This window comes from Dromaius novaehollandiae, chromosome W, assembly GCF_036370855.1.
Source record: "Dromaius novaehollandiae isolate bDroNov1 chromosome W, bDroNov1.hap1, whole genome shotgun sequence".
Taxonomy (NCBI): Eukaryota; Metazoa; Chordata; class Aves; order Casuariiformes; family Dromaiidae; genus Dromaius; species Dromaius novaehollandiae.
Window position 1 is genome coordinate 16,766,734 of NC_088130.1, and position 239,937 is coordinate 17,006,670.

At 41.2% G+C, this 239,937-nt stretch overlaps 3 protein-coding genes across 8 annotated transcripts; 2 read left to right on the forward strand and 1 right to left on the reverse strand.

The window, feature by feature from the left end:
- The first annotated feature begins 105,569 nt into the window (after positions 1-105,569).
- On the forward strand, positions 105,570-201,103 carry LOC112978753 (death-associated protein kinase 1). 3 transcript variants are annotated; one of them, XM_064500546.1, is made up of 26 exons: positions 105,570-105,909; positions 106,258-106,420; positions 150,486-150,707; positions 162,501-162,639; positions 164,066-164,195; positions 164,479-164,527; positions 164,679-164,705; positions 165,152-165,304; positions 165,466-165,511; positions 167,677-167,766; positions 169,160-169,252; positions 170,840-170,959; positions 172,130-172,228; positions 173,034-173,132; positions 173,913-174,011; positions 175,580-175,777; positions 176,811-177,008; positions 179,858-179,956; positions 185,272-185,349; positions 188,438-188,660; positions 191,047-191,235; positions 193,027-193,224; positions 195,485-195,623; positions 196,714-196,834; positions 197,855-198,043; positions 198,691-201,103. In XM_064500546.1, the coding sequence occupies exons 2-26, from the start codon at positions 106,359-106,361 to the stop codon at positions 199,921-199,923; spliced, it is 4,293 nt and encodes a 1,430-aa protein (XP_064356616.1). In that variant the 5' UTR covers positions 105,570-105,909; positions 106,258-106,358; the 3' UTR covers positions 199,924-201,103. The 3 variants fall into 3 exon arrangements, with proteins under 3 accessions (XP_064356616.1, XP_064356617.1, XP_064356618.1); XM_064500547.1 differs by having other exon boundaries at positions 105,570-105,745; XM_064500548.1 differs by lacking the exon at positions 164,679-164,705.
- An 11-nt stretch (positions 201,104-201,114) lies between these two features.
- LOC135323428 (uncharacterized) lies at positions 201,115-229,312 on the reverse strand. 3 transcript variants are annotated; one of them, XM_064500555.1, is made up of 4 exons: positions 228,380-229,312; positions 213,612-214,667; positions 213,191-213,274; positions 202,740-205,463 (listed from the first exon to the last, which is right to left on the reverse strand). In XM_064500555.1, exons 2-4 carry the CDS (start codon positions 214,186-214,188, stop codon positions 205,411-205,413), a joined length of 714 nt encoding a protein of 237 aa, XP_064356625.1. In that variant the 5' UTR covers positions 214,189-214,667; positions 228,380-229,312; the 3' UTR covers positions 202,740-205,410. The 3 variants fall into 3 exon arrangements, 1 of the variants encoding a protein (XP_064356625.1); XR_010385762.1 differs by lacking the exons at positions 202,740-205,463; positions 213,612-214,667 and adding an exon at positions 201,115-201,266 and having other exon boundaries at positions 228,380-229,302; XR_010385761.1 differs by lacking the exon at positions 213,612-214,667 and having other exon boundaries at positions 228,380-229,301.
- A 7-nt stretch (positions 229,313-229,319) lies between these two features.
- Positions 229,320-234,473, forward strand: LOC112978790 (procathepsin L). 2 transcript variants are annotated; one of them, XM_026092517.2, is made up of 8 exons: positions 229,320-229,434; positions 229,832-229,967; positions 230,312-230,434; positions 230,518-230,673; positions 231,024-231,248; positions 232,701-232,869; positions 233,189-233,306; positions 234,071-234,473. In XM_026092517.2, the coding sequence occupies exons 2-8, from the start codon at positions 229,842-229,844 to the stop codon at positions 234,168-234,170; spliced, it is 1,017 nt and encodes a 338-aa protein (XP_025948302.1). In that variant the 5' UTR covers positions 229,320-229,434; positions 229,832-229,841; the 3' UTR covers positions 234,171-234,473. The 2 variants fall into 2 exon arrangements, with proteins under 2 accessions (XP_025948302.1, XP_064356624.1); XM_064500554.1 differs by lacking the exon at positions 229,832-229,967 and having other exon boundaries at positions 229,389-229,434.
- Positions 234,474-239,937: the final 5,464 nt, after the last annotated feature.

Below are 239,937 nucleotides of genomic sequence, written 5' to 3' on the forward strand. Positions count from 1 at the left end.
CTACCTCAGAAACCTGATTTACCATTGAGCTCATTGCTGGAATTCAAACAAAAATGCTGGTTCTGTCTTGTTACAAGTCTAGAAAGCATATTTTTTCCACTGAGTAGCTTGCTCAGAGGACCATTAAATCAATGGCAATATTCTCTGAGTCACTTCTTTGATTTGGCAAGGCTTTGGCTTCCCATTTTTTCACACTGTCCCCTTCTATAGATTGGAGCCAATTGTGCTCAAACTCTCCCCTAAATCACCAATGCACAGATCTGAATCAATTCTACTGATCTTATAGGCTTTGCTCTGAATTTACCCCAGCACAACCAGATGCAGAATTTGGCCAATTTTATGTTTGCAATGAAAAGTAATTAAACACAACAGATCTGTTTATTCTAGAAAATATTACTGTACTGTAAGAAAGATAGCAAAAATAATTGTACCGCTCCTTAAAATCGACAGTCTTTTTTACCACATCCTAAAATCTGCTCTGATTTTTTTTCCTGGATTGCCCAAATACACCGCAGACTTTCTAAAGGATTTCTCAACTTCAGATGAATTTAGATTTGTGATTGAAATGAGTTCTTTTTTATTTTTTTTCTGACAGAAGTTTTTCGTGCCTCTTGTCACTGGCCAACAATTTTATACTTTCCTTAGGAATTTGGATGGAAATGCCACTAAATTCCTCTTCTCCTGGAAAACTGTTTTCTTTTTTCTTGCATCTCTGTGTGGAATAGCATCATATTTACTGCTAGCCATTGGCAGAAGCAAGCGAGCTGATCCAAAAAGAATGTAAGAACCAGCCCTTATCCAACCCCCAAATCAAACTGACGCCGTTGAGGTTAGTCACAGCGAACTTATTTTGCATTTCCATTTCTTCTGTACTATTTGGATTTGGCCAGCAATTGAGATACTGAAATGCTGTGAAGAAGGCCAAGAGGTTTAATTACATTCAGATGCGATTTTGCATCAGTTCCTGTATAAGCCTATGATCTTTGCATGATTACTGCTGGTTAAAATAAATTAGACCAAATGAGTGAAAATTCACAGCCTTTAAATGTGACTCATCATTAGCCATCAGACCCTATGTTGTCTTCACATGTGTGCTGAAACATGATTTTGAAATTTTTACCAGTAATGCAAAATGCCTCTATGCTTGCTGTCACATCACCAAAGGCAAGATAAGATGGGATGCCAGCGTGGCATTTTTGGGTTACGCTGCCGTTCTTCTGCATGGCGATACGAACCGAAACCATTTTTGTGATGCTTCTGATGACACCAGAACCTGCCGGCAGAAGTGCCTCTGCCCGGAGGGCTTTGACCAGCAGGGCTGTCGGTCAGAGCTCCCGCTCGGACATCGCACCCCCCTATGTCTGAACGACACAGTCATCCTGGCAGATGTCTGCCATGATCAGATTTAAATGTGTATTACAGACAGGAAGTTTTCACGCTCTTTTACAGATCCTGGCAATAGCTGAGTAGCGCAGGGTTTCCAGATGCTGAGTGATCACACGGACAGTGAACACACAACAGCGTTCATGATCGCATCTGTTTTCTTTATTTCTTTAAGCCCAGCAGATCCTAATTTCGAAACAGCGTTAAATGAAATACTCATAGAAATAAGCCACTGCATTCCTGGATGCATGGGAAGGCGCTGGGCAATGCTGAAACCAGGCTCGTGTGGGCTCACAAACAAATGCGTGCCCTTGCCGTTAACATTCCCGAGCGCTGATAGCCGGGCACGTGAGCGCATCCCGCCTCGCCGGCTTGCTCTGAATCACCAGAACGTGCTGGAGAAAGAGATCTCAAAGACATTAGAAGCAAGATCTCGCTGCAGATCGGTACTGCCTTGAAAACTGCTGTACTGAGCCATAATTCAGTTCTCTTAAGAGCGGAGCATGACTTCAGGTGGAGAAGCCCTGCGGGAGCCTTCGACGGTGGAAAGCAGCCTTGCGAGCGCAGCCCCGGGAAGGGACGGCGCTGCAGCCTCCGCGGAGCTCGCCCCGACCACAGAGTGGTGTGCACAGCCGGTGCTGCTCGTTACGGCTGCTGCAGCCGTGCCGGGCTCCAGCGTTCAGCGGCGATTCAGACCTACATTAAATTAAACCCAAACACACAAACACACACATGCACGCTTAACTAACTTTAAGGGTCAGAGCAAAACCAACAAAAGCCGGGATGCAGACGTTACAGCCGATACGCTCTGTTCTTCGCTTGCACTGCTGGGGGAAAAGTGGCTCTGAAGTTAACACCAGTGAGCTTAATTAGCGACGTGGTGCCCAGCTGGCTCGGGGACCTCGGAGGGCTTGTTCCCCGGGCTCCACCGGCCCCTGCAGGCCTCCCAGGCTGGTTACCTGATTTCTCAGAAAGGGAGAGGAGTTAAATGTTATGAAGAACGTTTAAGAAGCTATTGTGCTTTCACAAATTAATGGGAAGAGTATTAATTTGGAAGGTGATTTTTAATGTATTAAACAGCATGGTGGCTCCTACAGATTTTTCAACCCTACCAGTTAAATATTGTACTGGGGCAACAGTCGTCATGTCGCATTCAGGGTTTGCCCCTACCTCATGTTCTACTGAGTTTCTATTCTGAACTTACTTTTGCTGCCACCCTTCTGAAGTCTACCAAAAAACCCCCAATGTACATGCTTCTTGGTGGGAAGATTTACAATTAAGGTAGGTTTTTTCCTGCCAGTTTGCAAAGGCTTAGATGACAGATTTCTGGAGTATGCAACCCAGATTTTTCTTTGATTTTTCAATTTTTAATTTTTCAGTTTTTCATTCTGGGGGGAAAAATTGAAGGAAAATTAAAGATAATGGGCCCCTCTAGCTGAGAAGTAGAACTGAATGCCAGTGTTCACTTAAGTAATCTGAAATAATAAACATCAGTAATGTTTTATCTAAACATATTAACAAGCATGAGGTTAGAGAGATTTGCACCCATAATGAGTAATAAAACCAGAGACGTACACTTTTCTCTCCAAAAAAACCAAAATCCCACCTCTTTTTCATGTGAAGGTAAAGTATACGATGTTAGGAAAATGTCCTTGTGGAAAAAGGACAACTGTGACAGATTCAGCTCTCTGCCCAGCTGAATGGTGCTTACAGGCCACGTGATGGGAGCATCTGCCTGAGAACGAGAGCCGGTGGTAGGCATGAAACACAGCCTAACACTGGCTGGGAGGCAATTTATAGGTAGCTCCCGAGCAGCTTGGTGGGGTTTGTGCTTGTTGCTGTGTAGAGGCTTGGTGGAGGGCAGCAGGCAGCTAGAGTGGCTGAGCTGTGGCAGCAAGTCTTGAAAGATGCTTCAAGAGGGGAGAAATTGAGGAGCGTGGGCTAGCTAGAGTGCACTGGGGGAGGCTGTCTTTGGGGTCTTGCTACTGGTCTATGTTTCTGTTCCTCTGCAAGCTGAAGTTTCTTTCTTTCCCCCTCTAAATGAGGCAATGGTATGGACAGGCTGCATATCCTGCTGCATCCCACTAGCTCCCTCTTTCTGTAAGGTCAGGTCTTTCCTCCTGTGCTCTCTCACGTGCTTCCTGAGGTGCTGTGCTTCCTTCCAGCCTGCACCAGCTCAGCTTCCCACTGGCTAATGGTAGCTTGAGACAAAACCTGAATGACAGGAGAGATTCAGAGCAGCAGCTTGTAGAGGGACTAGATCTTGGGATCCTCTGCAGGATGGGGAGCGTGACATCTTGTCTGAGGTTTTTCACTAAGACAAGTCACCAGGCCACAGCTTGGCATGTCCTCAAAGAGGTGGCTCCGGAAGCGTGTTTTGCCCTTCATCATCCAGCAGTTTGGCTGTGTGTGTCGCAACAGGGATATCCTGCGGGAGATGCAGATGAGGAAAGTAGTGCTGTGGCTACCTCCTTAGCATGTAGGAAGTATGGAAGAATAGCTGCACTGAGAAAACGAACAAACAAAAAAACATCCCTAAAGGCACGCTAAAAGTGCTCAGCCTTGCTTCTGGCTTCAGGAGCTGCCAGCTTGTTGAATGGAAGTGAAACCTGTGAATTTAATCTAATCTGTCTCATCTTGATAGCTGCAGCTACTGGAAAGACAATTCCCACTGCCAATATATAGAAAATTGTATCAATATAGGTCACATCATCCTTCCCTAACTAGCCAATGAGTAAGCTAAGCATAAGTGAAGGAATAGGATGCTTTCTAAGGGAGGAAAAAATCCTAATGTGAATGGGCTGTTATCACCAATGCCACTGCAGGGAATGTGTGTTTATCTCTTGAGTGTAGCTAAACACACATTTTTGTCTTGCCACAACAGCACCAAGTGCTGCTGAATCATCCAGTCAAAATTAACGCGTGAAAAAACACTTATGCAAGAGAAGTGGCCTGCACAAGTGTGGGAAGGGATTTTCAGCATAATGGGGATTGAGAGAAAACAGTTGCTTAAGGGGCTGTGGTCCAATATGAATTCAAAGCTCTTTTGAGCTACTGGTGGCATGAAAAGGCCTGCTTATTGCAGCCACCAGTGAATGCCACAGATTCCTGAGGAGAGATGTGAAAAACTTACCAGCTCATTTCTCTTTAAATTACATTTGAGGGGGAAAAAATGGAAATTATCAAGGGAGCAATGCAACAGAATACACTCTGAGCCAGTGTGATTTTTTTTCACCCTTTTGTACAACATCTGTGCTCCAGATATCCACGGATACATGTGAGTCACTGCAGATGCAACTGCAGAATGGAGCAAGCATGCGTTGCTTGATTTGGGGAAGTCTGGCAAGGGAATTTAGCAGAGCCTAAAGCTGTCATGATTTAGCGAAAATTCATTTTCAATCACAGCTGGTTGAAATCAGCAGGATTTTGTCTCTAAGGTTTACCAGGTATGGCCAGTGATCTAGAGAATTTTGCACTTCTGTAGGTATTTGTGCACTCAGCTTAAATCAATACATCTTCCTTTCCATGCGAAAACGTGGCCTGTGTGCGCCTTTCTAAAAATGGCAAAAAGAGAAACTGTCATGAAGTTAACCCTAAGTAAATGTTTTCTCACTGATACCCTTGCCACTCTGTGACAGTTAACAAAATGTGAGCAAAAAATTAATGGCAGGAACTGAAGCTCTGATGCTTAAGGAAGCATCATGTTTTTTGTCATGTTGTGGGGAAAAAAGTCTTTTTGTATTAAAAGATGGAGGAGTGAATGAATCTCAACAACAAAAGACTTCATACTTGGGTAGTTTGAAACTGGCTTCTATGAACATCTTGTTTATGATATTTCCTATTTGTAGACATTTATTGCCTTCTTGTTGAAGTCAATAAAAAGTTATAATTATTTTTAAGAAGATTGCAACTCTTTAAAAACAGATGCAAGTGAATACCTGAGAAGTACAGTTCCTAAAGGCCAGTAGCACCAAGGATTAGTAAGATTTTTCACTTCTGCCCGTTATCTTTATGGGATGTCTCTCTGTATTTCAAGGATCCAGCATCTCCTTGAGCATGTGGAGAAACAGGCCTTGTGCTCATAGCCCCCAGGACCGTGTGTTTCTTTGCCCGCTTATTCAAACTCATGCTAGCCTGTTGCCCTGTGGCCTGCAGTGTATAATAGGAAATAACACAATAAAGCAAGAACAACTGTGGATATGATATTAGCAAGCACAGATCCTCTCATTTCACAAAGATTTGAAACTCCCAATAGTTCTTCCAGACTAGTATCCATTGTCAGAGTTTGTAATAAAAACAGAGTTTGTAACACCCTGACTAACTGTTACCAGTAATGAATGCAATTCCTGAAGAAAATTAAGTATTATCATCTTCTCATTGATTAACAGTGTTAATGTACTATGCTTTAATGTCTAGTAGGTAACTAATGACAAATATGTGTCATGTGGACAACTGGGCCACACTGTGCCATGACATTTATTTTTTACAGATAGTTTTAGGTTTGCCCAAGAGCCACGAACCTGTTGCAGTGCTACTTACTTGGGAATTCTGACGCGAATGGGCTGCTGAAGAGATCGCTGCTCCACAGGGCTTTCTAGCTCTTAGTGTTTCCTGCTATTGCTATATGCTTGCAAAGGGACTGAAAGGCCTGAGAATATAACTGGATGTCCTGAATAATTTTCAAGAACACAAGTCTGTTGGAGCAAAAGGATTGTGGTCACAGGAAATTTTAGTTCATTTGTCCAATTTATGGGTTTTTGAGGTCTAGCTGAAAAAAAAAATCCATTGCAACTCTAAACTCAAATTTAACCACTCAGAAACATCCATCTCTGTTCTATACTGCTACTATTAATTTTTACATGAAATCCACCTTAATTACCCGTTATGCATAAACCACAGTTCAGCTGCTGGCAGAAGCATAGGGCTTGGTGCTCTCGAGGAATATGCATCTATAAAAGCAGTGTAGACACATTCAGGTAGAAAATTACAATGCCTCATCATTAAAAAGTCGAGTGCAGCCCACCCTCCACAGGGACCTATGCAGATGCTTCTGGGATTAGAGTCAGATAGGGCTCAGTGGTGCAAAAGGCTTAATCTGGGCCTTCTACATCCCCATTTACAGGTTGAAAAAATGGGGTCATCTGAGCATTTCAAATGTATCAATCTATTTTGTAAGTGATCTACAATTAGTGTCTAATGAGCAGTTTGGACCTGTTGCTGCAATGTAATCTGCAATGTACTGTGTTTTTCGAGTTGATGTTAGAAAATTGCACATATAATACTGGACAAAGATCCTCTCCGCTATCTCACACACTGACTGAAGAAGTTACATCCTACAAGCTTTATAAGTCTTGCAACATTGGCCTCCCTTTTAATCAGAGTGATTAGATGTGTGCACAAAGAGCAAAGCGAATGCAAAGGGAGGACAGGAACATCTGCCAAGGATGGCAGAGGGTGCATATTTCTCATATCATCTCTTTCTTTTTGATCATCTGGAGCTGGCTCTCCCTGTTACAGCTTTGTAGATTTTGGGGGATACGTAAGTCTGAAGCCCCCTCTCCCTTCAGCACGGAAAAGGGATGCATCTTATCAGCTGGAGGGGTCTTCAGGAGAAGGTGGAGGAGGGAAATGCAAACAGCCTGTCTTCCCGCAGCCTCTCAGGCAGCTTCCACAGCCTCCATCCTCTCATTGCTCTTTCAAGTCTATTGGGCCACTGTCCAGTGCGTATCTGTCTGCCGCTTAACAAGCTCAAGCTGTGGCTTTCAGGCTGATAAATAATTATGCTAATTAACAGGTTGGAGGAAAATGTGATGTTATTTCTGTGGAATGTTCTGAGAGGCTGGAAACACTTAACTGCAAAAACGACATGTGGTGAAATAACCAATAATTTGCTTAAGAAACCCACATCTGGTATGCCTGCTAGAAACAGGGGTTAATAGTCTGTCAGGGGCAGGCAGTGGCAGTGAGTAGCCCTAGGATAAACAAAAAAGCCTTAACGGCAGGAAATGGGCTTGTTCTCCTAGCATAAGCATTTACATTGGCTGCTAACCAGCGAGAGATGTAAAAGGAGTTGTTTAGTTTACATTTGGAAAAAAAATAGAGAGATGGAAACAAACAGGCTTTTGCATTTTGTGTATCTGTGAAAAGGAATAAACCCCATCCAAATGGTAATAATACCTAGGCACCACATTCCTGGAAGGAGCCATGGCCTCAGCACAAGATTCCAGCGGGAAAAAGGGAGAAGCATTACTTAATTTACTCGTGTATTATTGAAATAACTGTCAGACAATTACATGCTTGACTTTTTAAGTCATTGCCCATGCAGAAAAGGGGAGGGGGTGGGAGAAGGGGAGACAAATGAGGAAATTTGATTAATCGATGCAGGTCGACATCCTGATTTAATATACGAAGATCGACCCTGACTTCGACTGTGCGGGCATATGGTCCCGATGACCCTCGTGACGAGGAGGAAGGCGCTCCCATTCGACACCATGGCAATTCAGAAAAGGATCTGGCCCACTACACCAGGAACCCACCCTCGCGTTGGTGTGGCATTGCTGCAGCACTTATAAGAGCAAAAGAGAAAGCCACATTTTAAGATGGGATGAAATGTAAATAATGTACTCATTTGACGAGATTCAGATGAAGTGCTCTGTGTGTGGCAAGCTGAATCTGTATTTATAGCAGTTAAAGAAACACACAAGACGCTCTGCATACACTAAAGACCATGAATAATACATTGTTGGTTCCTAATTTCATTTTAAATAAACAGACAATGTTCTACCTTAGGTGGTGCTTTTCTGCTGAAGTGATACAACCTTCACAGAGATTGCTGCTACATCTGAGCTGTATCTTTCACACCAGAAAACGTGACACCTCAGCAGATGTTGGCAGCTTTCTATTCCACGCTGGACTACTTGACAAGTCGAGCTAAATTTTCTTTCATAGTCACTCTCAAAGATGTATATTATCCCTTGTCAAAATAAAGAGCTGTGGTCTCTTTCCAGCTCAAAGAAATACAGTAAGTGCACATTATCACCATAACATCTAGGTTACTCTCTCTTTCAGTACATTAGTGCATATTATAGCCTTGCAAATGACAGGCTTTCACAGCCTCGTATTTTAGTGTCATGTCCATAATGACATCATGTTTTTTCTAGTGAGCCCAGCGCACAGCACCGACGTGACCTTGCAGCTTTGCAACCTTTCTCATGGCAGCAAGATCTCCAGGCCACATGTTGTTACCTGAGGTGGGAAGCAGCAGCAACAAAATGAATAAAAAGCCTCATTTATCAGCAAAAACAACCAGCAGCGTTCGCTCTCTTGGAGCCGGGGGATACTATCCATTCCTCCACAGTGGCCTCACATATGAGAGACACATCAGTTCTGGTGCTTTTTTGATGCTTTTTGTGAGCCCCCAAGGCACTTGGCTGTGGGAAGGCTCTGCCCTCTAGCACTGCTTCCCCGCAAAACAACCGATCAGCCAGCAATGCTCCCGGAAAGCAAGAAATGCCGGGGAGAGGCCACCTCAGCAACCAGCACTTCTGCTCCCCTACACGCCGTGCTCACGGCACACTGTGACTGCACAGCCCTGGGTGGGCAATACTTACGTGTACTTCATACGCTTGGGTCTGGGTGTGCTTGGGTTCGCGTGTAGCTGGGCTGCATCTGTGAGCAGGCATCGTCATATGAGTAGCATGAGACCAGAATAACTTCCAGGAATAGAACCAGGGATGGAAATCATAAAATATTGCGGAAATCTGTGTTTGATTTTTGTTCCTCCGTTTGCTAGTTCAGTCGTGTAGATAGAAGTGAGACAGTCCATTTTTAATCCATAAGCAGGGCTCATTAGTGCTATGAATATACAATTACTCTGGTGAAGACAGAAGTGCTAACGCCGAGAATTTTCGTTCACTGAAGACTGGCCTCCTCGATTTAAATGGCCAGTCCTAGCAGCAGTGTGGAAAAGCAAATGACAGAAATAAAACAAGTTCTAAAAATGACAATTAGAGCTTAACTGAATTCTTGTAACGTCAGTAAAGCTTTATTTATTTTGAGTTCTCCTGGAGCTGTGGATAGCATTTTGCCTGTTTACACATTCCCAGTCAAAATACATCCATTGTTTTTTCACTTGTAAGAAAAATTCATATGATGAAGAGAGCAGGAAAAAAATGTAAAATAAACATTAATATGACAGCAGAAACCAATCATTAAAAATCATTAATCTAGTTGCATATTTTTTACTGAAAGCATTACTCAAGGCATACAAGTATTGACCACAGAAAAAAGCATTCATAAATAGCTGTATCTGTCTCTTCTGTTCACAGTATTTCCATCAACATGGCAAAATGGTGGTACAGTGTGGTTTGCTGAGAGATTTGCATAATTCCATGTGGTTTACGTATAACTTGGGGGCATCTGGGGCGGATTGACCTACAGAGCTGTTGAAAATCTTCCATAAAGAGCCCTGACTCTAGCAACGGAAAGCAGGGACGATTCTCGTGCCCCTTAGCAGGTATTTGAGCTTGTGCCCAAAAGACCCCGGGAGCAGGTCTAGAGAAGCAAGGGCAAGTTCTTCTTTCCTTCAGTGAATCAAACATGGGGATTTTCTATTTAAGCTGGCGTGCGAAGCGGTGGTGAGAGCGCTGCACACTAACGGACTGTGACTTGTTCAGTGAAGGCGGAGAGCGGCAGGTGGGAACTCCGTCAGCAGAGCTCTGGCACCCACCCAAACTTTGCCGAGTGTCCAGCCAGCCCCCCAAAACCCGACTGCTCTCGGCGCCTATTTCTCCCCATCAGCCCCAGAAGGAACCTGAAGAAACCAGGTATCTAAATCTGGGGTCTAAATTGAAGTGATAGGAATGTTCTTCCCTCCCAAAAAATTTACCTGGATTGCAACAAACATCTGGATCTGCCTCTAAACGTAGCATGTTTATGTTTTTTCTGGTTCATCCAAAATTCTGGAGATTTTTTTAAAATATTCTCTGGACAGTGAAAAGAAAGTACCTTCTTACTCATCTGTAAACACTCAGTTTCGTAATTGCTTTGTGTGATCTCGGCATAAATAGAAACATAAGCCTCCAATAAGTTAACTAAACACATCTTTCTCTTCACAGTGCACCAGTGGGGCATTTGATGAAGCTGATAAAAATACGCTTTCCTCCTCCTCTTTGGAAAGCTCCTTCAATCAGGAAAGGAACTTCTGTGTTTGAAAGAAAAAAACAGGAAAAGCGACATTATCGGGGCAGTTGGAGGAAGCGGTTCGAAGAAGAACAGACGCATTGTCCGAGGAGATGGTGAGCGAAGCAACCAAACGTGCCTGGCTTTCGCCTGCGCCCCCTTGCCCGGCAACGGCAGGGAGGGCTGTGTGAGAGCTGCCCCTTCTCCCCGTGCTCCCCCTCCAGAAAGATTTTTTCTGCTGCTCTTTGTTTTGTTCAGCGAGACTGACTCCGATCTTTTGAAAGCATTTAATTCCTGTAGAGCAAAAGCTTCCTACCATAGGTAGGTCTCTGTGATCATCATAAAGGACATCGCTTCTTGCTCTGCAAGCAAGCAAGTTATGTGGGCCCATAACCCACCTTTTTGTTAATTGTATTTTGCAGATATGCTTTAAACAAAAGGCTGCCTTATATGCCACAGAAGGAAGGACTATTCGGCATAGCAGATTTCAAAGGATAGTTTAGGAACAAAGAACTATCAGTTCATCTGGTCTCAAATATTCTGTCTCTACTGTGGCCAAGCCCGATGCCTCAAAGGAAAAGGCAAAAAATATGATACCATTTGCTCTGACACAGGCCTCACCTTCCACTCTTACAAAAGAGATTGTTTTAAGCTGGGAAACTTTAGGTCAAACTCCATTCCAATATTTTGATAATTATCAGTTTATCTGCATTAATATTGAGTCTTTTTGAAAAGGTCTTGGCATGCTTTTGGCCTCAAGAACTTCCTGTGATAATCAGTACCAGAACTGAATTCTGCCTTGGTGTCAAAAGGTATTTCTTTAACCACTGTCGTTTTGCCAGTTTGTTTTAAGATCATTAAATGTTCTTTTATTCTTACCCTATCTGAGCTTTATTTACACCTATGAAGTTCTCATAATTGTGAAAGTATGAATGAGGGCGCCCTTGCAAAAGGATGAAGACTGAGTGGTGGTTTACGTAAATACCAGTAGTATGGCACCAGTAGTTACTCAGTCTGGGACAAAAATGCCAGTGTATATCTATGAGGGCATGTAGATTTGCGCAGGAATATGACTGGGAGGGTTCTTGACCACGCTTTTCATGTAGGGTCGTCTCACTGCATATGGGTGCATGTGTGGGTGTGAAGGAGGGAAGTGCATTTATTTTGTGTCTATAACTACAAGCACTACTTAAATCAGAGAGTTTATTGTTTGAAAGAGCAGAGGCTTGTGTCTGCGCCTTTATGCAATAGACACGCCGAGCTGTTATCAGAGAAATGACATTGTACGTCTCAGAATAATCCACTTTTGTAAACACATAACTCCACTCATAATTTAAATAATGTCATTTAACTAACTTAATAAATATGATGATAATCTAATGCTTTCGATATACCAGATTTGTGAGTTCCCACGGAGAATCACAGCCTGAATATGCTACACCTGTTAGAATTATTAAGGCTAACATGCTAGTTGCTCTGCTACTCTAAGCATTGGGCCTTCTCCGTATCACTGCAGGAAAGCAATTTCAACTGCTTCTTTCCTTTTGCTCATTTTGAAGCTTAAATTTAAAAGGTATACTCTCCACACATAATTCCTGTTAATATCAATGACGCTTGCACATAACGAATGAAAACAGCTATCATTCCTTGCATGTGCAGTTTGTGTGTTGAACAAAGAGGGTCACTTCATGAAGCTGGATATTTACATGTCTAATGTTTTCAATAACCTATTTTCAAAAAGGTTACTTTCATTAAAATTGGGTCATGTCATACAGGCCTCCTAATCTGGACATCTAAAATGAGTGTCTTCATATATGTGCAAATAGTAGATGCAGTTATTAGAATAGTCCGTCTCCTTTCTCTCTGTAAGACTGGTTTTAAATTTTAATCAGTTTTAAATGCTAACTTTCAATTATGTTATGTTCAGTACATATTAAAGGTCACTCAGCCTGGAAAAATGGGACCAAGGCAAGTAGCTATTCAATTTTTTGTTTAATTAAGAAGGGAACATCACAATTAGCAGCATCAAACAAGTTCTGGTAATGTTTACATCCAAAATTTTCTTGTATATTTCTGAATCTGTCAGGCACATTCCAAAATGGATACATTTGTGGAAATTATCAGGAATATAAAGAAACTCAAGTTGAAATCAGATATTATTCTTCAGCAGGTTTAGGCTGGCAAGTAAGTCCCTTTACTTAATTTGTTCAAAACATCCCGCCCGAGCTTTGGCACATCTGGGCAGATCACCCCGCTCTGACGCTGGGATCGGACCCTGCACAGAAAGAGCCTCCTCTATGGGCTAGGGGGGATTTAATCCATTAATCATCCCATCCCTGGCCGCTCTGCACAGTGACGGCTACACGCTCTACCAGCTATCAGCGATGACAACACGAGGGTCGATTGTCTCCCCGAGGTCGGGCTGAAACTCTTTGCATTGGCTTAAAAAGACACTGCCCTTCAGAGCCTGGCCTGGGAGATACGCCTAGCACGAGCTCTCCTCCACGGCCAGCCGGCCCGGAGCGGCACTGGCGTTTGGATCCCAGAGCCAGCGGGGTCGGTGCTCCCACCTGCAAGGCTTGCTTGCTGGGCTTTTCCTCCACCATCTGCTTCCATCTGTGCTGCTGTGAGGTTATTGAAAACCACAGTAAAGTTCTGAGTGCAGTAAAGAAAGGGTTTGGGTGTGTTTTCCCTCTGGAACGCCAAAAGTCATGAAAAATGCAGGTTTTGTGGGGGAGGGAGAGAGAGGGAGCAAACTCTTGCCCAGACCTAATCTTTCGTTAGCCCCTTGGAGCTCAGAATAAGAGCAGCTGTTGAAAAGTGCAACTGTCTTTTCTGTACATGATTAAATATAGTCAAATATCGAGTCTTACCATCAAGGGGTCAGTTAAATGTAATTTCTTTCTGCCCTGAGTATAGGCACAGAGGGAGCTTAAGTCCTCTCTCATCTGGTTTCTTCATCCTTAAAAGAAACAAAAGCACACTGTACAGTATTTTCTAATTTGATAGTATCTTTATGGGATTTTAATATCCTCCTCCTTGCCAGCTATAAGCCAGACCAGCAACAACTGGAGCTGCAGTTAGGCGCTGCAGCTGTTCAGGACCCGTGAAGCTCTATCCACAGCCTGGAAATTTCCAAATCAGCATGAACCCGGGGCTGGTTCCAGTGCCGCTAGCAGAAGTTCGAACTTCTGCAGGCAAAACGTTGGCTGCCGCCAGGGAAACGATGACAAAATCGGACCTGCATAAGCAAGGAGGCGAGGACTGAGAGCCGTAAGGGCGGCCAATTGCCGGGGGTGAGCAGGGCTTCTAGCAGTATCAATCACAGAAAACCGTCTTATCAGCAGGGGAAAATCCCATCTGAAAAACTACTCCAAATGGCAGTTGTAAGGTCTGGTGAGAGGCAGGACAAGCATGAGGACCATGGAGGATTTGGGGAGTTCTTTTACTGAGGAGACTGATATCCTCTTCCTCCTCCTCTTCCTCTTCATGAAGTCAGGAGTGGTTTGCAGCTGGTACCAGTGACGACAGACTCAGGTCTTCACAGCAGGTCTTGAAAGATTCAGCCATATCTGTTCTGTTCATATCTGAACATATTCAGCCAATATGATCCATACCTATTGCCTGCATAGAAATTATATTTCCGTATATATACATTCCCATGCGAGATGTTTCAGTTGCTTTAAAAAATGACCCATGTTAACTGAAATATGTGTTACAGCACAACTTTGCTTAGTAAACTGTCTTCTGCATCTTGGAAACTTATCATCCTTGTCAATGACCACTACAACATCTTCCAGTGTTCAAACACCCCAGACCTGCAGAGGTAGCAAAGCAGCCCCTTCTTCCTTATTCTCAAAAAAAGCCAGAGTTAAAAACATTTAACCATCACTGAGCTCACTACTACACTGTAGACTTTCTTTTCTTTTTTAATTTTGACTGGCTTATTAATTTGATGGAGATTTAGCGCCCTATACAGACCATGCTGAACCTACCACTTGCTGGAAATGCTGGCAAGGGTTTAGCTGCTGAGGCTGGCACATGCAGACTTGGGAAGATGCAGAAGGTTTAGTCACTTGTTCAGACGGCTAAAAACTTTCACCTTTCTGGGAGCTGGGCAACTATTTAAAAGGATGGTAGCACAGTCACCCATCATGCTTAGCTTAAAACTGATATCTCAATATATTATTAACAGTGCAAGACAAAACAAGGGAAGAGCACAGCGCTGGTTACAGTCCTGCAGAGACAGATCCATCCTTCCTCACCTCAGTTGACAAAATCTTTACAAACTATTCTTCAAATCCTTGTCTGCTGATGACGGCTTTCCCTTCATAATGGAATAAGTTTAAAAAGGATTCAGGTAATTCAGATACAAAGGGAAATTTTCAGCATGAGGATGAAGAAGTATCAGAGTTCATAACACTTCCTTAAGCCTGAAACACCTTCTATAGAACATAATCTGTATCTGCCCAAAGGGATATCAGAGAAATCTGCTGGCTTTATACTGAAACTGAAAAATACGAATTGGTTTTAATTCCATAATGGTGTTCTGTGGTTACTGTTAAACTTGAAGTAAGGATTATGAGAACAAAAATATGTCATTCCGTAAACCAAAGATCTCAGTCAAGAGTATTCTGACATTAAATCTCTGTTTATTCAATACATTAGAGGTAAGATCTTTGTCAAACCAGCTCTTTTTGCCTAAAGACTCTGTGTTTTTGCCTAACACTCTGTTAATTCTCTTTTAAACATAGGTAGCTCAGCACCCTCATTCACAATAGGTTTAACAATTGCGTGACTTCACACTACAAACTATGCATTTGTCTGTGCTTCAATCAGCCTTGCTGTGTGCGTTAGACAGGGCACGTGAGGATAGGAAAACAGACTGCAGGAGTGTTTTGTGGAAACATGTTGAGACAGCTGCTGAACTTTAAGGGCTTTTCTGTACCAGGCAAAAAGGTGCTGCAAAGAACCAGATGGTTTCAAACCCAATGCAAGTCTTGCGGTGCTTGTATGATACAGGGATGGGTGTCAGCGCTGTTTGCAGAGATCAGCTGTACCAACATGCTATAAGGGACTCTGCCATTGCTATACGCTTAGTGCCTTTGCCCCCAGTCCGTCTCACTGGTTGAACTGCAACTGCAACCGAGATTAAACAGATCTCACTCTTGCTTCTTTCTTTATTTGGTTTCTCTCCTTCCACAATTTCAAGTCCTTTTTTGCCTCTTTATGCATAAACAGCTTCAGGTAGGGAATCCAGCTGTTCCAGGGGTTCCACATGCTCAGCATCCTTTTCTCACCTTCCTAAATCTCCCTTGGTGGGTAAAGTAGCGACTTCGTGGCTTAGAGTTGAAAGGAAATGATCAACACTTAAGAAAGTTTCAAACGGGAGCTCTCTCTGCCCCTTCAGGAGGTGACACACGGTAGGTAACACGTGCCCCCAGGAGCCATTGCTCGCTCAGAGCACACCAGACAAATGAGATCTTCCAAGCTCCACCCGCAAAAGGAGAAGGGAGCTGCCTTAGGGTCTGTCCCCTCAATGCCTGCAGTGCCACTGGCTTGAAGCTTCAGGTGAGGCAGAGCTCCATCCTTCTTATCCCTGTTATATCATGATAAACTCCTTAGTTATATCACAGACTCTTTCAGGAGGATCTGTTGCTGCACAGGTTAAATGAACATGAGTAATGCTCTTCCACCCCTAGTCCGAGCACCGCTGGCAGCCCGTAAGACACCGAAAGATGTGAATCCATGAAAGTTCTTGAAAAAAACCCACATATATATACATTCCTGTGATGCAAGCAAACAAGATGTTTCATTGGTTTTTCTGATGTCACTTTCTCTCCGTCTGATCTTCTTTGAGGTTGATTTTTCTAGCAAATTCCAAATACTATGAAGTATCCCCAAATTCATTTGTCTTTCTTACTTATTCTCCCATAACCACTCTTTTCTTCTGAAGTCTGAAAGTTGGAATATCTGCCTTTAAAAAAGTTACGGGAGAAGCTTCAAAGTACCAAGCCATAATTGCCATGCAGCATCCAGGAGGTAACAGTTGAATTCAATGGGCTATATTAGCACATTTTTATTAACTTTATTTCCAGTGGGTTCTAAAAAAAAATATTCCAGGTTAAGAATATATTCCAATATCCCAAAAGCCTGAACTGCTGAAATTATATTTTTTGTCTGTGGGCATCTTAAATAAAAATCTGGAAAACCAATTCAATAGCCAATTTAAGGATTTGGAGCTAAGAAACCCATTAGTGCTTAACAACATTAAATCATATGTTATCATATTCTTTGTCTTTTTGCATTACTAAAACCATTGAACTAAAGCAAGTTGAGTATATGATTTCAGATGGAGATATTTATGCCTCAGTGCTTTTTGTTGATCAGCATCTGCTCATCCTAAAAACAGGAGTACAAGCAGTCCCACAGATCACACATGTAGGTTGGTGTCAATCTGACATTCTTGTAAGAGGAAGCCTCAGAAGTGAATAACAATTCCTGACCTTTAAAACATAACTATACAGGTTTATCCAGCCTCTTAGCAAACTAAGGATTATGGGAGTTTAGTTCAAAAATTATCATAAAAGCTTTATCCTAATAAGCAAAGTAGTTGAAGTAGATATCTAAAATAACAGCATATGTCAACACACTATAGTTAGATGCGCTATTTTGATTTATGCCTTTGATTTCTGCATTACAAGATAAATTAGACCATTAGAAAGCATTTTCCCATTTCTATTGCCAATGAAATTGTTTAACAGAATTTATATGATGTTTAAAATGTTTCTTTTAGTAACTGCTATCTGTTACTGCTCTTGCACACTCTAGGAAGTTTGTATGAGTTTCATGCCAGAGTGTTTTTTGGAGGGAGAAAGTTATTTTTCTATTATTTATGTATAATGTGAGTTGAGAAGGAATAGAAAATAATGAATCTAGAATAATGATCTGTTTAATGGCTGGCAAAACAGATTTTAGAGCAGTTTCAGTCTAAGATTACCTTTCTTTTCTTTCTCTGAGTAGGAAAGCAAATGATATAAGCTAATGCTCAAAGATAGATATTTGATCAGAAATATAAAATATTCTGGTTTATTCTCATATGCCTGCATGCAGGTATACCCATGTTCACCTCTACTTCTGCATTTCAAATCATTAACACAAGTTTATCTATCTGACCTATCATAACCCAGTGATAGCTCTTGAAAATATCAATAAATAGTGAACTAGTCAACCAAAAGAAATCAGCAGATTACTGCATGTATGAAAATTTGTAATGGTTTTAAAAGTTAACAGAGTATATGCACATTCCTTTTCAGGGAAATTAGGATATCACTTTCATAAGTATCTGAATATACAAAGGTGTCTGAAGATAAGCTGGGCCAGTTCCTAAGCTCCCTGCGACGGCTCCAGGCAGTGCCTCTCGTTTCTGTCCCCTGCGCTCTGGGGCATAGGCAAACCATGGAGCTGCACATGGCAGCAGAAGGTGCTCCTGAGCACCCCAGAGGTGCCCCCAAAGCTGTTGCTGCGAGCCAGCGATGTGATGGGCCCTGAATTTGGCTCCTGGGCTGCACTGACACATCATCACAGGCACAGCCGCAGCGTCATTTCACAGGACAGAAGGGATAGCGGCATGGGGTGCAGGCTGTTTGGGAGGACAAGGACGTTAAAGCTGGCGATGCGTTCAACAGCTGTGGTCACAAGGGTCGCGAACATATCCAGGATACGATGACTTCTTGGCGCGCCACCTAATTGCAGCCTTCAAAAGCTGCTGGGTAATATTTTTTCACTGCTGCTCTCAAGACCGTTCCTGTCCAGTGATGACATCCAGAAGGCATATCCCAAGCCCTCCTTCTCCCAGAGGAACTGTACTAGAAACCTTTCAGTGGTGTTTTTGAGGACTACCACTTTTGTGTCAGGCGGGTCCACCACGTACGCAGCAGGACCCCAGCTGCGGCGGTGAAGGCAGGTGCAGTGTCCACCGCTCTGGTCCAGGGGGACGGCAACACCAGGGAAACACACATGTTCACAGGAACCTTGGCGAGCACTTCTGATGATGTGTGGATTTTAAATTGGTGCAATGATTTCACAGTTTGGCGAGTTAACTCAAGGGATGCAACTCTTGTACAAAAAGTAATTTAAAAAGAAGAACATTTAAAAATAACTCCAGTTGGCCATGCCGAGTTAGCTGACACTCTTCTTCTTGTAAACATGCTCTAGGTCAAAGTTGTTTCCCAAGCAGAAAGCCCTAAAGAAAACAGGCAGCGCATTGCCGTGGCAGATGAGGGGAAAGGAGATCATCACAGTGCTGGAGGTGGTGGCTATGACAACCTGTGGCCACCCCGGCGCTCCGCTCCATCGCTGCCCAGACCCCGCGACATCCCCGCTCGCTGTCCGCAGGGCACACAAGAAGTCGGCACCAAAAAAGCGCATAGCTGCGGTCACAGAAACACATAAACCCTTTTGCTTGCAGTAGTGCTCCCATTATCTGGCCATCTAAGGCAGCGAGGGCTGAGACATGGGAGATGTTATAGGATCCCATCCGCCTGGTGTATTCACGGTCCGCTCCGGCCGGGAATGAATTCCAGATGTTGGCGCGCTGCAGCTGCGCCACCAGCCCATAGCCCGGCCCTGGATCCCCCACACTGGACAACGCTGGCACCGAGCGGGGGAAGAAATGCGCTCGTTAGGCCCAGGGACTTTCCTTAACTTCATCAGGACGAGAACATGGCTCTCCAGGGAAGCTGGCTGTGGAAACGGTCTACTTCTGCCGCAGGAAAAAGGTTTCTCGTAATAAAAAAAGAAACCACAGAAAGAAACCACAAAGAGGCTGGAAAAGTGTCTATGATCTACCTTAGAGCCCTCACATGAAATCCATCTTCAGTGCCTTCCTGAAAGAAACTACTGTTAAAGGGTTAACAGTTAAAGAGGGCAAAATGTTTGGATCTTTTGTGTTGTTTCATTAGACAGAATAACTGAGGGAGATAAATGGCCGCATGGAAACTCATTTCTATTTAAACTAAGCACGGTTCAGGTTAGCACAGCTGCATTAGAAACATTGAAAGCTTGGCTGATATAGTGCAATTTAATTCAAATCTGTATCCATGCTATGAAACCAATTTTATTAAACCATCTTTCAGTGCAGACAACTACTGTTTAAAATTATATGGGATTTTTGCATAAACTATGTTCTTGAGGTCTTCTTTTTTGTGTGTGAACACCTTTTTAACACTAAAATCCTGAAAAAAGACTGGAATGAATTTTCAGTGAGAAAGACTGCTGTCTTTCAGCCGCATGTTCAGGCTTTGCCTACCAAAGAAAATTGTTTATGCTTCCTGTAGCAATCACCTCGCGCTCCTTCGGTTTGTGAGCACCTCTGTACAACTGAATCTCTTTCTCTCCTAATTATTTGTCTGCAAAACCAGGATTTTCTTCCAATCTTTTTTTAATACAGACAGCATGCAAAATCTTTCTCTCCTCCCCCCTTTTAAGGGATAGCACTGCCACAATTTCAGGCCTTTTCTATGCAATACTACAAGGCACAAAGGGATACAAATTCCCCTTCTATTCATATCCCCAGTGCTGTTTTGGGGGAGTTGAGGCAGGGGGATTGGCAAACTGTCTTTAATTCTTTACTGTGGTGTTTCTAGAATTGCAGGGATATGCACCTAGCTGGTGCAAAATATGTGTGCCACTGTTGCCCACACCTGTACGGACCGGTAAGGAGTGTGCAGCTACGCACTCACCCCGGTCAAGCTCTTTGCTGGAAATGTGTACTTATTTTGCAACTAAGACAATAAAGGTATTTAGGAACCTACAGTTGTAAACTGGACATCCAGTAGGATTTTTCAAAAGCACATGGGTCTAAATTTCCCACTAGATGCTTATCTGCATCATTAAGCCCCTAAACTGCATTATAAACTTGTTGCTTAGGCTTTTTTTTTTCCTCAGCAAATTGCTTACAAACCAGTCCTGCCTTTCCCTGAACGTATTACTTGCAGTTATGCACCAAATACTTTGGCAGAATTATGTTCATGCTTCAAGCTATTTGGAAAATGTTAATTTAAGCTGTTGCCTGCTTGTTATTCATTTGGGCAGCCAGTCACCTGAATCACATGCTATCACTTCTATCTTCTCACTGGATACCTAAATATATTTTAACAGGAAAGTTATGAACATCAAAAGCAATAAGCAGCAAAGCATAGGTAATATGCTGCTGGTAGGAATTTGAGGACAATAGTTATTCCCATAAAAACTCATTAAACTTGTGGAAGCTGCACATACCCCGTGACGAATTATGTCTTTGTGTATGATGTACCCCATCACTGCAAATCACAGCTACCACATGCTTACCCACAAGAATACTTGTCAGACAATTTTCCTTTTTCGTTGGTTGCTTCACCCGACTGAACATCCAGAAAAGTCAGTATTGGCAACTCTGGCCACTTAAAATTAGTGCCTTGTTCTGTGTTTTGGAATCGAAAGAAATATTTAGATGCCAATGAATCTACTTAGGGGCTTAAGGACAGACTTATGAGCCTACTAGTATTCAGGGTTGAAGACTTAGCTGTCTGTGTGTGCTGGCTGGACATATATGTTGATTAATTTATCTTTATTATTGGCTTCAACTTTCAAATTGTGTTTTTTTCTTATTTTTAAAAATTTACCTAGATAATAAAAAGGAACTAACAACCAGGTAGCAGACAGGCCCAAACCAGTGTTGATCCTTTGTGGTAAGAAAGGTAAATATTTAGCTCTTGAAGAGCTGCCAAACTGACAATTTCTATGAAAACATGAGATTTTAGTACAGCAAGCAATAGGATTTCTTCCACAAAAATAGCATTCTAGTAAGTTCCAAAGAAGTAATGCTTGGGTTTTATGTGAGCCTTTCACCAGAATTGTAGCATTTTATTTTATAGAGGAAGAAAGGATACTTTAAAAGGAGTGCTTGAAATAAGTTGTCTCTTTTTGACGAGGCTGGAAGACGAGCATATATATTTTTGTCTGTTTTGTGGTTTTTGCAAAGACTGCATCTATTTTTTAAATGTTCCAGTGCAGCATTAGGCTAACAAGTGCTCAGCTCCCCCAGCATCGCTCGCTGCCTCCTCGGGCACAATATCTCCCTGCAAAAGCATCCGAAGCCTTGTTCCTCTGGGTAAGGGGGCTAGGAGAAGCAGCACGGCGCTGCTCTTATTATGTTTGTCCTCTAAAATCACACGGGGGATTTGGCATCCTTCTGTTTTGTTTATTCTCTCTAGATAACTTTTCTCAGAGGATTTCTTTGGGGGTTATCTCTTATCCCCACCTGCCAGCTGCAGAAAGCCGGGGCTCCCTTTCGTGAGGGAATTGCTATAGCTGAGTGGATGCGCTTCACAAGGGGAAGAAAATAGGGATTTCTCTTCTCCCATGCGTTTGCGATGCCCAGGTGAATGTGTCACCTTGTTTCTGATGGAACAAGATCACTTACTAAGAAAGTCAAGGGCACCTGTGCAGAGCTGTGATGGTCCCATCCAGGCAAGCGAGAGAGCAGGGGAATTTCACTCGTGCATATTCCTCATTTCCTGCTCCGAATGTTTTTTTTTAGTCCTTTAAAATTACCAGGCGGACTGGCTCAGCAGATCGGCCGGTTCAGAGAGCCTCTGTAAATCGCGTCCTTCGCGGCCACAGCGCAGAAGCCTCCCTGCAGCCTGATTGCACAGCAGAAGGTTTGGCAAGTGCAGCCGCAGCCCCCGTGCCAAGGATCTGCGGTCCTTGGCAAAGCCATCGCCGCCGCTGCTGGCAACGTGGAGACGCTTCTGCTTAAAACAGGGCTGTGTCTGAGGGATGCAAAAGTCAGGCTGTGTTTTTAACCCAACACAGACTGGTCAGGCTGGGAACAGAGAGGTTCAGCGTGGTTGTCCACCGGAGCAGCAACTTCTGCTGCGGTTCGGGGATGAAAAGAGGCTTTCGATCTCTCCCAGTCCCCGTGTCCCAGGCTCTGACATTGCCACTAGGTTAGGATGGGGAACATTTTGCTGGAGATACAGTGCATCTGTAGTTAGAGCAGAAAGGAGAAAAAAAAGCCTGCAGTCCTCCTTAAGTACCTTGCTGCAAAACATACTGTCTCCTTGTACGGGTACAGGCTTGTGCTACATCCACTATTTCTCACTGGCCGTGAGCGAGGAGACCTTTCCGTGAATCCGAGCCTGTTTTGCACCGTGTGGCCCTGGCTGCCTCTGCAGGGTGAGCGCAGAGTGCCTTAAACCTTGGCCCTTCTCCTCTGCTGACATCTGATCCCCTCGACGTAGCTCCGCACTGCATCGTAGGGCCCAAAGCAGCAGCAGATCGCGCCTCTGTGTACAGACCGTTTCTATGTGTATAGAAAAGCTCTGGTTTCCCTGGCTTTTCTTTACCTGCCTCAGTTCAAGTTAGATGATCTCTTACAGCTTTTGGCTTCCCTCCATGCCTCGCTACCGAGTTGCTCTCCAGAGATATTTGTTTCCAAACCTCAAGTTATTTCCTCTAAATCTAATCTACATTAAGGAGGCAGAAGAGGGTGGTCTCTCAGTAAAAAAGCTGTCCATTTTCAAATTTCCCCAGTGGTGATTCTTAATTAAAAGGCAGCGGTTCTGGGGAGGTGAGGAGAGGTGCACCAAGAAAGCCTTTCCCTGGCCAGTACCGCATTTCTTTTGCCTCTTTGCAAGTCTAGAAAAGTCTCCGTTGGACACTAACCGTGCTGGTTGTAGCATCTGCACCGGGGGTTCGCTTTTTTCCTCCCCAGACCCGGCTTTTGGAGAGCAGCGGGGCCAGCTAGGGGGAACAAAGCAGCTCAGGATCAGCATTTCACAGCAGTCTTGGCACCAGGTGAGCGCGGCCCTGCCAGCTTACGCGCAAGCTGGCCGGCCGGCGGCAGATGCCGGGGCAGCCCGGAAAGCAGCCCAGCTACCTCCTTTCAGCCCCGCACAAAGGCACCGCCGGGCTCCTCGCGGGCTTTCCGCCCCGGCCCAAGCCCCCGCGGCACCCCCGGAGCGAGAGCCGCCCCGCCGAAGCAGCGCACGGCTCCGCGGAGGCAGGTGGAGGCTAAATTAGCCGGCGCCCGCCCGCCGCGGCCACGTCGGAGCGGCCTCCAGCGTCCCTCAGGGAGAGGCGGGAGGAGAGAGGAGCGGGGCTGCCCTTACTGTTAATGTGCTGCTAAGAAGACGACTTTATTTAATGCCTTTGCTCAGCTGCCAGCGGAAGACCTTCCTCTCTCGCTGCTCACTGAGCGGTTTTTGCCATCTGTGTGATGAATACAGGCCTTCTTCTCGCTACCTCAGGAGAGAGACAAATTGCAATGTACATCTATTTAAGCTGCTGTTGTCATCTGCAGAGCTCCTTCTCTGGTTTCATGTACATATTCATATTTTAGCCGTGTAGCGAGTACTGGCTTTATTTTCACCCGGCTTTGATTCCACCCTCTAGTACAAACATCTAACATGCAAATGTATGCAAACCACACTTTCCACTGCCCAATGCACACAGCGAAAATTTCCCCTCCCCAGCGTGTTTTAAGGCCATTTCCATCAGTTCAAACACTGATTATTCATTATATCAAGTATCAGAGCTGCTAGCTGATGACAGCCAGGAAACCATAAGCTGCCTTGAGGCTTGTCTTCCTATCAGCTCCTGCAGCTGGGTGATGTGGGCTTTTTTTCTGCCATTGAAACTATTAGGTTGCCGCAGTTTGTTTGGTTTCAGCTTACCATAATTGCTGCCATTTCCACGGCTGATTTGGGCTATGTTTGAAGCTGATGTACGATACGAAGCATGCTGCATGTGTTGCTGCTCTCCATGTGTCAAGAAATTAGAGAGGGAGAGTGTGTGTATATGTGCTTGTGTGCATATATATAAACATCTGCCATGTAGCGCTCTTCTACTTACTCGTGTCTCCGAGGGGTTTACTCTACCAAAGACAACTGAGTGTCTTAACTGCTCTCTCAGTGATAATTGTTCAGGTTCTGCCTACTGGGGACATTAATTTGGTCAGGTGGGAGCAGACACTGCAGGCAGGGGGAAAAGCAGGATGTCCAGCAGAGGGTATTTAATATATATACATATACATATATATATATATATATATATAACGTTGCAGGCCACAAGCCTTGAAGAACTGGACCATGCAGGTGGATGTGGATGTGCAATCATCGGGTGACATTTGTTCATGGTCTGGGGGCTCCTGTCCCTCCTGGAGGCACCATAATTCAGCGCAGTCCCCAAGCTGCCGTTGCCACGGGCAATGAGGCCAGGACACATTTACAGCCTGGGGACCTGGAGGGAGCCCTGGTCCCAGGAAGGAAAGACGACAGCTGGTACGTGAGGCAGGATGGACTTGTGTTGAAGGTGCTGCCGTGGGACCTCAGGACAAGGGGGTAAAATCCTTCCTCGAGTGAATCTCTGTCTCTCAGGTTCCCATCTGAAGGATGACAAAACCACCTTCAGCCACCTTCGGCCACATCTGTGCTATAAGCTCCTTGAAGGGAGACTCCACTTGTAGTATATGTTGTTTCATTACAGTGTATATGGCAAAATAGGCACTGATCGTAACTGTTACACAGGCACTTGAAGAGTATCTGATGAAAAGGAGACTAGTGAAACATACTGCAGTATGTTCTGGTTGATAAAAACAAGATAAATAAAAGGAAGGTGGTTTGTCTCATATTTTTCTTTAATAATACTTTCAGTCTTTCTCTGAGTCTTACCTTCCACATGCTGCCTCCTTAAAGATGATCATCAGAATTTGTCCTTTTGAATGTCCAAGATTCAAAGACTCAGATCTCCAAGAGATTACTCATTGAAGGGAAAGAGGAGATAGGAAGCCAGTGGCTCTTTTCTAAAACTGTATGAGGATCTAGAGAAGGAGGAAAGTGCTCCAGAGGGTGGGAGGACATTTCTTTTTGCCGAATCTCATTCTGGTTTGTTCCTTTTAGCTGTCCCCAGCTTGTAGGACACCTGGTAGTCAAAGTTACATCCGGCAAGGATACATGTAAAAAGGTGGAGATAGGATAGAGAAGTATAGAAATGTGGTATGTTGGACTAACTGTAGTGGGTAGACTGGAGATAGTTTCCCAAGGGTGCCTGAAGCCCTGCCCATGATGGTGAAGGGATGTAGGCTGCTATGAAAGGACCGTTCTGCTCCAGGTTCTGTTTTTCCCTGATAGGAAGAAACAGTATTTTGTGGCAAGTAACTTAGCAAGAGAAAGATACTTCACTGAAAACAGCTTTCCTGCTGTCCCACGGAGTGGAGGCACTGGGTGTGAAACAGCGCCTAGCATTCCTGTCGCCTTACCGCGGCTGTATGCACACTCAGATGGGACACGGGATGAACCAGGACAAGAGTTTTGGAGACAAACACAATGAGCACTCAACATCCTCACAGCAAGAGCAGCCACATGTACATCTCTGCTGTTACTGTAAAATCACTCAGAGGATGAGGACTCAAGGACAGAGACCCGAGGAGTGCGCTGCACTAGCCAATAGACGAATGGAAGAACAGGACAAGCATATGTGATACTCCAGGATGCTCCAACAATTTGCAGCTGAGGAACTTCCTGTTGGCAGGGACTGTTTTTTTCATTTCAGGAAGGATCTGCAGCCCGGCACCCTGGGGCAAACTTTAATTTTTGCTTTTTCCTCAGACCTCCTTTGCATCTCCCCAAAGAAAGGCTTATTTTTGCAGGAACAGTGACACATTTTCCAGAGTGAATTAACACTGACACAAGAGGGCTGCTTAAGAGTAACTCCTTAGAATTGCTGTCCTTGATGTAAGTGTCAGTCCTTCCTGAGCAATACCCATCTGGTGAATAAGAAACTGGCTTTGTTCTCAAAACATCAGCAGTACGTACTCCTTCCAGGGCTGGCCTCTGGCCTTTGAGCAACCATGGCCACAAAGCTTTGCCTTGCAGATGCTCTGGCAGCACAAGACCAGAGGGCTGAAGTCCAGCTCTGCCACCACGGAGAAGCTGTTTTTCATCCCTTCATCACAGTTTCTTCCCTGTAAAATAGGGACAATTAAGCCTCAGTTCCTTGGTCAAGTGCTTTGAGACCAGTGGGTTAAATGTTACATAGGAGCTGAATATCACTGTATATCATTGCATTGAATATCATAGCATGAGGATGCAACAACTCATGCCCTGTCCCCTGCTCTCAAAAAGGCTGCTCATGAGTTTATTTTCATTCCTCTCTCTCCTCCTTTTCATTCTTTGTCTAGAACTGCTGAGTTGGAGAAGCTCTTCCAGCTGTGCCTGTGGTGGAGCCAGGACTCAAGCCCAGGTGCCTGGGGCTGGGGACAGGACCCATCCTCCCCTGACTGTCATCCCTGCTCCCAGGTGCTTGTGCCAGAGCAGGGAGTGGGGCCACCTGCATGTCCAAAGGTGACAAAATGCCGTGGCAGCTGAACGCAGGCAATGGCCATGGCTCTGCAGATAAGAAGTGGTGACCATCTAACGTGAGCTGTCCTTGCCAACACGGCCATTGGCGGAGCCTCCTTTCTCCCTCCTGGGCGAACGGCTCATTTCAGTACCTTGCCATGTGCCATCTGAAGCCTTCCTTATCACTACGGCTGCAGGAGTGTGATCTGTTGCTAAATACATATTTTTAAAGCAAAGTAATAGCGTACCCCATAGAGGGAAGGGATTCAGTTCCTTCCTGAGAGCAGCTTTTGTTGCGCTGAATGAAATAGCAGGTTGCAACAGCTTTTGTTTTTCAGACTGACATTCAGACCACGCATTTTTGACCCATTAGTCCTCCATCCAGGCTCACACATTTTTGGAAGCAGTACACAGGGACTGTAGACAGTGCATTTGCTGACGCCAACTGTAATCAGGAGCATTTCACAGGAACAGTTGCTGGCAGCCGCGGTGCTGACTGTGGAAAAGAAGAGTGAATGAAAAGAAGTTACAGCAACGCAAGCCAAATTAAAACAACAACAACAAAACCCCCTTGTCATATTTGCAATCGTTTTGCCATTTCTGTGAGGCGCTCTGCTTCCTGTGGGCCTCCTTCTCCTGGTCTCCTCGCAGGGGTCCCCAAGCCCCCGAGCTCAGGGCCAAAATCTCAGCGGGGCGCAGGGCGCACAACGGATGCACACGCAAGCTGAACCTCAACTGCAATTAAAAAAAGCAGGGGCAGGTTGCCAACTTACCGCGCAGATGTCATATAGCAATTCAGAAAGCACTTCCCAAAGCCATGGAGAAAAGGAGCTTGCCCCTCATGGCGATCTATAGATGCGTGTTATCTGAGGTTTTTTGGTGATTTTGCTGTTGTTGCTGTTGGCCATGTGCTCATCCCTGTCGCAGATGGGAGCGAGCGGATCACGCTCTGCCAGCAGCGCAGCAGATGGTTCGTGATAGCCACGGCCAGACTAAGTTGAGCACAGCAGTTAGGTCTATGGGAGCACAGCTCTTCTGATTTCCTGTAAAAAATTTTTTTTGAAAGTTTTGCTTTGTTAGAGGGGGGAGAAATCTTTTCTCTGCCTTAGCAGGAAGTGGTTGCAAAAGTAAATGAGGATTAAGCAGATTAAACTGGAGGGGACTTTTTCAAGCCGTGAAAAGGTGAAACACTTGAGAGTGCGCCTGCACCATTTTGTTCCAGAGAGAGCAGAGGATGAGGCAGTCAGTTCCTCAGATAAATTTATTTCATCTCTTGTGATTGAAAAACCTCTCCCTTCAGTGGCTGGGAAAGAAGGAATGAAGATAAAGAAATCTGTGCGACTGAGGGAAATGGACTTTGTAAAATCCACAAGTTTGAAGAAGCCAAAAACCACATGTTGAAGGGAGGTGAGGCATAAATCATTTTCACATTGATGTAGTTGTTTGAGGGAAATCCTACACCTCTTCCTACATATGCCCATACATTCACACAGGGTTTTCGTCAAGTAGCAGAACTTAGGTAAAATCTACCCAAGCTTTTCTTTCATTAGGACTTTACAGCAAGAGGGCTGCTCAAAATCACAGTCCCAATGAAGTGGCTCAGTGGGACCTACACATTTTTTGTTGATAAAGTAAGGAGGTTTTTTACCTTTACCTTTGTTGAGAAATGAGCATATATAGGCCCAAAGGAGTGTAAGTAATATAAAGCAGTCTGGAGTTTCAGGTTAGTAGCTAAAAGGAAATCTAGGGCTTACCTCAACCTGATAACATACGTTAAAGCTACAGTTCCCCATTAAAATTACATTCCACGTTACCTGCAGGTGATGTAACGCAGGCTGGCCAGCCTGCTGCGGAGAGCATGAAATGGGAGCAACGGGGAGGGAGACGGCCTCCTCCTCACGGAGGCCTTTAACCCCCCGGCAGCGCGGCAGGACACAAGCAGTCCAGGAGGTTTCTGAGCGCCTTGGTGATAACCCCCGGCACGGGGCCGACACGGGGAGCCGCCCTGCTGGGTCTCCCACTTACAAACCGGTCTGGGACGCGAAGGTCAGGGCAGCCTTGGAGGACCATGGCTCACCCTCTGGTGGCGTTCAGGGTCCTGAGAGGAGAGTGCAGGGCAAACAGCCTGGAGAGAAGGTGGCTCAGGAGACATCCTGCCAGCGTATATACATTCCCCAAGGGACAAAATGAGGAAGACAGAGACAGACTCTTCCCGGTGGTGCTCAGCGACAGGGTGAGAGGCAATGGGCATAAGTTGAAATAAAGGAAATCCCATTTAAACATAACAAAAAGCTTTTTTTACTGTGAGGATGGTCAAACTCTGGCATAGGTTGCCTGGAGAAGTTGTGGAGTCTCCATCCTTGGAGATATTCGGAACTTGACTGTGCCCAAACCTGGGCAACCTCCTCCAGTTGACCCTGCTTAACTGGGGGGGGTTGGACCAGACAACCTCGAGAGGTGCCTTTCAACCCCAACTATTTCATGATTCTGTGATTCTGTAATACATCTAAGAAAAATCTTTCTTATAGTAAGACAAGCCTTTTCCAGGCTGACTGCTTGAAAATCTAAATTTGCTTGAAAGGAATCCGACTTAAATCACTTTAAATATCATTTGTGAAAAGCGCACAGTTGCACAGCTAAAGATCACAGAAGTTTTATAGGATAATAGGAAAGCAATCCCTAATCGCTAATAATCCCTAATGAGTTCCCATAAAGCAGCATAAAAATTGCTTCCTACCAATTACAAAACTTTAAATACCTGAAACGATAAGGTTATATTCATGGCAGAGTGGCTAGAAATGACTACATTACCTTAATGTTGATGGAAGGATCCACTAATAGCCCCACTCTCAAGCTCTCCCAATTATCAGGTTGCATATTCTCCCTTGAGGAAAGTCTACTGGCATAGCCTGGGCTGTGGAAAAAAGTATTTTTAGCATGAACAACTTAACATGAATAGAGTTAAGAGTTTCTGGATTCAGCATGAAAACACATTAGATCAGGAACTGGTGACAAATCCTACTTCTCCAATGTCAGGTGGATTGAGTAATGTCTGGAAAGACTATGATTCTAAAATGAGCGTCTGGACATGTCAAAACTATTTAAATATCCTTTCCAGAATGTGCAAAAACAAAGTTAACTATACGCTTCACTTAAAATATTCTTCATACCCCCAACAAAGCTATTACTTATCATATTGTAAACATTTCCCTTTTTAATATGAATTTTCCCAACAGCAAAAGCTTGTTTAATATAACAATAACTTGAAAGAGGAGATATGAAGTAACCACCCTTTTTCACCTTCTTTCCCAGTGGAATAGAGATGGTTTTTAAACCCTTACGTCAGGACACTTTCTTTCTTGTTCTACAGTTGTGATACACTTACAAGGGCATTACTGAATATTACACGGGTCAGTAGAGGCTAGACAGCTAACATGATTTTATTTCCTGAAAGTACACATCCTTGGTTGAAATCTAACCTACCTTTGATCAAACTGCAGCCTAAGCTGGAACAGAGGCAATAAAAACATGCTGAATTTTAGTTCACACTAGCACAAACGACATGGAGAAAACCAATTACAGCCTTCTAGGAGCATAATTCATTACCCAGATTTCAAATGTCCCTGTTTGGCCATAGCAAAAACTCAGCACCTTTAGTGATCTAACTCACTTGTTTCCTCCACAATATCAAAATACCAGTATTGGCATCTGCCTAGATGGCTTTAGCATGACTCCCTGACTCCAGGAGAACTGTGGTGCAGCCAGTGCCATTGGCGCGTTCACCATTCACATGCTTGTTAATACTCACCAGAGTGAACAGAATTTCTTGAGAATTTAACTTCCAGTATATCTGCAAAACCATTCTAAATAGCTCGGGCTTAACGGATCTTTTTGCATAACTAGTCAAACAGCAGTTTACAAGCACTCACTTAACAATTTCAAGAAACATGGTAGCTAAAAAATAGAAGCATAAAGGTTTTAATCACTCAGTTCTCTCCTGTAGGCTGTTTTTGCTCTAAGTTCTCTAAATTCTTCGTTCTTCTACTCATTGCAAAGGTATCCTGTCAAAAACAAAAATCCCTAACCCTCCCCAAACAACAAAAATTATTTTCAAGCCAGGGGAGCAGTAAATATTATAATTTAACTATACGTGGCAGTAGCAACTCCTCAAACATCTGTGTTTCCAACATCTCTAGACTCTAGAAATAATCTGTAAGAATATCAATAGCACTTCTCTTGTATGAAATTTTTCACACATATCTCATTGTCTCTTCACCCTTCCCCATTTTCTCATAGGTATACCTGTGTAAAGCAAGTTAAGCAACTCAGATTATATCAAAAATATATGTACTGGTTTTGCCTACCCCAACTTAAGATTTTTTTCATTGTGAAGAATGTGAAAGACCCAATTTTAGCTTTCCTTTCAATGAACATTAAACATTCTGGTCCTCAGTAACTCTCTCCCATTCCAAAATTTATTTCTGAATTTTTGACACATGAAGCAAAGCTGAAACAAAATATTGTTGTTGTTATCATGTTTCAATCAACAAGTTTTAGTGTATTGTTCGTTTTCCAAATGAAAGACAAATTCTGAGCCAGATTTATATATATTTAAGACTGCTACTGAGCCAAGACTCACTCTTTTTGTAACTCACTTCTCCTGATTTAAGCTCTATTCCAGAAGAATGCCTAAATATTTGTCTATGTGCTTTGAATAGGCCAGCTCAGTAAAAATATGAGCAATTTTTCCCTCCTGAATCTATTTAATTCTCTTCAAGCTTTAAGATTCAGAGTTTTCAGCTCAGAACGGTGACAAAAAGCAAGGCATTTTACAAAGTACATTGAACACGGGGTTGTAGGAAGACATTATGTAGAGCACTTCTGCTTTTTATCTTCCCTTACAAGAAGGTTTATATGAAATTGAGTGATCAGAACAGTACTGGAAAAAAAAATATTCACACAACATGAGATTAAACCATGGAATCTGTTCCCATAGCCAGTCCCTACAATACTAAATGGAATGACTTTCCGAAAGGGGTTAGATATTTATATAAACTTTGAAAACATCAAGGACAAGAGTTTTGGAAAAGATTTAAAAGCATACTCTCCAGAGCTTAAGCCAAACTATAACTATCAGTAATCAAGATGATCCCTTGTCTGCAAGTTTCTTACACTTTCATCCGAAGCATCTGGCACTGACAGGTCTCAGATGTGGGATGCTAAACTAGATGGACGATGGACATAATCCAGTATAACAATCTCCACATTCCAGTTTCGCTCGGTAAAAGCCACTAGAGTGTTTTTCCTCCATGCATAACCTAAAGTTTTCCCTGACAACCTTCTGCCCACCCCCCATCTCTCATCAGATGCAAAAAACCCCAGATTTTACAAGCATAACATTATAAAGCACAAGGATGTATTACTAGCAGCGAAGTCAGTTATCATAGTCTTTCCTTCTTTTTAAGAAAGCCTCTTGTTATAAAAAACAGTTGTTAAAACTGAGGTGTAATTAATCAAGTTTTATTCAGCATTGCCATGTTAAAATGAATAGAAAAATGACTTTATTTTATAGACTTCTTACTCCTAGAATCTCTTCTTGTAACAAAAGTTCGTTCATAAGCAGTCTGTTTTGTTTTTTTTTTACACCAAATACTGGAGAATGAATACATAGCACATTTTAATCCAATATCAGGTTTTAAAATGTAGGCCCCAATTTTCATCTGATGTGACCTGACATATTTGCGTTGACCTCACCAGAACCATCACAGAATCAAAGGACTGATAGGAAACTCCAAAGCCATCTGGTCCCTGTCCCTCCTGTAAGATAAGGGTGACAGAATGACATCGTTCCCAACATGTGCTTGTCTAACCTCTTTTTCAAGGTGAAGCGGTAACCTCTGTTTTCAGACCAGAGTGAAATTAGCACTCTCGGTAACTATTCCATTGCTTCATTGCCTTCACCATCGCCCTGCATTACAGCAATGCAGGATCTGGGGCAGAGCAGCAGCGGATTTATCGGGCACTGTAATGCTTTTGACAGTCTAATAAATGTTTCCTTGCCTATTTTAATGATGCCAATATTTCCTAATCCCTTAATAAAAGTGTGTAAAAGAGCCTAAATATTCAATTTTCTGAGGCACATCTGGTACGATCCTAAAATTTAAATACACATTTGGCAAACTTAATTGAAAGCCCTCCCTTCTCCCGTGACACGTACTTTCTGTCGGCCACAAAAGAAAAGGTGGAAGTGTCTCACAATACGGTATTATTCAAAGACCTCCAGATCTGGCTTATCCTGTCCTCAGCAATATTGCACATCACAACGCAGACTGACTATAAAGCATTCCTTAGGACAATTGCTGAAACCAGCAGCTGCTTTTTAAATAGAAAATTAAGGTTGTTCCAGACCTTCCCTCAGACGTACAGTAAAGAGTTGCTTAACAGTGCATGGCAGGGAGGCGCGCGGTTATGTGAGATGCCTGGGAGAGCAAGAGAGCAAGCTACAATGCCGGGAATTTAAAAAATGCCTCAGAGATAAGGTGGAGGTTGCACATATATGAAAACAGGCAGTCATGAAGTGAATGTCCCTATTTTTTACCCGGGCGAGATCATTCCCCGCAGTGCTGTGGGGATGGGCTAGCATTGCGTGAATGCTGAGGGCTCGAGGAGGGACTGGGTGATGCGGGGCTCACCGTGATGCAAAGACCCCTCTGCCTTCAGGGCCACTTGCTCAGCTCCTGTTGAGTATTTTGGTGTCTCTTACATCGGCATTGTAGGTAAGGCTGGGAGGGCACTGCCACTTCCCACCCCTGGATTCACGTGGCAAGAGCAGTCTCGGAAGGCACCAAGCGGCTTCCTTTCGGGTGCAACTAAACCACCAGATGTGCTGCAGCAGCTCACCTAATGCGCTCCAGCTGCTCCGCTGCAGCTCGTCCAGAGTGAAACCCCCCGAACCATGTGTAGTGTGGTTGCTGGGCCCTCAGCACCAACCATTTCACCTGGCAGGTCTGCGCTCCCCATGTCGCACTGCTTGCTGGCGTTCAGGGAGCCCCTGGAAGGTTGTCACCTTGCGATGGTCCAGGTGTGTGACAGGAACTTAAGGGAGATTTTGGTGGACAATGGGCTAACCCTTTTTCACTGTTATCAGCATTGACTGGTACAGCACATTTTTTGGTAACGTCAGCAAAGGACTTGCAAGACAGATGGGCCATGACATATTTTTCTTTTTGCAAGTGGTCCCCCCATATCTGCCCGTTGACAGATCTACAAGGGAGGCTTGTACTGCTTCACAGTCTTCATCAGCTCCGGCCTTTGAGAAGGAAGGCATTGAGGGCCTCAATTTGGCATATTTTAAAACAACTTTTTAGCTGCCGTCTCAAAAAAGTACTCTTTGGCTCTTTCAGATAGACAGTGTAATTGAACCAGATGTGGTGGAGCCGGCTTGGAGCAAGAGGCTGGACTCAGTGATGTCCCATGGTCCCTTCCCATCAGCATACTTCTGTGAGGTTTCACCATTTATTTTGAACCTAGATGGTAATCTTTTCACTTATGTGGGACAATGCAAAGAAGAAGCTGTACTTCTGTTTCTCCTTGGTGTCATTTTAGTAGGTCTTGTGCAACAGCACAATGTTGTTGCTGCAGTTTTCCAACATTTCAGGGGGGAGATTAAATTTTAAAACCATGTGGTCAGTTAAAAGCATTTATGAAAACAAAAGTTCTTTTTATATTTTGCCATAATATCTTTCATATTTTCTTTTACATCTATGTCCCTTCAGAAACAACTGTGTAACAAGCATAAATCAGCTGTCAATATCCATTTAAAGATATCCTGCTTGAGAATTTCAGGATGTGCATGGTGCAGTACCTTTAGACACAAAACATCCATATCCTTTACAGAAGAATCATTTTTGTTCTCCCTTTTTCCCCTTCTTCCTCTCTCTTCCCAGAAAATGGACTGCAGGGCGCATATCTTGTTACTCAGTGTTACACGAAGGTAAACTCTGCATTTCCTCTCCAAGCACCTGGAAACAGGCCAGGACAACACAGGGTTCAGCTGAAACCAACTGGGGACAAGCTGAATGAACCAATTAGAACAGGAAATAATAAAGAGGAAGCCCATGTCTATCTATATTAATTGTAAAGGGCTTGTTTTTAGGAGAGGAAACTCCTGAGCTGGAGAAAGGAGGCAGCGCAGGCAGCTGCTGGGGCCCTGCCTGGCAACTGGCAAAGCCCAACAACTGGAGACTCTGCCTCCAGGGAAGCGGAGGGCAGTGGCCGATGGCAGCACTCCTATTAACTTCTAATTATTAAGAGCAGCCCCCCACCACCACCACCACCGCATCGAAGTGTCTGGGATGTATCTAGCCCTGGCTGTTCCTGGTAAGGTGCAGACACATGCCCTCCCTCCGGGCTCTCCCCATCAAGGAGAGCAGAGCAGGACACTGCAGCAGGGCAGGAGCACGGACAATGAACTAGAAATACCTTTAACAGGCATGAATTGCTTTATAGCTATCCTCTTCAAATTTTCAATGAAACACAGGCATAGAAAGGGGCTCCCGAAATTTTTCTTTACTCTGCGTCTGCAGGGGAAAAGTGCGGTCCTCCCCCGTGCCGGCTCCCCGAGTCACAGCAGGGGTTGCCCGGAGAGCAGCTCTTGCTCCGGGTGCCCGTGGATGGACAGGAGGCCTAGGAAGCGGGCAGAGAAAGGCTGTCCCAAATCCAGCTGACCCAAGGCAGAGGAGAAAATAATGAAAACCAGGTAGAGACCTGGCACGAATCACTGTCGGGGGGAAACGGGAACCAGATGGCGAGGCTCGCTGGCTCGTTCTGTATCAGCCTCTGAGGCCGAACGACTACGCTGTGCACTTTCCTCAGCATCTGTGAAACCATTCGGCCCCGAATGAGAAGAATCTTTCCTCTACTTTAATATATCTGCGTTTCCATGGTTGCATCTTTTTAACTATAAACATTTCATGCTTTAAAGATTCAAGGAATGATCGTGTTACACTGACAGCCTTCTTTTAAGGAAACCCCTTAAAACACCAATATGTTTAGTTTTGCCTAACTGTCCTGTTGCTACCTTGAAATAGTCAGTAATATCCATTGCAAAGACTTGTTCTGTTTCCCACAGGGCCTGACCTAAAAATGGACTCATCACAAAAATAAATTACAGATTATTTTTGCAGAAAAAGCATTCGTTACATACCCTTGCAATCAGTTCCATTAGGTTTTCAAACTCCCTCTGCCCCCATTCCCTCCTGCCTCCTTCCCTCTTTTCAAGAGAAATTTTTAAAGCAGTAAATGGCAGGATGCCAGGGGTTATGTTACTGCCAAAAATTAATCTAAAAAACAAAAGAGAGAGACTGTGAGCTGAAAAAAAGGAGAAGTGGGAGATGCATTCCCCCTGCATCTGGGATCGTAGGTCCTGGCAGTATAATTGATTGCATTTTACCTCGAAAATGCCTCTCCCTCCTCCGTCTCTCCTGCCCACTGCGCAGGGATTATTGCACCGAACTTTTCCTTTCCTCTGATACAGGAGGAGACATAAACTTCACCTCTTCAGCTGCGGATTGCTGGTTTGTAAGCGAGGGATGCAGCCTACTGTAAAACCTGGCTCACACACTCACCGTAGGCGTTGCATGCTATTTGTTTACTGCAGTGGAATTGCGGCTGAGAAGTGAGGTGGAAAACTGAGCTCTTAAGAAGATCTTAAAAAGAAATTGGATCTGTTTACAGGAGGGTTGATTCTGCCACTATGTAGTGGAGTGGATACTTTCAACAAATTTACTTGTGTTTATTTATACAGCCTTGTCCTCACATCCACTAAAAACCATCACCCTTTGCAGCGGCGCTCTGTAACAAGTCTTAAACAAATAGCCAGGAGCCGGGCCCTGGCCGCAGCCTCGTTGCCCTTCCCTGGCCCTTTGCCAGTCCCGCTACGCACTTTTTAAGCTGAAAGGACCAAAATTGTGTACACCATTGAGAGACCCATGGATTTAAACAATGGCATAATGATCCTCTCTGTTTTCTTTTCTTCCTTAATAACTGCTACCTTTTTATTTGCTTCCTCAATCTCTGTTGAGTATTGAGCTGAGCAGGACCCTGCTGGCAAATCCGTCTGCCCTGTCAAAGAGTTTCCCAAACCCGGAGCTGGGAACAAGGTCCAAGGCTGGCATCCTCAAGGGAAGGTCCCCCTGGCTAACCCCTTCTGCACCCACAGACGAGCCTCCTACCCCTGCCGTGGCACGCCAGCCCAGAAAGGAGGTGCAGCCTGCCAAGGTATAGCGCCCAGGCTGTTCCAAGGGCAAACTCTACCCAGTAATTTGTAGAACGAACAGCAAAGCAATTACATCGCGAGCTCCTTGAGCAAAGTGTCTTGGAAATACAACCAAATCCAAACTGCCAAATTCCACTTTGGTATTTTCCAAATAAATTTAAGATGTAGCCTCATATTGTATGCATTGAAATACCCGCCAGTAACACTTGCAAAAATTGTGTCACAAAGGTCTCCTTACAACTTCTTAGCAGTAATTAAATGTAAAACAGTGGATCTGGCTTTCTACTTGATCTTCTTGGAGAGTAACCAGATGTAGACAGATTATCCACAGACAGCCAGGGAACCTTCTCAGAAATCAGCAACGCTTCTCCTATGATCAAGGGCAGCTGAGTCAGGCTCAGGAGTTATTAATATTATTCATTATTCATTATTGGCAGTCTTTGAGACCCCACCTGGAAATCAGAAATCAGCTTCTCATTATTTTGGGTGCTGATCAAAAACAAAATAAGAGACAGTCCCTACCTTCAAGAGCTCAAATACACACTTACCATGGAAACACATTTGCTTGGTGTCTCCAAAGGACATTTTATGTACTGTGTTGTCGTATTTGTTCATTACTTGCCACAAGTGTCCCTCCCCATGACACTACCTCACTTCTCTGTTTTCTCTCAGGTCCTTAACCATGTAAAACTTTTTAGGTGTTTTTGGGTTTCCTTTATTACATTTTTTCCAACTCTCAGATCCATAATTAAACCCACATTATTTATAAAAGCCACTCAGTCCTTTCTTTCAGCTGAAGTGCACAAAACAAGGGTTTAACTCTTCAGTAGCACACTTGGCTTCTTGATGCCATATCTGCAATGCATCAGCTTTTCAACTCTAGTAAAACAAAGCTCAAATTTCTGTGCAACAGCTCTTCCCCTAGCAACAAGCAAATACTTTCTGTCCATGGAAGAACAGTGGGTACAAGGAAAATGAAAGACTTTAACCCAGACTCCACCAACTCGATGATTTCCCCTCTGATTCTATCAACTGTTAAAAAATCATCAGAGTAGCTGAGTGCCTCCAAAGAGACTGTGACACTGGCTGAACTATAGAATTAGTATAAGACTGAGTTTTTCAGAAGTATGCGCCTGATGTTAAGCTTTCAATTTGAGGTCATTGTACAGATCCTGAGTTTTTAGCATTTTTGACAACCAGATGCTTTTATAAATACCAAAATACATAGTAGTAATCTAAAATGTAGATACCCATCTTCTAAACTAGCTGGATGGGATATTCATATTTCACAAATATTCAAATTCCCTTTTTTTGGAATTCTCAGCCCTACTCTTCTTTTGTACAAAATGTGTTTCCTCCTTATCCCATTAAGAAAACAGGAAATCTCAAAAACCAAAAAGGCCCCCTCTTCCTCTTGCTTCAGCCATCAGCCTCAAAAGTGACATCTTCATAATTTTTGAGGAAAGCAGCTGTTTCAGGACATCACTCCTGTGAAGGAGGCACTGTCTCGGCTGGTCGTGCCAATTCCTTTGAGGATCTTGGAGATTAACACCGAGACATTGAATACGACTTAGTATTCCACGGGGAGCCAACGTAATAAGTAACAAACCACGATGACATTTACTTGGCAGCCAATGCAGCTGAAATGGAGAGCTGATCCGTTCGAAAGCTTTCTTCATGCGGCGATGCCTATTTCTAGGTGCAATTCATACAGCTATCCCCGTGCAAGGACCTGGTGCGCAGAACAGATCTGTGCTGGCTACCATGGGGCATTGTCCTCTGGCAACCACAGCTGGAGCAAAGCCGGGAGGAATTTCCTGTTGTTGCTATCCCGAGTCCCTCGGCGGCAGATTGCAGGAGGTGGCTGTGGCCCAAGGAAAAAAATTGGAAAAAACAGAAGTAAATAAGGTCATCGTTTCTGGCGTGTCTTAACAGTGTTCTCCTTTTTCCATCTGTGTTACCTTCCTTTCTCCACCATTACCCATAGCCAGGTGCTGGTCTCAACCATGTGAGAGGAAATGGTAGGAAATAGTGCATTCCCTATTTTAAGAACATGGTCAGCCAGACATGGCAAGGCATTTTCCTAACTGTGGTTGTAACGGAGCACATATTGTTTTTTAGCTATTTCTCCACTTGTATTTTTAAAACATTTGGGTTATATTTTCTCCTCCAGCTACTGATTACTGAGTATTTTATGGTATTCTGACAACGTTACACAACATTTTCCGTACACAGACCCAAGCTAACAGCGAAAAGACCCTCAAAAATTATTTTCCCTTTCACCCCCCCTGGAATTGTGTGGCACTGCTCTTTAAAAGAAGCAACAAGCCTGTTTAGCATGGTCGCAGCGATACAGGGTAGAGGAAAAACAGCCACAGCGTAGATGTTTTTCTTTGAAATTTATTTCAGTGGTATTCACACTACCTACATATAAAACTGAAAGGTGTAAAATAGGAGACTCTCAGGATCCATAACAAATCTGTATGAGCCTATATCAAACCAGAATCGTGGGACTCTTATATCATCTTTTGTGCCACAAACCACATAAAAGAGGGGATTTTTTATGAATTCACAAAGGGAGGATGGATAATTAAGTGAACAAAAAAGTGACGAAGAACATGTGCAAATAGTGATGCCACCCACATCCACAAAGCAGCGAACTAGATGTCAGTAACCCTGAAGAGCAAATATCACACACTTTTGTTTCCAGAACTGGCCTGTTCCTCTATAGCAGTGTACAGAATCCTCAGAATTAAATAAAAAAGGGGAACCACAACAGGCATTAGCAGCCAGAAGAAAGACAGCAATGACATAGATAGTCCAAAAAGCTGCTGCAAGACTACTTGGCTGTCCCTAGCATAAGGTCTGAAAGGGAGAGGCACTCCTAAAGAGAAGACGACCTGGGAAGACACATGTTTTATATGCCTGATTCCCCCAAGCATTTCAAAACAACTCAGATGCTACTATCAGTGTGTCTTTAATCCTGTCAGCAATGGTTTTGCCTGCTTACCATTTGCTTTCACAGAAAATGAAGCATGTTACAAATGTTTCCCTCCACATTTGCTCCTGTGTTTTCTGATTGATGCCATAAGTGTCTCCTACAGATCTGTAGCACAAGCAGATAGAAGTAGCATTGAGGTGCAGTATAACTGCCTTAAAACCGCTGTTTATGTAGCTTTTTCTTTTCCTGCATTATTGCCAACCGAGCGTCAAAGAGCACAGATAAAAACCTACGCTCCTTGAATTCCCAGCGTGCTCCTCCCTGCCTCATTACAGACACTGTTGAAGGACGTGATAAAGCTCTGCTGACCTGCTTTGCTGACTTCCATCAGCAATGGCACAACTGGAAACGAGCCCTCCTGGAGTAATGTCAGCACTTTCATTGACAGCAAGTGTAACCTAAACAAAGGCAGAAGGCAAAACAGAAGAAAGCCCTATTTGGTGTCTGAGAAACTGCGTTTGCCTCCCTCTTTCGGCCCCCTCTCCTGATGTGATGCAGTCCCCCTGCATTGCTTCTGGTGCACATTGAAAACCAGACTGCCCTGGCACTCAGCGTGCCATGTGCCTGTGTTGCTGCCCCTGTGGAAAAGTTACCTTATGCACAGTCAGTAGAGTTGTGCAACAGGTTTGAGAGATGGGCTAGATCCTCAGCTGGCATAAATGGTTGAGGTCATTGGGAAGGCATTGATTGAAAACAGCTGAACCTCAGGACCACAGTAATATTTCAAATGCAGTTGCCAGCACAGATGCTTTCTCTCTCTCATATGTACTTGCAAATGTACAAAAACATTCATGTCTTTACTTCATACTCATTTAATACTCTTTTATAAAAACCATGGCCTCCATCCTACGTAGTCCTTCGTAGCAAGCCAAGCCTCCGCGGAAGAAGTCTTTTTAGCAGTCCTTTGCTGCCCGCGCAGGCTTTTCTGAGCCCCAGGAACCCACACAGAGGCCAAGAAGGTGGGATCGCGGGGGCACCTGCACACTGCGCGTGGTGAAGAATAAGGCAGAGACAAAGCAAAGCTAATGCATGTACTTAGGGCTTGAGCCAGGGATGGTCCAGGTAGCGACATCTCCACCGAGCCTGTCCTGAGACGAGTTGTTAGTGGTACGAGGGGGTATATAGGCAATTTGCTCCTACACCAGCCTTCCTCTCCAGTGTTAGCTTTGAGCCCTACAGGGGCTGGAACCAGCTCTGTACCAGGGGCTGCAAGGGGGAACCATCACCCCACGGCATCCTCCTATGGATTAGGCAGAAACCACCATGAGAAAAATTCCCTTTGGTATAAAATAACTTCTCTCTGCTGACCTTAATGGACGCCATTTCATTCCAGACGACACCCCTCCCTTCACGCTAAAACAAGATGGTACTTTTATAATCAACACAAAGCAGTTGTACAAATCTGCTTAAATCTCACCACCAGCATATATAAAAATGAATTAGGGCAAAGCTGGGTTGTTTCTGTCTCGTATGAATTGATAACTCAGAGCGTTTTCAGGGTCAGCCTCAAGTTTTCCCTGGCCATGTGCAGAGCCCTGGGCAGATTTCCAAACACCGTCATTTGGAGGCAAAGGGTAGATTTTTCAGCTGGGTGAGGCTGAGGCAAATGCAAATATAAACAGAAATGATGAAGATGTTCGGTGGCAAGCGTGGCTGTGCTGCTGAATGGTATCTATACTGTGTGACCAGGCAAGTACATATAAAACCAGCAGGCAAACACACAGAAACCAAATGAAAATGTCAGGGGTACGTTTCAAAGGCCTTCTACTCTGGGTAGTCAACCAGTGTAACCAAAAACTGACTACTGTATTTGTTAAACAAAATGAACCACAAGTGATAAATGGGGAGAAATCTATAATTTTATTGAATCGCACTCAACAGGACTCAGAGTGTGTTACCGTAACTCTATCCCTTTTAATTCTGACAGCCAGGTTTTATTCATTAGAGGCACCAAGTGCAGATCCAAACGGAGGGCTCTGTTGTGACAAATTATTTCTGACTTTGGGAGATATAATGAGCTGCAACTGTTGCACTAAAATCATAGCCGCTCGCATGGCAATTCTGCTACTTCATCTTTTACTTCCAGGGAGCGGGGAGTGCTCAAACCAGCGGGTGCATTCTTGTAAACTGCAAACCCAGTGCAAATTACACAGTGGAGCCTGCAGAGGGGCATAATTTGTTTCACAAATAAATAAACAACATTCGGTTCTCTCTATGGCTACTGCAGTTATTATGAAAGTCTAAAAACAACAGTAATGCTTTTGACCATATAATTATAAGGCAAGAAAATGGATTTAGATAACAGTGAGAGCCTTAATTGCATGTTTGTAAACTTACAGACAAGCTTTTACTCAACTACAGCCTTAGCTCAACTTCTGTAGCTCATACAAAGCCCACATTCTCTTTTTTCCCTTGTCTCCTTCCATCCGTCTCTAAGTGACATACCATCAGATAATGCTATGCTTGCCAGGAGGGCTGAAACACAGGGCAAAGTTTTGCAAAAGCCATCGCTCCATACTGAGCTTCAGCACCAGGGTCATTTATTAGGAAGATAACGTGTCAAAGCACCATGGCAATATTCCAGCACTGTCCTCAGATATTCACCAGATTTCCAATAACACAGCTTCTTCAGACTTCTCGTCCAAGAAGGAGCTCTATAGGAGAGTGCAAGGTAATTTGGACCAACAGAAAAATCATGATTTCCATCTCATATCCTGAAGGAATTTGCTTTCCATTAAAGATGCTTCTGCAACTGCTCATCTGTGTGAAACATAATGGATCTTGTCGAACTTCTCCAGACCATTCCACCTGTTCAAAAGCAGACAAAAATCTTCTTTCTCGTTAAAAAAGAAATTAAGGATCAAAAATTCTATCAATCAATTTGACAGTTTGTATAAAGAGCTGTGTAACTATTAATAGTCTCACTAGCCCCCCTGTCCTCTATTTCAGCTTGAGAGCACCTTAATCTCCTTTCAAAACTGAAAAGGTTATTTGTATCAAACTGTTTTTAGTGAATATAACAGAAACTTCAGTGGAACTGGAAGTCCTGTGATCTGCATTTATGATAACATTTTCTGGGAATGACCAATAAATGAAATGGGGAAATATGACGCGTGCTCATGCCATTTTATGATTCCTGTGGCCGATGATAAACCCGAAGCTCAGAAAGCCGCCTAGCCTAGCCTCACCACACAAGCAAAAGACTTCAGCTTTAGTCAGAGCTGACTGAAAGGCTTGGGTCTGCAACGTGCAAATGCAAATACCATGAGCCTGAGTCCTTTCAGGGCATCTGAAATATTGCCTGCTGCAATTTCTAACTGCATTTGACTCTCCGAAAGGGGTCTGCCTGAGCCCACTTCAGGTAACGGGAAAAGTCTGAATTGACTCCTGATGGATTCATCCTGGGTCTGGATACAAGCTGGTGGTCCAGCTCTGGAGAGGAAATCCTAAGTGGCTGTGAGGTACAGATCTGGGCCCAGGCCTCTCTTCTCACTTTCACAGACATTTATAACCATACACACACAAAGATGTAAGGACAAACACCATGACACAGCTGCACAGCACATCTCCTAATCATCATCAGTGTGGTATCACATGCTTTGGTATCAGCACACCCAAAGCGCCGACCTCACCACTGGGAAGTTCGGGGTCCCCGTTCCTACAGGAGAGAAGACCACTTGAGCCAAGGAGGCCTCAATAGCTAACCTCAGGACAAAGTTTTTAAGCAAAACAGTTCGATTCCTCAAAAGCATGATTTTTTTCCCATTTCATGACAACCTCTGACCTCATGTCTGGGGGTGATGGATGGGGTAAGACAGAGCCACAGGAGAAGAGCTGAGGATAGTTGCTGGCATGTTACAGCTCGCAGTCATTAACAGGCAAGGTTTCCTCAGAGGGAAATACAAATTATTTCAAATCAAGAAAAATAAACACCAGAAGAATCAGCTGCGCAGAGCAGCTCACGTAAAATATGAATGTGGGCAAGGTTTGCAAGTCCAAGGGGAATCCAACTTTGTGAGCTTACCGCAGAAAAATGCAGGCCCCAGCCCTGAGCTCTTATAAAAGTGCAGAAGCGAGAGAGCAAAGCCCTTTCTGAACATGGAGGGAAAACTGCATAAATGATTGCAGCCCACAGCTTGTCAGGCAGTCCTCCTGCACCAAGACACTGACTGATCGCTACCGAGGCTGTGGTGCCCTCTTTATTTGTCTGGCACAGGCAGAAGAGAAGACAAGAAAAGTAAAATATGTTCCCTATCAAATGCTAAAGTAAGACTTTGGTACATGGAAAAGAAATCTCTCCTAGTGTTTTTTCTGGCACGAATAGTTTCAGCAGACACTATTACAAGCCCGTACACTTGTGAAGCAAAACTACACCTCCACATATTAAAACTCCGCAGTCGATCGCTTTCCACACTGCAGTGTGACTAGAGCTAGCAGAGTATAGGCAAACCTGTTTGGTCAGCAAAGATTTTTTTCTTTAAAAAATAAAATGATGTTTTCTCTGAATATACCAAGCTGGCTGGCTCCAACCAAGGAGGAGAGCAGGGCTGAAGGACAGCACTGGGCATTCAAGGTGAGGTCCCAAGTCCTTCCTCCCCAGCCACTGGAGCAATTCTGCTGCCACGTCTCCTTGTTGCCATATCACAGGCAAGCAAGCAGGGAGAGTCTGATGATGCTTGGCCTAGCACTAGATCTCCCCTTCAGGATACTGCTGTTTGAAAAGGCTGCTGGACTCCAGGGAATTAATTCTTTGCACGCCAAAGCTGCTAAAGGAGTGACAGCAGCTTCTCTAGATACACCAAATCCAGTTTTGTGCTTTTGGAGTAATGATAGCAACATAGGCAAGCATTTCCACAGCCTCTTGGTGGCTTCTGGCAAGCTCTGGGAGCTCTGGTTATGTTGTCAGGCTGCCTTTCTTTTGCTTCGCTTAAAACATGCTGCTTTGGCTGGTTATCCTGCAATATCATGCTTTGTGCTGTGTTAGTAAAACAGTGGCATAAAAGAATAATATTGGTCACATGCGAACGAAAAAATCACAGTCTCTTCTGGTCAAAGTTACCACAATGTTTATTTACTGATGTCAGATACTGAAGTTCTGCCTTTCTCCCGAAACATTTTCTTCACTCTGTGTATACAGTGCTGGGCACATGTTTTATTTTATGTGCCTTGAAGCAGGAGTGTGTTGTGTTATTTTACTTTTTGATGGCCTGTAGAGTTAAAACGAGAGCAAATAATTGGTCTCCATGTGTAGGAGATCCTCAGAGAGCTCAGTCATTCTCTTATGAATGGAGAGGTCAAAATCAGAACCAGTGACCCAGCTTTTTTTTTCCTCTTTAAGCCTGTAGTTGATAGGAAGGACTCAAAACACCCATTTCTTTGTTGTGCAAATAAAAGCCTCTTTTGGAAAATGTATTTGCTCATGTTTGTTTCAAAGAGTGGCGGGCCAGATTATCTCCTCAGCATGTTTATAAGTTGACCTCATGAGCCAGTGAGATCTGTGATCTTTCTACTCATGGCAATGGAATAGCTTTGATCTCCAGTAGCTGAGAAGCTGCCTTATGAACTAAAATGAAATACAAAATCCTTGGTATGATATTTCTGCAAAACTGAAATCACTCACAAGTTTGTTTATGCCTGTTATAAATCATTGTATTTTCTATTTTCTACATGAAATGTGTTTGCTGATTCTCCCTCCCAAGTGTTGTCTACATGTGGAGACCACCATGTACTGATTCATATTTAAAAGATGAATTCCTCAGACTGACTTAGGGCCCAGTGACTAATGATGTCTTAAAATGATTTGATTTGCACAATGAAATTGTCCAGGTCCATTTTCTTCCCTGGTCTGGCTATATACTGTCTTTCACATCAATGTCAAATAAGCACAAACAAAACCATCCAGACATGGGAGCACTTAACTCAGACTTCATACTTGTGTGTCTGGATGTGTTGTACTTGCTTTACCACGGACATCCTGCTCAGTCTGCAGCCGCTTCTGATTTGCACTAGACGAGATCTGAGCTGTGCTGTGCCTAACGGTAAGGGCATCTCCACCGGCTTTGCCAGCACACAGTCGCACGCCCATTGCTGTATGCACGCATTAGACCTCTTACGAAAAAACATAACCCTGGATTTTACTCTTCAACAGTATTATGTGGCCAGTGAGGACCATGCTGAATAACGTGTTACCCATCAGCTTGCTGTGGAGGGAGCAGATTCAACGGTTTTAAAGTCAGTATTGCTGGCCCATTATCTGCTCCCAGTGTGAAATTCCTCCCTTCCTGATGTACTCATAGCTATCTCTTTAGGAAATCTTTCGCAGATATCACTGTGAGAAAAGCTCCTCTTTGCACAGGAAAGTTTGGGTGTAGCTGTACAAACTGGATAACTGACCTTCTCTTTGCACTCAGCTGATGCTGTGACTTACTGCCATTTTCTTACCTCAGAGAGCTCTAAGAGACAGGGATAAAAAAGAACTGACTCTTCCACATTCATCCCTGAACGAAACCAAATCTTTTTAAAAATATTCCCCGCAAAACCATGAAACTTTCTGTTAAACAAACTGAAGAGTTTCTTGAAGGGCTACCCAATACACCTTCCAGTCTCCAATGTTTTTTAAAAAAACAAGGAAAAACAAACAGAACCCAGAAAGTCCAGCGACCTCTTTAGGAACAGGGATCCAAAAGCTTTAATCGTGTCAGAAATAATCATAGGAGCACTACCTCTGTCTGCCCAATATTTCATTTTTTTCCAGTGCAACCAACTACAGAGTTTCCAAATTAATTCAGCATTGAGAATATTTCCATGTATTAGGATTCACATAAGTAGTAAAAGCTTCCCCATACTGCCCATAGGTATTAAAAATAAAGCCAGACAATTTCTTTGTAGGTGGCAAAGGAACTCGTTTGTATTTGTGGAGCTCTGCTAAAATATATGTTGTAAATATTTATTAAAAACTATTAATCTGTTGTATTTTCTCATTGGACCCCTGTACTTATAATTAAAGACTTTTCACCTAGAAAGAAAAGAACGCCTCTTCTTTCCCATCGGTGTCCTTCCTACAGTATTTTATAATAAAAGATGTAGCATCCACACGACCTCATTTCAAGCCAGCTAAAAGCATTTGGAAGGGTTTGTATGTTTTCTCTGTGCTGTGGTGCCTGGTTTGGCAGAGAGGGTCCCACATGGAAGAAAGAATATTTTTTACAAATTTAAAATAAAAATGGTTTTGCACTTTGGAGAGCTAAAGAAAGCAGAGCCGTTCATTCCCATGTTTCCCCCTTTAAAAAAATCTTAAATGGATGACATATTTCACAGTGAAGTTGGTTCGGTCATCATGTGGCTGAACCTGTAGGGATGTTTTCATAATACAATTAAAACAGCCAGGTTGGAGGAATACAGAGTTTTCTCTGACCTAAAATTAAAGCAGGCCATGTCCAGGAAGTTTAATTTTTTTTACTTCAGCATATGCCAAAACAAATAATCAGAGGACATTACTAATCCATCTTGTTGAGCTATTGCTGCCCCTTGGAAGCGCCTCCATTTCGGTGCTTCGATTCAAGCAACAATTAATCTGTGTTAATTAATAACAGCCCCTTTCAATTAATAACAGGCCCTTTTCAGTCTTAATATCACTTAAAAATACTTCCCCCTTGTCTCTCCATTGCTGAAATCTCTGCCTTTGGGGGAGGGGGGAAATCCTCGCCCTCCCAACTCGGCTGTAACACGAGCGGACCTCCCTTCAAAATGGATTTCTTCGGGTGACAAAGCCCCGCGCATTGCACCTGATTAATCATATCGGAAATCAGCATGCGGCATCCCCTGGAGCATAATCCCCGCGGCACAACTCCTGCCTCCCGCTGCGCCTGTCTCCTCGCTGATGCTCACGCTGACGAGGAGTTAGAGGAAATAATGACCCTCAAATGAGGGGGGGAGGGAAAAAACGAAAAACAGGCGTGATCCCAGTTAGTGGTCTGTTTGCTATTCAGGGGCCAAGTGTACCAGGAATAGCGGAGAACTGGAAAGAAAGAAAAAAATTAAGGATGAGGATGTGTTGCCAGAGACTAATGAACTTATTCCTCCTAAATACATGTTGTCAGAATCATTCCTAGTGGAGAGGGCAGCTGCCAGGGACGGGAACCTTCAATTAAGAAGGTTAAGAAAAACAGCACTAAATGATTGTTCCCAGAAAAAATTCTTCCTTCTTATGTTCAAAGTACAGTGCAAAAATTCAGCTGTAAATAAGGGGGGAAGCTGACAGATAGAAAACTAAATTAGAAGTCAGGTATATAGAAATTTCCTCAGGATGACAAACGAATATGAAGAAAAGTCAATGGCATGGGGAGTTCAAGACAGTAAGGAGTCTTCTAAGAGTGCCCGGAGGAATCCCAGTAACAGAGGTATTCCAGCCCCAGACAAAAATTCATTTATTGTTAATAACGCACAAATCCCAGAAGTGTTCAGTACAAATTCATCTTATAGCCGAGAAAAGACAGAAACAAATTTCTACCAAGCGACAACTGGAACAAGAGGGAAATTCCAGAGGACCGGACGAAAACTAAAATGCTGTGAGATGGGACAGACAACTGGGTGTCCTGGGGAGTCAGAGGAACGCCAGCCTGGTGCTGGGCTGCGACGAAGGAGTGGAGCAGCCAACTGCAGCAGCACCTACGTGAGCCCAGGCTGGTGATTCGAAGTAGCAGCGGTGAAGAGAAGAGAGGCACTGGTGCCTGGCAGCCTCAGGGGATCCATTACATTGCCGGCACCAAGGCCAATGCCAAATACGTATTACACTTAGCAAGGAACAGCCCAGTACAGCCTCAGTGTCATTGGAAGTGGGGAATTATCCTCCTGTGAGATTCTTGCAACAGGGGACTATTGAACTATTAATATTACTGGAAGAAAATACAAAGTCTACCAGTAAAATATGGCACTGAAAAAAAATTGGGGCTAACACAAAATAACGACAAGATCAGGTCATTGCTGAGTTTGGATTACTTGGGAAGGAACAGGTAGGTTCATCCATATAGGGAAAAATAACGCAGAGGCCATGCTGAGAGGAGGGAGGCTCTGGTCTGGAAACAGCAGCTGGAAAAGACTTGAGCTCATGATGGCTAATCAAGGGAATGCGGCTTTCCACTTCAACACTGTGGTCAACAAGCGTGATTCTTGAATATATTAAATAAGGGGATTTGAAGAAGGATCAAAGCAGTCTCTTCTGGCCCTGCAGTCTATACAATATCCAACACTAAAGGCAAATTGAGCCTTCTTTATTGACATAAAAATCCAAATGAACTCAAGGCAGTTTTGGCACCTAGTGAACACGGGCATGTATGTTTTCAATATCTAAAAATTAGGGGCCTGAGCCTATCGGTAGAGCCTTTAATTTGGCACTAGTCTTTCAGTCTAACGATATCATTTTCACACAAGGTAAGGTACTGGTTCACATTTCCAGTACAGCAGAAATAATTCACAAGTTTGCTGTGGTCTTTTATGACCTCCCTCCAAGACTTGAAATGAAAGGATTCACACATAAGGAAGGAGTAAAAGAACAAAATATGAATATCTTAGCTAAAAGATGACAAGGACAAGGATGTAACAGCCACCGACAGGAACATTTGAAGCATTTAAGTGGAATAATAGAGCCCTTATTTTGGAGAATGCAAAAATAGGTGAAGACTTGAAGGGAGAAAGGAAAAGTCAAGCTTTTATCAGGGACAAAAACTTTCCAAATAGTGACAGTCATTAGACTGGGCTATTTACTGGCCACATGAAAGAGACATTTACAATCAGACAAGTAGGAAAACATGGTAAAAAATGGTCAGAAGTAACTGGAAAAATAGACAGGGGAATACAAGGTCTCCCCATTTCTCTATCATACAATTCTATGAATAGTTAGGTCAGATGTAAATGCAAATTAAACATGTACTGGGAATGCAAATATAGGGCAAGACGCACATTTCATGCAGGAACAATTCAGATTCTGCAAACAACTTTCCTGGCAAAGAGAAACCTGTACAGATTATAATGGGACTGAAAAAGAAAAAAAAATCAAATAAGAAGAGATTCTTATGGAGAGGAAATGTAGAAATTACCAGCCACAGCTTCCAACAAAGGAACGCATGAGGAGGCAGAAGGGAGATCAGATACTCTCAGGTACCAAGCACATCCAAGATAAAGAAGTGAAATAATATGCAAGGCGATAAGAAGAGTATGTAAACATAACAGGATAATCAAATATGCCGACTCCAGCCTTCTGGAGAGTAACGATGCAACCTGAAAATCAAGTACTGAAGAAGCAGGAGAGAGGGGGATGTGAGGTGCCCCAGGAAGAGCCTGGCAGACGAACTGCTGCATCTGCTCGGGCAGAGCCTCCTGCCTTCCCTGGCATGCTGCTCAGAGCAGCTGTCCCTGCCCACCGCTCCCCAGGGGCTTTGCTGGCAAAACATAAGGCTGCTGGAGGTTGCCGTGTCAGGAGCAAGAGGCCCTTGTAGCCACCGATAAAAGGCTGTGCAACCTGCAACGAATCAGCTGAGCGCTACTCCCCTTTCTGAGGCACGGGCTCAGGGCGAGGTGCTTCTCGCACCTCTTGTGCAGAAAGAGGAGGTTTTTCTGCACATCTGGAGATCTCCTCGGGCTCCAGGAGGCAGCATTTGACTGTCACCAGGCCAGCTTTTGTGGGGATGGGAAGAAGAGTGAGCAACCCTCTCTGACAGCCCTCTCCAGAGGAAGCAGTCAGACCAGCTGCCCACTTGCTTCCACTGCTGCTGCCAGGCAAAGATTTTCTCAGCCACAGCTTGCAGCAGGGGGACATTGGACAAAGACACCTTTAAGCCGCCTTAGTTCTCCCAACTTATGGGCTGTGGCAGAGTCATAAGGGGACTGAGTGTAAATTAGTCCATCCTGGGGACCTTGCTAAATTATAGCAGCCTCCCTCAGCTCCCCCTTGGACAACAGCACTGCCCAGAACCCCCATAGCTCTCCATCCTGGGACCTCACCAAAAAAAGTCTTCCCATATTGAGAGCTCCAGTGTTGTGCGACCCTGTTTTGGGGTAAAAAGGGCCTGAGCAGAAGGGAAGACCTCCCTCCTGGAGCCAGGGCTCAGGTGGCGTCCACAGAAGAGGTGTAGCTGTGATAGGCAAGAAGACGGTTGTTGTTATGCTATGACTACGGAGTCCACGTCAAGACATAGCCCTACCGCAGGAGCGTTGACCCATATGTACAGTCATGGCCCCTCTGAGGCCCCTGGGAGTTTTGCTGTGAGGATCAAGGATTTTCTGTGTCATTTGAAAATGTTCAGCTTGCCTTTTAACTGTCAGGGAATGATTAATGCAGAATAACCATTCGCATTGCCAGTGATGTGCAAAGGTTAAAAACGAAGCAACACATGAGCCAAGCAGAGTCATCGGCCACTAAACAGTACGAAAGTTTGCACATAACCTACTCACTGGAGCTGTGGTATCTCAAATAGTTCTGGGTTAAGCCACAACAAATAGAAATCTCTGAATCGTCATCTTTCTTAATAGTTTAAAATGGTTTCCCATGTAGCTTTGCAAAACAGCTTCTGGAAAATGACATCAATTTCACAAACTTTTCCAAATCTTGATACCTTTAGTTCAGAGAACAGAAGCAAGCTTCTCCGCTGATAAAGCAAATTGAAATCCATGAGCCTCCCCTCACAAAAGCAGAGACTTTTGGCCAATCTCTACTATCAGAGATTTGTAGCATATTGACCTTTGTCCAGCTATGCAAACATTTGCAAAAATAATGTCCGGGCAAGACTTCCAAAAGCACTCAGTTCTCTTTGAAGCCAAGAGCCAATCTCCTCCTAATCCTACAGATCTCAAAGATTCACTTCCCTGTAATTTATTTAATCTGCTTCTGTATAGATGAGTAAGTAATGTGGCGAGAAGACAACTCTTCATAGATTATGCTGTACATATTTTTGCAACTAACAGGCCCCCATCACCATTCAATGGCCCAAACAGGTCAAATTGGGTCCAAAATCTCTTGCGTAAGAAACACAGTGCTCCCCAGTCTGCAATTCAGACAGTGGAACCAGTTATATCTTTGCAGAGAGGAAACTGAATATTACCCATGATGGATTATCAGTCTAGAAGGAACACAAAAGAAGACTTTGTCTAATGAACCTCATGTCATTTGTCCGTCATTTAGCTTACTCCCTACTGCAACATACAAAAAAAGCAAGAACTTGTATTTTCCATGAGGAGTACGTGATAATTACAAATGGCTTTTGTGAGAAGAGATTAAATGCTTCTAGCAAGCATTGCAGGATGAGCCACTGAATGTCAAAAACAAAATTATGAGTTTGTTAAAACAAACAAACTAAACTGAAGAATATATATAGCCAGCACGTTGTGTAACAGTGAATGGTGCTCTATTTAAAGGGGAAACAAGCATGATTAAAATGGCTGGTTGCACAGGGCAAACATTACTCCAAAACAACTTTCAGAGTCTTTACAGATTATCTAAAAAATGGACAAAAGATGGCTAATAGCTTAAAGGTTTTCTAAAGCTTTCACATGTAAATGAAGAAAAGAAACAGAAAGTAGCACACAGAGGGAATAAAACAGAGAAATATTAAAACATACCAAATGGGAAACTGGAATTTTGAAAACAGACAGAGGAAGCAAAAAGAGAGAGAGAAAAAAAATTGTTCCAATGCTATCAGTGCCAAAAAATCATTGAAGGAGGAAATTAGAATACTGTGGTGGAATGAGAAGTGAAACTTCAGAGAAGACAAAACATCCAAAGCACTGCATGAAGAAATGCCTCAAAAAAGTGTCAGTCCCACCATAAAAAAAATAACGAGCACAGCACTCTGCATAACCCAAAACAAAGCCCCAGGAACAGACATCATACTAAGAAAACCCCTGCCACCATAGACAATATCACAGAGCAAATCCAAAACTGGTATAAATTGTCTTACATCAAAGACAGTATATTCAGTTCCTATATATTTCATGAAAGAATGTCCTCCTTTTGTAGAAATAACTAAGCACAGGTTAAATGTCTTGAAGTAAAGTAGAAGCACAACTCAGGCAAGTCAAACAGCTGTTTAGCATTGAGCTTTAATAGAAAAGAAGGCAGAACAAAGACTAAAACCATAGTAAAATTATTCAATTCAGTTGTGCGAAACTGAAGAGTAATTCATACCACAGTTTCCATATCTCTTAGATTATTTTTCAAGGGAAGAAGGAGAAAAACAATATGCCAGCTGAAAAACGTTTTTTACAAAACAACAGAAAAGTTATCCACTGGGACTGCTAAGAGCACATCAGAGATATATGCCCACCAACATTCCTCCAAAGCAAATCAGACTTTACTACCTTGATTTTTACACACAGACAAAAAATTCCTTTAGCTGATGGCCTTTCTCCCTGAGGCACATATTCATTTTAAAGGGTTTAACTTGTTTTTTGGAACACAGAAGATGACTCTGTAAAAGAGCTCTGTTTCTCTTTTATTTGAAATCCTGATGGAGTTTCGGCAGGGCAAACTTGTAATTAGTTTGAGAAGACACTAGTCCTTCCATAATTAAGGTGGTGATTTCCTTTATTAGGTTTTTTTGATGAATGTTTTTTTCCAAGCTCAGTCATCTCTGAAATATCTCAGATCCTCTCCCATTGCCAGTGGAGAATTTTGTGTAGATGAGAAGGTTTGGGAGAAAAAGCTTTGGGAGGGGGGCAGTTTGGTTACCTCTGGGCACTGAGATACTAGGGTGAGTTAAAACGGAGAGGCGGGAGGCAGGTCGGTGCTAGTCTCCTTGTCCAGCTCCATAACCAATAATGCTTGGGAAGATTTCACTCCCAAGGGCAGAAAGAACCTGAAATTTATCACTAACAAGAAGTGAAAGAGAGCAAGTCTTGAAGTTTTCGGGAAGAGAATGGATAAAGAATGCGGCTGTGTCTACCTTAAAGACTCTCGGTTTACCATTTGGGGACAACCAGGACCTTAATGTGAAGCTAAAACATGCACCTCTTCTCCTCTGGTTTTATCTTGAGGCTTTTATGGAATGTAATTACATTTATCAGCTTGTGGCACTGACAACTCCATCTCAGGGATTTTTCCTTCTATCTCAGTCATGCACCTATGAAGATCCTCACCCTCCTACGTGGAATAGGTCTTTGTAAGGAATGCAACAGCCTTTTAGTAATCATCTCATTGGCATGAGCAGCTTTATTGCAGACTTTCTCGAGGCTGTAATTCCAGATAAATCCCAACCAGAGAGCAGGGGGGGGAAAAAGAGGGCTGCCCCAGAGCTCTGGGAAGCATCTTAGGGAAGAATAGGTTTTTATTTTAAACAAACCACACCTAATGAAATCCAGATTTTGAAAAACTAGATGTTTAAAGCCCATGTCTAAGGACCTGGCTACATAGCCTGATTTTTAACAGGGCTGGAAGTCCACTGGTAGGCATTTGCATGAAGAGGACATACTGGGTGCTCAGCCCTCTGGAAATCTGGTTATACCTAGCTATGGATATAGATACAGGAGGTTTGTCAATGCTGGATATTCAACTGATTCTACAGGCTGGCAAGAGTTGACACTCTGTGTAACAGTGTTAGTGTCCTTTCTTGCTTCTGTATCACAGGGAGAGGCCAGGCAGGTTGGGTTAACTCCAAAGGCACAAGCTCAGGCAATATCAACTCCTGTCTTCTTTGGGAGTCCTCCCCTGGTTTGCAGAGATGACAAAGGGAAAAAGGAGGACTATAAGGGACTTTCTTTGACCCTGGGTAGATAAAGTATCTACCACGATCGCAGTAACAGCTCTCATGAAGCTGTTCTCTCTCTGCATAGGGATGGGAGGTGAAGCAGAGGAATGGCTGTCCCCTTCCAAACACAGCACTGGGGGCTGTGTTCGGTCTGCTTTGGGCTATACCACTCTTGGTAAACTATGCATGCCCAGGGACACTCCCAGCACTGAACAGGAATGAACAGTGCACATCCATGACAGCTGAACTGCAAACAAACAGTCCACTGGAAATGGTCTCTGCACCTTCCCAGTCGCCAGCCCGTGCCTGGGAACAGCTTGGGGAGAACACTAGTTAGAATGGACCAAATCTGTGGCGAGGCTCCAACAGTTTCCTGGCACAGGCCATCTTCCAGTACCTGGGAGTGTTCCCAGGCATGTTTGGATTTCTTAACATAGACACAGTCCCTCTAGGTGGCTTTTGGGGCAGTGCAATTTGATAAGGGCAGGTGTACGCAGGCGTCTATGTGCATATAGGCTGTAAGGACAGGACCAGTAGCACCAGTTCTTCTAGTGGAAGACAGAACGGCGAACCTTGTCCACCTTCATCAGGTGCACAAGGAAACCTGTGACGACAGGAAAGAAAGAGAAACCTGCTCCAAAAATTTCAGGAATTGCCATGCACTGAAAATTCAGAAGCTTCTCTCTCTGTTCTAGCCTTGTCCTAAATGAATCTTCTTAATACTTTTGAGAAAAATTGTCTGGTGTTACAGTCAAGCCAAAGACTTTCCGGAGGGAAATCTGTTTTGATGATAATCTGTGGCACAGGATCATGCTGAACATATTATCCACATCAATCAAACTACAAAGCCATCATTAAAACTAGAAATAACAGCATATTCAGAGTGATCTTGTTTGCTGCTGATGAAAAAATATGTGTCTTATATGGAGAGAGGAAGCAGAGAGTAGCAGTGATTAAAAATAAAAGGATTTAAACTTGTGGAAATGGGGTTTGACATCTGGAAAATTCTGGTTCCATATTGGCAAATATTCTTTACACTGAGCTCACGAACAGATCTAAGAAGTGCCTGGACGGTGAGTAAAGCATCTTTTAGGATGCTCCATCTGCCCAAGATTACTGACAGTACTCTCAGCTCTCTTCCTAATACTAACGACTGTCATGCAGACCGCCTTGAGCAGACACTGGCAATGGCATGTCTGAGAGAGAGGTCTCCACTAAAGGCACAAGGACGTCTCCTTCATTATTTGTTAGTCAACTTTTAAGGAAAGATTTGGAATCCCACAAAGTTTCCATAGCTCTTTATGGTTATTCCTCAAGAGCATTAATAGCAGACACTGTCCCATCTCCTGCTGCCCAGGCCTGCCTTTATGAGGTTTTACTTTTTTTCCCAAGGAGGTAAGAGATTTGCTTGAGCCTGAAGAGGATAGTTGGATCAAGTGGACTTGTAAAGGTGTTTTGTGCAAGCACTTCTAAATGCTAATCAGGATGAAAAAGCGAAAAATAACTCTCACAAATGCATTTACTTCTGCCTGAACTTTATAAATAGCATATTAGCCTGGCTGTTTTGTGAATCCACATATGCATATACACACACCCACATGCACACATATGCTGTCAACACAGCCATCTCATCACATTTGTGAGAGGAGCCAGATGGATTCCATTCTGTCTCAATATTTATCAGCACTTAAATTGTCATCTAATTTCCAATTACTTAGTTTTTATGAGTGATAGTGATGTAGGAGACAGAAAGAACACACCAGGATCTCCAGCTCTCTGCTTAAGTTTGCAAGGCTGTCAGTAAAGGAAAAATTATTCTTGATTTGTTGAGCAAATCTGTGGCGCAGCTATTGCTGGAGGATTCCAGTTTTGAAGTCCCATGCTGAACAAGGCTTGCAGAGGTTTGAAGATGTTCTAATAATTGTTGTCAAACATTTGTCCTGAAGGGGTTTTGCTCTGGACTATACGGCTTCCTTACGTAGGCCTGGAAAATTTAGCTTCTTCATACAAAAGGAGCTTCTCTGACCCCTCTGAATCTGAGCCTGAGCCTCAAAACCTACAGTCTCACTCTTTGCCCCACAACCAGAGAGAAACACAAACTTTTTTCTGATATTGGAAATTAAACCTCAGGAATCAGTAGGGAGCTATAGTTAGGCAAGGTATCATTTCCAAAATAAAAGTCTTTATTGGCTGGCTGGATTCAGAAAGTCAACTCTTAAGCCAGCTGCTTGGCATTTCCAAAATCCAAGGCATGCTCAGATGTGTGTTTCTATCTCCTCACTGTTCTTCGCTGCCCATTCAGCTGGACCATGTTATTCAGTGGTGATTGTGGAAGTACACTGTAAAACAGATCACAAAATTTACCCATATTAAAAAATAATCTTTTTTTATCATATCAACATCAATGAGGGTGCATCAAACTTCAGGGGACCAAACGAGCCTCAGATCATACTCATTACCACTGAAGGCAGAGTCTCTTGGAACTACACGCTGAATGTTTCCATCTCCCTGCATCCGTCTCACTCCTCTCATCTTCTTAAGCAGTTCCTTAATTGCCTAGTTTCTTTGAGGTCACTTTGCACATGGCCACTGGGATGTTGCAGTGAGTGAGTTTGACCCCACATGTAGGTGAAAAACGAAAGGGATTGCTTTTTATAAAAACTGATAAAAGTTTTGGATGTCAAGATTGGTAGGACTTATGGGAAAATTTTTATCAGAAGTACATCTGCAGCGTAGCGTAGCCACATCCCACATCCACAAAAGCCTAAAGACTGTTTCAAAGAAATGACTCTCCAAAATGATGAGGAGAACGCAGGCAGTGGTTGTTCATCTATTTGTGATATGGATCTCTTATACTAAATTTTTTTTCTCTGCTAGCCTGGGGAAAGATGACCTCCTATTGATCTTCCAGTTCCCCACTATTCAGCGGCTTTTTTCCAGACATAGCTATTTCCTTGTTCTTTATCTCCTCTCTCAGAACCTTTTTCTTACAAGAAATCCCAGTGTCGAGGATTGATGGGATAATTGCCAAACCACCAGTCATCATGGGAGGAGCTGATGGGTGAGTAAGATCATATTCACTCAAACGTATAATTCTTATGAGTGAAAAAACAGTACCCTAAATAGGTATCTTAAACCGTCTTGGTTATTTAGCTAAAAACTGGCTCACATCCTCAATTGGCTTCAGTGTTTACACACACACATATGCACCATGTTAAGGACCTCAACAGCAATAGACTGTGTTCACAACTCTACAAGGTCTTTGCTTTTTAGTAAAATAATCAGCTTTGGATATTTGCCTGCATGGGATCAAGAGGTAAACACTTTACCACCATCTCTATCATCAGGGCACAGCTGTTAAAGATTCAACCTCTAACATCATCTGACCTGAAAGAATGTGTCTACAGGCCCACTGCTGCCACAGGTACCATTTGACCTTTCCTATACAGAATATAGCAATTTATATAAAAATGATTGTAGTGAACAACTGGTCTATGGGTTAACAGAGGTATTCTTTTACTTATCTTTTAGACTTTTGCCTGTTGGGCTAGAAATTCTTAAATGTGTACATCAGTTACCTTCCTATTTCTGACAAATGGCAGAAATATTACTTGGCATTAATAGAGTGCATTTCTTATTATTATTGCCAATATAAAACATTTCCACAGAACTTGAAATGGACACACTACATTGCAGTCCTAGAAAAAAACATGTTCCCTGCCCTGGGAGAGCTGGAATTGAAGTTACACATGACACACAAACACAAAACATTTTGGCCAGTACTGGCTGGCTTCTCAGAGCACTCCACAGACCTTGCTTATCAGCCCTCTCAGTACTTCTCTAAATATCTTCCCAAGGCAACAGCAGGAATCAACTTCAAGACCTGTGGACTACATTCTTCTCTACAGCCAAGTCTTCCAATAGCTGTGGCTTTCAGTCATCAGAACAAAGTCATGTAGCTTCTTCTGGTCATGAAATAACACGTTCAGGATCGCATGAGTGCCTCCTATCCGACTGCACTGGGAGCCGCCCATCTCAGCCTTGGATGCTCATTTGGATTTTAAGTTGCTGCTTCTCTTCAATTCTACCCCTTCGGTACAAGAAAATAAACTATCAGATGAAAGAGAGTCGGGCTGTTTCTTTCCTATTTATTTTGAGGATCCAAGATTTGTCTGCAGCTTCTGCTTGTGACTTGCAGGCCAGATTCTCCAGGCTATGAAACGGCTGCCAAACTGAACGTGAATGACAGTTCCCTGGCAAGGAGCGCGCTGCTGACAAATGCCTAACACACTGGGCATATTGTATTTGTACCATCTGGGAGAGTAAACAGTGACAGGAAATAAGCACAAACAGGTGTTAATGTCAGCCCCTTAAGGGTCATTAATGAAGTACAGCAACTGACAGCACTGAAAGAGCCCACACACAAGCCCCGGCAGCCGCAGAGGAGAAGGTGTGATCCCAGCGAGTGCAAGAGCGTACTGACCTCTCACACAAAACGCTCTGTTCTTGACCGTGTCCCCGCTACGTGTCCTCCTTTCTCCTCTCACCATACCCCGTCCTTCGGCTGAGCTCCTGTTAAATACGCCTTCCTTCTCCCCTTCTAGGCATCAGGCTCCCTCCTTCCACCAGGCAGCCAAAACAAACACAGCCCTGAAACGTTGCTCTTTCTCAGAAAGTCTATCGCCTTCTGAAGACAACTGTGCCTTCATGCATCCTTCGGAAAAGAAGCCCTGCCTCAGTTCCTCTTTGTGCATTTTCTCCCTATGCTAAAACAGAAGCTCTCTGACTTCAGGAAAGGGCAATTTGAATCACACGAAACCAGTTGCTTCCCCGCTGTCTCTGCAAGGTTACTTCCCCTGTCCCAGAAGAGACCCGAGAAAGGGTGAGTGACAGTGCCACCGCTGCCTTGGCAATAATATCATGCCAGTCCAGACGAGAGGAGGTCCAGGCTAGCACCGGGAAGTGCAGTACGTACCCCCAGAGAGTCTCATCGGTGAATCCAGCCTGACACATAACTAGGCACATTCTCTTTAAAACGTCAAAGCAGGACATACGGGGCATTCCCTTACTCCTCACAGAAGCTCACCAAAGTTACAAAACAAATGGTAATACTTAACCAACCCCATCCACAGAAGAAATAGCAGTCTGTCATAAAAACTAAGCAAAACTGACAATCTCCAGCTACTTCCCGGCTCTCTCTGTCCCATCCTGTGCAAGAAGGGAATGCTTCCAAAAGGACTCTGCTTCCCAGCAAGCGTTACCTGGCTCACATGCAGCTGCCTCAGAGGAACCAACAGCGACAGAAACAGAGAGGCCATGGGGCCCTTTCCCCTCAAAGGGGGGCACATGAGTTTTACACTGTAGCACTTCAGACCCTAAGACAGCCTATTAATATCAAACAGAACACCGGTGGGCATGTAAATTTAGCCATTCACTAGCAACAAAGCCTAATTGCTAAGTAGATCCAACATTTCCAAAGATACTCTCGTTGGTTCTGGCTAGCATTTAAGAATGGGAAAGCAAGAATGTTTTCGTGGCCAGAAAATAGTTCCCTTTCTTTATGTCTTTGTTAAAAGGCTACACGGAACACATAGACACATTTACCCAACTCAAGGGATGACTGTAACATTAAGAAACATAATAATTGCTTATACAGAACTGCTGTCGCTATTTATGTACAACACCACACCTGCAGCCCTTGGGCTCTGCACCAGCGTGTGTCAGAGCCACACAGGACCAGAGACAGAGCCATGCCAAACTTCATTTTGAAAGGAAAGAAAGTAAAAATAGTCGGAGCCTATTTGGCTTATTCAGGGGAGTCAATGGAGTGGTGTCTGCAAAGTGCGTAGCCCCAAGTCTCCAGGACTTGTCCAGTGCCAAATGCCCTGTCGTCACTTGAACTGAAAAAGTCACACGCTCTTTTACATTGGCCATTTTTTGAACTTAAATACTCAGAAATAATTGAGTCCTTACTTTCCTGCAAAATCTTTGCAAATCACCTTTCAATTCTTCACAAATTATAACCAGGGGAAAAGGAGGAAAAAAAGGAACTTATTTGAAATTGAGCAAACATTTAAAGAGAGCGATCTGTTCTAACTCCCCCCACCCCAGGTAAAAAAAACTCTGATACTTGGTTCATTTCTCCATCAGTGTGAGATTTATTCTCTATTTGTGTTTTGGGTTTTTTGCTTGGTCTTACAACCTCTCCAAAAGAGACATTCTCCAAACGCCCCTTCTCCAAATCTATATTAAATATAGGAGTTAGGAATAATAAGGTGGTTTTAATTTGTTCCCTTTGGGCATATGTGCTATCCTGCCACTTCTAAGTGCATGAATACATCCTATTTTTCCAAGCAGTCTCTGCATAATTCTGTGTGGAGGACAGACAGTCTGGGAATGTAGCAAAGCTGTGTAGTAAATAAAGCCGCTGTCTTCGGGATCTCTACATTTTTTGTTGTAGCAGTTGGAAGACTCATACATAAGGCAGGGGAGGAATGATGGCACATCACAAATTTGCAGTGCTTAATTTCAGAGTGTTGACTTTCTTTTAATGTAATTAACCTTTCTCTTTTACTGCAAAAATAGAAATTCCAGACCATACTGATTCCCAATCTGGGCTAAAAGAGCTTAAGCTGAGTTGTTAACTCTAAATTGGATAAGCCAGCACCGGAGAACAAGAAACCTATTTTGCCAGTAGATTTCACACCTGTTTTCTGGCAGTGGAAGAAGATATCAACTTGGAAACCCTAGATTCAATCCCAAGGTCTAGCAGGGAGTGTTTTCTGCCTTTAATAGTTTCTTTGTGCTGCATTGCCCTCATGTTTTCTCTTTCTCCAATACCTGCCAGGGCTTTCCTGTCCCATTCTACCTCTTCTTCTAGTATCTAATATGCAGGAGTACCACACACGGTGGGAAACTGCTGAAAAATACCTGGCCTGGAAGAAAGGATGCTCTGCTGTTGTGTGGGCCTGGTACTGGTGTAAAGGGCAGCTGTAAAGGAGTGAGAAAGGATGCAGCACGCTCATTGCAAGTCAGATCTCTGGTCTCAATTTAGCTCTGTGCTTAAAAAGGCCTTTTACTAAGCACATACAAATCAAGCTTTGTCAAAAGTTCCTACCCTGGCCAGAGGGAGGTGCATTTTTATAGGCTAGAGAAAGGACCATCTTTGACACAAGAGCAACCTGCCTGCCAAATCAAAGCCTTCCATGAACAGCACACAGGTCCTCTCAACTAGAAAACCTTGTTTCTCCTCCCATGGCTAGTCCCAGAAATAGCAGAACTATTTGATCTTAAACTTTAGATATATATTAGCCCAACGCAGATACACAGCACAGAAAATTTCTCATCTGACAGCCAAGCTTTCTGGCAACTGAAAACAGTGTCTTACAGAGAACAGTGGCAGGCACCTTACAAGCATGATGTAACTAAAGAAACCACTGTTCAAAATCAAGTGTTGTGACAATTTACCACTGAAAGAGTTTGTGCAATGTGTATTTTAATGAAATTTGTGACACATGCTCTTCAAATATATAGGTAAAAAGCCTGGAATTGGGAGTACATATGAAAACAAGTTAGAATACTGAAAGAATGACAAAGCCAGCCTTTAGAAAGCTCAAGTTTGGATATTGTGAATGTAGAGATAACAGATTACCAGGTTTGTCATGCACATTAACCAACTGTTCCACGGGTAATGTGCTCTATTTTCATTAGATTTTTTAATATACTCTGGACAGCCTTAATATACAATAGTCTTTCACCCAGATAAAACACACAGGATTTCTGCTACTATCTGTAAAGCAAGATAAACTCTCTATGCAGAATTTGCTCTTGATTGCTCAAACGAGGATTAACTATCTCCTTTCTTAGCAGATATGGTCTTGTTTCACTTCATATAAATTTGAAAGCCATTAGAAATCCTTTATCCATTGAAGAATTGCAATTAATTTTCCTGATAAAATACATTATGCTTCCTTCAGAATATATTTACACAAATATTCAGTAATTATTTTAAACCAGTTAGGAGAGCACTGGTTAGATACCAGGTCAGAATGATTCCCATAGGATTGGCCACATTAATTCAGATTTCAAAGCCAAACTCTCTGAAATCCTACCTTATAACTGAGACAAAAACACTGCATTTCCTCTGTTATTTTGTAGTCAGGCGAGATTCAAGTTAGATTCACCAGTGAGACTCAAGAAAATCAAGAGGACTATCATCTGTGAAACAGAAGTTACTTCCTTCCTTTTGGAATGACAGTCAAGGAGTCAAAGCCAACAGAAGAGAGAATTCAGGAAAGGGTAGAAAGGCCTGCAGCAGTTGATTTATGTGAGAAGTTTAAAAGAACTTGACTCTTATAACCCGTAGCTGGTGAAGCAATGCTTCAGATAAAGGTAGGCTAATTTTCCTCAAAAACAAGACAGCTGCAAATCCCAAAGGAGTAAGAGAAAAAGTTTCGGGCTGATACAGAGTGACACAGACAGGAGTCATTGACAGTTGCCTCAGAAAGGCCAGGGGAGTTTACGGGGATGGGAACTGAACTACTCTTTTCTCAGTGCATTAAACTATGGTGGCTTAATGTAGAGAAGAACACGTGGTGGTATAATGTAGAGATACCAACTGTGGTGTTTCTGCTCAGTCATAAAGCAGAGGACACCAGTGACTGTGACATCTCCTCTGGTGGGCAAGAGATGCTACCCTGGCTCCCGTGCTTGGCTCTCTTGCATGTAAAGCACAGACATGCAAAACGAGTTGGAGGTCTGTGTCTTGCTCCACGCCTCCACATGATGCTCAGTTGTCCCTGGAGCATGAGGCCAAAAAAAGTGCCATAACAGAGCTTCACACTGAAAGAAGCCCTTCAGGAAGGCACAGTCCACAGCCGTGATTTAAAACCCCAAAGTGGCACTACCTCATACTCGGAAGGAGAAAGGATCTGAGAAGTATGGACAGCTCTCTTCAGTCCCAATCTAGAAGCACTAACATTCCCTTATAAACAATAACACAAAAAAGAGCACAGCTGAAAAACAATCTTTGATACATGTGAAAACTAATCCAGATACTCAAAATTACAGTCAGAACAGAACCCTTACTGTTCAGACAGAGTGAATGCCTGAAAATGAAATGTGAAGTATTTTGTTTAAATTCTGTCCTTAGTTACAACGCCACCTGGACAAAAGTTTAGCTAAATTAAATAGATTAAAGAAACATCTGTATTCTGTTGCAGTACATCCATGATACGCCAACAGCACCACTCTGTGGATTAAGAGTGATTGCTTTGTTAGCTGGAAACGTGGCTCCCTGCGCCTCAGATCAACCATGCTAGAGAGAGAAATGCAAACACATAATATTATTTTACATTATTAGATTAAATGAGTATATCAGTGTGTAAAACCAGTACCACTAGAAGTTAATGAACTGCCCTACCTTTACAGTTGTAGTAGTGTAACTGAGACTGTAATTTGGCTTGCTCAGTTCACATATGTGGCATGTTCTCTATTCATTTCACATACATAATTTCCATTAGTCTCAGTGAGAGATTACATGTGCTGAACTCAGAACAGATTCTTTAAACTCTACCAAAACATGAATTAGACTCTCTGAATCAAGTCTTAGATTTACACCTGTAACTTCCATTAGTGGTAGCTGCAGCAGAAACCGTGAGAGATGGTTCAAAGTTCTGGAGGAAATCAAAAACCGTAAATACTTGAGCGAACCCCTAGCTGAACTCCTTGGGTCTGCAAAACTGGACTAGAAGGAAGAGGGTTTCCAGTGCTTCCTGTTCAGGCAAGAAATCAGGAATGAGGACTGGAGATGAAACTGCAGGAAATGAGCAACTACAAAATCTTCCCTGCAGATTAACTATCCCCCAGGCGGGACACCTCAGCCTGACAGCCAGCTGGCGGGACTCACTTTCAACTTGGGCCACAGAGTGTCGGCCAGCAATCCCACCTGATGGAGCTCGGTGGGAAATGAGAAGTATTTCCTACTTCTCCACTTCCTGCAAGTAGTGAGCCCATAGGAAATAAGTGCAGGGCTGTGTGCTGGCAGTTTCTGTCAGTCCCACAGGGCTTTCCCCTGAACAAAATGGATGTGGCAATAGATGTTGGTAAGCTGTGTCTTTGCAGAAAACCCTATCAGTTTTGTTGTGCACAACTGCAGTTCATAAGGCTTTTCTACTTTGATCATCCAGGTTCAAATTAAGGGTTCGTCTGTGCCTCATATACCTGGCTGCACATCATGGGTAGGGTATAGCCGTATAACATCTGAGGGACACCACAAGTCTGAGGTCCCAAGACCACAGACCAAAAGTAATCTATACAGCAAGGAAAAAAACATTTTAACACTTGAGCACATTTGGCATATTAGATTCTACCCATAAGATACGTTAGGGGGAAAATAGGCAAAAAAACCAGCCCAAAACCATGTTTGATTCTGGTTTGAGATTGAAGAAAAGTCTTTCATTTCAGTTTGTCTCTCCTTCTTTGATACAGTGGTAAAACTACAGAAGTCCTCACACCCAATAAGCATCTCTCCTGGCTTTATATATCTGCAGGATGAGACATTAAATCAAACACACAAAAATCTTTGCTGTGATCAAGGATACATAGGGAAATACTGGACAGCTCTCATTAAGGTTACTATTTAATCTAATTTTTGTACAAGAAAATATGGCTGTTTCCCTTACTCAGCATTTTGAGACAACCAAATAAAAGTTAACTTTTTTTTCTAGCCCAGAACAGCTAAGGGAGAAGAAGGATCATGGGGATAAATGCCTAGAGAAGAATGAAACATAGCACAATTCTTTGCCATCTTTATTGGCAAAGTAGCTAATGCCCTTCCCTGGCCTATTTACTATTTCCCTGAGTGCAAATACGAGGCTCATCTTTATCTCTCAGCACTGTGTGAAAGGAAACCCGAAGGCAGCATTTTCTACACTACAAGGAAAGGGACCTCTCTTGGCTCTGTGAAGGTGCGTCACTGCGCAAAGCGACCCAGCGTCTCTGCCGGAGAGGCACTCTGTAGCCAGAAGCTGCAAGTGCTTGCGCAGAGGTTCCCATTAGATCATGAAAGAGCCAAAATAGTGTCGCCGCGGTGGCAGGGCCTTTGCGGTTTGGGAGCAAGTGGTCTCCGACTCCCAGCCAGGCTGAGTCGCTGCTTTACAGTGCTGCCTTCTTCAAACTCTGAATTCCTCGCCCCTCGGCAGGGTTGGCTCTTTTTTTTTTTTTTTTTTTTTTTTTTTTTAAACTATATGCTGTCATGGCAAAAAATGTCTTTGGCTATGGATCTAATTAAATACTCCAAGTCCTAGCGCAAAATATTATCAAGCTAAGTAACAGCAATTGTAAAGATGAATGTGAAGCATTATCCATCCTCAAACAAAGCAAACAAACAGAAAACTGATCGCATGTGTGAGCTGGGCGAACGTCAGTAATACCCCAAATACAGCAGTGTGCCATTGTTGGGCCTCCTGCCATTCCCAAGGATCGCAGTATTTCAAAATGATACAACCCCAGCCTGACGCCTCACTCTTCCTCAGTGCAAAACTATTCTCCTTAGCAAGGTCTGCTGACAGTGTTACAATTTGCCAGGGCCTTCCCCGAAACACACAGGCCTCAGCCAAGAAAGGCCCAAAAATACAGGTAGGGACCACAGTCACCCAGCCAAGCACAGGAAATGCTGCCAACAGACATTGGGAAATTCAGTATATAACCCACTCATTCATGTCCACAGTGCACATATTGCCCTAGGGCTTTCGAAACAGGGCCCCTGTACTAATTTACGGACCAAAATACATATTTTCAAAGGCTGAGCGAGCATCCCGCCCGCTCCGCCCGGCCACCATAGAGCAAAACGGCCAGAGAGGCGGGAGCGCCGCCCGCCCGGCGGCCAGCTGCGCGTGGCGGGGGCCGGCGGGCGACGCCGCTCTGGGCGCCGCTCTCCGTGGTAGGCATGGCGACACCGCCACCTGGCGGCCCGGGACGCTCCCGCCTGCCCGGAAAATCAGCGCGAAAAGAAAATACCGCTCACGTCGTCAGGGACTTAACGAATTCTGACTTTATTTATTTATTTATTTATTTAGATCTGTCAGCGTTTAGCAAGTCTTAGGCATTAGCAAAGCAGCCCTTGTGCTGCTCGCATACCTTCAAACTGTGCGCAGCCCAGAAAGCATTTAACTGTTCCTGTACCGCTTACCTCAGGGCTGTTAAGCTTAGGCAGGCTGTACTGAAGACCAGTTTCAGTCAGTGGCTCACATGCCTCAAAATTCATCTGTGATTTGCTACTCATATCCCCCTCACTTCATTTTGCCTCATCAGCCAGGTTCCTCTCTCCCTTTAAGGATCATAACTCTCAGTGTATTTTACCCAAGTGTGTTTTACCCACACCAGCATTTCTTTACTAAAGATCCCTCTGAATAAAGCCGCCTGCCAGAGCAGTGGGAAGGCCCCTCCGAAAGGCCCCTGTTGTGGGTGGCACGGAAACGCCCACCTGCTGGTGGCCCGCCATGAGCGCTAGGCATTGCCGAAGAAACGCTCGGTTTTCATTTGTAGCCTTTTTGCTTGTTCTCAGACTAAGGGACAGGATTACAGGAGCGCTCCTGACTTCCCATGTGAACCCCCTGGCCAGGTGAAGGGGGCTGCCAGGGAGCACAGCCCTGGCACTGCCTCCCCCAGCCCCTGCCAGGGGAGTCCGCGGTGGAGAGGTGCTAAGGGGCACCAGCTGATGGGGGGTGAGGTGGGGCCGGGAGGACTGGCATGTATCCGGCAAGGTGCCAGCTATAATCCAACCCGCCACCCCCGCCATGAAATACTGGCATTTTTGTTACCTTTTGTTAAGAAACAGGCACAGAATGATCCTCAGTTTGATAAGTTGTTAATTGAATACAATTAGGGTTATTTTGCCTGAAAAAAAAATCTAATGCCTGTATTTTGTTGACCTGATAACAGTTTCTTGACTGTTTCCTGTCCTGCCCATGCCCAAACCTTCCCTTCTTATGCACACCACAGCATATGAACATCTGCCTCAGTAGCAGAGACCACAACTAGTTGTGTGCACACGCTCGTGTCCCTGTTAGCGTCCTTAAACAGCTCTTGCAAACAGCGCTACAACACCATGTGCAGTGGCAGGCTGTACTGAAAGATGGCTGGAAGCCAAGGCCGATATCTGTAGGGTTGTATGGATCAATGTTATAGGCTTGTGGCAAGACCGTCATGGGAACAAGCTACCCCGGAGATAGCCCAGCTTCCTTGATTAGCGTTCAGCCCTCGAGTAGCTATTTCCAAACCCTCCTGAGAACAATTCTCTCCTCGCTGTTGCCGTCATTCTTCATGTCTTGCTCACACAAACTTTTTTTTGTAAAGTGGGTTACTCATTCTGTGTATGCAGCCTTCATTCATCCCAAAGGCAATCATCTCTGTATTCTCTTTAAATAAATCTCTGGAGATGCATAAGTTCATCATAATTTACATTTGCTCTTGAACGGCATCCCTTTAGGGTTCTGGGAATTGCATGTTATATTATCTGAGTCTTCTTAGCTCTAGCTAAAGGCCCCACAACTCAGACAGAGAAGGTTGCTTGATATGAGCTCTTGGCCTTCCTGCTTTGTGTCAAATTTTGCTGTTAAATACACCAACGTAAAACCTCCTTTGGCTACAAGTGAATTATACTTCTCATGCTCATATGTAACAAAGAACAGGAACTGACCTGTGCACTTTATTGTCAAGTCCTCCCTGTATAAATAACTGTATGGAAAGGAAGATTCATGCATATGGAGTACAAATTCCTTTGGGGCTTTGTTTTTATTTTCAGTGCAAATTCTCATGCTGCACTGATTTGATGTGAGCATATGACTGCAGGATATGATTTCATACCATTCAAGTAAATGGGGATTCTGGAGTAATTTCAACAGCAGCAGGAAGAATCAGGCTCTTCCAGTCAGATGACAGAAATGTGGTGTGTGTATACAGCCAAACGCAATCAGTGCAACCCATGAGTCCGCATACTGAGTGCTTGCTCTGTACTCACTGATCGCAAATATTACTGGCAGAAATCAACCTCAATTTCTTTTCCCACAGAAAATTAATGAGGGAAAATCATGAGCTGCTGGCAGACAATCTGGGAAGAATAAGAATGGTGAAACCCATCATATTAATTATTCACTATAAACTATTCACCCTGCTGTTCCTGCAGACTGTCTCCTCTCTCTCTGTCTGCATCTATCTCGAGTTCTGGCTGATACGATGCAACTGACTCCACTGAAACATTTTCCAGCCATCTCTGCTTATTGCACTCACAGCTTAAAATTCAGTTTGCTCATAGTTCAGCAACTTTTGTGCTTATCTGGCATCTGTGAAGGGGAAATGCTGAGAAATGTGCAGAATGAAAAAGCATACCCTGGGAGGGAGAGAGGAGCAGGGTTACACATAGGTATGCAAAACCTGTGGCAAGATGCAGCTGGCAAGGATCATTTCTTTAGTCATGGAGCCTGCTCAGCAGTCCATTTAAACCCATCTCAGTGTCCAAAAAACTTCAGGAGAATAATTTATGTGCTTATGGTTTTACACACAATTAAGTGTGTACTGGGTTCTTAAACCTCTATATAGTCCAGTAAAGAAAAAATCAAAAGCCTTGGTAAACCTCCTGCATTAGAAGAAATCCTGCAGCCTAACTGGTTGACTCAGGAAGCTCTTTCCAATGACTGATGCTTATGTATCATAAGTATTCCCTAATGGCCATTATTCATCAGCAGAAAGTTCAGCACAGGCAGACTAGAAACCCAGAGCATGGAGCTGAATTTCTGAAAAATCTTGCATTGCTATTTCTCCCCTTGATCAGCTGATATAACAGACCTGATTGCCCCTCTGTTGCTGTGTGTCCTTGCCTCAGCCATACTCAGCCACACATGGGCATGAAGTGGTATGTGAGCTGTCAGAAAATCTCTGTGGAGGTCAGCTTCATAGCATCACTTGCTTGAGCCGCTCTGTCCAAGAGACTTTTGTTTGTCTGCCAGGGACAGACATAGTAAGTGTAGATCCCACACTTCTTGCTGCAATTTCATGGCCTGTGGCTAAAGATCCCTTTTTTCCTTTTTCTCTATTAAGCCAGTCAGCCCTCAACCCTAAGCTGTCAAGAGGAACTCTGACTAGAATGTGAATGTTATTTATGGTAGCAGAGATCCCGCTGTACACTATAGTTACAGAGGTGACAGATTGCTGTGCTGAAGAAGGGCCTACCTCTATGTTTCTAGTTGTACCAGGTATATTTAAATTTACTACAAGTTGCTTTTTTTTCTCAGAGGTTCTAAATCTTTGAGTAGAAATAGCAGTCATAAAGTGGCCATATTGATCTGCCAAGTGATGCTGCATTTTAACAAAGGGATTTCTCAAACTATTTCCCTGTTTCCAGGCAACCTAGCTGGGGAGGAAGATAAATTAAACATTGTGCTAACAGATTGACATATAAATTTGACAGCTATTTTTAACAAATGTAAATCTAAATTACTGCCCCCAACAGTTTCATTCAAATCCTGTGATCTCAGCTACTTTAATGCCTCTGATTAATTTCTTTTCACTTTTGCTTGAAACACACAATCCACAGAAAACGATTCAGAACTATTATTATTTACATGGTGATATGGGCAGGCATGATGCTTGATAAAAAAAATACAAATGACGGCTCTTTTCCCGAGATGCTGATAATCTGAAGTATAAACATAAATTGACTCTTCAAGTGTAGAGGAGAGAAGGAGTGAGTGAATTCGGTCTGGAGACCCCAGAGATGCTGAAATTTAGTTCCCTTCCTCTTTTACAGAGGCACTTTGGAGATCAATTTCTGTACAAGGGTGTAGATCAGGCATAGGTGAAGCCTGGGGAACAGCTATAAATCCAGTGTAGAGATCAAACCAAAGCGAGTATTGCTATCCATTGTTTAGCATTTGGAGCTATGCAAAATTGTTCCTACTACCAGATAAACAAATCAGTTATTTCTTCGGTGCACCTTTGCTTATTTAGAAAGAATTTATGAAGAGAGTCCTGTTTTCCTCAGACACAGGATGAACAAACATCAGTAGGTGGTTTCTTGTTCACCATACCCACACAACTTTGATCCCTGGGGAGCTTGCTCACTCCTTCCCACTGTCTTGGACCAAATTATTTTCCCTCTGCCTGCTGGCTTTTCTCCTCAGTTTTTTTGTTGTGCACTCACAGCTTGTCAAGTAATCCTTTAATGCCTGTTTGCAACGAGAATGCTCTTCTGCCTATTGCCTTAGATGGTGGTCCTATTGTTTTGGCTCTGTACCTGTTACTGTATAAAGTCCCTTAATTGTTCTTTGTGCTGAACTGGAAATACGAATGCTTAACATATGTTGTAACCATGTCTGTGATTATAGGTGATTGTTAACACTGGCTAGAAGGACACTTTTACTTAATGCTTGAAGAATTTTTGTGGGCAACTGTGCAGACCCGGTTGGCCCTGAGAGGCCAGACAGAGCAAAACAGAGGTGAGGAACCCTAGCTAAGGCTAGGCTTCCCCCCTGTGTTGGTACAACTAGAGCATTGTCTCAAACAAAAATATTACAGGGGTTTACTCTGATGAATATTTGATCAAGAAGGATCATCTAGAATAACACGCATTTTACCTGGGTGATGGTATTCAGTGCAAGCAGTTCAACGCACGTGATCAGCACCAAAAACAGTGAGTCTGGTTCTGTTCCTTCTGAATAGGTGGCAAAATTCCCATGAAGTAGACCCTAGGTGACTTAATTAGCATTTGATGAAATTTAGTATCTGCGGCATGCTGATCTGCATAACTTCGAACTCAAGCTAAGGAAGGGTAAAATAATTACTGAATGCAAATGAGCTAATAAGGATGCTGCTTGGGAACAAATGCTAATGAAGATAAGCTTCATAATTCTCTGCTGATCTGTTTCTGATAAGGTCATGGTATGATACTTTTTCCCTGGTTTTGGTTTGTTTTGGTAAAATCCCTTGGCTCTTCAGTATCCGAATATCTTCCTGTTACCTCAGCTGTTTCAGCAGAACTCTGCCTTTGAGGTATCGCCTACCAGTTATGCCTTACCATATGTACCACGATTTGGTAGACATTAGCTGCAGGGGTCTCCATGCTGAATAATACCACAAATATCGAGAAAATTGCATCTCTCCAAGGCCTGAATTGTTGCCTGCTCTTACCCAGCTACACTGGGTCATAGGAGGGAGTACAGTGGTTCTCACCCCTCTCCTGTGACCCAGCAGCTCACAACTGCAGATCCTCATAGTCGAATGGGTGTCTCCGTTGCCAACATGGAAGGATACACCTTTCACTAAGGCCCCTCATCTGGTGCCAACTGAAGCTGCTCCTGGGATCCTGTCACTGCCAGTATGCCTTAGCTGAGAATCTGACTTACAGTTTCTTTACCCCCTCCTTTTTATATCTTCATAAATAGCCTTATAGTAGTGTCAGCCTGTGGTGACATCTTGATCTTTCGCCTTTCTTTCCCCCTACCTCGTGGAAACTGATTTAATGTAATTGCTTCCAAGTAACATAATGAATGGGAGAAAGTCTAATGTGACCATCATCAAAAGAAACATGCTCTTCATTATTCAGAGAGGGAACCACAGAGATATATGTTAGCCCTGGAGAATTTAAACCACTTAAAATAAGGGTCAATTTGGTGGCTATGGAAACTGTAATTATTTTACCCTCTAATAAAAGGGAAATACCAGGCTGTCGAGTGGCTGACTGCAAACTAAGAATTACCACAGTTCATAAATGAAAGCAGAACAGGAGTGTATGCCATACATGTGGTGGTTGTACCTTGGAAGAGTCTTTTCAAAGGGCAGGTTATGTAATAAGATAATATTTTTGGTGCTATTTAGTAGTACTACTCCTATAAGAATCAGAACATGAATTCAAGAATAAGCGCTTTCGTTTGAGTTGTAAGGGAGGAGGAACTGTATATCTGATGTCTGTGAGTTATTTGAGTGTGTGGCATGGAAAGGGCTCTGGTTAATCATGGCAGAAGTTTGGATGTCCTTCCTAAAAAGGTAAGCTCTCATACAAACATGGAAATATGGGATAAAATATCTATGCCCTATATCAAAATCAATAATGGTCATATTCTTTCCTAGGTTCAAATAAAACCTGTGTATCTGTTAATTGATTTTAATACTAGGGGAAAGGATCCCTCTAGAAAAAATACATTTTTAAGTAAAATTACATAAGCTTTCCAAACCATTGTAATTGCAGAGCAGTTCTACTTTGGTAGTATCACTTCAATTTTCAAAACATAAAATTAACTTGGAAGCACAAAAATGGGCTTAATGCTAGTGCTCACATGGACGACAGAACATTAGCTACAATGTGCAAAATGCTGGTTTCAGCTGTAAGACATAAACCCAGAGATTGCAAAGGCAAGAGAGAACTTTCCAGTCTATGGAAATCCCTTTTCTCACGTTTTGTATTAACACCTACAGTCAGGTCAGTAGAAATTAAGACCTGTGTCTCTGTGAGTTTTGATTTTAACACATGTAGCCACAGTTTAGATATCTACAAGTCAGTAGCCTTAACTTTCAGAGGCATAGACCATCCATAGCTTCCTTTTAATGCCAGTGGAAGACACTCACTGCTCATAAATGTGAATGCAAACACGTGGCGAGTCCACCAGCACCCTGGCCCCTGGGACAGATGGAGGTTGGGTACACGGTGGTGTCCATCCCACCCCTTGAGCAAGACTTTGCTTAGAGAGGCTTCTTCATTTTGAGGAGGTACAGATACGCTATTGAAAGGATGCTTCATTTTCTGTAAAGATACGTGAGGTAGGGCAATTTCAAATAACCACTTTCACATATGTGGGCAAGTCATTTTATTCTCCCACTACTCTCTCAGGAATAAACAGGCCAATGGGTGGCAGTGTCGCACACGGCAGGACAGGAGCCAAGCAGCACGAGTGACGAACGGGCAAGTCAGACTGAGGCAGAAAATCCCGCATGAAACACAGATCTTAAATGCATCCGTGTACTTGGGGTTCAGAGAAAACGGTACTTTGCACTGAGCTTTCAGTTCATTTCACGATTGCTGTAAACTGACTGCCTTATTTTTAAAGTAAATGGCTTAAAGACCTTTTAACGTAACACTTGGTTTTAAAATAATTTCTTCTCCACTTTAGCCACATAATGAGCGGAAAAGATGGGCAAGGCAGTTATTTTCTTGGGAACATAAGGCAAAAAGATACTCTGAAATACTGCTTTGGCTGTGTCTTCTGAGGAGTCGTTCTGCACAGGCAAAAAAAATCAGGAGTTGTTTTCCACAGCAGAGCATGATGCCTTCTGACTGGGACACTGTATTACCAAGCTAGTTTTTGTGTGCCAAACAGAGGGATTGAAGATATCCTCTGATACTGTCTGTTGCTGCTGGAGCATTAGATGTTAATTAAGCACTGATTTCCCTCAAATAAATTTTTTTTGTTGTTGTTGTTAAACACTGAAAATACTGGTTTTCCAATATTTTTGTCTTACACTTGTAAGGAGGAATCATTTTTAGTAAAAATCCACATTTTCCATTGATAGAAAAACAACCACTCTAGCTTTCGACCTGAAAATATAAGAGGTTTTTTTCAAACCTCTACCACAGACAGCTGACTTCTGCACCTCCCAGTTTCTATGGAAAATATTATCTTGAGTCACATTCTCTTTCTCTCTCCTTCTCTTGCCTAAAGACATTTTAGTTTTTCTTCCTACGTCTTCTTTATCCTGAAATAAGTCATCTCCTCTTGAAAAATGAATGTTTAGTTATTTGTTTTAGGGGGAAATACAGAGCAGTATTTGGTTCACAAATCTGTAAAATCAAATGTAGATAAAAACTGCTGTTGGTTTGGTTTGGCTTTTTTTAATGTCTTTCTCTGAAACTCAGTAGATGCCCCAAGTAAGAGAGTCACATTTCACATCTATGGGGTTTTTTGGCAAAGACCTCAAAACATAAACATTTGGATTTTTGTGGCAGGGCTATCATACTGCCATTGCATGCAATGGGATTGTGGCTTTTTGTTGGGGATGTCTAGGACCAAGATAGCATAAACAGCCCATATTTCCTCTTCAGCTCTGGCTGTCTTGGGGGTTCCTGATCTGGCACAAAATGTGGCAGACACAGAAAAATCAACATCCAGTGATTATGTGGCAGCAGCAGCTAGAATACAGTATGTGTATGCAGACTGGAGTTACATGCAAGATACAGAAGTCATTGGGGATGTACGCAAAAATTCAAGCCAGCTTTTCCCATCAGAGGAAGTAATCCCATGTTCACATCTGGTGTTTAAATTCAGTACAGCTGGATGGAAACTTACAGAGTGCCCAGAGCTCCCATACCCAGTGCAGCAAGTCTCAGCATACCAGCATTCACCTGCTCTTCTCTGAAATGAAACGCAAACTGTTGGGTGCAACCCAGGAAACCGAAGCCAACATTTCCTTCCCAGAAGCTGACGCCAGCCACTTCCACCCTCTACACGGTGCACAGTTCCTGCTGATTTCAGGGATGCTGATTGAATCCAGCAAGCAGATTTGTTCACCTTATTGATACAGGAAGGCTGTTTACTGTAGTTTGTATCTCCAATCACATTGCCAAAACTCAGGTTGCTCAGACTTTTGTATTTTGGAAAAGCCTTTTGCTTCTTATATGTAGGGGCATGTGGTTCCTGGCAGGGTCCTTTAGTATGCAGGAGAGTAAGAAGTCCAGTAAAACTGTACTGAGGAAGCTGAACTGAATGCATGTAACAGCCTGAAGCACTTTTCAAGGAAATGAGGAAGAGCACCATTTATTTCCACAAATAAACGGGTCATTTGACTGAGAAGCCTATGTGTTTCAAAGAGAAAGGAGTATTTAAGGCAGGAACAGAGCTATGTTTCTCAGGGCTGGAACTGTGTCATTGTCCTGTACCCTTCAAAAATGCCTTTGCAAGACATTTCTGTGCAATAATTCCCATGAAGAACAATATCTTTACCTTGCACTGACACTGTAGACCATCGTAGTACACAGGCTTCAGTACTCCAAGGCAAAACTGTCCAGGTGCAAGTGGAAAATGCTACAGAAATTCCATTTGTCAACATAAATCATCAGCTAAAACATGTCTTACTAAAGCAGTTTCAATAACTCTAAGTGACTTTTACCCAAGGTTCATTTTTCAAGGTTGTTTCAGGCGGCTTTAAACAAAGATACTGTTTTTTCTCTTCCAGTGATGGAACACGTTGAATTTCCAGTAATCCATGCATTGAGAAATCCACTTATGAGATATCATTACTAGCATAATACTCACGTGTTCTTGGAAAGCAGCTGTGCTATGGAAACAGCTGTGCTATATATTTAGATCAGACTATAATGGGGGGGAATTTCTAGTTTCCTTGAAGTTCTTCTAAAGAATCATCATGAGATTTGTAAATAGATTTTCCTGAAATGATATAAACAAAAATTATTTATCACAAAGGAACCAGCAAAATAATATGAAAAGAATTTATAGAACATTTTATCCTAGCAATGTAAGACCTTAAACAATAAGAAAAAACTGTGTATACATTATATATGATATATTATATTATACACTATATATTATTATATATTATGCATTACATTTTATTATATTAATAATCTGAAAGTAGACTCTGGACCATATGACCTCACCAGCTGCCAACAGCTAGAGAGGCAATGACTCAACTCAGTGATCATTCTGAGAGCAGCGTCTCTATGGGAGATCCTGCACAGAGTAATGCATATTAATCATCACTTAATTTTTGAGGGGACAGTGGAAAAAACACGTTGATGTTCTTGCCTTGGCAGAAGTCTCATTGTCAGTGTGACTAACAAATCAAATGTAGTAAGGCATGGCTGACTCGCTTCGAGGGGAAGGATGTAGTCCGATAGATCTGCAGTTGTTTGTATTTTAAAACTAGGAACCCCAACTTTGTATCACTACGGTTGGAGACACCTAACTAATCTAGTGACATGAATCCTACTTGCCAGAATTGTCATGCTTTTCACTGAAAAGAAGTTGCAATTAATTAAGCAAGGCTTTGACTTTTGGTGTTCCAGTAATATTAAAGGTCCCCTAAAGTCTCATGAGGAGTCAGGCTAAAGTGTTTTATGCCAACCACTTTCACACTGTAACAGCGCTATTAGCATACCTGACAATGAAACACATAAAAAAGACTATAATGTAAAGCCAGAGAAAACAACAGTGCTCCCTAAAATTATGCGTTTATTGAGGAGAGCAGGCCCACTGACAAAGACTGAAATAATAGAAATGTGCCCCTCCAGCAGTCTGGTAGTTTAAAAATTATTTGCATAGCATCAACAGCCACTGCCAATGGCAATGATGTGTTGTCATGATGTTTCAGTTGTCCTTTCTCATTCTGTTATTGCCTTTTGGCCATGTGAGAAGCATTCAGTATAAAATGAAAAAAAAATTATAAGTCTTGGCCCATATAATGGCATGCTGTACTTTCTAAATGCTATGAACATATTCTCTGATTAACCCATAGAGCAGACTTTGGAGACCAGTAATTACTTGTATTAGTTCATACATTCAAGAATGTGTAGGTTTGGAGCAGAACATTTTAATTTCTAGCAGAGAACTTTGGTCTCCAGTTTGCAGACTTGCAGTTGTGTATCTAATTTGTGATGACTGGAGGTACTCTTGCAACAATACTGCATATTAAATGTTACAAACTTCAGAAATTTTGCATGTAAAGCACCAAATGAATTTGCAACGCTGTCTATGACTTGCTTTAAGTCTAGATTATGAAGAATGAGATACATATCCCTGCACTCCTGTAGCATTCCTGTATGTATTCCATTATCTTTCTGAGCTGACAAACCTTTTAACCCTTACTTTGCAAACTGAAAAAGAGCTCTATCCTCTCCAGTTAATGATAGCTCTGTAAGGGGAAAAATATCAGCTACAAATAGTCAAAAATGCTCTTCCCCTTTAGTTGTAACCCTTATCATCAGCACATAAAACTCTTCTTTTAACCGTCTCTATGCTCTGTCATGTGAACCCAGCAGAATAAACACAAGTTCCTTTATATCATGTTTCAGGAAATCTGCAGTAAGGTTCCCCAAGGCTGTTGCCTAGCCAGCCTGGAATATTAAAAACAAGTCAGTGTGTGACACACAGAACTGATTCAATGGCTTTTGTCAGCTGCAGAATAGGCTTTGACTAAATCCTACTGCAGAGGTCCTCTTGGGGGACTGCCCAAAAGTTATACCTAGGAGTCGGGCAGAAGGATTAGAGGAGGCAAAACCTGGGGAGAGCAGTTGACAAAATGCTAGCTGTTTCAAAGCTGAGTTGGGTTTTGAGCTTGTTAGGACAAGCCTTGTTTACATCTGTACTAGTAAATAAAATGGGCCCGGGACCTTTGAGGCCAGCTGGCTCACCTTGGCTCAAATCCGTACGGCTACACCTTCCTCTCTTCCAGAATAGTTTATCTTCATCTGTATTGCCCATTGGGAACAGTTTATGTCCTATGGTTATTCCAAGCTGTGCCAGGATACAGCTTTGGAAAGCTGCTAGCTGGTATCGGCCAGAATCGCGCTCTGGATCTAACACCGATATCCAGACACGTGCCCTGGCCTTGTCCTGTGCATTCAGGCAGGGGCATCCTTTTCAATCAAGATCCCACTCTTTAAGTGCTGGACTCCGGTGCTCAGTGTATTCAAGTATGTGGTTCATTTTTTATCCTTATCTTTAAAAAAAAATTCAAAGCATATAAGCTACAAAACTATGCCTAAGACGGCACAACACCTACTAATCCTTCCATTTATAACCTTTATAGTCGACTGAATGTCATAAAACTGGCAACAAGAGGTTCTCAAAATGTTTCCCCGGGGATGGATCTGTTTGGTTTTAAAGAGCAAAAGTGGATAACTCTTCCTGCTAAAAACCTCAAGGGAATGTTGCACAGTTTTGATGTATTAAACCAGAATCTTGTGGTCATTTACAAGTTTTCAGATGGGGATGTGGGTTCCTACATAATGAATTCCAGCACTCCGACGCTAGAGTATTTTCCTCACATTTTGCAGGTCCTTAGTCTGTAGACCTTCTGGCTACTGGAGTGACTTTTTAAACACATCTTTCTGAATTAGCAGAACTTGTAATAACAAGGAAACAGTCATAAATTTATCATGCATCTTTTTTTTTTCCCCTCAAGCTGTCCCGGGAGTAGGGTCTGACAGTATTTGTCCTAAGGTGCTAAACTTTGATATGTTTGTTTCTCAAGGAGCTATTTAATCTCTGGCTGTCCTTCCTTATTTTTCATCTGTATTACAGACCAAACAGGGACTTTCAGCCAACCTAAATACTCACAGCAAGATTTTTTGTTGATGCTGATGCTGAGAGAGAGAATAGATGGTGTATGTCCCTGCAGCTGGAGGACTGACAGCAGTCGATTTGATCTCAGGCATAAACTAGGGCACCTGTGAGAACTGCTGAAATGCAGGACTCCAGAACATCTCTTCTGAGGAAAGAAAAAACTTTTCGTCCGTGACACAACAGAAGCAGCTTTTCAGCGTTAACAGTGGACTTTCGTCATCAGCGCTGTTCTCCATGCCTCTTTTATGTTTACCATGCTTTCAGAAAACAGCAGCTTTCTTTCACATTTTGTCTTCAGAATAAAATTCCTGTTCTCCTGTGTACTCCTCATCTGCAAAACAAGTTCCCTGGATGAAGGTAGGAGATGATTAAGATACTGATGAAAGAAGGGCTTAAACCTATAAATAGCAGCTTTTGTTATGTCACTCTGACCCAACACATTGGAAGCATCTGTCAATATAGATTTCAATAACATTCCCTAGCACCTGGTGTATTCCATTATATTTAAGAGAGACATCGTTCTCCCCCGTGAAACAGGCAGATGAAAATTTGTTTCAGAAAAAAGGTTAAGGCATTTTTCATTGCCATTCATTGCCATTGGGTTCTGCTCCAGGGTCTCCTTTGAGGGTTTATTCCTAATGGCCCCTGGCCACAATAGGACCCTGAGAAAGAGACCCCAAGATCCATCTCTGTGTTGGTAAAGAAAGTAACAGCAAGCCTACATCAGAGATCAAGAAAAGTATGTGGTTAAAACAAGGCATTCCGTAGTTCTGGTTTGTTGCTCATCCATTTTCCCTCTTTGCTGGGACTGGTCTAACCAAAGCTCTTGAACCTTCAGAGCACATCTTCCCTGCTAGTGTCTCACCAGCTTTCTCTTTTTAGCCAAAGATCCCGTGACAGGGGACACAATATCAGGAAAAATGTCACGTGCCTGCAGAAGAAGGGCTACCTAGCAGCCCTGGCCTCACACTTTCTAGTGGGGCCGGTGTGAGCACAGGGCCCGGCAGGCATGTCTGCACTGCGGAGCGTGCGGCTGTCCTCTGCTGCCCTGGGTGGCCAGGCTGCTTTGTCTGTCTGTCTGTCCTACTGCATTTGGCAGCAGTCACGGAGCAGGAGAGAGGGTTTCCTTTGGTGGCTCTGGAGGAGGCAGCAGGGCCTTCCGTCTCTCTACGACCGTTTAGCAATTACCCCAGCAGAACGGGGTACAGGGAACCATGCAAATCAAAAACTGCAAGGTCCTGGAAATGGAGGTGGCATGTATGGTGGGTCCAGCTTCAGAAATACAAAATACAGAAAAGGAAATGCAGGAAATGGGGGGAGAGGAGCCTGCATGGTGTCGGAGTCATGGTTTAGAAAGCAAGGCTCCTGCTTGAAAATGTGGCTCAAGGTGTGGGGACTGAGACTAAAGTCCTAGTTGTAGCTGGGGCTGATAGCTAACGTGGGTTTTGTTCGCAAGTATTTGGGAAAGTTATATGGCTTAGTGCAGAGCGAGGTTTGCTTGTTGGCAGGGAAGTAGCCCTTGAAAGGGTTTCTCTCCCACGAGGTTTTGTCTAACCTTTCTCCCATTGTCATGGCCAGTGACCCAAATCAGGAGGAGCGATGGTGAGCACTGCAGCATGAAGCGCTGTGAAAACGCAGCCACATTGTGAGCAAGTAGTCTACAAAATGCAAAAATAGAACGGTGACAGTACAAGTAGAAAGTAAAGTCGTGTCCGTTTTTCTGGCTGGATATGACTTCATGCTCAAACTACATGTTCAGCAGAAAAAGCAATTTGTACCACGTAAAGCAGAAGTGCTTGTGATGAAAGCAAATTACTTGCATGGCTTTCATCTGTCTCTGCGACACCAGACTCTTTATTGCATTTAAATCGTCTTACTCTGGTGAATTACTTTCTATCCAGCAGGGTTTTTCCAGGATAGATCTGCCCCGATAACATTTTGCATTGACGTGTACAAAGAGAATTTCGTTATTGTGATAAATATCTCTTAAAGGCAAAGCATACAGAGCACTGTTTTTTTCCATTTGCCTATATTTTTAGCAATGAATGTAAGGCTGGAGGGAAGTGTGAGACTGGCAGATCTTTAAGGGAGAAATCCTAACCCAGCAAATATTTTAATCTTTGCATCTGTCTACTAAACAATGAATTACAACATTAGTAGTAGCTCGTGCCTGCAATTATACGCAGAAGAAAACTTCTTGTAGACTATTGCCCAGAAACATGCAGGTGAATGAGTTTGTAACTCCATAAATAATTTTTAAAAGTAATAAGGACAAATGCCTAGTCGAGAAACAGGTACACAGGCAAACGTGTGCCTGCGCCAAGTGGTCACTGCAAAAGTGAAAAAGTTAAAACTGGGCCAGAATCCCGAGTTCAGTGGCGATAAGGCACAGCCCTGGTTACCGTTGCCATGGTTTCTGCTCAGCTCGCGTGGCAAGCGCTGCGCAAGGCTCTCACACCTCCAGGCATGCCGTGTCAAGATGGCCTGGGAGCTGCTACAACTCCTGGGAGGCTGCCAGGCGGGAGCCTCTGCCACCTCCGCTGCTGCTCTGCGCCTTCCAGCGCGTGAAACGCCACGTTTCCGTAAGGCCTGCTGCTCGTGTTGATATCATTAGGGCAGCAGTACTGCAGTCCTCGGAAACGCAAAATGATGGGTGACAGTGTGGTTTGCCTTCTGTCGCTGTTTTGCAGGCATCTTCTGTGCTTTCGGAGGTAGAGCCACAGGGTTCCTCCAGCAGTTTGCAGTGACCTGTGCCAGCATACGACAGCCTCTAAAGACAAGACTGCAAAACAGGAGCAGACCTCAGCTCGCCTTCCCCAATAAAAAGACACAGACCGGGATTTGATTACCGATGTAAAACATAGCCACACTCTGAGCTGGGTCCGTGGGGGCAGAGCCCAGGGAGGCTTCCCCGTGCTAGCAGAGACCTCAGTAGAGACATCCACACAGCGGAGCACTTTTTAAATAAGCTCGAGCAACGCTTTGCAAAAACTGCCTTGCATGTAGGGTGGTTGCAGAGTGGCACGTGGGCCCCTGGCCACCAGCCATAGGCAGCCCACTCAGACCTCCCGGCTTTTCCTGGGGTTCGGGGAGCTGGGGCCAGGTTGGGGCTTCTCTGTGGTGCTCCCTGATACGTGCACAGACTGACTTTTTTGTTGGCCTAATTCTAAGTTTCAACCAGTCTATTTGTGATTGTGGGCTTTCTGGCCTTCCAGAGAAAAGGTTGGAAGGGCTGAAGTGTTGCAAAGCTGTTTGGGCCCTTAGACTTTTTAGAAGAAGCCATTTGGTTATTATTCTGTGTTTTTTTCAAGAGTAAACAGGAAGTATTAATAAGATGAACATACTCTTCTCTTCCCACCTCCTACTGACGTCTAGACTTTGAAATAAGGTCTTATTACAGAGAGGTGCTTCCCAGAATGCAAGCTACTAGAGAATAAAAGTTATAGCAATGGGAATCAAAGGAGTGTTTAGAGCCAGGGTCCCCGAGCCTTTCTTCATGCAGGACCGCTTCCTGGATAGTATACAGTATAAAGCTGGAGCCACACAACAGTTAACCTGTGGTGCAGCACCTTTTATTTAATGGCATACTTGAATTAAGATGTTCATTAGCAAGCCACAGGTCAATGCTTCATTGGATACCAATGAAAAGCTGGGGAGGTTATGAGGAGAGTGCAGATAGGTAGGCAGAGGGAGTTTGGAGTTTACAGTCAGACCCCTAAGGTTGTTGAGGCTCTAGAAACAGATGAGAGGGAATTGCAGGCTCTTTTGCATGGCTATTCCTAAAGCACAGCAGGAAAAAAGGGAGCCTCTTCGCTTATGGTATCAGCATGTGAGGTTGAACAGGTTCATTGCAAAGCCGCATCACTTTTTCGGAAATGCTCAGTTGCAATGTTTCAGTCTGTTTTTGTTCGATATAAGTAAATAGCACTTTGGAGACAAAGTAAGTTCCCCAGGCATCTTGGGTGATAAAACAGATATTCCGTTATGATTTGAGATCCAGCATGGTAGTTACAACAGTGAGCATTTCCTCCCCTAAAGACAAGGAGAGGGAATGAAAGTATACATTATTCAGCATCCTCAGACAACTCTGCAGGCCGCAGGACAGTGGCTGAGGAAACAGGACATGGAACAGTGATAAATAAAATAAGAAATCTCGGAAGAGAAAGAAAACAAGTGACAAGAGCATTGGTTCTGTCGTATGGAATAACATGTAACGTTTGTCAAAATGCAGTGCTGGACCCATGGTGTCTGCCACTGCTGTTGACATGTTTCTCTTCTTGAGCTTCCACGGAGAACAAACTTGGCACTTGAACTTATGTGAGAGGAAGAAAAACATCTCTGTTCACATTAATTATGTATCTTAAAGTAAGCTGATCCCTTTGATTGTTGTACAGGATATTGTTTTCAGGAGGAAGAAATTAAAATTGCTTGCATATTTTAAATCTGAAGATCTATGATAATAAGGAAATACAAACAGCTCTAAATGAGCCCTAATGTGCTCTTACATATTTAACAAACCAATTAAATACACAATTCACCCTCATTTTAGTTGAGGGAGAATATTTTTCCTGACAGCAGCTGCACTATATGTATGTACAGATCAAAAAATATGCATGTTTTAGTGCTAAAAGCTACCAGCTTCAATTTTCAAGCTGAAGTTATTTTACTTATGTAGGTTAAAAAAAAAAATCTTTCAAACATTTCACTTGCTGCTATCAAACTGTGCTGACAAATCTCAGTGGACAATATTTGAACCTATGTAAAATGCCCCTACTAACAATTTTTTGAAAAACTGTAACTTACGCTTCTCTGTAGAGAATTTAAGGGTCAGTAAGCTTCTGGAAGGATTACAGATAAATAAGTTGCCTAAACACTAGGTCAGATAGAGTACTATAATTCTGTTACTAGTATGACAATACAAATGACAAAATCGAAGCATTTAATTCATTTTATTGACTGTAAATGTTGAGCACGCAACATACAAAACAAAAGAAGCATTTGACTGTAAAATTCATTCTTACTCAAATATTCTTGCTAAAAAAGGATTAATAAATAGCTCAGAAGGGAAGATCAATTGTTTAAATGTAAATTAACTCAGTCTTGATCTCTTTTCATTTTAGAAACAAGTTTGACACAATTAATTCAATATTCATGCTCCAAAGCAAGGACTTGTGAAAAGAGCTGAAGGAGTGAATATCAATGAACGCTAATGGAATTCAAAGCATTTTCTCAGATAGTAACTGATAATCCCAGCATCCTAAATGGCAGGGTTATATACAGAGACAGAATTGCACATCTGGTACGTTATAGTAACAGCCAAACGGAATCAGATAACCCCCCATCTGCAGGAGAGGGGCCAAAAGTGAAGAAAAATAAAAGGCCACCTGGTTTCTTTCTAGTAAGGGTGCTTTCAAAGGGAAATCTTAAGACTGACGGTTGCCCAGACTCTTGAGAGTGCCAAAAAGACATGCGCAGAGTTGATGCTCCATGTCTTTTCCTTCCCTCTCAGCAACCAGCAGCATCTGCAGCACAGGGAGGGATCAAGGGCCCAAGGGCTGGTTCTCTCCATTGCCCATGCTGGAAGGAAGCACCGAGAGCAGAGTGAGTAGAAAATACAGAAAGTCTAGGCAGAAATAGCTCTTCCTTGGTTGAACTGGAAGGGGAGAGTCCTTTAGAGCATGAGAGAAGGAGTAGTCCAGACACCTAGTCCTGCGCATCCTTCTCACCTTTTAATCCATGAAGGTGAGAGCATGGTTTTCATAAAAGCAAATGCTCCATCTCCAGTAAGCTCTGTCTGAGGCAAAATCCCAGAATCTTACTGCAGAAAGGATTCTCTGAATTCAAACAGTATCAGATAAATCTGTATTTCATAAGAGTTTTCAAATTTACATGAGGCTAATTAACAAAATGGTCTTTTTACCAAAATATTACAGCTATAGACTGCCTTTGTCCGTACATTTATTTCCTATTCATTTGCTTTGACTTCAGCGAAAAATGTAAACACTTTTATACTTCAGGTACACATTGCCTTCAAATTAAGTATTTATGTAATGCAATGCAGCGTAGGGTAGCAATGCTGAGAAATGTAATATGTTACTGGTAAATAACACCCAGTATCTTTAGGAAGATCCCAGCTAAGCACATAATAACCTATAACAACTGTCTAGATTACATTCATCTACTAAACAATCTTTCTATCCTGACAGCAGGCAGACTATTGTATCCATTTATTTTCAACATCCAAGAGTTTAAGTTGTATCTGAAGAGGATCCTGTTTCATTTTAAACTCTGTTCCTGTCATATTCTCCAAGTTTTGCTTTAGATTTTGCAAATAAATATTCAGCCTGAAGTTATAACATGAAATAATCACACAAAAATTACTACTTTCATGATGATGCAGATGCTTGCTGTCTTCTAGTCTCTGCATCAAAGGTAACTAAAGGGAATGTTTTGGACTTCTCTTTACTTTTTGTGGGTTTCTTGTGCTTTGAGAACGGTATAGCGCCATTGAAGTGCACCCTTTCATAATTCAGCACAGTGAGCCAGAGGAGAAAATAACAGCTCTGAATTTCCAAGGTAAATCCTAATTTGAGATCATCTCAGACCTGTCCTGGACAATTTGGCCATGTCTTTCGCTATCCAGCTAGCCTTTTTCTGCCCGTTAAGTGTACAGCAAGATCCATAGTAACTTCATTACCTTGCACTGCTAGACTTGACCATTTGCTAGGAAAGGAAGGACTTTCTGAGACCTGCTGAGGTAGTCAGGCTGAAACCAGTTGTCAGATCTGGAGTCATGAAAGACTTCCTTGCTTTTCATCAGCAGGACCATTGAAGAAGGGGAGTATTACATTACTGTGCATCACTTCTTGGGCACTTTGGGGGTAATAAATTCCTCCTGCCCAGTGACCGTGTGCACCTGCAGGGCAGTGAGCTTGGTGCTCAAGGCAGTCACTCCCATTCCTTCCTGCATGGGAGACTCAGAGGTGCTTTTCTGCAAACACCGAGGAAACGCACAGGGCAAACTTTTCACAGAAGGCCTCAATTTCACCCAGCAGTGCAGCTCTGCTGGCTGAGTTTAGATGATCAAAGATACAAGGATTTGCAAAAAGCAGGTTTTTTTCCACCTTCATCTGTGCCCTGAGCTACCAAATAAGAAACCACAGAGAGTTTTTCAGAAACACGTAACTCTTTTTTTATAAAAAACTTGTCATTATTTATCAGAAGATCTTCGAAAATAGAAAGTGAGCAGTTTACTTCTGCCTGCGTACATAAAAGAACTGTGTTCAGTCTCATGCTTTACATTCTTTCAGGCTCGTGTGCAGGCACAGTAGGGGTTTTTCTTGTCAAAGGAAATGCGGATTCAACACCAGGTTTTAAGCTGTGGGCTTTAGGGCACTGCGGTTCTTGAAACATATTGTGAATTGCAGCAGCAAAACAGATGATGCCTTTTCCTTCTGCAAACCTGAGTTTAAATCTTCCCCTTGGCTACAAGCAAATATGAAAATGGGGCTCTGAGCCTGCTTTTCTTGTTTTGCATACATCATGGAGCTGTTGCAAACCAGCGTGTCTTGCAACTTCTGTTAAGAGGGACCAAACACCAGAAAAGAAGGGGAGGCTGTAGCAGGCAGGAGGCAGCTGTGGTAAAAGGTCCTGGGGAAGGGAGAATGAGCTGGCGAGGAGCGTGACAGTACGGTGGGAGGGATGCAGAAAGCAACTGCTTGTTCTGTGCCTTCCTGTTGTAGATGTTTGGTCCTTTTCACTAGTGAATAACAAACCTCACAGAGGTCGTCTTTTTTAATCCGTCAGTCAACAAACCTGAACAATCTGTGCTAGCAGCAAACACTGCAAACTGTTTTCGATTACAGACGTTATAGAAAATTTCCTTTCTAATTCTGCCTGGCAACATTTAACTACTGCAAACATGATGCCATGTGATCTTTCTGCATCTGGTCACTAATACAGTCTTGTCTGGGATTAGCCTGAGAGCATCAGCATTCTGTCTTCCTTCCTTATGTTCTGGGCAAACTACAGAATTAGGGTTCACGTGTGGCAATCTAGAAGCTATCTGCGTATCGAGCTGCATGTGCACTCCTGCATAAGTGACTGTAGCCTGCTAGATTCTGCTTTTTATCATTTCTTTGACTATTGTTTTTCTTTTCTGGAAAGATCTAGACTTGAGAATACACATGTAACTATTAAGCCAAATGCTCAAAGCTTCTTAGGTCCCCATCTCCTGCTGATTTCAGTTATACACCTGAAATCCCCTGGAATATGAATGTGGAAGCCACAAGAGCAAACTATTTCTGGTGAGGAGTAAAAGGTGTTTGATGGGAAGTTTAGAGAGGAGAAAAGAGCCATGATGGGCATTTTTCATTCATCTGCCTGCCACCAAACTTCCCTTCCCAGAATCCTATATTGGTCAGTGGAGAACAAGCTGAGTTCATGGGGCTGACTCTTCTCCTTATTTCTTATCCACCAAGCTGGCTTATAGGCTGCTAAAAATATATTTCATTCTTTCCTAATATTATGTTTCCATATAAGTTTTCAGTGCTGTTGCCACGGAGATGGTATGCAATGATGAATGAGAGTAAAAGATGTCCTTAGGTTCAGAAAACAAATCTCTTAGTAACATAGTATGAAGAAGTTTGAAAACCACGCTCTGCCTTTTCTTATAGCTATACCATTTGCCTCTCTTCCTTATACAAAGGAGACCTGTAAAGCAAATGCAGGGTACATCTTGTGTCAATAGGTAATGGTAAAGAGAGAATATGCTTAATACTTTCTTTAAAAGACTGTTACCCTAAACTGAGTAAACAAATCTGATGGTGTACCACTAGGGTTGACTCAGAAGCTACAGATAGGAGCAGGATGACACTGTTTTTGGAGAAATTGCCACCCTCTTCATTTTCCACAACCTCATGAGGAGTTAATATCTAGAGTACAGTTCCTTGGAACTCAAACCAGATACTGCTCCTGATAGTCCCGTGGGCAGGATCGGAGTCATTTGCACCAGCACCGAAGAACTTTTGTTTGCCTGGAGGCTGATGCCATGCAGGAAGACTTTCATTGGGGATCTCTCCTTCCGTTGCTCTAAGTTCTTCAGACTGTATTGTTGTCTTGCTGCATTTAACCTGGAAAAATATATAAATAACTCAGATACAGAACAAACTAGCATCTAATAATGCCCATACCTAAACAGAGATTTGAACAAACCTCTAGATGAAGCTTAAACATCCCACTGTCACCTAGAACTGCAAAAGCTATGTTCCATGTCCCCATCCTATTTTCCATTGCTCACCTTTAAATAGGTCTTACGTTTTCCTCTTGCAAAGCTGTAAGTACTCATTCCTCAGTCACTGTTAATTCTACCAACAGGAAGCAAAATCTGTGTGACGTGCACAGTTATCTGTGTTTACACAGTCACATTTAATTATTGACCATGGCAGCATTTCTTTCAAGTGATTGCCTTTCAAAAGTGGATCCTCTGATGGTGTTATTATGCTACACTTTAAGAGGTCTTCTGCCAGCCTTGGACATAGGACTTCTTGAGCTTGGATAGCAAGTGGCCAATAAATATCCCACAGTTTCTTAGGGCTTCATCTTCCTTCCGACCTCCTGAGCAACAAACATGTAAGTCTCTATAGGTTTCCATACAAGACTATTCCATTGCCTTTCCCACTTCTTTGCTTCTAAAACAGCTTTTAAAAAGATAGTATAGCATAACACATGTAGGTATTGTATCGCATCTTTTTCTTATCATGCACTTTTCAGCACGGAAGGGTACAGTGCCATCCCCTGTGATTCCGTGAGGTTCAGATCTATCACAAGACAACAGAATGTGGGAAGTTTGCTGTAAATAGAAAGGCACTGGATTCATTGCTAGCGAATAACTGCAGTTGTAAAGTATTTGTCCCAAAACACAAACTAAGATTAGCTTTCACAGGAGGAAAGAACAGGGTGACTCACCAATGAAAGGCAAAGGTACTAATCAAAGGCAACTTTAGCAGCCCTGAAAGGCAGCTTCCTCAGCAAGCAATGTTCTCTCCTGCTGGGAGAGAAGCGTGTATAGCCTAACATAATTTACTTCATTTAGAAGTAAACTTGGTCTCTCAGTCTGAGCTATGCATAGAGTGGAAGAATATGCAATGTAAAAAATGTGGTCAAGCTGGAAGAAGAAGGAAACAGGAGGTGTGCTGTACTAAAGGAGCAAGACTCTGAGCTATTCTCAGTTATGGTTCCTCCTGACTTCTAAGTACAATGAATCTAAAAATGAAAAGACTTCACTTACACTGCCTAACTACAAAGAGGAGTGCTCTGTCCCAGCAGCCATTCGAATAGATGCCAGGGATCTGCTACCAGTCAGTCTTCTCCTTCAGGCTCAAAGGAGCTCATGGAGTTCCAGATCTAGAAGTGGGCAAAAAACACAGTCTCATCCTGGAAAAGAAAGACCAGTTCAGCTTCATCCATTCCCCATCCTCAGCCTACCTAACAAATGAGAGTAGATACCTGTTTTTAGTGAGGCAAGACTTGTCAGCTCCTTTCACAACTGTTAAAAAAAAGATTAATTTTATTTCTGTTACTGCAGCCATTAGCCACACTTCCCACTAGCAGTCTCACAACAACAATGAAGGGCAAATATCTGAATTAGAAAGAACTGGAGATGGAGATTACTGTGGTCTCTTTTCCTAACAGAAGGTTCACTTTGGCCTTTGAGACATGTCCCCACAGTAGGAGGCTCTGCTGAAGAGCAGGATGCCAGGAGGAGCCCGGAGGAGTACTGTGTCTCCATCAGTACCCTGGCAACCACGAGTGCCACTTCTGTTCCCACGTCCTTTTAACCAGAATCTATATGGGAAGCAACCTCTTTTACAGGCTGTCCTGTGCTCTAGAGAAAGCAGATATGCTTCCTTTCCTACGGTAACACCTGCATGAATACACTCAGAACAGCATGCTGTGAACTGAGGCCATGTTGCAGAAACTCTAAAGGTAATCTGTTATGTAAGGAATATCATGTTAGCTATTAATCTTTTCTCTTCTTATGTTGAATACTACATCCACATTCTTGCATGAATGAAGGCTTTTACATGAAAACATGAGGCTCCGTGTTTTGACTGGACACTGAACTGAGATTGCTATTTATATGTTTTACGACTACATCTGAGGCAAGAGATTCCTCAAAAACTCCTCTGCTGTCAAAACATATATATCCTTTAAGGAAATTGCCTCATTTGATGGATTTGTTTTTATTACCAGCTTCCTGGATACCATCTACTTTTTTCATGAGGTAACACTTTTCCATGGTCCCGTCTTACTGAACATCACCATCAGAGAGTATCTTTTTGTTTGATTTCCATTTATCTGTCATCAGTGTTGCTCCTGTGTTTCCCTTTAGATTCATAAAGGACCAGCTGCTACAGTGTGCCCTCAATTTGTGGTGAAGGACACCAGCTTCACATGAGGCAAATAGGTTTTCAAGAGCTGTAAACAGATTATACCTTCAGACTGTTAAATGTCAGGAAGAAGAAAGGTCAGGTATCTGGTATTGCCAAGCACTGTAAGGTCACTCTAATGAGCCCTGCTAACACAGGAAACCAGAGATCAGGAATTCATCATTGTCTTCTGGAAATAACGACTGGAACAGCAGAAGAAAAATAGGAGAGGGCACAACACACTTGTTCCAGGACTTCTGCAGAAAACCCAGAGAGACTACCTCAATGTTTTTTCTGATTTCTAGGTCATTGAAAAGAAAAAGACCAGAGGCCAAGACTCAGAGAGCCTCGATCCCAGATTTGATAGACCGAGGCAGTTTGTGACTGCAGATCTGACCCTGAAGGAAGCCAGCACAGCACTGGACAGGACTGCAGTTGTGCCTCTGCCCTGTGGGACCAGGCAGCTCACCAGGCTGTTGGAAGGAACTTAGGTGCCATGGAGTAGCCAAGGCAGAAAGAGTCTCCAGCAACCAAAAATGGGAAGGGATGGGAAACAGAACAAGCTAAAAAGATAGGAGGAGGAACAGCCAAAAGAGGGGTAAAAGGCAGATAAGAAAAAATATACCACTGAAATAAAAGAACACAGGATAAAATGAAGGAGAGTTACACAGCATTAGGTCCCTCTAGAAACTACATCTGTAATTCCAGAGTGAAGAAATCACTGTGAACTCATCCCTCAGCATGTCCCTACCTCATTGAGAAAGAACAAAGGTAGTTTAAACTGTGAAGAACTACAGCTTACCAGCCATGCTTAAAGCAATCTGTAATATTTAATAGATATCACTGATGCAGCAGATATAACAGACACCCCTGTGCAGATAAAATCGCATGAGCAAAATAGTTCTTCTACCAGTTTCACATTAGAGTGAGAAGGAAAGAAAGGGAAGCAAAAGTTTTTACACTGGTAAAAAGGCAGAACTGTGACCACACCAGAGTGCTCTGCCAGCAAAGTATGTTAGTATTTCCCTGGAAGCAAAATACTTATGGTATAGACACAATCATTGTGTTACTCACGTCTTTGGTCTCTCTGTTAACACCACAAATAAAAGTTTGAACAGTGAAGGTGGCTTTCATTCTGTATAAGGGCCAAGGCTAATGTTTACCTTCCCATCGGCCAGCGAACTTGAAATCCTGGAACTGAGGTTAATGCGTGCATACACAGAGCCACCACCTATCTCTACACAAGAATGAATAGGGGAATCTTTCTTATAGCACTGACAAGAAATATTTACATTTCTTTCACGTTCTATAGTTTGGATCTGAAATACTTGTTTTCACCTAGAGCAAGATGTCATGTCTGATCTTGATCCTTACAGTTCATTTTTGAACTCCCGTGTTTTAGTTCTACATTCTGCTATATCAAATTTAGGTTATTGTCAAAAAGCTGTGTTTTGAACCAAGATTGCAAACATTCAAGTTACCAGCTAACCCAAAATGCTCTTTCTCTGGAGGAGGATGTACAAATACCTCTGAGGCTGTCTGGTGTCTACCATGCATCTTGCCTGGTAAGATTATGAGCTTCTAAGTTAGCACTAACTTTGTCTTTGCAGTGGTATCTGCATTGTATGTCGGAATCAGTAACTGCAGTTTAAAAAACATCCACGGGCTTATGGAATTTTATAAGCTGTTAAATGTAATATTCAAGATAGACATTCATTTTATTTTATGAAAGTCAGCATGTTTTGATTGCCATATATAGAACCTCAGGAGTTCAATGAAAGCTCTTCCCTTTCAGACCAATACAATCTAGATGCAATGGCTTTAAGAACCAGTTATTTTCCATTTTCAACAAATGCAAGAAACAATACTGATGACAGCAGAAAAAAATGAAACAATCAGAAGCTTATGTCTTATTCTGCTTGGTCACAGTGATGATTCACTCTTTCTCTCCTTGTTCACCTTTCTGTGCAATACTTGACACTGTGGTAGGTTATCTTTTTTTTTTTTAGGAAAGCCGTAAATGAAAACACTTTCTTTTGCGCAGATATTTTAGAGTCCAATCCTACTGCAAATGTGAGAGAGGAAGAAAGTGGAGCCCAGTGGGAAATGTGTAGATCCAAGGTTCCCTTCGCCAGCCAGAGAAGATGGCGGTGAGCATAAGCAAAGCAAATCACTTAGGGTCAGGCATCAAAGGCATTTACTTTCTCCTGAGCCGCCCCCTTCTCAGCTCTGAGCCCACAGTGACCTGCTGAGCACAGCGAGGAAGGCCAACCACACAGGATTACTCAGTGTGAACAGACTAACTCCTAAAGTTTTCTCTCTTCTTTATTTTTGGAAGAACACATTTGGAAAGGGCTGTTTGAAGTGATATTTCCTTATTTTCTTTGTTATTGCAAAATTAAACCTTTCCATCATTAAAACGGTGTAACTGTCAGAAAACGCAGTGGGTGCTAATCCCTGTACAGGCACCTAGGGTGAACAGTGCCTGCTGCAGGGAACTCGGTGTGAAAGGAGCCAATTCTTCCCACTGCGATTCATGCTGAAGCTGGTGGGATCCCTTCTGGAGTCGTGCTATTCATTTCAGTGTGGAGCGGAAGACCAGGCCCCAAGCTAACCATGTTTTTTATACAAACAAGTCACAGAGGAACAAAGATAGTGATTCACGGAGGTTGCTATGCTACCTGAATTGCATAGACTCGGTGTCATTCGCAGGGGTGCAATCCCTGAATGTACGATAGGATTTCCTCCTGCAGCCATCAGGCAGAAGCAATCCCAGCGCTTAGACTATAGTAATTATATACCATTTGCCGGCCTCTGAACTGTATCCAACACTGCAGTAGTATAGCTAGTGTGGATTATATCACCATATACGCTGACTTGAAAGAAAAAGTAAGAATGAGGATCCCACTTCCCTTCTCCTGTTTACCAGGGTAAAGCTGCAATGAATCCCCCACTTTATAATGGAGATGCTGGGTGACTGCATCGCCGTAAGTGAGTACGGATTTTGGATTGCATTGTGGTCCCAGAGGAATGATAGCTATGTAAGGCAGATTAAATGATAACTTTTAATAGTCCAACAAATGGATTGTGCTTCCTAAGCCTTAGGGTCTGCTTCTTCCAGTGCTGATAGCTTAAAAAGCAGCATTTAGGGGAAATTCCTATAGAGTTTAATAGGGAATGATAAGCTTTCTGTGGAATGTGTAGAACAACCCGCAGAGTGCTACAGCAAGAATATAATTCTCCTTTCAAACCTATTGGCTGGTAGAGTAATTTCTATGGAATCTTACTGATTTCATCCCTATTCAATTCAATAAGGCTTTTCCATAAAAAACTGCCCTTTTACTGCAGCCCACACAGATAGAAGACACAGTAAATCTGTATTGTTTAATAGGAGGTAAAATTACTACTTTTCTGTTACATACAACAAGGTGGGAAGTCGCTGCTTTATAACTTCCAAGCATTTGATATGCAACAAAAGTCAGTTCACACTAAACACAGCTTGTTTCAAGAAATATCTTTATAATTATGCTGAACTAACAGCAAACTAAAAGTCCTCCACAATATTCTCATAGATCTCTACAGTGAATATCAGCCTTAGAAGAACACAGAGGGTAGATCTGTGCTTTCCATAAAATTGTTCCTCATAGTAGGGAAATAACACAGATGAGAGAATCACAGAACGGTTGAGGTTGGAAGGGACCTCTGGGGATCATCAAGGCCAACCACCCTGCTCAAGCAGGGTCACGTAAAATGATGAATCTAGCTACTAGTTGTTGCTATAAAAATAATACTGTGAAAAAACAATCAGCGTGAAGTTACTGTCCAAACATGGCAGAAAAGTTGCGTTCACTTTAAGTCCCGGCGGGGAGAACAGGGTAACGCCCTGGAGCCCCTGACGCAATGCCAAGGCTCCAGCTCACTTCTGTGGGGCCGGTGCTCCTACCAGAGGGCCTGCCAACAGGAGGACTGGACATATTGTTGTGAGAATAATAATAGAAAACAAATATTAAAAGCACTAGCCAAACCTAAAAGGCACCTGAGCTTGCCCCTATTCGTTATGCAGCAACAGTTCCAAGACCAATTTTTGCTTCTCCAGTGTCATGAAAGTATAATTCAGTCCCTGTCCAAGTACTAGCGTAGCAGTTTCGGTGAGCCAGTAATTACATGGTAGAAGCTTTGTCTGCTGCACAGAGGCCTTTGATTGCAAATACATAATTTATAGGCAAGACACTCAAGGAGACAAGCAAAAATTGGTCTCAGAAAGTTGCTCAGCGCAGCAGCTACTTGCAGGCTGTTCTCCCAGCCCAAGACTGCCATGTCTCAATATACCCCAAGAAGTCTTCCCTTTGCCTCCATCTTCTCATCTCAGGATACCCAGCACATGCTAAGGTTTGCCTGCAGCCTTGTTTCACAGCAAAAACGAGGAAGTGGGTGCCGCAGAGTTATCTGTGGAAGGTCAATGCAAAACAGAGATCCCCATGTGCAGCAGAAGTCCCCAGCTAGCTTCTCAAAGTCTAAAGGTGACAGAGTACATGGTAATCTAATTTTCTATATAAGTGTGCTAAATATAGTGAAAGTACGCAACATCAGTTTTTCGGCATCTAATAGCCCATTTTACTTGGCTTCTAAACTGACCTTTTCACAGGTCCTTGTCTCCTCCTATCTGCATGGTGGAGTGCAAATCTCTCTCTGACTATGTTTATCCTTGATTTTATTCAAAATGAGTCCATGGGGCTCTTCAGTTCCTTGTCTGAGTCTCATTTTGATTCCGAGTTTGGTTTGTTTGTGTTTTTGTTGTCATGCAAATTGTAGTCATATAGAGAACAGCTCTGTTGAATTTGCTGCCTCTTGCTCTGGGCATGCTGCCTTTCTTTACTAAATTTGTAATTTGGTTATCTGTGTTACTGATGTTCGCAGAGGTTTTTGTGCACGGGGCTCAGGAAATTTCACAGCAGCAGAGATCTCTTTGGCAAGTCCTACGTTAGAAACAAGGTGTGAAAAAATGTATTTAAAAAATGATAAGAAGAGCCTGCAAATATTGTCAAATATGTGGAAGATAGAAAGAAAAAATGTCCAATTGCTTATGCCTGTTTTGGAGCTAGAATTGTGTTAATGTAATCGTGAGTGTGTAATTGAAATGGACATCATGCTTTGAGCAGGGAAACAGCAAACATGATCGTATTGCAGGCGTTAGGAAAACAGGGTGGGATGAGTCTAAAAAAATGAAGTGAAGATGTCCTGAGGGAAAACAGAGGAGCACAACTAAGGACTAATACGTGGCTCGTCTAGCAAGTAACTCATAATTCTCACTTAAACACAGGAGAGGGAGAGAAATACAGAATCGGGCACTAATTTTTGTGTCAATGGCTTGCCTCCAGCAGACTCCAACTTGTGGTCCCAGGGGTCTGGCAGGCTGTTCTGGCATAAAGCCACACCATATCTATCTGGCTCCTGGATTTCTTTTTTGGCCTTCTGACAAAAGGCCTTACTCCTTCACGCAGAGGGGTGATTAGCACTGCATTTTCATTTAGTATTACTGCAGAGCTTAGACCCTTCTCACGCAGCAGAAGTAGGAGCGCCTGCCCTTATCACCTCTCCCCCCACTCAACCAGCTGCAGTTCCTGACGTGAAACATTGCTGGCAGGGTGTCTTCTCATGACCAGCCAAACCTACTTCAGTGGCTTTAAGGAAAAGTAATTGTTTTCATGAATTCTTTATAGCCATGAAATAGAAATCCATACAGGCTGAATCCTGACCTCAGTTACATCTTAAATCTGGAGGAACTGTTTAATAAGTGTAAATGGTATGTATTGTCTCTGTAAACCAAAAATTAAGAATGGCACAAGGATTTTTGCTTCATACCAAGTGAATAAAATTAAAACAGAGATACCTTTATGTATGGGAAATGTTCCTGGGCCCCAAACATTTTTTATGCTGATAAACATTTCATTAAGAACATGAATGTACAAATGAATAAAATACAAGCAAAGAGGAGAGAAGGTTTGTTAAAAATCATCTCCCTGCTTCTGTGATACTTTTGTATTGAACCTTATTTTTCAAAAAATCTGTTCTTTGTTGCCATAGCAATAGATTCCCAGGGTGAAATTATATCATACTGCCTTTCTTCCAGGTTTCTGCAATGTGCAATCACCACCCACTCTCCTTCATTACCGTCAATAATCAGCAAATCCTCCCCACCCCCAGCCTCTATTCATCCACATGTTTTGGGGCGGAGGGCGAAATATGTGCTGCTGTGACAGGTAGGGAGAAGCCCGGAGAATTCCCGGAGTGTTTCGAGGCAGCGGAGGGCCCGCTGGCTGAAACGTCGCCAGTCCGACCACCCGCAGGCATCGCCTGTGAACGCCCTTCTGTCTAGAGGCCCCAAGTCTCTTCCGCGAATGTGTCAGCTGCCAGGGCCGGGTGTACAAAACCACGCTGCGACCTGGTGCGAAGGGTGGGAGCAAGCACCTTCATTAGACCACCACTGCCAAAGCAATTTCGGATTTGAAGTAGAGCCCCGATTTCCTGAGGTAAAACGTTACTGCATTAACTCAGCGGGCCGCCTTGCCCTCACACCACAGCGGCTTCAAAATTCACACCTCTATAGCAAACCTACAGGCTGAGCAGAGTTAGCAGAAGACGTACCACTCTCTGAAGATTAGAACAGAATATCGTGTAACTTAACAGAATTGTACTGGCAAAAAAAAAAAAGGCCTCCATGTAATTTTATCGTATTTTTAAATGATATATAGGTAGCACTCCATCACCAAGTGCATAGCTCTGCATTTAGCTGTATGCATATTTCTTCAAGGTTGAATTCCTCCAAGCTTTTCTAACACTAAATCCCCAAAATCAAAGCAAGTGTGCAATTTAGATAATTAATTTATGTTAAACACTGACCTCGCTTAAATGATCCTGGCCCCATTACTTTAGGGGAGCATGTCAGTTTGTTATATTGATTCACACTAGCTCAAGAACTAGCCCAGGATAATTTTCTACCATTTCGTATTACTAAAAATTTTCCAGTTGGAATAGTCTAGTGGTTTCTGGTGGTTCTTCATGTTCTCCATCTTGCTACTTACAGAAAGCAATGCAACTGCAGATTTACAAAGAGTGCTGAAGGGACCGTAGTCCTGCTCCTTCCTCCTCCTCCAGCCCCAGTCCTTGTCTACTAGCACTGCTTTCACTCCGGAGTCACAGCTCACGGTCATACAACCGAGCAGCCAAACCTCCCGCTCCCCTGCTCAGATTCAGGGCTTTATCTCCCCTTGAGCAACATACACTGGTTTATCAATAGCCATTTTTAGTTTTTATCTAAATTTCTTGGTATGTCTTCGTTATTCTTTTACACATCCTGACCAGATTTTTCTCTTGTTCACCTGCTTGTAAAATATTTCTATACATCGATATTACTTAGCAGAATAAAATTGCTCTTCAAATGCAAAACAAAAGTTTCTACTTGGCTGAATAGAATGTATTATAGAAAATACACTCTTTGCAGAGTATTATGTATCAGGTCTTTGCAACGGCATGGTAGCTGAAAGTCAAAAGAAAAAAAAGAGCTGCATGACAGAACTCTTTCTCTTTGCTTGTCAGTTAAATTAGCTACTAAATATAGTTTCAGGTACAAGACAGATCAGTGTTAATGTATGTCTTTGTTAATTCAGGAACAAGATGTTGTGATAGCTCACTGCCCATTTAGTAATTTTGCATGGAAACAGTAGCATCTAGTTAAGCGATATTCATGTAAATAATGTATCATTATTGTAATGTAATTATACATGAATCCATGATGATACTTTTATGCTGAGAATATAAAAATGCACATTCTCTATTTTAATGGTGGACAAAACCATGCTATTCCGTATGTCTCAAAGTCAGCAGAAGATTCTGGACTTGAAAAGCAGTTCCTTTACGTAAGCACATAAATAAGAATTTCAGGGCTTTGTTCTGCAAGGGACTGCATGCTCTGACCACCACCAGCAGAATAAACACCCCATCCAGTACCAGTAGTTTACTTGACCAGATGCAGTGTTCTCAATATCTAGCATCTAGACATCCAGATCTGCTTTTTATAATCTTGGCTACAGTTTCCTGCAGGAATTTTCCATCCTAATGGGCAACTGTGACAACCACTGAGAAAAACTATATTGTTTCTGGCAATGACAGCAGGAACACCACTTGTCACACCTCTTTTATCTGCAGCTGACGAGCCTCCAGGGGTATTTGGAGAAGGAAGGTCCTTGTAAGACTCAGGATTTAAAAATCGTACTGAGGCAGTTGAGTATATAGGTACAGAGCAGCTGTTTTTCCTTTAAAAATTGCACAAAAGAAAATAATCATCAAAACATCGGAACAAATGGCCTATGCAGCCTAGCAGCTGAATTCATAAAGTAACTTGTTCAGCTTTGTCTGATACAATAATAAATCAATTAAAGGCATGCTGGGAGGGATTAATTCATCTGGGGGAAACCGATTCTAGCCGCCTTTTAATAAATTGTGCCTCACAGGACATGGGAGGTGCTTTCTGCTGTGCAACCTGTTCCTCCACACCACAGCTGCATCTGGCCCTGCTTCGGAGATGACTGTTTTGGCCCAGATCCCTTGTTGCACCAAGTTTACTCCCAGCTCAACAAATAGATGTTATCATGGAAACTGTCATGACTCCCTGATATTCTGCAGGCTATCTGAGCCATCCATAGTGAGGTGGAGCAGTATTTAGGCTGTGTTATCTTGAGCTAGCAATGAAACCAGGGGGATTAAGGGGAATCAGGGCCAAAGAACCAAAGTTCAGCACACCATGGCTGGGCATTACAGCCTCTCATTACTCTTTACCTGAGGTTGGGTGAGGGATTAGTCTCAGAAACTGGCTTGGGACAGATTTTTCCAAAGCACAGGGGACTTCAACTGACTGGGTTACAGGACTTGAACAATAAGCACTATCTCAGTCAGCCAGGATAAAGTGTCACTTAAAGAACAGAAGCTTCTTGTATTTTTTTCCATACATTTTTGCTTGGTGAATCCACCAATTCACAAATGCTTTGTTATGCTACCTAGCTTTCTGCATTCCATGCACAGAAAAAGATACTGCAGGTTTTAAGCATGGCATGAGCAGTACCTGGGCAGAGGAATTACATGCAAAGAAAATGGCATGCAAACTTCAAATTCCTCTTTGCAGAAACTACAGGACAAATGCTGTCTCTGCTGTACATGTAGGCAAGATAGGCAAATGGAAAGCATGTGCACGAAACATGCCAAACATGATTATTGTATCTCCCAAACATCTAGATGACAACTCCATACAGACACATTTGTTGTAGATTCATGTTTAGGGATGTTTTGCTTTAGGAAATGCCCAAATACACTGAGCAAATGCTGCAAAACAGTCAAACAGGCATTTACTGGTATGCTAATGATTTCCACATAGGTATTTCACCAACAGCTGCACGGTGCCAGGTAGCCGGTGAGTTCAACCCATCCCATCCCATGATTTTCAAACTGCTGTCCCTGGTTCCTCACTATTTTGGAAAAAAGAGCAGTGTTTTACATGCATGCCTATATCATGTACTAAACCAGCAAAAGAAATCCCCCATAATTTTGTCTTTAAATATCACTTGTTGTATCTTAGTTTGCTTTAACACTATCTTTTATTAACAAATTTATTAACAAATCTTATTAACAAATCTTTCTGTGAGTTATTCTACCACAAAAATCATGATAGGCACATAAAAGCACCAGCATGAAGACAGTTTCTGATCAACACAGTGTACAGATTTGGGTATTCCCTTGGTAAATGTTCTTTCTGAATACAAGATGCATTAATGCTAGCTTCAGTGCATTTGTATTTGATGTGGACTCCAAGGCAGTAAAAGACATCTGTTGTGCCAGAGCTACGGAGACATGAAAGATCTGGGGCAGCAGTTAGAAGCATTAATGACTTCACACCCAGACGTTCCCGTGCTTTCTCGAAAGGCACACCATCGCATAGGTGTTTTAACTTGTGGGAGCTCACCGAGACGGTCTCAGTGAGAAACCAGAATAAGGAGTGAAGAGGTAGGACAGCGTCTTTTTTCAGTCATTATCACTCCCTTTAAGTGTGCTACTGTGCAAGTCGGACTGATCCTACAAACGCTCTGCATGTACGTTTTAGTCATGTTTAGCTCAACAGCATTACTTCTGGCAGTTAAATACCTATCTATGCTTTTGGAGATGAGCCGTTATCCAGCCTATCCTTCCAATGCCTCATTTATAAAATGAATAATGCTCTAATAATATAATATAATAATGATTATTAATATAATAATAAATGAATAATAAATAATGCTCAACACTGATTTCCAAGGATAAGGCTATGACTGCCACCCTGTTATCCCATAACGCCGATGGAATTTGAACCCACAAGTGGCTCCGTCAGCCAGTGAGCCAAGGCCAAGTGCCAGCACGCACATTTCCCATCTAAAGGCTGGGGTAGGAGGGAAGTAGTGCGAGAGCTTTCACGGGCTACAGCACTAAGACACGCCTGCGCACACGCTCTCCCGTCGGCTCCAGGCGGCCTCTGACCAGCCTGCTTGGAAGGTGGTTGTGCTAAATCCCTGGCCGGCACGGTGAATGAGTGCTGTTGCCACACAGCAGCGAAAAAAATAATTCTACCTTCTACCACCCATCAGAGCTACAGAGGTGTGGCGAAGCGTAATTGAAGCAGCCGATGCTTGCAAAGCATTTTGGGATTGACGAATGAAAGTCATGATGTAAATGTAATTACCATTATTAACTTTTCTCCTTTAGCGTACTCTGGATTTTTTGTTTGCCTCCTGACTCAGGTTATAGAGCCTCTCGAAGAAGAGGAGAAAGAAGAAGCAGACACAAGGACAGCAAGTGCTACCTCAGCCTGTCAGCCATTGCCCCGGGAAGCTTACTGATCCGAGGAAATTTGTTTTCATGGTATCATATATTACTGATAATATTAAGCTTCCCGGTCTGCTGAACTTTACATTTCACAAGTTGAGCAGCAGGAATCCTAGTGCACACTGTGCAAGAAGCCGACGTAAAGCCCGTTATTATATGACAGTAAATGCTGTTATTATTAATATTAAACAAACATACCACAATACTGAGGTTGCCAGTCAAGTTCAAGGTTTATAGCACAATAAGCTGTACAAATAGTGGCAACAGATAGGACCTGCAATTTCCCTGAAGAATTCTTGAGGTGGCCTGAGAATTACCAAGGACTTAAAGCAAATGATTTCTTGATTTCTTCTTTCAGATGTAGGTTTGGAGTATTATTTGATCATACTGACAAATATTTACCCAGCATGTTGTTCCATATTTGTTTGTTACTGCAGGAAATCAAGCAGTTTGAGCCCTGAATTAAAAATCCAAAAATCCAAAGGACTTTCTCTTGCTTCTTTAGAATAAATATTTTGTCTCACAGAATATGTAGTCCTATGTGCAATGTAAAAATATATTATACTAATAAAAGTAATATTTTAACTAAATATAACTACAAATTATACATTTTACCTTACTGAAAGAATGTGTTCACAAAATCTTTGTCAAAATGTTTTGATTTAGAGTAAAGCTTCTTTTCAGAAAGAAACAGTTCTGCCAAAAAAAATTAATCATCTGCAATTTGTTTTCTTTTAAATAAATAAACAGTAATGCAAGGACCTAATTTACATGGGAGAACAGTTACAGGAAAGCTAAGTCAAAGGGATGGATTTGTATTTAATTCTGATTGTGGTTAGTGGTTATTGTTAGGTCGTGTGGCAGAGAGTTTCATAATCCCAGTTCAGCTTCAGAGAAAGATCCATCTACCGTAGATGTGACGCTTCCTTTCTTCATCAACAGCTTGATTTTTCCAGCGGAGCAGAGCTGTGCCTTGGGGTCATCGTCACCAAAGGGCTGACATACGGCTCTCAGGCAGCTGGAACCACGCTCCAAAGTGCTTTGCACTGGACTCTGGGTTCAGACTTTGATTCGGTGAGATGCTGAAACACGCATTTAAACTCAGGTAATTCAGATAATCTGCATAGACTATGCACTGCTCCAAGTCAGGCACTCGATTAATTGCCTTGCCAAATGGAGGCTTCATATGGGGATGTGTATTCTTGACCATAATTAATATCTCACATTGTTAGCAAAGGCATCTTACCTGGATGACAGTAATACATGGGACATTAATCTTGAAAAGATCTATCCTGCAACAATATATTTGATATGCCTGCTTTTCTGTTATTTTTACGTAGAAATGGGTATGTAAATTCTGTGTAAGTGTGCCTGAAGAGGGTTATGAATCTCTTGATGTGCAGAAATAATGTAGCTTCTATTTCACAAAATACTGCTTAGAGATATAGAGGCTCTCAGCGAATTTGAATTCTGTGTAGTATTTATTAAGAAATAGCATGGCCATTTTTCTACAAAGCAAAATATTCCTGAATCACTTGACTTGGTAAGCTGACAGGCGCAAATCAGTAATGGAGTTCAATCCTTTGAAAACACATTTGTTGTTACTAATCTTGCACCTGCTCGTCTTCTCTGTCACACTGAAGTAATCTTACTGACATCAGTGTGATCACTCCTGATTTACATCAGTATATGTAAGGGGTTAATCTCACTTTATTATTTCTGTTATGTTACAATAAACAAAAAATATACATCGGTTTGAAATCCTGGAACCATGAAATCATGGAGATTTTGTTATTGATTTTATTGGGGTAGGATTTCATCCAATGTGCTATTAAACCTGGTAAGGATTAACTGCAATCACAAATTACACTTTGATAGCAATTTTAAATGATTTTTCTGATATACTACATGTGCAATCCAATATTTTGTCACAGAAGTCAAATAGCATTTTGAAAACCTAGCAGCGAGGCTGGGTCCTCACCTAGATTAAGGGTTCCCGAGCTGCAGGAGAAGTACCACTAGGGATATACGAGCTCTTTCAAACTGGACTGCAACAAACACAAGCTGTTGAGCATTGCTCTAAAGAGGAATGGTGCTTCAGGTGAGAAATGTCTCCTTTTGTGTCTCTGTATACCACAACACTGACGGGCTGCTGCCACGGCTGTTTTCACTTGGATGGAGCACGACTCCTCCTCATGCACACGACGCAGTGATGTGCTGTTGCTGCTGCCGTCGCAGCAGTCAAACGCAACTCTTTCTACAAGTGATGTAGTTGAACAGAGAAACAAAATTCAGGGATCCCAGACCTAAATGCCTGGACATGCAATAATAGGAGCAAGATTTCCACCTCCAGATTCAGTTACTAAGTGAAAGAGAGAAACATTTTAAGTAATTCATTTTTCCGTTTACCCTATGCATCTGGGTAATTATCTCAGAAACAGTGTATTGATCCCAGTGTACCCCTGCTCTTGAATCAATAGTGAAATTTCAATTGCATCAGTTGAAGCAGGACTGAGTCATAAGGAATAATACTGCACTCTGTATCTGAGTAGCAGTTGCAATACAAAATATATACAAGCTACAACAAATGTTATTCTTTTATGCGCTCAGGACTGTCATAAAAAATACTGGAGCAAAAAAATGAAAAAACATGTGAAGATCAAGTAAGGTTTAAGATGGGTAAAATATGAGTGTTTCAAAAGTTCATTGGCTTGCTCCAGTGATATTCCCCATTTAGGACAGAGGAAGGGTCTCTGAAACCAAAATGAACTTTTGAACATATATCCAATGTTTGCTAAAAATCTTGAGCTGTGTTGGAAATCCAACAGCCTAAACTGTGTGAGTCATGACTTTGAAAACTCATTAGAGATAAATGCATAGCAGACAGACTGAAGACAAGGTGCAGCATCACAGGCCTGCATGCCTGGCTATAAATCAAATAGATCAAACAGTGTGGAGTGCGTAATCCTGAGGGTTACTCAGCCCGAGGAGAAGTCAGCGCTCGGCCCGCTCTGAACAGTGTTATATAACGTCACATCCAGCGAGCCATTCCGATGTGTTACCTTCATTTTGTGGGTGACATCAGTGGAGGCAGAGAAATTTTTAACACTTGCCCAAGGTCACGCTGTGAGTCAGTCAGAAAATTTCAGGGCTTCTGTGCTTGTCGCCCTGTACTTGAAGAAGGCCAGGCTCTCTCAAGTGCTACATTAAGTAAGTGCAAAATCGTACGGCTGCACTGAACTTTTTTCACCTTTGATGAGCAATTCTCTTTCTGAGAGCGCTGACAGTTCAGAGGGAAGTTAGAAGCTGTTCAGCTACCCAGCGTCACATACTCCCTTGGGGCTGAACAGCAGGGATGGCAGGAACTGGAGCAGCTAGCAGAAAACTTGCCTCCACAATGTAAGCAGCAGTCCAAGTCTCAGCTTGGCGTGGGACCAATATACTTACTACTGAAAATATCGAGCATCAGGAAAGCCAAACGCGAGCAGCAGCATGTACAAAGCTAGGCAATGTTAGCAAACATCCAACGTAAAGCGCAACACCCGGCAGAGATGCTTTAATATATTTCATATGAAAGAAAAATCCCTCATTATTGTTGTCTGGTGATAGAAGGCTAACGAACTGCACTTAGACACGGACTTTGCGAGGGATCTGAGGGTGCGGATGAACGCGCGGCTCCTCGCAGTGAGTTTCGGGGTGGACCTGTGAGCCCAGCACCGTTTTCACCCCTGCCCGCGCTGGGCGAAAGGCCGGACTAGGCCTTTAGCGCCCGGCCCCGCGTGCCCCGGGCCTGGCACCACGCTGCCCAGGCAGGTACCGGCCGACACCCCGCCTCGGCGGGCACCACCGCACGGCCGGGCCGGGCCGGGCCGCGGCGCTGCCCCGGGCAACAGCGGCCGCTCCCGGCGGCGGCGGGGCGGGGAGGGGAGGGGAGGGAAGGGAAGGGAAGGGAAGGGGCGGCCGCCGGCGGGCTGCCATTGGCCGCGCCGCGGAGCCGCTCTCGGCAGCCGTGCGCGGCTTCCCTGCGCGCTGGCCGGGGAGCGGCCGCGCCGCCGTCGCCGCCTTCCAGGTCCCGGAGCGACCGGGCAGCCGCGGCGGCAGCGAGCGGTGAGCGAGCGGCGCGGCGGGAAAAGGCTGCGGCTCCCCGCTTCCCCTCCGCCTCCGCCGCGCTGCCGGGGGCAGCGGGCAAGGCCGCGGCGAGGCGCCGCCCGGCGTCGGGGAGGGAGCTGCCGTGCCCCGCTTCGCCGCGCTCCGGCTCGCCCGCGGATCAGGTGCGGGGATGCCCGCGGAGGCCGGGCGGGGCGGGGGCAAGCTGCGCGCCGCGGCCCCGGCGGCACGTCCCCGTTGACCGGGCAACGGAGCCACGGCGGAACGTGGCGGCCGGGCGCGGGCCGGCAGGGAGGGAGGGAGCGAGCGCGGTTAGGCGGCGGCGCTGCCGGGCGGGGGAGGCGGCGGGAGCCCCTTTCTTCTCCCGTCGCCGCGTGTGGCGGGGGGCAGCGGCGGGGGGCAGCGGCGGGGCCCCGCTGGCCGAGGCTGGGCGGCGGCCCGCGCGCTGGGGGGCGCCGCGCGGCCGTTGGCGGTTGGCCGTTGGCGGGCGTTCACCCCGGCGCTCTCCGCAGGGCGCGCAGCCGCGCGCGGGGCGGCCCCGGCGAGGCGGTGATGAGGGCGCCGAGCAGGGGCTGAAGCCGGCGGCGGCGGAGAGGAGGCGGCGGCGGCGACCATGACCGTGTTCAGGCAGGAGAACCTGGAGGACCACTACGAGACGGAGGACGAGCTGGGCAGGTAGGCGGCGGCGAGGCCCGAGGGCCGGGGTGGTGCCCCAGCCGCCTGCGCCCGGGAGCGGGGATCATCGCCTGAGGCGGGACGAGCGGCCGGGGCTACGCACCGGGACAGCCCGGGTCCCGCTTGCCTTGGCGTTTCGGGATAACGCTGGGAGACGGAGAAGGGGCTTGGGTTTTAAGCTACCGCGTGTTGCTTTTTAAGATCGAGCTAATGGGATTTTGGAGTTGGGCAGTTCTTAATTAACACCTTTTAATTTGAGGTGCGTGCGGCTCTAACACAGCTCGGGCGCGGGTACATAGTGCCTTCAGACGTTAGCTAAGGTTTGCCAGAATGGTACTGCTTCCTGTTGCTAGTCGAGGGAGTAACTTAAAACGCAGTGGATTTGTATCAAGGAAATCCTCGCTGTGTTTTTAGGCTGCAGCAGCGAAAGACTGTGTAGGTGTTGCATGTCATTTCTGTTTCAATAACATAATGAAAGAAGTGAGAGGAACCATGTAATTGTTTTTTATTGATGCCAGCTTGATGAGGATCACTTCTAGGCATCCCTGTTCAAACTGGAAGTCAGACCACGAGATTTATAGCAGAGTGCTGCAGTCGAAGCACCATCAGCTTGAACCTTGTTTACTGAGTGCTGTGTAATCATCTCCTCCTGCCACAGCTTTTGTGGTAGAGAGCTCAAACTATTACTCGTGCCTTCTTTTTTCCAGTGCTTGTGAATTTTAAGATTGTTAATTTATCATTGAATTATCTTTGTTTTTTGAGGGTTCTCTTCAACATCCCTCCCCCTTTTTTTTAAGTATGGTGGCATTTTAATACATCAGTATAGCAGAAACTTTTTTAAAGTTTGTGTCAGTGACTTCTAAGCTACAGTCAGTGTTTAATTGCTACAGAGCAGGGTGTATGAAGCAGATGATCTACTTGTGTATACCCTTCCGGTGAAGGATCCGATACTAGTAGGCGTTGCAAACACGATACTGGCATCGACAGAACTCAGAAAAAAGACTGATTTAAAAAAAAAAAACACTTTATCAGGAAGTTCATTGGGCTGTCTTTAAAATAAATTTCATCACATTTATATAGCTTAAAAGCTTGTTACCTTAACTGTACAGGTATGTGATCGGTATGTAATTTTATTTTTTTATGAAGTGTTCTGGGTAGGTCTCTTCATATGTACAGAGTAGCAGGCCGTGTTGGATAGCCTATTCATATTAGCTTCTCAGACACCTTGTTAGAAAGATATGTTGTCATGCTGACCCATAAGTTAAGGTTGTGTTGTCCAAATATTTTGGTTGGATATGTGAAATTGATTTTATCCCTGTGATTTTTGACAAGAATATGTAGAATGTTTTAGAATTCAGCTTCAGATTTTGGTACTGATAAAAACGAAATTATGTCTGTGTAACAGATGCTGATACCTGATTTATTTTATAGATTACTTTTGGATCTGTGCCTTTATTTTTTTTCTAACTTGTTTGGTTTCTTAAGTTTTTTCAAGGAGAAAACAATGTCTGTCTGCTTGTTAAGAAAGTATTATGGTTTATGCAAATGCTCTTGTATTTATTTAAAAGAAAAATTGTCAACAGCATGTTTGCTCCCCCATACGTATTTATTAAGTAGAATAATTGCGCTGACTAATTTCATAGGAAATATTTAAAAATGTGGGGATTTTTTCAAACAGACTTTGGAAATTGCATGCCAGCTCCAGAACAAAACAGTGATGACTGAGAGTTTCATTTTTAAGGTATAGAGAGGTACAAAAACTAAGTAATGTTATCTAGTAAAAAAGCAAATGGAGTTTTTCAAATTGACTGAATAATAGTGGAATTTGATAAAAACTTGGTATGTTAAGATAGTCAACTACAAACAAAGAATTACAATACTGAAGTTATTTTTATTCATGGTAATGCTATATATGCTTGGCATTCTGTCTGAAGCCATGATATTTTAAGAAGTTATAAGAATTAGTTAAGCTCAATTCTTGTTTTTCCTGTAAAAAAATAAACAAAACTAAGCACATCATCTACTTTTGTTAAATAAATAAATAAATAAATGACAAGACATTCTCAAATGTTTGACAGGGCTTTTGCTTTAAAAACTAAGGGCCAGTTCTTTTACTTCAGCATAGCTTTGAGAAGTCCAGATTATTCCATTCATAAGTGTTGCTGTAAAAATAAGAGCAGGTAAATCTCGGGATGGTTGTTGTGTGGTGTGGTTTGGCGGTATTTTCAGCTTCTTTTTAAACGTAAATTTCTAGAGTTGGTTGAAAATCTCATTTGTAAGTCTCACCTCTTTCCACCCCCCCTTCTCACCTTTGTGTTTGCATATAAATGTAATTGCAAATATCAACCCCGAGGCTCAAAACTCAAGAAGCAAATGAATATTAAAAATGCTTTTGACTTTAAAATTTCTTGTGATTGTTTGGGAACCTGAATCATGATTTTAGTGCTTGGGCTAAGCGATGGTGAAAGGTTCAATTTTGCTAATTCAACCAATTTCTTTTCCCCTTTTTAGGGAAAAAATCCTTTATTTCCTCTTATTTAGCAGCAGTCCTGTAGCAGTCAAGGTGAATAAATGAACGGAGAGAAGTAAACAGATAAGTTTTCATTAGCTGGGGGATGTTTGCGTAAATGGATCCTAAAGTTTCCAGGACTACTCGCCTTTTGAGCAGCTCAGTAAAGATGTAAATATTTTGAAAATTTAACCTTCTTTGTTATTTTCCCGTGTAAAATATTTATTTATCTTTATTATCTTGTGATGCTTCTGACAGTAACTAGAGTAAAAAGTAGCTTTGCTATTCTAGCAAAGGTCATTCAAAGAAGATCAAATGGATTGTGTAAATGAAATTTTATATTGAAACTAATATAGGATGTTTAAATATAGCTTACCTAAAATCCGGAGTTGTTTGAAACAAGTAGAGGGACAGTGATATGGCCAGGCTAAAAAAATACACTTCTTAGTTTTATGGCAGTTCAGAGTGGCTTTGCAGAAGAGCATTCCTCATTCTTTCACCAGTATGTTTGAGTTTGTCTGTTCTTTGTTTTGTTTTGACTTGTCCCTAGGAAAAATAATAAAGGAATTTGGAATTGTGCGTACTTACAGGATCACCCTTAATTGTCTTGTCTATACGTGATTTGTTTTGACACCCTTGTGTCTGTTCAAGTTGGTTTACGTTTCTGGTTGTCTTAAGCTTGTGTACCAAAACAGTCTTATGAGACTTGTGGATCAAATGGTGTGTTTAGTAAAGAACGTAGATGAAGAACCTGCTTTTAATCATTGCGTATGCTGCATTATATACGTTTTTTTCCATCTTACAAATCTAAAGTGATGCGTAATACTGCATTGTTCAGATCTCCTGCAGATGTGGTAAGTAATCATTAACCATCAAATTTCAAAGGCTGATAGAGATTCATTTCCTGCAAGGGTAGAGATTATCATGCAACAAATTTACTAAAGCTATTTTGTTCATTTTAATTCTGTCTGCAGTTGCAGGCTGTGTGACCATGCATTTCAAATACCCTGTTGCAGTGCCTTTACTTCAGCTTGTCCAAAAGACAGGAATTAAAGTTCATCGGTATTCAAAACCTCACCATGGTGAGCATGCAAGTAAAGACTCTGAAACCAGATCTGGCTAATCAAAGTGCAGGTGTTTTTTGTTTTGTTTTTGTTCCTGGCTTTTGTTTCTTGTTTTTAACTGAGGTTGGTCTTCTCTAGGAGTTAGAGCACTGTAGCAAATGTTCCATTGTTTAATTAATTACAGGGAATGTCACTGAAAGAAAGCTACAGCAGAGAGACACCTTGTGTATTTTTATATGAATTAATTTGATCATGTGATTTAATTCATGGTCTAATAAACACCTCTGCGCTTCTTCACTTTTTTTTATAACTGCTTTTTAAACTGCTTCCTAGAAGAACTGCAGGTTGTTAAAATACTGTTTTCAAATAGATTGATGAATGGTATTTGCCTTGCACTGTGATAAGATATGTATGTCTATATACACAATTTTTTAAAAAATTCCAAATGGAGAACTTAAAATGTCAGTTTTGATAGTGGTGTGCTTCTGAATGAGATGAGATGTCTGTATGTACGTAGAATTTGGTCATCAGATCAAATGTTTTTGAAAGGTGACAAGTAAGAGTGGCAGATGCCCAGAAAGTATCTATTAGGAAATTGGTATCAGCTGATAAAATTTTCTTTAGCTTGCCCTCAAATGCTTTTTCAATACAGTGAGAAGTATAATGTGGAGAATGAATGGAGGAATAGAACAATACTGTATATTAAAATAGCTATTATTAGTAGTAGATTGCTATTGATTCAAAAAATAGAAGAAGGTACCTACCGATTTTTAAACTTCAAGTTCCTTTGGACCAGTGGGTCTCACTACGGTAACACTTGCAACTTGTTCAACATCCAAAATGATGATGGATCTCAGCAGTTTCAGACATCAGTCTATATTTGCTTGGTAGCTCATGAAGCGGAGAAGTTAGCAAGGTTAGCGTACTGCTTTTCACTGTTTTCTGAGGTATCTAATCGCCTCATCAGTTGTGAGAGAAAAATGCACAGGATAACATGTTGAAAGTGCTGATAAGAGAGAACAGGCAGTTATGCAAACATGAGGATGTGTATTTACAATCTGAAAAACACTCTTCTACCTTTGAGTGTTCAGTTAGAAGAGAAAATGTTTCTGCAGAGTGTGAAAAACGATTTCTGTAGTAAGCAGCAGGTATGTAGGCTGAAGACTTTTTTTTTTTTTTTTTTTGGTGATTATGCACATACCAGTCTTCAGAAATGCTGCCTTTTAGAGCTACAAAGGCTGTCCCCTTGTCTTTCCATATGCTGTAACAGTAACTGTATTGCACTCTTGTATTGGAAGGAAAGTAAAAACACTTAACAAAAGATGCTTGGCTGACAAGTAGAATTTGACCTTCATGGTGCTTTTCAGACCTGAAAACCTGAACTAGTCTTAATAAAAAGCTGACGTGCTGAAATTGTGTGAGTATTGTCAAGTTTCATTATGAGATGCATAGCATGTTAAAGTCTATTGAGGTGATATGTCCTCTTTCAAAACTGTCAAGTTTATGTTAATTGTGTTAGCTTAAAACCGATGTCAGTGGTCTTTTTAATAATGTTATAATGTAAAATATTTTCCTTTTAATTATCAGATTAGAAAGTCATATAGAAAAGAAGTGGAGCAATGTGAATGATGGTATAGTAAGGCTAAAAGAGTATTACATGTTATGTCCAAAATATTAACAATGCTAAATTAAAATTTCTGACTTCTGTTTTGTCCTATAATCTTACTGTAGCCTCATCGCAAGCTGCTCTATTAAAAGGCATGTGTTTTCTACAGAATTAAAATGGTTAAATATTGAAAATGCAGAATATACAAACCTTCACAGTATCACTTTTCCTGTAAGACTTGTATAGACAGACCAATAAACAATGCAAATGTGGAATTCTCTACTTTCATAACTATATGTATACAAATTCTGGTAATACATGATAATGAAATACAGAAAATTGAGTGGACTATAGGAGTTTTTCAGGGACAAGGACCTGGGAAAGCACCATAAAAATGCTGGCAGCAAAGTCACTGTACAAGCAAGAAAAATAGTTAGTTGATTGGTTGGTGTCATTTGTGGGTTGTTTTTTCTTTAGAGAATCCAAAATTGCTCATTTCAGGTTACCCCATAGAACCCTTTCAGTGGTGCATGTGAATGATTTCCATGTTGTATCAGTCTTGTCTGCTCTCAGAAGTAAACCTTGGTTATTCCATGCTGGGATTATCGTGGTGACACTGAGTGGAGCAAGTCCTGGCCCTGGTAGTTAACGTGAGGGCTAGAAAATAATTTCTCTGAAAAGCATGGTGGGAATAATTATTCATCTAGGTCTCATTTCACTTTACCTCCAAACTGTGCCTCAAAACGCCTCTTTTTCATAAATGTCTAATAAACGAGCTTTTGATTATGCAGGCTGCGTTAAAATGTCACCATTCAATACTACTGGTGACAATTATTGCCTTATAAAATGTGTTGTATTGTTGCTGCACAAGAGGTGCAGATTTTTTGGGGGAAATAACTGCTTGATTCTGCTTAGTTTTTCTCTCTCTGGAGAAAAAAATGTCTGCTCAATAGGTCTTTTAAAACAAAGTATAATTAAAATTATAGCTTGCTGCTTATTCTGTGTCTTTACTTTAAATGCACATAACTTTGCAAATTTAAACTCATCAGGAAGTAGATAAAAATATTTGTCTTTGATTTGCTTTCCTAGTTAGGCTCTACAAGGTACAATCAGTACTGGAATTGGTGTGTTAGGGGTGTGCTTGAACTTTCATTAGCTCTTTTTTTTCTTGTCCCCTCTCCTTTTTTAGTTCATTATCTCCTTTTACAGATGTTCAGATATGTCACTTCCTCTACTAGAACTGTGTGTACGGAACAGAATTTGGCTGTTTAGGTTAGGAAAAGGGAGGCTGAGGCTGCATTTTCATGATAACTGCATGCCAAGCTAAGCCCATGTTGACAGTGACTGAAAAGAACAGTATCACTTTCCTCTGCTGTGTGTTTCTGTTCCCTCTTTCGTGCCATCACTTGCATGCACGCAATGGTGCTGCCAGAGAAAAAAACACCTTATATCTAATTTATGGCAACAGTCCGCATTTGGATCAGCTGAAAGCACTGGTAAAATCTCAGCCTGGGCAGAGATGTGATTGCTGCTGTAAATCTGCTTCAAGTTAGATACATAGGAGGGATAGAGATAAAGAGTAACGTTGGTACAAGGCCAGAAGAGTACAAACTGACAACAGGGAAGTTGAGCTGGAAATTAGAATGCCAGAGTACTGAGGTTCTGGAGATACTTTGCAGAATAGTTGCCAAAACTGGTAACATTTATTCAAAGGCTTATCATTTTTTGAGGAAATTACATATTTTCTATGAGAACCACAGCTGGATTTAATGGCCAGGTGTCCTTATGTTTTTAACTGGCTTGGTTAGACCTCCAGCAAAACAACACGGCTTATGGCACATTTTATATTATGAAGGAAAAGTGTCAGTTAAAGCGGTAGTTTTGTAGTTTCTGTTTCCTGCATGGTATTGGCTTGCATAGCACTTCTGTCTCAGATTAGATGACTTTCTCAAACTGGATTGTGACTCCCTTACAGGAAGATAGGTGAGCCAAGGGAGGATTTTCCGACAGTCCTGAAAAGCATTCCTCAGCTCATAATGCAGTATAGTAGATTTTACTTAACCATCAGTTAAGTAAATATAAACCAAATAGTTTATGGCTGAGCTGGGAGGAAACAAAGAAATGTAGACAAGGAAAGCTTATCTCTAAAGATCGTGAAGCCAAAACTGCTTCCTTGTATGTCTTCATTATGCAGTAATGCTGCACAAGAGGTGCACTGGAGTAAATGGTGGGGGTTTTTTGTTTTTGTTTTTAAAAAAAGTAGAACAGTGTATAAGGGACTGAGCCACATGATTAATATAGGTGATTTTCTTATATTCTAAAACTTCATTGCTTGAAGGTGATACAGCAGGAGTGGAGCCCACATGTTTTGCTCTGTTGTTGGGTGATATTCCTGTCATTTTTAGTGCAGTTATGGAAAAGGCTAATATGAGAGATGGATTGCAGGGGCAGATGTCTACCCATATTGTTGTGCAATATGTTATAAAGGCCTCTTTTACACAATATTCTGCAGTTCTGATCACTATATTTCAAAGAAATTGCACCTTTTCTACTTAAAGGCAAAGAAGAACTACGCTGGTCAAGCTGTGGAGAGAAGCTTGTTATGAGAGGAGACTTTGAGTTTGGTTTGTTTAGCCTTGCTACATGAAGCTTGGAGGGATATGATTCTTAAATATACTGGAAGAAAGCAAATACTTGAGGAAAGGAAGAAACTTTTGTATTTAAAGATACATACTAGGTGTACATTTAAAATATTCAAATAAACATACACACTGGAAATTGAAAGGCTGCTGGTCTTCAGGGATGTGAAGTTTGGGAACTGTCTTTGAAACAAAGGTATATGAGCAGAGAACCTAAACTCTTTCAAGATTGAGCTTGTCAAATTACTGGAAAGGATTGCATGACACTGTTCTGGAGTTTAGAAATTAACTTTGGGGATGGATGAAGGTGATAGGGATTTGGTCATTGTAGACGTGTTACATCACTTTTAACTCTCCCTTTCAAAGTTTCCAGTGCCAGTTTCCTGTGGGACATTATAATCTTAGAGGTTGTTGGTCTTTTGTATAAAAGTTACTGTATTTTTAGTGTGTGTAGGGAGGGTTGTTTTGTTTTGTTTTTTGTGTGGCATACAGTGATATTGAGGAGACTGTCTCGTAACAGATGCCCTTCACCCAAATCAAGCATGGCTCACACAGTTTAGTATTTCTTTGAAACACTAAACTGAGTAATCCATGTGATGGTCTGCAGCCATATTTGCTTGTCTCAATGTATTTTATTTCCTTCCCCTCCTTGTTCCCTCCTGATTGCTTATGTGAATATGACAAATAGACAACTTACACTTTGAGAGACAACACTGCTGAGGAGGAAGCATCACTACACTGCTGCCCAGAGCATGTGCACACATTCAGCACCACCAGCAGGGACCGTGCAGGGCAGTGGTGTACTGCCCTTTAAAAGGGCAAGCCTTCCATTTTTGTGAAAGCCACTGTCATCTGCCTGCAGTGCACGTCTGTTAGGAAGCTTAGAACATCTTGCCTGTACTTGACTGAAAGAAAAACAGTTCTTACTGGATGATCACAAACACAGGAGGAAATGGTCAATGCTTGGAAGAGTTTATAGTCAGTTTAAAGTATAACATTCTTACAACGTGATTGACAGGCATAGTCTCACTGAATTCATTGCTGAACTATTCAGAGAACTGAGCCTTTAGAAAGGAAAAAATAGTTGCTTTGGGCAGTACCACTTGGTCTATGCACTTCTTGCTTAGACAGAATATTGGGTTAAAGGTTAACTTAAATAGTGTAATGCAAATATTTGATTTCCACTGTATTTTATTTTTAAGCAATTAATGCTATATTTCTAAGTTTTCGCTGGTTATTGAAGGGACCCTCCTTCTGAGATGTAAATTGGCTTTGGGGCTTCCATCCCTTCCCCAATTTTCTCTCAATTATTAATAATTAGTCATAGTAAGATTTGAGGTACAGGATAGGATGCGCCTGTAAAAGCATTTGGTTAGAGTACCTTATTCATGTACCCGTGAGACTTGGGTGACGTTTTCCCCAGGTCCCATTGTTGAAGTTGTGGCGTTTTGAAATTGTTATTCTTAGGGGAGAGAGGGAGGGTATTGAGTTTCTGGAATCTGCGGTGACTGACTTCTGATTATAGAGAACTGGAATGGTGCCTTTTGTCTCTCCTAATCTTTCTATATTTTTTTGAAATTTCTAGTCTTGTTGACCTTTGTTACAAAGTGGTCTGCAGCTTAAGAGGATTGGACTTCATTGCAGAGATGGTCCCTTTTAACACCATATTTCTAGATGAGAAGAAGAAAGCTGGTGCTTAAAACTTGGAATCATACGATTTTATATCCTACCTGGTCTATACTGTTTGGTACTGCACTTTGCTTTAGGTATATAGGTATAGCTAGGTATAGGTAAAGCTGATTTTTACATTATTTGATAATATTCTGTTTTGACATTGTTTATAGCTAAATTATTTTGCCGAGTTTAATGAAGATTTAGAGGTGCTTTGCCCCTTCTCCCTCCTATCCACGCAGGCAAATAATATTAGTAGTTATTTCACCTGTGTTTAACAAGTTCTAGGCCAAGAACTCAGTGCTTTCAAGAGCTTCAAAAATGAAGTTGGCAGCTTATTACTTCCTAAGAAAAAAAAGTACACAGGACTCTTGGATGGTAATAAACGTTAGGGGCTTTTGACACCTTCTTTTCTTCATGCTGCTTCCAATTCATCCTTTATTGGGACACTTGATTTCTGTTTCCTTTCATGAAGACTAAGGAATATGGATCTTGCAGACTGCATCTGTACCTTGTCTACTCGTAGTCTCTTCTATTCTACAAGCATAGACTTTAAACATTTTGGTGTGGGAGTTGGGCCTTCTTTTTGGTGTATTATCTTCCTGGCAGTATTTTCTTATCTCCATGAGCTAGGCCATCTGTGCAGAATTGCTGTTGACTCCCTGGGAAAGGAAGGCACATCAGGGAACCACAGCTTAGTTCCTTATGTCTGGTCTTTTCGTATTTCTTTTTATTTGAAGGGCTGTAGGATATTGTTTAGTCCACCTTTCTGCCTAAAAGAAGGATCCCCTTTTCTTTTTTTGATGCTAGTTATTAACTGGAGAATAAAACATTCCAAATTATATCTTATAAAGCTGGTGCATTTCGTCTGTCCCTTCTGTTCCTTTAGAAAGAAGCCTTGACATTACTATCTCTGCTAATGGTGAATAAATTGTCACTGCTCCCTGATCAGTGCTGCCATATATACCCATTGGCCTGCCCAAATATTTTTACAGTATAGATAAATCAGTCTAATGGGAGCGCCACTGAATGGGATAGTCCTGTTCTTCACTCACTGAGCTACAATCTCTTGCTGCTTCTCTTGTGCAGGTGTTTGTGCCCTCCTGAGGTTGGTCTGGAGGCAAGAGGGAATAACTGATTGAGCTCCCTGAACTGGGTCACCCTGGGCATGTCAGACAAATACCAGTGCTAGCTGCTAGCATGAAGAAGGGCGCAGGAATGCACAGTCAGAGAGGTGGAGACATCTGCTATGTGATTCAACATAGCAGTTGAATCAATTAACCTGCACCATGAAGGCTGCACCCTGAGTGAATTGTGTAAATGCCTTGCAGTTGCGGCCAGCTAAAACCAAATGGAAGAATTGGTCTGACCTGAGAAACAAAACTTGACTGTTTATTAATCCTGGAAAACAAGATCCATGACTGCACAGTCTGAGTATGTTTTCCAGTCACAACAGCTCTAGGGTAGCCAGACAAATCTTCCTTTACACGGAGGACAGAAAGGGCAATTTGGAATAGGTTTTTAAAACATTCTAAATTCCTAAGTGGTCAAGCTCATCTGTGAGTGAGCAGATGTGAAAGAGGACTTAGAGTGGGGAAAGGAGACAACTACTTGGCTGTAAATAGCAGCCCATAAAACCATAATGTATAGGGACAGTTACTAAGGCATTTGGTATGAGATTTGTGTATGTGACACAAACCGTGCTTTGTTTGGAGATTTTTCTAATACCGTGTTTTGGTGCCTTGTTAAAAAGCTCACTTCAGCAAAGAAGAGAGAGTATTTTTATCATTGGAAATTTTCTCAACTTAAACAATGTGTTTATAGATTCTATTGGGTGATGAGTTTCTTCGTGTATTTGGCTATCATCAAGTCAATAACCAGAGAAGAAACAAAATTTCACAAGCAGAACATCACTGTGTCAGTGACTGTGCCGTGTTCTGTGGACTGTAAGCTCCTGGGGGTATGTTTCTGTTCGTGCTCTGGTAATGAAAGGTTAGTGAGGCACCTCTGGATTTTACAACGATTCTTTGCACCCAAAGTAATGAAACTTGGAGAAATTTATCCCATACTTCTAACTCTGTCATTATTTGGGAAAATTGAGTCATAAGCAGTTTTGGCCTTTACAGTCTCATCTCTACCTCTGCTTCCAGCGGTTAGGTTTTACCCTTCTACTAGCAAGCATTTGGTGAATGATTCAAACCTACAGCTCTATGAATTAATTTTTTCAAAGATACTGAAAAAGCAGCATTTTCTTAAATAAGCATCTTCTAATGTATCTAACAGGTACTACCATGCTACAAATGCCATGGATTTGTGTTCTTGTGTTTGTGCCCATTCAGCATAGATGCCTTTTAAAGTCAAAATCTGCATAAAATTTCTGTCTGAAGGTACATTATTATCTTTCATTAAAACCATTGGTCACATGCTATAAAGCAGAGAGATCTTGAGAATATGAAATACAGGGAAGTTGCTCATTGCTGTGAAAGAGTGGGTGAGGTAACTGAGAACTGGTGTTACCATCAGACTCTTCCTCCCCAGGCTGTAGGACAGATGCACCAGACATGGTTCAGAACCCATTGCCGTAAAAGGGAAGCTTAACAGGAAACGTAAGCATTTTTTTATTTATGAAATAGCAGCAACAACAGTCTTTGCTTAGTGTCACCAAAACCAAGTGTTCTGCTCATGTGCGTTAATGTTCACCACAGGTTCCTGATTTAAGAACACTTATGACTGAGCTCTTGTGTTCGGTTCTGAGTCAGATGTACTTCATGTACATCCTTTAACATTTAGAAAGACTATTTTTTTCATAAACTCATTCATTTATGAATTAATGTTAATCTCTGAGGTAGTTTACAAATTTCATAAAAAGTCTGAAGAGGAAAATGAAGATGAAGTACTGAAGAACAGTAGAAGTGTTAAAACTTTAACTGTGGCAGTAGGTACTGGCATGGTGTATTATGTTCTTTAGTTACATGAATATGTACTTAGCCATTGATCCTGTAAGTACATGTATATGCAAGCTGCTGCTTATTGCTGTGAGGGAAGTGCTTTGCTTGAAAAACTCTGGTTTTAACTCCCTTCCTTCTGGCTTTTGCCCTTCCCCTGTGGGTATACCTGTTACTGGAACCAATTACAAGTGTGAGTACTATGTTTTACTACGTAAGATGGTGTCTTAAGAAGTCTTCAGCAGATGTACATATCTTCATACCAACTGGATTCCAGAAAGCTCCTGTCCAAGCATCATTAATAAGAAATGGCTGGCATCCAGCTGTCTTGCAACTTGCACAGCCATACATATTCCCCCAACTTATACATTAGGTACCAGTACATGTAGGTGTAAACTTTACTTGGGTGTTTAAAACCACTGCATTTATGATTAGACTTCTATCTGAAGCAGCTTTTTGAGTCTTTATTGAACAAATATAATATCTGTTCCTAATCTACAGTTAGACTAGAGAATCACAAAGTAAAGTGCATGTGTATGTGATTTCAGCATGGGACCTTTTCACATTATTTGGTTTTTTTTTTTGTTTTACCATCTTCAGGCTTTATGAGAGTGATAAATGTGTGTTTACACCAAGTTCATTTTCATATTGGTTATCTAGTTCTTCAAGTGTCTGGTTTGTCATATCAAATAACCTATATCACATTCAGTGAAATTATTTTTTCCAGTGCATTTTCACAAGGGACTAGCTCTAAAGTCCTTTAGAACAGGTCAGTATGTTTTCTCTTTTGTTGCAGCACATTAATACAATTACCAAAAGATGGTCGCTCAGTTACTTGGAAGTGCTCACTGAGAGAGAACCACAGAATACTGAGATTTAGTGAAGCTAATATTTTAAACTTGTCTTTTGTAAACTCAATTTTGTGATTTATTTCTAAACTGTAAAATTCAAGTGTGGTTTATAATGGATTCTTAGATGTCTTCATTTATATTACAAAGTTAAAAATATTCAAAAGTCTGGAGTTGATTTTTTCACATGAACATACAGAAGAAGCTAGCATTATAGTAGATCATTGTGAAAAGCCATTGGAATAACGTTATTGTAACGTATAAGGGGAATCGGTGCAGCTGTAATGTATGTAAATTATTGAAAGTGTCCATTTTCTGAAACAGTGCATCTTTAATACTGAACCTAAACTCTTCTAGTATGTTTGTTCACCCTGTGGTTGGTGTTCATCGGAGGCATTCCAGGCTGTTGGTTATGCTTTTTCAAAGGAGCATGGGTAGCATTTTGGTATCTCAGGTGGTCTTGGAAATCTATATTCTCTAAGGTGATAGCCTTCATCTCTTCTGTCTAGAGCTTCTACTGCATTGCACTTTTTTGAGTGGTTTTCTAATACTGGCGTGCAACAAGCAGCATGCATGTCCCTGACTCTGCAGGAAAAGAAGTTAGGGTTACTTGCAATGCATGATTCCACACTTAGGCTGTGTGGTAATGAGTGTGCTCGTGAGCAGAACTCGTGAGCACATTCCAACTTCCACTTTGTGTCTCGGGCTGAAACTGCTCTTTAATACAGATTTTTTGTATAATAGAAGATAAATCTTCAGAATGTGCATGTTGCTTCTAGTAGGACAAGATTAATGGAGGAGAAAAGGGTGATGCTGGAAAGCAAAAACTTCAGGCTTAAAAGTGCTTTTTTCTGAGTCGGTACTTTGTGCACCTTGTTTACAAGCCAGGCTTCTCTAAAGACACAGGTTGTTCAGAGAAGAACATGTGCATAAATATTTGCTAGAACATTGCCTCTATAGCAACCAGTCTTGTTCAGTTTAGGGCTAGCTAAGATGGGAAAGCCCACAATATTTTGATGATAGCCAAGAACAGAACCGCTCAGCTATTATTTCCTCAGGAGTCAGTCATTCTGCTCTCGAGTCACCTGGGCATGGCTATAGTTTGTATGTTTAACGTGCCTTTGTGAATATAGGTAGCTAAAAGGCTGGAATGGAGTCATCCAGTGCGGCCATTGAGTGAACCCTTATGGGCTGGTGCACTATGGGATGTGGAGTTGATTCTGCTCTGTAATGCTCACGGAGGTATTTGGAGTCATCTCTGAGACCGTAACATCAGACTGAGCTTGAGGGATGGCAGCCTGTGTGCTACTAAGACGCGATCTGGTTGTGGCAAGCAGTGTCACTGCTGCTAGTACAAGGGTTTCCGCTGAAATTGTGTGATGGCATGTTTCTAAATATTCACTATTTTGTTAGCAAGTTGGAGAACAGCTGCTTTAAAGTCATCCTCTCTTAAATGAAATAAGGAGAGAAGTGTCACACTTGAAATACTGTTTCAGAGGTTAAGGTACGAGGTTAATATTAAAAAGTCATGGTTTTGTTGTGTTTTAAGTAATGTACCTAAGCATGCTTCTGTCTCAGAAGCCTCACTAACCAGGTATACGGTAACGGTTGTGAGAAAAAGACTGGAGAGTACAAAGCGATTATGAGATGTAGTTGTGTAGCAGTGCTATCATTGGTGTACCAAGGAGGTCAAAGCCCTTGAGCTCTGCAGTATGGTTCAATCTCACTTAAAAAAAAAAATTCTAAAATTTTCAAACTTAGGGCATCTCACATTAACTATGTTAGATGAAAGTTAATAAATAATTGTGTGGTAAAATAAATTTTCCATAAAAATTTGGTTTTCTGTTGAGCAGGTGTATTTTCTGCAGTTCCTAAAGAGAGAAGTGTCAGCATTTAGATACTATGGTTGTGCTTATAAAGAGCAAGAAAATTACTTTTTCCTGATAATGTTGCAATTGCTATTAGTGCAAGTAAGGCTAGACTATAATTAGTAGAAAAAATAGGGTCTGGACATTACTCAGCCCTTTGTATAAAGTTTCAGTAATGCTGATAATAACTTGCATTGCTTGTCTGTCTGTTGGCATAGTGACAAGCATGTGTGCCTGGTGCTCTACAGCCTGTACAAGTGAGTGCTAGATACAGAGTATGGAACTAAAGACAGAGCCGAGTTGTTTACATATAAACAGGAAGGCAGGAAGGTTTTGTCTGTGCCTGTCTCATGTGTGCCTCTCACCTACCTATCCTAACCGCTTAAAGCATTGTAAAAAGTAGAGAGCTTAGTCTATAATTGGATACCTTCAGACTTGCATAGTTAAACGAACTTCTTATAACAATCAGGAAAGTTGTTAGTACTTCTTTGTTTTGTATCTGCAGTAATTTATGGGCTTGTAAGGGGATGGAACTGTCCAACCTTCAGTGATGCTTCTAGCTTTTTCAGTGTACCTTCCCGTAATAACATCTGCTACCAAAGCTGACCTAGAGTACTTAACTCATTCAAATTTGCATTCCAAAACCCAAATGTGAATAGAAAAAAAATCTTATATCAGAGTTCCTGCTCATGCAGGAGGATCTGGTTTAAAAACCAAAATTGCAAAGCTCTGCAAAAGATGTAGTATGTCATTGTTCCGGTTAACAACAAAAGATGTACTGATTTACCTGCCTATTAAGGCATGTAAATTCATTGACAAAAGTATGATTGAGAATGAAGAAGATAGTACTGGTGAATACACTGATGTAAAAGAGTCTTTTCATTTCTGTGTGTAGCTTGGAACTTGGAAAACACTTTATGCTATTTGTACACAGATGCCAGTTTTCCTGTGCCAAGAATGTTCCTTTTTTTACACTGAAGTTCTAGCAACAGAGCAACTCCCCTTTCTGGCAAGAGTTTTATAAGTGCTTGAGAGCTGAATCTTTCTACTCCTTTTCTACCTCGTCCCCACCCCCACATGCTTTCATTTCTTGACTTTGAGCTGTGTTAAACTAATTTTAAACAGCATGGTTTGACCTAATTGCTTAGCAGCCTATGATCATGGAGAAATCCCATATATTGTCCACTAACCCTGTGGTCATAATTTCTTTAGTCGTGTGCTCTTTAGAAAGAAAAAGACTATATTGATGGGAGAGCTGTGCACTGGCACTGTCTATGGAGGATTTAGCAGCTGCAAGATCTCTCCTTTCTTTTCCTTTCATTTGTCCATAATACCGTTGTCAGTGCCACCTTTTCTGCTTGAAGACCCTTATCCTTCATGCTGCAAGGCACTTAAGAAAGAAACTCTTGAATCAGTGCCTGATTGAATCATGAGTCTGTATTTTCCTTTTCTGTCTAAAGGAAAAATACTTGGGTGTATGTTCCTGCATGATGTTCCTTAGAAGACTTAGGCGAGAATGTAGTATAAATTAGAAATACAGGCAAATATTTAAAGACTGAAGTACAAAATAGAGGAAGAGGAAATGATAACCATTAGCGATCTTGTTAGAAAAATCTTCTAATCTTGGAAGCAAGTAAAGTTAGTGGGATGAGAGGGAGTATAACTGGCTGTTGTCTGTGTGCTTATGCCCAGAAGACCTGTGCTACGTTCTTTGTACCTCACTGCAAACCTGAAGCCTTCTTTTCAATGCTGGTAGTACTTTCTATTTAGCTCCTTAGTGCCATCTCTCAAAAACCTAAAGTGGTAGGCTCACACAGAGTAGGTTCTTCATCTGTTGAATCTTAGATTTCTTGCCGTTGTTTGCTGTAGTGATGAATGAGGGACCACATTGTGAAGATTCTTAGTTTAATTCTGTTTTAAAATGTGCATTGGTAGCGTAAATTAAGTCAAATGAAGAAATATTTTCTCTGGCTGCTTCATGAGGCAGATAGCCATATGCAGAGAACTGTGAAAGCTGAAGAATATTTCTATCTCTAACACAACAAGTACCAAATTAAGTGGGGGTGCAAGACTTTTTCTAGTTTATAGATTAGCATAGCAACCTGCAAATCCATATGCTAGTAAGAATGACCTTCAATGTCAAGTGTGAAATTGTTAAGGGTTATTGAAGTTAATGCTCTGAAAAATATGGTGGTTCTTAGCTGCTGGCAGACTTATTTAATAAGTAAATTAATTGTGAGCTATTAATTTTTTTTTCTTGGAGGACTGATCATGTCTCTCTAAGAAACTTCTCTATCACTGTGCAACTCCTGCTGACTTTAAAGCTCATTTGCGGTAGCACCTAGTAGTAGGCTTGGTGCTGTCATCATGTCCCTTTTTTTGAGGGGAGAAAGAAACCTGAGGTGGGAGGGATCTTCTAACTGACACTTCCAGTTGAAAATCTGAATGCAAACTAAATTACCATTAATTGTTGTTTTCCTTTTTATGTTAGTTCCACTATTAGAGCTAGCTTTTTTAAAAATATTTGAATTTTTCTCCCCTCCTCCTCCTTTTTTTGGAAGCTTTTTAAAAAAGTTAGGAAAGCATCATGACTGCTTGCCCTTTCAAATGTCATATGTATGCTACATGCAATGTGGAGTCAAAGGTCAAATTAGTATTATTCTTTCTATGCAATTTTACTGGTCTTTCTAGTTTATTTATACTGTAAAATTTTAAGGCCTGAGGTCCTGGCTTAGTTAAAGCCCATATACCCTTAAGTCCATTTGTAGTATGCCTTTTGGAGGTAGTTTTACTAGAAGTTATGGGGGCTCAGCATCTCTGAGAGTATGTCCCAAAAATAAGGGGTCTACTTTGTGGGTCTTGTGAGGAGATATGCAGTCTGTCCTTGTCATGATAAGCAGCATGACAGCTTTTAGCATTCATCTTTGGAAATGAGGACTCAGTCAAGTGCTGAAATGACTAGTCAATTATTCTTTGTTCTTCTTCTGTTCTGTCTGTTCTTCTTTGCAGAGTTTGTATCTTTCACCAGAGCAAGAGAGGTGTCTAACAGGATAAGAGCCTAAAGTTGTTGGTCAGCTTTCCTGTTGGAGTAGTTCATTTTTTCAGCATGTATACTGTCCTAGCAGAATCCAAAATGTGTTCCTGAAAGTTGCATTTGTAGCCTTCATTTGCTAGCTTAAACCAAACTCACTAATGAACATAAAATTTAAAGTACTCTGTGCATATGAAATATGGTTCAATATGTGCCTAAATCCATTTGGACCATTTTATTCTTCTGTGAAATCCTCTCTTCTGTGATACCCCAAACAAGTTCAGCCAATCAACAATGTCAAGTTAGAAAAGCAAGTGACAGTGTACTTGTGAGGGAGCTTACACACTTACCTTAAAAGCAAAGGTGCAGGGAGACTTAAGAGTCTCGTATGTGCCTGTTTGTGTGTATGGGCATACAGGATATATGCCGCTTGGGTTTGTTTGGTTTTTTTGTCTTCCATTTTTGCCTCACATATACATTATATTGTATTGGCATGTTTTGAGAGGTGCTGTGTTTAGTCAACTGCATAAAATGAGCTATAATAGTTTGAAGTTTTCTTCCCTCTCCCAGTTCTCCAGTTTGCTTTTCGGGTGTTATCAGATTTTAAGAGCATTTGTAGTTGTCTCAGTTTATCTCTTAGCAAGTATAAGAAAGCTACGTTTAAATATCTTTAACAATGTTTAAGTGAGAGTGGGTTTTTTGGCTTTATTTTTAAATATGTTCTCAAGGATGACAAGCTCTACTGACTTAGAGTAAATGGGGTATCTTACTGAAACAGTGTCTCAGCTACAATCTGAATTGAAACACTGGCAGGAAAAAGCAAAATACCTAACTTTTAGCTTCTTAAACTGCGAATGGGATCCCTCCTCTTGGGAGAGGGATTGAATTGCTGATACCACCACAACTGTAGTTATAAAATGTGTGTGTGTGTGTGTTGGTACCTGCATGCAGGCGGAAGATAATGCACATTTATTAGATGCACCATGTGATTGTATGCTGCAGTGAGAGCAGGTTTGCTTTAGTTTTGCTATATATGTATGTACTGGCTCTGTCCTTTTTCTTGTGGGATGGCATGTGACACTTATCAAGCAATAGTGAGGTGATGCTGTGAGTGGCTGGTGCTGCCTGAAGTTCTTCCACTGTCCTTATCTTTTAAGCAGCTTCCCCATGCTCCAGGTTTGCACTGGAGCCAGGGGATAGAGAGCCGGGATAATCTTTGTAAAATCGAGGACAGGTTGTTAAGTACATCTGACAGTTTGTTTGTAAGTGTAGCTATGTTTGGATAGAAGGATCCACCCTCTCTTCTTCCCTTTCTGCCTCCTTGTATCAGAGTTCAGTTGCTTCTGTGTGCAATCAAGAATAACACAAATCTCTGTTCTGGTCTGTGTCTTGAATGTTACCTTTTTTACATTTGCTTTTTGTCCTTTGTACTTTGCCAGTTATTCAATCTCAGCACAATGCTTACTTCCTGCTGCCTATTGGATTTTTTTTCCTTGACTTTACCTCTGTCCTTAATAACCTTAATTACCATGCTGTCCTTAATAACTCAGAATGCTCAGAAGCTGAAATTTTTCAGAATGTTCACAATTATGGAAGGATGGAAAAGTCTTAGGTCTTAGTCTAAATGCGTCTCGTCCTGTATGCGATAACCTCTTAGCCTATCTTTGTCCAGCATCCTGACTGTATCATCTCCTGCTTCAGAAGGTTGCTTTGTGTGAGGCCAAGTTCACTCTGGCACTTCATGAATTTGCATCAGTAGGCTTATTGTTTTAAGGCTATCACAACTGTTTTCACTGGAAGTTACTGCAATACTGTGACCTCAGCTCAAAAAGTTGACACAAAGCAATAGTGAAGCTGGGATCATTAGCACTGAAAGACACAGTCCAGTGAATTATTACATCAGTCTTAATTAACATTGCTAATTATTAGTATTTTTCTTCTTTATGCAGATGCAACTGTGATGTACAATTTCACTTTTTTTTTTTTTTTAGATAATGGTAGTCATTTTGAATTTTTGTTCTGAAGATTGTAAAATAACAATGCCTTTTTGCACAGGTTAGGAAGATGTTGAGAAAGGAATCGTAATCATATGCTTTTCACCTTCAAGTGCTTTTGGGAGGCTTTTAAGGGTGAATTTATTGTCTTCTGGCATTTGAAGTAATTGCATTGCTTTTAAGTGCTTTTTTAGGTCTTTAGGATATGTGGCAATCTTGCATCTTAGGTAAGAGGAGGGTCTTCAGAACCTGAATAATGAATGGTTTCAGTGGTAAGACATAAGTCAATTGGTGAGGCCATAACATTGGCCTCTTTATCTGCTCATAATGAAGCAGCAATTGAATTAAACACTTTTTTTCTTTGGAAGCCTGAATACAGCCTCACTGTTGTCAATGTAAACCTTAATTCCTGAGTAGCCAAATTGCACACTGGTACTTACACGTCTGTGGGGATGGGGAGACTAAATAGTGAAGGAACGTGTAGCCATTTATTATGTTGTTCTTTTTGCTGTATTATGGATTACGATGATGACTGTATTTTTTTTGACCATTCTTTTTATTGGAAGTTGCCTCTGCAAACATTGCAACGTAGGCTTTTTGTTTGTTTTCTGTGGAATTTAGGTGTAGCTTGCCAGCAGTGAAAGCTGCTGACAATATTTGGTGTTAACTTTGCTCTTTATAACGTATGTGAATTGGTGCTACTCCTAGAAAGCCAGTATAATAAAGTGTTAATATTTTCAGCTCTGTCCTCAGTACTTCAAAATTCAGGGAGGAAATCACATACAGAGAAAATTTGGGAAAACTTTCTGACCTGTCTGGCCTTTTTTTGTCTCTATTAATTCGAAACAGTGAGCTTTTATTTCATTTTAGATGATCTGTCTCATATAAAATCAAATTTGATGTTTCCCAATAGTTTCCCAAATGTAGTGAACTAGCTAGATTTTAGTTTAGTTTTGTCTCTTTACCTGACTGACTAATTTTCTGTTGTTGCAAAAAACTGAACACTGTGAAAATGTACTGGAGCTTTTGACTGTGATACCCCACATAAGTGGTAGTAAATCTCTCATTGTTTGTATCGTGTTGCATGACAGATAACCTGATCTTCCTCTCCACTGGAGCAACTTAAAGGGAGTTAAAATTTCAAAAAAAAAGATCAAAAACTGTACTTGTTGACAAAACCAGAAAAGCTCCAGGTTCTTGAATGCTATCCCCCCAAAATATATTTGCTGTTTGATTTCTGTGGGTAACGTTAATGACTGGGACATGGCTGGTCAAACAAAAGACTTGGGTGAGAGGTTTTCCTAACATGAATGAAAATTGAGGCAGCAGAAAATGCGAACTGCCTCAGTCTTGTCAAACAACCATTTCTTGCTTAAAGAAAGGTGATATAAAGTTGAAAACAACCTCCCACATATTCATGTTCTGCAGGTCTGCCCACTCTTTTTAACATCTCTCCTGCCTCTTAGAGTGTTCCAAGCCTAGTTCCAGGATACAGGGCAAGGCTGGCTTGAAGAACTTGAACCCGTTGCCATTTGGTCCTAGGCTGTACTGTTATGCTTTGCTCTGTGACTTGTGCCAACGCTGTTGTTTATATCAAACGGGAGCACTGAACATTAGTGGTTAGGAAGTAAGCTTTGATTTTGTGAGATAGTTGAGGGAGAGGTGTGACAACAGGAACAGGTGGTTGAGAGCATGGGTGGGGGGAAGTAGTCTACAGACTTTTTTAATGCAGTGTCACTTGCAGGCAGGCAGTGTTAGAAACCCTTCCCTCAGTACTACACCCTGCAGAGCTGCCATTGTGCTAGCAATCCGGCCCAACAAACATGAGCGTCAAGTATTTAATGTTAATGTGGAAATCAATTACATTGAGTTATAGAAAAATACTATTTGGGAAAGATTGTGAGGAAAAATCCATTAGTCAATTAGAAGATTACATAGACAAGTCTTCTATTATTTTTCTTCACAGTACTGCTTTGTAAACTATTTTTATGTGCCCCCTTGACTTACATCATATGTCTGTTTAGTAGTTAGTGTACACAGACTCTAACTTTGGAACAGAACTTAGGATTCAAAAGTTATATCTTTCCGTCTTTTCATTTTTGAGTTTGATTATTGTCCTTTTTTGCATTACTGTGGTGTTTATTAAAATGTATTGCTTCCGCTGATCATGCGGTAGATGGGGAAAAGAATTTTGGCATTACCTTACTGAAAAATCATGTGAGATATGCCAGAAAAAGAACTACAGTGAATGCAAAAGACTGCTGTGGTTATTTCTAGGTGGTTGCTTGGTTTTTACATGGCTGTGTGTCTCTCTCTCTCTCTCTCTCTCTCTATTTTTTTTTTTTTTTTTTAATAAAGTCTTTGAAAGAGGGCAGTGTCCTTACGTTCACTATAATGACCATAAGTACAGGCAGTACTGGAGTAAGAAAGCTATCTGCGTGCTCAGATAATGTTCCTTGTAGAATCTACAACTCGCCTACAACCCTGCTCAGCGGAGATCATATTTTCTTTCATGTGGGTGCCATTTCAAGGCATCGTCTCATTTTAACTTCATCTTATCATTGTGTTCTTATCTCTGAAACACTCTTCTTTCAGCATCACTGTGAAATGAGTGCGTGCCGGGTTGTTTACAGCTACAAAGGAACTTTTTCTTCTCCTTGGAACTTAAAAATAAACTATCTTGATTATTTCTTTCTGTGCCTAGCTCTATGGTATTGTAGATTTAATCCTATAATGAGTAAATAGAAGTTTAGAAGCAATAATTTAAAAAAAAAAAACCCACAGCCTGTGATTTTTATGTCTGCCTTTCTCTACTGTCCCATGCCATGAGGCTCACTTTGTGTTGCTGCAGTGTTAGGTGTTCCGAAAGGATGCCAGTTTTTGAGGAACCTCGGCTGGGAGGCATTTGCGTGAAGTTTCATTTATTTCTGCATCTCTGGCAGAGCTGCACCTGGCTGCTTAAAACAATGCCCGTGCTTAGCACGTTCGCAGGCTAGTGGAAGCCTGAGCCCACACACCTCTCAAGATTTCAGCTTGTTTATTCAAATGTTCTTCAAGGCAAGGCTTAAGAGACAGGAGGGGGGGAAAAAAAGAAAGGCAGGGGAAAAAAGGAAACCTTTCAGCAACAGAAAAAGTTTATCTCTATCCTTTGAGAAAGCTTTAAAAAAAACCATGATAAATATCTTAAGTGCTACCTAGTGAATGCATTGAGAATGACTGTATTTAAGTTTAATGGATGTTCTCAAAGGACTGAGCCTTACCGGTGTGGTTTTTTGTTGTTTTTGCCAACTTAATGATTCAAGTTAATTCAGAAGCCTTTCTGTCTTTCAAGGTGTGTATGTATGCTTTTAAATAAAAATATTTGGAGATTCCATATGCTTTTTCACAGACTTCTATTTCAAGTTAATTTTTTTTGACTGCCAACCCTGCAAAAATCATCCTGCATCATGACAGCTGAGCTATGTTGTTCTTCTCTGTCATCACCAACAAACTATCACTTCAGCTGTGTTTTTGCCAGCTAGACACTCTTAGGGTTACATTTTGAGTAACACCTGTGCAAACTCATTAAGTACTCGAGAAATTTCACAGGTGCCACTATAAGAATTACGAAGGGAGCTGTCTTTATTTGGTGGTGTAGCATTCTTCCACTTCTGGCAAAGCTGACTTTTTTTTTAAGCTGTTCTAAAACTTCTGTACCTTCCAGCAAATAGCATTTAGCAGTGATGCAGCTGCCAGGCTATAGCAGTTCTCACTGCGGGTGAGAGAAATACCTGACTTGTGAGGGAAGGGAAACTTTGAGACACAGCTGTGACTATCCAGATGCGAACTTGTGTGCCACTAGATCTTCTGGACAGGCTTCTAAGGCTGTGAATGACTACTTTTATTTTTGGGGACTCTTGAGGACTCTACTACATCTGGTTGCTCACAGCTGATCACACTGGATGCATGCTACAGTTTTTCATAACTAAGTAGTCTTCCCATAATGAGTAGAAGTATATCCAGAAAGTATGGATGAGAACACTTACCTTTTTGAAATTTCATGAAGAGCTGCTTTTTGACTCAGAGATGGTCCTCTGCTGGTCCAGAAGCAAGTTGCTGCAAACATCTGCCAGCTGATTCCCCAGACAGTAAAAGAGCAGAGGTTGGTGTGTTTGGGAAGGTAGCACTTATTACCAGATGTTTTTGCTGAGCTGCTGTGCACGGTTGTTCATCTCCCTGTGTACTTGAGATGCTCCTATTCTGTAAATGGGAAAGGACACCAATAAAACATAGTGTAGACCATGGCTGAGGTTCAGGCTCAGCACAAGGAATGCAAGGGCAATACGAAAGAAACCAAGATGTTCTGGAGAGCTAGCATCTCTTTTTGGTCAAATCGGGCTTGGTTTTCGGCCAGCGCTATGGGTCTCCATGGCAATAGGGACTGTCTCTCTGTATTGGGAGATGCATCCTATTCTGTCCTCCTGCCCTGGCATGGACTTTCATGTGGAAGCAGCTGCCATAAGGCTGCCTTAAGATGGCTGTCTGACACATGTAGTCACCTCTTGGTAGCCATTTGATCTGTGTTCATTGGGTATGTTGAGCTCTGTACAGAGCTCCTCCAATGAGGGAGACGATTCAGGAGGAAAGTATTCCCTCTGTAAAGGGTTATATCAGTTGAAGATGGCACTGACCCCATCTGTATGTCATCTTTGTTTCACCAGTGGAAGGCATTGTTTTGGGACTCCCTAGTCTGTTAGAGGCAAAACTAACTTGACTAGCATGTGATCAGCACAACTAAAGGCAGTGTTAACATGCACTGGTGAAAAGGACTAAAGCTGCACAGCATTCTGCATTCAGACAGCTGGTATACTTGACAGTGGAACCAAAATAATGTTCCTGTAGAGGAGTGAAAATTTCAGAAATGTTGCTGGATAGAGGCATAGAAAAACTCTGCTTTGTAAGGGAGGACTTGATATGGATAATTCAGATGCTGTGAATACAGAGTCATGCTGCAAAGGCATTAAACTGGCACTCTATTCCACAGAACCATATTTTGAGGGTTAACTTGGTAAGATGCATTGTTTTATGCCTTCTTTAACTGGGCATGAGATCATTCCATGAAGTTGCACACGAAAATACTTCTTGCCAGACTGTACCTCTGGCAGTGCAAGCTTTGTCAAAAAGTAACAAGTCCCTCCTGAAATGCCCATTCCCTGAAACGCAAAAGGACAATTGCAGTTTGTTCCTTTTCCTATCAAACCATTCTGTAAGGTCAGTTGTGGTAAACGCACTAGCATACTGATCTCTTGCTCTCTCACGCTCTGGTAGTTCCGTACTGACATTTTTTCTCCCCTTGTAAAGAGAAACAAGAGAGACCTCCACTCAGAATGATCTTTCTTTATCTGACACTTTAACATGAAAAGGAGCAAAATGAAGCATGACACTGAGGGAGAGCGTATTGTGTGGGCCTCCCTGAGACAATTTGCATTGAACTGAAAATCAAGTGGTTGGTTATAGGAAGAGCAGGCTATTTGATGTTTCAGTGAACAGGGGAGGCATGAAGAAACATGTTACAAAGCACACTGTAGTTTTTACATAACAGTTTTTATTAAAGATTCTTGCTTCTGTGGGCAAAACTTCAGAAGGCCTTGCTAAGAGAAACCTTGCTGCAGGTGGCACTTCAGGTAGATATAACTCATGCAGACACTTGCTTCCTTACGCCAGGAAAAGAAAGGAAGTGCATAAACGGAAGTTTTATTCTTGAGACTAAAATAAAATGCCTTGATGAAAAGGGTTTGTAGCAAAAATGTAGGGAAAATTTTAGCTAGAACTTTCTGTGCACTATTCAGGTCATTTCAGTCTATTTCCTCGGGGAATACCATCTTTGTCAAGAAGGCAATAAATGCAAGTAAATTTCAGGAATTAGTGCTGTTCAGTATTTGAAGTGTTCACTTGAAAAACATGTATCTAGGGAAAAAAAAGATCAAAGTAGGATGTGGCTTGTGACATGAAATACTTAAGGATTATTTGTCAGTTATTTCTGTGTGCAAAAATAAGTAGTAACTAGAATAAATGTATTTTTCTTATGGCAGACTGTCACTTGTATGCAACTTACTTATTAGAATAACGCATAAGATAGGAACTTCTGACCAAAGCCTTCTGTAGAGGGCTTCAGTGTCTAATCAGTCTGAACTGAAAGCCCCTCGTACCCTTCCAAAATGTCGAGGATGCTAAATCTCTGAAATCCGTTACGTAAAGAGTTAACACTCTTAGGAAGTGAGTTTCTCGTGTTTTTCTGAGGAAGTGGTGACAGCATAGGCGGCACAGTAGAATGCCTCTTGAAGGGTGGAGGAGGAAGTGGTGGGCAGAGAAAGTTTACTGGAAATACTGAAAGACCACTGTTGGGGAGTGGTTCTGCTTTTTTCCAGGGCCCTGCCTGACCTCAGTTAGGATATTAGGAGATCCAAGTAGAAGGAAGATAAAGAACTGAATCTAGGAAGAGTACGGCTGCTGGTTGATGGTAGCAATGCACATGAAGAATTGGTTGAATCCCCTACTCATCCATTTGAAACTGTCTGCAGTAGAGCATGACTGAGAGGTGGACTCAGATACAGCTTTCCATGGGGATATTCCCCTCTTACTTGCTCCCTCTAACTGGAGAATACCAGCTTTCAGCAAAACATCCTTGTTAAAGCTCAGGCTACCAAGTCATTTGGAAATTCAAAATCGTTGCCTCATTTTGAAGCTATGTTGAGTCACCCTTCACCGCTTAGCCAGGCGGCCCCAAATTGTCCTATTTGTTTTACCTCTGGCCTAATGCAGTATATCAGTAGTTGCATATCAGTAGTTAGGGTAGGAGGGGCACATAAGGACAGGTTATACATGATAATTTCCAGTTTCACAGTGGAAAAATCTACAAAAATGCTCCTTGGTTAGGATATCACTTCTAAAAATGTTTTCTGCAGCTTGTGCACTCCTTTGCTTAGCCCTTGTAGTGGGAGAAGCGGAGGCTGATGTCCATGGGACCACCTTTTCATTCTGATGTCTAACTTAATCTGAGGCCTTCTTTAGAAAGAGCTGCAGCACTGGATGCTGGAATTGATGTGTGTGAGTCTTTTGTAGACTGGCTGAATTACTGTAGAAAGTGAAACTTTTTTGGTGCAATGTTAGTGATTAAAAATACCGAACTGTTTTGAATGGCAAATCTCCTGGCATCCTGTTAGTCAAAACTAAACTTAGAATAATTTCCGATTTTGGCATAGAAGCTGAATTTTAGGAAACAGCGCTTTTTAGTAATGCTGATGCGGACTTTCAACTTTTTTTGGTTGTATTTATTTTCACTATTGATATTAGTTGAGCATAAAACATTCTTGCATTAGTCAAACTATATTGCTTACAACAGTCCGTAATCTTTCCTTTAATATAATAATTTTCATAGCTTTCACAAATGTCATCAGAGTATGCATGTGGATTTTAGATCGCTCCAAAATGATGGTGCTTCAAGCAAGAAATCAAATTGTTAGATCAAAGCTTACAGAAGATAGCTTGTATGCACAACATCCATTTCCAGAAATCCAGCTAGAGTCGGGCTCAGATTTGGGGGATGTGTTTACTGTCTGCAGAAGACCACTGTGAGCTAGCTGCTGCTTTAGACTTTCGGCTGCCTGTGTGCGTACTGCCTTGCAGCATAGCCCTAGTCCTCCTGTGCATGGACAAGTGACTTTCTCTGGCTAGTTTAAGCTTAGTAGAAGCTATGCAGTAGATTGATCTTTTATCCCAAGTACAATTTACAGTATTTCTGGAAAATAAGTAACAACTTGGCTTGTATTATCGAAAGTGTCGAATGCTGCAACCTAGATCAAACTTTGGGATTCAGGTAAGTTCTGGAAGTTGTAGAGTACTGCTGTCTCTAGAGACCCAGTTCAACAGTTCTCAAATCTGGATCCACTACATCTTCCCTAATGTTTTTTGAGGCTTTTTAATTTTTCTACATACACCAAGTGAAAATAGAGATTTAGAGGGTTTGGGAATATATGCCTTTTTAAGAATGAGCTGGTTTATATAAAATACAAGTTAGAACATGATGACATCTCAAGAAATCATTTAATCCATTTTCCTGCCTCAAGACAAGATCAGCTCAACTACCTATGAGTATAGAAAGAAAAAGAAAAGCTTTTGTTATTCTCTGAATAACAGCACTAACTGCTGAAAACTGAAGCTTTTAATGTTCTTTTCTTAACTAAATGTGTGTTACTGGCTTTTTCAGGAAGGGTCAAAGTAAGTGCTCGTAGGCAGAAAACATGTTAAAAACCATGCAAAGAAAAGTAGATTTTTTTTTTGAGAGGAAGTGGATGCCATTAAAAGTCTGGAATGCAAATGGATTGAGCCCTGAAGGGTGGGGGGGGGGGGGGAGGTAAGGGGAGAGGGGCAGTGATTCCTTAATTTCAGACAATTAAAGAAAGCCAAGAGATGAATAAGGTGATGATGCACCTACTTCTCTCTCTCTAATCTGATACAGACTTCATAACTTTTGGAGATTTGCTAATATTTGTTATTGTTTCATTCTGATAGTTAGCCAGTCATCCCTCCGAACACTTGAAGTTTTTCCCTCTTCTCAGGTTCCAACTGGAATTCTAGCTGGAAACCTTCTTGAACCAAGAGGAGCACTCCTGCAAATAAACTGCATGCTTAACCTGAGTCTGTGCAACTACTCAGCAGTCACACTCCCAATTTGCCATCCCAGAAGTACTATAGGACAGCACTGCCAAATCCTACCAGAGGAGGAGAACACTGTGCCTTTAATAAAGGGAACAAAGTGGCTTGTATTGGCACCAGTGGTTTTGATCGATTACTTTTGCACATACCTGATGATTGTTGTTGTAGCACCAAGTGCTAAAATGACATAATTTCAACCTTTAAACAAAACCTATACCAAAGTAACAAGAAGTAGCAGTCCTTACTTCAGTAAGAATTTGATACAAATATCAACAACTGAGCTCTAACTGAGAAGACAGAGAAGTGTGAGGGCCTTATTGGAATTATGATGGCACTTTGTTTCAGCATAAAATGTGTAAATTGAGTTGCTAAATCACATGCTCTCAGTTTTATATGGAAAGACGAGAGTGAGAGTTATGTGAGAAGAAGGGGGAGGAAAGGTGTTTTTTGTTTGGATGTTTTTTGTTTGTTTGGGGCTTTTTTGGTAAAACATGCACATCACTGTCCCCCCCCCCCCCCCCCCCCCCCCCCTCCTAGACTGTTTAATCTGTTCCCTGCACTCAGACTGGAGAGGGTGCAAACACCTGAACCTTCTCTCTCTCTGGAGGAACTTTCACAAAATGGTTTAAACATTGTGAGTTAGAACTGAAATGCAGTAAACCAAAGGAAAATTGAATTACTGTGTTTTAGGATAGATTGTTCCCTTTAGTTCAGTTGTGGGGAGACTGTTGATACCAACATTTGTAATGATTTGGGAGTGGGATGGAGAGGGGGGAGGTCAAAACAAAAAAATTAAGTGAAGAAGTAGAAATTATGTTTACATTTTTGGAAGAATGATGGACTGAAATTAGAAAAAAAACATGTCAAACTCTACATACAAACAGAATTGGTTCCTGGAAGTGAAACATTCTGGCAAATATAAGAACTTCAGATGGTTACACTTTGCCATTTTTTTTAAATGGGACTGCACTTAGAAATTGATTGGCCTGTGCCCAAAAGCAGATGGACAGAGTAAATGTCCAAGAATTTTCTGCTGAAATACCATTGCTTAAAGAACAGAAGATGTGTACATGAGATGGAGGAGGGAGGGGGATACAGGGCGGGGTGGGGAAGAAGACAGATACTTTATATATTGATGCTGGCTATGCAGTAGCATTTGTAGATTAATCCTTTTGCCAATGCTGCAGATTGATGGGCAACCACATGATGTGCCATCTGCCACTTAGTTGTTAAGTTAAATTTAGATTTTTGTGTATGTATGCCTTTATTTTTTATTTATTCCTTAAAGCATTTTTGTAAGTATTATTCAGCTATCGAAATAAATGAGAGGAAATAGCATTGAAAGTAGCTGATTTCTATTTGTTTAATATGAAGCATGTAGAACCTTTCCAACTCTTAGCTAAATTTATTATTTATTACTTGGTTACAGCAAAGGATTTGTTTATAAAACTGTGTCTTTTGACTTGTATAAACTATGAATCCAGTTGTTTCCTATATCCATAAGTGATAGGTTCTGATGAATTGTTCCTCTCTAGGTAATCAGTAAGCTCTGCTGAGCTGGAAGAGTGCCAGTACCATATTTGAGGTGAAATTCTGTACATAAGTGAAGAAAACAGGAAGCGCTAGGGGAGAAGCACTCTTTAATACAGAAATAAAGCGTAACTGCCAGTCTTTTGGGGTGATTTTTTTCCAAGTATGTTGCCTTGGTGATGTGCTTTGCCCTTTTATTGAGAAGATAAGCTAGGCAAGTTAGAAGGAAACAAAGTCTTGGTACTTAAGATAGTTATGCAGCAAGAGAATGGTTTGGAGAAGGTGTCTCTCCTAGGAGACTTTGTAGGGAATACAAATTCGTGACAATTCTGACTCGGGAAGAGGCTTAATTACCTGGCCATCCCACTGAGGTCAGGTGTACGTTTAAACACAGGGAAGAGCAATAAAGAAGAGAGGAGAACTGGAAGTGAGGAGGAGTTTTTATTGTTTCCAAGTTTTGGATACCATGGCTTAGATGGCCAGACCCAGTGAGGCACACATGGGAAGTACTGAGGTTGTGGGTGAAGACGAGGATCATGAAAACCTAGAATTAAGAGTGCTTAGTGCGGAAAATAAATACAATTGACTGAAAGTTGTAAAAATAATGAGAAATAAAACCTTTTTTATTAGAAGAATACTGAGAATGGGACAAAAAGGGCAAGAGCTGAAGGTAATGAAGACTAAAGATAAACAAGAAGTGTATTAAAATGTGCAGCTTTGGAAGTTAGTGCTTCAGAAAAGGTGAAAGGCAAATGAATGATGTTTGTATTGCAAATATTTGACTGAGAAAGCCAATTGATACAGCGAGATGCAGCAAATTGAGTCGCATTTTGCACAGTGTCTCATCATATTGCAACAATGGGCCACCTGGTGACAGCAAACCGTGTTTATTGGACGTATGGTAACTAGGAGATCAGTTAAAGATTGGGTGAAAGAAAGGAGAGTAGTAGGATACATAATGCTCCAAACTCTCTTAAATCTTTAACTTGTCAGTTATGTTGCCCCTGCCGTTAATTGTAATCAACAGGTGAGGTGAACTCATGAGATGGCTGCAGCTGTTTGAAGCAATAAAACATTAGATCAAAGCTGTATAATAAAAAGTGGACATGTAAATAGCAGTATTACGTAATAGATGGGAGCTATTCCCAGGGATCTTCAAGTGCTTCCCAAAATGATCCCATTAAATTGGTGCTGGAGAAGAAGTAATACTACCCAGAGGAAGAGTTTCGTGTGGATGTTTTCATCATCTAAAAGTAATTAGATCAGTACTAAATCCTATAATTTTACACAACGTTTTATAAGGCTCTTTTATATGATTTTTATGTGTGTGTTTTCCACTTAATTTGCATCTGAAATAGAGAAGTCCCTCTTTTATTGATTATAAAAAAAGAAATTGTAAAGGTTACTTTTAATACTGTAAGATTCGAAGACAGTCTGGAAAACAGAACTTAATCATTTTTTGGTTATCTAAATTGAGGGAAATTGAGTCATATGAAAAATTAATTTCACTTAAAGAAAAAATCAATAAAAGCATTAACTTGACTGTAAGACTAAGTCCTATATTACTATATGCTATGTTAATTTTTGGTCCATAAAAAAGCTTAATCACAAAGGATGAAACATTTCCCCATTCTGTGTGGAGAGCAGATCACCAAAGCTTCAACACTTGCCATCAGTCTGTCCTGTTTATTGATATAACTTGCATGATTGCTTTGATTTTGCCCATGAAATGGGACCTGAATGTTATAGGAACTGACTGCCTTTGCACAGTATATGAGATAAACCTACTGGGCCTGGTGAAGGGAATCTTGACTTGAATAGACAGATGTAAAAAAATTCTCCGAGGAGGATACTTTCTTTAGCGTTTCTTATGTCCCTCAGGATTCACTAGTGGTGAAAACTAGGCTATTCCCTACTTTGGCTTTTATGGCAGCATGATTCGTTTTTCTTGGTGGTCTCATTCCCTGGGATTGTGTGAGCCTGTCCTCTGAAACTGGCCAGAGACTGCACAGAGTTCTCAAGATGCATCTCTTGCAAAGCACTTTCTCCTGAGCAGGTGGCTTTTGAGGGACTTACTGAAATCTCTCATGTCCTATTGAGTTGTCATCTGCTAATCTGAGTTTCTTTATTTTAACTCTTGTTTGAACTCCTAGGTAAATCTCATTAATACGTGTATTAAAAAAAAAAAAGATGAAATGTCTTTGTAAGCCTTGGCTGTGGCTCATAATGATACTCTTCATGCAGTGGTTCAGTTTAGATAATGAAATCTTTGCTTAGGTAAGAATTTTTTGTGCGCGCAGTATTTGGTTTGCGTAGAGCTTTCCATTCTTTGCTGTAACTCACGTGTTCTTCTTCCTTGTCACTTTGAACTAAGACCAGTGAGATCTTAACATAGAGCCAAGTTTGTGTTCAGTATAGATAAGACTTTAATGTAATGTTCTTCATGTAATTATTTATATTACATTTGCTGTTTGTATTTCTGTTGTCATGCTTGGTTGTAATTTAATATCTCTGCCTTTATTTTGGATAGTTAAAATGTTCTTGAACGGTGTTTATATTTTCCTGTTGTGTAATATGTGAAACGTCATGACTAGTTACGCGAATATCTAAACATCCCTTTAAAGCAGTGAAGTACATCACAGTCCAGTGCTATCTGATTTAATATGAAGGAGGTAGGCTACAGAAGGAAAATACAAATAGCCTCTGTTTCAAACAAAATCTGTGCTGCTCTTTTTTTTTTCTCCATATGTTTTCATAACTATTTTCGCCTTGAATCAAACAATAAAACTTCTCTAACTGTATTTCGTAGTTCCTTCCACTCCCCTCCTCACTCCAATGTTGTAAGCCAATGTTCACGAATCATTCAAGGCAGGCACATTTGTAACTTTACAGGGAGATCTTGTGTTATCCAGTTCAAACACATTTTCCATGCTGAAATCCTTTTCAGTTTAGAGCTATGATTTGAAATAAAGCTTTCCTTAAAGGAGAAAATGTAAAGTCTTTGCCCTCAGACAAAACATAGAACTGCACTCTCATTTGGTTACATAGGAGCCATGCTTGGCAAGGGCTGTGCTTCAGCCTTCAGGCAAAGTACATCAGCAGGATGCAAATGTTGCAGGCCTTTCAACCTTTTGGATTTCTTTTTCAAGATGCTGTGTTTCTAATTAAAACCCTTTCTCAAGGACAGTAACTCAGTTACTGCATCCAAAGATAGAGTATGCTAAATATCTGACAATTCACAGCGAAGTGCATACTACATAAACAACGTCGTGCAGTCATTTTTTTTATACTGTTTTTACAATACTTTTGTAGTAGCATACAGAGATGCTGACATATTTACATGTACACAGAGAGTGGGTGAACGTGTTTACATGTATTGTATATAAATAGGAGGGAGGGCTGTGTTTGTTTTTTTAACTTCTCCTTTGTATCACTCCATGGAATGAAGCCTAGTCATGCTGAAGGTACATTTCTTTTTTCGTAACTTCTCATTTCTAAATGTGAAAATTTCTTTACTTGATCTGCAGTTAAACTTTACTGTTGAATTATTGGTGCTTAGAATCCCCTCCTCCTTTTCTGCGTGGTGTACAGTACTAGTTAATAATTGTTTTTCAGCTTGGTAGAAGTGTGCATAGGTGTGTGCATGCATGCCTGCTTCAACAGAGTTGAACTTGTTTTGCATCAGCTATACTGGAAAAACTTTTTCGTATTTCTGTGAATAGAATGAGAAGATTGCAAGGAGATCAGCCTCTTTCCTTTAGGTCTGGGTATTGACAAAGGGCTGGGGGAGGGTGTATTGATGTACTTTGTTTTTCCTTTTAACATGCAGATATAATATACAGAAAATACTCCAGATCTAGCTTGCTTTCTTCAGCCTCTTTACTTTGACCCAGCCAGACCCATCTGATGAATCTACTCATGCTTTATAATACTTTTTTATTCCAGGTAGCAGTGTTGTTCAGTGAAATGTGATCTTGACCAAATCTGTGCACAGATAACATTCTGTACAGTAAGCCTTGGCAGCACCAATTGCTCCTTCGATCACTTGCCTTTTTAAATCTAAGGCCTACAAAGCTCTGTAATATATGCTAATCAGAGCGATATAAAGTGCATAAATATATATGTATATTCTGTATATGTGTGTGCGTATATAAGCGTAGTATCTCTTTGTGCTCTGTCTCAGAGAACTTTAGCATGCTGTTATATCCTCCCTTAGGGACTAGAGGCTCCTCTGGGTTTCTTAGAAAACAGTGAAGAGACTGAAAAATCACAGAAGTCCTTTGCAGCCTAATGAAATTGTAGAAAGCAGCAGAGCAACTTAGGCCTGGAGCTTCATGAACATAATGCACTGAGGCTGATGCCACAAGGGGGTCTGCATAAGAGATAGATACATAGCTGAAATGCCCCCAGAAAAACAGACAGAAGCTTATTAAATGCTGGAGAAGGTAACAGATTGGGAAAATTCCCTACTTCTGTGATTCTTCAGCTTCTGTTTCATCCTGCAACCTGACTTCAGTGCAATTGCATAAAGTTATGGTAGGTAGTTTAGCCTATCGATACACTTTAAATGTTAACTTAACCCATCAGCTTATTACAGTGTTTGAAACGTCAAGCATTGATTTCTTCATTTTATGATACCCTGTGTTATAGACACTATCAGATTGTTTCTCTTTCTGTTAATTCCATTAATAAGCTTACAGTTACACTGGACAGACGGTGTTCAAATAGATAGTACAGCAGATGTTTCAGCTGACTTATACAGACAAAAAGATGGTATCTGAGAAAGCAATGCTTTAACTAGAAGTACTTCATAGAGCAATTATAAAGATAACTTTGAAGGAGGTTTTTTGTTTTCTTTGCTTAAAACATGAAGCAAAAATCCTTTTTATGTTTTGGATATTAGGTATTTAGGTAAATTAAATATTTGATGTATTCTGGAAGATAATTAAACTATTTTATTGTCAAGTATATTGGGTCAGTATGTAGGATCAGGGTACTTCTGAAGTTTGATAATTTGACACCAAAAGATACTCTAAATCATAAATGAGGGAAAGGAGATAAGAGACTTTTCCGGAGTTAATAAATGCATAAACACACCCATGCATAGTGAGGGACTTGAAGGTTGGGAAATATTTATTATTAAATTTGTTTGTCTTTGCTTTATAAATTTGTCTGATTTCCCTCCCCCCCCCCCCCTTTTTTTATTGTTCTTGCTCTTTTTGGCTTTGCCACAATTTCCTTAGAAATATTCTGGAAAAGTATCAGCTTGCATTTTCCACATGGGTATAAATTACAATTTGATTTAAACCCTGTATGTATTAAAGTGTTATGCTGCACAATCGCGTGATGTGTGTTATTCCTCTGCCTCCATTAGTGCTTGCAGCACTCCTCCATTTTCAATATCATGGTCAAATTTAATTAAATCCCTGTATTTGCTTTTCTACGAAAAGACTAGTTGTAACAATGATCGCTGTAGTGCACCATAAGATTTCACCTGCCTTGCTCTTAGCCGCTCACATAGCATTTGAGTGTTATTCTTTTTAGCTTAAATGCTGTATCATGTTTAACTTCTTCCCCCTCTTTTCTTTAGTACTGCTTTTTCCTGTCTCTCCTGAATTTACCGCTGTCATTAGCCATTGTGCTATGACCAGTGTGCCCTTTGCTAGAATAAATGTTTATGTGCAACCCAAGTGTATTTATGGTGATTAATAGGCTTCAGTTGCTTGCAGGTCTTTTTTTCTACCATTATCCTACCTAGTAATTAGGTGGTGTTGCTTCATGCTACAGAGTAGTCAAGTACTGTGAGCACCAGTGCTTAGACTCATTGCAGATTGCTAATGTCTGTCTATATAAGCATTTGAAGTGTAAATTTATGCTGAAGACTGTTTTGCCAGGTATTTAAAAAACAGGGGGGGAAAAAAAAGCAAATGGCTTAATCACCTATCCAGCATCCTTCAGTTACTATTTTCCTACAGTGTTCTCCTCTTCAGTGTATTTGTCATCTCTTTTCAAAACTCTTCAGTATTTGGAGGACTTAGAACTGAAAAGACTGTTGGCATTCTCTCAGTGTCTGTTCAGTGGATTAAACGTTGCAGAGCAAGAGAAGGAGCACAAAAATTTGAGTACTTTACAAGTACTTCCAGCTTTCAGGGCCTGAACAAATACAGGTGAGCATAGCTGTCAGTCCTGCATTTGTTTCCTGTCTGCTTGTACTCTTCAGTTGACTACAAAATTAATATGATGGGGGGGGGGGGGAATTATGCACTTATTTTCCCTAACATGCCCTCTAGGAAAAAGATGTGCATGCACGCTCAAAGAAACTGCACTGCAAGATCTCCTGTTTTACAGTATCCCAGTTTCTTTATCAATAAAGATAAATGATTTTTCTTTACAGGAAAAATGCTGGTAGCATTAAAATCTATTATTCTATGAATTGGGTTGTCTTTTGGGCATAGTACATATGAAACACTACTGCTTTCATATCACGTTTAATTGGAATGCTCTATCAACCATGGCTCACACCACCCTAATAATGCTAACGGTAGTTTATCTCCACAATTGGGTAAGTGTAACGCTTGGTATGAGTGACTTTCAACCCCCATCTTGTAAGCATTATACACATGAGAGGCTCTCAAGTGCCTCATAAAGTTTACTGTGTTTTGCAAGATCATAAAGGTAGCAGGGGGAAGGGGAACAGTTTGCCTCCAGTTTGGCATTGTAGCAGGACTGAAAACATGCAGGCTATTTTGTTTGATTCAGAAGGTGGAGAAAGACTTCATGCAGCTCTTACCGTTTACAGTTTCTGTAGAAATCTTCTCTTCCTTTTGGAAAGACGCAGTTTTGTATGGATACCTCACCTGAGAATTAACCTTACTAGCAGAAGCAGCTCACCTGTCCTTCATGACAGGAAGCTATACGTGGGTGCTGGTAGTGGTGGTGATTGATGGAGCTAACTGACACTGAGACTCCGGAGGGGGCTGTCATTTCTGAGAAAAAATGAAGGATGAACTCCCTACTTCAATTCCACATCCTCTTTACTTTCTTGTCATTTTCCAAACATCTCCCTTCCTGTTTTGGAGAACTTCAGGCTAAAAGGGCAAAGACAATTATAAACATCATGTATTGAAAAAAAAATGCTCTTTGGAGTTTGTACTTAAAAAAAAAAAAAAAAAAGATACAGGAGAAAGTTTTGAAGTAGTTGGTATCTATGTGGCTTGATTAAAAACGTGAAGAACCTAGGTGGATAACTGGAAGATGGGAAATAAGGAATAAAATGCCCTATTCTGGCAGCAGATATGCTAGATTGTTCTGCTGGATGAGTGACAGATTGCTGCTTCATTACATAGTTAAATGAAAAGTTAACGTTTTTGCACAAGTCTGCAGTCTAATGTTTTTAAACATGTACATCTTCTCAGTATGGATACTCTCTGCAGGGAACAGCATATTGCAAAAGTATTCATGACAGCACGGTACTGAATGCAAAACACGTCTCAAAATTTAAGGTCATATGTACTTCCACATCATAAAAGGTCTCAAATTATATAATTTGAGAGATCCAGGTAATTACTCTGATCATGGCAGTGAAAGTCCAGATAAATGTCTGTGCAATTACTGTGGATTTACAGCAACGCATACAGTCCAGCTCTTAAAAGCTTGGGAAAAGTAACTTACAGTGTGAGAGCATCGTGTTAAACATCTCTAGAAGTAAACCCAGAAGGAATGATTTTGTACATTTTAAATGCTGCAGCAATTTTCCTTGAATAAATAGTTGCAAAAGGAGAAAGCAGTGGTTTTTGGGTTTTTTTGTTTGTTTGTTTGTTTTTAAAGGAAGTCTTACAGGACACTTTTCGTCATGGTAAGGCACCCATTTAATGCTACTTTAACCTCCTTGCATTGAAGGAACAGAAGCAGATCCACTGATCCTGGCAGAAGGCGATTTCCCATCTTTTCAATAGCCTTCAGTTGTTTTTTTGATGTAGAGACAGGAAGGAAAATAACAATTGCCTGCTCAGCCATCTTTCCCTGCTGCAGACCTCCTCTGACAGAAATTGCTAACTGCACTTCAAGTTTATAGACTAGTATTTCAGCACAGCACTGTGTCCAGTTTCCAGGAATAGGACATTAAATTTTGGAAGAGGTTGTTTGCTCTGCCATGTCTGAAGTGGCTTGAAATCCTAAAGGGTTCAGTGAAGAGAGGAAGTCTGAGGAAAGGCCCAGGTGCTCCCCATCTCCTAAGAAGTGTTTGGGGGAAAAACCTAGAAAGCTCTGTGGTTGAGTTGCAGTTTCTTTCACAGACTAATCTAATAGTGTTATTTAAGTCTCTTTTCACTGGGTGAATATGATTTATAAAAAGGAAAGCAGGCAGTAAATAATAGTAAAAGCAGTATTAATTGGGTCTTAATACAACACATGTTCAAAGTAGTGCATATTAGTTTTCTAAACTATTTCCAAAAAGAAAAGTGCCAAAGTGTTGGAGACATACAGAGACCTATTGGTACTTTGATGTCAGTGTAATGCCTTTTCCTTATTTGCATTCCTTGCTTCTATTAAACTTTGTCTTTTGAATGAAGTCCTTCTGAGAAGATTGCGTGAATTCTCCTATGCTTGCCCTTTTGTGGCCATAAATATTAGAAATTGAGTCTTGGTTAATTCAGTGTCTCTGTGCCCAGCTTGTACCTCTTTGGGGCAAGAGTTTCTGCTGGCACAGAAGGAGCTAACCTAGAAAACACAATGTACAAGAGTTGGGGGTGGGGAGGAATACAGGACTTAGTATATGTAATGACTCTTGTCATCCCTAATCACTATGATCAGCCTTTTGAAAAGGAAGCGACTTACAATACCGTCCTCCAAGGAAAATTGATTTTTTTTTCCCGTGATTCTAAAATGCATGTGTCTGTAGTTACAACTGTCCATAATTCATGCTGATGAATAGTTGTTTTTTGATCCTGCTAAAGAAAAAAATGAAGCTAAAACCAATAAAGAGTGGAGTTTAGATGCTTTCTTGGTGATTCTGTTTCCTCCCTGCATTATTTTTGCATGTTGTATTAGCAGCATGCAACTATGGCATAAGAATGATGGTGAAATGTAATGATTAGCTAATATGGTAAGTGCTTGATCTGAAACAAGTCTGAAAAAAACACTGATATAGTGATGTGATGCCAAGTGTCCTGAAAAGAGCAGATTTAGGGTAGTAATTAACTACCGGTTCAGTAAGAATTACAAGATCACAAACAAATTACTGTTATTAGCAGAAGTACTTGTTCTCTCATCAAACGGTCATCCTCCTTTGCTGTCTAATCTGATACTGCCCTGTGGAAAAAAAATGTTGTCAGCTACTTTAAGTGTGGTTTTATGTGAAATACTTTTTTTTTTTTTTTAATGTAATTGTCTCCTAAAACAGAGCTAACTTTTGACCCACACACTTTAAAATCAAACCTACAAAAGCAGAAACTTAAAAAAACAAAGCAGTTTTCTGGCTGTGAAGAAGTCCATGAATGAATGTGGGATCCTAAACTAAAGGACAGTGGGAGAATATTACTGGGTATGAATGAGCTAGCCCTTACAGAGCTAATTTACACTGACTTCTTACTGGAGCCCTACTGGTTGAAGTCCAGTAAATACCCTTGGAAATACACCTCTCCTGTTTTTAAAATAGGAGTTTAGAGAGAGGGAGTTCTAAAATGTTGTGGCTTAGAGATCACAGGCATGAAGTAGCTGCTTTGATTGCAGCTTAGAAGTGATCTGCATGTGCAGTATTTAATAACAAACAACTAATTGTGGGGTTATGTGCTGAATACCACAATGGCAACAATGAGAAGGTTGTTTGGTGGATAACTAGTACTTATTCCGGATACCTGTTAGTTGATAACTATCTTGCAGTCTGGAACAATGTCAAAGATTTCTGGAGCCTGACCCCCTAGTTAAGTGTGGACAGAAGCAACCTATAAAGTCGTTTGGCTTTAAATAATACAGTAGTCTTCCAATAACACTTTTATATTGACTTGTGATACATTAGTGTATCCTTCCAGCAGATGGTTGTAGCTGGGAAAAAGAGAGAAAGGAAAAGACTGCAAAAATAAAGCCACATAGTTCAGAAGAGGAGGAGAAAGAACAAGTACTTATCTTACCTGGTCTCCTTTGTTTCAGTAGGTCAGCCTCCTGCTGTAACACGATAGTTGATGCATTGCCAAAATGAGATTAAAGAATCCTTAGCCTTTAAGGTGTCAGAAGCACGAAGTGGCTTTGGGGGAATGGTGTGATTTAAATACAGCTAATACTTTGGAGGAGTCATCTTTCTATAGCTTACAAGTCCACCGGTAGTGCATGTTTAAAAATACTTGCAGAAGGTTTTTAATTCAGAAGGAAGCCTGAAGTGCATTACTGTTCTTAGTGAAGAAGTGCTAAAGGAAAAATTCTGTCATGGACTAAAGATCAGAAATTCAAACATGGGAGTTCTTCAAGAAGTCAATTATATGTGCTTTTTGTTGTGCAGAGAAGGCTTTTTTTCTGGCCTCAGCGTTTTTTCTTACTGTGGTATGGAGAGATCAGGGTATTTGTAACAAGCCCTCATTCAAGGCAGTAGTTAAGGAGACAAGGAGATCTATTCCCACAATTTCTCTCTAGTTTCATTCAAATGCTGTTTTTCTGCTGAGCTTTCTGCATATAACTTTCTAGTATTGTGCTAGAACTCAAGAAACAAATTAAGGGTAGAGAAGAAAGCATAAGATTGCGCCTGTTGTGATTAAACAAAAAAATGCTTATCCATACTGGAGGCCACTGGCAATATTTCTTGACCATACTGTTTTATGTTGTGTGTGCACATATTGTGGTGTGCAGCCTTTTTACCCCATAAGCAGTACCCAAGAGTGGCACATACCATTCAAGCTTATGGGTGCAGTCACAAGCAGAAATATTTTGCTTGCCCTGTCAGCTAGTTTAGCCTTTTTTATTGACTTCCTGTCATGTTTTAACAGCATACCCTCTTGCTGACTTTGTTATGGGAACACACTGGAGTTTCAGACTGAAGTGATTCTTGCTGAACTGACAGAGGAAAAGATCCTAGACAGTAAGGAAATGAGGAATGCCAAGGTTTCATTTTCAGTGAAGTCACGGAAAGACAGTTGTCCAAAAAGTGAGCACCTGATTTTTAATTCCTCCTTACCCCGAGTTTGAGTAACTGTTCTGAGTTGTAGTGGCCACCTTCATCTATTGTCCGACTTGGCAGTCTTTCTGGAAGTTTGAACTCTCTGAAAAGCTGATTACTTTTTAAATAAAGTTGAATATTTCTACATCTGCAAAGGAGTATGTGTTGTGGGGAGAGAGGGAGTCATTGCTTCTCCTGCTCATAAACAGGGGCCTAGAGCACTATTGTCAGCACTTCTCTGTGGCAGTGCAAATATCTAAATGTGTGCTCCAACTGTATTTCCATTAGTGCAAAACTATTCAGACCTCGTGGACAAAACCCAGAGTCTCTGTTGTACAGAGAGTTGTTGTGGAGTTAAACCGAACCAAGTCGAGAGGAATGAGATACTGTAGAGTATCCTGCCTGGCGTTCTGCTGCCAATTTAGGATGACATAGATCTTCCAGAGGTCCTGTGTCTTGCCTTGTCTGCCAATCCTATGTGAATGTCTTAGATGTTCAAGGGTCTCTCAAATAGCACTAGGTGCCCAAGATTAGGCAAATGAAGTAAGTCTTCCGGCTTACATATAATGCGATAGAGGATATTCTGGAACAACCTAAAGAACTTTTCTGTCCGTTCCAGTTTGTAATAATGTGTACTGCACGTGAGTACTGCGCCTTGCCTGGTGAACCTGGCCCTTGACAATTTTGTGTTCTTCGCAGTACAGTGCTACCCCTAAAACAAGGATATACAGCAGAAGGACTATGTACTTGGCAGAATCGAGAAGCGTTTTTAATGACAAGGATTCTTTTCATGCAGTGTAAAGTCATCTCACAAGTTCATAAATTTATTTCAGGAAATAATGAAGAATGAAACCTGATTGGTGATCATAACGCTGAAAGAAAACCAAAGCTCAAAACTTAGATTGTTGGTTGCTTCTCTGAGTTTGCTTCTCTCACTGCCCGTGACTGCATTTGAATACTTCTCAGCTGGTTTTGGCTCCTCTAGAGTCTGTTTCTAGCAGCGTGTTTGAGAAGACCTTCTCACTCCTGCCTTCTGCGGATAAGGGTCATTTAGCCATGACTCAGTCCAAGACTGAGTTTGTTGCTCAGGTTTTTGTATGGTGTCAGTACTGTAATGCTGGTGCTGGTGACCCAACAGCATGAAGTATTCTCCACCTGATCCAGCACTTTAAATCTGAAAATCTCGAGTCTCATTTTCCCTCACAGCATTTGATTATCTTTATTTATCCCATAACACAGTTGTTTATCGGCTGTCATCTTCTATCTTCAGTCTGTCATGCATTCCTTAATTGGTTAATTACTTCATCAGTGTACTTAGCACATGTTCACTCTCCAATCGTAAAGTAGCAGTACACGCTGAGTTTATGCATGGTGTGTAACTTCGAATAATTCTTGTTTGGCACTTCATCATTATGTGATGCCCTTTTTGCAGATGATGCACACATCAGCCCAGAGATGTCTGTGGTAGTTGTAAGCAGTGAACGACACACAAATACTAGCTCCTCGTCCAGGTACGGGGTAGTGTTACACATGCCTACGTGTTAAAAACCTGTATAGATAGCTTTGGTCTAACCACTACTAGAAAACTATTTTAGGGGACACCCCTTCTTTGGCCAACAGGATGGGCTAACTTTAGAAGATTTTCTCATCAATACCATTGTGCATTTCTGCAAATTTTTCTTACAGTGACGTAAACTGAGTACAGAATTGCTAGGGAATTCTCAGCAAGGGATTGTTTTAGAAAATTTACAAGGAAATCTCAGCAATATTAGCAATCCTGTTCTTTATTTAACACAGCAACTAGGTTCTTGGAGATTTCTGATCTGAATGTGTATGTACATATAAGCAGCAGCTGAATATGTCAATAGTAATGTGCTGGAGTTAACAACTTCCTTGTGTTATTTGTGGTTTGTAACACAATCACCATTTCTTGTTCCTGAACACCTACCTATTATTTTCACCTTCAAAATCTTCTTACTTGACGAGATGATACAGTAACTGTAATTCTTGACGTGCTGTCTAATCTGTGCTTTTAAAGGTCAAATATCCCTCTTCTAAAAACTGAGAAAAAAAACTGAGGATAGATTAAAGTGAATATTGAGAGATTATATTGATTGGAAGAAATTAAGGATTGTTTCTCTTGGAGAACAAAAAAGAATTAACATGTATGTGGAAGGAGGAGATGAGATACTGTTAGTTTTCCCAGTAATGTGATGCAGGTATTTGTCAAAAATCTACTGGTCTACGCAGGTGATACTTTTCATTTACAGATATGCTGTAAAGTGTGGGCGTATGTTCATGTGTATGTTTGTGTGATGTAAGCCCAGTACTTTAATTAATCTCTTTTGCTACCTGTAGCTATTTTCAGGTGCTATTCTAGACTGCACAAAAAGGAGGAATGTACTTTAGTTAATAATTCGGGGGTACAACTGTTTCACCGCCACAGTAGCAGGTGTAAACTACTCTTAATTTTAAACATCCTTGAACCAAATACTTTTCCTCATTCTTTCTCTCTTTTTTTAGTGGGCAGTTCGCTGTAGTTAAAAAATGCCGTGAGAAGAGCACTGGTCAGCAGTTTGCAGCGAAATTCATCAAGAAACGGAGAACAAAATCCAGCCGTCGAGGAGTGAGCCGGGAAGATATTGAGCGAGAAGTTAACATACTCAAAGAGATTCGACATCCTAATGTGATCACACTGCATGATGTTTACGAGAACAAAACAGATGTCATTCTTATTCTGGAACTGTAAGTAGCTCTAGAGCCCTTGGGAGGAGACACAGAATTATTTTGTGTGTGAGAGAAATAGATGCTTTCTCTTAAGAGTCATTATGATTTAATGAGTGTTCCTTACCAACTCAAAAGAAGATTAGTAATGGTCAGAGAATTCTTTATTTTAGGTTAGAATTTTAGCCTCTTGATTTTTATGCAGTGTCCTTCACTGCAAATGCACTGCAGAAGTAAAACCACATCCTACTAGATTTGGGTATTTTTTTCTGATTTTAATCATCATCAATATCCAGAATAATAGTAAATAAACTGATCTAAGGATCGGAGCAGAGGAAAGTACAGTTTCTAGGAGTTAAATCAGCTGGAGCAATTTTGCTCCATCAAATTTTGCTCTAGCAAATTTGCTGGATGCTCTGGCAAATTTTGCTCTGTTTTATGCTGGTGTGATGTCAGAATAACATTACTATTTTGTTTTTTGTTTTCTGTTATGTGGGTCAAAAAAACAAAAACAAAACAATTTTCCCAGTTCTGCACGGCTGAAATGTAAACTGGACTTTCATTTCCTTGTTTTAGTTCCCATTTTTCATCCAAGGTTATTGCTAATGGATTGAGGTAAATATGTCAACAAAGAACACTTCTGCATTGTTTCAGTTCTGGCTTCAGGTTCCTCAAAGCTTGTAGGTTCAGAAGTTGAGCTTTAGTCACTTTTTTTAAAGGCTGACTGTATCAGCTAGTGGAGACATGCATGTCTTTACAGCATTTGGATGCTGGTGCAGTCTGTCTTGTTGCCATGTTGGTTTAGAATATGTTTTGTGCAAGCAAGAAGCAAGTTACTTCATATCAGTGAAGATACAGATCACTACTGTGAAGTCTGATATTGAGCTGATAAGTGTGTTGTCTTGTTCCTTTTGCACATCTCCCACTTTCCTGAAACGTTAGTGCAGGTGACTGTTCAAATTGCCATTTCATGCTAATTATTGTTTAAAAAGACAGTTTAACTAAATTTAATAATAAAGATGGCTTTTATTTGACATTTTGCACTTAACACTTCAGAGATTTAAAGGCTTAAACATTTATGTTCCTAGAGTGATAGAATTAGAAGCAAATATGTCTGATTTGGAAGCTGGCAGCAAAATGCTGGACAGCATTATATCTTTTCTTTGGCTATTCATGTGATTTTGCTTATGTAGATTATGTCTTCCTGTTTACTAGCTTTCGTAAATACTCTTTTCACTTACCTTTAAAGGATGCTTCAGTGCAGCATGTTTTCATTAACATATGCATAGATTTACAATGTAGATTTAGGAAAGAAAATGGGAAATAGCTTTTGGAATTTTATTTTTTCTGAGCTATACATATGTATAATACTGCCTCGCTATGTTGAAACATATTTTCACACTTCTTTTAGTCCAGTGTATGACTGTTTACTATACTTGTTGTAATCTGGGATTTTCGTAGTTTCAGAGGTATACATATAAGTTAGTTTGTCAATATTTTGTGGATAATTTGAACAAGCAGCTTTTTTTCTTTTTTTAAAAAAAAGTTAAGTCATATTCTTCTATAAAGTAAAACTTCCTTACAGTTAGTATCAGAAGATCTAGTACTCTTGGGTTTTGTTCAGGACTCTTTAAATGTCTCATGAATATACAGCAAAATTAGTGTGGCTTGTCTTTCCCTCCCCATTCTATATTTGCTCTCACATGAAGTGATTTCTTATTTCTCCAGTTGTTTTAAAACCATTTCTGTGGAAATGTTTTCAAGTGCCAAGATAAAGTCTGGAGTGTAACTGTATCCAGCATGACTGTGAAACTGATGTATGAAATTGATGCTGAGGCCCTCTTTCTCTGAGCAGAGTTTTTAGCAACAAGATTTTAGCATTAAATCAGGCCAGTACTTCGTATCAAGAAACCTCATACCATCTGCAGTTGGACAACATTGATTTCCCTCCGTACTCTTCCTGTCTTTTATAATTCCCAAGCTGTCCACACGATAGGTGTGTTGATGGATTCACTTGCCAGTGCAGGACCTCTTTCCTAAGCATGTATACAAATTCTGTATGGTTTTGTTTCACCCAGTTCCCAGTATATTTTTCAATATGAAATCATTCGTTCTTTGTTATTAGCATCTATTGTTTGCAAACCTTACCATTCTATGAATAAGATTATATCTATCTAGGTAGACAAAAATCCCTAAGATTTCAGGTTCTTAAATTCTTAACATACTTCCTAAGTAGTATTTCAGAAAGCTTATGCAGCCACACAAAATTATTTTAGGCTTTTAAAAGTAACATTTTCCTATGTGTAATCTCATTGTGTTTATTATCAGTCTATTGCAATGCTTTGCTTCTGCTCTGTAGTCTGTCCAGGTGAAATCGGGCCAGTATCTGGACTCAAGAGCTCCGAAGAAAACTCGGTAGTCCCAGACAATAATAGGAAGAATGGAGATAGTCTTCCCTCTGTTGTTTTTGAAATGAAATACAAGCTCTTTTAGCAGCAAGGTTGCTCTGTGTGTGTCTGTACCTGCTGACTTTATCTAATGGAAGGAAATACTGCTTCTGACAAAGTGTGAAGCTCAACAAGCTATTTGCACTGTAGTTTAGCTAATCGTTTTACCTAGTTAACGATCCCTGTGTCGTTTCAGTTGGGGATCCTCTTTTTTCCGTACTACTATAGAAGTCTTGTAAGTTGAAGAAATGCTATTGTGATATCACAAAGGTAACATTTATTTAGTGAGAGGGACAAAATGGAAAAGGTGACATGCTAGCAATCACTTTATAAACTGAATATACTAGCTGCTGTAAGGGCAACTTTTAAAATTCTCAAAATCTCTACAATAGTATGTAAAGCAATTGAAAAGGCAAAAAGATTGTCATTTTAATCACAGGCTCTTAAATATGTGATCCACTTTTTTATTTTACCGTTCTAACATTTGCATTTTGTCTTCTACTCTGACATGCTTTGTTCTTACAGAACAATTTCAAACAAAAGAGACAGTTAAGTAATAAAGCTGAAATCTCATTAAAGAACCTCTTTTGCTGTCTTCAGAATCCATCGTAAGTGAGGCTTTTCCTTATTAATTAGAACATAGCTTGAGTAAGTTTTCTTTCCATGACTAAATTCATTATAGAGACTGCATTTTTCCTGGAACATGTTTTTAGTTATGACCATAAGGCGAGAGAGTATATCACATACAGATATGATATTGTGTAACTGAATTTTTCTTGAATTTAGAAAGAAATTAAGCCTCAACATTCTTGCTATGAAAAGATCACAACAAAATAAAAATCCCAGAAGAAACACTGCTTTCATATTAGTAAGCAAGTGTAATAATTTGAACAGCGATGATGAAAAGAATTTCTGATTTGTGTTTTTTAAAGAACCCTGCTATCCACAAAAGGCATGCCCCTACAGCTGTCCTTTTAGTCGCTATCAATAGCTGTTAACATACAGTCTCAGGATGGTGTCTCCGTTGCCTATTAACTATTGATTTATATCTCTTGGTTCAGCAAATGGTTTGTAGTATTGTGTGCCAGCCTCTTGCGAAAAATGTACCCTGTTTTTATGCATTATTAATGACGTTTCTCAGACATGAGCAACTGTCTTCAGAAGTTCTCACTTCATTCACTTACTGCAAATGTATGTCTGCTTACAATAAAAATATTCAAGGTAGCAATATGTTTCATACAGGGAAACTTGTGGGCAGCTCATTAGTTATTGCAGTGGCATTGTCCTCTCAACACAGAACGCAAAGCAGACGTGCGCGCCAAAAACTTTGTCCATGCTAGAGGGATTTTCTCTTGGCTGCCTTATGCCAGTAAACTGATTTATATAAAATTCACATAACATTTAATTTCTGAAACTTTTTAAACCAAATGTTTATTGAAAAGGTTTAGCAGTCACATGCAAGCATGAAATGTCCTTTAAGAAACTCACTTTGAAAGTCTGTTGGTATATTTGGGGAAAGCGGACATCTTCATATTTCTAGGTCCGCTTGGTGGCATATGTCTTCTTGATTTGAAAATACTTTTGAAATTTCTACTCTCTGGTTTCTCTCATCATCTTGCAAGGAATGCTGTGCATATTAAACGTAAGCTGGAAAACTCCATCTCTTCCTCATCTAACTTAAAACAGTAAGACTCTTATTTCTGCTTTTTTTCCTATCATACAAATAATTGAATCAGAATTATATGGTTTATAGTCAGAATTTTATGGTTATTTTTCTGCCCAGCTGCACCACTCAACCAACTACTGTCTATTATATGTTAGCAATACTAAGCTCTTTCCAGTGAGCTTCACTGAGACCATTGTCCTACCAGGCTTCACAGACTGTAGGAGACAGATGCCTCTGTTGCACAGTAATAGTTATTTTCTGTCCTCCAGCCTGTTCTGTACCTACTTGTTTCCCTTTTCACTGGCCTGATGGTTACCTTCGATACATAGGATGTCAGTCTCTTTTCCTTTGTTTTTCCTTCTGCTCTCCGATGTCTTCATTTAGACTGTAGATCCAGAGAATATGCTCACTGTGTGCTGTTTAATAGAGCCTTGGTTATGGTTTCTAGGTACAACTCCAAAGCATTAATACTAAATTAGATAATAGTTGTTTAGAATGTTGAAACATAATTCAGATGTTCTCACCTTTTCAAACAGCGTGGTTTTGATAGCTGATTCTTTTCATTAGAAAGTTATGGATAGGATTGTATGTTTGTGCTTTTCTCCTCAAAAAACATATCTTCATTTGTGAATTAGAAATCTTAAATTAAGTCCATTAGCTTTTGTAGCATATTTCTGAATGATAAATATCTGTTTTTAAAAATAAAAAGAGAGGAAAAATGCTTTAAAAGTCGCAGGTGAGAAAGAGGAAAATTACATTAAATTTTAAAGAAAGTATACAGGAGCTAACTTTTAAACCACTTAGAAGTTAGTCTTCTGCTTCCAGATGTCTCAGGAACAGACTTGCCACCTAACAGTACCTCCATAGTGTCAACTAAAACAGAACGGAACCAGGAGAAAATGATAGCCCCATATATAAAAATTCTGATGATACTGTGAGTTGCTTATTGAAGCATAATCACAAATAACAATGGAATCATTAAATTTCCCTTCTGTTTTATCAGGGAGTTAACTTACAGTAGTCCAAGTAAAATTAAGACAAGCTGATGACACTTATACTAGCTTGACTTCCAATGAAGCTTTAAATCAACTCTGACATTTTATTAAGCTTGCCTGTAAGTCATAAGGTTGTTCTTGAATAGCTTTGTACTGAATTTTGAAAAGAATTCTTGGGAACTTAGTGCGAGGTAACAGAAAGCAAGCTATGCAACACTAGCTTCTAGATGTTGTACCACCTTTTGACTTCAGAATTCTGAATTACAGGCCCACAGATAGATCCACAAAGCTAAGACAGCTAAAAATAAAGACTTCATGGGGCTAAAAAGAGAGAAACTAGAGCAAGTGTGACTCCGTATCTCACTGAGCTCGTCTCGGAGGGTACGTGGCTTCTGGGCTCTGCAGTCACTAAGCAAAATGCACGATACTGTCGTACAAAGAGTGGCCTGTATATTAAATTCAAATGCCTTGGGCAGGATCTAAATACTAAGGCACTTGCCTGGGCCAAAGTATTGGTAATCTTCTGTGCACGGTAACTCTGGGCACTTACAGAACTTCAATAATGAAAACCTAAATACCATGCCTTTTCGGATGCGGGAAGATTCACATGACTTTTCAGGTCTCCTTCTCAGGTGAAACCTAGTTGTTTAAATCCAAGTCCAGTTTTTCGTGCCTACGTTCTTCTGGGCATTCTGATGCCAGAACTTCTTGTTCAACTTAAGGGAAGAGTTTGGATGCCCTAAAGAAGGGAATTTACACCAGTTGGTCTGTCTGGGAGAAGCTGGACAAATGAAAATGCCAAGGAGTAGAGATGCCGTAACATGCCTTAGTTTTTCTGATAGCTAGATCTAGAAAAATTAAGTAGGTTGTTGAGCGGGTAGGTTACTTGAATACAAAATACTTGGTAAATTTCAGAGGAGTGGCTTGGCAATCAACAACTCACAAAGGCTGTTAAACGAAGTGGGTGTAAAGATCTATAACCTTAAATAAAATGGAAGTAGCCATATTTCACATTGGTCTTGGGTTGACAGCTTCAACTTTGAAATACTGCGAGTTGTCGTATGAGAGCCATTCAACTAAAAAAATCCTAAAGGAGCCCGTTTCTTTTTTTCTGCAAGTTGACAGAACAAGTTTTTGGATTAGACAAGAACACTGATATCCCATAATAGAAAACTATCCAGATTATTTATCAAATTGAATCTGCTTACAAAAATTTGAATAAATTGCTTCCAGAATTTTCTTCAACTTTTCTAGTCTTTGCTGTTTTGAAATCTAAGCAAGGTTGATTAAACCTACGTTAAACCAAGGTTAAGTTTGTTCAGACAAGATTTTATGGTTTAGAGGGGTTTTTTTTTGGGGGGGGGGGTTGTGTGTGTGTTTTAAACTTCATCAGAAAACCTTAGATAATCATTAATTACCGTTTAGGTGATATTACAATATGAGCAGTGTGATCAACATAGCATGTGACTGAGTCATTAGGAGGTGACACCGGTGGTAGTGAAGGTTAATTGGGTCCAAGTTCCCAGCATAGGTTCCCATAATGACTTCCTTTGGGAGCTGGGCATTAGTTCTGTATCACAGGTAAGAAGGCCTGACAACTGGCAAAAGCACTATCCATAAATCCTTTCTCCGCAGGTGCGATATATTCCTTTTCCCAGAGGGAACTATGTGGGTTGCAGGCGCATCTGCCAGTTTTCCTTGGGGAAGGCTAGGAAATGCTTTTACTGCTGCTGCATTTTATAATAATGCAGCTGGTCTGAGGCTTTGTTATATTTGCCCCATTTTGGGAAAGCTAGCACCTCTGCCTAGAAATACCAGGAAAGCAACATATGCTAGCTTTGCTTTTAGTGAAAATGATTATACAAAATATTTTCAAAAGCAGAGTTGTTATATTTTTAAAAAATACATGCTCTACTGCTTGGAGGCAGTATGAAATGAAGTCACATTACGACAGGTAAATAATTACTCAGCCCCTGTTGCTTTCTGTTTTATAATATACTTGATGCTGAAACCTTCTCTTTGGTGTCAAGATGTGAGCTTGATCAATCACAAATGCTTATTTTTTTGAGCCTAATATATGATCAACTTACTGTAACTGCAAAATGTTTTTAGTTTAAAAGTAAACAAAGTTTTATACAGGAGTATTAAAGATAGCGCTTCAAAGGAAGGTGTTGTGTGACAGTGAATGTAAAGATTTTGCAGCACTAATGGAATTTAGGTGTGACTTGACTTTAATCAAGTTCCTCTGTTAATCTGAGTGGTTTATAGTTTGTTGCTCATGCGTTAATTTTTAGCAATCTGTACATCAGAGTTGTGCTAACTCACAAATGAATTGCTTAGAAACGTATCTGGTAATTCCTACCAGCAAAATGAGAAACTGAGAAAAGCTGTGTACTTCTAGAGAGTACAAGGTACAGATGCTCTAAAATGATCCAGAGGGAGACACAATAGCACTTGGTGAACCTATTGCCCACACTCCCTTCAGGAGGCGATTTTTTTATCCAGGCAGTGGTTGGCAGCAGTCTGTTAAGTACCGAGGGTCTCTGTGGCGAGTCTGCCTTCTTAAAGGCAAGCTGAAAGTGAGGTTGCATGATTCAGGCTGTTTCAAGGAAACCTACTGAATCATCTGGTTTCAGCCAGATTTAAGCAGGGCTTTCATGCACCAGCAACCTCCAAGCAAGCCTCTTTTTTTTGTGTGTGTGTGTGTGTGTGTGTGTGTGTGTGTGTGTGTGTGTGTTAATTTATAATGATGCTGGCGCATTGTAATGAAGCTAGAAACTATGTACTTTTGGGGAGAAGCTAGAATTTAAAAAAGAAAAAATCAGTTTTAGAGGCTGATGTGTGGAGTTGTCTGCCCTTCTACTCTGAATTAAGACTGCTGCTGTGCGTGAGATAAACATACCCATAGGTGTGTTGCTGCAGCGGGGTCTTCTGTTGGAGCTCTCCCTTCCAGTTTCACCTCTGGAGTTGAGCACAGGATAAAAAAATGTGCCGTGTTTATCTTGCATGGGGACTATATTGTCCTACCTGAAACACAGGACTAGACTTGGAAACCCAACAGCATTTTAGGAAATTTTTGAGGACTGAAGTATCTTACATAGTTAGTATCCTTAATTGCTTATTATAAGCCATTTGATGATCTGTAATATTTCAAATCCAGTCTGGATCATGTAGTGATTTCTTATGGCCCTAATTTATATGAAGTCTGTGAAAGCAGACTCTGGTGATTGATTTGAGGGCTGTGCGTCCAGTGAATTAATTGTGGAGTTGAAACTTAGCTTGTAAAGGATATTCGGGGTGGACTTGTATCAACTCTCTTGTTTGAAGTAATTACCGTATTGTGATACAATCATTTTCTGTACACCTGAGGCGCTGTCAGGCCTGGCCAGAGTCCACAGGAAGGCAGCAGAAGAAGCAGGCTTCCAATAAATGTTAAAGGTAGCTAAGAAACAATGTGTGTGTTATCAAGCTCTCATGAGGATGTGGGTCCTGGCTTTTCCCGTACAGGGACAAGCTAACATGGGATCTGTGGGTGCAGTCTGAAGGGGGGGGGGAGGGCTTTCTTGGGTAGCAGGGCTCTTCTAAGTTTCTAGATTCCCTTGTGTGTTAGTTTGATATTTCGGTAATCATTGTTGTAAAACCCTGTTTCTGTTGTGCTTTATTTCCCTGTTGGTAAGATTAAACAGTACGTGTTCTAAGCAAGCTGTCTTGGCACCATACCTGCCAACAGTTACAACTCCCAAAGGCAAAAATGTGGTGCTGAACCCACTCCCACCAGCTGAGACGTTGCCAGCAGTAAAAGTTACAATGGCCTGATCCGTGAGCGTGTACTGTGTACTCCAGACAGCTAAGGGTAGGATGTGTCATGCGAAGGGGTATGCGGAAATCCCATAGATCAGGGGTGCACACGGCTCGGGAATTGTGCTTTGGGTGTGCTAGATCCAGTCACTTCTTAATCAGATACTGCTTAAGAGACTGCAGAGTTACTTAGGGCCGTAGTACCTAAGCGTCTAAACAAGCACATCGACACTTTGGAAAAGTGGAGTAGCTTTGATACCTAACTCCTAATTTTTAAGAGTCTTTAACAGTTGGGGTTGTTTTGTTCGTTCAACCTCTTAGCCTCTCTGGACCTCAGTTTCTAGCTCTGTTAAGTACTGGGTGTATTACCTGTGAAATACAAGTAATATTCTATTTCACACTGTTCTAAAGCCTGTGAAATGATGACAGAGGGAACATCACTACAGCTAACCTTTGGCAAGACAGGAGAACAGCACTCGACAGTTTTTAAACCAGACTCCATTTGCATGATCTGTTAAAATATGCTCCTCTCCAGAGAAGAGCTATACGCTCTCATGCAATTAACTGTGCAAATGTGACATATTTGAGATAAGTGAAAACCCATGTTTATCAAACTTGTAATTTCATGTGGTCTAAACTTTCAGGGTATGAAATTACACAAAACAAAATGATTGCAGACAAGAAGAGACTGAGAATAAAGAGGTTTTTTTTCCTTTTTACACAAAGTTATGTTTCTTTATGTTAGGATCTTGAAAAAAGCTAAACCCTGAGTATTAAATTAAATGTGTCTTTCAGGTTTAGAAGAAATGTGTGTAATCAGTGCTACTGTTGCTACAGATAGCTAGTAAGTTTTACAGAGACCGTGTAAGCCAACATGAGAGAACAAGCCTGTTTGCTGCAGTCTTTCAGCCCCCTTCCTTTCCTCGGCTGAGGGGTCGGCTGCACAGCAGTTGCAGCTAGGTACAGCTGCTCTGCCTGCTTACCAGAACCTGTATGACGGCTAGTTCAGTGCTGAACCTGAGTTGATAAAGGTGCTTAGTTTTGCTGTGACTGCTGTCACAGCTGCTCACTGGCTTGAAAAGTAGCCAGCGTGTGTTTGCATTGTATGGCATGGATGTACTCTTATGACAGCAGCCGTAAACGTCCACATGTATTAATAAACATTTGGAAACAAGTTCTATGTAATCTAGAAGTCCCTTAGCCCAGAAATTGGAAATGAGGAGAAATGCCAGCGCTATGTCACTGCCCAGTTTTCTGTTTGTCATCGGGAAGTGCTGCAGAGGTGCAGACCTTAGCCTGAAAACCCTTTACCCTTTTCCGTGAGAAGCAAAGCATGAGATAATACACACGTGCATCCATTTGTAAGATCCTACTGACCAGCATCTGTGGTAAAATAATGAACTGTATTTAATCTGTAGGAATTCCATTTTAATGTTTCTAAAACAAACAGGGATGATTAAAATGACCTTTCTCCCTTCCAGGCTGTAATTCTTATATTTAATGGCACTTTGTTCCAATAATTGCTTTCATGAAGAAAATATTACAACAGCACAAATAAAACTAAAAACAATACCCTTATTATCTTCTAGGCAGCTGAATGAAAGCTCCAAGAACTCATTAAAATATACTTTGCATGCAGTTTGCAGTACAATAATGCAAATTAAGTCTCTTGAACAGTAGACATGATAAAGCATGTCAAATATATTTCCAGAAACTCGCCCGGACTGTTTAGCCATTGTTATATGTTAATCCCATTATTTTTCATAATCAAACTTTAAATCATGAACAGATTCTTTTCCTACAGAAAGTCAACATGTATGAGGGTGTACTTTCTGGATTTTTCAAGTATCAGTACAGTGCAAAAGGCGGGAAATAGTATGACTAGTTTTGCAGTCTCCAACACATCTGTAGGCAATAATGCTGTTTTCATAAACAGGAAAAACAGGTTGCCAGACCAGCCAGTGATCTCAACATATGTCTTTAAATTGAGGGAAGACTGCATGAGGTTTTGAGGTGTTTTTTAAGAAAAGTTAGAAATCGTGTTTCCTATTTACTAAAATTCCATGTGTCTTGGCCCTGTTGATAATAATCATCATTCCTGCCAGATGACTGACTAAGCTGAGAAAAGGGTCATTTTCAGTTTATTCCTTTCCCTCAAATGCAGGCTTCCTCAGGATCTGGGTAATGCCTATGCACCCCCTTCAGTTCTTACGCTCTTATTTCTGCCTGTGCAGCTAAAATGCTGCAAGTGATCTTAAAGGCAGTAGTTGCTTTTCCACTATAGGAAAGGTGTGATAATTTTAATTCCAAGTATGACATGATGAATGTGACACACTATTTTAAAGATTACAATGTATTTTCAAAGAGTTGAATGCTTTGGGGAGTTTAGAAACTGCATAGCAGGACAGCTACTAGTATTTATTTCAAAATATTTATTTCAAAGGAAGCTTTAGCTTTTCTGTTTCCCAATACATAAAAACTCTCACATTTTACTGGTACTATGAGCCAATTCATGTTTTGTTTTCTTAGATGTTCAGCTACATTACTATGTTTTGAGCATACTTACTTCTCATTTAATTTTATTCTTTATTTAAATTTAGATATAGCTGACCCTGTTATGCTTTGGGGTTTTTGGGGGGGGGGTTGTTTTGGGAGGACTTTTTTTAGGTTTTTTGTTTGAAAATAAGATTTCTGTATTGTAATCTTTCCCCTCTCCAGAGGAAGAGGGATAGAGTTACTGACTGTTTCAGGTATTGAATTATGCAGTTTTCATCTTCTGGTTTGATATTGATGGTGTTAAAAGCATCAATATCAAACCAGAAGATAAGATTGCTCTAAGAATAGTTATGCTAAAAAGAACCTAGAGGTTAAAGCAAGCTTGTCAGTAACTCTGCTTCTGTTCTCCAAGTGTTGCAGGTGGAGAGCTCTTCGACTTCTTAGCTGAAAAAGAATCTCTCACGGAAGAGGAAGCCACAGAATTTCTCAAACAAATACTTAATGGTGTTCAGTATCTCCATTCTCTGCAAATTGCCCACTTTGATCTGAAGGTATGTTGAGCAGATTAAAAATGTAGACAACTGCAAGCAACATCCCATTAAGTCCTTACAACACCAGCCAGAAATCTGCCATCATGCAGATATTGGCTGTAGTTTTGTTTTGCTAGCTTATGTAGACAGGGGAAAATTCAGCCATTGAAAAGAGATTATTGAACCATGAATAGTTCTCATCTGTTGCCACATGGAAAATGGCAACTTAGAACAAAATGATACCATACTGAGAAAACAATCTTCAAGTAAAAACTATGTTTAGGACTGTATGGAATGTGGATGTGTGGATGGGATGTGGATACAACATTCTGGATAGGATGCCTTTTCTCAGTGGGTTTTTGGGGGTGTGTGGGGGGGTTTTTGTCCTTGTTTTTTTTTTCTTCCTGTTATGTACATCCTATGTTCACTGGAAAGTTATCTATAGGTAGTAAAATGAAACAAGACAGAATTGCCCATAAAGATTCTTGTAGAACCCCTTTTTTTGTTTTTGTATTTTTTTTTGTTTGTTTTTAAGAAGAAAAGCTTTATTTCAAATGAACTTTGCATCCTTTTGGCAATGGAAAGAGATCTTTTGCATGTAAACTCAGTTAATGCTTTTTTATTGTTTAGTTTCAGAATATTGAATGTCTTCATATGTAAGAATTTTTGATAGTTTTATGTCATCTTAATGTGGGAAGGCAGCTGAACATTTGCTAAAGTCTGCTGAAGTCAGCAGCTATGTCAGTGATAGGAAAAGGAGGCATTATTATTATATGGCAGTGGAGCTCACCACTTCAAAGAATAGGTTTGGTCTTTATAAGGTGATCATCAAGATAAATGAGTTGTGAAAATAAAATAATATACTTTTAATATTTCCTCACAGCCATTGTGTCTGATAAAGCATCCTTACACTTGATAAGAATATGCAAATTGAAATATGCAGCAAAAATAGAAATGTAGGGAGGGAAGGAAGAAAATTACTTTTGCCACTTACCTGCACATCAGCCATTATGTTTGAAGTAAAAAGACGTAAAAGAATGGTGATATTGAAGTTCTTAGTGGCTCCAAAAGTCATCTTTAACTATGTGAGCAGAGCATGTGTAGCTCTGAGAGCTCTTCAGGGCATGCTAGCTTATGGACGTGATAGGATGTGTTTCAGCTCACTTGGTCCACGTGAAAACTGCAGTAGTTATATTTACAAAAGGTAGAATCTCAGCCCCAGGGAAATAACAGGAGCCTGTCATCAGTGTGAAATCCTGATTTATTGTACTTAATTTTAGCATGTTAGGTCTTAATAGCAAATGACAGGATTTTCTTGCTGAAGACACAGATCAAGAGACTGAAGTAGATACTGAGCGAGGGCTCAGTGCTTAAGGGTACTTGTATGTATCAGACATTTTGTACCTACTTATCTCTTCCCTCTTCTTCTCCTTCTTCTCTCTTGAAGCCTGAAAACATAATGTTGCTGGACAGGAATGTACCAAAGCCTCGAATCAAGATTATTGACTTTGGTTTAGCACACAAAATCGACTTTGGAAATGAATTCAAAAATATTTTCGGAACACCAGAGTTTGTTGGTAAGAACACTGTTCTTTCTTCAGACTACTCTTTTTCAGTATGTGAAATGGTATGTGTGGCTTAGCTTGGTTTGGCTGAGTTACTGTTTACATAACTTGTGTGCAATTTGTGACATTTTGAAATTTAGTAGAACAATTTATAGTGTTCATTAATAACTTAGACTTGAATTAGAGTTATCTTTATCTATCAGCATCTTGGCTAGTTATGTCTGACATACACATGATCAGAGTGACGTAGGTCTGTTCTTTGATTATGTACTGATTTTCTTCTTTTTGCCTTCAGCTCCTGAAATAGTAAATTATGAACCTCTTGGTCTTGAAGCAGATATGTGGTAAGCTATTGAATCTTTTTTGAGATAAATCTCTCATAATTATTCTAAAGTTCTAACTTTTTTTTTCTTTCTCTCTCTCTCTCTCTCCCCCCCCTCCCTCTCCCTCTCTGTCTCCCTCCCCCCGCTCCTTTTTTTTTCTTGTTCACTCCAGGAGTATTGGTGTAATAACTTACATTCTGTAAGTACCAAAATCTACAGGTGATTCTTTGGGAATACTAATTTTTTATTCTGATTCTATCCTCTGGGTTTTCAGTTATATGATTTCATTTTTGTCAAAAATTCACGTAAAAATTCTGTGCAAATCAAGCCAGTCTGCACATAAGTCGAGTGATCATAAAAGCAATAGTATAGTTACTGAAAGAACAGACATTAGTCAGCATTGAGATAGCATGGGAAGCTGGCTTCACATCTTTAGGCGATATTCCTTAAAGGCTTTACTTTAATCAACATTCTCTGAAATTACAGTGAAGCTTTTTGTCCTATTAGATCAAATCTTCCTTAAAATACATTTGCAGTTCTAAAGCAGAAAAGAAGTACATTCACCTTCTGCCTTGATTTGATCATAGAGGGTTGAAACAGCAATATTACAACATGTAATGAGAGGATTGTTCTGTCTTTCTGCAGTCTAAGTGGTGCATCACCATTTCTTGGAGAAACCAAACAGGAAACATTAGCAAATGTGTCTGCTGTGAACTATGAGTTTGAGGAAGAGTTCTTCAGTAGTACTAGTGCCCTAGCTAAAGATTTTATACGAAGACTTCTAGTCAAGGATCCAAAGTGAGTTATTTCTCTTCTCATATATGTGCTGTTGCACACTGAATTATCTGTAGCATTTCAGATTACATATTTTGCAATGTTAGTTTATTAAAAATATAGTATTATGTATTTTTTTGTAATTTTTATTATCTGAAATAGTTGTATCTTTTCTCCTGTTAAAGGAAGAGAATGACTATTCAAGATAGTTTGCTGCATCCTTGGATCAAGGTTAGTATGTAATATGTTCTCTCTTATCCTGTTTTTTAATCAGTCTTTATTTCGTATTATACTTTTTCAGTTTTTTAACAAAACCTTCAAAAGAAAAATTGGCATATCTGTTCAATAGATCTTACTGTTTCAGAGAGCTGTCTCTATGTAAACTACTAAGTGCAGAGTGTGGACTTTATTAAGGTATCCTCCATGTTGGTTAGTGGTAGGCAAGTACTGCAGTCCATTATTAAGATTAAAATCATGCTCAGGCAGAGAAGTTAGTGTTCAGAAAGCATTGTACTGACAAAGACACATTCTCTGAATCCAGTCCAGTTTCCCCTCTGCTCACTTACATTTGTCATCTTCTAATCTCCATATTTAGATTGGACAAAAGGGTCATCTTTCTTCTTTCTTTCTTTCCTTCCTTTCTTCCTCTCTCTTTAGACTAAAGAAAGCAGTTGATGTGGGGCAGTGATCCACTTCTTTTTGAGGGTTCCACAGTGGTTGATGTGGATCAAACTGTTGTGGTGCAGCTAAATTGAGCAGGAGAGAAAGAGGAAAGAGACCGCTCTTTTTAATATGTGTATAGTATACCTATCACTTAATGTAATCAATTGCATATCACGTTCTCTTTGCGAACAGTAAATCTTTTCAGTGCCAGTAATTTCCCCGGTCTTGGGCGTGCACTTTCCCTTGGAGGTTTAATTTAAGTTGCCACTGCTGACCTGATAAATAATGACTTGTTAAGCTCTGTTATCTTGATTACTTCAGTCCTTTGTATCTGTATCTATTATAAATCAATTTCATTCTAGTAGTTCATTTTCTTAGAAATTAAGCCTTAGGGATGTTGACTCTTACTCAGTAAAAGAAGAGCTGTGAGTGTTTGAAACCTCTGCTTACTGGTTCTCTGAGAAATGGAGAATGTGTCCATGTCACAGCTGCTGCAGTTCATAGCCTGACATCTTGGGGCAAACACTTAAACACCAGTATGCCAAACTACACATTTGACTGAAAGAAGTATTGGTACCCACTGTGCTTTGATGACTTTTCCATGGCGCAATCGTGAACAGCTGGAATGTGAAGCAGGCAGTTAGGGTAGTGATGTTTTAAACCACTAGAGCAAGCATTGTCTGAGTTTCTCTTTCAGAGCCCAGGGCTTCCACTCCTGGAACAAGAGATGCTGATTTGTACCCTCTCCTGTTCCTTTATATTTTAACTTTCCAGACATCCTTCCCTCATACCACTGCTCATATCCTCCTTCCCATCTTCCCATCACTGCCTTCACCTGAATATCTCTATCAAACTGAGTTTGTAGGGCCTTCCAGACTCCAAGTCCCAGCTCACGTAATGCAAAATTTGGTATACTCTACTGGAAACTGGTACATGATACTAGTCTGAGAAAGATTGAAGGGTACAGTGTTAGAGATTTCTGCAGAAGTAGGTGGGATGGTCTTCTGGAGGCAGGGGGAGTGGGGGCTGGACCCAGCAGAGAGAAATTACAAACCTGTCCAACTGATTGCACTGAGACTAGTAATAACTTGGACGGCATCTAAAATCAGGTGGGATATTTTCCTGGAAGATAAGATTTATCTAGGAAATGATATCCAATACCTCTGCCAGAGAGAGAAGTTAAGGACAAAGCTGAATGCTCTATTGACTGTTGGGGGTTTTTTTGTGTGTTAAATTTCCTTTTGAAACCTTTATGTCTTTGTTTCAAAGTGGCCTTTCAAACAAATGAGGTAGTCAACAGCACTGTCTTATTTCATCAGCTTCATATTTTGCTAAGGCAAACAGCAAGGAAAATAATTCATTATATTAACCCTGAACCCAAAATTATCATCTCAAGACCACTCTGCTGGAAGTAAGGGAATCCACAAAACTTAGTTCCGTTTTCCCATCCCTACAACTAGAAAAAAATTAGTGTTGCATGGAACATTCTCAGGTATGGATTTTCTTCAGGGTATTTTCTCAAGGTATTCCAGCTGCATGCTCCACTAAGCTGTGCGTGTTGTAATTGTAAGCACACCATTTTTTTATTATGACAGTATGATAATACTATTATAATGTAAGTGGAAGTCATCACTGAAGGGCAGAGAGACTTAGAGACAGGCATATGCTTTATGGAAGTTGTGGTTGTAATTGTGGGATAGTTCCTAATGACCTTCTTTTACTTTTGCCCATAGCCTAAAGACACCCAACAAGCACTTAGCAGAAAAGCATCTGCAGTGAATATGGAGAAATTCAAAAAGTTTGCAGCACGACGAAAATGGAAAGTAAGTTGTTCAATAAATCTTCAAAATGATGGCAACATGCAGTTACAATAGCGCTGCTTGCTCTGGGGAGACATAAACATTTGTGATCACTCTTTTTTATTTAAAGGCAATACAAAATCTCAAACTCTTTATTGAGTAGAGGAAAACATTTTGGCACTGATCAGTGCCTTTCAGAGTAAGGGAGAGGGAAGAAGGAACCTATTTTTGTGTTAATCTGGAAAAAATTATTAGGTGCTTGAGTATGGTAATAAGGGAGAAAACTTCTTCATTATGATCTGCATACAAATGCTTGTGTGTGGATTGTTTGTTTTATGCATCTAGTTGTATGCTGTCATCATCTGTCTTGGTAATGTTTGCAGACTAAAAGCATTTGTAAATGTAGGCACATGTTTTTGTGACAGTAATCTGAGTATATCAAACATCCCTTTAGCAGGCCTCACAGAATTAACTGTTCCAGTAAACCATTCAATAGAAAAAGAAAAAAAAATTAGTCTGTTCTGCAAGGGATTTTTGGTCTGAGACTGCAAACCTGTTTAGAAGAAGACATCATTTAATCTTTCCAGAAATGGGGCATGGCATTAGCTGAAAGCATGGGCCTGGGCAAGGAGTTGTTCATCAAGACAGGCATCTCCACTTCTTCAGTGTGCACACTGGGGAATTCACACTGAAACTAAACAAGGACAGGACTATTGTATGAGAAATCTGTTTATCATGGGGAGGGTGAAACATGAGGCAACAGAGGGCTGTATTATTAGGAAAGCAGTTCAATGCATTGTCACAAAGGCCAAGAAATAGGATGATTTTCTTAAGTCATGGAGCAGTGGCGCAAAATATCCAGCTAAGAAGTACGTTTACACCAAAATTTAATGTTTGTGTTAGGTGAAGATCAACTGCATGTATAAAACTTAAAGATTAGTCTGCTGCCCTAAAACAAGATGGTAGTGCTAGGAATATCTTAAACTGTAGTTGTAATATGGCACTTAAAGGAATGCTGTCAGCTAATTTATGCTTAGTTTAGGTTTTCTGTGTGCACGTACTCTAAAATCCCCCTTTTTCAAATATTTTTAACAAATTTCAGACTTGGATAAGAGGATGTAATGGAAATTTATTTTACTATGGATTTAAACATCTTTATGAAATAGAGGAGTGATCCAAAAAATATTAGGTAGCTGTGCTAGTGTATATGAATAGCCTGTTTGCATTAAAAGTTCCAGATGAAATTGAAGGTGAATAAAAGGGAGATGAGGGGGAAGGTTTGAATCAGACTCCTGTTTGTTTGTGTTGGTAGTATGACAGTATTCCTTTAAAATCTCTGCAGTAGCATCCTATCACAAGTATTCTGTTTTGATTTTTTTTTTTTACATATAGCTTTTCTCTTCTTATTTTTAAAAAGCAATCAGTGCGCTTAATATCCTTGTGCCAAAGATTATCAAGATCTTTCTTGTCCAGAAGTAACATGAGTGTTGCTAGGAGTGACGATACTCTGGTAAGTATATATTTCTATGGTTAGATTGCTTTAATAAGTCTGAAACTTAACAGCTTGTGAGATGATTCTAACACGAATATTGGATTGTTGTAAATGGATATAATTAATTATTTTTATATATAAGAAGAAATAGGTCTTTAAGATAGAAAAGTGTTATCCATAATCTGATCTTCTGCATAAAATAAACCTTAGAATTTCATTAATTAATTACTGTATTGAGCCTGATGACTAGTACTTGAATTTAATTTATCTTGATTTTGAAATTTGATTCATGTGGAGCTTTAGTACTGTAGTAATTGTAATGTGAAAAAGTTAAAACTGAATTTTTTTCATGGTACTGTATAGCATAACGTAATTTTATTTTTTTCTTTAATTTAAAATATTCAAAATTATTCAGAGAACTTGACACCCTCCTAGGTACAGTGAATGTTGCAGAGTATTAACAGAGTAAGCAGTTTTTAAAGGAGGAAATTTTAAGAGTTGGCCAGTCTCAGTTTGTGGTGTTATATTGTCTACTAGATTTAAGTAGTCAGGGGCAATAGTTGTATGCTTTGTAATTAGAAATGCTTGTAAATCCAAAAGCCTTCTTATTTAGCTTACTCTCCAGGTTTTACTACATGCTTCACAAATTCTGTGATCATCCAAGTATATATGTTAATATATTTAGAGCTGGGTAAGCTCATCTTTTCTGGGCAATAGTGGGATCAAACTTTAAAGAAGAGTTTTTTTCAAAGCCTTTTTTATCTGTGATATCCTCTCTTTATCCTTCCTGTGCAACTCCAGCCTCTTATTTCCACTTTTCCTGCTCTTATCTTTCTGCTTTCACACTCTTTGTTCTCCCAGTCCTCCCCCAGCCATGCACTCTGGGTTGTCAGTTGTCACTATGCCTTTTAACACTCAGTCAGCATTTCACACCCGTGTTATAGCCTAATGCTAGTGTTACTCTAAAAAAAATCAGTAACTTCTGGAGAGGAGAGAGAAATGACCCAAATATTGGCTTCTGTGGCTTTCAGCTCTTTGATATTTTAGTGCATGGAAGAAGACTAAAGTTACATCCACAAAGGTATTTAGGCTCATTACTTAAGTTTTAGGTTCATAACTGGTCCTTTTGAATAGGCGACAGTTAAGTCCAGAGTACTTCTGCTGTGGCCTATCTCTGAACAACTCAAAATTTCATCTTGCATTTTATAGTTGTGTACTTTTTTTTTCTTTTTTTTTAACGTTCCTATCACATACACAAACATAGTCAGTTTTGTTTTATGCAAATGGTTGAAAGTCCTAGGAGAAGAAACATACATGCCTAATAAAGGAGAACCTTGTCTGGCATCTCACACAATATATGATGGGTTCGTATATAAAGAAGAATGAAACATATTGTACCAGAAGAGAGCTGGATTTTCAAATAGCACTTATACATTTTAGCCATATGCTTTCAGGAAGGATCATATCCTTGTAGCTGAAAGGTTCTACAAGACTCTGAAAATTTGACTTTTTAAATTTTTTCCATGTCTTGGCAGGTGTTGAGATAGAGAGGAATTTTTTTTCTTTTAAGCTAACAATTTTTCTTCTTTCTCGTTTAATTACAAGGATGAGGAAGATTCATTTGTGATGAAAGCTATTATTCATGCCATCAATGATGACAATGTTCCTGGATTACAGCATCTCCTGGGATCTCTGACAAATTACGATGTCAATCAACCCAACAAGGTAAAGTATGGGTCTGTGCTGAGGTGGGTGGGGGACTAGCTCTCACCCTGTTGAATAGAGCAGTGGGGTTGTAAAGTAGAAATGTAACACATGAAAAAAAAAAAAAAAAAGTGGATGGGAAATAATTCTGTCTTCCTTTTGGGGAAATCTTACTAAAGTGTTCTGTGTTCAGTCTTCTCAAACTACCTGAAAATGGAGCCCAAAACATATTCTTACCTAGGCCTTGGCAAAATACAATTCCAAATGAAAAGTAACAATCAAATCTATTTTCAAGAGCTTTCAAGTTATCAGCTTTTTTTTTCTTTTTTAAGTTGTTGTTTCTTAGGGCAGATGAAGATGGCGGAATAGTCCTATCTTTTTGGTATTACTTCCTTCTTTTCCAGAGGCCTTTTAAAAACTGAAAGTATGGGGATAATCGTACTGCTGAAGTTGACTTTGTAAAGCACTGTTAAAAAAAAAGGTGTCCCGTTCTGCAGAAACTGGTTATCTCAACATTATATTAGATTGTGCTGTTCATCTATTTCAGAAATGCAATGGTTTTGCTTACTAAAGTATTTCAGTTTACTGCTGCTGTACTAAATTGGATTATCAGAATTGAGACCAGGAAGCTGAAGTTCTGTTCCTGGCTCTTCTGGTTGACTTTGAATACATCATCTCTGCTCCATTTTTCACTTTCCTATAAAAAGGGATAGATTATACTGATCTGCATTATAAAGTACTTCAAAAAATATTGATGAAGAGTGCTATAAAATTAAAGCCTTTATTCTTTTGCTGTTAAGAGGTCTTGAACCTTTCAAGTTACCAGTGTATTTTTTGTTTTACTGCTACAATTCCATGTAATTTTCTAGTAGGTTGCTAGTGATTTGTGTCTGTGAGGTATTGTGACCAATTCTGTATGCCTTAAAATGCACATATAAAGGGACTGCAGAGGGGAACATCCTTGTCAAACTGGGCTAACGAGAGTTTAATGTTAGTATTCCTGTCTTGAAAAACTTGGCTTTAATGTATAGCATACTGTTTAGTAAATGTAAATGTGACCTCATCCCAGAAATAAAGAAAACTGAAGTGCAATAAACTTCTTTGCTCCATGGGATAAATAATTTTCTCTACAACATGCTCTCTTCCTTAGTGCCTCAAAAATTAAGTATATTGTTTATATTTTGTTAATAGCATGGAACACCTCCTTTATTAATCGCTGCTGGCTGTGGAAATATTCAGATGCTTCAGTTGCTTTTAAAGCGTGGATCCCGTATTGACGTTCAAGATAAGGTCAGGGTTCTACTTTGTCAACATTCGATAAGTGTTCTTGAGTTTCAGTACAGTTAGCAGAAAACAAACACATCAGACCAGGTTGTACTGGACATGAAAACATCTGAGCTGTAGAGTCTATTACATAAGTTATCCAGTGCCCTCTGCAGCAAATCTTTAATAATTTCAGGTGTTGCTACTGCATAGCCTTCAATTTTGATCACTTTAGCTGAATTTGAGCAATACTAATCTTAAAATGTGGTTGTTGCTTATGAAATTGCTTTGATTAATTTAAATTAATAATTGCCCTAAAACATACTGGTAAACTTTATTTAGTACAGGATGGAGTGATAAATGCACATTTTATTGATATAGACTATTGCTACTAAAATTCGTAAGTGTGAAGAGGGTATGCTTTGCAAAGCACGTTTTTTGAAACACTGTTATAATCATCTGGAGCTCATTTAAAGCAAATCACTAGAACCACTGTCTCTAGCTAGTAGATGGTAAAATATGTAACATAAATGTTTTTATCCTGTGACAGTTTTTTCCTCAAAAATGCCTTTGCAAGGGAGAAGAGGATGTAAAGCTGTAAAGATCTGTTAGTTATCCTTGCACAGAGGGTTGGGGTTTTTTTCGGTTTACGATTAAAAAAAAATCAAAGTTCTGATATAAGCCATAGCTTGACTAGCTCGCATTTACTGCGATGAATCTGAGCTGTTCAATGTACCTGTGTACATGTATGTGCATGTATATCTCAATGGCAATCTAAAATTAGGACAAGTTGTTTGATGATCTATGTAAAAAAAAAAAACATTTTGGACAGGCTGGATCTAATGCAATCTACTGGGCTTCTCGACATGGTCATGTAGAAACACTGAAATTTCTCAATGAGAATAAATGTCCTTTGGATGTCAAGGATAAGGTAAGAACAAAACTTTCCATCTTTTTTGTAGATAGTTGGTTTTTTTTTTTTAATATATATACATATATATATAGCTTCATCTTAGCAAAGGGAGAGGGCTTGCCACTAGAATGATTTTCAACTATGCCATAATCCCAAGAACGTGACTGGCTTTTTTTAGTGTGGTTTTATAAGCTGACATATAGGGCTCTGATAACAGAGCTTTTAAGTAACTGCACGTACTGATTATTTTTCTGACAAATGTTAACCAAGCATGCATATAAATGTGGTGAGTACATGGTGGGTAGGTGGGGAAGTACAAACCTAAATTAATTTTCTCATGAAGACTGGTTTCACATTGGAACACAGGGTAAAATCGTGATTCTGTTTTTCATTTCTCTTGATTGAAAATTGCTTTTGTCTGACAAGTAAATTTGACTGTTACAAAGTTGACTATAATGAAGCCTAACACTTTATAGTTGATGATCATTTACCTTGTCTTCAGCAGTGTTATTTGAGTAATGTTGGCACTAGAAATTGGTTGCTGTTAAAATCTTATACCTTAACAATATTTTTATACTGGCCAAAGCTGCAGTGTAGAGGCACTTATATATACTTGCGAAATGTAGTTGGTCAAGGACCCAGTGCAAGGCGTATTAGCAAAAGTAGTGCTCAATTTATCCTGATTGGGGTATTAAAAAAGAGGTTACTCTTTTAATAAAATTCAGACCATGCATGGTGGTGTGTATCTATGGGTGATGTATGAAACTACACTGGAATGTTCTTCTTCTATAATTGCAGTCTGGAGAGACAGCTCTCCATGTCGCAGCTCGGTATGGGCATGTGGATGTGGTTCAGTTTCTCTGTAGTATTGGATCCTATCCAAACTTTCAAGACAAGGTGAGTCATAGCCACTTTCTATTTTTCTTAAACAAATACAGCTTTAGCATTAGTGGTCAAAACTCCTGGTCTTGCCTTGATGCCTCACACATGTTTGAATTTGAAAAAGTAATAGAATTATGGAGGTTTCTATACCTTTTAATAGATGAAGACTATTCAGAAACAGTGTGCATGAAACTGCCACAGCGGTACTCATAAAACACAGGTTCTCTTGAAAATGAAAGCTTAAAAATGAAGAGAACTGTGCATCACAAAGGTATGGGTGATGTGTCCTGAATTCAGGCTAATGCTTTTTCTTAGTTACTGCCTTGACTTCTGCTTTGGGTTTTTTTTTTTTTTTTTTTTTTTGAGTCATGGAGATTCCTTAAATGTAAAGCTCTCATTTGGAAATGAACTTGCAGGAGGGCTGCTATAAAGAAGGAAAATAAATCCTACCTGTCAGCTGAACTGGAAACTCTTACGGGAAAACAGGAAGGAAGAGAATTAATTTAAAAGAAAAAAAAATCATTCAACCCAAATTTCACTAAGATTCCATAGTCTATTTGAGTTCCTCCAGCCTTTCGAAATGCTGTATGCTGTAGGACTATCTTTATATTGTTTAAGCAGCAGAAGGTCAAAGGGCCCCAGAAAGTGCTGTTTGGCTGTTACTTTTTCCTCAGATTTTTGCAGAATCATTTGATGATTCCAGCATCGATAGTATCCTCATCGATATTTGCCAAGTACAAAAGGGTATCCCATTGCTTAGAATTTAACAGGATGACTCTTCCTGTTTTTTAATCCTCCCTGCTTTGCATTGAGCTACAGAAGCAATGTTTTCCATACTTGATTTTTATAAAACATATGAGTGCCTGAATGATGTTCTGCAGAATTGTTATGAACCACAGGAAGATTGAAGGTGAATGTTTTGAAGCTTCTTTGGTTCAAACAAAGACCAAATTAGAATTTCAGTCACAACTGAACTTGAAGTAATTCAAAATGCCCACAGCTTCAAAGCCGTGTCTTAATGTGACATTAGATGACTCAGTTTCCTAAGTACCTAAGTCACTGCCTACACTCAAAAATCATTTAGATGTGCTTTGAACATTGTAAACAGTGATGTGCCTCAATCTGCAAGTCTCGTGCAATTTAGATCCCCTTGGTGAGTGATCCATTTTAAATACTGTATTAGTCTCTCAACACACAGGATGTAGAAGTTGCTTATGAAGGAGGATGCGTTTTCAAGTAAGAAGTAAGATAAATAGCTTTATCAGCATAGAAACATCACAATTAGTGTTGCTTATGTGCCAGTTATCGTGCGTAGATAGCTTTATGGTTAGAAATATGGACTTCCAGAATCAAGATAGTGATGAAAATCTAGTGAGTTATCACAGTCAGTGAGTTTATCAGCAGGAATTATTCCCATTTTGAGAATGTCAGCATTAGAAATTACCACACCCTTTTATAGGGCTTACTTTAATAGACTGACTTTTTTCTTTCCTGACATCTTCCTGTATTTCTAAGTTAACCTGGAGAATAGTTTCTGCTGGCATTTGGCTTCAGCTTGTGTGTTTCCTAATCTGTGTTGATAGGAGGAAGAAACACCGCTGCATTGCGCTGCTTGGCATGGCTACTACTCCGTTGCCAAAGCACTTTGTGAAGCAGGTTGTAATGTGAACATTAAAAACAAAGAAGGGGAGACTCCTCTCCTAACAGCATCTGCTAGGGGTTACCATGATATTGTGGAATGCTTGGCAGAGCACGGAGCTGACCTTGGTGCAACAGACAAGGTGAGTAATGGGTGAATGAGCTGTTTCTGGTCAAGAATTATGTCCAGAGGTCACAGGTGTCACAGAGCTGTACCTCTGAGTTGCTTCATTTGAGTGCTGCAAGCCATCATTATTTTTATGACATGAGTTTTCTGAGTGGATATTGATGGCTCCAGTAGTCTGTAAAGTTGCTGAGTGATTATTTTTCCATGATTGGGTTTTTGCTGTTGCATTATCACCTTACTAATTAATAACAGTTTATGAGCAACACACGCTCAAAAAAAAAAAAAAAAAGCAGGAACACTGACTGCTGGAGTTGGCAACAAGCTGTTAACTTGAGAGAAAAAAAATCTGTTTGCCTTTGATACTGTGTGTCAGATAAATCACAGCTAAAACCAGTAATCTACATTCCAACTATTTAAAAATAACTCCAGTTGATTCAGAACCATTTTTTGTCATTCAGAATGTGGTCCCAAGGAAGAATCTTTGCATTTTATTGCTTATACTTACACTATGCTTGTCCTTATAGCTAGCATTATTCCCGATCAAATTGCCATTACATCTAAATAGTTGTTAAAGCAAGAAGAATGCTTTTGCTTCTGAAAAATTAAATTTGTTTTCCCAGTCACTATCGCTTTAAGCTGTTCCACAGAGTGAAAAGGCTCTGCCTCTAAAACTGTTGATTCCTACGTAGATTGTATGACTTTTGCATCGCTAACTTCTGTCAGTAAACACGACAGTGGTTTAAGATACTCAACTGGTTGTTACTGTTGGTCACTCTCCCACTCCCTAGGGAAGTCATCATCATAGAATGTTTATTTGCACTTCATTCATTCCAGTGCAAAGCCCAGTAGCTTAATAAATCTGTTTTCATGCCATAGTTGATTTGTTCTGACAGATATTGTGCATCTCCCTGCCTTCACTCTCAAAGGTAAAAAACATTGCGATTCTTGAGGCAGGGAGATGCACACAATTGCCATGAAATGATCATGACTCTGAAAAGTACTTTTTTGCATTATTAAAATTTTGCTTACAAGTTGTCTTTTGATTTCAGGACGGGCACATAGCCCTACACCTTGCTGTAAGAAGATGTCAAATGGAGGTGGTTAAAACTCTTATCAGTCAAGGATGTTTTGTAGATTTCCAAGACAGACACGGCAACACTCCTCTGCATGTGGCCTGCAAAGATGGGAATGTTCCTATTGTGATGGCACTCTGTGAAGCAAGTTGTAATTTGGATGTGCCTAATAAGGTAAATGGAATATGGGTACTGAACTACTTTGTTTAATAATAGCTCACCTATTGCATAGATGGCCTTTTTCACTTCTCTGATATGAAAAGTGTTTTTTTTCCTTTTTCCTTTCTTTTATTTTTTGTCTCTTAAGGTGGCCAAATGCAAAGCATTAAATAGCTTGTCTTGTAAATTTACGTAAGTTTGTTTTAGTTGAGTGAAGACAGAGCCCAACTGAATTAGTTGTCACAGCATACTTTGTTATTCAACTCTAATGTTAAAGTATATGCCAGCCTGCTTCCCTAGTTATGTGGTTTTGCTTTGTGCAGATTACAGCTAGGAGCTGGAGAACAGATGAAATGCATTTCTTCTGGCTTAAATGAGCATTGACTTGAAGTGATTTAATAATAATAATTTACTTACAGAGTTGAAGATTGGCACCTTTTTATAAAAAATCTTTGAATTCTTCCAAATGTTGTGAAAAGATCTGCACCTTCATCTAACAAGTGATGTAAATCAACTGCAGATTCTATTCCCAGTTACAAAAATACATGTCATCTTGACCGGTTTATGTTTTCATGCCTTGAGTTGGTTTATTAAAACAAATTCTAATCAAACATTTATCTAAAAATAAAATTGCTTGGATTTATTTATTAAACCAGTTGTTGCCAGCAGCGTACATTATGTCTCAGAATTTAAATGTTAAGTGTAAAAGTTTTTCAGAAGTTCGAGACAGTAGACTGAATGACATGCTTTGGAGGAACTTTCTTGTTTCTTTGTTTCACATAGGTGTGATGATCACAGAAACACTTGGCAATTTATGTACCTCTCTAAATTTTGATTCCAATGCATAGGACTGGATTACTGCCAGCTAAAAATGCAAAATGTCCATAATTGTAGTAATCAGTTTCCAAAGAGAGAAATTAAGAGCCTGTCTCTGAAACAAATGCTTTGTTGGCCTCCTTTGTTGTGCTAGTGCTGTAGGGTATGCAAAAACTAAATGTAGTATTTCGCAGGTTTAACATTCTGAATTTCCTTCTAAGGATCTTTAAATAAATCATAAGCTGCTTCGGGAAATTTTCCTATCACTGGTTTGAATAGCTTTAACGTCAGCCATTAAACTCTGCTGACTTGCTATGCAGGGTTAGGGCTTGATATTTAGCTTTGAATGACTTTCTCTGATCTGGAAGGATGCTAAAATGTTAATTTTATATGCCACAAAGTTTAAGAGTTATTTGTAGAAGTTCTTCTGTGATTTGTTTGTTTCAAGTGTTGCAGCTTCTTTTTTATTTGAAAGCAGTTCTGGCAATAACATACTACTAATTAATGTTTTCATTTATTACAAAAACTCTAACCTTCTCCACATCAGCCATCTTAGGAAGGCTGTGGGGCTTTTGGCTTAAAGGTTGTCCAGTACAATCAATTTTGTTTTTTAATAATTAAGATCATCAACTGCCAACTGAAAAATCTTACAATAATGAGCTCCCCAGTCCTGCCTCTGAGCTTAAACCTGATTGATTGGGCAATTAAATCCAGATCCACAGTTGAGAACACATTTTGAGGAAGGTGAGTTAATGCAGCCAAAGACTGGATTAGCACTTCTTTTCATAACTGAGAATGCTGAGCGGGGATCAGTGGCCTGGCCTCAAGTATACAGTGGAAAAAATCATTAGTCTTCAAGTGTTCAGTGGATATGGTGCCACAGCTATAGAAGCTGTGGTTAAAGTTTGTGTCCTGTTATTCCTTTAAGACTCTAGTATACTAGAAGGTACTTTAGAGCGTGCTTTATTTGAAAGAGTGACCCAGGGTCTTATGAAATAGAGGATCTTTATTTCCACTTGTCATCCAACAGTGAGCCCTGAAATGTGAGTGAATTACCATAATGACTGTAAATCCTTGCTTCTCAAATGTGGCTTTGCCCAGCATAAACGTAATGCTAGTTGAAGGTACTGTGTGTTTCTTCCACAGACTATGTGCAGTAGAACATCATGTGCATTTATTTGAGTTGAGGTGTAGGCTTCTGAGAAGCAAACATCTTTTCAGTTCAAGTTTTCCAGCTGATAGAAGGTTAGCTTTCCTTTCAAATACTTTTTCATGAAGTAAGCATGTGAGTTTACTTCTGAATGTAGGATTAGAACAGGGGTAGGAGCGTTGAAAGCAGCCAAAGGTGTGAGCAGGTAGAGGAAGAGTTACAAGCAGATGATATATGGTAGTGGTATTTGTAATGATGGATGGGAATGTGAAAGACCAGAAGTGGATGTCATGAGAATCTGCTGTCAGTGGAGACTCAGGGGAAAAAGCGAGACGTGGTGAAGGATTACTTCCAGCAACTTCCTCTTTTGATGTTGTTTTTTCTGGATGTTTTTCTGTCACTGAAAGAACAAATTCCTTCAGGTTGACAAAGCAGCTTCTCCTTAATATTTCTCTTTCTTTTATGCCTTTTTTGATGGGGAAGGGGAGAGTGCAGATACTTAATTTTAGGTAATACTTGGCTTAAATAGAATCAAGGGCTTTAAAGGTTAAGGATTTAGTGTTGCTGAACTAGTTCATATTTAATTAAGCAAAATGGAATTCAATTTACTGGAAATTAGAAAGACAATCTCGCATGTAGTCACATACTGTAAGAATTCCTCCACAGTTGTGGGGGACTTAGCCATACAATTGTTTCCCATTTTTAAATAGTCAATCTAGCCTTCATTTCTAGTTGAGCTTTAAGGCATCATGCTCAAGCTGTAATCAAATTACTTAAACTTTTGGAAGACCTTCATTGTGTATCAGTGTGTATAATGATATAATATGCTTGATTACTCATAAAAATTAGAGCGAGATTCTCTGACTACCATAATAACACATTTTTTTCCCTACCTTAGTATGGAAGAACACCTCTACATCTGGCAGCAAATAATGGCATTCTCGATGTTGTCAGATTCCTGTGTCTCACTGGCGCCAATGTAGAAGCTTTAACCTCTGTAAGTATGACAGATACTGTTGTGCTTCTTTCTTGTTTTATGTATGACAGGAGGAAACAATTTAAGATTCCTCCTGTAGAAAAGAAAAAAGGACAATGGTCTAATATAATTAAATTTCAAAATTTAAAAAAACCTGTTAGCCTGTAATACATCCCTAGCTTGAAAAGCATTCTCAGTTGCCCACCTGTCCCCTTCTTAAAACTAAATTTGAAACTAATTAAGATGCAGTGCAGCTACCACTTCATCTACAGAATTCCTTCAGCTACAAATTGTAGCATTGTGTTTTCTGTATGCCCAGTAGGCCACCGTCTTAATACATCATGTACCATTTGTATATGCATTAAACTTTTCTTTCCCCCGCTTTTAAGATGGTTAAAAAGATGCATTTTCATGTTGGAGATGTGTGGGTGAGTGGATGAGTGAACTAGCATGAAAGTGTCTTTGTAAAACATTGTTCCTGTCAGATCAGTCAGCACCACTGCTTCTGATCAGCATCTTCAAGGTATTTTTCATTCTCAGAAGGAACATCCTCCCGACTGGCATACGCACAGGAGGGTGAAGGACAACTAGGCATCATACACACCATTACCTGTGTTTTATGCAAACTAACCACCTTTTATTTTCAGAAGAATTGGATCAGTTTACATTGCTACTTGCCCTAACCAGTGCATTCTGCTCAGAAATAACTATTGTTCTCTATACTGAAATCATATTGTGATTTAGTTTTAGCTGAGTTCATGTTTTGCAAAATTGTTCTCCGTACAAAGTATCCCTGAGACTGCTGAAATGGAGGGGAAAAGGAGAAAAATGCTGTCTCTCATTTGTTTTATGCATTTGATAGAACTTAAAACAGCACATGATAAGAGGATAAAGCAGAAGACAATAAAACTGGTTTATCTTCTTAACATGTATCTCATATGTCAGGGAAAACCTTTAAAAAGCAGTCCTTAAAACCACTGAACTTGGAATTGTGGCTTGAACAAGTTTAGCATCTACAAATGACATTCTGAAAACTACTGGATTGTAGATTGCCATATCCCCTATTAATAAGTAATGAAATGTGCATAAACCAGACTTACTGGGGTGTTTTATAGCTTTTCCTTCTTCACCTTTTTTTTTCTGGTATGTCCCATTCTGTATTTGTATTTTCACTACTAAATACTGTACAGATAGGATGTAACAAAAGGGTTGTGGGGGTATTCATGAGCAAACGTGTCAGTTTGTTTATGTCATGATGGCTTTATTGACATAATTGCCCATGTGGATCCTCTCCTTCCAAGATGAAAGTACTTTTTTTCCCTTTAGCTTATATCAGTTGGAAGGAGATGACAAAGTAAATCATAGTGATACTCAGTCTGGCAGGAGAAACAGGCTAGTTATACATTAGTGTCCATTATTGCAGCACTGTTGTAGTAGAAAGAAGGAAAGAGGAGGAGAGGGAGTGAGTGAGCATCCTTGGTGATTTTAATGACACTTCGGTTTTGCATTAGTTTGCTAGGTGAATGTTAAACTGTTCTGAAAAGTCTTATTAACAGCTCTTTCTGAGCCACTGCAGTAGAATTAATTGCCTTTTTCTTGTCTCAGAATTTCTCAGGAGTTAGCTTTTTTTCAGCATTGTTAAATAACTTTGGACTGGAGTGTGATTTCTCTCCCCCCTCCCTTGGTTAGAGCCCATTTTAGAACTAGTTTAAATTTTGAATTTGATTGCACACACATTCTTAAGTGATTTTAGAAAGCCACCTGCTCCTGAAGTGTATTATTTTCAGTTTTTAAATATCCTTCAAAATGTCCTGTGTGCTCATGTGCTAGTTGGCACCGTATTGCCACTTCATCATGGAAGTTTCTAACATTTTACCGAACTTAAAATTGTCAGATTGCTCAGAACCTTTGAATAATGATGCTTGCAAATGGCCACTTAAATTCAGGACCAGCTCCTGCGTGCATGACTGCCTGATGTACAGAGGAGGAGCCAGTCAGTGATTGAGATGAAATGTATCACCAGGTGATAAATGTTTTCATGGGTCATATAAACAGGGGGGTGTGTATGTGTGTATATATGTACATATACACACACCCCCAGCCCCCCACACGCACAGATACAGACATACATATGTGTGTGTGGGGGGTGTATGTATGTGTGTGTGTGTATATATATATTTCTATAACTCAGAAGCCAGCTTTGCTTAGCCATTGCTATCCCAGTGTCTAGATACTTGCTCTGTACTTCTCAAGAAAGCCTGAGTAGGAAAATAACTTACTGAAACCTATCTTCTGTTTTTTTTGAGTATGTATTTTCTAATTTTCATTGTGTTCTGCAGTTTATCCTGCAATTGACATCCAGAAAATTAAACAGACTCATCTTGTTCACAGAACTTGGACAGAAAGGAAAACCTTGTTGTATTAATTTCTTTTTCATGGAAGGCGCTTTCTTCGCTTGTTAATAAATTGGGCTTCCAGATCCGAGTCAAAATACTCATGGAAATATGAAAAAAATTGCTGGCATCTGTCAAGTTAAACATCTCAAAATGCTTTTGTTTAGGTAGATTTGACCTACAGTTCTGTCTGCTGGATTTGGTGCTTTCTGTCCATGCTGCTGTGTTGGTAGCTCTGGAGTATCTTTCAGCTAATCCACTGGCCTTTTTGCTTGTCTCTTTTCCTCTGTGCTCTAGCAATCATGATTTCAAAAATAATGCCTGTCAGGGAAAAATGCCTTAGCAAAGACGGACTGCTCTGTCAGGGAATTTGAGTGAATTGGACACCAAAAGTAACCACAAGGCAAGCAGGGAACATGACTTCACCAACAAGGGTGCAGTCCTACAGCACCCAAGCAAGGCAAGTAGAGCAGGTCTGATGACAGTAACTAGCCTCAGCCAAGAGTCTGGGTCATCAGACAAGTCCATAGCAATGAGGCAGGTCCAAGCCCAATTTCAGCAAGTCAGGTCAGGATTGAGTCAGGTGAGAAAAACGTGGTCAGTCTAGGGTCTAGTAACCATCAGACTAGTCCATATTAATGAGGCAAATTTGAGGTCAAGCCAAAAAGTCAGGGTCTGGGTCAGACAGATACGTGGCCACACACAGGCATAGCTGCAGCATTGCTCAGGCAGGGACCAAGGGTGAGTGCCTCAGCTTAAGTGCAGCTCTTGAGCGACAGGTGTGGAGGGGAAGCTCTTGATGAGGACTTTTTTCAAGTCTTCCTTCACAACAGTTTGAACCAAGATTAAACAGATATGCTGCATCAGAGAGGTGGTCTTGAGCTCAGGAAACCCTTAGAGGGGAGTGAACCCTGGGATCCAAGAGTGCCGTCCCTGTTATAGGGAGGCTTGCCCTGTGCTCCCATTTGCTTAGACTTATACCAAACCAAACCATTCCTGTTGCTATTTTTCCAGTTTCAGGAACAGTCATCTCCATCTCTCCATAACCATGCTGACTAGTCAGGCTCTGGCTGAACCAATCAGCTGCATTCATGGTCAAATGCTCACCAGGTAATGATTTCCTTTCTGTTTGTGCCCAAACAGCTGTACTTGTGCTAAATGTCTGATATCACAGTACAGCTGTTTAACCAAAGCCAGGCTTGAAGGCAAAAACAGCCCCCTTGGAGCAACTGGGCACAGCAAACAAGGATGTCAAGTTACGCAGGCCATGTTGCTGCAATTCCGGTATGCCCAACGAAAGGTGTGGGACTTGCTCCAATTCTAAGGGAAAAAGCATATGCAGGGATTTGTCATTGAGTATGTGCTTCATGCTATAGTTTGCCAGGGTTTCTCCAAGTATGTGTTGCAAGGATAAAATGCTGGGCTGTAGAAAAGAGCAGGGCCAAACAATAGTCATGCTTTGGACTTACAAGGAGACCGAGGATTTGAGGATCTGGATAAAATCCACACCTGAGGTTGGTGCAGGTCACCATAAGGATTCTCATGAGGGGGATCAAGGTTTCCCCTTTATTTGAAGATTGTTGGATTCCCCCAGATGTGCCCAAGATTGCAAACCCAGGCAACACCAGGAGCATGAAGATGTTTTCCTGATGACAGCCTAGCCCCCCAAACACTGAACTGTTCTTCCCCTCATACAACAGGCACTCAGGATGAAGTAGAATTTGGAGGGATAGGATCAGTTGAAAAGATAAGATGCTTCTCCTCTGTTACATCTTTTCTAAGGAAAATTATTTAAAAAAATGCATTCAAACATTTCTTTAGTAAAGTTGCAGTTAACTATGGAAGAAATTTAAGGGCGAGATGTTGGTTCAAATTTAGTCGGTTCACACCATCAACTATATTTTTTGCTGTTTCTTGCTAATGCTGTATTCCTGTTCTGTTGGAATCATCTGGAGTTATGGAGTACATAATGACTTTTATGGAAAACTGAAAAGGGCTTCTGTAGGTGGATGCTCCATTGTAAAAGATACTTATTTCCGTATTCCCAGAAACTACTTAAGATGATGTAGATTTTACATGGAAAAAATAAAGTAAAATCATAGATAGAAACTCAAAAAGGAGTCTTAATTTCTCAATACTCTTTCTTAATGCATGAAAGCTCTTCTCTAGGAGAGAGTGAAAGAAGCAAAATACTCATAAATCAGAGTTATCTATTACCAAAGTATAAAACAACACAATAGCATTAACACAGTCATAAAAGTAGTACACAGTTCTTCTTTCAGCTTTCATATTAAACTGCTGACATATGAAACACAGGTAATTGAATGTCAGGAGCAGAATGCTGAAGACAGCTTTGCTTCTCCTTTTAAATTTGCTGAAGCAATTTAAATCACAAGCCTTACACTGTTTGTGTTTTTTGAAAACCTTGGTCCAGTGACTGATTTGTCATTGTCATTCTTTATCCGTTAGTAAACAGAATTCATCTGTTCTTCATGTGAATGAATATGCTGGTGTATGTCCCCTTTGTGAAATGTTTAAACTTTTTTAGATCTGGTTACTATGTAGTATCTAGAAATGGCTGTCATCCACTAAATGATTGGTGAGAAAAGAAGAGGAATTCAGAGGGGGAATATTGACATCACTCCAAGCCTCTGAATTCAAAGTATCTTGTTATAGTGGCATCCAGATGCCAGTTTTCAAACTAAATGTTGCTGTTCTGCATTTTGTCTTAACTTTTTTGGACAATTAAACAGGACAGAGATTCCAGTGAGGACAATTTTTGCTGGTTGTTTGGTTTTTTTTTTTTTTTCCCTTCTCCCAATCCATTTGTGTCTGACAGCAATTATTCTGTTATTGCCTTCAGCAGAGCTGAGCAATACTACACGTGTTTTTTTATTATGGGCAAAAGGAAAGAACTGCAGCTAATAATTTGTCTTTTAACAGGATGGGAAGACAGCAGAAGATCTCGCCAGAGCAGAGCAGCATGAACACATAGCTAGTCTGCTTGCAAGACTCAGAAAGGTTGGAGATGCATGAATTTAACTGTTTTACATTTTTTTAAGATAGCAAGAAAAGTTTGACTGTGGGAAATAATAAGAACAGCAGGTATTTATCAAAGCCATTCTAAAAAGCTCTGTTGCAAAAACCCTTACTGAAATGGTATCATTTTTTTCATTTTTAATTTAAAGTAGTATCCTCAATTAAAGTTTCTGTGTACATATTAGTAAAAATGCCTACTCTACACTATTCTACAGGTTTACTGTTTCATCTTATCCTGTCTCTGACAATATCTAGCAATGCTATTTGCTTCTAAGGAATTTTAAAGAAACCCAAAAAAAAAACAATTAAGAATTAGTGCATCCCACAAACATACAAGATGACTTTTTTTCCCCACCATCACCACTTTAGCTAGACTAGGGTGATGAAGTATGAGAGGTCTGTTTAGAATTTCTACTACCATATGAAATAGTTGCTTATGTTCTCATTGTCTTCTTTTTTAGTTTGTTTTAATTATGCAAATTTGGTATCTCGAAATTCCCTGCTAACTAGAATGCAAAACTGATCTGGCCTTGTAGAGTAAGTCTGACACATCCAATATGCATTGATTATTTTGCATGTGCACCATCACTCATGCAATAAAGGTGCAGAGACCACTTGCCTGGAGCTTCCTGGCAACAGCCAGACCAGTTAGAGTGCTGTTTTAATTAGGCTGGTAGGTATGTGGAGATCTGAAATAAACGGTCATGCTGCTTCTTGACAAATTTCAGGGTAGGAATATGAGATGGCATATACCAGGCACTGCCAAGGTTGAAGTAGAATTATGTTTTTTCAGTCCTGCCAGTAAATCTATACTTGCTAGGATTGTGAAATCAATGAAGATGTCAGTAAGTACCAAAGTTCAGGGTTCCCTAGCAATGATAGCTGCTGTATGTTTTTGTCATAATAGGATACATTTTGCGTAGCTTTTCCCTTTACCAAACCTTTGCCTCTTTCTACATGCAGGTGGAGAAGTGTGTGTGTTAGTTATGATGTAAATATGGAATAAATACACATCAACCTGGAACAAAAGGGAGAAGATCAGATAAATCTCTTCTGTAAGAGATTTTAATAACTGTAACATCATTCTTGTTAGCAGAGTATGTTTATTTATCACAGGCCTGCCTAGATACCTGGGGAAGATAGAAGATAATTTTATGTTTGATCAGACGTTCCTTTGCAACAGAGATTCTGATAAGTGACAATTACTAAACTAGAACTATATGTAATAAACGACTGAAAAGGTTGCAGTACTACTCAAAATGGACAATATCATCTAGTACAGAATGCTCCTGACACTTGTTTCACATTCAAAGTGTGTAGAGGAGTTTACTTCTAATAACACACACGTGAAAGACCTACTGTCTTAGTGGCTTTTACGGGGCTTTCGGTATTAGCAATGGGTAAAGAGTGTGCAATATTTTCATTGTGATGAGCTCATTTACTGCATGCCTGTTAGGAGCTAAGGAGCTAAATTAGATGCACTATTAGATGCTGTCAGATTTCTCAGCTGAATTGCTGCATGCTCTGCTAATCTTTTTTGGGCTGTAGGTGCTCTTTTAATGACTCACCCTACATGTTAAGCTCAGTACAAATGCAGAACAATAGAGCCTCTCCCCCAGCTCCAGATGGGGGAAATGAAGGAATGGAGGAAGAAAATAGTTCCTTCAGTCCTTTACCTCTCTATCTCCCTGTATTCTTAAAGCAGGTCTTTCTAAGGTGCAAAACACAATAGTTTGCTCTCCTGCACTGCATCCCCTTGTTGAGTTGAATTTCAAGCTAAGCTTGTGTGGGGAATAGCAGAGCATGTATGTCTGATTGCTTCCTGCTGGGAGAAGAGAACCAGACAGATTTGATTAGTTCATCCCAGACTCCGTTCTTCGCAGGAAGAAGGAATGTTCTTCAGATACTACAAGACTGAGATAAAAAGAGGTAATGAGTGAGCTCAAAGCTGAAAGCTCTCCTGAGGGAGATGCAGCTGAGTTTGTGCAAGGCCTTGCACATGAGAATGAGTTTGCAACTGTGGAGGAGTCAATGGATCCACACAGAGGGCAAACAATGAAATGAGAATCAAGTAGGGAAGCAGATAAATTGAGGCCTGGGACAAGAGGCAAAGGATACAAACTGAAACACAGGAAATTTCATCTGAACATAAGAAAACAGTTCTTTACTGTGAGGGTGACTGAGCACTGGAACAGGCTGCCCAGAGAGGTTGTGGAGTCTCCATCTATGGAGATATTCAAGGCCTGACTGGACACGGACCTAGGCAACTGCTGTAGCTCACCCCGCTTGAGCAGGGAGTTTGGACCAAATGATCTCCAAAGGTGCCTTCCAACTCTTCTGTGATTCTGTGAAACAAGTGTAGAGGATATAGACTTGCAGCAGAGGGGGAGGTAGAAAAGGTGAAAGGAATAAGTGTTTGGGAAAAGGAGAGATAAGAATGAACTATGAAAAGCAATATTTACATTGCAAAAAAGAAGAAAAGTCAAAACAAAAAGAGTATTGGGAGTGGGGAGGAGGGGGAATTTTCCCAAGTGTGGTAAGTACGGACAAAGTTGATGGAAAGAAGAAGGGAACACAGCACAGTTTCAGGGTTGCTCAGATAGTAGCTGTCATTGCAGAATGCTTCAGTACCACATGTATGTTTTATAAACTTACAGATACTAAATGTAAGTTTACAGAATCTGGATATCATGGTGATACTACAAGACCTCATGGGCAAGGAGAAAGGATACTGGAAGAGGTTAATTTTTCTTCCTTTGCTCTCTCAATTAGAAGTCAAAATAATCTCAGTCACTGATGTATAGCCTGATACCAAGGGTCCAGTCATAAAGTGTGGTTTTCATGAATAGTCAGGTGGCTCTTGAGAGAAGCCATCCAGATGTGTCTTGGCCACATATCCCTGCCTTTCTGGCTGTAATTGTGCACTCGCATGATGAAGCAGATGGAGGAGCCAATCTAGATGAACATTAAACTGGCAAGAAAATATTATCAAAACCCTGCATTTTCAGTTTACTGGGAGACAGAAGTTTCCTGCCACAAGTTCTGATTTCTTGTTTGTGTTGAATTTTAGGATGCGCACAGAGGGCTTTTTATTCAACAGCTCCGACACACACAGAATCCACAGCCCAGAATCAAACTGAAGCTGTTTGGACATTCTGGCTCTGGGAAGACAACCCTTGTGGAGTCTCTCAAGTGTGGCCTCCTAAGAAGCTTTTTTCGAAGGCGTAGGCCTAGGCTTTCTTCCACAAACTCGACCAGATTCCCGCCATCTCCTTTGTCTTCCAAACCCTCGGGTATGGCTTCGAAGCTGTAACATCAAGAAAACACTTACCTCGTAGTCTCTATAACTTTAAACAAAGAGCTGTTGCTTGTGCTGTAAAAGGCAAGGTCAGGCTACACATGCAAGAAATCGTAGCAAAGGAGGGGAGGTATTTAGTTCTCTGTGTGGCTCATGCCTAAAGTAATAGCTAAGAGAAGCAATGGGTGCGAAGAGCATAAGAATAGTTTAACCTTTTATTCACTCATACAGAGCATAAGTGAACTTAGTAGAGGACAGGGCTTTTGAGCACTTGGTTTATTTTTGCCAGAAGGTCCTAGAGTGCAAGAGTCGGTATCATGACCAGATGCCATCATCATGTTTTGCAGTAGTTTTGTCTGCCTTTTTGGTTGAGAAGCCTAAACAGGTTCTTCGTAAAACTGAAATAATTACTGCATCTTTTATATATAAAGTGGCAGTATTTAAGTAATAACTAAAGATTCAGAACTGCCATTCATACTTTGGAATACTTTTAGCTGAAGGTACAGGAATGGATTCGCCAAGTTAGAGGTGTATGGAATTGTCTACAAGCTAAAGATGAAAATGAAATTGAGCTTTACTAAACTTACATAACTTTGTGAAAATAGTAGGGAAGCCTCGCTCATGAAACACCAGCTGACCTGTGTGAGGTGGGAAGAGCTGCAGGATGCTGAGGAAGTAGCTAGGGCTACAGATCAGCATGTGACCAATTTTGGAGAAACATGCAGTTGTAGTAGAAAGACACCAGAAAGAACAGTAAGTTATTCATCCAAGTCCCCTTTCTGACACTGAGATGTTGTGCAGAGTGTACTTGCTATGCAGGCACTTTGAAGATCTCAGGTGAAGATTGCTGTATTGAATTAATATCATTTAATAAGTTTTAGATAGGCTCAAAGGTGCTTTTTTTCCTTTAAAAACCTTTTGCTAATATTTGCAGTTTTAGCTTTCGTCATTATTTTGGGGTAATGGTAGAACAAGGTTAGTAAGTCTACTTCTCCTTCGGTCACTTTAGGAAGCTATGAAGTAGGAAGCTATAAAGTGCTCACAAAGTGACATAAGACAGTTCTAGCACAGAAGTTATTGCTGTTCAGATATCACAGGGGACTCCCATCCATGGCTCCAGAATTATTAAATTAATCAATGAGAAGTTCTTAGTTTATTTATCTTAATTTATTGTGTCATGCAAGAGGAGGTAAATTACTCAAGGCATAGCAGTTCTGGGGGTAGTGCAGGAAGGTTTTGACTGGAGACAGGTTTTCTGTGTTGGTTGGTACCAAAACCAAAGCACACAGGTTTTGCAAACCATTGCACACACCATTATAAAATTGAACAAGACTGCCAGTTACATTTAAGTTTGTCAAATCGCCATAGAAATAACTGTGCATTTGAAGTGTGCATGTGGAAACAACTTATTTAGATGTAAAACTTGAAAGTTGTGGGACTATGGCTTTTTTTTAACCTATGCTTGGATTTTTGATTTTTGCTTATTTCAGTATCTGGACCTTTTGGATGAATATTATAGGTGGAGTCACTTAATCAGATGGACATTTAAAACTCAATACAATTTAGTGAATACCTGGTCATGTGTGTGTGTTCAAATTCTGTAAAGATCAGTGCTTGAATTCACCAATTATGAATACGAACCAGCCTAAGGATTGAAATATTATATAAGAGGGTCAAATATAAAAGGGTAGCTATATTACTCACAGTCAGGTAACTCTAATACTCATATTAAAACATGAGTATTAGAATTCAACATCCAGGGGAGGGATGAAGTAAATCTTTCCTTTCTCCACTAGATGGTGCTGGTTAATTAAAAAAAAAAAAGCCCTTTTCTTTCTAATATGCTCTTCCAGAATTTCAATTAAATGTGAACTAAACAAGTTGTTTATTAGTAGAATAATTTCAGTTAAGGGCCTGCTTTTCCCCTACCCCCCTTCCCCAGAAATAGTTACTACAATACAATTATTAGTTGTAATGATGTTTTTATCCTTACTTATAGGATTCAGCTATACAAAAACATAGCATTTTTGTGCCAATAAAAATAGTCCATGCTATGAAATTGCAATCCTTAGCTAAAAAAGCAGTTTATCTTTGCCATGTAAAAGAACTTTAACTCCTGAGTTATTCTGTTTTTCTGTGCTTTCCACCCCAGCAGTAGATCAGCCAAGGGTTTTGAGTGCTATATGGGATCATTCTGTTTTCCTTTTCAACACTTAGAATAAGGATGTAGTAGCGTATGCTCACAGCTTGGTAATCCTGTACTTTCTTGGAAGAGCAGTTTATTTTTTTAATGAGATTTTACGCCTAGCGTACTTATTTTGAAGTGATAGGGTTGTAATTTTCCCATGGTTTGTAATCTCATTTTCCTTTCCCTGACACAGTTTCAGTAAGCATTTCAAATCTCTATCCTGGCTGTGAGAACGTTAGCGTGAGAAGTCGTAGTATGATGTTTGAGCCAGGCCTGACCAAAGGGGTGTTAGAAGCTTTTGTTTCTCCGGCTCATCACTCTCACTTCTCTGCTGATGACCAGTCCACCAAGGCCATCGACATTCAGAACGCCTACTTGAATGGTAAGCAGTGCACTGGGCTGGCATGCCATAATTCTGCAGGACATACAGTGTCATGTTGCTTGCTTTAAAAAAAAAAATCTGATATCGTATGATATTGACCATGGTTGAGAATTCAACACTGTAGAAATTAATTCTACATGAAATGCTATACCTGTCATGTACATACTAATCACTTGTGTCAGATCTTTATACCATGTAGAATTGCTCTGGAGATGAATTACCAGGACAGCGGGGAGGAGGCATCTGGCATAATAGGAGTAGGTCAGTCGTTCATCTATTGGTGTGGAGGCCCCTGCACTATGTGTAGCTTGAGGAGTTTATCAGATTTAATCCAGTCCCATAGACAAAGTGTCCTCACCATGCATGTAGTTCACAGCTGTCTGAAGGACCTATCATTCTCACCCCACAAGGGGCCTGGACCACATCTGTTGAGCACCTGGACTGGAGCTTCTGCTTTAGTTTCCTTCCAAAGGAAGCTAAGCGCTCTGCAGACAGAACCAGTGAGCAGGAAGTGGGGTCTGTCAGCAAAATCATTTGAAAACCTCACTACTGTTCAAAAGCAAAACACTTATTGCAGTGTTTTCTCTTGGCCCAGCAGCTATCCTTTCTCCTAACTACACATAGGTGGTAGTAAAGCTTTAGAATGTAGAGACCATACAACACCGTTACTAATCTTCTCATCATATAATGGTAAGATCTCTTCTAGTGAAGCCTTAATAAGGACAATGTTATGCATACTTTAGCAGTTGCAGTTTTAAGGTTGAGTTTGAGTCTGGTGTAATCAAGCTTTTATTTTGGAGAGTGTAGCATATTGAGGAGTTTGGTGTGTAGCTAAAACTTGTTCTTTGTCCAGGCTAATTTCTTCTTTCAGAGTGATATGAAATCAAATCAAATTCTGCAGTGAAATAGAGTTGTGCAACAGATCGTCAGAAAGATTTTCTTTTCTCTTTACTGTTGTGGTATAAGAGGAAACCGTGCCCATGCATGAATGCTGAACATCTGTACCCACAACAACAGATTTGAGGTTTCTGGCTTTTTTCTTTTCTCCTAGAATACTTGAAGTGCAATTTTAGTCAGCATTTGTTTAATAGAAATAGTACAAATTTATCTGACTTCAGCCTAATCAGTTGCTTGGGAGTGCTCAACAAGGTGCTAATACTATTCTCACCTGAAGCTAAAGCAGATGACAGGAAGAAGCATTGTACTGCTGGGATCCTTAACATGGTGATTCTTCAGTCCTGATTTAGCAATGCGATGTGAATAGTGTGGGGCCTTTTGTTTTGTTTTCTTTTTTAAAGCAAAGTGGGTTCTTTGAGAATGTCCTTCAGCTGTTTTTAATGCTAGCAGTCTCACCTTAGAAAGAAAAGATCATAAATATGTTGAACTGGTATTTTGTGGGAGTAGGGAAAGAACGGGAGCAGTCATTCTTGTTTATTTGAAAGGAATACAAGATTCATTGCTTTTGTGCAAGGTTAAAGGCCAATTTAATGCGTAAGGCAGCATGAGTTTAACACACAGGTGCTTCCCTGTGGCATACAGCTGAATGTCCTAGAGAAGTGAATGTGAAAGAGGAACAGATTGTGAAGACACAACTTTTCTGTTTCGAGACTGTCTGATACCTGCTCTGTTTGTTCACAATTGCATTTGCAGTATTATTTTATCACCTGCATACAGTTTATCTTTGTGAAAATTTAAATCAGATTAACTCTTTTGTTTGTCTCTCTGTGGCTGAAAGATGCTTTGTGCTAGCTGAGGAAGCATGATCTCTCCATCTGTTTGTCTGTTTTGTAGGAGTTGGTGATTTCAGCATCTGGGAATTCTCTGGGAATCCTGTGTATTTCTGCTGTTACGATTATTTTGCTGCGAATGATCCCACCACAATTCACATAGTGCTTTTCAGTCTTGAGGAGCCTTATGAAATCCAGTTAAACCAAGTGACCTTTTGGCTTAGTTTCCTGAAATCATTAGTCCCAGTTGAGGAACCAATAGGTATGCTGTTCTGTCTGTTAATGAACTGTTAGGGGACTGGGAAGATAAAGCTTCTTGTTTCTCTGCAACTTTGCAAATCCTCCATGTTGAGTCTTGTTATGTGTCTTCATCCCCTTTTATTTAAATCAACTTTACACAAGGTTTTTGTGTGACGGGGAAGTTTATCTCTGTGGAATGAGCCTGAAAAGAGTTGTATGTACCAGTTAGTCCAACTAAAATGGATAACGAGGTGCAAATACAGACTCTTGTGGGATGGGATTTACATCTGCAAATGACAGGTGAAGTTATTATTTCAGATAAGCTGTGTGAGAATCTCCCAAGTGTTTCAGAATGTTGGAATCGTTTTAAATCAATTCCAGATGCATTGCTTAAATTCTACTTAAATCTAACCCTAATTAAAGGTGTTTCCAGCATAAATTAGGCTTGTCAACGTGGAGAGGGCTGAGCAATATTGCCTCTCAGTGCGTGCCATTCTTACCACTTTAGCTGGAGTTCTGTTTGGACTTCAAATATGTTATCTTAACCTCTGGCACATCAGGATGGATAGAAACCAGTATTTCTAGTAATCTTCCTGTGATATCTGTTAGGACTTTGCACAGGTATTAGCGAGATCACTCAAGTTTCCGAACAAACTGGAAGTTATTTGTCAGGCAAATATTGTATATACTGTAGTATATGTAACTTGTTGTTTGTAGTTGAACACTGATCTGCAAATCCTGACAGTTTGACAGAAAAAAAGTAAGCTCTGACATCTGTCTTGACTCTCCAGTGGATCTAATTAGACATTCATGGAAAACTTACAGAGCTGCTAGGGACTCACCAAACAAGCATATCAAAATACTTAGTGCGGAGAGTGTTCCCCCTCTCTTTTTGTTGGTCTAGTTAATTCTGCATGTGTTATCTCAGACTGACAGGTGACATTCAAGAGCCAAAGGGCAGGCCTTCAGTTTTCAATTTGGGCATATGCATGCCTTTCATTTTCCATTTTGAATAAAAGCAAAAAGTTAATAATATGAGTGTTTAGATCTAACTGATTTGCAAGCACTTCTGGAAGTAAAAGCTCAGAAATTTGCAGAATAATATCAAAGCTGAAGATGCACTTAATTTGAAATTGCTGAGAACTTTTCAGGTTTCCTTAGTCCAGTAAGGAAGCTTAGTTGTTGATCTGGCTGAATGAGGATTTGAATTAATCATTTATTTTTGATGATCTAATGATCAGCATAATTCAGATACTTTGCTTAAATCAATGTTTATATTGGTCAGATTAATTTGGATACTCATGCATTTTTAATACAAATCTCTTGAGAAATAGGTAGTAGTTGATATTAGCAGAAAACTTAAGCTTTTGGTATTTCCTAGTCATTTCCTCTAAGTCCTTCAGCTACAAAAAAAAAAAAGAGATTTACAACTGCAGAATACTTATCTTGAAATGCTATGCAAAGGTTTGGGGAAATGTCTTATTTATGTATGAATCAAGTTTCTATAGCTCTTGATGAAAAGTCAGACGTGAGCATATTTCTCCCATACAAAGTTTTATCAGACAACAGCAGGATTGGATGTAGTATCTTTTTTTAAAATGTGTCTAATATTGTCTCTTCTTTCTGGAAGATCAATTTGAAAAAAAAGTTGTATAACTGTGTGTTCCATACCATCACTTCATTCATATGCCATTTGTGTCTTTCTTTCTTTCTCATTCTTTTTCATGGTATCTCCCAGGCTTTCCTACTTACTCTCACTTAAGTGAGAGTTCATTGTTTGTGTAAGTACTGTGAAATAGCATTCATACTAACGTATGAATGTTGTAAATCTTGTGTTGTATTTATAATCCTCTAAGTTGCACCTGTAGTGCTAAAGACCATCCAAAAATTCTGAGAAACCCTTTCAAGAAGCTGTTATTAGTACAGTTATTTTTTTCACATTGTTATAGTCTGTAGTTAATAGATCTATCATTAGCGTTATTAGTTAATGCTTTATCGTGTTGAAATAAAATCATATAATATCAATATTTCCGATGTTATTCAGAGGGGTCAGCTTTTCAAAGTGGACATAATATAGACAGTAATACAGATAGGTAACAGCCAAAAACCAATCATTCAGTTGCATAGAAATGTATAGAGTTGTGCTTAAAGTTGATGAATCCACTGCAGAAGTGATTGGTATACCAAGAATGTAAAATGCATCGGTACTTTCCTGGCTCAGTAAGGGAGCCATCTTCATAGGCATGTCTCATAATAAGGGAGTGCTCTTGTTTTTCATCTAGCATTTGCTGGAAAGCTGAAAACTCCACTGCGTGTTGTTTTGGTTGCCACACATGCTGACATAGTGAATCTTCCTCGACCTGTTGGCGGAGAGTTTGGATATGACAAAGACATGTCATTGCTGAAAGAAATCAGGAACAGGTAAGAGAGGAAACATACCTGTACATAAAAGAAAGTGCCGTACTTTGCCTTTGAGGCTTTCTTCTACTGAAAATCAGGAAGCTGATTTTGTGCAGAAAATGCAATATTTACCAGCACTACAGGGAGTGACCTGCTTTGAACAAGCCAACATTAGGGAGGTGAAGTGAGCAAGTGATGCCTAAAATCAGTGAGACTGGAGAAGTCTCACCCTGTCAACACTCGGATACATTGAAAGGCCAGTATTAACCATCTGGCTAACATCTTGGTGCTTAGGTTTTCCCTTAGTCTCAGAAAAGCGGGTGATTTTGAGCCACAGTTGCCAGACATAAAAGAGCAAGCTTTACGGAAGAGCCACGCTTTCCTCTGAAGTAATTTAGGATGGGTAGGAGGCAAACTAAAGCAGTCCTGGATGTATTCTATACACAGTTTCTGAAGAGCTGAATAACAGTGTTGACATTATTGAGTAATACAGGTGAGAAAGTCAGCCAATAGACACCTAGAAATTTGGAAGACCTTCCTGAGCAAATAGTTAGAGGGCACACTAATTGCAGATTGAAAGCAGGAATTTTCACAAGCTGATGCTACTATTTCAAGTAAGAATACTTTATATTCACAGGGAGGACTTAAGTGGGTACCACATGGTACAAGGAACTGTCTGTCAATGGTGTGAATATAAGTCACAACTGAGCTATTTAAAATAAGAAGAAACAAAAGAGCAAATATGAAGATCTTTTAAAAAATAGATTCCTATAGTCCCTTCTCTAGTGAAATGTATGTTATGAGTCCTGTGGTTCAGTTGTAATCTTCTTATGTATTTTCAGCCATCTTCCTAGTATTTAGGAAAGACAATAATTATCTCTCAACATCCCTGTTTATCTTCAAGAAAATAAAACTGCCTGTATACTTCTTCGCTTATAAAGTATCTTTGCATAATCAATACTTGATACTTTCATGAAACTTTTCCAATATTCCTTGAAGAAAAATAACTGTTGTGTACTTCAAGGCTGATGTGCTATGCAGCAGGATTAAGAAGTAAAACTGGATTTGGGAGTAAAAATTAGTAAATAATTGTTGTCTTTTTCTCTCTTAGATTTGGAAATGATCTACAAATCTCAGACAAGTTATTTGTCTTGGATGCTGGTGCATCTGGGTCTAAAGATATGAAGCTTCTCCGGAATCACCTGCAAGAAATAAGAAGCCAGATAATTTCTGTAAGTAATGTCCGATGGTATAGGTTGGGCCAGCCAAAATGTGTAAATCTGGGATAAGAAGTTACTGTAAATTTATTATATGCACTACAAAACTTAGAGAAGTTCTGTTTGAATATTCTAGCAGCTTATGTAGCAGACACCGTGATGAACAAACTGCTGACTCCAATCAGTCAGCATTTTTCAAAACTGTAGGTGTTTTGTACAAGTCACCAAAATTATAATCTCTTGAGAAATAATGGAGATTCTCAGTTTAAAGCTTTAGTTTCCTATTCTGAATTGACACTGATTGGATTCTAGCACTGACACTTTTTTCCCTCCCTTAATTGTCAGAATAGTATTAGAGAGAAACAAAATACATATAATGTAGGTACATTTTTTCATTAAAAAAAAAAAAAACAGTAGAGTAGAACAGTTTCCTCAGCCATTAGAAAGATAATTCTTGACACAGATTGAATATATGTTATCTTTTTACTTGACCCTTTTACTCAAAAATACATACTAGTAGTCTTTAGTTAACTGAAGATAAAATAGCCATGGTTTGATATCATCACCATGAATCCAAAGAGACTTCCATACCAAGGGTGACTAATTCAAGTTATTGTGTAGCTTCTGGGAAATCAGTTTAAATTCTTCATACCAAAGTCATCATTAATTGTGTGACACACCAACGAGAAGTTCTGTAGCTGTTTCTAACAAGTTTTAAAAAATAATGAATTAAAAGCAAATTACAAAGTTCATTCTTCAGGTTGAGGGAAGTGTTTGCTTTTAAGTGAAATACAGCCTATTTTATGCTCACAATGGTTTTTCAATTTAGTATGTTTTAGTTTTTCTGCTTTGACAAAACTTTCTTGTAGCAATTGTTACCAGGATGAAACTTTGGGAGCTTTCCTTGCATGAGAAGTGGGGGCTGTGGCTTGAGACTGTAGGATGGAGGCATCAGTGACTTCGGAAACAATTGACAGATAAAAGTACAGTACAGTTACAAATGTTACAAATAGGTGTTTTCTGTATTTTTGTAAGATGTGCCCACCTATGACTCATCTATGTGAAAAAATAATCTCCACACTCCCTTCATGGAGAAAAATGAATGGACCCAACCAGTTGATGTCCTTGCAGCAGTTTGTATATGACGTGCAGGAGCAGCTTAATCCCCTAGCAAGTGAAGATGATCTACGGCATATTGCACAGCAGTTGCATAGCATAGGAGAAGTAAGTGATTTTTATTCAAACTGCATATCTTTGTTAGCAAGATACTGCTTTGGTAGAATAGTGCTTAATGTGATTTTGGCAAATTTCCCTAATTACTTTTGTTTCTGCTCCCTCTTTGAAGACATCATACAAAGCAGAGACTGGTTAATAATGTGTTATTGTTATTGTCTTGTGTCTCCTAGTTAGTTCATTCAACATTATTTCTTTGAGAGAGGAAGAGTTAGATTTATTACATTTATTATTACATTAAATTACATTTGTTGCTATAATTGTAATAACATAAAGTACCTATAAAGGGTTAAATATACTCTCATCTTAAAATGAGGTAGTGCTTAGTGTGTTTACTGCAAATGAGGAACTTTTGTGTGTCCATTAGAAATTGAATCATAGGAGAACACCTTTGCATAAATAGCCTGCAGCTAGGCTTTACTGTTGTTGTGTTCTAATGGTTTTGTTCTTAATGGAAGTCAAGAACCAAATCTATTCTTTGTTCTGAATATCTGCAGGAAATCAAACTATGCTGCTTGTTATTCGTCTGTCAGCAGTGTTAATTAAATGATTATCTATTTCATAACCTATTGACTAAATGCGGGGTATCATCTTGTACTTCACAAGATACAGATCATAACTTTCATCTTTTTGGACAGATCAACATTATGCAGAGTGAAACTGTCCAAGATGTTGTGCTTCTGGATCCTCGCTGGCTCTGTTCAAATGTCCTTGGAAAAATCCTGTCAGTGGAGAACCCAAAAGCCCTACATCACTATAGAGGTCGATACACTATAGAGGACATCCAGCGTCTGGTGACAGATAGTGATGTGGAAGAACTGATACAGATTTTGGATGCCATGGATATTTGTGCGAGAGATCTCAGCAGTGGAGCAATGGTGGATATTCCTGCTCTCATCAAGACCGACAATCTTCACAGATCTTGGACAGATGAGGAGGATGAGGTGCTGATTTATGGTGGTGTTAGAATCGTTCCTGTGGAACACCTTACCCCATTTCCCTGTGGAATTTTTCATAAAGTTCAAGTGAATCTCTGCAGGTGGATTCATCAGCAAAGCACAGAGGGAGATGCTGATATACGTCTGTGGGTAAATGGATCAAAGATTATGAATCGTGGAGCTGAGCTTTTAGTGTTGCTGGTCAACCATGGTCAGGGTATAGAGGTTCAAGTTAGAGGACTGGAAACAGAGAAGATCAAGTGCTGTTTACTTTTGGATTCTGTATGCAGCACCATTGATAACTTAATGGCCACAACCTTACCAGGCCTTCTGACTGTGAAATACTACCTTAGTCCTCAGCAGCTGAGGGAACATCACGAACCAGTAATGGTCTACCAGCCTAGAGACTTTTTCCGTGCACAAAGTCAAAAGGAGACATCATTAACTAACACCATGGGGGGATATAAAGAAAGCTTTAGTAGTATACTGTGTTTTGGATGTCTTGACGTTTACTCCCAGGGAAGCCTAGGAATGGATATTCACGTTTCAGATCTGAATCTGCTTACCAGGAGAAAACTAAGTCGGCTTTTGGATCCGCCTGATCCCATGGGCAAAGATTGGTGCCTTCTGGCCATGAACCTAGGCCTCGCTGATCTTGTTGCAAAATACAATACAAATAATGGAACACAAAATGACTTTATCTCAAGCCCAGTCCATGCCCTTCTGCAGGAGTGGAGTAATGCTCCTGAGAGCACTGTAGGTATCCTCATGTCTAAGCTGAGGGAATTAGGTCGCAGAGATGCAGCAGACTTTTTACTGAAGGCATCTCCTGTATTCAAAATAAATTTAGATGCTAATGGTCAAGAGGCTTATGCTTCAAGTTGCAACAGTGGCACATCTTATAATTCAATTAGCTCTGTAGTGTCACGGTAAGAGCAAGTGTTTTGCATGGACAGTATCTTTTTAAACTGCAGAAAGGATAAAAGAGACAGTATAAGAGGTTCTATACATTTTCATTTATGATGTTTTACATCAAAGGGTCTTTATCCTTCTTCAGCACCACCTTTTTGTGTATAATCTTTCTACTTTTAACTGTGAATTGTTGCTCTTTATTTTAGCTATTAAAAAGGCTGGTGTACTTCTGGTATTTCAAAATTATACAATGTGCTGCTTAATACTGCCATTTTAACTGGGAAGTCTAACTTTTGGATGATGTACTAGAACTGTTTTATAAAAAATTTCAGTTCTCCTCCAAAAAGGAAGAAGAGGGAGAGGAATAGCACATATTTCCTGAAATGTGTATTTCTTATAGCCTGTTTTTTCTTTTCATCATGTCCTCTGCTTCACATTTTTTAATATTTCTAAAGAGAAATCTGATTACCTTTGTGGTCAGGCTGCCTGAATTTAACACCATGTTATTCATAGCTGAAAAAGCGAGTGCCTTTTGCAGAAGGGAGGGTGCAGTTGAATCGAATGATCCTGCTGAAGTTATGGGAAGATGCTACCTCTGTTTCACTTAAATTGTCTGCATGCTTATCATTGCAAGTGGTGCTTATCTTTTTGTTTTTCCTGCAGTTCTAAGACATTGGTGGTGACTCATTATACAGAGCATTCTTGTGCCAATATGGTGGGTACAGATGTGCGATACCTGATCAACTTTGATTTCAGTCAGTTTATAATGTGAAAATCTTTTAAACTTGCCAGTTGTCATACTTCATTATTTCCATATGCCTCAGGTAAGAGTTCATATCATCATAGAATTCAAAAATCACACACACAACGTGTTGGATACTGCAGAACAATATTGTATAGCTGTCAGTTGTCCTTTGTGTATAACCAATGGTTTTCTACTATTAGCTCCTGGGTTGCTTATTTCCTGTACTTGAAAACTTTGGGGGCTTGGGGAAGGGGAAGAAAAAGGAAGCAAGATTTCTTGCAGTGGACGTTAAAATTGATATGAGGGAAAATGACCCATTCGCTGTTCTAAAAAGCATGTAATTTTAATGGTGCGATGTGTGTTTGTGTATATATATCGTATGTATATATATTAATACTATTTTTTCCTTAATCTTTACAATGTAGTAAAATTTTAAAGGATTTTTTTACAAATAAACTGTTGGCTTGTTGCATCCTTTTCATTCATCCTCCGTAGCTGAAAGGGACCAAAGCTTCTCTTTTCCTTACAGCTGCAGTTCTGCAGAGGCAATGCCAGGCTTTTGAAGTTCTGGGAGCCTTCTGTCCCAATTTAGTGGGATTTCTCAGCACTCTGTAGGATCCTGTGATTAAAATATTTATTTATATTTTATTAGGTGACTCCTCTGCAAGACAGTAGGTTTGCATTCCTGTTGACAAGTGGCAAGACAAAAAGGTTTACTAGATACCTTTTCCTTTGTTTTTATACACTGAAAACCAAAATGGCAGGTGCTGGTCTGTCATCAGGAATCCTCCAGACTTTCTCTGTGTGGTAAACAGACTGCTGCATTAGAGCCTATGCTGTAGTAGTGGTTCCTTGTATCAAGGATCTTCTCATCACATAAGAGTCTGTATTGCTGCTACTTTTTTAAACTCTCATCTTCATTCACTTACAGCTGTACATATGTGTCTCTATACTGTACTCCATGCAGACAGCTCTGCACCATGCATCCTCCCTCTGTACATCGCATAGCTGTATTAGGAGTTAAACTGACTCATCTATAAAATGGGAATTACTGTTTCCTATTACCTTTCTTTATGTATGTTATCCTTGCTTTATTAAATCCTTCCCCTGGCATGACTGGGCTGCCTTTGTCAAATACTTTTTAAAAGTCTAGTCTACAATAAGAACTATCGGCAATAAATAAGTCTTACCCTGACGTCTCTCTGCTCTGATACTCTCCTTCCTCTGACCTACCAAGTTCAGAATCTCTCATCATTTCAGAAAGTTGCCCACTGAAGAACCCAGCTTTCTGCAGCCCACTTAGGGAATATTTGCCTCTTACCTCTTGCTAGCCACCACCATGCTTTGCCTTCTGCGTGTATGCACATTCAGGAATTCTGCTAACTGGGAAATGACTTTCTCATATCATAAGACTTGTGAGTTTTCTGTTTATCTAGCTGGTTTCTTCAGACCTCAACCTCGAAGGTAGGTCTAGTTTCAAAGTTACCTACACTGAAACTGTGTGAATGCAGAGGATTCAGACTTGGTATCACAAGTCGTGAGAGAGCAGGGACTAAATTTGAGATGCTTGCCTTGTGCAAGGCTGCTGGCCGTGTTTGTTAGCTTGGGATTCACTAAGGTTCTGTTACTGACTGGTGGAGTTGGAAAGGTTGTCTAGATACCAGCTAGCCCCTCACCTGTCCTGCACTCCAGATGTTTTATGCTCATTGAAGATGCATGGTTAACTTACCAAATTTTGGCTTGCATAGTCTTTTTTTTTTCTTTTGTCTTTTTCCTTTTTTTCTTTTGCAACAGCATGTTAGTTCTTGACAATGTTTTGCTTCCATTTACTGTAAAATGCAGCCTTGGAGTATAACATTACTTTGTAGATGCTGTGATGGATCTTTGAATAGCAGTAACTGCTTATTGCATCATTTCCAGTTTTCATGGTATTAGGTTCAGGAAAGTGAATCACAGTCACAGGATAGCTCTGGATTGCTTTCCTATAAACCATGTGCAGCATTACTGACATTCAAAAAAAAAAATCATCCTAAATGGCAACTTCGACAGAAAATGGTTAGCAAAGCGATACAAGTGGACATCTCTCCCACTCTTCAGTCATTTCATTCAGATTTTTTATTTCATTTTGTGAATAAAATAAAGAGTAGACCTTTACTCCAAAATTTTTAGACATGTTTAAAGTGCATTGGTCCTGACTTACTGCAGACATGGAGGAAATGGAAGTCTTGGAAGATCAAAAAATGCAGCTGTAAATGTAAATCGTGTATTGTTTGTACAAGGAGCACACTAACCACATTAACTTCATCTGGTGAAATAAGTGTAGCAGGATACTAACATGCTCCATTAGGGGACTCTCTTCCTCATACTTTTTTCTAGCTTAAGAGCCGAGCTTCTGAAACACAATTTTAGGACAAAGCAGATTAGCTCCAATCTTAATTTTGTTACCAAAATTAATAATATAGAAAACTCCCAAGCTTACAACACAGTTACTCAAGTCCCAGACACATTACAGTTGCTTTTATTATTCAGGAATGTTTGTTTGCTGGCATATGGATTTCAATTCTGAAGAAATTTTCTGAAGAAGAAGATATGCAGGAAGCAAGTATTTTGGTTAAAACCATTTTTGCAGGTAGAGTCTCTTGTCCCAGGCATGTAGCAGCAGGCACAGGATAGAAGAGTGCTTCATACTGCTATTAGGGACTGGTTTTACTGCTGACCTGAATGATGAGTTTGAAAGGCACAAGAGATCAGTGGCTTCGTGCAAATGATAGGGTCAGAAAGGAAGGGCAATCAGGTAAACTTGGGCGGAGGTGGACATAAATTATTCTCTCCTTAAGTTAATGTAGACTGCAGACAGACACAAGTTTTAGGATTTTTGTGATTCAAATGATTGAGAAAGAGTTATGAAACTACGGGGATTTAGCAATTTTTAAGTGTCTGAGATTCACAGTGGAGGGAGTCAGAATGCAGTTCCCTAAGTGGTCAAGTCCTTCTAGAGAGAGCTACAGGGAAGCTGTTGTATCTGTGCCAGAGCCAGTTCCACAGTCTAATCCTGTGTTGGCTGTTTCCACTCTGGGAGAAGGTATTTGTTAGTTCATTGCAACTTTTTATGCCAAAGATGCTGCGTTGCAGCATCATTACTTAAGAGATTACTAGATTTCAATTGTGGCATGTTTCAGCTTTGCCAGTGATATAGAAGAATAATGCCTAAGTTGCAGCTGAGCTCCAAAAGAAGCGGACAAAGTGTGCGTGTGGACTGAAACCTCTCATTAGGCCAGATTAGATGGAGCAATGCAATATCTTCTTTGAAGGTAGCCTGAAAGCACTGCATATACTTTCAGAATTTATTTCCATTAATTTCTGTGAATGGCTCTAATAGTTTGTTAAACTCTGTCCAGTGGGTCACAAAGGACAGGAACCAGGACCACAGATTCACTCTCCTATCTTTTCAGTTTCTGTCTGACTCAGAAGGCAAAGCACTGGATGGAAAAGAAGAAGAAAATCAATTTTTAATAGTCTTGAGCTACCTGCTTTCCAAAAGGGTTACAACCAAGCCATTCAGACTTCGCATTTGTAAGTGTTTGGGTCTACAAAAGACAGGTGAGCTGTAGAGAGGAGAGAAGACTGGTGGTATTTCTTCCATACGGCTGCACGGTTTATCATAACAAGCTTCAGATACACAGTGGGCCAACAGCTAATGCTGCCTTAAAACCAGATCTGTGGACCTGCATCAGACTTGCATTAGCCACGTTGATCTAGCGTTTTCTACACCAACCAGGCTACCTCAATGCGGTCCTAATCTAAAACAAGCATATTTAAAGGCTGTTTTTCAGAATCTGACCATGCTACTGATTCAGTTGGCTATGCCATAAAACTGCAGCCCTATATTGAGTCCTAAATATGAACTGTGTTACCTGAGCCCTGGGTCCTGCTATCACTAAGTCCAGGACCCCTACACAGCAGAGTGTTATGTACTCAAACTGGGATGACAAGAGGTCCTGCATTTCGTTTCACTTGCTGCATTTCAGCAATTTTGGAGGCAGGGGAGTAAAGTTACGCTGCAAAGGTTAAGGAATTTGCATGAGTGAGTCATGGCCAGCATGAGACACCAGCATGTGGTGTATGGAGGGGATACAATTTTTGCTTTTCAAAACTTGTCAGAGAAACATGGGAAAGAAGAGAAGGCTCTTGCATTTGGTGGGGTTAGATTGTGCTGATGCTGTTACAGGATAATGTGTGTGATACTCTGAGTCACTGTGTGTTTCAGTTTTTTGAGATGCTCATTGCATTGCAAAATCTGCTGTTGTAGCCTGGCCACAAAGAAGGAGGCTTTGATCATTATCATCTCTGTTGCCCACTAGAGATGAATGAGTCTCACTTGGACACCCCCTATCCAGAAGGCTTGCAAGCCAAAAATGTAGGTAGCAGACTGAATCAGCCAGCAAAGAGAGTGCAGAGAGACAGGTGACCCCCTAGGAACATACCAACAAATCCTACTATCACTGAACTTCGGCACCAGAGCTGTACAGCCTTGTAGCATTGGCACCTTTTTTAGCTCTGACTTCTTGTTGGCTGCAACTGTGGAAAAATTTTATTCTACAAATTGCTGAGTGGTGTCAATTGCTGCTAAAGCCAAAGCTTTAATCCTTGTGGAAAAAGAAAAGCAAAAGAATGGGTCTGGAATTTTATTCTGAAGGAAACTGTCAGTGCCTGTGAGAGGCAATGCCAAACCCAGCTCCTCAGTCGCAGGGCAGAACCAGATCCTACTTTCTTAGGCCCGTAGAGTGAATGATGTCCTCATTCCTAAGGTACATATCTGCAGGAGGAGCAGAAAAGAGATTATTTTGGAGGCATTCCCACTCATTAAAGGCCTTGATAGCTAGGATTAGATTATTTAATTTTGGTTGTATGCAAGGAGTCAAACCATCATTATCTTTGACTGGCACACTTTGAGTCAAAATTTTCTGCAGACCCCTGGGGATCATGTTGGGAGCTAGAGAATGTTGTAGCAATTAGCCTGGAAATTGTGGAAGAGAGTGAGTCACTGTAACCAAATTACTGTCAGATAGGATGGGCTATGTCTCCTTGCTTGCTCAGAGTTAGAAGGAAACATTGCTTGCAGCTGTTGAAGCTGGCAGGCAGGCAGCAGTAAAGAATTCAGAGGTAGCTTGAACCAGACAACTGCAGCAGCAGATCACTTAGCTTCATAGAGGAGCTTGGTGAATATTTAAGTTGGTGAATTAACAGAGTTTTATTGTGTACTTCCATAACCCAAATCAAGGCCCAGAACTTAGAAATGCTCCTAGGAGGAAAGGGATTTCAAGACTTGGGAGTATGACCCTTTCATCCCAGGTAATACTAATGGCTGCAAACTGCTTTGCAAAGAGGTTATTGCTGCTTTCTAAGGCAAGTTTGAAAAGGAACCTAGTTTACTGCTTTCAGTTTGGAAGTACAGGACAGTTGTAAAGAATGAATACAAAGTGACCAAACTGCCTCCCTGCTTTCCATTCATTCTCCAAGTACCAAGGTTCATTTGTACTTAACAAACCAGGGAGAGCATCTTCCTAAGAGGGACTGAAAATCAAGCAGTGTTACAAGAAGAATCACTTACCCAGCTGTGACTTAGTGCTGTGCAATTAAGATTATCCTCCTCTTTCTTACTACCATGGCTAAGAAAGCTCTGTAGAAAATCCCTTGTAGCCACCAAGCAAAGACATTAGTGACAAAGAGTGGGAGAAATCCTGGCTCGCTTTGTCCATTCCACTCTGCTAAGGATATTTAAATCTTCTAATCTTCCATGCTACTGCAGTTGTTTCACAATTCCCTTACTGGACCTGCCTTTCTGCTTCAAATTACTCACCACAGGAAAGAGTGCTACATCAGGCACCCAAATGCACTGGGTGAGTCAGGTGTTGCACAGAAGAAGAGTACAGGTCAAAGCGAATGGAAGTGCCTGGGGCTGTCGCTGGCCAGCTAAATGCACAATTTTTATTATGGTCCTAGAGTCTCTCTGTGCTATTAGTCAAACCGTGCTCCTGACTCCAGCACAGTTCAGTTGTGTGGTATGAATATAAGCTCTTTGGGTTTCCTGTGACATTAGTAGCAAATACAAAATATTGTGACAATTTCACCCTCACATCTTTAAAAGAGAAAAGAGTGATAGCTGTTTTATGCTTTTCTTTATGGTATCATTGATTTAAAGCATCTTCCACATTCCACCAATGAGCTCTGGAATAGGTTTCATAATACAAGAGTTTCTCTCTAAAACTCAGCTATGGCATTCCTGTACCCATGTGAAGCTGAGCGTCACTTCATTGAGCAATAATGGGAACATGCCTACGTTGTTCAGTGTTTATCTGGCAGCACTTCTTTTATTCCCAGAAGTGAAGCTGATGTCCATACAAGAAGGGCTGGAACCCATTTGTTTTCAGCAGTGTTCATCATCTCCATTTCTAGTCATTGTCTCTAGGATGTGGCTTCAATGAAATCTCTGATAGAGAAGTTTTCCCCAAGGAAGAAACCTAACCATTGTAGCAGTTCTCTGTTCACAGAAGCTACTGATAGACTACTTCCATCTGTTGCTTTGACTGTTAAGCAAGATAATATGCAAATTGTTTCTGCCATTATAAGAATTGGTTTCAAAATTTGATATAAGAAGCTCCTTCAACGCAGTATCAACCTGGGGCCACAACTCCTTGTTACGCAACTCTATAGTAACTATGACAGCAGGGTCATGACTTCTGTAGGCCTCTGTATTACAGACGAACGTGAATGAAGACCAGCTGCCCTAACTGGTTCCTAGAGACTTGTTGATCTACACATACGCAGTAAGTGTGAAGCATGGGGCTCATTCTACAACTTATAAAACCTGCAGAGATTGCTTTTGCCACTTCAACCCCACTGTTAATTTCCACCAGGCCCACAGCCAGATTTTGCATAAGCTGAAGAGCAGACTTCAGTTTGCAGCAGTAGCTTAGGAGAGCTGAACTGCATACCTGGTCTCAGGCCCTATTCAAGGGCTTAAGTTTCTCTGCCTATCCTTTTACTCCTGTTATCTGTGTGCAACTCCACGTGCCTGTCCAGCTGAGGTGAACTGCAAAAAGTGAGGTGTGCAAACAGTGCTGATGGTCATTTTGAGAAGCTGCAAGGTCAGACCTCTGTGGTTGAAATCGAACTGGCTTGTAAGGCCATTGCAGTTCCAACAAGAAGATATTTTTATTGTCCTTCTGCAACTTCCAGTTAAAAATCAGCCTAGTAAAGTCATTTATCTGTTTTGAACCTAGGAAATGCAACAGTGTCTAGAAAGTTACTGTGTAAGTGGGGTTAAATTCTGAAGCATGACTATTAAAAAATCTGCCTCGAATTGCTCATCTATCACTCCAGTCTGACAAGAGATAGGGCAATGCTACAAGTTTTGCAAAGAGGGATGACGTATGCAGATCCTGCCAAATACAGACCCCTTTGCTAACGAGGAGCTTCTATAAGAAAGCTCTTTTGTTAAAACAGCTTCCTGTTTTGATTAAATCTGAACTACATAAATTATTAAAATTCACTGAGAACTGGAAAAAAAAAATAATTTCTGCTACCTATTCTATATCCAAATGTGTATCATGGTAATTCCGACTCCAGATATCTTTGTACTCTTCCATCTTCTTCTCTGGATTTTGTGATGGAGAAGATGGTTTGTCTCATTGCATTTTATTAAGCCTACTTCCAAAACAACTGCCAGTTTCTGAGAGCTCTTCCTGATTTGTCAGAGGTTTTGACAAATTTTTATTTTATTCTGTTAGCAGAGTTCCATAGCAAATATGGTACAAACCTGACTGCAGAGAAAACTGTACTTAATTTGGCAGGAGTTAGACTTCTCTCTCCTCTGCTTGGTAGCTACATGTTTTCTGTCTTTGCTCAGCAGGAAACTCTGTTATTTTGGACTGCTGTTAGTACAGCAGAATAACCACAGGACGTGTGCATCTCCTTTGCAAATCTGATTATCATTTGTGACTCTGGGGAACTCTCAGTGCTTGAGGACATGTCTCAATATTTACAGATCCCAGCTGAAGATACATTTTGGAGGTGCACGTTTCTGTAATTCAGCCAAGGTCTCCATTAGCATTACCAACAACAGTGACTCCTTGACGTGCCCTGCTGTCCATGGAGGAGGGTGTGGTACTAGGTCATTAAGCTGCTTTTTCCACTTAGTTTTTGTCTGACGCACACTTAATTGTGAGGATGTCCTTCCTCTTGTTGGTGTCCAAACTGTTGATGAGGTAAGGGATGTTGTCCAAATCATGCTACAGTGAAAATGGATTTATAGCCATAGGTGCAGTGTAATAGTAGAGTCAAACTCAAGTTCTCATTCTGCCCTCTCCTGTTTTCCAGCAGTGGCCCTGTTTCATTCCTGATGGGCAGAGATGTGAGAGTTGACACTGCCAAAGGGCTGTCCTGGACTCCCGGGTCAAGAGGTGAGGACTGCAGTGCAAGTAGTAAGTGAGGGTGAGAGATTTTATTCAGCATTCTGCGCTGTCTCAGGCTATTTCTATCAATGATACGCAAGGGGGCTGGGCGCTGCAAGTAGAATGGGAATGTGAAAAATAAGGAAATGGGTGAAATTAATGGCCTCTCTGCCCTGCCAAATGATTGGGGCTGGTAATTAGTAGCTGTTGGTCAAAGGCGTAGTATTCAGACATTGGGGACTGAAATTAGAGCTAGGGTCAAAAAAGGTTGGTGTTCTTGCAGGAAGAACTGATTTCACAAGCTGTCTGGCTTTGGCTACGTCAGAAATAGCCATAGCTAAAAATAGTCCTGCCAACTTTTAGTCCGTTGAGGCACATCTGGGAAGCCAGATGCGTTCCTCCTAACCTCTGCTACCTGCCACTCATATACATGAGGTCTATTTAAATAAAGCATTCAGGGAGAGGGAAGACAATAATCAAGTGTTGAAATAGCCAGAATAGCAAACATATTGAGGGTATTTGCCTTTGAGAGGCTTCTACACCACATTCTGTGGAGAGTAGAGCCAGTTTTAAATGGCAGCAGGAGGCCGGGGCAAATGTTCTGCATTACACGCTGTGCGACTGTGACGTGGCGGGGGCCTCGGGAGAGGGAGGGCCTGGGTCAGCCATGGCTCTGGTAAACAAGAATGAGAAATAAGATCAAACCCTCTTTCTATATCCAGCCCACGTCCTTGCAGCGATTGCTGGAGAGCCCCGTACATCAGGGTCTGGCAGAGCTCCATTTATGTCGATTACAAGACATAGTTCAGTTTTGCCAGCTGCGTGAGAAACGTCTTGACCAGAGGAACAATTTGCGTTACTGCCTTTTCCCTTAGTAAGCATTGTGTTTAGTTTTCTCTAAGCTCGCTCAGAAAATTAAGTGCTGTAGAAGTCATTGGGAAACAGTAAACAAAACTAAGTGTTCAGCAGCTGAAATAACTTCATGTTTGGGGCAGAGAGAAAGGAGCAGGTGCTCTCCTGGCTGATAGCCACAGTTCAAAGCCTCAGTCCTTGTCTTTTGGTCAGGAGACTGTTGGTGACTGAGCAGCAAGTTTGTCCAAGGCTGAGGTCTCTTATTTGGAGGGTATTTTGTGAGTGTTTGTAACCATTTCCACCACAGCTGATGGGGTTTGGACACCCTTTTGCAACAGGTTCTGTCATTTGGGTTTTTTTTTCATATTTTTAATCTTTATTCTAATCCACAATATTTTCACAGCAACGGAGAGGAAAAAAAAAAAAAAAAGAGCCTGTATATGTCTGGGTGGGTGAATTTGATGCTGCCTGGCCTGAATCCCTGTGCAGCCTGACACAGGAGAGGATTCATTGCAGATTCCCCGTGTCAGGCTCCCACCAGGACGTACCATATCTCAAATCAGCACTCGAGCCTCGGCACTGTAAGATTTGAGGGCGTAACTTCACAAGTATCCTAAACTGATCAGAAGCTGTGTTGCCACTGGAAGGGGAAGTTCTGGCCTCCCCGGCCAAGCACCATGGTCATGTCTTTTGGGCTTATGCTGGGAGCCATGTGGCTGTGTGCTCTGCCAGGTCAGTGCACTGATCAAGGAGGAAAATACTGCTCGTTTAGCAGGTATGAGAAGTCACGGGTGAGGATAAGGGCCAGGCTGCCTTTTTCAGTAGTGGTGCTTTTTCCAATCAGCCTAAGCTGCTCATGAAGGCGTACCCAGAAATAGTTCCTGCCTCGAATGCAACTTTGATCAACAAAGCCTTTGTCAAAGCTGGTACATGCCTGCAGAAGTTAGGCTTCAATATTTGTTTTAGCTAAAAGTATTTCTACAAGCTCTGATGCAATTCTGGCCACATGTCAGAGGCCCTTGGCAGAAAAGACACTTATAAAAAGATTGCAGTAAGCCGAAACACTCCTCTGCCCCCTACTAGGGAATCAGCAGCTCTCCCAAAGGCAGGAACACGGGCAGATGAGATGGTAGAGCCTGTCCCAGCAAGTGTTAACCTGGGAAGGGCCAGCCCTGAGCACCGATCACAGCCACCCTTCCGTGAAGGGGGAGATGCAGCAAGTGTGTCACTGCCGGGCTGAGCACTCCTGAATCACAGCTGTCTTTGAAGTTTTAGGAGTTGCAATTTGTTTCACCTCTGTTCACATATGAAGGAACCTATCACCCTTTTTTTCCTCCCTGCAAGTGCTCTCTGCACATAGCTCTCTCTGGTCCTTCTGGAGGTGATGGTCAAGCTAGCGGTCAAAGCACCGAAACCGTGCTTTTTGTGTTGTGCTCCCGCCTGTGTGCCACAAAATCCCAGCGGCCTTGCGGAAGTCGGAGGCTCTCCCTGACTCAGCCCCCTCGTGTGTAATGAGATAATAACGCTCCCATGCCTGGGAGGCAGGGCCAGGAGGGAGTGTTTTTAAAACTGGTTGGTCTCACTGCAGCAGGAGTCATGTAACTTCATATGGCCACTGCTTATGCTAAGCTGCTTGGGGAATATAGAGTCCCACAGCTGCAGTCCTAGAGCACCATCAGAGACACAGATGTGGGTCACACCATCCTAGTTCAGGAGGAGCTGGGCTTTAAGTGCTGTAGCAAAGCAAATGCTGGGAGGAGGGAGGCTAATTGGAGACATGGATGGAAAGACTCAAAATATGAAGAAAGGATGTGGTGCTGCTTGCTGTTAAGCACTTCTGAGTAAGAATTGTTTATATGTCATCTGACCCCTTTCATCTCTTTCACCATGCCCAGCAGATATATTTACTCTAGTGGCTTTTGGATTCATTGCTTTCTTTTCCTCAGAAACAGAAAAAACCCTGATTTTGCAGATATGCCACAGTCGTGCTGATGTTGTGTCTCAAACCAACATAAAGAGTAAATTGAATTACAAAAGCAAGTTACAAAGCAAGGCTCAGTCTTCCATTTCTTGCACACCAAATGCTTCTGTTGAATTCATGACCAGTATCTAGATCACTCTGCCTGGGAAAGCATTAATTAAGAAAAAAAAACCACACACACACACACACACACACACACACACACACACACACACTAAACGAATTGGAAATTACTTCATGTGATACAATAACAAATCCTGCTGAATCAAAAGCAGCCTCTCTGATCCTGCTGCTTTGCAGGCTGGACTCACAGAACATGTTCATTTGCTGGGGCTTCTCTATCCCCCAAGCAGCAGAGATTGCCACGCTGCAGCTGAGGCTGTGCTCTGGGATTCACCGTGGTGCAAGGGCCGCACACAGGGAGCTCGCGCAGAAGAGGACTTGGTCCCGGGCCACAAGGAAGCTGTGACCCAGGAGCAGGGTACTCCTTTCGAGCATGCTTTTCCCAGGTATTGCATTTCAATACCTGACACCAGACACTATAAATCACAGTGAGCTTTTTCTCTGGCTAGGCCACATTTACTCACTGAAGAAATTACATTACCTCTCCTTTACCCCTCTGCCTTGCAGAAGAGCATGGGTGTTTCTTGTGTAACCATATCAGCTGCAGATGTATTGGTGATGCAGCCTCCTCCTGACTCCTACTGCCCCGTGATGTTTTCTGCCTTGGCTCTAGCCATATTGTGCGCTTTGGGGTGGTCACGCTGCATGCGAATAGGAGGTGATGTGCACTTTCAATGTGCCCTTTGTGCAGCTTCCACGCTCTCCATGTCTTTAGGTAGTCAATATATGTAATAATGGAGAGTAGGAAAAGCTACTTTTAATTCTATTTACATTTAGGTTTTCTCTTTTATTTACTCTAGCTCATATGGTGGGGGGAAAAGAACAGTAATATAGTGGGGCTTTGGTAGTCTATATTTGTGAATTATTTTCCTCCTCATTTATAAAGCAAGTGTAAGGATCCATCAAGACAGATGAGCAGGAATTCCTGGGCTGTGTTGTGAGGAAAAGCTGGTATGCAGTACACTTTCCACCTGCCACCTAACTTTTCCTATTCTCCAGTGATTACGCCAGACAAAGCATTGCCGAACGGCTGCAGGCATGTGTGACCTGCAAGGGATCTCACATTGCTCCAGGTGGGGAGAGCATCGGCCTTTGCACCCCCCACCTTCAGAAGTGCAGATGCACAACCTTTACCTTTCCAGTAGTAAACAAATGCACCAGCCAGCATCTGGGATACATCTAGCAGCAGCGGCACTGATAGGAAGTCATCTTCCTTATCTGAAATGGAAGTGAAAAGAGTAAAAATTCCTTCAAGCGAAAACTTCAAGCCAGGCAGAATGGAGGTTTCCCCTCAGCAGGTGATTCACCCAGGCTTTCAGAAAGGCAGCTCTCTGTGTGAGCAAACTGCTTTTTCTCTCTTTTTTTTTCCCTAAGCATTCAAACCAACATTTGTTTAAACTGTTCAAAGCTAGCTCCAGTGGTTGAGTACATTGAAAGAACACGTGTATTGCTAAGCAGAGGAGTTATCCAACCAGGCTGTGTAAAGATTTTTTTCACTGCCCTAAGTACCCCAGCTACTTTAAGCACTTGTAGGGAAAAAAAAATCACTAAATACCTTTGAAGACTGCATTGAGAAGTCTGTATGTTAATGATTTTGTTGGAAGTGAAGATCTTCTTGGAGGAAATAATCTGTAGACACTTTCTTTCCTGCTCCTATCTTCAGCCTGGCTAAAAGAGACAGTAAACAGACCGTTTGATACCCCTAGAGGAGCTGTTTTTCCGGTGTTGGCTCTTGCGGTTCCCACAGATGTCTGCTGGAATTTGATGAGTTTCTCAAAGCAGTTGCCCCAGTTGTCTCCCGATGGCATCAACCACAAGACGTCCAAAGCAGCGACCACTCCTGACCTCATCCTGGCAGTGGCAGTTTTCTTATCAGTAAAACTGAGAAAATAGCTGACATGTCTCTCGGTAAGGATTCCTGTAAGGATGTTGACCAGAGGATGCTTGGGGCCTATAGACATGGAGACAGACTCTGTCCCAGGCTGTCTAGCAGAGACACAGATAAGAAAGTTCAGATTTGTCTTCGAGGATAAGCAGGAGGTGCAAGGCACTTTCTGAGGGCACCCTCGAAGGGCTCCCAGGTGGTGTGATACATGACATGTAAGAGCTCCTTGTAATTGCAATTGCCACATTAAATAGAGGCTGCAAGGGGCTACTGAGAGATATGCAACTGTGTGAACCCCAGTTAGGAGTGAGTCAGCTTTGAGCGAGCTGCACCTTTCAGGGGGGAGATGCTCCAGCCACCTCTTACACAGGCTATGCTCTAACTTAACAGCAGTCCCAGATCCCAGAGCGTCCCTGATTCTTGCTTTCTTGTTTTCAAATGTTAGAACTGTATGAACTGTATTTGCTGCTGCTGCTTCTCTCCTGAAGTCATCCAGACTAAAGCTGCAGGTGCTGCACTTTGGTATGAATCAGAACATAAATATCTTCACAGTCACTGCCACTCACAAACAGGTTTATTTCAAAATGACCATTGCACCATTCCTCCTTTGTCTGGCTGTTTTACAGCCCTTCCCGGACTCCTGTCAGCACGCTTGCCGTCGGGAGGCAGCAGAGACGTCTCATTTCGCCCCCATTCACTCTCTGAGGCACAATCTGTCCAGCTCACCTGTGAACAAGGTGGGGAGTCTCCCATCTGATCTTTTTATATGATAAACAGATGCGGTGATTTCACATGGTCATTTTTTTGCAACTGGTAAAAAATGCCTCTGCATTTTAAGCCTCTGTTTGTGGATGCTACATTGCCTGGGCTGGGAAGCAGAGCGCCAGGTGCCTGATCCCACCACCTCCCTGCCCTCACCGTCCGGGGCTTTCTGCACAGGGGCTCCAGGGGAAGCACGGTGGCATCGTGGCACCAGCTCCGCTCTGTGCCTCTCCAGGAGGGACATATCCCTCATCACAGGACTGACAGCCATCTGCTACCCCTTTGCAACAGCCTGCCTGTAGGCTACCTATCCACCAGACTGAGAATCCAGTAAGCAAGAGCACAAATCAAAAAATAATGTTGTGATCTACTTAATGGGAAAAAGGCTATGTCGACCCAAGCTACTGGCAAAACTTGTTTAATTGCTATAGCTGCTAGCCAAATATGTCATACTCAGACACAAGCGTTTCAAGTCACCATGCAAGCAAGCCCCCACTCAACACACTTAAACATCCCCATAAATGCTTGGCTGGACAGGAATGTACCTAAGCATGTGCTATTTCTGCAGCAGCAAAAAGTGTTTGGAATTTATTTCATCCTTCAAAGGGAAAGCCGATGCCTTTCTCTGTCAAACACTCTGGGTGCTGCATCGATCCATATTAATAGGTGTGAATTTGTCTCACTCTGCTCAAGCTCCATACTGACGAATCTCCTATAGAGGAGACTGTCTTCCACCGAATTTTCTGCTTCACGCTGTCCTTTCAGTTACCCTTTCCCTGTAGAGAGCTGGGCTTTTTTTTACAGTGAGAACAACTTGGGAAGCAGGATAGCTAGAGTTGGCAGGGATGTTTACAACAGGATAGCTTATTTAGTTAAAAAGAAAAGACATTTACTCCATTCTGAAAAAAAAATCAAGAGAAATAAAGTTCTTCAAGTGAAAAAAGAAAACTCTACAGCGCTCATAGGAGAAGGCAGCACATGAAGCAGGACTCAAAGACAAGGGAAAGAAAAGTGTTTAACAAGGTCTATATGAAAAAGGGGATCTGATCTTCTGCCTTTACCCTACCTGTTTCCACATATGAGTCAGATGGGTGACCACTAATTTCATCTGCAACTGGCATTACTTTGTCAACTCTGCCTAAAGAAAATCCTCAGTCAGTGATACTCAGTGCCTTCCCTTTTCCACACATGAGCATAAATACCTCTGGGGGAAGAAAACCACGAGGGTTTGACAGAGAACGAAGAGCAGGGGAACATGCTGTGCATAAACGGCAACACCACAGACATCGAGTTACCTTAGTCAGAGCTCTCAATTTGGGCTCTTTGGGCACCGGATGTGTGTAACTGTGAAATATTGCTGTAATGCCTACACTGGTGTAGTACACACTAGTGAGCCTTATATTCTGTGATGCAGAGAGTAAAACAGTTGCAAAAAGGCTGCATGAGCTTCACAGAAGCTTTGGGACAAGGAGATTTCTTCTCACCAGCTCCACAGGACCTTCCTAACACAGAGGTTGCTTACACAAGTCTTAGAAAGTTGCCAATTTCTCAAGTTAGTTCCTTCCACAACAGAAATTGCGGCTTCTTTTCATTTTTCCTCTGGCAAATAGTATCTTGCACACTGTCCAAAACACATTCTCTTCAGCTAGACTGCAAACATTTGTGCATAATGTGACACTAATAATTTTTTATTAGCACTTTTAGTACTACAGCACTGAAAAGAATGCATTAAGACCCTGCGTTACAAGTAGACAAAAGACTCTTATTCCCTGAGCAAAAAGAATTAATTCCGTCATCCCATTGAAGCAGATAGCTCAGGCATTTAGGGCTTGACCTTACAAATGTTTGTGTGTACAGTTTAGTCATGTGAGTGAGTTCACGGAAATATATGAAATAACGTCCATGGATAATACTGCAAGGCACGGGTTTTCACTGTCTTTGGAACTGGGAAGGTGAGAGGTTTCTGCCCAGCACTTTAGAAGCGCTTTAGAAGTAGAAAGTATAGGAATTGGAAAGTGTTCTATTTTTAAAATTCATATGAAATAATGGATTCCTGACACAAAATGCCTGATAATATGTTGGGGTTTAGTGCTGATCCTTTCAGCCTAAATGCTTTTCTAAGAGGGTTGGTTATAAAAAATTGATATTCATTATCACTATCAGTTTCCGCTGCTGAGGAGAAGTGGATTGTCACATCACGCTTAGCACTCACAGATTGTTCAGTGTTTAAAGTGATTTACAGGCTTTTGCTTACCCCGGAAGACTTCACAGTAAACAAAAACAGTCGAACAGAAAGGAAAAACTGCTGCTGCCTCTGCCTCCTCCCTCTGCCTCCTTAGCCTGCAGACCGCTGATTTGCAGCGCAAAGGCCCACTGCTCCTACCAGCTATTACTGCACTGACCTTTTGCTCCAAAGCGCTCCAGTTATTTTTCCAAAGAAGTTCAGGTAGGAACATGCTGCTTCTAGCTCTCCACAGCTACAATTTATCCTTTTAGGAATCCATTTGTCTGCAGCAGTAATACTTAGGTAGCTGTAAGATCTTCTGCAGGTATATGAGAGAGCCAGCTGTGCAAACAGCTGGACAACAGGGATGTAAGAAAAAGGTGATTCTGTGTAATAAAAGGTGAGGGGGCAGAACTGATGAACCCTTGTTATCTTGGGATTTCTCTTTTGTCTGCTATTCCTCCCTACAACCGTGCAATCCCTTTCTCTCTATATCCCTCCACATTCCCACTGGGCAAGAAAGAGTTTGTGCCATGGACAGCTTGTTGGCCATGGACAACAAGGAGCTGTATGTGTCTCGACTGCGGTAGGTGCCCACTGTGGTGACATGTGTGTGACAGCTGTGGTCTACCTGGCTTTCCCTTGACAGAGGCTATGATTCGGGTTTCCTCTCTTCTACCCAAACACTGTCTTCGGGGCAAGCTGGATACTTGTATTCCCTTTATAATCTGATCCACGATGGCCAATGTGCTCAAAAGGCAAGGGGGGGGGGTACAGACATAGACACTGTGATCCCTTAAGTCTCGTATTCTTAGGGAAACAGGGTTAAAAAACCCAGAGAAGGTAGTGATGACCTAATGAGAGGGAGCATGAGCAGCACAAGCATCAATCTCACAGTTTACTCTGCACAGCCTGCCTAAGCAAAACTCTGACTGCAGGTCTTCAAGTTCAGCCTGCGGAAGGATGCAGGATAAGGCTCTCTGCACTCTGCTATGATTCACCTCAAACTGAGTATTTTCTCGTATTCGTAAAACAGGAAAATGGAAAAAGCTGCCTCTGCTGAATTTCTGCTGGCAACCTCTGCTTACAAGAAGTCCCCGCTTTGTGGTGTACTCAGCAATTTAGTGAGAGAAACACTTGGGTAAGTGACTTCAAAAAGTTGTTTGAATAAGGTGAGGTAATCCTGGCTTCTCAGAAGCAGTGGGAGGAACAACCAAAACACGTAGGAAAGCAACAAGAAGGTGAATTACTCAGGCTCCACCAAGGACACAACCAGAGGTGAGGAGGAGGTTGTACAGGGACTTGAGGGCAAAACGGTGCTCTTACAATGCATCTCGCCTATTTAGCATTCACCAAGAGCAACCTACAGACCCACTATCTGCAGTCTCATCAGAAAAAGAGCAGCTAGGTTTCTATGAATGTATCTTCTGCTATAGGATGTGAGTAACCAGCATGCTCTTCCGTTCCTCTGCTTGAGGACAACAGCAGCAACTCTGCCAAGACATCCACATCACTAGGTCTTGATATTGCCATTCTGCTGCTTTCTCCTCCAAGTCTGTAGTGAACTTAGGATGCGGAATTACAGTGGGCATCTCTTGGTGGCCCAGCCATAAATGGAGAGGATGAACTCTTGTAATCTTTCCAGTGCTTTACATGAAGCAAATGGTGCTGGGCATTTTTCAAATAAGGTAATTTCATTTTTGCTTTACCTAAAAACAAACAAAAAAAACACACAAAACCCTCACACACACAATTTGAGTATTGGCTTTCATCTTCTGCCCCTAAATTTTGGGCAAGCCTGTAGTGAGGTATTTGCTGGCTTGCCAGGATGGGGCTGAATGGAGATTTTCTAGACACCAGTCCCAAATTCTTTTCAGGATTGATCCCTCACTCACTCACAGGGCTTAATTAACAAACATGTTTGTGCTTTGTTAGTTCATGGGAGAATGCATTACATTTAATAGTGATACCATTACAATGAGGTATGTTACTATCTCCTTTTTGTTTCATCTTGATTACCTCCAATCAAGATTTAGCTGAAAACATACAATGCGCATTACCACAGCATCTAGGGCGTCTGCTGCCCTCTGCTTCTTTCAAAGGATAGTGATAAGGCAAGGCTGACACTTAAGGAAAGAGAATTTTACAGAGTCAGTGGTGTTGCTGATAAAGATTGGGGGAAGGAGGGAAAGAAAAAAGTTTTTTTTTTATTTTTGTTTTTCTTTTTTAAGAAGAGGTTGAGACATTAAAGAGCCTCAGGACATTGTGAATTAACCTGGTGGGTGGAAGAGAAAAAGCCAGAGAAAACATTAAGAAATTCCACTTCTACTCAAATCAGCTATCAGTTGCTTCAAGCAACTTTGTTTGTGTTCATTTTCACTCTGCCTGAAGACCCATCAGCAGACAACCTTTGTCACATGAGGAAAGATTAGGAGAGAGGTTAGGAGAAGACCACTGGCGGCAGAAGAGCCAGCAGCTGAGGAAGTGGACTTCTACCTCGCTGAGCCTAATGCAGGCGGCGTAAACAACCACCTCAAAGTTGCTGAGTTTGTTTGGGGTTGTCTGCAAAGCACAAAATTCTCCCAGAGACCACGTGAAACGGGCACGTTACAGCCAGAGCTAAAACAAGCAGACTTTTCCATGCTAGCCGTTCTGATATCATTTAAAAAATGTGCATGTTAGTTCCTGTCCAAAAGCAAGCACAGAAAGCTAGCCAATTAGCCAAGTCTCAGTTATCTAAACTATTTTTTAAATAAAATCTGTACCTATCAGGCTTTGCTTGATAGCTTTTAGAAGTTGTTTTAATGTTTTCAGTCCTGTTTAGACAAACCGGCCAACTGAAGGCTTGGACACTACTTCAGCATGGGGAATGTTTTAAATATGTTTTTAGGTGTAGTCAGATACAGGAAGAAGTATGGACTAGCCTCAGCTGAGTTTCGCCACCTTTACTTGAGCAGTAAAGCAGAGGAGGGGAAAAAAACATGCCTATGTGGAATTAGAAATTCCTTTAGCCAACTCAACCAAGTCTAATCCTGGAATTTTACTGGATAATTTCTGTAGTTTTCGTTTCAATGACATGGGGAGCTTTTTAATACTAATGTGAAAGAGCATTTTAATTTAAACACAGAACATCACTAAAACATGTTCTTACATTAATAGTTTGCCTTTCTTTCTAGTAATTTTCATGTACTTGCCATGAACACTTCATGACAGTGAAAATTCAGCTTATTGAACAATATATGAAAAAACATAGGTCACATTATGAGTTATGGTGACATTATTTCAAGAAACAATCATCACTCATGCCAAAAAAAAAACCCACCAAATCCCAAACCCCAATACACTCTTCTTGCTAAGAAAAAAATAATAATTAAAAAAGATTTTGGTTATACACTGATAGTTGCCACTGTACATATAGTCAAAAATAGTCACAATGTAAGGTTTCATAGGTAAACTCTAGACCTGTAGCATGCTGATTTTCTTTCCGTCTGTCTCTATCAAAGCATTTGGGGATTAAGCATATAAAACCAGACTGGGAATGTATCTTGGCCTGAATGTCAGGACAGGGCCTGTGTATAGATGCATTGAAATGTGCAGCAGAGAAAGCCTCTAGGAGCAGAGACAGATGATAGCTGGAGAAACCTCCCTTTACCCAGGCAGATTAATGGCCATGGTGTGGAGGAGAGATGCATGAGCCCGTGGCTCCTGTATCCTGAAAAGTGTGGCTGCTGCAGCCTTAGCCACCTAAAGAAAGCTAAAGAAACCCGGGTTGTTCTCTTTTAAACACAACATGCTTTTGAACAGTTATTTTTGTTTAGTTGAACATGAAATTCTCAACAAAAGTTAACAAAGGGAAGAGGAACCACCCAGGGCTCTGTTCAGATTGCAGTGTGTGCTCAGCTGTCTGCCTTTCATGCTAATAGGAGGTGTTTGGGAATGTTATCATCGGGCAGGGGAGCAGAAGACAACCTAGGCATGGGGCATCGGGTCAAGCCCTCTTTCCGGTTATAGGCAAAGGTCAGACGTTTGCATTAAATCGTAGCTATTGTAAGTAACGAGTTTTTTGCAATCCAGTCTGTAAAATAGCTTACTTCTCTGATAGCTGAGTCTCTGACTAGTGATACTGATGGGGAGGGAGGAATCTGTTAAAAAAAGGCACTGAAATGTGAATGGTGAAACTCAGATTTGAGCAGGCCCAAACGCTAGACGGCCGAGCCACCTTCCAGCACAGCTGTATGCTGGCACAGGCAGCGCACCAACCACCCACTGCAGCCCCTGTGCCAGCACTGCACCACTGCAGGCCAAAAGACTGTCTGGAGCAAGAGCAGGGGAAGACACTGGTGAGTGGGATTGGCACTGGTGGTAAAGACACCACTGTGATGTGGAACAGTTACCTAAAGTATCTCTTGTTCAGTGATGGCCACTAACTATGCTTGTTTCACAGAATCGCAGAATCACTGGAGTTGGAAGGGACACCTGGAGATCACCTGGTCCAACCCCTCTGGTCAAGCAGGGTCACCACCAGCACATTGCCAAGGATCCTGTCCTGACAGTTTTCGAATATCTCCAAGGATGGAGACCCTACAACCTCTCTTGGTACCCTGTGCCAGTGTTCAATTACCCTCACAGTAGAAGGGTTTTCTTGTGTTCAGCTGGAACCTTCTGTGTTTCAGTTTGTGCCTGTGCCTCTTGTCCTGTCACTGGGCACTGTTGAGAAGAGTCTGCGCATGTCTTCTTCACACACTCCCATCAGGTATTTATACACCTTGATAAGATCCCCCCTCAGCCTTCTCTTCAGGCTGAACAATCCCAGCTCTCTCAGCCTCTCCTTGATGAGAAATGCTCCAGTCCCTTAATCATTTGTATGGCCCTTCACTGCACTCACTCCAGTATGTCCATGTCTTTTTTATGCTGGGAAGCCCAGAACTGGACCCAGCACTCCCAGGTGTGGTTTCACCAGTGCTGAGTAGAGCACTGAGGGGAAGGATCACCTACCTCGACCTGCCGGCAACGCTCTTCCTAATGCAGCCCAGGATACCACCGGCCTTTTTTGCCATAACAGCACATTGCTGGCTAATGTCCAACTTGTCCACCAGGATTTCCAGGTCCTTCTCTGCAAAGCTGCTCTCCAGCATGGGGTTATTTTTCCCCAGGGGCAGGACTCTGCACTTCCTGTTGTTGAACTTCACGATAATCTTCTCTGATCATTTCTCCAGCATGCTGAGGTCCCTCTGAATAGCAGTGCAACCATCAGGTGTATCAAACAATAACTAAACCATTGTAAAACACTTTCAGCTTCATTTCACATTTAGATGAGTGTCCCACTGTGCAAATGCACCTTCAGTGCCCCATGAGGAACCGGTACAGAAGGTCGTTCCTTCTCCCACTCTGACCTGAAGCTATGGGGTGTGTATTTGGGATGCTCCAAGGGGTTAGGATGATCAAAGAGGGAAAGGTCAAAAGAAATTCTGCTCTACCAATAGTGAGGAGAAGATCTCAATCAGGCAGGTCCTTGTTGATCAGCGTGGTCCTAGAAAAGACCTGCTGTAGTACCAGACATAAGTGATAAAAATATTTGAAATGATTATGGAAATCTGGCAGTAATTACCAGCATGCTAGTGTTCAGAGGGCTGAATATGCTCCAAGTGGATCTCAGAGACTGGCAAGGCAATGCATATTGCTCTGATTTATATTACTTATATATTATATTGCATCTCAAAAATTAACACCACCCTTTGCATTTATTTGCATTGGCAGAAGGGGGGAAAAAGAGAATGTATAATTATTTACCATGGCAAACTTCCTTACTGCAGAGACTAGACTGAGCTATCCAATGGTCATTCATTAGATCTCACTAGCTATAACAGTTTTATTTCAGACATTGGTCTCTGCCTCTGTTTTCCTATCTGTAGAATAAGAATGAGTCACATGAGTCACTACTGCTTTAACCCATTCAGCACATGCACTCATTTTTTCCCTACTACCTGATTTCCATGAAAACCGATTTTAAAACAGTATTTGGCTGTTTCAATTGCCCTCTCTTCTTTCGTGAATAGCTTTTGTTTAACCTTCCCTCACATGATCTGTTAATGAAGCCCAGCCTGTAACTTTTCAGTTTAAAAATAATTCCTCACATCACTCACAATCTTTAACCTTATCATGGGAAATGCTTTACAGCATGTCAACTTGCCCTTTAGACACCACTGCTCCAAGAACAACAGAAGACAGACAAACAGATTTTCTTTCACAGTCCGCAGCTGTTTACAAGAGCTTGCAGAAGTACAAACATTATGCTGAAGCACTGAAAGATTTCGGCTTTTCTGATCTTTATTACTGCTTCAGTTTCAAAACAGAAATGGTAGATTGTTTAAATCCAAATGAGATTTCAAATATTAAATAGTATATGAAATGCTCCTCAAAGCCTTCTTGGAACTCAGTTAAAATACCCTCACTGTGATCCGCAGAGTAGAGATGGGAAGCTAGAAACTGGCCTTGGTCAGATCAACCTTACAATGTAGGCAGGATTTCCAAATAACTTTCAATGTGTTACAATAAGAATTGTAAATCAAGAGAATCAAGAGATAGTAACTACTTGTGTTTAAAATTTGCAAAGAAATATTCTTTTTAGTATGAAGAAAAAAGCACCAAAGTCCTTTAAATTTTAGAGAAAGATGTCGATACAGTGTGGAAATTATTCTGTATACATGAACTTTCACATCAGCTATTTAACATGATACTTCCCCATGTTCTCCTACTATTCCCCCAGTGTTAGCTTTCAATATCATAAGCCTCCTGAAGCTCAGAAATGACTGTCAGGCAGAAATCAAGAGGAGACACTGAGTAAAGACTGAGGCCTCAATCTAACTGATGTTTGAAATATCAAGTATGTGAGTTACACCATGGTCAAAGCTTCAAGGCTGATTTCAAGTGTGACTCAATATTTAGCATCTCTAAAAAAATACAAGTTAAGGTAAAAGAAAAAAGAAACCAAAACACAGACAAAAATAACTTCAGCAGAACAAAAGAGACCTTGCAGGAAGACAACATCGCTTTGGGAAACCCTAACGCAGCAGAAGGAGCAATACTAGGCTGCCCTGTCTTGCTTGCAAGGCAAGCAATCCCTTGCATCACTCCCCAGTTCCTGCGATCAGGTAAGATATTGAGATGTAAATTGAGTTGCCTTTGCCTTGTGACAGGCCAGCAGAGAGGCTGGAATGCAGTTTCTTATCTTGCACTTGGGTGAGGAAATGATGGTTTTTGGGAGATCACAAGACTGCTGAAAACAAAAAGATGTTTAAGAAGGGTAGTGTCACTGCTTCCCTGCCATCTCCGAGGTCTTCCAAAAACTCACAGAACCGTATCTATGCTCCCTTGAAGCAGATGCTGCTTCATTTTCTAACCTAACAAAGACGCAACTAATTTCATTACGAGTGTTTCAGCTGAAACACAATTTGAATCTGATTTCTTACCAGAAAGAATGCAAAACAAAGATTCTTGAGTTGGTATTTATAAACACTGTTAACGCCAAAGGGACCTTATAAACTCCAAAGTGATTTCAGATCTTTGGTGAGGAATGTCCAAGTCGGGCAGGAAGGGTGGTTACTTTTCATGCAGCCACAGGAAGAAGGGTAATGTGAGAATCTCTTTTTACCAAAGAGGTAAAAAATGTCTGCTGTTTTTAAAAGCTTGTTTCTGAAACTGGTATTCAAAATATATATTAAAGTTAGTAGCACTTTTTCTTTTAAGATGACATATAGGTATCTTTTCTATAACTGTTTTCTCACATCCTCCTAACATTCTGAAAAACACGTCGGTGTTGGAATTTTTCTGTACTTGTTTTCTGTAAGAAGAATCCTTACTGTAAAATATAAGAAAAACATGATTACTTTGCTAAAAAGAAAGCTGACCTGGTTCTTCAAAGTTCCATTTTCCTACACATACACATGACGAATAACCAGACTCTGGCTTTTAAAATCTGCTCAGTGCTTCTAAAATACACCTGTGCTCTTTTAAACTGGATCAGCTTTCAGTTGACCATAAGTATAACTGTGACTGGGAAATAATTTTGCTGTTTTTCTGGTAGCATCAAATAAAAGCTAATCAAAACCTTGCAGTGAAATGAAGTCATATGCACTTGAGGTTAGATAATACTGTAAGACACACCTTGATTACTACCTGCCTGCTGTACAAGTCCATTTTTAAGTCAGAGTTTAGTAAGTTAAAATGAAAGAAACCAGATTTAAGTCAGATGAACTTAACCTAGCAAAAAAAAAAACATGTTCACGATCATCACTTTTTAAGCAAGCCAGATCAGTTTATGTATTCCATAGATCCTGAATTTAGTCTTCATATTAATACAAAATCAATGTTTGCCTAACTAAAGTAGCCTTTCTTTGCTGTTATGTGGAGAAATCCAAACAAACCATTGATTTTTACCTCAGTAAGGATCATGGCACACAAATTACCTTGAGACAGCTGGTCTATGCGAACTGCTTGTGTGCACGCTCTTACCTCGGTAAGTGTGACCTGGATTACTCTTCTTGCATTGCACAGATGTTTCTGACACATTGCCAGACTTGCTGCAGCTTTGCAAGTCAACTACCATTACCCAGGAGTTTTGCTTTTTGGATTTCTGGGTCTTTTTCTTGTGATACAGGTCGGCCCCTTCCTCTGCACAGTTGTACCAAGAGAAAGATGAGGAAGAAGGACTTAAAGTACGAAACAAGTTTCAGAAATTCTGGATTCAAGTAAACAGAGTGGTTGCAGTGGGAGAGGATTGTGCTGCACACCTGGGAAGAACAGCGGCAGCTGAATTTCATTTCAGTAAGATACTTCTCTGAAGATCGATGTTGAGTTGACCCCACCAGCTGCACAGGCAACACATCGCTATGTAAGCTCTTGTGCCTATTGAGAAACACATGGCCTCAGCCATCTCAAAACTTGTAGGTCCAGATAGCCACAGGGTGGTTGTTAGTCAGCATAGACAGGCTATCTTTTAGCTGTTGTAACAGAAGCATGACCAGTTACTAAAGAAGTGTTGTTGTGTCTTAGAAGAGTGATATGTCTTTGGCAAAATAGCCAGAGTTCTGCATATACTGAGTTCCCCAACAGCCACTTTTTTAAAGTAATATGGAAAGTTATCTTCCAAACAGGAAAGATTTGAAATAAAGGACAGGGGGTCTTCTTCCTTCAAAGTTTTGGTCTTTCTGCTCACTACAAAAAAGGACTGTTACTACTGTGATTAGCATGGCTGTCCAGGTCTCTTCTGGACCAGAATGGCATGGCATGAGCTGAAGTTTGAAGATGAGGGACTGAGGAGCTCTTGCTTTCAACCTATGTCTCTGCTAACATGGAATGAGTGCTCTGCACACATGACCCTTATGCTATTACTGGTTCCCACAGAGATGTTTTCAGTACAGCAAAGATTGCTGGGTGATGGGTGTCATCAAGTAGGGTGTCATGAAGTAGCACAGTTTTGATGGAAAATAATTTTTAGCATTATCTCTCTGGTTAATACCTCTAACTGCTGCCATTGACCCTCTGTTCATTTCAGCAGACCACCACCACACTAGGCTCTCAGTCTGGCATGTCATGGTGTACAGACAGGAGCAGTGGGAACAGCATTGGGACAGAGGCTGCCTTGTAGCAGCACTGGGAATAAAATTAAGTATTAGCTGTTTAATATGGCATGTTTGCCTTGATTCATGTTATTGACGGTCTCTGCAGCGTTGCTGGCAGTCTTGGTGTTCATGACAATGTCATACAAATCTCAGACAGGACTTGCTTGCACAGTTCAGGTAGTCCTAGGCCAGTTTCCTATCATAAGCTTCTAAATGGCAGTCTCGTGATGACAGGGTCTGATCTTAGCCCCTGCCATGCCAATTTCTCTTGCATATGCTTATGTTTCTGCACCTGGGCTCCAATGTTTCCTGTCTTTGCTTCCCACCAGGGAGCATAGAGATTTGGGACCTCAGGATTAGTCTAATTAGACATCATGATGAGTCAGTGTGCTGCTGGGTTGAATAAATAGGAAAGGCAAAATGACTCAGGGAGTACTGAAGGCAGAGAGACAGAATTTAGCTGTACAACAACAGTGAAACCAAAGGAAGACGGGGAGGTAGAGAAATAATGCTGCTGAAGAAACGGGAAAAGCACTAGGGGAATGGAGATGGAGGACATACCAAAATACCTGGGGAACTGATATGTCCATACAACAGTTATGACTCAGTGCAAGATGAAAGTTAACATACTGTCCAAGATTCGCAACAAATTGTTGGTTAAGATTTGCTTATGTAGGGCAGCTAAATAAACTTGCAGTGTGAACTTATCTTCAAAGTGAAAATAATAGAGAGAGAGAGAGAGAGAGAGAGAGAGAGAGAGAGAGAGTGTGTGTGTGTGCGCGCGTGTGCACACGCGCACTATGAGTCTCCACAAGGAGAGGTAGCATGGTACAGCTAGTACACTGTGGTATCACATGCTAGCTGCTGATGTGGTAACTTCCCCATATACACAAGACCTCATGCCATCCGGAAAAGTATCGATTTGTCTTGGTGCATTTTAGCATGCACTACAGAGCAGAAACATGTGATTTATGGTGCAAGACTTTCTGTAGCTTTGAATTTACCTCCTGTCACACTAGCTAAACATCTTGCCTTTTAAAAAAGACTCTTTGTCCACAGTTCATTTGAGAACTTAATTGTAGCCTTTGGATGCTGAGTTGTATCAGATAGAGTTGTAGAAATACAGCTAACATAAATGGGACTGAAATGTCCCATTGCACAGAAAATATCAGCAAAAAGCTGTGAGGAAAAAGCTTTTCAAATGCCACAACAATTAAAAAAATATTCCAGCCCCTAACTATGAGGTAGTTGCACTATGCAAATTTCATCTGAATCTCCTGAGTTATTTACATGTGAATTGGTTAAGTAGTGAAAAGCTTCCTGGAAAGATACAAATGCATATACTTATTCAGGGCCTGGATTTTCATTTTCCTCTGGAAAGAAGGAAATAGAACATTTCCCTTGGAAAAGGCTGGTCTGAAACTGTTGCTTGACAATTAGAAATACAAAAGAAAGCTGTTTTGTTAAATGGCAAGCACACAGACATCTAGGTTAATTTTTCAATCTGTATACACTATTAATTATTAGATCTTGTGCAAATGTGCAATGTCGATTATTGCAGTATATGGCACTTTTCTTCCTTTTTTTTTCTTCCTTTAAAAAATTCCCATTTTCCTGCTCAAAGTGACATGTCTGCTTATGTATCAACCATCCTGATATATCAGTTCTGAGCGTCCATTTGCAAGCTTATATTGAAGTAAGTAGCTTAGCTTTAAAACATCTTGTTTCTTGGCAGCTTTATGTTCACTGACTAATCAAGGAAAACCATTGTTAGGTGTGTTTACACTTACATTTTTGTGAAATCAGTATTAGTTCAGTGACACGAGACTTACATCAGCACTTTCAGGAGAAAACACAACCATTACACCTTCTCCACATGTTTGGCTGCGCGGGGCTACTCCGGGCCAAAGACTGCTCCTGTGATAATCCGCGTAAGGAAACATGTTTGTTTTAATGACACACTTTGTGTCTTAAGACATCAACGAAAAGGGAGAAGCACACATCATATGATTTCTGCCTTATTGCTGTTGTGCAACAGTCTATAAACCCATTTTTTACATAAACATGTACTTTTAAATCTGCGAGCTCAAGCAGTCAGGAACATTAGTTTTACAGGAGTTTATGGGGGAACCTGCATACCTCCCGCTGCTCTTCCATCGCGGGGGGAAGTTTCCCGTTTGAAACGAACGTCTGTCCACGCCGGGTTAGACGCACACTTGCCCACGAGTACATCTCCCGTTTCACCCGTGGGGCAGCTCTCGGTGCCACCAACACCTTCTGCTTCGCAGCAGACATCGCTGGCAAAGGCCGCCGGCGACGGGAAACCCAGCGCGTGAGCTGCCTCCTCCATCCGATCACGGCTGGCTAACGGGGAGGCCTTGGCGTTCCCGCGGGTGCACGCGCCCGGCCCTTTTTTCTTTTTCTTTTTTCCTTCAGATTTCTTTTTTTCCTTACGGTCTGCCAGTTAAGACCTTCAAAAACTCCTCTTAAACTCAACACCAAATACCCGCAGCCACCGCCCTCCCGCGGTGACCCCGCTCACCAGGACTGACACAAAACACCCATCTTTGGGGCAAGGCTGCCCACGCCAACGGCTCTGCGCGTGCCGCGGGGGAGCCCCGACCCCGGCGCGGGCCTGAGAGCAGGGCCGGGGCCGGGGCCGGGCAGGGCGGCAGCGGCGGCCCCCGGCGCGGTGCCGCCGCGGCCCCTCACGGACGCCCGGCCCGGCGCTGCGCGGCGCTGCGCGGCGGGGCGAGGCCAGGCCCGGCCTGGCCGGGCCCCGCCGCCAATCGGCGCGGCGCGGCGGGGCGGGCGCGGGCGCGGCGGTTTATAAGAGGGGCCGCGGGGCCGAGCCGGCCCGGGCAGTGGGGCAGCGCGGGGGAGCCAGGTGAGGCGGGGCCATGGGCTAGGCAGCGGGGCTGGAGGGAAGGGGCCGCCATTCCCGGCGCTTCCCCCGCCCGGCCGCGCCGGCCTTGTTTGCGGGTGCGGGCGGGCCCGGCTGCGGCTCCGCGCCGGTTTGCGCCGCCGCGGCCTCCGGCGGGGCCCGGCCGTGTTGTGTCGCGGGGACCGGGGACGCCCTGCCCGCCGCGGCGGGGGGGGGGTCCCTTCCTCCGGGGCAGGCGGGTTTTGTCCCCCCTCCCCCGTAACCGGCGCGGCGGGGGACGACGCCGTGTCGGCGGGCAGTTTCGTGCCGGGCCCGACATCTCCCCCGGCTCGGTGCCGTGGAGGAGACCGCGGCTTGTCCGCGGCGCTTTGTCTGAGCGGTGCCGCCTCATTCCTCGCAGGCCTGCCAGCATGAATGTATTTCTGGGCATACTCCCCTTGTGCCTGGGGCTGTCCTCCGCTGCTCCGAGACTAGACCCCGACCTGGATGGCCACTGGCGGCTGTGGAAGTCGTGGCACAACAAGGGCTACCATGAGGTGAGCGCCCCGGCGTGTGTGCGGCCCGGCGAGCGCCCGGCTCGCCGCTGGGCCCGCGTAGCTGAGTCACGACTGCTGTGTGTTAATGCTGGGTCTGACCTACGTTTGCGAAAGATCGTCCCGCTTCCCAGGTCCCTTCCCTTTGTTCGTGTAGCTAATCATTGCTACTATATATTTTTCTTACCTTCTGAGGATGGCAAAATTACCATCTCTTACATAACATTCTGGTTTTTGTTTATGGGTAGTCTGCATTGAGTATACAAGCCATAAGGAAGCATGCTCTAACTAATGTGAAACTCTGCTTGAACTTTCTCCTTGAAGTATGTTGTTTTCTGGCCCCTCAGAGAGAGGAAAGCTGGAGGAGAGTGGTGTGGGAGAAGAATCTGAAAATGATCGAACTCCACAATCTGGATCACTCCTTAGGAAAGCATAGTTACAAGCTGGGAATGAATCAGTTTGGTGACATGGTATGTATAAAGGGAGGTGTAAAATGTAGCTCTGAAGAGCGGCATTTGCTAGATGGTGACTGCATGTCCTGAATTCTCTTCAGACAACTGAGGAGTTCAGACAGCTGATGAACGGCTACGTACACAAGAAGTCAGGACGGAAGTACAGAGGATCCCAGTTCCTTGAGCCCAGCTTCCTGGAAGCACCAAGATCTGTAGACTGGAGAGAGAAAGGATATGTAACTCCAGTTAAAGACCAGGTATTCTATGATGGTGGGCTTTCAACCAGTTATAGGTTCAGTTACCTGAATGCTGCCTCCACTTCTGTAGAGCAAAAATACTGAGGACTTGTTTAATGAAGACTAGTGCAAGCTTACTAAATTAAGTGCAAGTTCAATAAAACTTCTGTAGTCCTTTAGAATTGTATAGGAATTGATCTCTTAGATGTCTAAGAACTGGAAAGACTTTAGTAGCTTCAGTTTCATCTTCCTAGTGTGTACAAATGAAGTTGGACTTGGCTTGTGCCTTTTTACATTTTGACTGTGGTAGGAACTGTTTGTTTACTCCACCTGCCTGCAGTGGTAACTTGTGACTTCACTTTCTGCTTCAGGGTCAGTGTGGCTCTTGCTGGGCTTTCAGCACAACGGGAGCTCTCGAAGGGCAGCAGTTCAGAAAAACTGGCAAACTTGTTTCGTTGAGTGAGCAGAATCTGGTAGACTGTTCCCGCCCTGAAGGGAATCAAGGCTGCAATGGTGGTCTCATGGACCAGGCTTTCCAGTATGTGCAAGACAATGGGGGAATTGATTCAGAAGAATCCTACCCATACACTGCAAAGGTAAATGTAATAGCTGAACTTGTATTGCAAGTGTTGCATACACTGTGTGGACAAATCTGTATGTGCCAGAAAACTCATACCTAGAAAGGAAAATGTCTATTTAAGTATTCATCAGTATACCTGCTCTTCTTGCATCTCCCTGCCCCTGCACAAGAAAAACCTAGAATGATGCTAGCCCCAGATTTAGTAAGAACTGCATACTGCTACTGGTCTTCGAGGTCAAAATCTTACCAGACCAGCTGGAAAAACTAGAGCAAATATTTTTGTTCCTCCTCCTCATTGCTGCCATCCTATCAGACCTCAGGTCTTATCTTGATTGACACACTAAGCCAAGACCCAGCACTTGTTGGAACTGCTATTTAATCCTAGGGATGCAATTCTGCTGCTCATAACTAAGCTATTATGGGGTGCTACCCATAGACCAGCTTGATTCTTGTAGCTGGCATGACTGTGGCAGGTAGTTGTAGTCATGTCTTCTGTCACTTCTGAACTAAGTGTGTGGAAATGCAGATGATGGTCAGACTCCTGAAATGGTTCTGACAATCTACCAAAAGTTAAATGGGCATTAGAGGAAGAAAGAACAAGAATAAATGGTGGTGTCACTTGAGAGCCTGAGATGTGGGCTTCCACCACTTGGAGTTCTGCTTGTTAAAGAAACTAAAACTTGGTTTCTCCAGATAGCCAAGTTGATTGAAGTGTTTAGCTTGCTAATTACAAACAGTAAGCAACTGAGTTGCTTACTGTGCCCTGTGTTTCTTTAATTGTTCCTAAGTATATAAGGGGAAAGGCAGCTCCAGCTGTGTTATCACACAAGAAAAGCAGGGATGTGCATACTTGTATTTGTTTTGACTTTAAAATGTGCTGACTTCCAAACTAAGCCTCCCTCCTGAGGTAATTGGCTGTGGCACTAATAGTTTAGGGTTTTTTTACAAAGATGATGATGTAAAGAAGAATCCCAAAATACAAGAATGCTGTATGTAAATCCATATAATAATCAAATGACTAATTTTCAGACTATTCTGAGCAGTTTTCTAGACTCTTTGACAGGCTGTAAAATTGTGGACTTTAAGTGCTTGCTTGCTGAGCTGTTTCTGGACTGGTTTGTAACTAATGAATGTTTGGCTCTCCTCCATTTCCCATTAACGCATTCTGGGCCTCTTCTCTGAAAAGAGACTTGTCCTGCCCACCAAAGAGTGCAGGGTTTCAGAATGTGAAGGCCTTTTGCATCCCACTAAAGCTTTTCTTGGCAGGGGGAGGTGCTCTGTCCTTTGTCTGTACCTTGGGGAAACTGGAAAGCAGTTTCTAGTTGTTTCAGTCCTCCTTTTGAAGGAAGAGAGCAGAACAAAAGCAAGGTCCTTTTTCAAGGCAGTGAAGTCACAGGTGTAGTTTCTGTGCTTGCCTGTATGTGTTTAAGTGGGTGACTATGTAGTAACTAGGACTTTTTTTCCTTAGGATGATGAAGACTGTCGCTACAAGGCAGAGTACAATGCTGCTAACGACACTGGCTTTGTGGACATCCCTCAGGGACATGAAAGAGCTCTCATGAAAGCAGTAGCCTCTGTGGGTCCAGTGTCTGTTGCTATTGATGCAGGCCACTCTTCATTCCAGTTTTATCAGTCAGGTGGGGATTTATTAGCAACTTGCATACAAAGTCTTTGCTACTTGCTTAACAAAGTATTTACCCTTGAATTTAGCTGGAGGAAGGTGGGGAGCTGTGATCTTGTGACATAGCACACAACCATGATTCTCCACATATACGGGTCCTTGTCCCTCAGTTTCTGCTGTGACAGTTCACTTAGAACCTCTCTGACTACTTCAAGAAGCTGTGCAAGGCCTGATTTGTGAAATGCACATACTCAGATGAGGGAGGAGGGCTTCTTGCAAGCGAGTTTGCTCACGTGGGGATTGTATCTTAACTTCATGAACTTGCTTCTCTTCAGGTATCTACTATGAACCAGACTGTAGCAGTGAAGACCTGGACCATGGTGTTCTGGTTGTAGGTTATGGCTTTGAGGGGGAAGATGTAGATGGCAAGAAATACTGGATTGTTAAGAACAGGTGAGATCTTCTCTCTCCAGTACCCTTGTAGGGAGAGGGAGGGAAGGAAGGTTTCTTGTCTCTTGTAGTTTTGTGGGGCAGGAAGGACAGTAGTTGATTTACATGTGGGAAAACCTGAAGACTGTTCTCAGGGTATCTTATGGCAAAAGTTAAGCCCAACTTGTGCTGCTGGCTACCTAATAAGTGGGCCCCAAGCAGCAAACTTTCTTCTGCATTTTGAGGTTAATTCCAAGAAGCTTGGTACTGGCACAGCCTGAGAAGCTGTTAAAGTGATGGGGGTGAGGGGGAACGAGGTTGTGGGAGGGGATGGATTTTTGGAAAGGGTTGCTCACTTGTGTGAAGTAGAGTAACAATTAAACTCTTAAAATGAAGTTGCTCTCATAAGCTAGAAGGAAAACAGTAAATGCCAAAGGGCACATCACATGAGTGTTTTGTGTTCCCAGCATTACTGGGGCACCACTCTCAAATGCTGCTTGCAGACTAGGTTCTCACTGAAACAGTGGGGCACTTCAGGCACTTGCAATCCAGGGTTATACACAGAGGCTTCTACCTAGCACGAGGAGGAGCTGGAGGGCTGCACCCTTTTTCTGTGAGCTTTTTGGTGCCTCTTCTGTAATGTACCTTGGTTTGTTCAAAAGTATTTGTAGCTGTCTTGTTTTTCCTCCATGAATGCAGGAGGCAGTGGTTCTCAGTTAAAACACTTTTTGTGGTAAATGTAAGTTTCTTTCTGAAAATGAAAACAAACCCTTTACTTCTATTTTCAGCTGGGGTGAGAAGTGGGGTGACAAAGGATATATCTACATGGCAAAAGACAGGAAGAACCACTGTGGGATAGCAACAGCTGCTAGCTATCCACTTGTATAATTTGAAGACTGAACATTTCAGTGCAAGAGTTGTTTTAAACTAAATGACCAAACCCATGTTCACACATGTGGTTGACTTGTATCCTTCAAAAGTCAACTTGATCTTTTTTTACTCTTGAGTTTTACATGTTGGTGACATGCCACTTGTTTTAAATTAATGTAAATGTTGGTATGTAAACAGCTTGTAATATTGCTGGCTTTTGACTGCTTAATCTAATAGATTATTCTATGTATTTTTTCCTTTTTTTAAATTGCAATGTGCCCAAAGGTTTACTTTTTAAATAAACACTTGAATTTCAGTGTATACAGATGATTTGGCTTTTTGGTCTTTTGGGTGTTTTTTGAGTCTTTATCAAAAGTTATCCTAAATGATACTGTTAACTGAATCTTGTATAGATACCTCATGAAAGAGGTATATTGCACTGGTATAAAATGCAACTGCATCTGGGAATGGCTAACAGCTGTTAGAAAATGGAATACAGTGTGTCTGTGACACAACAAATTATTTGAAAGGGGAAGCAGAAAAATGCCTTTATCCACTAAAATATTAGTCAAGTGACTGAAATGTGGCCTTCCATTTCTTTGCAACTACTTACTACTCTGAATGTGTCTGTAAGGTGACATTGGCTTAGTCCTGGGATCCAGAGGAGACACTGGTATCTCTGGTTCTTTGCACTTCACAACAAAGACTTTATTTCATGTCCTGCAGTTGTAGGGTTTAACTACCTGATCTTCACTTGGCTGTAGTGCTGTGAGTGCCCTTTTTTCTCATCCCCTCCCTTGAAGTACTTGGACTGCTTTAATTAGGGTAGTGGTCTCCTTTTAAGCATGTAGGTTGGGAGGGTGAAGGGGCGGGAGGCTGGTCCTACAGCTCGGCCAGTGCAGGTCCTGGGCCTATGGAGCTATAGGGGTTTTTTATGTTCAGTATCTCTCCAAAGTCTAAGGGACTTGGACTGCAAGCTAAGAAAGCTGGATTTCTTTATTGTGGGAGAAAAAATTGATACTTGCATTTCCTAAACCCTTCTTAAAAAGAAAAAAACACTGAGGTATCTAGTGTAATTGAACCTCAACTATTGTTCAGCTAGGAGTCTGTCCATGATGAAGCTTTCTGATCTGAATCTCCCTTTTCTACCTTGAAGAAAAAGGGGTTTTCTTCACGGAAAAGCCTCAGGCCAGAGGCTATTTAATAAGCTACAGTGAGGAAATACTAGTTAGAATTTAGCTATTCAGCTAACTTGCTAAGCCTGTTATGTAAAGCATCCATGCTGCTTGGTAGAGACTATGGATGAAACAAATATCACTCAGCTGGTGCTCCTCTAATGCATTACTTCCAGAAGGGAATGGCACTGGTCTGTGCTTTCAAAATGGGAAGCAAGATCAAAACTCTGCTGGGGAAGTGAATGTGTAAGCTCCTTGTGCAGAACTGGGAGCTGATGGGGACCTGTCTCTCCAAGCACTTTTTTAATGCAGGAAGAGTCTGCAAGTTTAACAGCACTTTAGGTATCATGGGTTTTGTATACTAAGTCCAATGGGAAGACAGTGAGAATATCCAGTGCAGTGTTAGCCTAGTACAAAGCCTGGTGGGACTTGAACTGGTAGAAAAAATAGGCATAAGAAAAGTTTCTTTTTTTCAAAGCCAAGGTTAAATAAAAGTCGTTGAGAAAACAAACCATTTATAAATGGATGGGAAATGAAAAGGAAATAACTTTTTAAAGGATACATATGTGAATGAGAAAGTAGCTCACGGGAAAGGCATCAGCCTATGACTTTTTTTAGAAGAGCTGTTTGTATGCACTGAACTTGCTGATTGTTCTGGCTGAATATCCTCTCTTCTGAGTAGAATAAACACAAAGGAGACAGGGTAAATCAGGTCATGCAGATAGCTAAATGTTTACATGGTCGTCTTAAGTAACAGCTTCACCAAGGACTGCCCTATGTTACACAGTGTAAATTTTGTGCAAGTTGTAAACTCACTGGTAGAAGTTTAAAACCTGTTACATTTTAAGAACTGCATTAAATGTGTGTGCATATAATTCCATTGCAGTTGCCCTGTCTTCTGAGAAGCTGTTTATTTGCTGTAGAAGTGCATTTTTAAAGTACCTGTTGATTTCACAGTAGGATGTGTCCTGTTGGGGAAAGTGTCCTCTCTCTTATCAGTTGCTCCTTTCTAAAGATACAGCAAATGAAAATCTCATGCATGCACACACACAAAGCTTCTGAGTTGTTCCCAGAAGTTATGGTTAATTAAAGCCTTTGATGTTGATGTCTGTGTTTCTGTATTGAAATATTGATTTTATTCAAGACTTCGTATATTCCTGTTGAAAGCTGAAGTTGCATTTATTACAAGACATATTATTTTTAAGGATTCTAGCACAAATGTATTATCAATAAAATACCCTGTTTCGGCCCTGTCTGAATTACAGCAACTGATGTTAATGAGGTCTTATTTTCATGCCTCTCCAAATATGTGATTTGGCCACCATGTGACAGACTTAGAGGTGACAGTTCTGCACGTGCTTAAGCTGTGCGATTATGGCTTGCTTTCATTTTCATTTTGGAAATGAACCATTTTAATTAAACTTGGGAAGAAAAGAGGTTTTGCATTCAGTTTCTGGGTGCTGGTGCTCCTTTGGTAGATAGGGCTTTTTCTAAAGGTCTCCTGAGAATAACAGTTTCTCCCACGTGTCTGGTGAAGGACTGTATTTTTAGTTGCTCGTAAGATTCTAATGTCCTCCAGGCAAGGAAAACTATGAGAAGAAGTTATTAAACTTACGCATTGAGTCGTTACTCTTTGAACTTCAATGCGAAATGAATCTAAAGCTCATGTAAGAATCTATTCCTTTTCACCTTAAAAAACAGTTGTCACTTTTGCATCCTATCTGTGAAAGCGAAGTAAAATGTCGCTTTGTTTTTCTTTAATGCATTGATTTTCATCTTTGTTAATGTTAAATTCATTTCTGAACATTAACAGTTCAGTAAATAAGCTCACTACCCCCCTTCCCAATCCATGCAGGAAAGCAGGTTTCAAAACAGTAACTGACAGTCTGAAGGACTACCATGACAAAATATTTATTGTCTCATTCTGTTGAAACTTTTCAGGGAAGCCAAACATGCGATGAGTTGTATCAGTGAAATTTTACTGTAGTGAATGATTAACTGGTTATTTGCATTAGGACACTCAGCAAGTAAATCATACTGAGACAACCGGAGGCATAGGAAAATGGGAACCCCCACCCACCCCAAATAAACAAGGAGAAAAAAACATAGCTTTTGGAGATGGAGTTATGGAGTATCTGCTCTTTAATCATCTCCTTAATTAAATCAGAAATCCTGCCAGGTGTCTCTAGTTTAACATTGATTAATCAGTTTTTACTGATTTAGAGATTAATTGCAACTTTTAGCTATTGGCTAAGCAAACTGAGTGTACTCTGATGGCTGTGTGAATAAAAGCTGACATGTTACTTCCTAGCTCTCTATGCGCTTTATTAATGTACAGGACAGACTGAGAGACAATTTTTAATTGCAGTTTGTCCCAACATCCTTTGCTCTTCCCTTTATTGAGAAGTCATAGCAAGAAATGCTAAGACTTACCTAAAATACTGTTTTGAAGAAAGGATTGGTTAAAGATGAAATCATTGGTGGGGATGTGTGTCTCATGCTCTAATCAGTGCTTTATCAGGTCATTAGTGAAATTTCAGGTAGGTGCAGGGGCACTTAAAGCATTTGGAAGAAAGGATGTCATGAGACACAAATCCAGATGGCATTCAATAAGGCTCATCTGAATAGAGACAAGGAGCCAAACCCGCAGCTTCAGTTTGAGGAGGAGGAGGCAGGAGGAGGAGGCTTGGCTATGTGGTGGAGACCAGATCCATGGATCGGTTAATCTCACTATATTAGGGGCCTCAGAAGATGCTGTCTTCGCTTACGTTCACAGGGAGCATGGCTGTTGTTTCTTTTGTTCATGCTAAGCTAAAAAGAGATTGGTCTTAAATCTTCATTTCTGTGGTAGTTACTTATTTCCACCACGTTCATCTCTGTTGAAGAGCTGTTTCTGACCTTTGTGAGTCAAGGCCCAAAGAAATGCTGAAGTCATGCATTTATAAAATAAACACTGGTTTCTTTTTAAAGTATTTCTTCCTTGTTTTGTTCATTTACAGTTCTCACCTTCTCCAGGAGAGCCAAAACATATTTCTTAGTAAAACCTAACAGCCATTCCCAATTAAGTAATGTTGGGAAACAGATGTGGTAGAAACATGAAGGTGCATTGTCAGGAGTAGGGCTGTAGCTGTGGTTCCTGGTGGGTAACCTTGTGCAGCCCTGCTTGGTTGGGAAGAAGTGGTCAAGGACAGAGTGAAGTCAGAGGGGGAGCCATTTGCTTCTCCAGCCACCTGCAGAAACATTTCCAGGTAAGGCTGGGTCTGTGAGAGCTTTGGGGGAAAGTTTGTGTCTGGGCTGAAATTCGAGCAAAGAAGGGAGGGTTTTACTGCCTGTTAGGGGTTGTCCTTGTGCTTACTGTGGTGTGGGAAGCTTTTGACGTTTATCTGGAGTTAACTTTGTGTTTTTTTCATCTGCATTAATGCATGTTCTACCAGGGTGAGACTGGTTTAGGTGTGCTCTTCTGGGGTGCTACAAGGGGCCCTCTGAAGCTATTAGGGCTATGACTTTATGGGTCTTTAAGGAAAACAGTCTCAGGAATTGTAGTGGAAATATTCTATGCAAGTTCTGGATGTAATGATTGTTCTGTCTTTTTTTAGTTGTTAGTAAAACCTTGCACAATTTGCATGTAAGAACATAAAACTTTAAAACAAATGCTGGGCTGTTAGATACTCACTTAATCCAACTTGGTGCGTGTGGGGAATGGATGCTGAAACAGGGTGCTGAGGACTCCTTCCTGCTGGTCGTTAGGGCGTAGCACCTTTCTGGGTTTCACGTTTGTTGTTGCTTAAAATTCCTAAATCAAATACAATAAAAGGGGCTTCAGAGCTGCTTAGTCATAGGTGGTTTCTCACACTTACAAAGGAGGTGTATCTCTTAAATGCTGCTGCTTCTCTCTGTAGTATAACAATTTGTGCTGTTGGTGTTAAGTCTCAAAAGAATCTAAGTAATGTCGCACACGGGACTCTAAACAGCTTACATTTTGTATATAAGTGTCCTGTTTTGTTAGCTACGCTTATGTGCAAGCACATACCAAAGTCTTTTACTGTAATGTTACAGCGGTGCAAGTATTGTGAATACAAATTCTTTTTGAAAGCCCTTTAAGCATTCCTCCCGCTCAACCATGTTTACGAGTATTGCTGTCTGCTCTCCTTATTTGAGCATGAAGCGCAGGCTAACAGCTATTTTGGGGGAATAGGAAGTATAAACTGAAAACCTCAGCTATGGTTATGAAACTGCATCATCTTTTGGAGATTTATAATAATACTCAGTCCTCTCTTGCAGTTGAAAGAGACTTGTATGTGTCTATAATGACATTACAATGCCTTTGTGCTAAGGTTAAGCATAAGTGGTGTTGCCATTTTGCTATTAGCAATTTGCTAGTGACAAAGAGCTGGAGAGGGCCTGTGTCTTCTGATTCAGTGCTGTTATGGGGGTTAGATCACATTTTTCTCATGCAGTAGGGCACTTCAGGGTCACAGGAACCTCATCAGTGATTATCATGAAGTGTTATTTCAATTGCAGTATCTGTGGATAATTCAAAAAAGTTTGGAGTCTCATTTTGTTAGGTGCTTGGTAAACCAGAAAGCAAGAAAATCTCCGTCCCCGCTAAG

Excerpts from the sequence above, each read along its gene's own strand:
- LOC112978753 (XM_064500546.1), top strand. The coding sequence starts at position 106,359 with ATGACCGTGTTCAGGCAGGAGAACCTGGAGGACCACTACGAGACGGAG. Across the intron at positions 162,640-164,065 it reads TTGCCCACTTTGATCTGAAG|CCTGAAAACATAATGTTGCT; the intron begins GTATGTTGAGCA and ends TCTCTCTTGAAG. Across the intron at positions 191,236-193,026 it reads TCAGAACGCCTACTTGAATG|GAGTTGGTGATTTCAGCATC; the intron begins GTAAGCAGTGCA and ends TCTGTTTTGTAG.
- LOC135323428 (XM_064500555.1), bottom strand. The coding sequence starts at position 214,188 with ATGTGGCAATTGCAATTACAAGGAGCTCTTACATGTCATGTATCACAC. Across the intron at positions 213,275-213,611 it reads TCTCAATGCAGTCTTCAAAG|ATAAGGAAGATGACTTCCTA; the intron begins GTATTTAGTGAT and ends CTTCCATTTCAG. Across the intron at positions 205,464-213,190 it reads ATTTGTTTACTACTGGAAAG|ATATGTACCTTAGGAATGAG; the intron begins GTAAAGGTTGTG and ends CTCCTCCTGCAG.
- LOC112978790 (XM_026092517.2), top strand. The coding sequence starts at position 229,842 with ATGAATGTATTTCTGGGCATACTCCCCTTGTGCCTGGGGCTGTCCTCC. Across the intron at positions 232,870-233,188 it reads ATTCCAGTTTTATCAGTCAG|GTATCTACTATGAACCAGAC; the intron begins GTGGGGATTTAT and ends GCTTCTCTTCAG. Across the intron at positions 233,307-234,070 it reads TACTGGATTGTTAAGAACAG|CTGGGGTGAGAAGTGGGGTG; the intron begins GTGAGATCTTCT and ends TTCTATTTTCAG.